This window comes from Cavia porcellus, unplaced genomic scaffold (assembly GCF_034190915.1).
Source record: "Cavia porcellus strain 051 isolate PalLab524CR breed Dunkin Hartley unplaced genomic scaffold, mCavPor4.1 scaffold_14, whole genome shotgun sequence".
Classification (NCBI taxonomy): Eukaryota; Metazoa; Chordata; class Mammalia; order Rodentia; family Caviidae; genus Cavia; species Cavia porcellus.
In genome coordinates, this window is record NW_026947497.1 from 6,235,578 (window position 1) to 6,523,935 (window position 288,358).

Genomic DNA, 288,358 nt, shown 5'->3' on the forward strand with positions numbered 1-288,358 from the left:
AGTTAACAATGAGAGAGAGTGCAGCCCTGTTTTTTGATGCTTGCATGATGTGGCTGATTGCAAGTTACCAAAGTGACAAGAGGGGCACATTCAACTTTCTCCCTAAAGCCTGTCCACAGTCAAGGACATAAATCACCTTTAAACAGTGCGCTTCTTCTTTTATGGTACTGTGAACTGAACTTAGTACCTTGCTATGCTGCTAAGCCATATCCCGGCACAAAATGTAGCATTTCTGTTTTAGGAAAGGGATGCCAACTAAGTCCTTTGATGGAAATTATCTTTCAGCTTACAATGATCACATTTTACAGCTGGGCAGAAAGAGATTTTCTTGACTCATTGAACTGAGGCTGAAACTTATTTATATAGCATGGGTGCCAGATAAATCCAGCAGCTGAGCAGTTACCACGGGCTGGTAGCTTTTTCCCCATTTGTACAGAGGTCAATACTACATGAAGTGAGGATCTCCAGGACTGGACTGAAGGCAGTGGGAGGCACACACCATGGGCCCTGGACTTGGAGGAGCTCGTATATGAAGGGCCCCACATGTGAGCAGAGGATTGTGCAGCGAGGTCCTGGTGTGTAAGCGAGGTCTGAACAGAGTGCCCTGACAGACACAGAGACTCCTAATGGAGCATGTGGAGTTGGAGAAGCCCGGGGAGACACCACTGCTGCACAGGACACGTGTGTGTATGTGTGTGCGCATGTGCGTGCTGGGGGAAGCAGAGAGACCACAGTGCTAACAGTGACAGCACAGGGGCGACAGCACAGGGGCGGCAGCACACTGCAGAGCACTCTCCAGGTCGTGGACTGCATGGGTTTACTCCAAAGGGCAGCAGCTATGGTCAAATCTGTTGAAATCATGTGTCATGAAACAAAAGCCCTATGTGAAAATGTGCCAGCAAGGGTGAGCTCTTTCTTGTATTATTGAGAATGTTTAATAGTTTGTATGTTTAAAACTCCCACTTTCTGAAAAAAGACAAAATATGTCAAAATTTTAAAAAGATTAAATGAAAAATCCTGGAGGTTGGTTCTATTCTGTATTCAATGTCTTACACACAGTAGATATTAAAAATCTAATTGGCACATGAACAAACATAACTTACTTGAATAAAAAAAAATACCATGGTCTCTGGGACTGTATAGCCTCATGAAAGAAGTTAGCTGGACCCCTGCCTCTCTCTATAAATTCAATCAGTGACCCAGCAGGGATCAATGGGAAATGACTACTGATGGTACAGTGTTGCACTTCTGTTGATGAAAGTGTTCTGGAATTAGATAGAAATGACAACGCACAATTTTATGAATATAATAAAACTCACAAAACCACACACTTTAGAAGATTGAATTTTATGGTGTGCCTGCAAAGTCTCTTTTGACAATAACAAAGCCGCGGCCCAGAAAGCTGAGCTGAGGCTGACTGAAGTCCTCAGAGGAGGCGCTCCTCACACTGCACACGAACATGCGTTACTGATGAAGGAACATTTGAATTCAAATCAAATTGGAGACAGTCACAAGACGGATTTCAGTAATTGTGAGATGCGTAATCGCCCCAGTTTCTTAAGGGATCACACCGTGTACTGCTGGTGCGTCAGTTTGTCCTGCTGCGTTTGTCCTTCCCTTGTGGTTTACAGTTACGGTGCCTTTGATTCAGCGAGTCACGGTGCTTCAGTCTGCACCCCACACAGCAGAGAGGCTGGCCGGCCCTCAGCACGTGCCCTCCCTCCACTTGGTGACAGGCTTCCCCCTCTGCCTGCAGCGGCCACCAGCCAGGGCCCATCACCTCGGGGCGCACAGGCGCCCCAGCTCTGTTGGCCAGCACGCGCAGAGGGGAGTGGGTCCCTCTGGCTTTGCGCCCTGCAGGAGGAAGCCTCCCTCCTTCCTCCCTATTTCTTCCTTTCCCCTCTTGTCTCCTCTCTGTCCTCCACTTCCTTCCTCCCGACTGCAGAGGTGATCGTGGTCACTTTCACCTGGGAGAGGCCGGGTGCTGAGGGTGGAACAGCAGGGGTCACCGGGGCTGAGAACTCGGGGTGGGGTGGGGGGGACACACACACTAAGCGCTGCTGGGCTGGGCGGGCCGTGGGGACTCTGACGTGATCAACCCGACATCTGCTTAAGTCGCTTGGATTTTTCCACACAGGAGGGAAACACATACCCTACCAAATACTGTTCCTGAGTTTCACTTTGCTGGGAGTGAACGATCACTGCCTTCTGCAATGGGCCAGACTCCAGTCCTTGTAAACACCTACGCACACACACACACACACACACACACTAGCAGGTGCATGCAAACACAACTCCCCTGGGCTGAGGCGCCCATGGCAGCACCTCCTGAAAGGGCACACCTTTGAACAGCATTTGTGTTTTCAGGGAAAGATGCTTTCGGCCCGTATCTGGCCCATCCTCCTACATAACCCTTGGTCAGGACTGGCCGTGCTGTGCAGTGAAGGACTGATTTTCAGCGCAAGTGGGATTTCTTGATGGTACTAAATCTGCCCTGTCAGCCGAATTCCTCTGGCTTTGCGTGGCAGCGTGGTGAGAATACATGACAGGATTTCACTGTAAAGGAAATTCTTTCAGCAGTACATGTGCAGTCAAGTTCCTTGCTTGGGTACTGAGTGTTTGGGCGATGAGACTTACAAAAATGCCTTGTGGCAGGATTTCATGGACGGGGGGCCATCGGATGCGCACGTGCAGTTCTGTCGCGGGGAGCTGCTGCTGGGCAGAGCGTGCTGCTGCTGGTGCCGTCACTGGGTCCCCTGCCAGCCCTCTCCCAGTCCTTCATATCTGTGGTGACGGGACGGTGAGCAGGCCTGTGGGCTTGATCTTGTTGATGCCCCCGTCTAGAATACAGACCCTTGGGTACTTCATCTTCACAAGATGAGCTGCGAACTAGGGAAAACGTAAGAGTTACAAAGGACACAGAGGTGACTTTTCCAGCCTGTTTTTTTCAGGCCATGAAAGACAACACTATTGAAACATTACCTCCACAATCACATCTGAATGTCATTACTGTGATCATAAATTAAACCAGTTTCACTGGGTGACAAACAACTTTATGCTATGGGATAAATGTGTGTCTCTTTAGTTCTCGTGCATGGCTTTTTCTTGGACAGACAATAGCTACAGATGGCAAACTGAAATTCAGTGTATCACTGTTCTGTGTCCAGCCCCAAGGTTGTCGCTGTTATTTATTTTTGGTAACCTGTGAGAATCAATCTCAGATCCAAATTGAAAAACTTTTGATATTAATAGTCAACTTACTAGTTACACAATTCCATGCACAGTGTCACAGAGAGGGCCCCTCAATGGTTGCAACGGGTTTTGGGACACCCATGATGAGATCATGAATGTGGACTGAATTTCCAGGCCCTATCCATGTCAGCTCCTGGATGCTGTGCACACTGGGCCTTCACGTGTGTGACGCAGGCTGTGTGCATCTCTGACCATCCTTCAGCTTCCCCTCCGGCTCCCCGTTATTCCCACCCCCCCCCCCCCGCTCCTCCTGCTGGATGATGCACCGTCTCTGGCCCACTTGTCCCCAGAGGGCACCCTGCGCATTGGGGTTCAGCCTCTTGGTGCAGGTCGCCCTCTGACGGGAAGCTCCTTAGCCCTCCAAGTTTCCTGTGTGAACACTCTTGTGTTTCTTTCTACTCCTATGGCCTGGTACACAGAGTTCAACATGTGTCGGCAAAACTGAACTAAGCTATTATATATGACTGTTAAAACTGGAGGAAAATTAAAAAAAGTTTTTCTTTGGCTCTCGTCCCTTCCCGGGCGGTGTCCTGTTTCTCTGCTTTGGGTATTTATGTTCTCAAGTTCTTTTTAATTACACTGCGGAAACCTGATCTCAGATCCTGCATGAGAAACAACTATTGCTCCTTGCTGTGCTATGTTGGTAAGGTCTCGAGACAGAAGTGTAAACTTTAGGTTTTACGTGAACTAGATGAGTGGTTTAGTCAGGAAAAATCCAAGGCGGCACTGTCTGAGATTGTGCTTTATTTAGACCCAGGATTTGTGTGTGTGGTACTGTGTCATGAACCTAGTGCTTTTATACCGAGCTATCTACCCAACCCTCTACAATTTTTTGGTTTTGGTTTTGGATTTGAATTTTGAGACAGGGTCTCACTAAGTCACTAAGCTGCCTTGGTTGGGCTTGAATTTGTGATTCTCCCGTGTCAGCCTCCAGGAGTGCTAGGAATACAAGTGTCTGCCCCCGGGTGTGTATATTTAAACACTCGAGGTGGCTGTAGACAGTCCATGGCCAATATTTAGAAAACTAGCCGTCGTATCCCTAGGTGGAGTACATGTAGATGAACACATGTGGATCTCTCCAGTCTCCCAAACAAGCAACCCGTGTGGATCTCTGCATGGGCCGTCCTGCGCGTCCTCCCCACCCCTCTGCAGCGCTCTGACAGACTCAGACGGTGCTCACATTCCAGCTCCTATGCTGGTTTCAGACTCCAGGATGGGGTCCTTCATCCTAGTGAATGCTGGAGCGAAGTCATGCGCCTGTCCCCGGAGAAGCGTCACACAAGCCCGGGTGAGCTGGCCTTGGTCTTCCTCTTTCCTTGCTTGCTTTCCTTTGGATCAGCGGCCCAGCTTCCCCGACCTGTCATGGACAGGCAGTCCCAGCCCCAGGGCCGCGTCAGTATGGAAAGGCTTGGCTGCATTTGCTCAAGTGCAGTGGTCCGATTCCCATTAGGCTTCTTAGCTAAACAGCGCAGTGCTCAAAGGGCCTGTGGATAAGCAGTCTCAGCTTTCAGTCCTTTCCAAACACCACCGAAGTCAGAAAATGAGTCAGGAAGGGCTCACCGCACATTTCACCAATCTCTCTGAACGATGCTGTAGAGCTGGAAAGCTTCCTACCGTTACTGTAGGGAGAGCCCCAACAACTAGGCTGCTGCTGGGCTGGCAGACGGTAAGGGCTCACAGGCAGAACAGGGAGTTTGGGGAGATCAGGTTGCTGCTTCGCGGCAGTCTGAGATTGAAACAGAGAATAAGATGGCAGATGTCTAAATGCCTTGACCAGAAGCAAAAGTTTGCTTAGAGGAAAAGGTTTTTGTTGAATTTTCCTTGGGTTTTGTTTGTGGTTCTGGTTCTGTGTGTTGGTTGTGGAACAGCTCTTCTCTTCCTGCCTCCTCTCAGGCACTGGGTCATCCATTCACCAAACGGTTCCCAGGACAGCTGCTCAGTAGCAGACTCTCTTCCGGCCTTCCTGTGCTCATAACCCAGTGGGTGATCAGAGTGGAGCACTATGGGGATTACCCAGGCAGAAGGCAGGAGCTTACCGGTTCAGAGTTTGAGTTTCGCCTTCCCTACTGATTCTTGAAGAGAATGAGAACTCACTGATGGTGGTAATAGTTACACTGACTGCATAGTTTGTTTCATTTGTTCCTAACTGGTGTATCAGGCTGAAGACAAGGACTGTGAGTGTGTTGAGTGACTTCTGGTGAGGAAGAAGACATAAGGAGACACAGTGAGAACCAGGGCCACAGAGCAAAGGCCCTGTGCCTGCCTCCTCCTCGTCTGCAGCCCCACTGAGAACATGCAGAAGGGGCTGGAGTTTGGGGAGCGGAGTCTAGAGAGGGCATGGACTTCACGTGGGACTCACACTGTGGAACTACCGAGCGATAGCCTTGGGGAAGTGCAGGCCTCACAGCACATCAGGGCTTCAGAGCCATCAGAATCACTTGGTGCCTGTAGCAAGCACAGCCGCAGGTCCGTGCCAGACTAGGAGCAGCAGGGGTTTCTTAGCAGGCAGCTCTGACCTCAGTTGTTTGGTGCAAGCCTCTTGTCCTTGGTGTCTCTAACGTGTGGCCAGTACTAGAAATCAATTGAGATGATGGGATTCACTTGCGGGTCAGGTGGGTCTGGGCCCCGAAGCTGCCGATCTTGCAGGTATAGGAACTGTGCCTGTAAACTGTGATGGTCAGCGTGGCTTGAGGAGGAACCAGCTGGTGGGTGAGGAAAGCTCTGAGAGCACTGAGGATGGCTGACAGGCAGGCTGCAAGCGAGGAATGAAAGGGGACGAAGAGGCCTGCGCTTTTTTCTTCAGAGCAAGCTCTGGTCTCTGCCGCTGCCTTAGACCGTTCACCGCCAGTGCCTCTGCCTCCCACCGCAGACCCTTTGGCTTTGCCCAGACTCACGGCAGACTACAGACATCTCCTCTGTACCCTCGCACTGCGGATCTAACAGCCACGGGCACTCTTCTGCTTCCGTCCTGAAAGCCTGCCTCGCAGAGCCTTCGTATAATCACACATGTATTCAATATTAAATCTGTTCCTCCAGGGAGCCCCAATTAATATGTAGGCCTATGGTGGGGCAGGGGAGTCAATTTGCACAGAGAAGACGGCTACATGTATAAGGCTGGGGCTTGTTAGGCCAAGTCCTGGGGTAGGAGAATAGAGATCTTTAAATTACACAACCAGCCATGACCTAGTGGTCAGGGCAGCATCCACGCGGAGCTGGCAGGATCTGGTAATTGCTGGGATAGAAAAGTGGGGACTCCCAGAGTGCACCTGTGTGGGCAGCATGTCAGGACACAGCTGCACACTGCTGCCATTGCTCTGGTGGGTGGGACCTGACCTGGTGCTCATCGCTAGGGATGTAGTCGGTACCTCACACCACCAGTGCTGCATGGCAGGCGCCTGCGGGCCGCTCCACCTTGTTGGCTCTTTTTACCTTGCGTTTCCAGCTTGGACTCAAAGCCTGGGATGCTTGTCTAGAGGGAGTCAAGCTCTGTGTAGCACGAGAGTGAGAGGAAGAAAGGGATTTTCGAGCAAGCAGAATGACTCACGTTACACAAGGTCAGGACCTAAGTGAGAGAACCTTAGGTAAGCTTCAAGAGAGCAGAGAAGAAGACTGTCTTGGTCTTTAACTGGGCCTCTAGGACGCAGGTTGGGAAGAACTCATGGATGTGATAGGAAGCTGAAAAACTGAACTGCAAGATTTAGGGCAGGAGCACCTGGTGGGCCAATGAAGTTTCTTGCTTTGGGCATTGCGAGTTTAAGTCCATACTGCAGACTGGACAGCTGGCATGGCTGGTCTCTGGCAGACTGAAATCTGGGAAACCTTAAACAGAGAAATCTTTCTCCTTTTCTATCTGTCCACTTCTTTCTCCCTAATAATGCTTCATTTAGGGTATGGAAATGCTTCTTTGATCGGGTGTGGTGCTGAGCTGGTACTTGTGATTACCCTATAATGAGGAGTTGCAGTAATTTGCTTTCCTAACCTAATCGAGGTAAGGCTGATTCCGTGCTCGTCTCAGGAGCCCTGCTGATTGTCTGGCATACTGAAAACTGCATGGTCGCGGCTAGGGCTGATGCATCATGCAATGTACCAGTTTCTAGGAGTTTGGCTAGATAAGTGTTTCTGAGATGAGAAACAGAATTTAGGGTAATTTATTCCTTCATCTAAAACACAGTGTGGCCTTTGGATAAATATAATGGCATGCTGTCTTGTCCTGATTCTAAGAGATTTCTGGGGTAGAACACAAGAGCTGTGCCCAAGGACTGCAGGAAAAAGGCAAGAAGGATTTCTAATGTTCCCAGGTTATAGAGGCAAGTGTAATTTTGAATGTCCACCTCTGCTTCATTTTTTACTGTTACACTCGCAGGTGAGAGAAATGTTTTATGTGTGCCAATCTTGCATATTTAACTCAGTGAAGTTTATCTTCTCAATAGGACATGAACTGTGAAACACTTGGTAATTTCACTCACCAAAATAAAATCAGCAGCAGGGCTAATCCAAGAGGGCAAGTTCAAGGCCAGTAACCATTTTACACCCTGCCATGGGGACTTGTGATGAGGAACAGATCGGGTCATTCAGGAATTAATTTAATTGTCTTACAGGCTGCCAAGTTTGCTGCTGCTACAAAAGAATACCACGGCCTGGGTAGTTTATAAGAAAATGAATGTGTTTCACAGTTCTGAGGTGGGGACATCCAGACCGAGGGACCACCTTCAGCAAGGGCCTCTGTGCTGTATCACACTGTGGCTAAAAGGCAAGGGGCACACAGGGGACACAGTCAGGGCCACGTCCATCCCTCAGGTCCCTGGTGGACCAGCTCTGGGCTCAGCCCTCGGTGCCTGGTAAGCTCATCACCTCCTAAAGATTTCACCTTTCAGAGTGACAGTGGTGATTTCAACATGCAATTTGGCAAGAGGGGACACTGAAATCATAGCTACTGGAGTATGTCACCTATGCCATTATTTGGATTCTGTTTTACAGGTAATCATTCCAACCGTGTCAGGGAGAATTCACAGTATGACATTCCTCGGTCTGTGCAGGAAGAGGGTGCAATAACCTTTTAACCACATTGTTTCTGTTTTTCTTGGAGCACATGTTCAGGATTAGGAATGTGAGAGTTTAAAGATTACCTTGGGTTGTGTAAGTCATATAACCAACTCCAGTAGGCTACCTGTGGTTTGGAATACTCTGTCCCTGTCCCCGTAGAGCTACTTCTATTTCATCCCTCCACTCTTTTTTTTTTCTTTTTAAAAAATTAACGAATACATAGAAATAGATAATAATGGTGTAAGGTACCCTGAGGTCTCAATGACCAGCTTCGCCGCTTCTAATTTAGAGCCCACTTACTTCACTCATCATTCCCACGCACTCCTCGTCCTTGTACTGTTCTGATGCAGACCCTAGATTTTGGAGCAGTGAATGCAAAAATATATGCTTTTGAAATAAATGATTTAAAAATATATAACTACAGTATTATCACACCTTAATATAATCAGACATCCAGTAAGTATCCACATTTCCAGTCAGCCCACAGCTCCTGTGTGTCCTCTGTCCACGCACCAGTCCCCCACCTGCCCAAAGTGAAATCTGCTGACCAAACAGGTCACACTGGGGACTGAGGGGTGTCTCTTTGGTCTCCCTGAACCTAAAGTTTGTTCTCCTTTTTACTTCTCAGCATGGAGTCTATTCTCTCTCAACTCCTCTCCAATCAGAGTCTTGTCACTATCCTCTCCCAAAACGCTGTTATCAAGGCCAGCAGTAATCTCCAATTCAATAATTCCAATTTTAATAATTATCCTCTCCACAAGTACAACTGTTAGTGCTGACTGTGAATCTGACTTGGCCCATCAGCATCATTTCATAATTTTCTCTTCCAGTGTGTCATGCAGTTTTGATTTTCAAAACATAATCACCCCCTGCAGCCCTGCCACGTTACTGCCCACAGACTCCTAACCGGCCTCTCTGGGTTCCTCCCTGCTCCTCTGGCTTCAGTCTCATACAGTGAGCCCACTCCTTTTAAAATACAAGTCAGGTGCAGACGCTACCACCTTTTCTTAGCAAAGCACTTTAACGGCCTCGTTTTATTCTGACATAAAGCCTTTAAATTTTCCAAGGCTGTCCCCACACTGTTTCAACCTCTCTGACCTCAGCCCCTCACCTACGGCACCACCTCTTCCCTGGATGAGTGCAGTGACATCTGACTGCTTCGTCCTCACCCCCGCAGCAACCACCCAGGCTGAGGGCTGTGCGTGATCACTGAGCTCTAACAGGCTTGCTGCACTGCCTGTAGGTTTTCTCCACGTGGCAACCCAAATGGTTCGTTTAAAATGAAATGTGATGATCTAAACCCTGTGTTGCACATCTTCTTGTGGCTTTTCCATCTCACCCAGAATAAGCCTTCACAATCCTGTATAGAGAAGAAGCCACAGCTCGCCCTTCGCTCAGTTTTCATTTCAGCATTTATAAACCCTGATATGCGTGTTTGGTGACTGTCCCTCCCGATGGAGAACGAGCAAGTCTTTAGGGTACTTGTCTTTCCGGTGATGCTCAGAATGCTTAGTATATAGCATTTGCTCTAATAACTCGTGGGCAAAAGTAGCTTCCAGTAACGGCTATGTGCAAAGGTTTTAAAAAGATAAGTATGATAAAAAGTTGTCTTGAAAACAATTCTTATTTCTAAAAAGGCACGCTGTGTTAGAGGACTGGCCTCTTCTGCTAACACCTCGTCCTCTATGACCATCAGGTGTCAGGCGCCCTAATAAGTCTTCCAGTACATTTCACTACGCTCGGTGGTACTGGGGACTGAAGTTTGATAATAATCATCTATCACCTTCTGTTTACACCAGACAGCCGAGAACAATAAATCTGCACTGTGCCAGCCCCCGGCCATGTTACACTAAGCGCCACACACCCTGAAAGGAATGTGTACAATAAAACGCCAGGGCTGTGATGGATGCTAGCCAAGTTCCAGCCCCTGCAGATTAAGCAGAAGGGCGCCCACGGTTAGCTTCTTACTCAGCCACGAACATTCCTGCGGCACGGGCTAATTAAGGAGGGTATGTGGAAAAACACACACGGAGACAAGATAACTTTCACCCTGGGTCAGGTCACGAGTGTGCCCACCACAGATCTGGAGGTGCTTCCTGAAAATGGGGACTGAGCTCCTTCTCTTTTTAAAACCTACATACATTGTAAGCCACACTTCTAGTAAACACACTGAAAAGCAGACTCTCAAAATCTAAAGTGGGTGTTTTAACACCCTCATCACCACAACTCCTACAATGTTTTTTCATGAAATTTAAGAAAAGATCGAATAGGAGCCCTACACAATAAGCTTTAGACCTCAGGGTCGTTTAACAAACCAGACGTGTGGAGATGGGTTTTCATTGTTACTTTCACCTTACTATTACTGTCTGGCACAAACTACATTAATACTTAAAATATTTCCTTATAATTTGATATAAAGCCGTAGACTAAAGCACTTGCTGACAAGCAAGGCAAAGACAAAGTCAGGAAGAAAGCCGAGTTTAGCCATCGCGTGTGCTTTCAGATGTACCAAATCAAGCATGCATTCCTTGCATACTTAGAACTGATAAGAGATGTGCTTCTCATTCTTTCCCGACATGCTTGAAGTACAACTGCACAGACACCTTTCAGGGCTTCTAACAGGTAAAAGACTTCATTCATATGGAGTGTGCTAACGGTGCCCCACTAGCCGGAGGCCTCCCTAGTCACTGCCTGGAGCTGTGAGTCTGGACAGGCGCAGAGCCTACGCTGGACTGGGCGAAAGTGCCCAGGAGGCAGGTGGGAATCTCCTCTGCACACATTCTTACAGTACGAGGAGCTCTTTGGGACCAAGAGTTAGAGCAAGTGCTGGGGACAGAGCTAAGGAGAAAAGTGCCTTATGGACTGAAAGACTGTATTCTCCACAAATTAATATAGTCAAATCCTAAAACCAGGGCTACAGTGCTTTTGGAGAAAATATATACACGTTTATTGTGGAACCGGGTCTCAAACCCATGACCTTATGCGTGCTAGGCAAATGTTCTATCACTGAGTTATATTCTTGTCCTAGTGCTTTTATAAGAGATTCAAAAGAATTTCCCAGCCCTTCTGCTATGGGAGAAACAGAGAAAAGACGGTCAACTATGAACCAGAAAGCAGGTTCTTACTAGATACGAAATTTGCAGTGTCTTGGATTTCTCTACCTCAGAAATGTTCAGCTTGACAAGCCAAATCAAAATGTGAAAAAAAATCTCTATTGTTTTAAACCCCTAGTCTATGGTACTTGGTTATAGCAAACAGAATTGCATAGGACAAAGGGACCACTTAAAGGTAAAGTGACTGGCAATTACTACAGTGGCCAAGTGACCCAGGAAGTAATCAGACGGGAGAAGAGAGTTAAATGACTACAGCACAAATTAACATTCAGCCTCACATTAAAAGACCAAATAACCTAGGTGTGCAAGGTCTTATAAATGAACACAATTGGGCTATCTTCATTTTAAAATACTGTTGAAATGGCATGCTTTGTTATGAGGAGTCTGAAAATTTTCACATGAAGCCAGATGTCAGAGTTAAAGTTTCCGTTTTCTGTGTTACATATAAAAGCATCAGTCACTCAGACCATTTAGTCACAGAATACCCAAAATATCATCTCTCCTCTAGGTTTTTTGATTTAGACATTGAGAAATGCATGCATGTGTATTTTTCTAGATTTTTGGGTTTGCTTTGTTTTGTTTTGTTTTAAATGAAAATAATAACAGCCCATATGACTATAACTAGATATCATGTTCAGATGAATATTTCTTATGACAAAGGTATTGATTCTATGCCGAGAATATAAAATTTTAAGGAAAGATGAGCGATCTTTAATGTTTCTTGAAGGGTTGACAAGACAAACTGAAAAGATTCTTTCAGTTTCATTCTTACATAACCTTTAGATGTGACATGCTGTCAGGATAAAAACTTAGTCTTATAACCACAAAATATGATCTACAGAGAGCTAATGATTTTTTTTAATCTTGTGAACTTCAGAGACTAACGGCGATACTAAGTTTATACTTTTTTCTTAAACAAAAAAAACACAAGTTGACATTTTGTTTTGTTCTGATCCATGGTAGGGAATTTTTCAGTCAGAGATTCATTGCTGTCTTTAGAACTGAATCCTAGTACATTATCTTTACACAGGGGAAAACAGCCCAATAGACAGCGATCATGCTACAGTACTAAGCTGGAATTCTCACCATTCTCTTCAGGGAAGATATGGACTCAGGGTAGTTTGTCAAGCCATGGTGTTTCAGATTCTGACCTCAAGTTAAGAGTAGGATGGGGTGGGTAATGGTTGCTATGCACAGTGAAAGAAACCAAACATTTCCCCTGGGTGACATTTGACCAACACTAAACATAAATGTTTTCTTTGAATCTGACTTCACTCGAGGATTTAAAATTTTTCTTTTTCATATCTGTTGATTTAAAACACAACATGTATGTTAGATTATCTGTATTTTAATACTGCTTTAATTTCCAGACTTATGCATATTCTCTAGGCATTTTAGTTTTGTTAAAGTTATCCTTTATGGGAATGTCTGTATATATCATATTGGCATATTTTCTAGGTCTAGTGAATCCAGTTCAGGTTCAGCAACCAAAGCTTTAACTTTTGTGAGTTTTGAAAGAAAAAATGATCTTTGCAGGCAAGACGAAAGCGAGGCCTTGCCATGACTTCTATTTTAAATGTGACACCATTAAGCCTCGAACCAATTTTAAGCCTGTTTAATAATTCTATTCCCACAGACTGGTTTGGTGTATCAGACTAAGCTCAGCACACAGTATCACGGATCAGCCCGGAACTGGGCCCGTGCCTGCAGCTGCACAACATTTCAGAGACTTTGGGGTCCACTTGCAAAAGGTTATCTGATGCTCCTCAAAGCTAACGTAACCTCTGTTCACAGCACATTGGATATGTTGGTCATACAAGATCTCATGTTATCTAACCTTTATAATAAGATAATTGGTAAGGTAAGTGACAGTGAATCCTAGCAGGACTTAATTTAGGCCCAGAGAAGCCTCTACAAGGGGCTCTAAGCTTTGTAAATAAGGAGGGACAGAGGGGCTGAAAGCCGGGGAGGGGAATGGGAAGAAAAAGAGGTACCAAGATAGATCCTGTACAGGTACAAATTCCCTATGATGAATGTGATCAACAGGTATACACACACTGTAACAATAACCTTAAAACAGACCTTGATAGTCCTATCTTGTCTTATTTTGGGAGAGGGCCACTGTTCTGATCTAGATTAAGAAATGGCAGATTCTAAAGATTTCCTGAGGTTTACTGTGTAAGCAAGCCCAAATACAAAAGGGAAGTGGAACTGTAAGACAAATAAACAAAAACTATCTCAAGGCAATAAGCTGCTAATCAGTTACAGTTACAAGAAATAGCTGGTGAGTACGTAATTAAAATGGTGTCATTTCTGATTACAATGAGGAACCTGAGTAAGTCATATTTCTCAGATCTGTTCTGTTTTCTTATGAGCTCAGACTACATACTCAATACATTTGGTCATTATATGGTAACTCCTTCCTATCTGTATTAAAGGCACTCTGATCCCAGTTTATATGTCTCACCATACACAGGAAAAGTGGTGTATTCATTCTTTCCTGGTATAGCTAAATGCTGTTTTGCTACTTGTTAAATTTAATAATGAAATTATTAAATTAAATTAAATTTAATGGATATACTACTTCACTTAGTATTTTCATTGGCTGGATTTTCAGACTAGGTGTCTTTACAGTGTAAAGGAAGATATAAAGCTAGAAAAATTATAATCAATGTCCACTGTATTGCAACAAAAATTTCTAAACTCCAGCCTGGATTTGACATGAAATGATAAATATCTGCAGAGATAATCTGATGGGAGCTGGCAGCCCTGTTTCCTCTCAGAACACTCAATGTTGGCTTCCTTAGTCTTTCAAAATAGGACTCTGCCCGCTGCAACACGCCAACTCCAGCTTTGGAGAAAAGCTGCTACTTGCTTGGAAATCACTTCCTGCTGTAAACATCCTTCGGGGGAAAGCCAACAGCATCGGTTTAATCTGAGCTTCTTTACTGCTGCCCGCCTGAGAGTTGAAGGGTGGAGAAAAACTGGCGGGACAGGCTCTACTGCCAAGCCCCAGCCGCCCTGGAATGTCACCATCTCTGCTTTAGATTCCAGTCTGAGTGCTATCATGCAGTATTCGTCTTTCTGTGCCTGGTTTATTTCACAGAACATGATCTCCAGTGTCATCCACATTGTTATAAACGACAGGATTCCAAGTTCACAGCTAACCAGTACTCCATTAGGCAAAGTACCCTATTTTCTTCCTCCATCGTCAGTGGTCACTTACACTGTTTCTGTTTCTTCACTGCAGCGAATGGTGCTGAACACAGACAGGCAGATGTGAATTAGACACACTGCTTTTATCTTCTTTGGCTACAACACCCAGGAGTGGGATCACGTGGTAGATACACATTTAGTTTTTGAAGAACCCTTTAGTGTTTTCCAGTACTATTTCACATTCACACCAACAGTGCAAGGACTCCCTTTTCTCCACATCCGCTCCGACACTTATCTTCAGTTTCTTGTTTGTTTGAATTTGCCTGATGGATAGTGATGCTGAACATTTTTCCATCATCATACTGGGCATTAGTGTGTCTTTTTAGAAATGTCTACTTAGGTCTATTGTAAAATTTTCAATCAAGTTATGACTCCATTACTAACATTTTGGCATTTTATATACTTTCAGAATATTTACCCCCATCAGGTCTATAGTTTGCACATATTTTTCACATTCCATAGGCTGTGTCTCCACTCTATTGCTTCGTTTGCTGTACAGAAGGTTTTAAATCTGATATAATCCCATGTCTGTTTTTGCTTTTGCTTCTTGTGTTTTGGTCTGATTCAAAAAATCTCTCTCTAGTCCATGCCCTCAAGTGTTTCTCTGCTTCCATCAGCCTGGTGTGGCCCTGCCACTACCCATACCCCGAACCACGCGAAGGCAGAGGACTAATTCAGTTCTCACACCCTCCATCCCCAGTCACATACCCGAATCCCCAGCCACGCTCCTGCATCCAGCCATCTCTGCAAAGCCCTGCCTAATGAGCACATGAGGCTTTGGGGCACATCTAAACACAAGCTACCACAATTATGGTCAGTGCCCTTTTTAATGTAGAGTGCTAGATTCAGTTCGCTAATACAAGCGAAAAAGACAAGGGAAAATACAGTAATGAGAAAACTACACTTTACTTACATTCCTACTTACATTTGTTTTTGATACCACATTCTATCTTTCAATGCTGCCATCCTCTTAACACAAAGTAGTTATTCTTTTTAATACTTCTGACTTTAGCTTTACTAAGCCCAACTGATGTGCCCTGTACATCCTAGAACGTCTTGAACGTCTCTGTGTAATTACCCTTAGCAGTGCCTTTTTATCCTCCTGTGTATCTTCTTACTCATTAATATAGCTTTCTTCTCAGTCTGAGTAACTTACATCAGCAATTTTAACTTTTCTCATTTTTTGTTTAGGAATGCCTTTATTTTTCCTTCATTTGCAAAGGACTGCTTGGCAAGATACAGTATTCTTGACTGATAGTTTATTCCCTTAGTACCGTGAAAACCTCACGCCAGTCTCTCCTGGCCATGGGGGGTCTGCTGTGAAGCTGGCTGTCGGCCAAAGTGGACACTCATGTGCTATTTGTTTCTTTTAATCTTCATCTGTCGCCTTTGGGAACCTGACTATAGGATGGCTTGGGTTACATCCGTGTTGAACCACATTTGACTGCTTACCTTTGGTTTTACTGTACTTGGGTATGTGTAGCCTCTGGGTTGGGGAAATGTACTGTTATTTCCTTGAGTAAGCTTTGGGATTCTCGATTGTTTGCCTAAACCCCAATAACCTGAATATTTGCTCTTTTAAAACTGTTGCAAAATTTCTGTAAGTTTTCTTCATTTCTTTCCTTTCCCCTCTACTGTTCAAATATTTTCAAATAGCCTATCTTTAAACTCACAAATTTTTTCCTCTATTTGATCTATCTTGCTGTTGATGCCTTCTAAATCAGGAATTTTATTTAAATTCTCTGAAAGTTTTCTCATACTGATTGGTACCGGGAACCTTATTTTAAGTAAGCTCTTAAAGCTCTTGATATTTGTTGGCATCTAACATCTTCTTGGTGTTGAAGGATTAGTTAGCTGTTTAGTCCAGTCTTCCAAATGTGGCTTAGTTTGTGCTTCGATTTCCAGAAATTCTAAGCAGGCTGCTTATGTTAGTGGGCCCGTCCTTACTGCCACTCTTTGAGCCCTGGATGGCTGTCAGGTCCAGATGTGCTGGGAGTCTGTGTGTGGTCACTGATTCAGTACTGTAGCGCAGTCCAAGGCCAGCTTGGTGTACTGCTCAGAATCCACCAGGAGAGAACCAAGAAAGTGGGGTCTGTTCCCACAAACTTCTCCCTGGCTTTGGAGTACATCCAGATGTCTCATCAGTAATTGCTGGCCTACGACCAGGCAGTATGCGATTCTGCTCAGCTCTAGGCATTGTCAAAATGAAGGGACCAGTCCCAGGCTCCCATCATGGCTGTGGCCACAGGCAGAGGGCTCTATAACTGTCCCAGCACCCAATAAAAACGTATGTCCCAGTGGGATGGACCCATGTCTCAGTCTGTATCACTGTGAACTGTGGTATGGGCTTCCATGGTTCCATGTCACAGCCTGCCAAGACTGTCTGCGAGCATTGACCTGCTGTTGTGCCTGGAGTTGGTGGTGGAGACAATACCTTGGACACTACACCAAGTCACATCTGAGTTTAAGAGCTGCAGGGGCCTGTACTGTCTTGGAGGAGGGTGTCTGAGGCCCTCTTCAAAGGTAGAAATCATGCAGGCTAAATCTCAAGTGTGTCCTGCTGGCACACACGTCTCTGCCTGATGCTGAGTCTGGGATCTGTGACCAATGACCTGTATGGGAGGCCCTCATTTCTGAGAGACCCATTTCTCATTGGGGTGGCCTGGCACTGAGCTCTAAGACAAAGCTCTGTGGCAGCTTGCATGCCTGCAGTGAGTGGAGTTTTGCTCCTGCTCTGCCACCAAGGCTGTGGAAGGAGCAATGGAGGTGGTCAGCCGCCTGGTCTCGTTCAGATCCAAGGGCTCAGCCTGCAGGTGTGGGCCTTGTGGCATAGGTCGTGCGCTTTGCCCAGCATTGGTTTTACTATGGTGAGCTTGTCCTAGGTTCAATACTGTCCTTCCAAGCAGGAAGTTTATTTCAGGTCCTGTTTTTAACATTATGGGCAAAACTACTGCATTCTGTGAAAGTCAGAATACCTTTAAAAAGAACCACAGAGAAGTGGCAGCATTCAGACTCAAAGGACTCAGGTGCTCACTGAATTCGGTGAACGGCCTGCAGAGTCACACAGACTCAAGTTTTGGCATTGGTTTGGACACAGGCAAATTTGATAAACTTTGGATCCAGGGTTTTTTTTTAAGGTTCAAATATAGAGCTGTAAAAAGTGTAGACTGATTCCTCCTTCATGGAATTATTATGAAGAATAAAATGAGATGATGTGTTACAGTATACCACAGTATAGTTGGGACCATGATAGCTAAGACTGTATATTACTAAGAACCTACAAATATGTAACTTTCAGTAGTATTTCTGTGGAAAGATGGTATTGATATTTGCTCTTTTTGCAAAGTGACACTTTTCATTCGAACAATATGGCAATATAGATCAGTATATCAGCAGGCGTATAATGGAAGTAGTAAAATAATAATAATTTAAAATGCATTGCAATAATAGACACCACAACTATAAAATGGTCTCACTGACTTGAAATTAGAGTTTTGATTACTATAGTGACTTTCTCTGAAACAGGTATATTTATACGGCTCTCTGTTAGATACTAGATACAATTATGTAGAAGAGGGTGAGTGTTTTATGATACAGCTAGTACTCCAATACTTCTTTAATAAGATCAGTCAAGCTCATCATCAAGACTGATCTTCATTTAAACTCCAAAGCAAGTGCTGCTATTGAAACAAGGAGTTTTGGACACTAAGCCTGTACCACAAAGTTTTAGCATTCTCGTCTGAGTACATCTTTAGTGATTATATATATGTTTGTTCAGCTCATACAGACACAAGGAAACACATGTGTTAGCGGGGAATACTCATTTCCTGATCTTGTTGGTGAGGAAGTTTCCCTGCACACATTTCTGACCTTGTAAGGTGCTCCTTTAGTCACTCTACCCCGGGAAGCAGACAGACTCACTGAGTTTGGAAAGGATTAGCCTTGTTCTCCTTCCTCTCGAGTAAAAGGTCTGTCCTGCTCAACACTGCTTCCCTCTAGATACGCTCTTTGTGTGCACTTAGGCTGTTTTGTTTTGGTCTGCTTGGCTTTCTTGTAGAGCTATTCAGTTTATCCACTATTAAAAAGTTACATTTTGGGACTCCTTTATTTTTTAACCTACGTGGAATACCGTGATGGAGAAGGAGGGCATTTTACTGTTTCATGTTCGTTTATATCTGAAAGGTGACATCCTGCCTGCTTTTTCCTACATCACAATGTGTTGAGCCTCTAGTAAGAAAGCAAAGCTTCCAAATCCTACAAAATCCATCTGAGCAGCTTTCACGGCCTATATTCTTCCCTTAGTATTTTGTTCTACTACAGTTAACAATTCCAGAGAGCACCCTGATCCCCCAGCCCTGCTATATTATCACCTCAATCTGCTCTTCATTAATGTGCTGCAGCCTAATTTTATAAGGAAAAGAGGCTTAATTAGCTTGCAGTTCTGGTGGACTGCAGGAATGTACGAGGAAGCAGAGGTCACATCTTGATCAGGAAGTCAGAAAGAGATTGGGACGACAATCCCTTCCAAGGCACACACTTGGAGATGAAATGACCTCCCACAGGGTTTACCTTTGACATGTCCCACCTTTCAAAATCACCTGAGACCAAGCTGCCAGGCATAAACCCTTGACAAAACAACAGCCAAATCATAGCAGGTATCATTTGGGTTTTTCAAAGTTTCGTACTGATGCTGGAAACTGAAACCTGAGGGGAGAAAGCTTGAATTATAGGTGACAAACTCCTATGGAAGCGGGACAGATCTCAAAGCCCATCTCATTTATGACCAACTCCCGAGGAAAGATGCCTTTCCACAACCCAGGAGCAGTTACCTCAGCCGTGTGCTTCGCCACGTTCCCCACAATGACGATGACCTTCCCCTTGAAGCTCTGGAGCGTCGTGGTGTAAGGGCTCTGGGCGAGCTCTCCTTCTGCAGTGAAGGCGGTGCTGAAGGGGATGTTGATGCTGTTCGCAATGTGACCCCTAATAAAACTGAGAAGATGGTTTAAGGAAAACCTTCATTCATATATATATATATATTTTTTTTCTTTCTTTCTTTTGGTACAGAGAAGAATGTCTGATAGAAACAGAGGTAACTGATGCCCAGAGGCTAAAACTAACCATCCATGCTCATAATAAAGTAAGGCTCTTGGGGTTGGGTGGGTGAAGGAGAAAGAAATGAGACTAACCAGAGATGCAAAGATGTCCATCCTCATTAAGTGAAGGATTATGAATAATCCTGAGGTAGCTGAGTGACAGTCATCACACAGGCTGCACAATATCCATGCTCTCCAGTTGCTTCTCCTGGACTTAAAGCACTGAAGGCAATACAGGGTAGAGGATAATCTCAGGTCTAATTTGATACTGCAAGGCCTGCTCATTTTGGTCAAGAGGCTGCTAAATGGACTCTACGCAGAAGTGTTGCAGATTATGAGCACTAGCTGGCAACACTTCGGTTGTTGGTTAGCTTCTCCAGTAAACATAGCTAATATTTCCATTACTTCTAATTTTATGGTCTCCAGAGGGGGTGAATGTTTCACTGTTTTTGCATTTCAGAAGGACTATGATAGTTCAACTGACTATTAGTTTTAATTCAGGAATCCATACATTCCCCAGTGGCTTGCACCATGAGTGGCATGCGCATGATGTCCCATTTGGTGGCATGGGACAGTCTCAGTGGGTGGTACAAACTGCCCAATGGAATAGTCATGCATGTATCACTGGTGGTTCCGAGCTGCCTGGCAGCAGGACATACGAATTATGGCCCCACTGTGAATGTGTCAAAGGCATCCATTTACTTGAAATATTTAGACATAAGATCTTAAAGAAACAGATATGGGAACTCACGGAACCCAAGAACTCCAGCCAGCGGCACACATGAGGCTTTGCTAGACCTGAGCCCCTCCTGCGACTCCCACCATCTCTGCAAATGACCTTGCGGGACCCGGGAACTCCAGCCAGCGGCACACACGGGGCTGGGCCAGAACTGAGCCCCTCCTGTCCACAGTCCTGGCCACCCACCTCAGGACCTAGGAAATCCAACCAGGGATGTGTGCCCCCACAGTCCCACCACTGCCATCAGGGACCCTCTACCTCCTAGACCTAGTATTGCTGTTGATCTGTGGTCCCCCCGCACCCCCAGAACCTTGGACTGCAGTGGATTAATCATGCAGTTTTGAGGGGAGACTCAGTAAGAAGAATTCAGCAGGTTTCCATCAGGAAGGTGAGTTTGCCCCTAAAATAGGAATGGAGTTTGCCACCTTTGGTGGGTAAACAGGAGCAAGAGAAAAGCCCTTTCCAGAAGTAGGCCACAGGCAAGCTTGGCAAGTGGATGGGTGAATCTTTCCTCCACACAGAGAACATCAGGTACATTGATGAGGGTGCCAACAAGGCCTTTATCAATCTGGAGGAAATTAAGGGGGCTGGTGGGGTACCCAGAGACACAGTAGGGTCCCAGCCAAGACAAACACTATAAACAGGAAGATCTGGTGACTCTGAACAACCTGAAGACATAATAACAGCAGGAACTAAGGGTTGATTTCCATCAGTACTCCTGGGCTTGTAAGCCTAGGAAGAACATAAAATTCATCCAACAGGCCCTGCAGGGGGAATTTAGGTGACTGGCCCTCCCTTCATTGTGGGACCCAGCAATTGCACAAACATCAACCTTAAAGTACACCAAGATACACACTACCATCAGTTACACTAGTAGTACTGAAGGAGCAAATATTAACCCAAAAGGGGAAAATGGCAAAACAAAAAAGCAAAATAAAATCTCAAACATCTTGTCCACCAGAAGTACAGGAGACACTGAAATAGAGAACTTCAAAAGTAACACACCGGAAATCTCTGAAAAGATAGCAAGTGAAATAAAAAAACAACTCCATCAGGCTATAGAGGAAGACAAATTAGAAGTAATTTCTCATGTAAAGAGAGAAATAACAACCTTAGTAAATAAGTTGCTCAACATAGGTAGGGAAGAAATAGATAAAAAAAATACAGGAGCATGGGAAACTGACTGAAATCTTGAATGAATATAGAAAACAAGCAGAATTCATGAAATAAAGTCAAAGAGATATTCAAGAAACAAAAAAATTCTATTGAAAGCTGGCAAAACCATTTAAATGAAGCTGAGGATAGAATTTCAGACCTTGAGGACAGGATCACAGATAGTGATCACGAAAGGGTAGAAATTATAAAAACAACAAAGCAGCATGAAATGACAATACAGCAGCTTCACGATGATGCCAAGAGAAAAAAATATAAGAATAATAAGCATCAGTGAAGATGCAGGAGTCAATGCAAATAACATAACTAAAATATTCACAGAAGTTAATAGCAGAAAATTTCTCAAACATGGGGAAAAATCTGATATGCAGACAAGTGAGGCATATAGAACACCAAACAATCACAATCAATGTAAATCTTCACCCAGACATATAATAATTAAGATCCCAGACATACAGCATAAATACAGAACACTAAAAGCTGTTAGAGAAAAGACACAACTCACCTATCAAGGAAAGCTTATTCGAATCACAGCAGATTTTTCAGCACAAACCCTCAAGTCAAGACGAGCTTGGAGTGAGATATTTTAAGTCCTGAAAGAAAACAACTTTCAACCCAGACTGGTGTACCCAGAAAAACTTTCATTCAAATTTGCATTTGAAAAATGGAGAAACAAGATACCTCCATGACAAAGAACTACTGAAGAAATTCATGTCCATCAAACCAATCCTAGAAAGAGTGTTGAAAGATATAGTAGACAGAGATAAAAATGACCATGATCTCCAGAACAACAACAGAAAGAAACCTCTAGGCAGGACAAGCAATTAAACAAAGGGGAAAAGCAGAAAGCAAACAACTGGAATATAGCATGGCAAGGTCGAGCCAGTGCATATCAGCTATATCTATAAATGTAAATGGCCTCAATTCACCTATCAAAATAAATAGGTTGACAGAATGGATCAAGAAACAGGATCCCATAATATACTGTATACAAGAAAAACATCTGACCCAAAATGAAACTCATAGATTAAAAGTCAAAGGATGGAAAACAGTATTCCATACAGTGGGAACCCAGATAAAAGCAGGGATAACTATTCTATTTGCACATAATGTGAACTAAATGATCAAAAGAGATAAAGAAGGTCACTACATACTTGTTAGTGGAAAAATTCAAGAAGAACTAACAATTATAAATATATATGCACCAAATACAGAAGCACCCAACTATATAAGACAGATACTAATGGACATGAAAAACCAAATACACAAGAACACAATTATACCTCATTGTCACAAAGAGATAGATCAACTAGACAAAAAGTCAGCAAAGAAATAATAGAACTCAATCATACCTGTGAGCAATTGGACTTAGTCAATGTTTACAGAGTATTTCACCCAACCACACCAGAATACACATTCTTCTCAGCTGCACATGGGACATTCTACAAAATAGACCATCTATTATCCCACAAAACATTGTTAAGTAACTGCAAAGGTATTTAAATTATCCATGCATAATATCTCATCATAGTGCACTGAAATTGCAAATTAATGGCAAAAGAAATTGCAAAACCTGTATAAATCATGAAAATTAAATAACAACCTTTTAAACAACCAGTGGGCTGCAGATTAAATTAAAGAAGAAATAAAGCAATACCTACAATTCAATGAAAATGCAGAAACAATGTACTGCCATCTGTGGGATGCAATGAAAGTGGTCTTAAGAGGGAAATATATAGCAATAAATTGTCATATCAAGAAAACAGAATGAGCACAAATGAACAACCTAATAATGCTGCATCTCAAGCTTCTAGATAAAGAAGAGCAAGTCAAACCCAAAGCTCACAGAAGAGAGGAAGTTGTAAATATTAGAGCTAAAATCAATGTAATTGAAACTAAAAAAACCCCACAAAGTATTAATGAATCAAAAAGCTGTTTTTTTTGAGAGAATAAACAAAATTGACAAACCTCTAGTTAACCTTATAAAGAAAGAAAAAACCCAAATTCATGCAACAAGGACTGAAAAGGGGAAATTACTACAGACCCCATGGAAATTCAAAAGAACATGAATACCTACTTTGAAAATATCTACTCACATTCAGTGGAAAATACAGAGGAAATTGACAGATTTCTAGAAACATATGAACTACCAAAACTCAACCAAGAAGATAAAGCAATTTTGAATAACCCAATATCAGCTATTGAAATTGAAAACATAATTAAAAACTTACCAACAAAGAAACACCCAGGTCCTGATGGATTTACGGCTGAATTCTATAAGAAATTTAGAGAAGATACGATGCCAATACTCCTTAAACTCTTCAATGAAATTGAAAAGGAAGCCATCCTCTATAAATCATTCCTGGAGGCAAGTATTACTCTGATAACAAATCCAGAGAAAGACCCAACCAAAAAGAACTATAGGTCAACCTCACTAATGAACACTGATGCAGAGATTTTCAATAAAATACTGGCAATAGAATGCAGCAAATCATCAAGAAAACTATTCATCATGACCAAGTAGGATTCATTCCAGGAATGCAGGATGGTTTACATATGCAAAGCAATAAATGTAATACACCACAGCAACAGAGCCAAAACCCAAAACCATATAATCATCTCAATAGATGAAGAAAAAGCTTTTGATAAAGTTCAACACATGTTCATGATAAAATCCCTTCAGAAACATAGACTACATGGTGTCTACCTCAATCTTATACAGGCCATCTATGACAAACCAACAGCCAACATTATACTAAATGGACAAAAACTGAAAGCTTTCACTTTAAATCAGGAACAAGACAAGGATGCCCACTATCACCACTCCTATTCAGCATAGTTCTGGAAATACTAGCCAGGGCAATCAGACAAGAGAGAGAAATAAAAGGAATAAAGATAGCTAAGGAAGAAGTTAACTATCACTATTTACAGATGACATGATATTCTATATACAAGACCCAAAAAATCCATTAAAAGACTACCAGAGGTAATAAACAAATTCAGCAGTGTCGCTGAATACAAATTCAATTCTCAAAAATCAATAGCATTCCTGTACACAAATAAAACACTCACCGAGAGAGAAATTATGGTAATATCACCTTTCATAATAGCATCTAAAAAAATGAAATACTTAGGAATCAACCTAACTAAGAATGTAAAAGACCTATATGCTGAAAATTATGCTATGCTAAAAAAGGAGAGGATATTAGAAGAGGATATGGAAGAGGATATTAGAAAATGGAAGGATATTCCTTGTTCTTGGCTAGGAAGAACCAACACTATGAAAATGGCCATACTCCCAAAACTCTTACACAGATTTAATGCAATTCCAATCAAAATACCATTAACATACCTCTCAGATCTAGAGAAAACACCCCTAAAATTCATTTAGAAACAGAAGAAACCTAGAATAGCAAAAGCAATTCTGGGCAATAAAGGCAAGGAAGGAGGCATCTCAATTTCTGACTTGAAACTATACTACAAAGCTACAGTGATAAAATCAGCATGGTACTGGCAAAGAAATAGACCTGCAGATCAATGGAACAGATTAGAAGATGCAAACACAGCTACAAAGACACCCAGCCACCTGATATTTGACAAAGGGGCTAAACATGTTCACTGGAAGAAACATGTTTGATAAATGGTGTTGGAAAAATTGGCTTTCCACTGCTGAAGACTGAAACTAGATCTAAGCATATCATCATGCACAAAAGTAAAAGCTAAATGGATCAAAGACCTAAATATTAAAATAGAAACACTAAATCTACTGGAAAACAAGGTAGGTAGAAGCCTTGGAGACATAGGGGTAGGCAGAGAATTCATGAACTAAATGTAAACCGCACAAGAAACACCTCAAAGAATCAACAACTGGGATCTCATATTATTGAAAAGTTTCAGCACTTCAAAAGAAATCACCAACAGAGTGAAAAGAAAATCCAAAGAATGGGAAAGAATTATAGCCAGTAATCCCTCAGACAAAGGACTTATATCCAGAACATATAAAGAATTGAAAAACATCAAGCTCCCCAAATTCAAAGACCCTCTCCAAAAATGGGCATCTGAGATGAACACACAGTTCTCAGATGAAGATATACAAATGGTAAATAAATACATGAAGAAATGTTCACCATCACTGGTCATTCGAGAAATGCAAATTAAAACAACACTGAGATTTCATCTCACTCTGGAGAGAATGGCTGCCATCAAGAAATCAACTAATAACAAATGTTGGCGAGGTTGCGGGGGGGGGGGGGGAGGAACACTACTCCACTGTTAGTGGGAGTGTAGACTGGTGTAGCCACTATGGAAGTCAATATGGAGATTTTTCAGAAGACTAGCACCAGAAGTTCCATTCAACCCAGGTATTCCCCTCCTGGGTATTTTCCCAGAAAAACTGAAAAGGTCATGTCACAGTGATATACGTACCCCCATGTTCATAGCAGCATAATTTCCAATAGTTAAATCTTGGAAACAACCAAAATGCCTATGAACTGTAGAGTGGATGAAGAGGATGTGGTATTTTTATACAGTGGAATATTACTCAGCTATAAAAAGGATGATCTTGAGGCCTTCATAGGTAAATGGAGGCAACTGGAGACTATTCTCATAAGTCAAATAAATAATCATATTTATAAATATCACATTGTGTCTCTAATGTAAAAAGTAATAAGAACTGTAGGAGTAATAAAACCCAAAATGTGTAATTGCTATTGTAAAAAAGAGGAAAAGAAAGTGATCTAAAGGCTATAACTGCATGTATGTTTAAGTGTGTAAGATAGATGACCATATTACTAAGTTTTTGTTGGGTCATTGAGCAGAACTGTTTGCAGTCTCACTGTTTGAATGTCCACTTTGTACGCTTTACTTTTGTAACTTGAACAACTACCTTTTTAAGATGACAGTATATAATTTATCAACTAGTGATTCTTAGTGTTTATTTATTTGAAGTTCTGTATTATTACTACCCTTTTTTCTGTTTTGCTTTTTTTCACTTTAAATAAAATTTTACAAAAGAAAAAGATACATTCTGATAAATAACTAAAAACCACAGCTGATCCAGGAGAGGTGGCACATGCCCAAAATTCTAGCTACCTGAGAGGTTGAGAAAAAGGATTACAAGTTCGAGGCTAGCATGGGCAACTTAGCAAGACCTTGTCTCAAAATAAAAAGGGCTGGGGATGTATCTCAGTGCAGCACACTGGTTAGCATGTGCAAGGCCTTGGGTTAATCTCTGGTACAGTTGGATGAATGAAAACAGAGGGTCTGGAAATTTAAAGATGTGCTGGGCACCTGGCTGTGCCAGGGTTAAGATGTGGACCATGGTTCTCTGAAGACGAGATGATGAAACCACAGCGGAGGCAGCCAGGACACTGGCTCTTAGTCCCTAGTTCAGAGGGAAAGGGAAAATGGGTCTCCCAATTAGCGAGAGCCAGAGTGACTGCTCAGAATGTCTGGATCCTTTGTCTCACAGGGCCTTGCTCGGTGTCCCTTCACTCTCCCTCACCCCACCACTGTTTGAAATCCAATAAACACGGGATGTCCAGAGAAGTCTCTGTCTTAGCTCCAGGAGCGTTCTGACTTCCTGGACTCACAAACCATATTACCTGTCTCTTCTATTTAAACCTTTGCCATACACTCATTTTAGGAGATGGGGGACCTGGCCAAACTCCCAATAAAAATGACTGTATAGGATCCACAGAAAGATCTTCTAAAATATTAGTCATTAATTAAATAACTTCAAGTAAATATAACATTTGTATATGAGGTTTTAAGGGTTATACCAGTATTGATTAGGGGAGGACAAGGAAAGTTTTCACTGATAGCCACAATAAATTTTTTTTTTGGGTACCAGGGACCCAACTCATGACCTTGCGCTTGCCAGGCGAGCGCTTATGCTGCTGAGCTAAATCCCCGACCCCAGCCGCAATAAATTTTAAAGAGTAAAAGGGGCAGAATGGAAGTGCCATGGAGTACTGGATGAATAGAGGTTTTAGGGAGAAATTTGGGACTTCCTGTAGAGAGGTACACAGCCAGTAAAGAGAAATGACGGCCGGCTACTCCGTCAGAGGAGCTGGAAATCAAGGCCCGGGCAGGACACGCAGGGCCTGCATGGTGAAGACACTGATCTTTACCCCAAGAGCAACGAAAGGAAGTGTCCCAAGCAGAAGGCAGCGCGTTAGCTTTGCATTCAGGCAGCGCTGCGAATGCAGGCTAGTCAGGGAGTGAGCCTACGGGCCAGTTACAGGACAGCAAGGCGACATTGCTTCTCTCTCTTAACAGTTCACTTGAAAGAGATGCTCACGTGTTCAACAGATAGACCCCTCAAACTGTCACTTACAGTTTATTTTAAAAAAATGTCAGACTCAATAGTTTTAAAAGATTATGACCAGCAACATTTCCCTCCAAAAGGGCAGAGAGTCCTCCTTACTGAAACGATAGTTTTTCATTTGCACCAGTTTGTACATCTGTCTTCTTTTATACTATCTTTTTACACCTCCCTCCCTCCCTGTGACTCATTAATAGAGAGGACGAATTTCAGACACCTGCTCTCAAGAGTGACAGTGGCAGCATGGACAGCAGGCGTGAGGCCCTAGGTTCTATTCCCAGCAACGTGAAAAACAAACAAAACAAAACAAAACAAAACAAAAGACTGATGGTGGACATTGACATATTTCTTACATTTAAAATATGCTATTCAGTTGCTGCTTCACTATTTTTTATTTAAAGAAATACAGTTGGTATTAGTAATGGGAGAACCGTAAATAATTCTGGAAAATGCAAAGAGAAATAGAAGCAACATTAGAATTTTTAAGGCATTGTTTTAGTCTTTTAGAATGGGTAGAGATTTATAATCACGGGCAGACTAACTTGTACTTCAGCATTAGTTTCTTAAATATAATTATTCAATAATTTCAAGAGCAGTTTTCATAAGCAATTATGATTTTATGCTAAGCATATAATTACCCTGAAGCATATAATTCTTATTTAATGAGTACTTTTATTTTCAGTGGAGGCAATAACTTAAAACAATAATTATAACACAAAGTAGGAATCTCACAACTCATTGATTCTCAGCAAATGTATGTTCATCTGTTCATCTGAATTAGCGGCCAGAGAGAGTCTGTTTATCAGAGCATTTATCAACTGTGAACACCTTTCCTTTGCAGCACTTTCATGGTAGCAGCAGCAATGCAAGCCCATCCTACCCACGGGGTAGCAGACATGTTTATGTGTCCCTGCCACCCCTTTGTTTGGAAGACCTCCAACCACTGCTGGTGGGGAGGGCGTGTCTGGCCTGTTGGCATCAGATAACCCTGCAATAGCCCTGGCTGACAGGCAGTGGGGAAGGGACAGGAAGTGAACGGGGGATGAGAGCTGAGCCAATCAGTTCTCTCTTTCAAACATCAAAGGGCAGGATGCAGAATGCAGAATGTGTTAAGCTTACCACCGTAAAATCAGGTCCCAGCGCCTCTGAAATAGGATTAGTCTGGCCACATTTTAGAAAATTAGAAGTACCTTATTTGAAGAAAAACTTTAAAAAAATCCATTTGTATGTAAACATCCAGGATACACTAGCTGTATCTAAAATGCACACATGAGCATCTGCATTATGTTGTGGATTCGGTATCATCTATATTTGTTATGTGCCTTTGAAGATAACTTTTTTTAAAACTTCCTCTAAGTCACCTGAAGAATGTCATGAAACTTCTAGCCTGAAAGATGCCACGTGAGCAGGGATGCTGGACGACAGGTCTCTGCGTGGCTGCACTGCTGGTGAATGGCAGACGGGCCTACGTACCTATCAGTATGTTTATGCTGCCCGGGCTTCCTGGCCTAAATAAGCTGGAGAATGAAGAAGACAATACTGGTCATTTATGGATCTTTTTTCCTGGGTAATATTTTTAACTTTCACTGGTTGCAAAATAAATCTTCATGTGACAGACACTGTAAGGCAACTTGCAAGCAGATTAAGGTATGGAATTGAATCAAATTTTTTATCTTTTGAGTCATAAGAAAATATTGTGCATATTAGGTATTTGAAAAAGAAGCAAAACAGATGTTTGTATATTTTAAGTTAGAAAAATAGTGAAATAGGAGACATTTCTGACATTTGGTGGCTTCACATGACCCAGACTGACTGTGCTCATTCCTGAATTAAATCTGGTAAACAAAACTCAGAAAATGTAGTGGGAGAAGGTCTTTCTCTATGTGCTAGAGCAGTAACAGTGAACCGAGTGGCCACACTGTCACCTCGAGCCCACTTATCTATTGCAGGGTGCCAACACTGCAATTATTCCAGAATCCTGAGGGTTAGGGTTAGAAAAACGACTCATATATTAACATCTTTTGCCTTAAAACAAAAACAGGCATCACTCATGCCACAGGTTCACCAACCACTGTTCTAAGGACTGGTTTTGCTTCATTTTCCTGCTGTGGAATAAAGTTACCTCTAGATTTTACACCAAGGACAGCACTGCAGATAAACATGCAGCAATTAACATTTAAGGGTTATAATTGTCACTTCATTGATTCCTTTATATTAAAGACAAAAATGGAAATTCACTGAGGTCACCTTTGCATCTAAAAAAGCCACTGCATGTCTGCATAAGCACAGATAGCTCCACAAAGCTCTACACTTACCACATTATATACTGAGAGACCTACCCAATGGCAGGCACTGTATAAAAGAAAGAACCTACAAACATATAGCTTCACAATACCCAGTTTAGAGACTACAAAGGAAATAAGCCAAAGTATTTATGTGATGAATGAGTCTTTCAGTGTAATTTCAACAATGCCCACTGTAATTTTGTTTGGTTTTGGCAAAAGTAGCAATGGTAACTACTAAAAACTAATTTCTAACTTTTCAGTGTTCAAAAGAAATTAGGATATTTGATGACATGCTCAGAATTGAAAAGAAAACAATGAAGTCAGCAGGAATTATAATTAAATCTCTAATATGGAATAAAAATACAGCTTGAGGACCCCTGCTTCAAAAATCTGAAATTCAACCAGACATAGTGGCATACACCTACAATCTCAGCACTTGGCAGGCTGAGGCAGGAGGATCATCAAGATTATGAGGCCAGCCTGGGCTACACAGTGAGTTGTAAGCCAGCCTGAATTACATAGTGAAACTCTGTCTCAAAAAGACCAAAAAATCTGAAATTCAACATGTTTTGTTTTGTGTGGGTTAGTTACTGGGCACTGAACCCAGGACCAGCCTTGAACCAGAGTTCTCCCACCTCAGCTCCTGAGCAGCTGGGACTCCAGGTGTGTATCACCACGAATACCTGCTTTTGGTGTATATCTTTTTTTTTTTTTTTTTTAAGGTAAGAGCTACAAATAAAGCTGCAAAAGCTCAGCCTAGACTTGAAGCAAATGAGATTAACATTCCTTCAAAGTATTTCTGTTTCTAGATAACACCAGTTGGACTCACATTTACATAATTCAAGTCACTCTTAATGTAAACTACAGGAAATTTAATATTTAAATATTTATAACTATTGAGCCAAATCCCTGGCCCCCGAATTTCCGTAACATTGTACTGGAGAACAAGTTTGACTAAATCTCTACCTAAGCCTTCTCTACTATTTCAGGATCCTTTCTCATCCCAATGTTTCAGGATTACGTTTTTATTATTATTATTTATTTATTTTTTGTCTTTTTCCTTTTTATCGGTACCAGGGATCGAACTCACGACTGCCTGCTTGCAAGGCAGGTGCTTATGCCGTTGAGCTAAACCTCCAGCCCCATGTTTTTATTATTAAATGGATGAAATATATCTTCAAATACTTCAGCTCTATTTCTATACTCTCAACGGCTCTGATCTCCATCAGGGTGGCGTAGTTCTCTAATCCGATGCCTCTTACCAACAATATACAACAGGTTAGAATTGATCTCTTGCAGGTTACTTGTATTTTAACCTGGATATTCATACCATACACCAAATTACAGAAACACCAAATGCTGAATGGCAGGCATCAGTCATGAGAAGGCTCTGGGGCTTGGCAAAGCTGTCCCTTAAATTCTTTGATATAAACCAGCTTATTTTGCCTAAGGTTAAGATTGCTCGACCTGTGCACTCTCACAAAAAGACCTCTCAGTTATTTTACAAAGGTGAAAAAAGATGAGCAAAAACTTAATTTTAGATATTTAGTCTCCTGAAAGCACAACGTAGAAAAACAAAATTTTCACTATGAAGATACATTTTTCACCTATAGGAAGAACTTTGTTGGATAAACCTTTGAATGACATAAAGTAGAAGATAAATGAATACAGGGAAAAATTAGCAATTTGGAAAATATTATAAACATTATTTTAAAAAGAGCTTACTTTCTTTGGAAAAGAAAAAAGTAGTATAGGTACTGCCATACTGTCTATGACTAGTTTTTGTGGCAAGGCAGGAACGAAATTATTTTTAAGATAACACTAATACTAAATATTTAGTGACAACTTAAACAGACTGGTAGTCACATAATTCCTAGATATAACTTTGGGTAGAATTAAGAGTTGCTCAACAAAGATACATTAAAATATTATAGGATTTCAATAGGCTTTAATAAGTTTTAAGATGTTGGCATTTAATAGTTTCAGGAAAAGCCTAATAAAATCCGTATGGATTACACCTCGTAAATTAAGCCACCATTGAAGGAAAGGACCCTTGTGAAACCCTCTTCACATGAGGGTAATAGCTGTGATTTAAAGGAATGTGCACAGCACCTGAATGAACACCCTGGGGAAGTAAGTGTGTGTCTCACTGAGTCATTAATTCGTATTGTCATTCATCTCAATCTTGTTCATGCTTAGCAGTGTGTACCGAGACTAAATGGACCTCCGGAAAGTAGCACAAAGCTGAGAACCATGTAGCTGGCTCCACCACTTGCCGCTTATATGGCCTTGGACAAGTTGCTTAACCTCTTAAGGCTTGGTTTCATCAGTAAATAGAGGACGAGATTTTCCCTGTGGCCAAAATAGAGATGTTAGCAGAATCCACATCACAGGACTACCACTGTGCCATGCTCTGATGGGGTAAGAGCTCAGCGATAGCTGCTATTACAAGTTAGTTCACATAATTTATGTAGTCTGCATGTCTCTTGTTTTAAACCAACAGGTACTGCAACCAACAGTGACGCTAAGTACATCTGTGTCTTCCATAAAGAGTCTTACTTAAGCCAACAGGGTAGACCCCTACTAGCAGATTTTCAGGAGTCAGGAAGTACTGATTGGTACTAGGGACAGAGGGCATGTTAATAATTCCAAAATCACACTGCAGCGATTTCGGATCATCCCTGAACTTCTTCAGTAACTTGACTCCATCTCCTACTTTGCTATCTCTTTACTAAAAATCCTAAGTATGTTCACATGAGGGTCTCCGACCTTGTTTTTCCTTCAATTTAAAGTGTTCCTCGGTCTATCATTTATAGCGATATCACTTCACATCACGTGGCTGCATGGAAATACTACCTATTCTCAAGGCTTTGCATATTCTATTAAAATTTTAACATTCTGTATTTTATTATTACTGAAAATAGCGCTTATTTCTACTTAAGACTCTTTTATAGATATTTTTATCACTCCAACTAAAATTCAATTTCCAGGGGTGCAATGATTTTGTCATTTTTGTTCACCAAAATTTCTCCCAAGTTCAGAACACTGACTGGGTAATAGTAAGACGATCAGTGAATCAACAGGCTTACGCTCTGCCAAGCACTTCCTGGTGGATCAGTGCTGAAGGGTACAGCAGGGAACTGGGGCCTCTGGTGTCTGCCACCCTGCTCTTGTTCTTCTGTAATTATTTTCTGAGTACTTCTCAATGTCAAGCCTAGGGCAGGGAGCACAAAAATAAGAATAACATGAGTATTTCCCTTTTCTGGGTTCTCCTACTCAGAGATTATGTCCTTGCTTATGAATATTTTTGTTTCTGTCATTCATTTGGCTCTTATGGCTGACTGTAGTCACTACTCATTTATTTCTATATAAAATAATTATTTATATTTCTTATACTAAAATAACTCAAAAAATAATTATATTTTGTATCTCCTTAAAAACTTACCCACAGCAACATAGAGAGTACTCTTTCATTGGTTGCTATTAATGAAGATCTCAAAAACCCCCATAACATCCTAACATACTGATTCTAAGCAGGACCTTTATAAATATCTTTATGAATGTGCACATACTTTTACTTGCCCATAATTTCTTGAAAATAGGCTGTACTATGAACAGAGAGAAGGAAACATTATCTTCTAATGTAATCAAATGGTATACATTGTAGAAGATTTCAAAAAGCTAAGCAATTTCCAGCCTTGGAAGGCCTTCATTACGTAGTTGAGACAATTAAAGAAGATGCTAGAATGCGTAAGTCTCCTGATATCGAAACCAGAAGGACCCAACTAAAAAAAGAGAACGACAGGACAATACCCCTAATGAACACAGGTGCAAAAAATCCTCAATAAGATGCTAGCAAATAAAATGCAGCAAGTCATGAAGAAGATTATATACCATGACTAAGTGGGATTCATCCCAGGAATGCAGGGTTGGTTCAACATATGCAAATCAATAAATGTAATACATTATATCAATACAGCCAAAGGCAAAAATCACATGATCATCTCAATAAATGCAGAAAAAGCTTTTGATAAGGTCTAGCACTCATTAATGATGAAAACCCTATAGAAAATCAGAAAGGAGGATCTTTACCTTAGCCTATATTACAGTGAATTTCATACTAAATGGACAAAAATTGAAAGCTTTCAAACTAAAATCAGGAACAAGACAAGGATGTCCATTATCACTGCTCCTACTCAATATAATTCAGGAAACATGAACCAGAATAAATAGACAAGAGACAAAAATAAAAGGAATAAAGATAGGAAAGGAAGAAGTTCAACTATCATTATTCACAGATGACAGGTTACTCAACACAGAAGACCCCAAAAACTCCACCAAAACACTCCTAGCCAAATAACCTAATTTGACTCCTAATAACCAAATTCAGTAGTATAGTTGGAAACAAAGTCAATACTCAAAAATTAAGAGCATTCCTGTACACAAACAAGAAACTCACTGAGAGAGAAATTAGGGAAACTATACCTTTCACAATAGCCTCCAATAAGATGAAATACTTGGAGTCAATCTAATAAAGGAAGTAAAGGATTTATATACTGAAAATTAAAGTACTTTGAAAAAGATCAAAGAGGATATCAGAAAATGGAAAGCTATCCTTTGCTCATGGATAGAAAGAAGCAACACAGAGAAAATAGCCATATTCCCCAAATTATTATACAGATTCAATGCAATCCCAATCAAAATACCCCACAAAATTGGAAAAAAATTTCCTAAAACTCATCTGGAAGCAACAGAGACCTAGAATAGCAAAGGCAATTCTGGACAACAAAGGCAAGGTAGAAGCATCACAATCCCTGACTCGAAATTATGAAGGTACTGTGATAAAAATCAGCATGGTAATGGCAAAGAAACAGACCTAAAGACCAGTGGAACAGGCTAGAAGATGCAGAAACAACTACAAAGACACTCAAGTCATTTTATCTTTGACACATGGACCAAACATGTTCACTGGAAGAAAGACAGCTTCTTCACTAAATGGTGCTGGAAAAACTGGCTCTCTGCTTGCTGAAGACTAAAGACTAAAACTAGACTCATGTCTATCACCATACACTAAAGTCAAAATGGATCAAAGAGCTAAATACTAAAACAGAAACACTAAGTCTACTGGAACAGAAAGTAGGTAAAAATCCCGAAGATATAGAGGTAGGCAGAGACTTCATGAACAAAACCCAAACAGCATGGGAAACACTTCCAATAGTGAAGTGGAATCTCATTTTATTAAAAAGCTTTTGCACATCAAAATACATCATTAGCAGAGTAAAAACACAATCCACAGAATGGGAAAAAATTTTAGCCAACTGTCCCTCAGACAAAGGACTTCTATCTAGAACCTAAAAGAAATGAAAAAAAAAATCAGACTCCCCAAATTCAAAGACTCAGTCCAAAATGGGAAGCTGAGATGAATATACACTTTTTTGATGAAGAAATACGAGTGGAAAATAAATATATGAAAAAATGTTCAACATCATTGGTCATCTGAGACATGCAAATTAAAACAACACTGAGATACCATCTCACCCCACTAAGAATGGCTATAATCAAGAAATCACCAATAACAAATGCTGGAGGAGATGTGGGGAAAAAGGAATGCTTTTCCACTGTTGGTGGGAGTGTAGACTGGTGCAACCACTGTAAAATTCAGTGTGAAGATTGCTCAAAAAACTGAGATTAGAGATCCCATTCAACTTAGCTATTACCCTTTAGGGTATTTTCCCAGATGAATGAAAAACATAGCACAGAGATATATGTGCACCATGTTTGTAGTAGCACAATTTGTAATAGCTAAATCTTGGAAACAATCTAAATGCTCATCAACTAAGGAATGGATAAAAAAGATGTGGTATGTTTATACAATGGAGTATTTCTCAGCTATAAAGAATGATAAACTTGAGACATTTATAGGTAAATGGATGGAACTTGAGACCATATTCATAAGTGAAATAAATCAGACTTGCATGTGTAAACATTGTATTGGTGTAAGAAACTGAAAAAGTAAACAGAATCCAAAATGTACAATAGATACTGTGAAGTGGAAGAAAGCTGTTCAAAAGGAAAGAGAAACTGGGATGGGGGAAAGGAGAAAAGGAGAAAGGAAAAGGAAAAATAAATAAACACACACTCACAACAGTTAAGATAGTTATATTACTAATTGAGATTAGTTCAATGAAAAGAAAGGTGTGTGCCTAAATTGTTTGATCAATTTTTCATGCCTATAGCTTATAATGGGAGCAACTATCTCAAAAATAATAATACACAATGTACTAACCATTGTTACTCTCCAACAATCTTAGTTTGAATTTTTGTTTCATTTTTTTATTAAAATAAAAAATAAAATCAATTAGTAATTTCTTGGACCCAAAGTTCATGTTTTATTTTTGTATCTCACTTGCATAATGATGTGCTCTACTAATCAATAAATATTCTATGAATTAAAAAAAGAATGCATAAGTCTCTATTTTTCACAGTATTCAAAATACTATGGTAATAGAAACTTGATGCCCTGCAACTCTGATAAAAGAGTTTAAGTTGTGGTGAGTGTTTTGAAGATTAAAGTACAGAGAAGTTTGCTGCTGAGTATGGCAAACGTTTCATCTAGGCTGTTAGGTATCCATGTGTACACTCACTGTTGGTCTTTGTTGCTGAATGATGGATTCACACGCCTTCCAGAACAGCAACATATATCACAGAAACACAAACCAAGAAAATGTTGTCATACTCTGGGGTTGTTTGAAGACAATTTTAGGACTCTGCATATAATATTACCTTAGGACCTTTCAGAGAAGACCTTCCTAGCATTCAGTTTGAGAGCTGTTTAGTTATTTGAATGAAGAGGAATCCCAGAAATGTTCACTGTTTTTGCTACAATCCCCTTGGACAGAAAGGAAGAAACCCGAGTACGGCACCACCACCCTGCAAAGCCACACATGCAAAGGATATTCTTCGCTATTCCGGATGTCAACCACCAGCAGCTTTGGTTTGCTGGACTTTGTTTTTTTGGTCGGAGTTTTGAAGTGGCCTGTCATGGTCAGCTCACATAAGTCAATCAGGTCCTCCGCGGAAATTCGAGGTGATACTTCTGACTTCAGGTCATTTAATGGGATGGATTCTCTTGACTGAAAGAAAAAGGCCAAAGAACAAAAATACTGAGAATGTTATAAAGACCAACCATAACTAATGCAAAAAATACCTTCCAGCTCTTGATATGAATGAATACAGCACATGGAAAAGAGGAATTGAGCTTCTCGGTGCTGAGGTTTCCTTCTAGTTACATTATGAGAAAGCATTGTTGTTAGTATTATTCTTGTTTGGATCAAGGGCATAGAAACAGATGAGGCAGCTTTTTCCCCAGGAGAAGTACTGTGTATCTTCAAAAAAGGTTCTTTAAGCACATTTCACTTTTCCTCAAGTATAACGATTTGTGAAATATGGTTATAACTCTGGTTGCATGAGAAATTGCATTGTCATCGATACAGATACTAATAAAAAAACTGGTTCATATATATCATAGGCTTTTGTAATATAATTTGTTTTCTATATAAACAGTAGAATGAAAATTAGATTTTCAGAAACAAAAGAGCAACCTAATATTTTCCTAGGTAGAAAACCAAATTGACATGGCATCTTAATTGTGAAGGAGGTAAGTGTGTTCTCTCACTTAATTAACTTTGAAATAGAAATAGACATTACTGTTTTATGAATTTATGGCTTTCAATAAAAAGCAGACTCCTGACTGTAAAACTAACACATTAGTGCGTGTGTGTGCTAAACCGCATAAGACTGATTTGGACAAAGGAACATTAACGCTTTTTCTCTGTTACTTATTTAACAAAGAGAAAAATTTCCTGACATACATTGGCAACACAATGCAATTCAATGTAAGTTTCTTCATTCTTGAAGACTTATAACTTGAGAATTTAAGAACTTTTAAAATGTACTTACTGAAAACATAGAGATTCAAAGGAAAACTTATTTTCATGCTCAACAAAGTTATCAAAATTGAGGCTAATCTTTATCTCAATTTTCTAAGTTTCATTTTGGGATTGCACATTTAAAAACTCCAATGTAGTATTTTTAGGCAGAAGAAAATCAATCATATCAAGCATTTATCAGACAAATTCAGTTTGAAAAAAATTATTTCCTATCAGAGTTTGTTGTTAATTCCTCCCCTGTGTTTCTCTAATTGTGCCCTTAATTCTTTTGTGGTAAAGTATTTGTTCTCGCACTTAATTAAGCTTGAAATAAAAATTACTAAGTTTTATGAATTTATGGCTTTCAGTAAAAAGTAGACATTAGGAATTTTACTTTTTTAATATTAGGAGTAAAAGCTACTTAAATATCCTGAAATTAAAAGTGCTATAGAAAGATTAAAGAGCTGTAGTCAGCAAACCATAAAATCAGTAATTCCCTCTGCATTTTCATTAGAACGCAATCTTTACAGGTATTCTAGGCTTTAAATGAAGCCCTATATTTATGACGCTAAGAAGTTTTGATTGGCCTAGTTTTGCTCTTAGTGTGAAACGCTGCGTGCATCACTACATGACTAAGTTTCATCTGAGTGAAAGAATGCGCTGGCTGATAGAGGATTTTACCAAAGTATCCACTAGAACTGATTAAAGAGAAACTGACCTTGGCGTTGATTCCAATCAAATGCATCAGACATAAGGAGGTTTTCAAAGGAAAGTGCATTGCCACATGAAATCATAAGAACAGAAGGACAGCTGACAAATTCACCACTGTCTTAACTTCTGTACTAGGTGTAGTCAAAGATTTTAACACGATGCATACCAGTTCCCCTACAAATTAATTTGTGGAAATTTTAGGAAAACCACATAACAAGAAAATTATAATATTAAAATACACAGTACTGATTTTATTAGCTTTATGAGTGGTCTTCCTTACCCTGTAACAGTCCCCTTGAAGGTACATAAAAAGTCTGCATAGAATGTATGTCTATTTAGTATAACAGACATCATTTTCCTTGTGTCACTAGTTTCAAATTCAAAGGACTTGTTTATGAACAATGTACCAAAATTTACAATAACTATAGAACAGCTCTAGAAATGTCTGAATGTGTCTGAGCTATATTTTTAAGAGGTCATATTCCATTGCCAACCCCGGGTCAGAGTTCATTTAGCAGTGCTACTGGTAACAGTCATCGTTCAGCAGTGTGAGCCCTCTGAGATGGCAGCCTGGACGTTCCAGTGATGATTTCAACCAAGTGAGCTGAATGCCCTGGCAACAAGGCAGGTATGCAGCTCTCACCAAGAACGAGTTCTGTCTGCAGCAATCCACCAGACACACTAGGAAAGGTGTTGAGAAACGGCTCTCATTTAAAACCTTTTCCACTGTTTTCTCCCCCTTAGCCTAGTACAAATGAAGCAAACATGTTAGTCAGGATTTATTTTCCTTTACGTTCAGTTCACGAATATCCACTTGGAGTTTCTCAAGGCTGCAGCCCTGCTCCATGAATCAGCGACATGGATTTCTTCTAACGTCCACGGTCTCTGTTAAAGCAGGGGCTGGTTTGTTCATTCCCCATTTCCTAGCAAAGGGCTTGGAACTTAGCTACTTAGTAAAACAGTTGAATTAATGAAAGGGATATATAAAAGAGCCAGCATAGGGACTCAGGTAAGGGAAAAATACATAGGAAAGGAGCAGTGATGAGTACTATGTGATGGTATTATACATGGCCAATTACATTTACATGGCCTTATACATTTCCTATTACATTAGGAAAAATGTAACAGTTACAGATGGCAGACAAGGGGAAGCTAAGTTCAGATTTAGATATGTGACACTGAGGTGACACAGGGTCTACGATGCTGAAGTGTCAAGCATTCAGTTAGAGACAGAAACTGGCATTTGCAAAGTTATAGCTAAGGGATCATATTTTTGAAATCATTAGCACTTAAACTACAGTTCAATTCATGAGATAAAAATTTAAAGCCTAGAAAAATTTGGCAAAGAAATCTTAATTTTGGCAGGCACATCTATACGTTGCTCAGAAAAATCTTTAATTATGTCAAACATTAAGGTCTGAAAAAAATGGAGTTTAGGACTTTTATTTTTATTTTTTTCATACATGCATAGCAAGTAGATCCTGCCGTCTTTGTGCTGGGTATTTCAAGCTCATCTATGAGGAAGTGTAGCTTATCAAATGGCAGGAAGAAACTTTAATTACTATTCTCAAATTGTAACAAAGAAAACTTTGTTTTTAAAACTCATTAACTTACAAACATATTTTATCCATACATTTAAGATAATACATTATCTCAGCAGTATTTGGGCTTCTTCTTTCTTCCTCTTATTTTTAAAGACCCAGAAGAGGTTACTATTTCCATGATTTGGAAATACAGCATTTGAAATAACTGTTATGCTCAGAGAGCTGCATAATCGGTTCTCATGCTTAAGAGAATACTTTCCCTTTAAATAGAAGTGATAGAACATATATGAATATAAAATACAAAGAAGAGTACATGGCTGGGGATTTAGCATGAGCACCTGCTTTGCAAGCACGTGGTCATGAGTTCGATCCCTGGTACCAAAAAAGGAAAAAAAAAAAAAAAAGATTAAAAAAAAAGAAGAGTAGAGAGGGAACTTTTTGCATTGATTGGGGATTTTATGCTAACATTTTCACAGATATGCTTGGAAAAAGTGTGTAAGCTAAATTTCTATAAAGAGAATAATTTTCCTTTTGATACACAGTATCAGTTTAGAGATATTTCATCCTTCTGGGTCTCCATTTTCTCATGTATAAAATAAAGGAGCAGGAGTAGGTGATACATATTTCTTTCTCTAACCCTAGAAGCCTATGACTTAATTTCTGATTAATCTTCAACTAACAATAAGTCCCAAAACTCTTGTTTTACTCTAGGACAAAAGTTAAAACTTACATAGAACATTTAATGACCCCACTGGAGTTTCAAGAGATTCCTCAGCAAGGATCAGTACAGTGTTGTTTGCGAGCATGGCATGCCTACGTGGACCAGTAAGATGCCTCAGTCTTGCAAAGACAAGTAGCTGGGTATATTTCATACACTGTAGTTTAGACTGGTTGAAGGCAGAAGGAAGGAATGGAGGTTATTGTAGGTGATGAAGCCCAGTGTTAGTGATCTGTGAGACAAAAACAGGGTCATTGTGGGGTTGGGGGGCGGTAAAATGGTGCTGCCTAGCCACTTGTGTAGAAATTTCTACAGCAACGTGAAAAAGTTAATGAAAGCAGTTCCACTCAGCTTGATGTCTTTCTTTGGATTGGGTCAGCACTGCTTCTCCGTAACAGTTATACCCAGGGTTTAAGCCACTCTGATCTGGATCATGACTAAGAGGCCATGGTAATTTAGTCAAAATGCTATTTTTATCTCAAACTCTAACTTTTCAAGATAAATTGGGCCGCTGACCTCATTGTCCTTTTCCCTCACCCTTGCCCCCTTTCTTGTACATTAGTGATTTGACTACAACTTTCGCTCAGATATAACTTATCACTCTTCTCCTGCCAAAAATTCCCTTACTGTACAACCAAAGAGTGTCAAATACAGGTGGTTGCTGTAACCACAGGCCCAAGTCACATGTAAGCTTGCTCTGCAGGAACCAGAGAAGGTCTCCTTGCAAGCCCTAAAACCTGGGACTATAGCTACTAGTGCAAAGTCCCAGTTTCACCTGTCCCTGTTCATGGAGAACTGAGAAAGGACCCTGTCAGATCTTGCGGCCTCACATATGGGCCCCCAACCACTGCCACCACCCACACTTGCATAGTGAGCTAGGGGAGCTCTCCTCACCCATGGCCTTGATACTGCAGCTGGTGGTGCAGAAAGGGTTGGTTTTGCCCAAGGTTGGCCTGGAAACCACAGGAAGGTCCCATTTGTGTCTTGCAGCTCCAGGACTGTGCCTCCAAATGCTTGTCCTAGAGGCTTATCTGCCTAATGTAGGAATATTCTCATCCATGTCCTGTTATGGCTCCAGGAACACCAACACCAAAGCCAGAAGCTCCTGCACAACCAATGCTCAACCTGTAGGATCTCGGAAGGGTCTTTTCCATGTCTGGCACCTCTATGAGCAGGGGTCCTAGCGCTGCAAACCCAACCATTACCTGCTTACGCCTCAGGAAATGCACACAGGCTACGCAGCTGGGACTTCAGGTGCTGGGGCCCAAAGCACTGCTACTACTTGTCCTTATTCCTTGGGGCTTGGATTAGGCATCACTGGAGACTCCAACTCCAGGAAAGCAACTAGCAGTGCTCCAAGCAGCAGTAGCAGGAACTGCTCCATGGTCCCAGGGAAGGTCACTTCCATGTTCCACAAACTCGAGTACATGGTTACAGGTGTTAGGACCTCAGCATCCACTGGGCACATCCCTGGGGACCCTGGGAAGGACCAGTTTCATCACATGACTCAAGAATTATAGCTGTTAATACCACAGGCTCAGGTTCATCCTGAGTGCTCTAGAGAATGTCTCCACATCCTGTGGCTGGGGACCATGGCTGCTGTTACCTCACCTCTTAGTGTCACCTGTGCTTGCCCCAATCTTCTCTACATCCTGGACCACTAAGTTTACATTAGCAGCTGCCACAATACCTAGTACCATCAAGGTTCAATCCTGGAGTCTGAGGACATGCCACTTTGGAAGGGTACTTCCACTGCAAAGTGGTACAACAATGCTCAAAGATGCACAGCAGGATGCTTTGAAATTCCCCAATAACTAAACTCAGAGCACCTACTAAACTGACATTCTATAATCCATATGCACAACTCAAATATATAAAGTGAATATTATGAGATCTAAAGGTTCTAATACAATGATATTTGGGACTTTAATAGCTCAATATCCTCAATGAACAGATCACCCAGTGAACCCAGTGATAAAAATCAATAAAGACACATTTGAGTTGAATCATATCTGGAAGCAAATGAACCCATCAGATATTTATAGAATGTTTCACTTAATAGCAACAGAATACACATTATTTTAGAATAGATTATAACAGTAGGGCACAAATCAAGTCTTATTCTTCTTAAGGACTAGTGGGTAATCAAGGAAATTAACAGTGTAACAAATTCTAGAAGCAAATAAAAATCACAGTGCAGTATGTCCAAATCTATGAGTATAGTAAAATCGGTATTCAGAGGCATGCTTACAGCATTAAATGAATATATCAAAAATACAAAGATCTCAAACAACCTAGCAATGTACTTCAAGGACTTAGAAAAACACAAACATACCAAACTGCAAATTAGTAGAAGGAAAAAACCAATTAAAATAAAAAAGATTATTCACTATGGTAAACGGCAATTCATCCCAGGGATGCAAAGATAGTTTAACATATGCAATCAATAAGAACAATATAGCACATTATGAGAATGAAGGACAAAAGTCATACGATTATCTCAATAGTTTCAGAAAAAAGCAGTCAATAAGATGGAGAATTCCTTAATGATGCATACCCTCTCCACAATGGCACAGAAAGGACATATCTCAAAACACAGTACTAACGGCTAGGTGTGAAAATTCACAGCCACTATCAGAATGGGAAAAACTTCCAAGTATTTCTTTTAATATATGGAATAAAACAAAAATGCCCATTTCCAGTATTGTTAATCCTATGTTGGAAGTCTTATCAAGAGCAATAAGACAAGAGAAAGAAATAACAGGCATCTAAATTGGAAAAGAAGTTATTCTTATTTGCCAATAACATGACTTTCTACATAGAAAAAAATCACATACTTCATCAAAAAGCTACTTAACTGATAAATTCAAGGTAAATCAATATCTAAAAGTAGAATGTCACATACTGATAATGAACTTGCTAAAAAAGAAAGCAAGAAATGAATCCTATTCACAAAATTTAGAAAGAAAATAAAATATTAAGCAATAAATCTACTGAAGCTGGGCAAAGATCTGTAAAGTAAAAATGACAAAACAATGATGAAAGAGATTTGAGGCTGCAAATGGATAATCCATGTTTATGATTTGGGAGAATTAATATTGCTTAAATGATCATATTACTCTTAGGTGTAATTCCCATCAAAATAGCAATAACTTCCTTCACAGCAATAGAAAAAAATTCTAAAATTCATAATGAAGCACAAAAGATCATCATCATCATCATCATAATCATCATCAAATCCTTAGCAATAATGAAAAAAAAGGACAAAATAAAGCTGGAAGCATCACAATATAATGTGACTTCAAAACATACTACTAAGCAATAGTAATTAAAGCAGCATGATGCTAGCAGAAAAATGGACACATGGATCAATGACACAGAAGAGAGAACTCAACACTTAATTTACGTTCATATAGCCAGGTACTTTTTGACAAAGCCCTAAGAACATACAGTGGAGAAACGACAGTCTCTTCAAATGGCGCTGATAAAGTTGGATATACATATAAACATGTAAGAATGAAACTAGATCCCTTCATCTTACCACATAAAAATCAACTTAAAATGGAGCAGACAATCTTATATCTTCAACTATCAAATTATTACAAGAAAATGGGAAATACTTCAACACATTGATGAAAGCAATGATTTTTTTAGGTAGGACTCCAAAGACACAGGCAACATGGTAAAATAAATGAATGGGATTTATGAAACTAAGAAGCATCTAACCAGCAAAGGAAATACGATTAAGTGACAACCTAGAGAACGGGAGAAAATATCCATAAACTCTCTGAAAAGGGATTAGTATTTAGAATATATGAAGAACTAAAAAAGCTAAACACCGATAAGATGAATAAAACAACAAAAATTAAAATGGGCTAAAGAGCTAAATGGAGACTTCTCAAAAGAAGCCAAATGATGAAATATATGAAAAAATGCATATCTCACTAATTATTAGAGAAATACAAGTCAAAACTGTAATGAGATATCTTCTCACCCTGGTTAGCATGGCTATCATTTCTAAAAGACAAAAAATAAGTTCTGGCAAGGATGTGGAGTAGCTATTACACACCGCAGGAGTGTACATTACTACATATTATGGAAAATGTATCAAAATGTATCAAAACTCCTCAAACAGAAGTATTGTCTGTGATGCAGCAATTTCACTACGGTGTACACATCCAAGAGAGATGCAATCATTACACCACGAAGATTTCTGTACTCACATACTTACTCATGATAGGTAAACAAGGAACACCCTAGACCTCCACCAGAGAATGAGTGGGAAAGAAGCAGTGCGTTTATACACAGTGCCATGTTATTCAGTCCCCGAGAATGAAAGCCTGTCATTTGCAGAAGCACAGGTGGAACCGGAAGACACTATGTTAATAAGTGAAACAAGCCAGGCACAGAAAAGACCAGTATCATGTGTTTTCATTTTCTGATACCACAATTAATCTTACAGAACAGAATGAATTATGATCCTGTAGGGACCAGGATGGATGAGGAGAGCAGTGACAGAAGACCTAAAAAAGGGGCACCAACACCGAAAGGGATTAGTTCTGGTTTTTCTAGCACAGTAAGGTAATAATTAGAGTCTATGACAGTGATGCTGACCTCCTAGAGCTTTCAGTGATACCAACAGTGCACTGCAGTATGTGTGACCTATTATATTTCAACGTGACTAGAAGAGTAAAAGATTCTAGCACACACAAATGATGCACAGCTACTGTGAAAGTGAAAGTAAAAGAGACTGCTCAAGAGGAATGAACAGCTGGGGTGGAGAAAGGAGAAAAGAAAGAAGGAAAAGATCATACATACAACATATACACACACATATTCAAGATAGGTACCTATACTACTAATCTGTTAGTTCATAAAAAAAAAGTTTGTGCTTTCACTGTTCAATTGTTTACTTTTTCATGCCTATATCTTATAATCTGAACAATTACTTTGAAGATAACAATATAAAAAATATTAATCAGTGCTAATTTCCTATTATTTTGTTTTGAAATTCTGCATCATTGTTTTCATTTTTTCTTTTTAAAATAAAATTTGAAGAGACAGAAATGCTTACTACCATGCTTTATGAAACATTATAAATATGTACTAAATTACTACAATGTACAAATATGTATAATTACTGTCTCAAAATGGGAAAAACTAGTAATTGCTTTATGTACAAAGGTCTGTCAAATATAACAGCTATAGTTGATTAAAATTATCAAGTACTATGCAATAGATGAATTACATTTATAAAACTTAAAAACTTAAATTAGAAAACTTTATATGCTTCTTTTGGCTTTATGCAGCTTAATATGCAATAAAAAGTAGTCAAAGACAAGGAAAAACATTTGATAAAAGTAGTGGGGGAAGTAGTTTTCTTAAGTCATTTAAATACTGGAACATCTATAAAATGTGAAGATATACCTGATCAAATGTATCCTATCTTTTTTTTTTTTTTTTTTTTTTTTTTTTTGCTTTTTGGGTGCTGGGGATCGAACTCACGACCTGTGCACTGACCAGCAGTGCCAGGCAGGCACTTATGCCACTGAACTAAATCTCTGGCCCCTAATCCTATTAATTTTTTAATCTTCGGCATTTTTTTTGCTTGTCAGAGATACTTTATTTATAGAATAAAATAGCTATTCTGTTATACAGCTGGATAATAAATTTATTGGTTAAAACACACAAGGCTATTTTACCTTAAATAGTAATAATGCTACAAATTATAAGGATAGTACAATTGAGAACTGAGCAACACATGCAAAGTGGCTCTATAATGCATGCACGATGGGGCTGTACACACGTGCCTGTCCCCTTGGCTGCCTGCGCTGCCCTGTGCCGCCCAATGGGACAGTCCCGTGGTGTTCTGGAGGGCAGGAAGGCGAGTGATAAAGGCCCGTGTTCACACCAGCCTCTCCAACAAAGCAATTTAAAATCATCATTACTCGAAACAGTGATTATCTTTCCAAATAATCAGGGCACTCTGAATATTATGACATTTCAAGTGTAACTGAAATTCTTTAACTTTGGCTGATAAAATTTTCAGAAAAATTCCATTATTTTTCAAGTCTCATAAATAATTTTTTACTTCCTCTCAAAATTACTATGAATTTCTGCAGTATTTTAACCCAAAGATAGGCAGTGAGATTTAAGCATAGCTTGGCAGTCTCTGATAGGACTGACTCTGTCTAGATATACAGAGATTAAGACATAGCCTAATTAGATTTAGAGCTGGGTCCAAAAGCTGAAACAATGAAACAGAAAATTTCAGTAATCAATAATCACGACTTATCTTTATTTACTGATTATTAGAATAGAATGTTGATAAGACACATGACAAGAAATAAGAATTCATGTTTTTTCACAATATAATTTATCTCTGGAATTCTAAACAGCAAAAACATTAGAAACACTATAATTAAATCTAAGATAAGAATATCTACCATTATTACTTAACATTGCTCTGAGAAAAGATGAAACTAAATAACAAAATATAAGATGTATAAAATTTAGAAAGTGAAAAAATTATTGTGCAAATGATATATAACTGGAGAATGTGAATCAACTGAAAAACTATTACAGTAAGATCAAGGCTGATAAGCAGTGTTGTAACAGTGGTGACACAGAGTATTTATAGTACCCCAGCAATCTTCCACACATATGATCTCAGTTTGTCTCTGAGTAATCCAGGGCAGGATGTGACTGCATCCCTGGTGTGTGGAAAAGGACACAGGCACAGGAGTCAAGAGACTTGCTCGAGTGTCCATAGCTGCTGTGGTACCTAGGATTCCAAGCTCTAAAGACTTTAGTGATCACCAGTAGACTGTGGAGGGCAGCAATCCCTAGCCAGCATGCTTCAGAGTAATCATAACCAGTACAGGAAGTGCCAGGGACCCCACTATCCATTTGTCTGGAAGAAACCAGAAACATGACAAGAGGAAGAAACAAAAGGCAGTTTCCAGCCTCCAACCAAACAGTGCTGGCCCAGGAGAGGTAAACACAAGAGACTGGGGATTGTACACCTGCAGTTTCTGAAGAAGCAGTATCTGACATAAAGAAGTAACTTTGTGACATTATAAAGGAACGCAAAGCAGAAATACTAATACAAGTAAAGGGAGATATAAGAAAAATAATAAAAGAAATGTTAAGCACCTCTCAAGAATGGAGAATGGAGGAGCACAGATGGAAGAATGGAGGAGCACAAAAAAGGAGGAAACCGTCGATAAAGACTATAAAAAAAATCTAGAATATATAAAACAGATTCAAGGAGATTACCAGGAAATTAAAAAATCCGTTGAAAGCTGGCAAAACTGCTTGAAAGAAACTAAAGATAGATTATCAAACCTTGAAGACATGTCTTAGTTATTTTTTACTCATTGCTGAGACAAAATATCTGATGCCAAAAGTGAAAGGAAAGGTTTATTTCTTACAGTTTTTGGAGGTTACAATCCATACTCAGTTGGCTCCAAGGTGGGGTAGCATGGTGGGGCCGCAGTTCATGGTGGCTGCAAACAGCAAGGCAGAAACCGGCAAGAAAGAGAGAGAGCACACCTTTTTCCTGCCATTATATCACATCCTGGCTCCACCCCTAAGTGGGTGTGGTAGTGACACCATCAATCCAAGCTCTAGACAATGAACCAATCACAAATGCATAATGCGAAGGCATGAGGCCTGGGGGCCACTGACATAAACCATGACAACAGGTATGCAACATGTGATCGCGAAAGGAAAGAGCTCTTAAAAATAACAAGGAACCAGGAAGCAACAATACAAAGGCTAGAAGATGACAAGAGAACCTATAACTTAAGAATAAAAAGTGTGAGTGAAGAAGAAAATGAAATACAAAGGCTATTTACAGAAATAATTAAAGAGAACTTTCCAAGCATAGGGAAAGGCAATGATATTCAGATACATGAGGCATATCAGCCAGCTATAACCAAAATAGATTGCTACCCAGACATATAATAATCAAGATCCCAGAAATTCAACACAAGAACAGAATAACACAACACAAACTATCAGAGAAAAGAAACAGATCACCTATAAAGGAAAACCCATCAGAACCACGACAGACTTGTTGACACAAACCATCAAATCAAGAAGGGCTTGGAGTGAAGTATTTCAAGCCCTGAAAGAAAATAACCTCCAACCTAGACTGATGTATCCTGAAAAACTATCTTTCAAAATTAATGGAGAAACAAGATGCTTCCATGACAAAGAGGAACTGGGGGAATTCATGACCACCAACCCAACCCTACAAAAAAATACTGAAGGACATTCTAGAGACAGGAAAAAGACCATGGTTTCAGGAACAGTGGCAGAGGGGGCTCATTCAATGGGGCAGACAGTGGAATGAAGGGGAAAAGTAGACAACCAATGGCAGAAAAATAGCATGGCAGAGATGAGGCAGAGAAGGTTGGCCATAACTGCTAACATGGATGGCCTCGGTTCACCAATAAAAAGAAACACAGGCAGAGTGGATCAGGAGATAGGGTCCATCAAAATGCTCTCTATAAGAAATACTGGAAAAGGGTTTATGGACTGAAAGTCAAAGATGAGAAAATAATGCTCTATGGGATAGGAAACTAGAAAAAAGTAGGGGTAGCTCACCCATCAGCTACAGATTGGTTGGAAACACCGAACAGTTTTATACAATGGAGAGCTACTCAGCTATAAGGATGGAAAACTTTGAGGGTCTTGTAGGTAAATGGATATGACTTGAGACCAAGTTCAGGAGTAAAAAGGTTCAGAACCACTTAGGTAAATAGCAGATTGTCTCCCTAATCTAAAAACTAAAGGAGTTAGTGGGATGCAAAATGTACACTGTACCCTGTGAAAGTGAAAGAGGAGGAAGTGTCTAAAAAGGGAAGGCAGAAGACACTGTTAATCTTGTATCATGATTTGAAACCCATATTGTTTTCATCACTCTGTTTAGCTGGTTATAGTCTGTTCCAGTTTGTCTACTTGTACTAGATTTGAGGGTATAGACAGCTATTCCAAAGATAGTGGGATATAGTATAGTAACCATTTTTAGTTTCCTATTAACTTAATCTGAAGCTCTGTATTGCTTTAACTATCTGGTTTTGACTGATTTTATTTGAATCTGTTTTGTTTGATTGCTGTCTTGTCTTGACTGATTTTATCCGAATTTGTCATGTTTGATAGTATCAAGTGCGAAAGTATAGATAGGTAATTACTCTGAAGACAGTAAGATTCACTATGATACCCATTCTAGTTTGACTATTACCGTCTTTTGAAGTCCTATATCTTCAATGTTTTGCTTTTATTCTGCACTGCTATGTTCAATTTTATTGTGCCTGATGATACAGGCAATGCTATTGAAGATAACAAGAGACATCATGGTACCCATTTTAAATCACATACTATGTCCATCCTCTTAATTTGAATGACCTCATTTTTTTTCTCATTTGGTTTTATTCTTTTCAAAATAAAAAAAAAATCTGTCAAGATGCTACCTGATCATACCCTTTGTTAAGTGCTTGTTTTGCTTAATTTCTAAGGACTTCAGAACAATAATCTGTAAATCAGATGTGTTTAGAATCTTATAAATTTTGGGAAACTTTTACTTATTTTGGATTGAGAGAACAAAGAAACAACCTTTTGCAGTAATTACTTACACAGGAATGATGCTGATAAAAAGAGCCTTTTCTTCTCATATTCTGGACATTTCACTATTAGCTTGTTAGTATCTGTGTGCATCAGGCTCACAAATTAAGTTTCAATTAAATTTTAAAAATTTTAATTTTTAAATCTAGTAGGCTTGTATGTAATTCTTGAATTTCATAGAATATTGCTTGTTTATTTTTGCATACTTTATAGGACATGCTGAGCAGGGCTGCAATTGGAGAATGACCAGAGCCAGTGAATTCTGAGCAGAGTTGCTGTGTCTGCTGCTGCTAGCCTTTCTGAAGAGCTGTGCCAGATGCCATTTCCCTCTAAATGCTAAGGAATGTCAGGGATACATGAAATGACAAGCCTGAACTTTAAGGCTGTGTGAGGAAGGTCTGGGAAACAGTCCGGATATTCATTAGCCAGCTGAGCTACACGCTCCGTGCCCATCACTCCTCACATAGACTTAGTGGGGGAAAGCACTGCTGCGGGAGCTGTGTCAAATCAATACCAAATCGGATCAGGCTACAAAAGAATAAAAACTGTCACCCGCATAACCTTCCTAGCAACTGCAATGCGGAAATGCTAATTCTGCGTCAAAGCAGAGCCTTGCTCTTGCAGGGAAGCGTGTCACTGTCTGGATTAGTTTGGGCCAGTCCTAAGGAGGGTTATGTACCCCACACCATGACAATTGTTATTTTCACCAAAATGGACAGTAATTCAGAATTTTTCTCCTGTGTCCCAATCAAGAACTCCATCCTCATTTTCACTCCATTAAACACCCCCCCCCCCATCTTCATTAATACAGTGCGCTCTGGAAATCGAGGGCAGCCGTCACTGGCCCAGGCATCCCTCCCGAGCCTCCTCACTTGCTGTGCCTACAGGGCACTGCTGCACGTGGAAGATGCATGTGCAGAGTGCGTCACAAGGCTGGTGTTTAACTCGATGATTTAGGATGAAAAGACTCAGATTCCTCTAATTCAGAGGAGAAAATATCTTTAAAAGGACAAGAGTAAATGTTTTAAAATATACTGAAAAATATCATGTAAAATTCCTGCAATGAAACAACAATTAGATTATTTCTGGGTCCTGGGAATTAAACCAGAGTCTTCACTCTGCCCTGCAACCTCGGTCCTTTTTATTTCTTATTTTGAGACAAGAGCTCACTAAGTCACTAAGTTGCCCAGGCTGGGCTCAGATTTGTAAACTTTCTTCTTCAGACTCTCAGAGTGCTGGGATTACAGGGTGCTCTACCATGCTTGGCTAACAATTATAATTTGAAAATGAGAAATATATAAAAGTTTACTGAGAAAAAGTGATGGTAAAAACATGCATCATTAAATTACAATTTTTTGAGCTGGAAATAAAAAAATCACTCAAGTTATTTTGTTACATTTGTTTATTTATATCGTCTCATTCCACAAAGGAATTGAGATGACTTTTGATTCAGATTACAATCTACTAAGTGTCTTTTTTAATATTGTAGACTTATTGGGGTATACCATCACACGTATAATGCTTTTTAAAAATCCTTTCGTGATAACATTATTTCCAATACAGTTTTCTGATACCAGTACAGTTTTTGGTGTGTTGAATTAAATTATAGCCCAAATTTGGAGCTGATGGGCTGTGGGAAGGAAGTTTATCTAAACTGACATAAATCTTGCTGACCGCAGACCTGAGGATACTTCTGTGATTAGTAACACTGTGGAGAATGCCAGTCGCACACTGCTGATGTTGTCCCTGCATCCAGACTGAGACGAGACCAGCTACACCTCCTGCACAGCTATGAGCAGGTGCTCAGCAAATGTTTGCTGATAAATAAAACAGTAAAAGTTCACTGGGGCAAAGGATAAGTGACTTTTTGGTCAAAAATCAGAGAGAAGGAATGGTAGTTGCCGGGGGGTATGGGAGGAAAAAACAGGTAGATAGTTAATGGTAGAGTTTCAGTTTTACCAAATGTAAAAAGTCATAGAGATGGACGGTGGTAATGGCTGTACAACATTTTGAATGTGTTTAATTCCGCTATAATGTCTACTTAAAATGGTTAAGATGGTCAATTTCATACCGAACTTCAAGGGATTGCATATAATGAGAGATACAACAGATTAGTCAAGTGGAATAAGCTAAAAACTCAAAGAACGGCCCAGGCAGCTTCGTGTGAGGAGTGAGGGTCAGAAGAGAAGGAAAGGTAGAGGAGGGAAAAGGTGGGAGTATCTAACCCAGTCTGAAGATTATAAGGTGCTGTGACCTGAGGAGGTTGCTTATATCAGTCATCTGCACTGGAGATGAACAAAAAAAAAGACTGTATTCCCCGTGATGATATTTCTGTACAATGCAACAGTTTGTGGCTTGTAAACCAGAATTAGGTTGATCTATACATGGGGACATTAAAAGACTTTCAAGCCTTATTATTAAGTAAAAAAAAAAGTCATGCCACATCACAGATGTTACCAGCCCAATTAATTTACATATAAAAATATATATGTGGAGGGAGGAAGGGGAGAGAGAAAGAGAGAATGCATAAATACATGAAAGATTCAGAGTAAATTCAGAGTCAGATGGCTAGAGGGTGACTTATCAAACTGGATCCTTTCAAGAAGCAAAATGGGCACAAGGCCAGGGTGTGAAGGCAACACTCCCAGATGATACTGTATATTCTACGTACTTTTCTCAGTAAGAATATAGTCCTTGTTAACCATTTGTGCAATTTTAAAAAAACAAAAGTGAACTTCTGAAAAGGAATTAAAATTATAGCCAAGATTCTGGTTTGAACAAGTTAGCAAATGATAATAATGAGGGTTACATTTCATAGTGGTACAGGAAAAGCAGCTTTTGAAAAAAAAGAAAATAAATTCAGTTTCAGACACACTGAAGGGAAGTTGCCTGCGGGACATCGAAGTCTGAGCTAGAGCTGGTCACTGGCAGCTGTGACGGCTTGTGATGCAAGTATGTAAGATTTTCTCCTACTTGCCTGGGGAAGAAGAGAAGAGGCCTACAGAGGACCCCGAGAAACTGCTACACACTTAATGGCATGGAAGGACAGGTGAAACTCAGCTACACTGAGTTGGAGCTATCAGACCGGAAAACAGACTGGTGTACCAGAAACCTAAGAAAAATGTGTGAGAAAGAACAAACAAGTGCTGGCTGTACTGTTACGTACAGATCGAGCAAGACTAGAACACAAAAGTCATTTGAGACTTCTGTCAGGTTATTTTTAAGAATGTAGAGAAAGCAGAATACAAAGTGCGTCATGTGTACGTGTGTGTGCAAAGGCACAACAGAATAACTCAGTCCTTTAGGTCTGAATTTAACTGAGACAATAGTATGGTGTCCTTGAAAGTACTTAAAGTTTAAATATCACACGGCTTCTTACATGAGAAACCCAAACTATAAAAAATAAAATAAACAATAGATAATAAGAAATAAGGACTCAGATATTTTTGTGAAAGGGAAGGGGACCAACAGACAGACAGAGGCAGGAGGGAGATGGGGGAAGAGGAGATGAGAAGAGCTGAGATGTTATGGTTGATACACTGTGTTAACAGGAGTAGTCTAGAGGCTGAAGCTCTCTCTGTAAACATCCTCATCTTGTGCAAGAGGAGGGCAAGGTGATGCTGAGGGTGGAGAGCCTGCCGACAGTGTAAGGGAGGAAGGAAACAAGCTTTTCCTCTTTTGCTCTTGTTGCCTTTGCTGTCATCGGCTGCGTTCCACTCTTGCCCCTATGTAATGCTACCCTGCCTGGGAACCTGCTGTTTATGATTGAGTCCTCCACAAACTGTGAGCTAAATAAACCTTTATTTCCTTGATTCTGAGTGTCAGGTATTTTGTCTCAACAATGAGAAGAAAGTAACCAAGAAAGATGCGTTATGTATGTGCACCAACTTCCCACATGAAATGTAATCGTTATGTACTGAAAACATGATTAAAAGTTGAAAAAAAAAAAAAAACCAAGGTGGAAAAATAATATAGGGACACTTTTCACTAAAAAATTCAGAATCTGTACAGGAATTTTTAATTCAGTTCTCAGTTATGAAGAGATAACCGAGTAACAACTGATACGGTAACCTCATAATCATGGTAAATGGATAAAAATTCATATGATGGATTATCATATACGGAGGTAAATTTTATGTAAATTACCAGCTAGCTATGTTATACTAAAGAATACAAAATAGTATGAGTGGCAGAAAATAGCCATCAACATTCTCCTCTTAATGTAAGCAGGGGTAGCTTTTCTGTGACATTTTCACACAGTGAGAGTGACCTGCAGATAGCCTCAGCTTCTTTAATGCCAGAAACAGTTCATGTGTGATACTGGGAAATGTTCTCTAAGTAACAGAAATAAAAGCCTGACTGATTTCAGCAACAGAAGAGGGAAATCCCTTTCTTGAGGGTAAGTGCTCCTTGGGTAGCACTGCTCACACCAAACTTCAGACTTCAGGAACCTTGCTGGCCGCAGTCACTGTCCTCTCAACCAACCAAAGCTCCCACTACCAATGTTCTTTTCAGTAAAAGCGTTCGTAGCTGATTAAAACACAGAACTCATTAAATCAACTTGAGTCCACAGAGTTTAAGGATAGGCTTCGGCTTTATCTAAATGTGAAGGTATATATTGGTATATATTTGTATGCCTCTTTTCCCATGGTGTGTATTTGCCATATCTTTTTGCAAATGCAGTACTCGTTATTTAAAATACAAAGTAAAGGTAACACAAGTAGAAAAGCTCTCTGGTAGGCTTGAAACATAGAATTCAAAGGAATATTCAAAATAAATATGATTAGACTTATGATTAGAATGGTCACACTAAGTTAATTTAAAATATAATAATTTCAGATCTATTTCAGAATTCCTTAAATTTCACTGTGAATAATTACAATTATGTAGCTTCTTTGAACTCATTAAGGACTTACTATTCACAAAGACACAACTATGTGTTGGAACAAATTCCTAGCCCCAGTATCTAACATGCTAGAATGTTAGGGGTGGAACTCCATTTTCTTTCATCAGGAAGTGAAAAGTATGTAGCACATATTGTTACTCCTAGTTAGAACTTACTGCTATTTACTTGTGATCCAAAATACCGTCTTTTTGAAGGATCCCAGATGATCTAACAGATGCCTGGCACTCAGCTCTTCCACTACAAAGACCCAAAGTAAGAATTGCACAGCTGCATCATGCAGTGAGTGAAAAACACTGGAATCCAGGAGCAAGACTGGGACCTTGGAAGATCCAGCGCCCCAGAGCAACATCAGAGAAAGAGAAGACACCGTAACATCTGGCACCCAAGCTCCAAAGCCAGGGAGGAGGCTCCCTTTTTGTAGGGGCAAAGGAAAAAGAGTCCCAATGACCTCTATCAGGGTGGATACTAGTAATCTTGGCTAGTGGAAAGTTTCTGAATGCCACAGGATTGCAGTTCAGTTAAATAAGTAATCCAAAGTCTGCACAATGGCTTTGTTTTGGAAGAAGATTTTAGATCATCTCCCAGCAAACACTCAGGCTGCTGAAGCTAGGGTCTTGAAAAACCAACATCTTGAAGCCATATTAAAGCCAACACCTTGAACAGGGAACCACTGTCTGAGTTTTGACCACTCTTGGCATCAGAAACTGCTGCATATTCATTCTCATCATGGGACTGCAGTAGCATTCTGCTGCCCTGTCATGGAGTAGGGATGCTCGCCCTATGAACTCACTGTGGACCAAGAGACTGACTGTAAGCCAAGCCTGCCAAGTGCCCTGCACTGCAGAGGATGGGTGCTGCAATATGAAACAGGGCAGGAGTTGGCACCCTTGAGATCAGGGCACTTGCTCTGTGACACTGAGAGTATGACCAGCTAGCTGCCTGTGGACTCCTGCCTATGTCAGCATTAACACAGCTTCCACATGGTTCCCACTTCCTTCCCCCATGCACTGCATTCAAGCACCTCTTATTGACAGATTTTGGATGGAAGACCATGGTTCCTGGTGCTATTTGACCAAGAAGAACATGTTGACATGGCCTTGAGCAACTTGGTGGCTCTGGCAGTTGCTTGGCTCCTAAACACACACTAGACCTGAAGGAGCTCTGGGAAGAAATGCTTCTGCTCCAGTCATCCTTCTACTACTGGGAACACATAGTCAAAGAGGCCCGAGAGGAATTTTGCTTGCCACCAGCTACAGATCCCCTCATGGGTGTTCACTGCATTGGTAGATAGGAGCCATGGTTCCTGCTGTTTCCAAGTTCCCCAGATCCCCACTGTCCTGTCTTCACTCCTTGTCTGACTATGCACTGCTATCAGCACTGGGTGCTCCTGCCACCACCTCTCTGTACAGCATCAAGATGTACTGTTGACTGACCGGAGAACAACTGCTTTGGGCTCCTCAACACTGCTAGGTTTGCCAGTATGGATGCCCTTTCTAGAAGCAAAGATAGCATCAGAAGTGCCAGAGAAAAATCCCATTATTCTGACTGGTACCACCACTCCAATGGTATCTCTATGCTTGATACACTGTGTCAACTTGAGAAGCGTATAAGTTTAACTAAGAGATTCAGCAGGGACCCAGGATCCTTACTTTCTAAACATCCTGAGGCTGTGCAAGAGGAGGAGACAGAGATTTTGTGAGTGCTACATCTGCCCTGGGGTTGGGGGTGGCCTGCATACTACAAGGGAGGAAGGCTTGCTCTCGCCATTTTGGTCTGGATGGTTTTATCAAGTGGCATGCTACTCTGCCTTGGAGCCAGCTGATTATGGACTGAAACCTCCACCGTGTGCTAAATAAACCTTTCCTTCCTTAGTTTTGAGTGCTGGGTGTTTTGTCTCAGCAATGAGAAAAAAGTAACTGAGACAGTAGCATTAGCCATATAGTGATCATGTCCATTCTAGTGGTTCCCCATAACCACTAGAATGGCTAGAATGTCCCATTTTTTCATGTCTCACAGAGACAATGGGTCTTTCTGACCCCATCATGGTATGCACTATGCCTATAGAAATTAATCACAGCCAAAGAAGCTACAGACAGATTATATTGTGCTGTCCAGCTAGAAATAAAGCCAAATTGTATAACGAACTACTGATATGCCAAGATACATCTTTATGAGAAAGCTGCTTATTAAGGAGGTCACTCCATAAAAGCATTTGAAATTTGATCGAGCAGTTGCAAAAATATGAATATATGAGCATGAGCAATATGAAAAAGTAAGGTTATATGAACATATTACTTCCTGATAGGATTATTTCCAGAGGATGAAAAATATTTCCAAAAGATGAGGAGTATAAAACAAAAGAGGCCTTTATTCTGGGAACACGGGGAAAGAGGACTGGCGCGCTGGCCGCTGGAATCTGGTGATCTCTCTCACGCGGACACGTGGCTTGGGGGAATATAAGTAGCCTAAGCTTAGGGCAGTGCCCTAAGGCCATTAGAGATGCACAGGTGTTTCATTGGCACATGTCTGGTGCCAGGGGCAGATTCCGAAGGGTTGGGGGATATGGGGTTACAGGTGAATCTCTAGGGGCGGGGGAGACAGGAGCTCCCTAATTCCCGCTGAGGCTTTTTCTGGCTACAGTGTCCGGTCTGGGTCAGCAACCCTTTCACTTCCAAAAGAACATAAAAACTCTCTAGCAAGAGGAAACAAAACCATAGGGATGAAATGCTTGATAAAGAAGGGATGATTATGAAGAAGTTCAATGAGAACCAAGAGGAAAAAGACCAATAGCTAAGTTAAATGATGAAGGCCATGTAAGACATTAACAAGGAATTCAGCCAAAGACCTTGAAAACAAACCAAATGTATTTTGCAAATGAAAAGTTAAGGCAAACAGAAAAATACAGTTGAAAGCCCTGACAAGAAATAAGGTCAAGTGACCTAAATTTGAAGCCAGCTCTTTTGAAATATCTGCATCAGACCAAAAGGGAGAGGGGCACAGGACGGAAGGAAGAAGACTTTAAACTTTTATAGCACCATAAACGAACAAATGTGTAACTTTTTAGAATACCTAAGGGTGAAAAGGACAGATAAAACTTACTCAATGAATAGTAGGAAACATCACACATCTTGGGAGGATACAGATATCCATGTATAAGCTTAAAGAACCCAAAATAGATATGATCAGAAGATCAAATCTAGATTTGAAAGATCTTGCCACTAGAAATAATTCTTTTGGCAATTCTTCAGCAGCTTGCAAATCAAAATAAAACTAAAACCAAGAAATAAAGGTCAAAGAAATTTTAAACTGAAACTAATGCTCTACTAACGTAGAACACCAGAAGTATTCCTTCTTGGAGAGCCAGCCTGCAGCCGTATTTCTTTTCCTGGTCTGGTGTCTTTAAATGTAAGGAACACTGATAGAGCTAACACAGCTACAGATATTAAAGGACCAGAACAACACTTTTTTCATATGAATCATTAGCTACAGAAGACTGTCCTAAAGTTCTGACGTAGTTTACAAAGCTGAGAAGTTTAAGATTTTATTCCATACAGTAATGACTGTTACTGCTTTTAAATGCTTGTGTGTCATTCTTAAAAGAATCCTGCTAGATGGGTATTATAATTATATTCTGTTTCTACAAATATAGAAAAGGAGGCATCATATGAATTATTCAAGATTATACAACAAACAGTAGAACTAAAATCTGAAAAGGAGTCTACCAACAAGTTCCTGTTCTTCTCTGGGGGTACATAACATAGCTGTGTATATAAACTAAAGTCAAACTGACCTTTCTTCTCTGGGTGTTTTCAATTTTTCATTGTATTAGTATCAACTGGAAAAATTTATGGTTCAGTTTTTACAAAAGCCATTTTTTTAGTTTGTTAAAGAATCTAAGAATGAAACTGAGGTGTGATTATCCTTATTTTACTTATATTTTTGGTGCCAAGTATCAAACTCACAATCTTGCACTTGCCTGGCAGGCGCTTGTGATACTGAGCCCTGGCCACACCCGCTCGACTATCCTAATTTTAAAGACTATTCTTTTTGTTTGTTTTTGAGGCAAAGTCTCATTATGTAATTTAGGCTGGCCTCAGACTTGAGGCGATCCTTTCTGCTCAGCTTTCTGACTGCTGGAATTATGGTGTGCACCCCCACACCTGGCTAAAGAATATACTTTCATAGGTCATCAGGTATCATTTTAATATCCACCCACTATTTGTTAGCATTTAAATTAGCATCCTTAAATAAGCATATTAGAATAGAAATGGAGTAAAATTTCACATAAAGTATTTTATAGAGAGGACTCAAATCAAAGTCACAATGGAGTATCACTTCACCGCAGTTAGAACGGCTATGAGCAAAAACAGACAAGTGGTAGTGAGGGTGTGTGGGAGCGGAACCCTCCCATGCTGTGTGTGGGATCCTAACTTAGTACTACAATCATTATGGGTAGCAATGTGCAGCACTTCAACCAGTTAAAATCAGAACTACTATATAAGGCTGAAATCCTATCATGAGTACATATCTAAAGGAAATAAAATAAGTATGCTGGAATTGCCATGTTTATTGCTGCATTATTTAGAATAACTGAGAAATAGAAACAAATGAAGTGCCCATCAGCAGTTGAATATATATACAATGAAATACTATTTTATTCCAGAAAAGAATGAAATCCTGCAATTTGTGATAACATGGAAAGAACTGGAGAGCTAGGCACAGAACGACAAAGACAGGATGATCTCACTCGTATTTGCAATCTAAAAAAAGTTAATCTCACAGAATTTGAGGCAATATGCTTTATGTTTTTAAAAAAGCTAAAAAATTGTGAATGTTGAATAACTGATAAATGTTCGGGCAGCTACATATACATATTCTGATTTGAAGATTTTATAATTTATACGTGTATTAATACATGACATGGTACCCCATAAATATATATAATTTTTATGTATCAGTTGAAAATAAAAACTATTTACCAACATCATCAAATTTAGTGATGAAATGTGAAGCACTTTCATTAAACTAAGGAATAGCAAGTCTATTCACTCTCAATACTTTTTTAGTTTTTTTAGTCATTATGTCAAGTCCTTTAACCCACAGAAATACACAAAATAAAATTCATTTTAGATAATGCAGTCAGTGAATACAGGTTGTCACTTACTACTTTCATTTTTACAGGATTTTATTTATCCTTGTTTTCAAGGTCCGTATTTTTTCCTATTATGATCACAGCCACAGAGACATTTGTTCTGCAGAGTAACCTGTTATTCTGGTTTTGAGAAAGGATCATACCCATATGTCACATCAACACTTATTTTATAGTTGTGGTCCTATCCAAAGCAATAAGACAAAAATAATCAGAAACATAATAGAAAGATTTTTTAAATAATTGATTTAATTAAGTGTGTAAATATTTCAGAGAATCTACAAAACAGTGGATTTTAAAAAGGAACAGGAAATTCTTGGAGATTAAATAATGTGAGCTAAAGGAAAAATCTTAAAAGATATTTTGAATTATGTGAAGTAAAAACTTTAGGGAATATAGCAAAAGCAGTACACAGAGGGAAATTTATATCATCAAATGCACATATTAAAGAAGAGAAAATATAAAATCAACCTTCTACCTCAAGAAACTAGAAAAAGAAAAATAAAACTCAAATAATAAGAAATAAAACGGTGCAAAAATCAGTGAAATTGAAAATAGGATAACAGAAAAATCAGTAAAATCAAAATCTTGTTATTTAGAAAGATTAATGAAACCAACAAGCAAATTAAAAGTAATAGTATCAGAAATGAAAGAGGAACCAATAGCACTGATCATGTAAACATTAAAAAGATAATACAGAACTTCTGGGAGAACATGGTGAACAGATAACAGCAGCTATGGAGGCTCTCTGAGTTAGCCAGCTTAGAACCCAGGAATGGTGCGGTGTGAGGAGTCCTAAGCAAGTGGAGATATACCCTGCCGACCCAGGAACGAACTAAGCTGAGAGAAACAACGGGAAATGCAATCCCAGTGCTATAACCAGAACAGATAAAATTTCAGCGCTGAAGCTGGAACCCGCGCCTCTGGAAGCTGCGAAATTTGCTGCTGCCTCTGCTGCATCTGAATTGGCACAGCAGGGACAGAGAGGTGAAACCTCTGAGAGTGGGAATTGGCAAATAGAGTTGAGAGCAGGACTGCCAGGGAGCTCTGCATCGACCTGCAGTGAGTGAGAGGAATGGGGACCCTTCCATAGATTAGGAGGCTCCAACAGAGGACATTCTGGGACCGTGCAGACTAGCCGGAACAGGATGCTGCAGTGACTTTAGTCGCACATTCCCCTCTCAAGTGGGATTGGTGGGGAGTGCTTGGCCTGGATGATGCCACAGACTAAGACCCAGTAAGCTAGCCCAAACTAGGTCCCAGCACCTGGCGGTGCACTTGAGCATTGAAGCCTTCACTACGTTGACTGACCTGGAGGGGTGGGCCCAGCACAGACTGCCCAGGTCTATGTCTCCCTAGTACACTGCAGTGGGTGGGAACACCTAGCTGGCACAATTCAAACAAACTGTAACTGACAAAGAAAGAAACTAGGCCTCCTATATACGCTTGTGTGGAAGGAACAAAAAGTATGGGAAGAGGGAGCAACAAGAAAGGGTCCTTGGACCCCAATTCTAAGAACACTGATCCAGGAAAGGTAAATGCAAAGGAGAATGAGGACAGAAAACATGCGATAGCAGACACGGCACCAACAGACATAAAGCGGTATCTCCGGAGCCTCATAGATGAGTTCAAAATTGAAATATTTAACCAAGTAAAGCAAGATATAAGTAGAATAGTTAGAGAAATGCTAAGCACTGCCCAAGAAAAAATAGATGATGGAATGGAAGAACAGAAAAAAGGGCAGAATTGTTTGATGAAGAAAATAGAGAAAACAGAATATGTGAAGTAGGTTCAAAGAGATTACCAGGAAATTAAAAACCCTACTGAAAGCTTGCATAACAGCTTGAAAGAAACTAAGGATAGATGATCTGAACTGGAGGACAGATTTGTAATGTGGGAGCATGAAATGAAAAACTTCTTAAAGATAACAAGAAAACAAACAATAATACAAAGGCTTGAAGATGATAAGAGGATCTATAACTTAAGAATTAAGAACGTAAAAGAAGAAGTAGCGACACAAACAAATGAACTACAAAGGCTATTCACAGAAATAATGCAGGAAAATTTCCCTAATTTAGCAAAAGGTAAAAATACTCAGATGTATGAGGCATACAGGACCCCAGCCACCTACAACCCAAACAGAACAAATCCAGGCATATAATAATCAAAAGTCCAGAAATCCAATATAAGAACAGAATATTAAAAGCCATCAGAGACAAGAAACAGATCACTTACAAGGGAACACCCATCAGAATTACAGCAGACTTCTCGGCACAAACCATCAAATCACGAAGAGCGTGGGGGGAAATAATTCAAGCTTTGAAAGATAATAACCTCCAGCCAAGATTGATATATCCTGCACACTGTCCCTAGAAATTGATGGAAAAACAAGGTGCTTCCAGGATAAAGAGGAACTAGGGGAATTTGCAACCACCAATTCAACTCTACAGAGAATACTGCAGGACATTCTAAAAAAGAAAAACACCAAGATTCCAGAAACAGTGTCAGAGAGGCCACAATGAATGGAGCAGAAAGCAAAATGAAGAAGACAAACTGACAACTAATGACAGAAAAAGAGCTCAACAGAAATGAGGCAGAGAAGGTTAGATGGTAGGAACAGCTATTTTGGTGAAAACAACACATCATAATAGCTAGTGCTGATTTAGTATCATCTTGCTTTGAAGTCCCATCAAGCTTTTGTTCTTCTGTGTCCATCAGTCTTAACATGTTGTATCTTATTGGATTTTATTATATGTGATAATATAAACAAAAACTTTTATAGACAAGGAGATTATACAGAAACCATTGTTCATTTTCTGTTAGTTGGTTCTAAATACCCTGTAATACTGTCATTCTCTTGAATGGTTTTACATTGTCTTGATATGTTTGATGCTACAGTATACGAAGTTATACTCAAAGATTTCAAGAAAAGAGATACTACGGTAACTACTTTTATGTCGGGATATCTGGTAGTGAAACACTATTTTGCTTAAATGATTATGTTTTGACCTGTGCTGTTTTGTTGTTATGTCCTCTTTTATCTCAATCTCCTTTTTTCATTATTTACTTTCTTATTTTTATCTTTTTAATTAAGGGAAAGATAAAAAAGCAGGACATATTATAGTAACCCACTTTGATTTCTTATTAAGTTGATTTGAAACCCTGTATTGCTCTCACCATCTTGTTTTGACTGATTTTCCTCTATTCTGTTTTGCTTGATAGTACCAAGTTTGAGAGTATAGGCAACAACTGTGAAGACAATAAGATTCATTATGACACCCATTCTGGGTTGACTATTATCTTCTTTTGAAGTCTTGTAATGTCTCCAATGTTTTGGTTTTATTGGTTTTGTTCTTTACTGTTTTGTTCAATTTTATCATAACTGATGATATAGGCAATTCTTTTTAAGACAGCAAGAGGCATTATGGTAATCAATGTTGATCACCTTGTATTTTGTTTTTACAGTATGTATTATATCCATACTTTTGATTTGACTGATTCTGTTTTGTTATGTCGCATTTGGTTTTATTCTCTTCAAAAAAAGTAATAAGAACTGTGGGAGTAATAAAACCCAAAATGTGTAACTATCATTGTACAAAAGAGAGGAAAAGAAAGTGCTCTAAAGGATATAACTGTATGTATCTTTAAGTGTATAAGATAGATAACCATATTACTGAGTTTTGTTGGATCATTGAACAGAACTGTTTGCAATCTCACTGTTAGAATGTCCACTTTATATGCTTTAATTTTGTAACTTGAATAACTATTTCTAAGATGACAATATGTGATCTATTAACTAGTGATTTCCTACTGTTTATTTTTTCTGAAATTCTGTATAACTTGTACCCTTTTTCTGTTTTTTTCTTTTTCTCCTTAAATAAAATAAAAAAAAGATAATAAAGAACTCTCCCAAACAGCCCTATGCCTACATACTGATCAACTTACATGAAATGAACTAATTTCTTGAAAGACACAGTAGCACGAAGTTCATACAAGGAGACACAGTCAATCTGGGAAGGCCTGGATCTACGATAGAAATTATAACCAATGTCCTTCTGTGGTGACATTCTGGACACGGAGAAGACTTTACATGTGTGAGTGCAGGTATAAGTGGGCAATCTACATACCTTTCCCTCAGTCCCCCTCTCCTCCCCAGTTCTCGGGATTGAATTCACATCTTTGCATATGACAGGCTAATGCTCTATCACTGAATTACAGTCACAGCCCTTTTAAAACATTGTATTTGAGATAGAATTTTGCAGGCTAGCTTTGAATATGTGATCCTCCTGCCTTGGCCTCCCAGGTGGCTGAAATAACGGGTATGCACCATCATGCTTGGCTCCTTCCTTTCAATTTTGCTGTGAATCTAAAACTTCCCTAAATATTAAAGTTAGGGAGGGATGAATACCTGAAATTAGCTGAAACTAATCCAAAATAAATAATGTTTCTATACATCAGTAATAATCGACTAGAAAAATAAAAGCATGTTATAGACAAAACTGACAAGGCATTTATTTTTCACGTGGACATCTCATAGAAACATCTAAATCTATGTGTTCAAAATTGTACACTTGCTTCCCATCTTCAAGTCTGGTTTTTCTGCAGTATTCCTATTTCAGTAGACAGAAACTCTGTCCTTCTAGCCTAACACAAAAATGTTGCGTTTATTCTTCATCCTGCTGTCTTTCATACCTCATGTTCAGTCGGCACACTCTCCTGGTTCTGGTTCTGAGATACATGCCTACGTCTCATCACTTCCGCTCTTCCCCTTTGGGTCTGGGCCGCCACGGCTCCCTTCCGGGTCTTCTTTTCCTCTTTCTCATTCTGTTCTTTTCACTACAGCAGCAGGGTAACCCCTTACATGAAACTCACATCACAATAGCACTCCTTCAGCCTCCTGCTTTTTACCAGTATGTCAAGCATGCAATCATCTTTGCATTTGCTATTCCTTTGCTTGGAACATTTATCCCTAAGAAATAAATATACATGATGTAATTTCTCACTTCCTTGAAGGGTTTTTTTCCCTCAAATGTAACCTTCTAGCTGCTCTTTGAGTTCCTCATATAAAATAGCAACCCTTTCTACTCTTTGATTACTCTCATTCTTTCACTCCCTCTGATTCTTTAAAACCTCTCTTACTGACATCTATCTCCAATAGCACATTAAATGTACTTCTTATTTTGTAACTACATCCGTCACTAAATGCACATGCTATGATGTCAGGTATTCTTTTTTTCGTGGCTACTTCCTGAGCAGCTGAACAGTATGTGATTTTTACATATGTTTCAGTATGTGCAAGATTATGTATTGGCTTTTATGTTATTATATTTTCCTTTATGATTGGAGTATTTCACTAAAAGTGATAAACTAAATCCTAAAGTAAACTAAGACTTGATTATGCTTCAGATAGCAATATTTCATGCAAATAAATCTCAGCAGTATTTTTTCACTCTTAATGATATTAAATTCATGAAGATATGTGAGTTAAAAGTACACAAAGTAACTGGGGATTTAGTTCAGCAGCATAATTGCCTGCCTTACAAATATACAGTCATGAGTTCAATTCCTGGTACAAAAAAAAATACACAAAATAATTTGTTTCATATCCCAAAGCTTTAGCAAAATAACTTATAACTCTGAGACTTACTATAAAGGGAATATATGGAGGGAATTATGGATCTAGTGACTTTGAAAGTACTAAATTTCAAATAAAATTCTTATTTCAGATCATGGTATAAGAGAAAAAGATTTAAAGTCACTGCAACTTAAAGCAGTAACTTTTCTTAATGAAATTTTATTTTACAGCAAAATAAAAGTCTGACATTACTTGAACAGTTATCGCATGTTTCTGACCTTTTAAAATCTACCACCTCTCAAACTTTTTTGCTTCATGTAAATGTCAAGATCAGCAGAAAAAGCAGATAGCAAGCGACAGTTAATGAGAATTGCAAAGCTGCCCCTCCAAAAAGCCAACGTGAATATTGGCAGGTGCACGGTTATATCTGGACGTCCCCCAAAGCCTCATATGCTAATAGGTGGGGCTTTTGCTGGGGACGGGATCACGGTGATACACTGGATTAGACCACTGATGAGTTTATAGCTAAGTGTGTCACTGGGAGATGCAGCTCGGTGGGAGGAGTGGGTCCCTGAGGGCGCGGTATGGAAGGGTCTGTCTCTCTCTCCTTCTCCCTTGATCTCTTTCTCTGCTCTAAGGGAAAATGAAGCTCCGGAAAAGCTGCTGACTGAGTGAGGACGTGCTCCTCCCACAGGTGCTCAGAGGTGCCCGGCACAGTCGAGGCTCCCAGGACCGACAGGTTAAGGAGATCCGTCTGCTGCCTGCGCATGAAGCCAACAAAGCAATGTCACACTTGACAAAGCATACAGGCCGTATGGAATTTAGAAACTTCACCAGAGGAAGGCCGTTATCAACAACAAAATCAGCACCGTACCAAACTGTAACACAAACGCTGGGCAGAGAGCAGGACCTCATTTCTAAAACTGCAGTATTATTTACAAGGTTCACTTCACAAGAAAATATTGAATGGTGGAGTTAGAAGGCAAGATTTTAAAATCAGCTATTGTAAAGAACTAAAGGAAACCATCTTTAAGGAATTTAAAAAAGAACTGTATGTTGCAAGGACAAAGATGTCTCAGTAAATACTGAACAACTTTCAAGAGATAGGAACTATTTTAAACAGAACCGAGTATATGTGGTAGTGCTGAAAAGTTCAGCAACTGAAGTGAAAAACCGACGCCAGATGCTTCTTTGTCAATCAAGAAGTCGGTATCGGTTCTACCAATAACCTTTCTTTATTTTAGAAAATTCCTTCATCTCTGTAGTCTCTTATATCACAAGATGACGTACACACAAAAACCACGATGGTATAGAAAACAAAACCAAACTTGTTATATGGGGAAATAGGTCAGAACAATGCCCTTAACTAACTGCAGTGTTAAACAGACGTGGGAGTTTTCTGAAATACCTGTACGACAAAGTGTGTCAGGAAACAGTGACGTTAAAAGGACACGGACGGCACCACTACGGGCAGTACGACCCTCGGGGCCCCCCTGTACCTACCAGGGCCGTCCTGGGCGGCTCGGTGCACTCCGCGGAGAAGCAGGCGGCGGGACTCCGCAGGGCGCCGCTGTCGGCAGGCAGTTTGGGAGGCTGCGCGTGCTGTCTGTAAGTAGCGCTTTTGGGAGTCCAGCAAAAGAGGTTGATGGATTCTCGTACACAGCGCTCAATGTCAATTTCTAGGCAGAAACATTTGTAAAAAGTATATAGAATTTAGATTGTTTTGTTAAATAAAAGAATAATCTTTCCTAAATGTATGTGGGCAAATATGGTTAACATAACAAATAGAAGATCATTAATAAAAAATATAGATTTTTATCAGCATGTTAATAACTGAATAGTGAATATTTTCTATTATTACATGCACACATATATAGATATATAGATTTATATTTTACGTATTTTGATATTACCTTCATAGACATTTTTATGGTAAACTAATATCAATACAACCTGAAATATAATGCATCTCCTTATTAAAAAATCTGACCCACTGACTCTGATAATATTTTCACTTTTGTAAAGTAAAACAGAGGAGCTTGGGGGAGCTGGGATTTGAAAATAGGTAGACAAAAAGATTCAGATACTTATTCATTGAAACTTCTAGTAAAGTGTACTAAAAGTTCCATTGCCATTTATTAAATAAGATATAAAATAATCAGGGCAAAATTTACCAAAATCTCAACATAGTCATTTTCCCTTTTATAATTAAAATTTATTAGTACATGTTTGAAGTACGTAACGGTCATATTCCTTGCAAGGAGCTGATGCGTGCACACACTGTAAGCTTCTTATCTCCCCCATCACTGCTCCTCTCTCCTTCTCTTGGTCTCCTTCACATTTGAAAATGATCTATCTCTTCATTTCCTGTTATCTATATTTTATTTTGCTCTTTCTTTATACTTATTTCTCATATAACAGAAATCATGTGACAGTCAAGCTTGTATGTCTGATTTATTGCACTTAGCATTATTGTATCAAGGTGCATTCATTTTCCTAACAATGTTTCATTTATCCTTCTTTACAGCTAGCCAGTACTCTACTGTGTATAAATGCACACTTTTAAAACACATTTCTCTGTTGGTGGACACATAGGCTGCTTCCCAGTTTAGCTACTGAGTGTTGTGCTGCCACACACAGGAGTATACATGCATCACTGTAATATGCCACGATGTCTTTCATGGTTTAAGTGAGACCTAACGTGCACAGAAATAAATATACCTGATAAAATGACGTCGTGAAATAGAACATTTTCATAGAAGATCTCCTTTTCCAGATTTGAAATTCAAACATCTTTGATGCAGAGGTAATATGCATCAAATGGGAAGGGGATTATAACTGTAAATTAATGTTTAGTTTTGATGGGACTGTAACTCGTTAGGAGGCCAACATTCCTGAGGAAGAAACAGCCATTCCTCTGTGAGGAAAGAGGAGAGACCAAGGAGTGGCAGTTCACTAAGTTGACTGAAAGGAGGAATTTAACATTATGTTTTTTTCTTTCTGTATTCCTAAAGCCAGAAAAATGGTAGATAGCATTTTTATTTACTCTGCAAAAGTCCAAGTATGTCAGCTCACATAAGTAATGGAGAATAATATATGTTAATGATTACCAAGGGTAAATTATATATTTCTCTTTTCTGAAATGAAAAGCTTATATATAAGAGGAAAGGAAAGAAGCACTAAATAGGGAGCACATATGACGCCTCCTCTAGGTCACTGTCTGGATTGAGAGACACCTAGCAAATTGGTAAAACATATTTCAGGTTGGGGCCTCGTTGAACAAAGCTGAGCCAGCGGGAGCGCACCAGCGAAGGGTATTTTGGGACCAAGGCCTTTCTTCTTACTTTTGTTTGCTTCCCAGCCACCGTGAGGTGAGTGGTCTCCTCCCCGACTCACTCCCCTATATGATGTGTTACCTTGCCACAGGCACAAAGCCAGCAGAGCAAAGTGACCATGAACTGAATTTCCTAAAATCGTGAGGCAAAATAAATCTTTCCTTCTTTCTATTGATTATCCGAGGTATTGTTATAGTAAAGGACAGCTCACTAACAAAGTCAAGAGTTAGCGTTTAGAGTTGTTTGCTATATAAGGGAAGGGAAAAATGGTACTTAAGCATCCACTATGAATTAGGTATTGCACACTTCCCATTTAGTCCACTTCATCCTCACAAGATTCTTAAAGTCCAGTGTTGTAGTTTCCCCTGCCCTGCCACTGCTGTTGAAGATAAAGGAACTAAAACACAAGAAGAGTGCTTATGCACTTGAGTGCTACCATGCGTAGAATTTCTGAAGTTACTAAAGGGTCATGAGATACCTTTTCAAATTTCCCACTCCATTAGTACTTGGAATACGACCAGCACGCCTGGAAAGATCAGTTATCAGTTAAGCATTCCTTTATCTGCTATTAGTGAATCTTCTGCCAGCTTCCCAGCTGCTTCCTTCCTGGGCTACACAAAAAGGTCAGATTTCGTCACTCCACATACCAGTCCCTCACACAATGCTACAAAAATGAGTCAAACACGCTTTGAGACATGAGCAGATTTAGTTGAGCAATGGTGAAATGTTTTCTAAAAAGCTCTAAGATTGAGATTCCTTAAGGAGAAGTACCAAAGAAAAAAAGTTTAATACAGTTTTCTGCACTCTTTTGCTTAAGAAGAGGGTTCAATTCATTTTAGAAAGCGTTCTACTTAAACAATTAAAAGTTTGTTAGTTAAATAGGGCAAACTTAGTTGTCTACATTTTGTCTGCTTTGATCCCCAAAGTTAAGCAACTGTGGTTCAGATTCCATACTTCTGTGTTCAAAGCAGCTTGCCCTGTCACCTGGCAAAGCTGCAATCAGGCCAATGATCTCTAGCAGAGCTTGCACTCAGTCCTGAAGTCAGTGACAACGCAAAATAATAATTTGTATCTGATTCCAAAAACCGTACCAACCCCCCAAAAGCTTTCTGGTAACCCTGATTATTTACTGAGGTCCGCCCCAATTCCCTGAGCGTTAGCACTTCCTTCCTGTCCCTTCATTCTCTCTTTAAAACACCTAGTTGCTTTTGGACAATTCAGATTGGACTTCCGGTCACAGTGGATTAATTTCTCCTACTGCAATAGTTTCTTACCATTTTAGTGTCTGGCTTTGTCTTTGATAGTAAAGTTATTGCTAATTCAAGGAATGATTTCCTGGAACTCTCTCACTATCTGCTATACAGGTGCAGAGCCTAAAATGCGACACAAATGTGTTCTGATACTAAAGAATAATGAGTGGTAAATCCAAGCTTGAAATGTACACAGCCAAAGACCAGACTATGAGAAATTCTTCCAAACATAAAGCATGTAAAATTGTAAACAAAAGATTTGGTTCTCAAAGATGCCTGGTCAACAAAAATACTTTGCTTTCAGAAATCCTCTTTTTAATGCCACATATACAGTTAAACACACTGATAGTCTTTTATTTTTTGATGGGAATCTAGTAAGATAGCATTTTGTGTTTACTGGACACAAATCTGTAGCATTATGACAGTGATTAGAGCTGTGTGAAAAGTCATGCTTTATGCATTTGCACTACCAATAAAAAGAAATAATTTCAGCCAAAGTTAGCAATGAAAAGACTGTTTTCTCTATCAAAACTATTTCAGAATATTACTGTTGCATGAAGAAGTGATCAATGAGAATGAAGCTAAAACATTAAGAAGAAATATTACAGTGATGTGTCAGATTTTTGCATTTGATATTTGTTGTGACCTCTTTGTTCATTCTTTTAGTAGCTCAAATTGATGTTATAAATTATATTCTCTCTCCAGAAAGGACCATCTCCATGTACTATATAAACCTCAGAGAACAGACCTGGATCAGTCTTTATCATCGGGGTTCCTCGGGATGGAAGAGCAGCTTGTTAGCTGACAGAGGGCAGCAGTGAAACTGTCTTTAGATACATTCAGCCGGTTGCTTTCTGGTTTCCTGCTCTATCACACATTCACCTTTACTTCCTAAGACCTTTTGTTGCTTTGCACTAAGAATTAGCTTGCTTTTTGCTGGTTCCTTTTTTTTTTTTTAAAGGAAAGTTTTGGGTTTCTTTGCTTTATTAAATTACTGTTGATACAATGTCTTTCTATCTTGCTAAAACATGTTGACATTTTTTTATGCCCTTCATGTCACTTTAGGGATATTTCTGAAGGGCAGTGGAATAAACAGATGTGCACAACCTGTCCCGAATTGGAAATGTCTTAAACTATGAAGTCCCTGGTTCAGAAAGAAATGCAGAAGGAAGGTGAGCGCAGCCACGCAGCCTGGCCCGAGTCTGCTAAGTGGCCAGCGGGCACCTGCTGAAAAGGCAGCAGGAGGAGCAGGCGTGCCGCAGGGAACTCACCGGGCAGGCCCAGCACCTGGGCTTCAGCTCAGCTCAGGTACAGCCAGCTGTGTAGCTTCCTCAGCTTATCCTTTGGTGTGGCTTTCCAGCGGTACAATGGAAACGCCGTTACTTAGTATCTGGGGATGTCAGGAGGCATAAGCTTAGTCCAGTGTGTAGGAGGAACTAAGAGCTTTATAGACAACATTTTAGGTATATAAAATGGAGAACTTTAGTACTTCAGCTCAATAGATTTTTAAATATATCTTAGGCCCCTGTTAGTCTGTATTCTCCTTTTAAAATCAGACAGGAAGAAGAGCAGTGACTGCTGAAGGTCTGAGTGTGGGGGGCTGAGAGAAGATGAATGAAGAGTGAAACGGGATTCTGGGGGCTGGATGGAACGGGGCTCTGTGTCATTACACATTTGTCAAAATCCAGGAACATGTGCAATACAAAAGGCAGGCCCCTGAATAGACTCTGGATTTGGGTTAATAATAATGTATCAATATTGGTTAACTGACTGTAACAAATGTAAAAAAAAGCAAGATGTTGACCATACAGAAGGGAGAACAAAGTAAACTGCTTTAAAAAGCAAAGTCTATTGATTAAAAACAACAACAACAATAACAAAAAAGCAAAAAACAAAACAAAACCAAACCAACATCCTCAAAGGAGCTGAGAGAAGACAGTGAACAAGGCAGGGCCCTCCAGGGCAACCCCACAAACCCAGGGGAGATCTTCTGGGTCAACTGTGGCAGAGCTGTGCAAAGAACTGTGGAGAGTAGCCACAGGGTTCCAGCAATGAAGTGACACTGACTCAAAGAGAAACAATCTGTAACCAGTCAGAAAATGCCACAGTGTTCTTAGTTGTCCTCGCCCTGTCTCCCTCTTTAACTCAGGAGTGGCCTTGCCGACAGCTGTGAGGGATGTGAGGGGGACACAGGACAGGCACAGATGCTGCGGTGGCTAAGACGTTCTCAGCTTGCTACAGCAATGGTGCATGGCGACTGCACCAAATGTCACTGAACTGTAACTTCAAAGTGATTAATTTTGTTAGGTGACTACCTTATAAGAACTAACCAAATAAAAAAGTTAAAGGCATATGACCCCCAAATGAACCCCAAATCAATAAACAGGCACAGCTCATTTACACCCCTTCCTGCCTCTTCCCCTCAACTACGTCAGCCCAGAACAGCTGGTGAGCTTGAGTGCAGGCTCTGGAAAGAAGGCACAGTGAAGTCTGTGTTTCTAAATCACCCCTGTGGCCCTTTCCCAGCCTGAGCTCCTTCTCAGGACTTGGGAATGGAATCTAATTCTTTGATGTGATGATGAGATGTTATATATGCAAAAGGGCTTAGCTATGGCATGCTGTAAGTATATGATAAATGTTAGTTTTGTCTATCACGGTCAATATTTTTACTAGTATTTTTGCTTAATTCCTACAGTAAAAATAAAGGAATTCTATTTTTATGAGCATCATTATCATAATGGTGATCATTTATTCCAGGGTGGTAAATGCTACACACATATTAACTGTAGCCTTTTAATAACTTTGTCCTTGTTAGAGCCAGGATGCTTTCAGTCCAAAAATCAGGGCCAGATTTTATATAAGCTTTGTGCTCAGTTTATACCATTTTGCCATAAGTGGCCACATGTGGTTTGAAAAAAAGCCAGGTCTACACAGTATTCCCTAAACAGAAGAAAAGCTCTTTTAAAAAAGCAGTGGTTATGGTTTTAATGAGGCTCATAATGCCTGTTGTGACACCATGCAGGTAGAAGACAAATAAATGTTGAATGACTAGGAAAATTAATAAGTATGTTTATATATAAGAAAAACAATATTGAAGGATAGACCAAAGTGGTTCAAGTTTTTAAAGAGATTTTTTTATGTTACATGCATGTAAGAAAATATCACAATAAAACCTAATACTTATAAATATGCACTAATAACATATATATGAATATGCATTAATAACATATATATGCATTTGAAAAACCATGTATATATGGAAAACACAGTTTTCAAATTCATGTGCCTTCGTGCTGCTGAAGAAAATAAAGGGAAATAATTCATAGAGTAAGAAGTTTAGAAGTGTTGTTAGTTCACAAATGGCTTTGTGACTATTAATTAATTTCAGATGAAACACTGCAGCACAAGACTAACATTTCTTTAGCTCCCACTGAGACTAGACATGCTTGGGGCGCTGCTGTGGGTAGCATGTGTGCCCCGGTTCACGTGCTGGAAACGGAGCCCTGCGAGCCCGGGCTGAGGCTGGGGAGGGCTCTGCCCGGAGGAGCATGCAGCCACGTCACAGGCACAGCAGCCTGCTCCCGAGCGTGAGCCCGCCAGCCCAACGCGCTCACCCCTCTTTTGCTTCTTTCCCTCTTGCCTCCCACCACAAGATGACCCAGCACGAAGATGCCAGCCTGAGACACTGGGCTTTCAACTGTGAGGAACAAATTTCTTAGTAAAAGTCATGCCATTCTTGTGATAGCTGATAAACCTCTTGGTGAGGGAAACAAATGTGATTTTTCATCTACATGCAAACAAACTCCATTGCCAAGACGTATTAAAATTAAAGCATTAATAATTTTCTTCTAATCTTGTACTCCCATAAAAAGATTCCTAACATTTTGGAATATCTTGGCTTATGGCGGACATTCAATAATCACATTTGGAAATACAACTGCAACATGTCCTACGCGCTATAAAATCCCCTCATCACAGTTAACCATCATATGATTACTGTTTAATACGACTCTTTCTTAATGCTGATAAGCTTGTGGTTTTCTCTTGTGACGCAGATAGGGAATAAGTGGCCTGGAGAGTTAAGGAAGGGAACTTTGAATTTCTAAGCCACAACCACAAAATATGGCATAAGTTTGAAGTTGTAGAGCAATATATTCACCAATTTACACTAAAGTGAGTAAAAACTTAAATGAAATTCATTATAAAAGGACCACCATATTCTGAAAAAAGAAATGGCCAGTATTTTACCTGAGGGCTTTATCTCAACTGTTACCATTTTTAGTACAGTTAAACATGAGCTTCCTAGGAAGCCAGAATTTAACTTCTGAAGCTATTTAGTTGAATGACTTGAAATTGTTGATATGGAACTGTTTGATCTATCAAATCCTACTTACGTAAACAGGCATCATGTTCTTCCTTGTAGTAAAACGTATGAGATTTAGACTGCAAATGCCCGTTTCAAGTTTATATAATTTCACATATCCTATGACCTTACTGTCCTTTCGTTATTTCAAGAGAAAAATGGAGACAGTAAGAAAATCTACTTCATGGAGTTGTGATTTCTATATAACCACTGCAGATCCTAAAATAATACAAAGTTGTTACAACTAAACATGATCTCCTTTACTCAAATTTTCCACCCACAGCTTCGCTTCTGAGGTGAGGCTCACAATGAGAACATTAATCATACACGAGTTTAGATCTAGGGAACCTTCTATTTCCAGCTGAATTGAACTAAAAGTAAGTACTTGTTTGACTCCGAAATTTTGGAGTTTGATACTTCACACTGAGCTTGGTTATTTAATTAAACATCTAAAAAGTCACACACTTAGACTAAGTTAAGAAAAAAAATGAAATGCATCTTAATAGTAAAACCCAATTAACAACAATAAAAAGGATCTACTAGTTATTTCAGTGATTATCAGAACAAAGACCAAAGGTCAAAACTTTTTAAATGAAGTTGACAAAAGTTAGATTATTTACAATATATATATAAATATCTGCTGTACAGTAAACAATTGGATATGAAAGCAGAAAATGTCTATCATAAGAAACAAATCTACAGAAATAGATGACATGATGATCTAAATATTGGAATTAGCAAACAAGGACTTTGATGTAAGTATAAATATGCTCAATGACATGGAAAATTTATTCAAAGTGAGTAGACAGAATGAAACAACAGAAACAAATTTAAGTACAATAACAGAGAAGTGCACTATTTGGAAAGAAATTTACTGCAAGGTCTTAAAAGCAAGAAAAATAGAGAACTGCAGCAATCAAAATATGAAGCGCCCAAAACTCAAATCTACAGCAAGGAAAGAACAGTGATAACCACCAGCCTAATCATAAGACTATTTGTTTCCATGATCCTTAAAAGGATCTGACTAGTGAAAGCAAAAATAAAAATAATACACCATGTTTACTGTAATTGTAGATGTAAAGTACACAGCAACAATACCACAACATATGGAAGCTAAATGGAATTACACTTTCAAATTTCTTACATTTGCTGTATTGTATCAACTCTGTGTAGTAAACTGAGGACACAGATTAGTCCCCAGAGCAATGACCAAAAAATAAATCAAAAGACAAAAGAAGGGAAAGGATTGCATATATGTGTGTGTGTATATACGCACATATGTATACAGATATAGGTGTGTATGCAAATATATCAAGATAGATAACTACACTACTAATCTCTGTTCATCATAAAGAACGGTTGTGTTTTCACTGTCTGATCATTTTTTCATGCCTCAATTTTCTAATCTGAAAAACTACTTTCAAGATAACATGAAATATATTAACTAGTGTTAATTTCCTATTTTTTTGAAATTCTGTATTGTTTTTATCCATTTTTTGTTTTTAAAAGAAAAAAGAGGTGAAATTAAATTAAAAGCCAAGAAAGATATTTAGAAGAAACATTAGAACCATCTGATCAATCCAAAGACGCCACCTCTGCTCTGGCCGCAGCCTTCCACGTGTTTGTCTCCCCACCCGGCTTCTTTGCTGAGGCTTTGGTCAGAGGCTTTCTTCTCTTGGTGTCTTCTGATACCATGAAAACATCCCAGTACTAATACAAAGAAACTCTGACTACTGGGCAGACTACAAAGTTACTTACCATACTAGCAAAGTGAATGAAATACAATGTGCATATCATGAAGTACTTTCTACAGGTAAATTCTGGGACAGCACTTCATGACACCCTTGAGAGGACAGCTCCTCCACTGCACCTTACTGTCCCAAGGGATAGCACAGTTGCAATGGGAACAGCACAGATCCTGGGTCATGCCAGGACAGACCTGATGACCTTGACGAACATACTGATCAAATTTAGCATTTGCCTGTAAGGACTGACCTGTAGTCTATGACCCACAAGTAAGGATAGAGTGTTATTAGATACAAAGCTCCAAAACTATTTAAATCTCTCAGGATTTTGTCACATACCTTATTTAGTAAAGAGATGAATTCAGTGCAAACTCTTGCTATACCCTTGGGCAGTTCTTTCTACTGCTTAGGACAAGCATTTTAGATGTGTCCAGTTCAACTTGTCCGCATTAGCCAAAATCAATTTTCTTATACATATAGAAATCCTGTAATTTTTCTGTTTACACCTTTCTGATTGCATGTAGAGTACTGCAAAGCCTAAACTCTCTAGCACGTCACGGAAGGTCCTGCATAATCAGCACTCTGCACACTGCCCAGTTTTTATCACATCGCGTCATCACTGCCCTCGGTCATTCAGCCCCGGTATCCTCTACCTGGCATCCTTACTTACATTACGGTGGTCACAAAGAGACCCATTCTATACAAGGCGGTACTGCATCTTATTCATCTCTATGGCTGCTGTGTCTGTCATAATAAAGCTTGTTGAACACATGTTGAATAAATAGAATCACATATCCTAAAGTCTCACAGAAAGTGCACATGTTGTTTTGACAAGCAGTCCCCACTGAGATGCTTGAGCACAGTAAAGTAACAGTAAAGTTAGAAAGTTTTCTCATTGTTAGGCATTAGTGGATGCTTCCCCAAATAAATGCAGTATTGTCTGGCCTTTTTGTTCTAAACATAGCATTTTTCACAAATACTCATTTATTAGAATTTTGCCTTAGCAATATCATTACTATGTATAGCATTTTTGCACTATTTGACCTTGTTACGTGTTCTTATTCACACAGCTCAAACTAGCCTCTAAGCATCATGAAGATTTCAAATCAATCAATCAATCTATCGATCAACTAACCAACCAACCAATCATTTATATTCCAAGCAGGTAAAAAGAGCTATTCGATACCTAAGACATTATCTTTTCTTAAAGAAGACATGGCTTTAAGGAAAGATACTTTACCTGAGCTTCCTTTATCTTCAAATTATACTTATTATTTTGTTAACAATCGCCAGTTGTTCTTCAGCTCCCAAATCTAGCAGCCTCATAAACACTATAAACACATTCTAGAACTGAATTCCTCCTCCCAGAATCATATCCCACCACCCGCCCTACCTTGCTCCCACCACCCAACTTAGCTAAGGTATTGGAATCCACCCACCACACTTAACATTCCATTGAGTTCTAAATCCTGCTGATTCTGAGAGTCATTCTGACCTTAACTGAAAGGATTAGAGAAGGAATGCGTTACACAGCCACATGACTTACTTTACCAGGCATAAGTAAGATAACTAAATTTAGGAGTGTCATTTGCAGTTAAAGGGTACTACTGGGCCACTTTTTAATATTCACGGAAGCTCTGGGCCAGCATACAGAAATGAAAACCTACAGTAAGACTATGCAGTTATACGCATTAAGACTAGGTGACATCAAAGTGTTTACAACAATTTTATCATAATAAAAGGCATTTGTCATTACTCTTCAAAATATTTCCTACCACTGTGAACACATATCTCATTGTTCTTGCCACCTTCTATAGCAGCTTATAGTTTATGTTTACAGTTGTTTCTGTCAAATAAAAATATGCCTGCAGGCTCCCAAATTCAAAGACCCCATCCAAAAATGGGAATCTGGCACTATGTGACTTTTGGCTCTCATAAAAGGTCAAAAGGACCTTGAAAGGTATAATATGTTGAATCCATTCAGGACATCAAGGCAACCATGATAGTCCAATTACAGATACTCAAGAAAGAGGACTTCCAGAAATTCTGCCAAAACTGGCAAGGATGGTGAGACACGTACCCTGCAGAAATATACACATGTTGCTGGGCTTCTTCTTTAATTCACTCAGCGTTTCAAATCCAGTACACATGCCTGCATTACTGGCACTTTTTTTTTTTTTTTTTTCTGTCTTTTTCCTTTTTTATCGGTACCGGGGATCGAACTCACGACTACCTGCTTTGCAAGGCAGGCATACGCTCATGCCGCTGAGCTAAATCCCCAGCCCCTTACTGGCACATTTTGCTATGTATCTGTCTTCCCTGCTGCTTAATGCCTACAATGAAATGAGACATAAACAGTACTGATATATGGATACGTAAACCTTTTCTGTTTGTAACATAGCTGTCTTTCTCCCTTGCAGTGGAGCAGGTAGACATGACGGTGTGCAGCAGCTGGCATCGATGACAGCACGCAGTGCCCCTCAGAGAAAAGCACAGTGCAGCAGGGTGGAAGATTTACCTCAGGCCAGGGGCTGTCCTGATTTTTCTCCTTTGTCTTACACACAACGGTATATCAGAAACAAGACAGGAGTCCCTAACGGTTGTGGCAAATAGAACCTCATGTTCAAATTTGATAATCAGTTTTCATACAGAAATTGCTAATTTTTGTAGAAGGATTGAAAAGGTTTTAATTTTCAAAGTAATCAAATGTTTCTTGTAACAAAAATGAAAAAATTCTAGTCATTTCATCTATTCTATATTATTTTGAAAAACAAGCCTCTGCATATATTGGCATATTATTCCTCTTCTGGTCTCCAATATAGTCATTTATACCTTATTTCATTATTTTATTTTGACTTAGACATTCACTACAGTCTTACAAGGGACATATGGTAAAGAAGCGATTTTCCAATTCGGTGAACGTTACCTTTTAAGACAGGTTGCACATCAAGCTAATTTTTATGCTAGATATGTAGGGCTAGGTAGAGGAGAGTCATCCTATTAAAGTACAAATTACATATGGAACAATACATAATAAAAGTAACTTCTAAATGCAATTTGGTCTTTAATTCTTACTTGCATCAGTTTATGGGGAAGAATTTTAAAAGCATTTTCCAATGTTTAAAGGTTTTTGTATTTAGCTTCAATATATCTCAAACGTGAACAGTGTTTTCTGTGTATGTTAAGTGATTTGCACATAACATGAAAACACGTAACAGCAAAACAAATCTTCTATCACTGAAGTTTTGAGAAAAAACAAATTTAATAAAATTAATTTAGTAAGAGTTTTTGGACTGTTCATATAAATTCACAGAGAAGAAGCCCTTATGAGGCACGAAACAAGCAGTTCTGCTGGAGGGCAGGGTTTTCTTATCAAAGTCTTAAAATTCTGGGGCTGGGTCTAAGATATATCAGTACTCCAATATACTCTCAATTTTCAAGGTAAGTAGAAATCCTTTCATTATAGTTACCAATATATAAGAGACACTTCTTTCAAATGTCTGAAGTATGCACACATTGCAAGATGAGTTCTGTGCCCGAGAGCACCGCTCAAGTCAGTGATGGGAGCCTTTTGGCTTCGTATAGCAGTGCTACACCTGAGCCCCTTCACTCATCATGACTGGCCTTCTGCTTTTCATGCTCACTGACTGCAGCTTAGAAATGAAGTAATATTTGTTTTAAATGTCTCCCTAAAATAATGCAGTAGATTTAACCCCCACAAGAATAGTATAACTTAATGAGATTTTGAAAATGATTCTGCATAGTTTTATTTCATCAGTTCTGAACTCAAAGAATTTAACATACCATCTAGATCCTAAAGTACTTATTTATATTTATTCATGGGTGGGGGCGAGGAGGACCACAACTGAAATATTTATATTTAATTTCCATTATGCTGTGATTTTGCAATTCCAAGATGAACTTAGAGACAAAATGTAAGCACAAACAGTAAGTGTGAATAATGAATGGATTCTCAACTTCAAATAAAATGGTATCAGTCCTACAGGCATTCCAGTACAAAACTTTCACTGAATAATTATGTGTTACAATATTTTGGCTATCTTCATTTGTATTGCCTCAAGCTGGACAAATTTTAAAAACTGAGTCACTGTTTACAATTAGGAGATGATACTTAAGTAATTTTGCAACATTATATTCCTAAAATAAAAACTTGTTAATAAAAACTATCTCTCAGCTTTTCATGTGGATAGTTAAAGAGACCCTGTACTACTTTTGAACCTTAGGCTATCAACCTGGCACAGCCACCTGTACTTGGCAAGGCCCTGTAGTACTTACGTTTACCTAACATTGTTTTACTGTATGAAGGTACGTACTCACTATGGAAAAGGTATAGCAGTACACTGTCCTCTCAATACAGCCATCCACAATATTGACAGCATGCTTTCTTTTCACTGGCTAAGCATTTAGGTTAATATATGAAAATATGCTTTAGCCAAAACTTCACAAATATATTAAGCCTCTGACAAAAAATGTTTTACTTCCAATAGAAGTAAACACAGCCTTATGTTTTCTGAGAACAAATGTTTCAACCTCTATATTACAAAGAGTATTAAAACTGAAAATAAATTTATTTATATTTATATTTATTTATTTATTTGGTACCAGGAATTGAACTGAGGACCTTGCACTTGCCAGGGAGGCCACTTACAAGCAAGCTGAAAATAAATTTAGAAGTCATCAGATTTGTTCTATTTACTCCAATATATTAAAAAATCAGTCTAAATACATAAATAACATTTTCATAATTTTAATATATAATTTTTTATCTATTTATTCCTATAAAATGAAAATAGTATTATTTATACATAAATAGTTAAAATGTTTATCAGTTAAAAGCCTCAAATTTTGGAAGATACTTAAGAAACTATAAAACTAACCTATCATCCAGTTTATCACTCCTTGACAGATACTTGAAGGAGTTAAAGTCAGCATACTTCAAAGATACCTGCATACCCAAACTTACTGCAGTATGGTTAGTTCACAATAATCAACATTTGATGGAGCCAGTGTAGATGTTGATCAATAGATGAACAGATAAACAAAATGTGGTGTATATGCATATATATGTATATGTATAGTGCACACAACAGAGTATTATTCAGGTATAAAGAAAAATGAAATTTTGTCATTTATAGGAAAGGGATGGAACTGGGCATCATTATGTTAATTGAAATAAACGATTCAGAAAGGCACATTTGGCATGTTTTTCTAATATGTAGAGCATGAAAAAGATGGCATGAGAGTAGAAAAGAGACTACTGCTAGAAGGAACCAAGGGGATAAGAGTGTAAGGTAGGTAATACAGGGCATGGGTACAATGAAAATATGTGCATGTATGAAAGCCCCACACCGAAACCTAACATTTTATAAAAGTAACAGGCATTAATAAAAACATTTTTTTTCTTTTTTTGGTACCAGGGATCAAACTCATGACCTTGCGCTTGCCAGGCGGGCACTTGTGTCCACTGAGCTACATTCCTGGCTCAATAAAAACATTTTGAAAAGCTTCAGATTTGTGTCTACTTTGAAATTTGGCTTTATTTGCAGTTTGTATAATTAGCAGTACATAGTTTAGGAGTGAGGTAGCAATCAGTATTGAGGGGAAGGAGAAAACATAAATAAACTAGGAAACCTTGAAAAATGTGTAAAGTGACTTGTGCTCATTTGTTTAAGTGTTTTACCAGCATCCACTGGGGCACTGAGCTGCTAGGGCCAGGGATGTGAACCTTCATTTAAGACTGAGCAGATGAAGTTTTACTAGGATAACTGTAATGATTGGTACACTGTGTCAACTTGAAAAGTTCACAAGTTTAACCAAGAGACTCAGCCCGGGGCAGGGTCCTCACTTTATAAACATCCTCAGCCTGAGCAAGAGCAGGGCACAGGGAGGGCAGGAGCGCTACCCTCCTCCTAGGGCGGACAGCCTGCATACATTATAAGGGAGGAGAAGGGCCACTCTCCACCCTCACCCCACCGCCGGTTCTGCACATGCTGCTCTTGCTGTCTTCTGCTGCCAAGAATGGCTGCCACTTAGCCATGAATCACTCCGCTTTGGAGCCAGCTGAGTACAGACTGAAACCTCCACAAACTATGAGCCAAAGGAACCTTTGCTTTCTTAATTTCGGGTATCAGGTGTTTTGTCTCAGCAGTGGCAGAAAGGTAACTAAAACAATAATCTATGAAGAAAAGCAAATTATTTACTGGGAAGATGAATTCTTAGAGAAATTAAGTAGAAGAACCAGATTGGAATGGTTGACCCTACAATTACATTCATTTCATTCTTATTTGAATAACCATGAACAAAATATGCGCTTAATAAAGCTTGACCAATATTATCACACAGTGCAAAGATAAAATTAATAGTGCTTCATTTATTAAGGCCTAAAATAAGCAGGGTAATATCTCTTGAATGCCTAACACTCATAATGTTGTGTCAGGCCTTTCATGGTTTGGCATTAATGGAAAACTTTAATCTTCTACTGCCTGTAAAGTAAATCCAAGGCAGGCCCGTTCAGTGCTGTGCTATGTAACACTGGGGTTTTTCCACTGGAATTTATTAAGATAGCCATGTGTCATTCAACTGTAAAAACCACTGCTAAAGACTATTTCATATTAATGTTTTTTGAAAGTAATATAAATGAACAGTTCACTTTGGAGTTTATTCTCACTAGGTAGTCACAATGAAAGAACAGTAACTCACAAAATTCGGAATGAAGAGTAATTAGTAATTGATTTGTGGCTCCTGTCAATCAGAAAGCTGCCACTCCCATCCTAACAGCGACAGACGGCAGACACCACGTGCATGTACCCAGAATATCTCACAGAGACACTCAAACATTTCAAATTTGCAGAATCTACAGACTAAAAAAGATTTAGTTGTGGTGTTTAGGGTCCCCATTATATCCATGTGGATAAAGGAAAATGTTTTACATTTTTTATGTCAATACAGAAAAGTTTAAAAAGCCATCTGCTACTATTTCAGCATTATTTGACATTTTGGAGCTAAGTCTCCTACTCCCAAAATATATGTTGTGCTTGAATTCCCTAATATTTTTCTGTATCTTTTTAAAAAATTATTTTTAACACATATAATGAGGGTTGCCAGCTTTAGTAAACACAATTGCAGGGCATTAGTAAAACTTGCATCTCAAATAAAAATGGATATTTGGGACACAGTCATATGAAATTTTTTGTCAACTGAATTTTAAATTTAATAAGGTATCATGATTTTGCCTGGTGTCCCAACTGATAACATGAATCACGCTATGATTCATAGGGTAACAATATATGCTGCGCAAAGTAACTCTTGGATCACATCAATGTAAAGAGTGCAGACACATGAGTGAGCTAAGGAGCAGCTCACTACTGCTCTCTGATGTAAACACAAGTAAGGAAAGTAGATCGTCTTTGATTTTGCGGAGGCGTATCAGGTCAGTGAGAAAGAACAACATGCACGGCTGCGCTTCTCTCCTTCCTCACCTAGGGATCACCAAAAGGTGATCACCATTAAACAGGGCTTGGCATGGCTCAGGGTGCAGAGCCTGCCCGGCAAGGGTGAGGCTTTGGCTGAAACCCTGGTACCAAATAAGAAAAAAAAAAGGAAAATAAAGATGCCCCTCCCAATAAACAGATAAAAGGAACCATAAATGTATGCAGCGTAACAAACTGAACTGAGATTAATTAAGATTTCAACTATGCTCTGACCCTCAGCAACTGTCCAATTCCATCTTGAGTATAAACAGAAAAATGAAAAAGCAGGGGAGTCAGTTTGTGTATTTTACCATTTCGCTCTCCTAAAACCATTCATTTTGTTTTAGTTCTAACATATCTGTATGTAATTTGAAAAAAATGGCCTCAATGTTTTTTATCATGGATCTTAGAAAATGTAGCACAGAACTATGTGTTGCTTTCCAAAAGAGGAAGGCAGGAGGCACTGCAATGTTCAATTTTGAATTATACTTTAGAGCCACACTAAAGAAAATAGCATCATTCTGGTACAAAAATAGACAGTGGAACAGAATAGATGACATGGAAATGAACCATACCGCTACAGCCATCTGAGCGTGGACAAAGGAGCTAGAAATACACACTGGAGAAAGTTAGTCTCTCCAAAAACCGTGCCAGCAAAACTGCTAAAGATTCAATTCAAAATGGATCAAGGACTTAGGAATAAGATGGGAAATTCTGAAACTGCTAAAAAACAATGGAGAAACACTTGAAGCTATAGACAGGCACAGGCAAACACTTGCAGAAGCGGACTCCAATAGCACAGGAAAGAATCAGCAAGTATCAACAAACGGGACATCGAACTGATAGGTTTCTGTACGGCAAAGGGAATCAACAGTGTTACCAGACAGCCCACTGAAACTGGAGAAAATCTCTACCAACTACTCTGCTAATGGAGGGCTAGTGTCTAGAATTAAACAATTCAAAAAGCTTAGCACCAAAACAATCAACTGGGCAAATGAAGTGGACAGATAATTCTCAAAAGAAGTACAAATGGCCAATAAAAATATATAAAAATATGTTCAGCACCTTCAGCAATTAGGGCAATGCAAATCACAACATTGAGAATCTACCTCATCCCAATCAGAATGGGTATCATTAAAACAACAACAAAACAATAAATGTCGGTGAGTATGGAGGAAAAAGAAGTCTTTCTACACTCCTGTTGGAAATGTAAGTTAGTGGTTGCTGTGGCACTCAGTAGGGAGGTTTCTCAAAAACTAAAACTCGAGCTGCTGTATGACCCATCTATACTACTGTACATCTATCTATACTACCAGTATATACCCAAAGGAATTAGTCTGTACAGTACAGACACCTGCATTCGCATGTTTACTGCAGCAAAACTCACAGGATGCAAGATCCAGAGCCAGCCTCAGTGCACATCAGATGAATGGATAAAGAAAATGCATTTTACACACACAATGAAGTATTATTCAGGAGCAAAGAGGAATTACATTTTGCTAATTGCAGGAAAATTGGATGGAACTGGATATCATCATGCTGAGCAACAGAGGTCAAACAGAGGCAAATACTGAGGGTTCTAACCTGGGGAATCTTGAGAACAAAAAACACAAGAAAGTAGAAGGGAGACTATTTTTAAGACAAGAGAAACAGAATAAGGGGAGTATAATATTGGTTAATAGAGGAGATGGATATGTTCAAAATACATCTGTTGAAACCTTGAAAAAAAGTGAAATTAGGCGGCAACAAGGGGCGATGGGGTGAAACTGATCAAAGTACGTTATATGCAGGTATTGATCTGATAAAATGAAACCTATTGATCTGTACAACCATAACGAGTGAAAAAAGTGTTGAAATATGCCATGCTCTGCTAAATGAGGACTGTATTACAAATTGTATTAAGTCAATATAAATAATTTTAGACACTATCATATCACAACACCTACAATACTTTGAACTAGTGAAAACAGTAATACACTACTAATATGCCCTCACATTTGTGTAGAAAATTAAATTCTATTGTAAAGTATGTTAGTAATAATGAAATAAAATGCTTTTTAAATTCACTGAAAGTTTTTTCCTTAAATTAAGTTTGGTATAATAAACCAAATATCATACTATTGATTTTCAGCTAAATGCTAATTTCTTTCTGCAAACAAGATTTGAAACTTTTCATATGCTTAAATTCTCCAGGATAATCAGTGCTCTTTCTAAAACAGTTTACACATACATATTTCTGTCTCTTAATTTTAAAATCACAGTTTTATTCTCAGAGTTCTTTCACAGAGATTTACCAATTTCTTTCTATAGGTTTTCTAAAGAAATTTTCTTTCCTGGCTGTAAATATTCCCGACTGAGGGAGTTCAAGAATGCAGATATGTATTCTAAGAATCTGTTTCAACTATATAAAATGATATTAATATTCTGAATCAATATTCAACTGTACAAAGGAAATGCCACAACAAAATGTAGTATTTAAAAATCTATGCTTTCAGAAAGCCATTCAAATTATCGTCTTTTGGGTCTTACTCATATGTCATACTCATCTTCAAAATTATGTGGATGTATCCTCAAAAGACATTTCTAAAAAATCAAGCAAATAGGTACTCCAGCAGAATGATACTGAAGAGGGAGGACAGAATGAATCCTGGCATCCTCCTCACATCATTGCGATTAAAAGGCTGTAACCCTGGAAATGTTCTCTGACACTCCTGGCCAAAATCCAAGCTATGAAAGTTCAGTATTCTTCCAAAATGTGCTGCCACTGTTTTTAGATTGCATGAGAAATGCCAAGCGCACTGATTTCGTATTGGTTTCTCTAGTACAAACATGGCACACATACCAATACATGTCAAGAACTTTCAGCAAAATTTTGTAGCACCACTTTACTTCCTTGGAATGCAAATCACACTCTATCATCTACAAGGCAACAGAATTTGAAAAAAAATTTGGCCAAAGAATTACAATTTGCAGCTGAATTCTCCCTACAAGAAGTAAAGATCACAAAGTGAAGGAAAGAGGGAAGAAATGAGAGGGAACTCACGCAGGCTCACAGGTCCCCCCAAAGTCTCACGGGTTTAGAAGGTGAGGGGATGGAGAGATTACATGCATCAGCTGATGAGCTCACAGTTCATGTGCTGTGAGAGGAGAGGTCTGGGCCGAAGGCAGGTCACTGGGGGTGAGACCTGGAAAGGTGTCTAATTCAGTAATTTCGAGGAAAAGACAACTGAAGAAATCATTGCATTTATATTACCAAGAGGCAAGCAAATTATGACAGGATGACAAAAATGAGGAAAGTAATAATAATAATAATATCTTATCTCGCCTTTGTTCTTCGCCAAGCAAGGCTTGAAGTTCCTTAGATATCCTGGTTGAACATGATAATTTGTGCAGTAGTTACTATGAACATTCCCCTATGACTGGAGATGAGGAAACAGACCAGGAGGGTGAGCCATTTTTCTAGGGTTAGCTAGCGCGAGGCGGTGGAGCCACACGTGGATCCTCTGTGATCTAACTATACTCACCACGCTCTTAGATTCTAGGCTAGCAGAACTAACAAGGCTGCCTATTTCGCTCACAAGGTCACCAACCATGTGGTGTCTATATTATTATATTACTACCAAGACTCTTCACATGTGCAAGAGATCTTCTGAATAGTGATTTAGCCAATCTGCTTTAGCAACGACTGCAGCTAAATTTGTTTTGCTTGTTATTTAAGCTTAGCTAGGTGGCATTTCAGTAAAGTACAACTTATTTAATAAGTCCATATCAATGGTTAATCCTATGTTTCTTTATAAACTAACCTTAACCCTAACCCTAACTGACTCAAAATTAGAAGCAAAATATAGAGTTGGCCTAGCCAGCCTTTTTTTTTTTTTTTTTTTTTTTTTTTGTCTTTTTCGTTTTTATCGGTACCAGGGATCGAACTCACGACTGCCTGCTTACAAGGCAGGCACTTATGCCGCTGAGCTAAATCCCCAGCCCCCTAGCCAGCCTTTTTGATTAAGATTTACTGATAGTTGTCCTGTAAAATATTAAATCAGATTCCTTTACCTGTGTTTAATGGGAACATACATTTACAGAGCCGGAAAACCATTACATTTACAGTATTTGATTTAAAAATGAACAATCAGCATTTCTAATACACACATATTTATAAATGATCAGAAATAAATCTTTTAATCCTCATCAGTCATCCCATTTTTAAAAATTTTTTTTTTTCTTTTTTGAGAGTTGGGAATGACAAGGAAACATCTGTAGGGTACAAACAGTATTCCTACTTTGGGAAACTAACGATTTATTCCTGTGCAAAACAAAAGAGGAAAAAAAAACCCTGACTTTCATAATCTTCCAGAAAAAATAAAGTAGTTGTTTATAAAAGAAATAATTCACTTTAATTAAAATTTGATAAGTTAGCTGCTAGTGATACTTTTAACTTGGGGAAGAAGAAAGGAAAAGTTTTTGATTATTCCATTGCGTTTTTGTTATTATTTCCCCTCAAGATGAAGATTTTAAAGAGAGATTGCAGAATATCAAGATTTTTAAGAGAGACTGCAGAATATACAGACCATCCACTAAAAGTGCAAAATAAGGAAGACAGCAAGTATCTTATTCTTCTTCTCTTTTCTTTGGCTTTCATGCATATTTACCTATTGGATAATTTTAAGTGTGTTTATCATCAGCAAAATTTGTTTTTTTAAAATTTTATTTAAAAGGAAAAAGAGAAAAAACAAAACAAAACAAAGCAGTGTAAGGGTACAATTAATACAGAACTACCAAAAAAAAAAAAAAAGTAAGAAATCACCAGTTAGTAGATTACATTTTATCATCTTAGAGATAGTTGCTCAAATCACAGTATCAAAGCATACAAAGTGGACATTCAAACAGTGAGACTGCAAACAGTTGTGCTCAATGATCCAACCAAAAACATTAATATGGTCAGCTATTTAACATCCCTAAACACACTTGCTGTTGTATCCTTTAGAGCTCTTTTTTCCCTCTCTTTTTTACAACAAAATTTACACATTTTGGGTTTTATTACTCCTTAGTTCTTATTACTTTTTTTGGGGGGAGAGAATAAAGTCAAATATGGCAAAATAAAGCTGTCAGTCAAAACCAAGGATAGACATAGCACATGATGTAGAACAGAGTACAAGGTTATCAACAATGGTTATCAACAATGTCTCTTGTTTCCTTAAAAAGAATTGTCTATCTCATTAGATATTATAAAGCTGAACAAAACAGTAGAGAACAAGACCAATAAAACTTAAGCATTGTAAACATTACAGGATTTCCAAAGGAGACAATAGTCAAACCAGAATGGGCGTCTTAGTGAATCTTATTGCCTTCAAAGTAGTTGCCTATACCCTCAAACTTGATACTATCATACAGAATGGAACAGGGTCTAATCAGTCAAAACAAGATAGTGGGAGTATTATAGGACTTCAAAACAAGTTAATAGGAAATAAAAAAAAGTTACTATTATATATCCTGCTAATATTTTTTAATTTTTCCCCTTAATTAAAAAAAACCATAAAAGATAACTAAATAATTTTTTTAATGAATAAGGGATTGAGATAAAACAGGACATAACAATATAACAATATAGGTCAAAGCATGACTGTTTCAGCAACCTAGTGCTTCACCACCAAATAACCCGACTTAGTAGTTACCATAGTGTCTATCTTTTTCCTTGAAATATTTGAATAAAACTTCATATACTATAGCTTCCAATATTTCCATATCAAGAAGCCCAGAATAAAGCCTTTCCAATTAATAAGTGAAAACTTTATAAGGCTTCAAAGCCACATAATGGGGAATCATGATTACCACATATTTTTATATATTTGAATCATTACTTACATTAGGGAAACTATTCAGCATTCATACATGCCAGATTGATTTATTTCACTTATGAGTATGGTCTCAAGCTGCGCCTATTTATTGATAAATATCTCAATGTGATCCTTCTTTATAGCTGAATAATACTCCATTGTATAGAAATACCACAACATCATCAGCAAAATTTGTGCTTGCCTAAAAATATGTGGGATAGCATCAGAATGGGCAGAAAGGACAGGGCCAATAAAATATTGTGAAAAAAAACTTTTTCTGCCTAAAACAATTTTAGTTGTTGCCAAAGCAAAGGGTTTTTCCCCTTTGACAGATTTAGTACATCCCAGACAGTCACAATAACTTCATCTTTTGTACCATAGGATCCAGTGTGGTTGCCCCCCCCCCACTTCTACTTTACACCTATAAGCCCTAGCTTTGCAGACTCTTCACATGTGCATGTCCTATCCAGCTTAACTTAGTACACTGTTGTGTGTGACACAGAAATTCCCTGAGTGGTTTAGAGCTCCTAAGAGGCCAGGGCTTCCACTTCTCAAACTGTCGCTGTTAGAAAGCTGCTGCGCTCGGAGGGAGCAAAGTTCCAGGTGGATCTCCTTTTTCCCATAAACATACGGTCTCCAACACCTTCCCAGCAGCTGCATTTACTCCCCACAAGCTCCAGATAGAGCTCTGTCCTAAGCTAAGCGAGAGGGTGAGCACCAGCACTTCCCCGACTTTTACCCTTCTCCTGGCATCACTATGTTTAAAGTAAACTGCAGTGTGCTGCTGTGCCCCAGCTGGGCCAGTGCAGGAGGCCACGTGCAAGGGGCAGAGTGCAGAGAGGGGTGACCAGGTCCCAGCGGGAGAGATGCCCAAGGCCTGCATGATTGCTTTTGCAGTTTTTAGTCAGATTACATCTAGCGATGCCATTTACTTAGACCTTTACCTGGTAAATCAGAGAAGAGAAGAATGCACTCGTTAAAGCCATTAGCCAAAAGACGGTCCCGCAACTGCTGGAGGATTGCTACTCCGATACAGAATGGGAAAGAGGAATTCCCAAGCAGTAAGGTGTCCCAGAGGTGGAATATTTTGTGCAATGGAAATACATCTGTAGAATAATTTTTAAAAATTAATTCACTAAAATTAAAAAGAAAACAAAAAACTAAATGTGCTTTACTCAAAACATGACTATTAATTTATGGCCTGTTTTTTAAAAGCTAACACTACCTACAGCACTGTGGCTTGTGCCTGCAATCCCACAGTCAGAAGCCTGAGGCAGGAGGACTGCAATTCTGAGGCCAGGTTGGGCAACACAGAACCTGTCCATTCATAAGCAAATAAATAGTTAATACTTTCAAACTTCAAAAATGCTTATTTGGCTTTATAAGTTGTAACTTTCAAAGGCTCTTAAAAGTTGGTAAAGATTACAGCTGCATGGAAAGATATTTTCTAACTTCTATGATCAATAGAAGTTTGTCCCATTCATAAAATATTTTTCCCAGAATTTTTGAGTTATATTATTTGCATAAATTTATTTATATAGGTAAACTTTTAACAGTAAGGTTACATTTTCATTTTGCATAACTGCTTTTTAATAAATTTAATAACTGCCACCAAAAATTCTATGAATAATTTTTCTTTTTTAATAATATTGTGTATATCATTTCAGGGAATGTCTACAAATCTATTTCATAATATTATTTCATTATAGTCCATTATATGTAAATAAGGATACATACTCTATTAATATTCTAACATATTCCACAGTTACATAATCTGCTTAATTTCTAGAGGAACACTAATTTTAAAAAATAGAATTATTTTTAGAGGATTTCCCTAGAAACTAAGGCTGATTTGGTTTCAAAACTGGTTTCATAGAGCTCATGTAAGGACTATAGTTTGTTAAATTCTCTTTCCAGAATTGGGAAAAGCTTGTATGAACATCAACATGTAAAACAGACTGTCATCCTATACAGTTCCGTTTGTAATATTCAAGGAACAGAACAACTCAAATTCTTTTCTACCCAAGTCTATCGTAACAGAATTACATAAGGATGCACATTAAATCTTAATATTATTGTAAAATAATATAAAATGCTAGGGAAGCGTGGAGCTGTGTTTTAGCTGATAAGATACTAAAAAAGGAAAGGGATAATGATACTTACGAGTAAACATGGTGAGAAACCAAGGGATGGCATACAGCTATGAGTAGAAAAAATACAGGGAAAAAATAGAGAAAATAAAAGATACAATTAGAATGATCACCATTATTGGCTTAAAAAACTCTATTCATTAAAATAAAAGCAATGTAATTACCTGTCACAAATATTTTATTATACAATGATATTTATCTATATTACAAATGCAGATGACCTTTTTGCCAGGAATTATGCACAGAGCATCTTCATTTCATTAAAGGGTATATTCAAGCCATTCTAATTCAAATGTAATGCTAGTATGCTAGTGTTAAGGGTGTACTTTCCAGTTGTACAAAAAATAGTGCGAGATTTTAAAAGGCCTTTTGGCAGTTCATCTTAGGTGTCAAACTGACTGGATTGCAGAGCACTCAGACATCTGATTAGCACTGGTCTTGGGTGTGTGTGAGGGTGTCTGCGGGCGAGCTCAGCATGTGCGGCAGTGGACTAAGCAGAGTGTCCTCCCCAGTAGAGAGGCAGCGTCCAGTCCATCTCGGTCTGGAAGAGAACGAAGCCAAGGAAGGGATCCTTTCCCACCCGCGGCTCGAGCCAGAGTCTCCTTTCGTCTTCCATTACCCTAGGACTGGGACTATCATTAGCAAGTTTAAAATAATCATTTCCTGAAAAAGTACTTATTTCATTTTGCTTTGTTAATCAATACAAGCCACTATTAAACAAAGACTTGTGTTACTACAGAGCTTACCTAAATGTGCTTTTTGGTTCCTCTTGATCATAAATTTATGAGCAGAGTTGCATACTTTCTTTACACTGCTCACTGCACACAGGAGTACCTATGCTCTCAAATGCCAGTCAAAACTATACGATTACCAGCTCACTTAAACACACGTGCTACTGGCAGAAAAAGCCCACTGACCAGTTAGATAGGTTGATATGCTGACAGTTCTAGAAACATTACCAATAGGAACATAGAAGAGTATCAAAATATGTGATTGCGGGGCTGGGGATTTAGCTCAGCGGCATAAGCGCCTGCCTTGCAAGCAGGCAGTCGTGAGTTCAATCCCTAGTACCGATAAAAACGAAAAAGACAAAAAAAAAAAAAATGTGATTGCACAGTAATGAGTAAGGGTTGTAAAAAACAATAAAACATAACAAAATGTGACTTCTGTACCCTAATTTAAGCATAAAAAATTAGAAGAGATTGGTTTCAACAGTATTAGTCCACCTTTGGATTATGATATCTTTTTGATGAAAGGCAATTGTTTGTCATTGAGAACCATTCCTGGGTTATTTTAGCAACTCCTCAACATTACATTTTACTCCACTTTATTCTCTGTAATTATTAACCTTAATACTTATGAAGATCTAAGAGGAATCTTGTTTCTAAGACAATAGGATAATAGAAACCAAGTCTACCCACCCACCCAGACATATACAAATCAGACAGATACATAGAATAACTTGCTCACTTAGGATGGGAGACAGAACACGGTGTACTGCCTGAGAGGAGGAATTGGTGATGCGAAATCTGTGACTGCCTAGCTTACTCCAAACCACTGACAAGAAGGAAGGACCTCCCGAGAGCCTGGTGGCCATCCTGTGCTGAGGCAGCAGAGCAGGGAGTCAGGGGAGGCCGGGGGGCCTGGACTTGTCATGGTGGACAGGAGACCTGTGGAGGAGAAGCTCCAGAGACCTGCAGAAGGTTCCCTCAAGTCACTGCTAAAAAAGGAAGAGGACGTGCCTGTGTAAGGAAACCACACCAAGTGGGGAAGGGGCCTTCTACAGTGGCAAGGGGCAAAAACTGTCAGGCTCATACGATAGGAAAGACAGCTCACCTTACACCAGCCAGACTAAGAAAAACAAAACTGCAAGCAACAAGGCCCTGGGGTGAGTGCTCAGAAAGTACTGTCGCGGTGACAGGAAGAAACTGCTCCTGAATTATGCTACTCTGATCCCATTTAATACATTTTAGTAGGAAGCCTTGAAAGGATCAAACCTTTCGGATGTCACTGTATTGCACCCAAGATACTAATCATGCTCACTCCAAGGCTGCCTCTCCTATTACCACCACTGTTCATCACTTAGGTTCAAGAGTTTCAATTTTAAAATATTTCCTGTCAAACCTCATAGATGTTACTCTATTTCTACAAGATCTCCTCAGTTTTTGTTTCCACTCATTCATATCAAACCAACTTTGCTTTTGCTTCTCACTCCTTAGTTGCTCTTGCTTTCAGTATTTATCTGCTCCAGTATTTCCTTCAGCCCAACTGATCTTACTAGAACTGTGATCATCATTTCCCTTCCCACTACAACCGTGCTTTCCTATGCCACGCCAAATCCAGAGTATGAACCACTTACTTATTCTAATACTTAATATTATGAATTAGCAAAGGGAATGAAGAACTTGTCGTCAGAAAACAAACAATGGAGTTTCAACTCTGACAATCATCAACTCCATGCAAGGCAAGTCCGTTAACATCTGTGAATCCCCAATTCTTTAGTTTTGAAATAGAACAATTATTTTAGCCATGTCACATTAGTGCTGTAAGTAGCTGAATAAAAGATATAGGAAAGTGCTTGGTAAACAACACTCTGCAGATTTCAAGTAGTATTATTACTACTGACATTAGAAATAAAGCACCAGGCTATACTTCTATCTCATTTACAGATTCTATCTCCCACCAATTGACTATGAGCTGAACCTATGATCTCATCAGTGTGCTTTGCTTTTTCTTTTGTAATGTTCTCTCATGTCATTTCCCTGAACCAAAGTCCTCTAAGTTTTGTTAAGGCTTGTCTCAAGTTCTACTCCTGAAAACTTTTATATGTTCTTATACCCACCTCACTACGCCTTGTGCAATGGGTTGTTTCTGGATGTCCCCCAAAGCCTCATGCAGCCATGGGTGGGGCCTTTCAGAGGTGGCTGGAACTCAGCTGTGTGATGCTGGCATTAAAGGGGTGTGACTTCTAAGTTAGTCCACCAGTTGATGCAGCACAGTCCTGTATGTGGATAACGGGAAGGTCCACCCTGGGTGTGGGTGGCACCATCCAAAAGGCAAGGACCTTGGAAGGGATACAGGGGACAGGTGGCTGCTACCGCTTCCCTGCTTTGCTGCTTTCTGCCTGCCCTGCCATGAACTTTGTCCCTGCAGTGCCCCTCTGCCGTGCACCTTCCTTGGAGCCAGCTGACTATGGACTGAAACTCCTACAAACTGAGCTAAAATAAACCTTTCCTCTTTTAACTTGTGCATGGTAGGTATTTTGTCCCAGCAATGAAAAAAGTACCATTTGCTCTATGAAAACTTCTACACATTTCTTATACCTACCTCACCGTGCCTTGTATCATGCCATATATGATAATTGTGTTTGTACAACTACAGTGAACTTGCCGTGTTATAATTATCTATTGTACCATGTTTTGTATTATATAATGAATTCTAGTTATGTTCACTCACTCACGCATGCTTCTACTCATTCACTTATCATTGACTCAACGTGACATTCTTCCTGCCATGTGCCATGTCTCTCTGCAGCAGATGAGTCACCCATGTGAACATACTGAAAATGCTTGACATTTGTTAAAGAGCTACAACACAGTGGTCCTGCACAGGGCCGTGGCTATCACAGGAGCTTTTGTCCTCTGTTCTGCTCTCTGCTGGAAGGTAAGATTTGTGTAGGTAAAGGTTATTCACTCCTATATTCTTTATACATCCTCGACACTTCCTGCCAGCACTATGGTAGATGACGGGCCATGGCTGTGAACGAAGCACTCAGAGCTGGTAAGAACAGCTCTGCTCCTTAAATATTCACTCCATCCACTCCAGCTGGGGCTTTGCCTCTGCCCACCAGTGACACTGCTCCTGCTCATCTGCAGTGTCCACACCGCTAATCTTTTCTTCACCAATCAGCAGAACTGAACAAAGCTGACCACTCCCAGTCCTGAAAATTCTTTTTCTCCACTTGGCTTCTAAAGCGCCACACTGCCCAGCTTTCTTCTCACCGTTCTGACTTCCCTTTAGCCATCTCCTTTGTACGCTCATCTTTATCCTCTGCCGCTTTAACACTGCAGTGTCCCGGGCTCTGCTTCTGGCTCTATTCACTTTTCTATTTTTCACCAAATAGTAACTGTAGTTTGAAAGCTCCTGTATTTACAGCTCATTCTCCACGTCTCTCCTGTGAATTGTGAAGCTGTATGTCCAAATACCTGTTTGGTGTTTCTATGTCTGCCAGACACAGACAGAAACACACACACACACACACACACACACACACAGAAACTGAGCTCCTGAGACCCCCTTCAATATCTGTTCTTCCTGAAGACAGACTTCCTTCAAAATCTGTGCCAAGCACATACGTAAATCTCAGTTAAGAGCAATGTTATCCTTTGACTTCTTCATATAAAAAAATTAACTCATTTTTGATGTCTAACTTCCGACACACTGTACATTTGTCACCAGCAGTCCTATCACCAAAGAAACTTCTCAGTACACTCACTGATAATATCTGAATTCCAGCCACCATCATTTCTTACAATCGCCCATGATGACCAGCCTCGTCTGTCCTTGGACTCCTCCCAGCTTAGCAGAATAATCTTATTAAATGTTAGATCAGCTGTCATTGGTCTACTCAAGAACCGATATCTAGTGGTTCTTTGCCAAACGAAAGCCAAAGTCCCAGCAATATGACCTCAGCACTAAGTGTAACCCAGCCCTCCACTGCCCACTCGTCCTCTTCTTGTCCACTGTGTCCTCGACCCAATGGCCTCCTGGTGTCCTTGCAGCATCTCTGCTGTGCTTCCACAAACCTCAGGCCTTTGCTATGACTTTGCTGCTGGAACCAGTCTTTTTCTTCTCTCTTCAAGGCATTTATTCAAGGAACCTTGCCTATGGGGCTTTCTTGAGAATCTTGTTTCAAACTCAGTTCTTTCTTCATCTAAGCACTTAACATCCACTGGCCTTCTTAGATGTTTTCCTCCTAGAACTTAACACTACCTAAAATATGACTTTGCATAGTTACTTATTTTCTTTATTCTCTATCCCCATTAGAATATGAGGAGAGATATTTTTCCCTCCTCTGATGCATTTAGGGCATAGAAAAATGCCTGGCACACAAATATTTATTGGAAGAGTGAATGAAATATACTGGGAAGGTAATTGAAAGGGCTATATTAAAAGGTCCAAATAGTCTTGAGATTATATATTTTTTTGAGTAATTTTTCAACAAATAGGAAATAATGAGAAACCGATTTAATCTTCCTGGGCTAACACACTGGGAAAAATTTCTTCACATTAAATATTAGGTAGTATTGAAAAAATTATTAATCCTAGGTTTTATTTTATATGTATGTAACATACATATTTAGATATACTTTAATAAGAATTAAAGTTATTAAAAATCAGTAAAATGAAGCTTATCTAATAATATTTGAAAAGTAGTAATTCAAGTTGAATTAACATCCTTAATACAATGTAGAACCACTCCTAGGTGGCCACCAGCAGTACTTACCTCTAACCAATTAAGATCAGATAAGTAAAATTGTGATCTGCTAGAATGCAATACCTTTTATTCTATCTATAGTTCCTTTAAAATCTTTATTGATATTTTCATCTTAGTTTCTCAAGATACTGACACTGCTTCATCATACCACTTAATATGGAAGGAAGACAGAAAAATAAGATAATTTTGAATACTAGGCAAGGTTTTTTTCAAAAAGGAACTAAATATTGAACATACTTGATTACAAATATAAAAACATATATAGTTTCATTAAGTTAGAGATATTATTATCTCTTCCCTAATTTAAAGTTGGAAACTAGAAACAGATGAAATCATATGTGCTCTAAGTATTTTCTCCAGAACATAAATTATGTATGTCTGATTTGACAGTGCTTGTCTGTAGAAACAACTAAGTAAACACTGCCCCCTAGCACTATTAAGCAGGAACGTTTACAGGTAGCATTTCACAGGGTCTTTCCTCAGAGTCTGGTGATGTTGAATTTAGAAATACCACCAACAGAAAAAGCAAAGGAGGGAACTGGTTATATTGATGTTGAAAGGCAGAAAATGATCACCCAATGACTTGAAATTTTGTGAAAGTATAAATTTTAAGAGGAACTATTTCTTATAAACTCTAGATGATTTCATCAAATTTTTAAACTTATACTAATAATGCACTTTCATTCTCTGTACAGTATCTTCATATGTATATACACATAACGTGCATTTTACTGTTACAAAGTGGGTCCCTTACTTGACTCTCTGATTCCTCCTACTGAAGAGCATACTATATTGTTTCTCTCAAGTGAGAAGAATGTTTGTGCTTATCATAAGCTTTCCCTCTAAAACACATACTGACCATTAGTTTGATGAGGTGCAATGATTTTCTATGTGTATAATGGGAAATGCACATGCAGACATTCACATGCTTGAAATCAGGAGGTTTTCCCAATCCATATTTTCTCGAAATGTTGAAACTCTATATAGACTTTGTGGGCCGCTATAATTACATATGTACGTGAACCTCTGGGACAGTTGTGAAGATAAGTCAACGGATCTATGTTCATATATTATAACATATGGCACATGTAAGCCTTAAGTAGAGGAGTTATAATTATTATCATTAGAAACAAATAAAACAGTATTTTAACAATCCAAAGTTGTGAGGTAAACTCATGAAATATTTTAGTGTTACAAGAGAGACAGGAATGGAAGATAAAGATACTCCTAGGTTCTGGGAACTGTAAATGCTCCCTTACAGACGGAGGTAGATTCCACCAGGCAAGGCACAGTCTAAGAAGGCTAAGTTTGCACTGAGAGTCCTACCAGCTCTTAGAATCGCTGTTACTTAAAGCCATCTCAATTAACCGGAGTTTGCAAAATTTTAAATATTTTTACACAAAATTCTACTTTCCATACTCTACCTTTGTGTTCTCTATATGTGACATACAACTGTTTTCTTAGCTACATAAAGAACACAAAAGAAAGTTACCAAAATGAATGTTCCAAAAGACCGGTATTGCTCTGCGGTATGACTCATTTTCAAAAGCATTATCTCTTCATCAGTGAAGAGTGTCGATGGCTTGCGCCAAATCAGGACGTATCCAGTGGGGCGGCGGTGGGGCAACACGGGCTAAGGCAAGGCCGCCTAGTTCTGCTGAACTAACACTGCTTCCCGCCCCTCATCTTTACAGTCCACGGAAACAGCATCAAGCAGAAAGCCTATTTTCATTTCCATGGCCACCAAAAAGGAAATAATAGTCAGGAGGTAAAAATTATTAATCCACAGGATAATAAAGAGTGAAAGCAATTCTCTAGAATTCTTAACATAAAAAAATTATGATCTGATTTTGGGGATGTCGTAATATTGAAGCAAAAGATGATTTATTGCTAAAATAATTTTACTGCATGCTTCTATGAAAACTATTATGCTAATGTTGTATCAGATACAGAGGAATACAGACACGATTCATACATAAGAAAAGATAAGTGAAGCAGAATGGAACACAGTGTCTGCTACATTACCGACCATTTTGACTTAAGGTTCTAGACTCTTGTTGAACTCACTGAACTAGAGTTTACAGGACGTACATTACTCTGCTTTCTGAAAATCAGAAAATTTCTGTCCCATCTAAGTCACCCTAAGGCAATTCTGTGTTCAATTTTAATTTTTTTTTTTTTTTGTACCAGAGATTGAACTCATAACCTCACATTTTCCAGGCAATCGCTTGTATTGCTGAGCTAAATCTCTGGCCAGCAATTTTGGTTTTTAAGCAGTTTTCACTAGCTGTGATGATTAAGACTGCATTACTTTTAAAGAGTAATAACTCACCAGGCAAGGCTGAACACACCTGAAATCCTATGACTCTGGAAAGCGATGGCAATAGGATCCCAAGTCTGAGCCCAGCATAGGCAACTTAGCTACTCATTGAGATCCTATCTCAAAATAAAAATATTAATACTTTTAAATTAATTAGCATGTAAATATTTTCAAATTGATGACAGACTTCATCTATTAGAACAAAAATTTCTTTGAGGTCTCTATTAGGTTTTAAAAATGTAAAAAGATCTTGAGACCAAAAGTTCTGAGAACTGTCACATTATGTTATTTTTTCCTTTCATTTGTCTCTCAACCAATATAAGGATATATCAGATCGCAAACAGACTATGCGGGTGGGGGATTCAACTAAAGAGTTACTTAAATGGAAAATCTGTTAGGAAAACTGTTGTGTGGTGTCTGAAGAATAAGCTTGCTTCAATATGAGAAAGAGCCTTTAAGAAGCCTGCTGTACTCCAGACCGCAGGCTTAGGACTTCTGTCAGGAAACCCACAGCAGTTCAGCCCAGAAAACACATTCTCCCCAGATTCTCCAGATACACTCCAACAGCCTCACAGGATTCTCCGGATGGAATATTCTAAATAAGGTATACTTTTCCTATAATCATATTTTGATTAAACATGCAAAGCTCATTGTTAGTAGTCTCCTCTTAGGATTAAAATCTGCAACTTTTTATTTCAAAATTATTTTTACTTATTTATTTTGTTCTTGAGTGTTAGAGATCAAAACTGGAGCTCCATAGATGCCAGATAAAGCACTCTACCAACTGAGACAGCCCTCTAGCCTACAAAACTATTTTCACAAACAGTGCAAAGGCCAGAATCAAGCACATAGTTCTAAATTGTCCTTTCACATTTTCAGTTAGTATAAGCCCAGTTGAATATAGATTTAAAACATTGTAAATTGGGGGCTGGAGATTTAGCTCAGTGGCATAAGCTCCTGCCTGGCAAGTGTGAGGTTGTGAGTTCAATTTCCAGTGCCAAAAAGAAAAAAAATTATAAATTTAACAAAGTTCTACAGAAGCAGAAAATTAGTAGCAATTTAAAAATCCTTTCAGATTATAGCTAAATGACAATGGTTTTGCCAGCCCGTCACTGAATCAACTAGTTGTGCCTCTAGCAAAAATAGTAGGCTCAGAAGCACATGCAGTACTGAAATATGGACAGCACTGTCATTTCTACTATGGTCCCTCACGACTTTACAGAATTTGTAGCTGAGTGCCATTCCTTGCACTTCAGGAAAAGTTTCCTTAAGAATAAGAAAATATTCTTTCTTGTTTTCACTTTAAGGGCCCCATATGCTTTCAGAAGCAGAAGCACATCAAGACAAAGATGATAGAAATTATTCTGGCCCCAATTTTGTCAAATGTACATAACTCACTCTATTTATATGTAAATCGCATAATTACCATGACATACATAATCTAAGCATCGCATCAGCATACAATATTCCCAGCCATTTCAGCTTCAGCAGTGCTTGATGTTCAGAATTCTATGACCCACAGCAAATGGAAAGGAGCCAGAAATCACAATCTCTCCCGCCACGGAAACCTGCATTCAGTGATGGGAGATCATTGAGGGCCGACTTTGATAGGATTAGTTCTTGGGCAGGTGTAGTTTAGGCTCTCATCAAAGTACACATTCTTCCTTTTGATGAATCTTAGCCTGTGTTCTTGCTATAGGCACAGTTTCCGCAACAATTATTTTAAAGGTGGAAAATTAAATGAATTAAAGGGAAAAAGATTGAAAGAGTGTTATATAAACAAACTAATGAAAAGTAACTCAGAAACATGCTAAAAAATCCTCCATTCCATCACACCCCTTTTGTACTGACTGTGCATAATCTCTAAGTTAAAAACACCAATCTATCTACAGAATCAGATATTAAAATAGCATTTCCAGTTTTTATATTAGTGACAGACTTGAGGGTACAACTCACTGAAACAAAAAAACTTTTAAGATTCCTAGTTATCAACATTTTTGTATTCAATGTTAAAAAATTAAAAGTATAAAATGTGAAACATAAAAGGTTCCCCTAAATCTAAATCAATTTCAGTCCTCTCCCCAAATGTGTAATCCCTATAATTATTTTTTTGCTTTTATTATTTTTAATAATTGCATATATGGTGCATGATTTGATGTTTTGATGTATGTTCATCCCACAGCCTTTCACGGGAGGTTTAACTCCATATCACAAAATGCAAATGAGTTAATAGCTAAGCTACACCCTGGCCAACCTGTCTGAGTCAACTCTGAATTTGAGGCTGACACAGAGAAGCCATAACATCTGCCAAAATCTGGCAAAGTGGCACGGTAATACAGCAAGCAAAAAAAACCCAGGCAGAGCCACCTAGGATTCCACCTAAGAATACATTACCGATTTTTTCAAAATCAGACCCGAATATCCTAAAGTCCAAGTGAAAGCCCTGGACACAGCAGCTTAATACAACACTCTTACTAGTGAATTTTCCCAACAATCCGATAGGATTGAGTCTGTTAAGAAAAATAAGATTCTTTCGCTTTACTTAAAGCAAGACTCAGGGAATGAACACAGACTACAGTCAGCAGGGCTGTGTGTTCAGGCCCAGGGTTCCATTCCCTCCTGCTCCCCCGGCGTGGCACTCACATCTGGAATGAAGCCAATCTCGTTGAGGTGGTTGCTCAGCTCGGGGTCATGGAAGGCGATCATCTGGGAGAACACGGTCAGGTACTCTGCACGACAGCAAAGACTCAGATGAGGCGCTCTGATACATTAGTTCCGAGACAATAAGTGCAAATACATTTTAATTTATGCTCCTGAATCAGATTTAATGTCTCCATGAAGAAAATAAGCCTGAACGTTTTTCTTTTTTAATTACTTTAATCACTTACTCTTGGTTATTAAACAAATATGCCAAGACACCATGCCATAACTTATTTTCTGATTTTAGAGCTATGTTGATTTTTTGAGTCAAAAACTATATAAATCATGATGAATGTTTTCTTATTAAATTCTGTAAATAGATTTTCTTTCATAATATTAAATCTATTTCACATTTATTCAATGTTCGGAAAGTATAATAGATCCTTAAATAAGAAACAACATTTATAAGCAGTCCCAAATACGCTTCAAATTTGTTTATATTACAGATTTAGGCATCCGTTCTAGTTTTAATTTATTTTCATCTATGGCTCTACATTTGATTTATTTAGCAATGAGAATTAACATCACATTAATCAGAAAGTAGGCACACAGCAGATAATCAAAAATATCTTGTGTTGATTCCAACCCAGTCCTAATTCAGAGGGCTTGACGGGAAGGTGAGCAATAAATTCTCATTTTCTCCAGTCTTTCATAGCTCTTTATGGTTTACCAATTTATTCTCCAGGTACTAATCTAACCAAGACAATGGTAACAATCTACCCTAGTGCAAGTAACCACTTAACTTTACCCATTAAAAAAACAAAAATACATATTTCAATGTTTCTTTTTGAAACTGAAAATGCAACTCAATAAAAGTTTTCATTTAATAATTCCAATTCTCCTTCAAAATTATCTATTTTTAAGTCAATTAATCGATGAAAATAACTTCTAAAATTAATTTTTGGGGGGGTACTGGGGAATTGAACTCATGACCTCACGCTTGCCAGGCAGGCACTTGTGCCCCTAAGCTAAATCCTCTTCCCCTAAAATAATTTTTGCCTTGTCTTATTAATTTATTATATTTATGTCTTTTTTTGAGATAAGGTTGCAGTACATAGTTTAAACTCATTATGTAGCTCAAATGATCTTGAACTGATGGGTATCCTGCCATCTCAGCCTCTAGGAATGTTAGAATTATAGCTCTGTACCACCACACCTGATGTAAGTTTATTATTGTTAAGTTTCAAGAAAAAGTACTAAATTTTTATAATGTATCACCATAGGTAGGCTTATCTTATTCTAGGATGAGGGTGTTAAAATTTTAAAAAATATTTTCATTTTACCATTATTAACACATTTGTGAAACATAATGAATATATTCATTATAGGAGTTGGTAAACATATATGTATACCCCATCATATTTCTCAACTAAAGCTTTACATGCATTTTACCGTTACTTGCCTATAAGCAACATCATATACTTCACAGAGAAGGACAGGAAAAAGTGGCCTGTCTTCCATCCAATGATAAAGGCAAGTCGCCTTCCTGACCTGTGTGAATCTTGCTTATGCTGCATAAAGAATGGGCACTCAGATAAGACCTCTTCCTGGCTTGCCGTTCATTCCACTGCATCAGAATTCACTCTCTGCCAGCTGTTTCACCTTTCCCTCTTAGACTCCATCAGGTCTAAGAGCCGCAAGTCAGAGTGAAGATCAACATATGCATGAAAGCTCTGGGGAACTTCCGGGCCTAAGGTTCTTCTCCCCTTCCAGTCCGCGATGGTGTGTTTATAGCCGGTTTACACAGAAGCCAAAGGTGTGTAACGTCAGCCACCACAAGCATCCAACTGTACACTGACAAGTACATCGGTGCTAACTTCTACCTTCTAAATTAGAAATCCATGCCTCAAGCAATTCTTCACAGCTATGCTCCCACTGATTAAGGATCATTCTTATTGAGCCTGATAAAATTAACTGCTATGTGGATTTACATGGTTAATGAATGAATTACTGAAGAGACTTTATTCATTATGAAAACATTTTCCGTATGTTCTGCCAAACACTGATAGCTGGCTTCATGTTACAACTGCATGTTCACACACATACAGAGACACATGCTACATGTTGCTGTGGATTATGTCACTTCATATGTGTAAATATGACTATAAAGCTGACATAAGCTATGGTTGCACAGCATAGGCTTCACATGAGCTACAGTATAGCCTGTTGGTAAGCTTTCTTAACAGTGGGATGACACAAGCTATGACATCAGCACGACGGTATTTCAAGAAACATCTCCCCACCCTGCAGAGTAAATTTCCAAAAAATTAAAACACTTACATCCTTTAATTTATACATAGACCTGAAAAAACTGAAGGGTAGCTACATAGAAACAGACCAGTGGTCAAAAACTAATTAACAAACAAACAACAACAACAAAGAAGCTAGTATTCTTTGAATGTAATATCACCACTGACTCTGAGACATCAAAATGTAAAAATGTTGTCAAATCATCGTAATTGTGATTTATATTATATGGTGAAAATATGAATCTAGAGACTTAACCTCAAAAATAGTATTCTTAAACCTACAGTTGATTTAAATAGGTAAATGCCTATCTTTTTAAAAAACATCAGAGATTTTATGAAATTTCTAAAACTTCAAATGAAATTTTTTATATTGTACAAAATTATATGTACTACAAATTTTTGCATTTTAATAACACTACATATTTTTAAAATTTTGCAGATATAAAATGAAGATAAACTGTTCTTACAAAATCTTTTGTCTTTTTGACAAATCTTTCCTAAATCATTAAATACACTCTAGTTTCTCTTCTACTTTCATAAATCACACAAGAACTGTCCTTATCGGTAACTAAGTCTGTTAAAAGCATCTTAGAAAAGGGTATAGTAAAAGAAGTGTGAGAATTTGTCTTATTTGTTGGAAATTCATTATCAGTATATAGCACAGGCATCTATCTGAGATGAAACCAACAGCAGAATGAAAATGTCAAGAGGCAAATAAATTCTGCATTTTCAGTAGGAATAAATGAGGTCAAAGTAGAGAGCAGAACCACAGATGATATCTATTATGACTCTGAGAATTGTTCATTAGCCATCTAATAAATAGTCTAGTTCATTTAGTAAGTCCTATTTTAATTGCTTATTTGAGTATTCCTAATTTTTCATCTTTCTAAAGTATAGGAATCCAGTTAGGCATTACGCTTTAATAGGTGCCCAACAAATATGAACAAGAAGGATGGCCAAATTTTTACAGTTGAAAGTTTCAGTAAACATTACTTTTCACAATGGCTTCAAAATAACATTATATTGCTTATATATTTAAGTGAGGATTAACAAATGCTAATCCAGCACAAACACCAATTTGATTATTTTCTACCTTTAATTTTTCAGTTTGTCTTTGGTCACCATTTAACAAGTTATTTATATTGCCTCGTCTTTGAAAGTCCTGGTATGATCCAAGGTGTTTTAGAGCCCTCACTTTGGTGTTACTGGAATCTTCAAGCAGACACTGATAAAGGCGATAAGGGAACTATGAACAAGTAGGGTGAAAACAGAATCAGCAGCTCCAGTGATAAGGCACAGGGCCACTCTACAGGGCACAGCTTAGTGAAGTCTCAGCAGTGCCTGCTGTGTGACTCCTGAAGTTGGGGAGACATATTAAATTGATCTGTAAGCAAAAACCAACTTCCTTTCTAATGTGGTTTTTTTTTTGGTATATTTTTGTATTTTTACAGGTACCAGGGATTGAACTCACTACCACACGCTTGCAAGGTAGTGCTTATGCCACTGAGCTAAATCCCCAGCCCCTCCAACTTCCTTCCTATACGTCACATTCTTCCTTAATTACAGAACACCAAAGCAGAACACTGACTCCGTCAGAGTTAAGGGTGTGTCTGATACGTGTTGTGAAAAAGGCAAATGGTAGACTATATGAGGGGCTCTGCATTGTGCTTCAAAAATATATAAACCTGCAGCAAAATTTGCTGTCCTTAAAACATTGTGAACCTTGCTGAAGAGATAAGAAAACAGCATGAAATGCTATGATACTAGGCAAAAACTAGTAATAATGGGAACAAGAACATTAAGAAACAAGGGTCATTACTGAACAATACTACTATGTACCCACAATTTAAATTATTTATAATAATCTTTAAAAATTTAATTTGTTATAATAATCTTTAAAAATTTTAGATATAAGGAAATGACAGCTACTGAACTTAAGTTTTTGTCCAATATTATACAATAAGTAGGAAAGCTTAAATCTGAAGCCTTTAATTCAAAACTGCATATTATTAACTTGTTACACTACTTCCAAAATGGAGCCCAGAATGCTGCACTGGAAACTTGAATGCAGTCGAAGTCAGCGTGAATGAATTCACAAATACGCTATGCTATTACCCAGACTCTGAAGGAGAAGGAATCGTGTAGGGAAGTAAAAGGAGGAGCTCACAGTGTTCAAGGAGATGAATGAGGAGTGTTTTTAATACACAGCAGTGTTAAAACTTTTTACTGACTCGCTGTGGCTTACCCCATGGGAAGGCTTTCTGTGGGCAATTTTAATTATGAGAGAGACAAAGAGCAGCCTCTTACTTTCTGAAATTTCCATGGTTGTATTTGATTTTACATTGCCAGAAATTAAACAGTCATTAGGAAAAGAACATATACTTCCTGGTGAACTTGGAAGAAGACTAGATTTTCTCAACTCTTGAAAGGACCATAAGCATTTTTCATTTGGTTAAAATTCTAATTTGACTGAGTACTGGTTATTTTTGACCTTTCCCTATAAAAGGATAAGAAAAATATGTGCTTACCTTGTATTACATGTGAGTTGTCTTTCAAGAAGAAGTTATACAGGTATTTGGGAATAAAAGCAGACATACACGCATAAGCCAGGGCTGAAGAATAAGACAAGTAAAAGACTGTTGAATAGGGGAAATGACTGGCTTTCATCGACTCATTCAGCAAACATTCACTGAGCCTATTATTAAAAGTAGAAGTAAGTGCTGGAAACAAAGTTATGGAAGAAAAAAAATCAAATCCTTTCTTTAAAGCAGAAAATATTTTGAATAACAAAAAGATAACCACCCTAGTGATTTCAATTTCAAATTACTGTGGCAATTATTACCCTACAATAAACCTTTGTTACTGAACTGTTTTTAAATTTAACATGATCATTATTAAGGAGCTATAAAATCTCATAATCTTAATCACTGCTGATGCAAATAAGACTCTGAATTTAGGAGTTTTGGTCATAACCTGTATTTTCAAATACAGATCTCATACTATTTTTTTTTTTTTTCAGATCTCATACAAGTGTTGGGTCAATCTAAATACTATTTGACTTTGTCTAATCAACACCAACAAAAGCCCAGTTTTTATAGTCATGAGTATTTCAATGAATAGGACACCTTTTAAAATGATTCGCACAATAAAGTTTCAGTTCTTTGGTATTACACTATCTCTACTTTATGTTATATAGAATAACATGTTTTATATGTGATATTATTAAAGATTTGGAATCTCAGTCAATTGAATTTAACAAACACATTAAATTTCACTATAAAAAATCTGTAACAGAGGGACAAAACCTGAAAATCTATCATTAACCAAAAAAAATGTCAAAAAAGGGTTGTAACATTAATATATATGTAAAGAGACTACAAAATAGACACCAGATAGATTTCCTGAAATACAAAGAGTTGTATACATTCAGAAAGGAGAATAAAAAGTCTTTATCAAAGAGATATGTTTGAAATGGTAACCTTTGGAGATGCAAGATTTGGGAGAAATGCAGTCAACATTGATTTCTTTGCCAATTATTTATAAAATACAGTACACTAAAACTGTAACAAAGTCAGAAAATTCCTTCAGATTTCATAAAAATGGCCAGGAAAGTAGGTAAAACAATTTAGAATAGATTTCTAGTTATACCCTTATCATAATGGGCATGTTAGGAACAAATTAAACCTTCATAGCCTCGAAAATGAATCTCACAGACTATTTCATAAAATTTTATAGCATTTGTAAGGTAAAGTACACAAACTTTAAACTCCAATATTTTAGAATAAAAGGTCCAATAATTCCTTAAACGACAAAGAGGCTTACCTTCATTATTGAAATTTAGGTACAGGAAGGGAGCGCAGAGTGAGTCCAAACCTGATAGAGAAAAGTTGGGACAAAGGAGTCAAATAAATGCAACCAGCAGAGTGGTGGGTATAAAGCTGCTCAGCTCTTTGCACTGCCTCCAAATACAGAGGCATTACAAGTGCTCTAGACATGTGTGTTTTCATGAATTACAATGAGGGATAAATAACAGTGTCTGAACATAGTTTATGTCCAAAACAAATCAGTTATTACCAATATTTATATATGATAGAGCAACACAGAGATTTAAAAGATGTAAAATGCCAGAAGACTTGGGTCACAGTCCCTTCTGACCCTAACTGGGCCATTACTTACCATCTTCAGGCATGCTTTCTTTCTAGGAGAGGAGCCTATTTATTCTTTCTCTTTAGGATGACAAAGAAAATTCTTTAAAAATTGTGGAGTAAAATGCAAAAATTCACCAAGTTATTTTAATAATAATGATGTTTATGTGCTGTAACAGCAAAAGGATGCACTTAGATCTACTGACAATGTGTGAGGAGGATCCAGAACACCTGAGAAATGTACCAAGGTAGGAAACGTAATATCGCCATTTTACTAAATGTGGCCAATAAGAAATAGAAAAGTTAAATTTAACACCAACTGCTTACAGCAGAACATTACAAAAAAAGGTTAAATGGAATAGGTTTCTCATATCTGAACTTACTGGTGGCCATAAAAATATGGATGACATTTGGGCTGAGGATGTAGCTCAGTGCTAGAGCACAGTCCTTGTGTGCATGATTTGAAGGTCAGCAATCCCTACAAAAGTTATACGACTAAAATTTTAAAGATCCAAAGAATTAATATAGTAGAAGGTAAAAAGAGACAATAAGATGTGTATGTACATGTACCAACTCCTCACCAGGAATGTAATCATTAGATACTGCAAACATGCTAATAAATATTTAAAAAGCCAATTAGCAAAATGAGCACTTTAGGGTGATCTCCTATGCTTTATTTCTAATAAACTAGGAGAAGCATAAGCGAGGAATCATTACATAGTAAAAATCTCAAATAGCACCAAGCTATTTATGACATAAACTTATTTTATTGTTTGCATAAACTTAACAATGTATCCATAAACTTTAAATAAGTACCCAAATCCTAATGTCCTAGTCATGTGATTACAAGTTGTTTAATTTTAACTATCACACATTTAAATGACATCCAACAGGGATTAAACAAAGTTTTGAAAAGCAGTTCTCATAAACCTTTCAAAAATGAATCAGGGAGTCTGGGAAGATGGTGGAACAGTAAGCAGCAGAGTAAAAAGCCTCTCTGAGAGAAACAATCCAGATGCTGGAATATAGCATTATGGAGAAGACAAGAAGGAAAGAAGTGGGCCCCCTCAACCGAGGAAGAAACTCAAGTGAGCATTAAAGCCCACTGAGAGAATAAAAAAAAAAAAAAAAAAAAAAAAAAAAAAAAAAAAAAGAAAAAGAAAAACTTAAACAGAAGGAGGCAGTAGTTGGCGGTGATTTCACTGGAGCTGAACTCAGCATGCCAGAAGTGCTGTTGGAACCCAGAGATGCATGGGCACAGTGAAGCTGGTGGCTAGCAAGCCTGAAGGCCTTGGCGGGTAGACCCGGTGACAGAGGGGGGCAGTAGACCAGAGAACTGCACTGGCTGGTGGTGAGTATGTGGGACTCAGTTCTCCTGCAGGAGTAGGTGGTTGGCATGGTGCCATTTTGGAGTTAGGCAGGATAAGCCTGGAGACAAAACTGCAGCCAGCTTCATCGAGCTACTCCTAACTTGGAGCAGACTGGTGGAAACTGCTTGGACTGATCCAATGCACGATGCTCTGCACGATCCAATAGCCACTGCCAAGGTTTCCCTAAAGCTATCTCTGTGGTAAACCAGATCAGAAGGGAGGGGCCAGACTGCCTGGCCCCTGCTTACATTCCAGTAGCCACCAGCAGACTGGGGAAAGCAGCAAACAGCAGAAATCCCTAGCCAACACACTTCAGAGTAATTATAACCAATACAGGAAGTGCCAGGGACCCTCCTACCCACTTGTCTGGAAGAAACCAGGAACATGACAAGAGGAAGAAGCAAAAGGCAGTCTCTGGCCTCCAACCCAAGCAGTACTGGTCCAGGAGATGTAAACACAGAAGGGATTGGGAGTTGCGCACCTGCAGTTTCTGAAGCAATAGCAACTGAAATAAAGAAACAACTCCATGAAGCTATAAAAGAACTTAGAACAGAAATATTATTTATAGGTAAAAGAAGATATGAGAAACATAATAAAAGAATTGCTAAACATCTGTAAAGAAAACACAGGTGAAAGAATAGAGGAGCATAGAAAAAGGAGGGACACCTTCAATGAAGAATATAAAAAAAACTTAGAACACATGAAACAGATTCAAAGAGATTACCAGGAAATTAAAAACTCCATTGAAAGCTGGCAAAACTGCTTGAAAGAAACTAAAGATAGACTATCAAATCTTGAAGACAGGTATGCACCATGTGATCATGAAAGGAAAGATCTCTTAAAAATTAACAAGAAACAGGAAGCAACAATACAAAGGCTAAAAGATGAGAAGAGGATCTATAACTTAAGAATAAAAAAAGTGAGTGAAGAAGCAGGGATAAACACAAATGAAATATAAAGGCTAATTACAGAAATAATTAAAGATAACTTTCCAAGCATAGGAAAAGATATTCAGATATATGAGGCATACAGAACTCCAGCCAGCTATAACATAGATCTATATCCGGACATATAATAATCAAGATCACAGAAATTCAACACAAGAATAGAACATTAAAAGCAGTCAGAGAAAAGGAACAGATTACCTATAAAGGAAAACTCATCAGAATCACAGCAGACTTCTTGACACAAACCATTAATCAAGAAGAGCTTGGAGTGAAGTATTTCAAGTCCTAAAAGAAAATAACCTCCAACCTAGATTGATTATCCTGAAAAACTATCTCTCAAAATTAATGAAGAAACAAGATGCTTCCATGACAAAGAGGAATTGAGGGAGTTCATGACCATCAAACCAACCCTACAAAAAATACTGAAGGACATTCTAGAGAGAGAAAGAGAAAAAAAAGACCGTGGCTTCAGGAACAGTGGCAGAGGGGGCTCATTGAACATGGAAGACAGTGGAATGAAGGGAAAAGAAGACAACCAATGACAGAAAAATAGCATGGCAGAGATGAGGCAGAGAAAGTTGGCTATAATCACTAATATGGATGGCCCTGATTCACCAATAAAAAGCAACACAGGCAAAGTGGATCAGAAGATAGGGTCTATCAATATGCCCTATGTAAGAAATACAATTAACCCAAAGGAGGGTTTATGGACTGAAAGTCAATGATGAGAAAACAGTACTCTGTGGGAACCAGATAAAAGTGGGGGTAGTGTGCCCATCAGCTTTAGATTGTCTAGAAAGCCATAACACTCAGCTATAAACTACTCAGCTATAAAGAAAGAAAACCTTGAGGCTCTTGTTGGTAGATGGATTCAACTTGAGATCATACTCAGGGTAAAAAGGTTCAGAATCACTTAGATGAATAGCGGGTTGCCTCCCTAATCTAAAAACGAAGAGAGTTAGTGGGATACGAAATGTACAGTGCACCCTGTGAAAGTGAAAGGCAGGAATTGTCTAACAAGGGAAGGCAGTGGCCATTGTTAATCTTTTACGATTTGAAACCCATATTGTTTTCATCACTCTGTTTAGTTTGGTTTTATTCTATTCCAGTTTGTGTACTTGTATTAGATTTGATGGCATGGACAGCTATTCCAAAGATAGCAGGATACATTATGGTAACCATTTTTGATTTCCTATTAACTTGATTTGAAGCCCTGTATTGCTTTCACTGATTTTATTCTATTCTGTTTTGTTTGATAGTATCAAGTCTAAGGGTATAGGCAACTACTTTGAAGACAGTAAGATTCACTATGATAACCATCTTCTTTTAAATTCTATAATGTCTCCAGTGTTTTGTTTTTATTGGTTTTGTTCTATACCGTTTTGTTCAATTTTACTATGCCTGTGATATGGGCAATTCTTTTGAAGACAGTAAGAGGCATTATGGTAACCATTGTTGATCACCTTGTATTTTGTTTTTAAGTCATATACTATGTCCATCCTTTGGTTTTGACTGACTGTTTTGTTTTGTCACATTTGGTTTCATTCTCTTCAAAATAAAAAAAAATTAAAAAAAAGAATCAGAGCTTTAGTATTTACTTTGCTTGAAACAAAGGACAGTTGATAACTTTAAATTTAGAAATCACCAGCTACATAGTAAGTCCCTAATATTACTTAAGAAAAGTCTTAACAAAAAAGTTACCTTGCCAGTATACAAGATCAGGATGAGATACCACCCAAGCCTTCAATACACGCCTAAATTTTGCATGGCCTTCAGGTGATGATAAAAGTTCATCATACTGATGACAACGAGGGATATCCACTTCGATCTGTGAATCACAAAGCAGTAACACATAACCTTGACAATAATCCCTTACGAACTGAAAATTGATGTTCCCTAAATAACAATAGCACAGATTATAAGGTAACCTTCAGAGCGTCCCTAGTATCTAAGTTTTATGTACATTTTATTTATCTTCTGGAATACCAATGAAGTTGTATGCACAGGCAAACAGACTTTTTTAAAAAAGATAATGTAACAAAATAATTTGTTAATATATAATTAATATAATGTATACATAGAGTATTAAAAATATGCTATAAATTGGTCTAAATAAAAGGTAAAAATTTTCAGGTGAAAAATATAATTTTTTTTTAAAAGGTTACTTGGTCTAAAGTTCTTTAAAGTGTTATTCTAATTCAATTATTTACGAACATTTTCTTTTCTTTTCCTTTTTTTTTTTATTGGTACCAGGGATCGAACTCACAACCATGCGCTTACAAAGCAGGCACTTATGCCACTAAGCTAAATCCCGAGCCCCAAAACAGATCTTAGGACCAGTGGAACAAATCAGAAGATGCTGACACAACGCCAAACACCCTTAGTCACCTCACCTTTTTTTTTTTTGGTACCAGGGATCAAACTCATGACCTCACACTTGCCAGGCAGGGCTTATGCCACTGAGCTAAATCCCTGGCCCATTTACCAACATTTTCAAACACCATAATATTTGGCAGAAGTTGGGGATTCTTAATGAAAGAAAGGAACATTCCTCCAGGTCTTCTAAAGTTTAAATATTTGGCAGAACTATGGCAGGTACTTAGGACAATCTTACCTGCCTATCTGTAGGAATTGGAGTATCTTTATCAATTGCATCATACTTAGCATGTATAGCTCCCTGCAAAAAATAAAACATGTCAATTCATCATATATTTAATAAAACTGACAACACCTGATGAGTACCTCCTGTCCTAAATATGTAAGAGCTGACATAGCTCATATTTTGGAGTTTTTCTGATTTTGGAATACAGTACTGTATCTGAAAAGGTACTGGTTGAGTATCTCTAATCAGAAATCCTAAAATCCAAAATATTCCAAAATCAAAACATTCAATGTGTAATGCTAGCATTCAGAAATTATCAGATTTTGGACCATTTCACATTTTTGGGTTAGCAATGCTCAATAGGAAAAATTAATTTCTTATCAGTCTCTAGTTGTTAAGATCTTCTTAATTACAGATAGACACATTCAAACTCAAGTTACACTTCAACTTCAAAGAAACTCTACGTTTTTGACAATGTGACAAAGGCCTATGATGAGTGATAATTTGCCATATTGGTGAAGCAGACCTCATATTATCCACACAGAAAAGTAAATATGCAGGGTGAGTCACTTATTGAGCAAATATAATACCACATAATTTTGTTCTCTATTCATTATTAACTCATAAAAAATAAATTTCATAAATAAAATTTTTTTTGTGTGAGGAAGGTAACCCTATAAAATTTTTCTATAAAAGTTCATAATAAAACAAAAAAATCATTCAAGTGTTAGTGGTTCATTATCAGGAAACAGAAGTTTAGGCTAGAGTGGATATCATCTAATTATAGAACAGTTTGAAACTAGGAGTGTCTGCTATATTTTTTGGTTATACTGTTACAGAAGAAATATTTGAATAAACTACTGTTTCACACTCTGGTCATGTTCTATAGGGCCAACCATACAAATATTCTTATTCTTCTAGCTCCATTAAGATGGAGAAAGAGCCAGGAATTTGGTGACAATATTTTTTATATCAACTTCTTTGAGATATCTAAGAAGTGAGAGATTTAGACAGCCTGACGGAAGTAAGCTTGGACGTAAGTACTTATCATTATTACATGGCATGAAATAGCCGACATTCTTGTAAAATAATCCGCTATTTCCAAAAATATTTCTAGACTTTCATCAAGAGAATCAGGAATGAAGGAAGGAAATTCTTCCAAAAGAGGAAAAGGATTAAAAACGGTTGTAGAAACTGAAAGGGTAGAAGATATCTAGAAAACAGTACAGGAAGATGGAATGAAGAGAAATCACTAGGAAATGACAGTCTGGCAAGGATCTGGTCCCTTATCATGATTTCTAGCAGCAGAGTTCTTGTTTGTAGGACAAGTTGCCCTAACAATTTTGTGACAGTTCTCCTTTCCTCATGACCATGGATAAAACGTTGACGAAGACAAAAGTAGCTATGTCTCTTAGCGTGATCCAGGTAAGGTAAATGTGCCAAAAGACATGAAATTATGTTAATGACTTTGTAACATAGATTGGATTGAAAGAGTTCTCAGGCCTTGCAACTGTTTATAAATAAAAAGCCACACTTAAAAAAGAGCAGCATCTATGAGTAACTGTAAGTTCCTATCTGTAACTGACGTACACAAATAACCTGACTTTCAATTTAATGATTAGGATACTTTCTGTGAACACCACTAAAATATGAAACAGCACAAATTAACAAATTTTTAATTACATGTTCTTTTCTATTCCTTCCATTTAAATTTATAAACTTATGCTCGCATTTTACTAATTTTCTAATAAAATATACAGAAATATTCAAAAAGTTCTATCTTTTTTATCTACCTTCAAAAAAAATCACAGAGTAAATGTTTAAATTAAAAAAAAATTGATTATGGTAAAAGCCTGAGTGTCATTAATCCCTGTCATGACACTCCGCTCTCCCTCACATCCACACACTTCTCCCGTCACTCCCGCCGCCTTCTGCAGCAGCCCCGGGGAGCCCTCTTTTGGGAGTGTTTTTGGTTGCACCGTCATGGCTGCTTTAGTGCCCTGAATCTATTCTAAACACTTATCGTCCATGATCAATTTGATTTTGAAGAGCCAGAAATAACATGGAGCCAAATGTGGTATATAAAGTGGATAAGGAAAAATTATAATATTTTGATATAATTACAGTGAATGTTTGATCACTGATTGGTGATCAAAAAATATGATGAACGATCAAATAAAAAAATAATACATTAAAAGACCCAACGCCAGTAATCTCACTTTCAATATATTTACTCTATGGTTCTTGGCAATTTGTCTTTTATTCTAATAAATTTTAAAAAGAAATTTAAACATTCTTGATCATCCATTATATTAATCAACTTATCATATCTTTTCTTTCTTACCTCAACTCCCAGAAGAGCAGCCCAGGTTAAACCTCTCATCAGAGGAGGAATGTCAACTCTTGCTTCTTTCCAAATTTGATTTTTTTTATATGGATAGGCCTATGATACGAAAAGAGAATAAGAATATTTCAAAGCGATTTAATTATAGCAAGTATTTTCACAACTATAAAGCAGTAAAATTATTCAGTAAGTACAAAACCTTCAAAAACAATATACATACATAGAAATTAAATAACATACTTTTAAACAACCAATTAATGAAGAAACTGAGGACATTTTAAAATTTTTGAAATGAATGACAATGGAAACAACATACTAAGACCTATGAATATAGTAAAAGCAATATTTAGAGAAATTTACTGCAATCTATGAGTACATCAAACAAACAAATATATCAGGTAATCCATTATCATACTTCAAGGAACTAGAAAAACAAGAACAAACTAAACCCAGAAGTTGAAGAAATAACAAAGATCAAAGCAAAAATGAAATAGAGACCAAAAAAAAAGTATGAAAGATTAATGGAATGAAAAGTTAGTTTTTAAATAAAACTGATAAGCCCTTCACTACACTTAAAAAAAAAAGAAGAGAGAAGGACTCAAAATCACAGTGGAAAATGGAGATATTACAGCTGACACTATAGAAATACAAAACACCAAGAGAAAGTATTATGGAACAAATACTCCAAAATATCTGATCACCTGCAAGAAATGAACACATTCCTGGACATAAATTCTACCCAGACTGGATCATAAAACAATAGAAATTCTTGACAGACCACTAACAAGTTAACACAGTTGAATCAATAATAAAAAAAGTCCCCTGTCAATGTTAAAAGTTTAAGATTGATGTCTGAATTCTACCCAAAATTTAAGGAATAACAACACTTTTCATTTTCTATGAGTGGATACTAACACTCAAATTATTCTAAAAAAGTGAAGATAAAAGAAATCTTACAAACAAATTTTATAAAGACATCATTACCCTGAGATCAGAAGCAGACAAGGATAAAACAAACAATTTACAAATCCATGTATTTGACATGAAATGCAAAGATGAAAAAATCATCAGCAAAATACAGGTAAACCAAGACCAATGAGAAATTAAAAAGTTTCTCCACGAACTAGTGGGATTCATCTTAGGGATACAAGGATGGCTCAAAATACAGAAATGGGATACAGCATACACAAAGAACAAAGTATAAAAATCACATGGTCATCTCAGTATATGCAGGAAACTTGAGAAAGTTCAATATTCCTTCATGATATGAGATCTACGTAAGCTAGTATAAAGGAATGTATCACAATATAATATTTCCTGTCTAGTTGTATTTATATCATGTACTTTATCCATTTCTCTTACTCAGTATTGGTACTTTTTACCTTTTAGTTTTTAAATTCATTTTAAAATAATCCTTTTTCTAATATATTCTCACATTGTTTTTACTTTGTAGCTTTACTTACTATGAACTTGTATCATTTTTTTAACAAAAGTAAGTTACACTGAAAGGACAGGTAACAAGAATTGGTCTTCTCCTATGATGTCAAGAGTCCCCAAGTTTTCGCCAGCACAGGGTACTGGTTAGCACTGGGCTGTGCGATGCCTACCTTGAGCAGCCTGTCAAAGAGAACGATTCTGTTGAGCTGATACTCGGTGTCCCTCTCTCGGATGATCAAAGGGAGCGTGGCGGCTGCTGACAGCTCGTTACTGCTGTTGGAGTGAGGTAAGTTAGACTGGCTGTAAAAGGGAACAGAAGCAACAGCACTGACCACGGGGCAGGATTCTAATAACCCAAAGCACTACTTACTCTCAACTGTTGTTTACAAAGCACTGTTTTTGGAAAATGTAAATTTTACAAATTTAATATAACCAAAATAAAAATAAATAGAAAATGAGTATATATACTCACTCATCTTCAAGTAATGGATAAAATGCTTCTCCACCAACATCTTTTAATCTCTGTGAATTTAAAAAGAAAATCTTTATGTATGGCCATCTTAGGCAGCAAGGCTTACCTGAATCTAAAAGGAAAAGTAATGTAAAAATTGTAAATTTTATAAAGAGAATCAAGAAAAGAATGAAACAGAACCTAAATACTAGCTTTTATCTTGTATTAGTTACAAATTTATGTAGCACACTCTATGGCGAACTCTAAGCAATTTTAAAATATTCTAAGAAAGCAGAGAAAATGGAGCCATATAGAATGATGAATTAAAACCAAAGAATGCAGAAGAAGAGCAACAGGTCAAGCGGCAGCAGCAACAGTGAAGGGCGATGGACAGGAAGCAGCTTAGAGACGGTTCCTATCAATCTGTACACTGGTCATCTCTTTAATATGCGTAGTCCAAACAGAGCAATTAAAAGACTATCAGTGTTGACACAAATAAAAGACCCAATGATATGTGTCTATAACAAACTCACTTTAAACCAAGAGACACAGAAAGATTAATATGCTAACAATAATCAAAAGAGAGCTGGAATGGTTGTATTAATTTTAAATAAGGCAGCACTCTGACAAGGACAATCATGACACATATCAATTTATAAAACCTCACACAAGGACAGGCAGACAATCTGAATAGGACTATTACAGAAATTGAACCAGTAATGAGTAATATTCCTAAAAGAAAGATTTCATGCCCAGATGAAGGTCGCTGGTGAATAATGCCAAACATTAACAGAAATCATAATGACCTCTTCCAGAAAACAGAAGCTGAGGGAATCGTCCCTAACGCAGGAAGCACAGTGTTACCTTAATCCTACTACAAAAGGTGACAGCAACACTATGAGAAAGGAAGCTGCAGGTCAGCATCTCTCATGTGCATGGAGGCACAAATTCTCCACAAAAAATTAGTGTCTGAGTCCATGTAGTGAACAAAGATAATTATACACCATATCACCAAATGAATTTTAGGTAAACAAGACTGGTACAGAATTTAAAATAAATTAACATAAACCATAGGATCCACAAGTTAAAGAGAAAAAAATCTGACAATCATATCAACACATGCAGAAAAGTTTTTGACAAAATTCAATACTCATCCTTGACAAAACTCTTAGAATACTAAACATAGAAAAGAACTTTCTTATTCTAATAAAGAACATCTACAAATACATGGAGTCAATATGATGATCCAAACTAGATGCTTTTCTTCATCTGTATTTAAAGGCCCTAAAAGACATAACATTAAAAAGCGATTGAAAATAAAACAGAAAACCTGAACTGACTGAAAACCATTAAATACATGGAAACAGTGACTAGAAATTCACAGAGGTTAGAAAGGAGACCGCAGTTAGGGTTTTACAAGTAAGTCCAAGGAAACCTTCAAGAAATAAATACACGTAATCCTGTACATAAAGGTTTTCAGAAACTAGAAAAACGCTGATACTCTTATATTCATGTTATTGACTAATATAGTTTTGTTACCAAATCAGTGAGAAATCACTCAGAAATATTGGCACAAAGGAAAACTAGTAATGAACAGAATAGGTAAGCAGTCAGCTCAAAAAGAGAAAACTGTACTAAAGTAATGATTAGTATGACAGCAGAATTCCGTTTTATAACAAGATTATGAAAATTATTTTTAAACTTGATAATGACAAGTATTATCACTGAAGTGGAGAAATAAGAACACTTATCCAGTGATGGCAAAAGATAATCATGTTTTGAACAGACAGACACCAAAACATCTGACGTACAGTTGTTATTTTCCTGCGAGTTCAATCTGATGCATGTACTTTTCAGAAGATCACACATTATTTGATGAAATCAGGGGGGAACATGAGGCTTCATGCATATCTGTAAGGTTTTAATTTTTAAAACTTTAAAGCTTGGAAGCAGTTTGGCAAACTACTGTTCTTACATTTCTCAGTTGGCATAACGACAGTGTCACAGTGGTGTCATCTAAAAGTGAGCTTCTATCTCGACTTTGTCCAAAGCTTTCACCATCTTCAAAAACAAAGCTGGAAAAAAATTTTTTTTGTTAAATAATTATTGAGCCCATTTTCCTAAGTCATGATCCCTCTAAAATGAGTAAATTTTAGAGGGGGTAGTTAATTTAAAGCAAAGTAACTTTTGGTTGAGATCTCTGCAAATTAGCCCCACTTTTAGATCTCTTGGGTTGGCATGAACACCGCGGACATGTACAAAGTAGTTCAGGGATGCAAGGATCACAACTCTTCGTTTATGTAAGCTCAGCGTGAAACTACTGACACTATTCAAGTATACTCCTGAGCAGGCTGCACCAGGTGAAAGGTGGTAAAGGGAAGAAGAAACACACACAGCAACCCCGCAGGGGGAAAGTACTGCACTGGTAACAAGGCATGCAACCTGACCAGCATGTCAAAGAATTACTCTTATTGCTTGTATTTATCCTTCAGACAGACTTTTCTTGTAATCTCCATCATCCTATTGCTGATTTTCTACTTAATCCATCAGATGACATACATTATAGTCAATATCTAGAGGCGAAAAAAGTGGAAAACTAATGGCCCATCCAAATCTAAAAATTTAATAAATGTAGACTATTGGGTTAATTATGAACTAGTTAAATTTTTTTGGTCTTTTTTTTGAGACAAGGTCTAGCTATGTAATTCAAGCTGGCCTTGAACTCACTTTGTAGCCCAGGCTGGCCTCGAAATTGCAGCAATCCTCTTGCCTCAGCCTCCTGAGTGCTGGGATTACAGGTGTGTGCCACCATGCCTGGCCTCTAGTAAAAGTTGATTTGTAAAATATTTTCAAATCTATGCATTGCTTTTAAAAATGTTCACTTACACAAATAAGAATACCAGGATCTTAAAGGAATCTCTTTAGTTTAAACTAAAAAGAAAATTAACAAGGAGAAAATGATGAGTGGATGGCCTCTGCAATTAACCACAACTATCAAATCTGTCCTAAAGTTTAACATTAAAACAGTAAAGCTTGGAAGAAGCTCCACACAATTGAAGAAGCTTCTACAATTATCTACAGTGACAACTTCTGTCCTAAATCTAAAATTAAAACTTTCACAGCTTAGAATAAGCTCCATAATTTCACATTTATTCCATGATAAAGGTAACTAACAATGTTATAATAAAGATTCCACTGGCTCTCAGGGATTCAGAGTTATTTAACTTCCACTCTAATTTATAACAGGTGTTTTATAGATTTTTCTCGACTATGAGTATGTAGATGATGACCTCCAGCACATGCAATGAGGCCACAGAGTTCATGTACAGCTATAAATATATTTGGAAAAAGAACAGCTCTTCATTATAGGCCACCTTTGGCCTGTTTACTACATTATCCCAAGTGTTACTGTCTTGATTTGTACATTTCTCACTAATACCAATTAGAGCATGATGTTCTGTAATACTAACTCTACTTCAAATAGGTCACAAAGCAAGGTTTTAAATGACAATATTCATTCAAAACTAATAAAAATCACTGACAGGAATAGTACAATCAGAAACTAAGGCTGATCAAACATGGTGTTTACTTTCAAGCGCTTCCATAATCACTTTCTCCATATATCTACGAAAAGAAAACAACATTAAACTTTTTTAGCATTACCACCAGTCATCCCCACTGCCCTTTTCCAAGAGAAGTCTTTTTTTTTCCTTACTTGGGGAGGGTGCAGATAGGGGGTTTGGATCGAATGATTTCCTTATTAACAAGCTCTTTCTCCAAGTCTCCGCCGGCCAAACACCAAAGGTAATAAACTTCCTCAATGGATCTTTCTGCCAGGTAATCTGTATCTGTATCTATTAATGGCAAATTAAAAAAAGAATTCATAATGAAAACTTCCGTTTTTATTAAAATTCAACAGGCAGTGATAGCTGACATTCTGAAAAAGTAACAACCTGAAGCGTAGAAGTCTGGTTACAATTGTGTGTGCATGTAAGAAGTCTGGAAGCTGTCACTGCACCTAGCAAGTAGAAAGCTAAACAGATCAACATCTCTTCTTCTTCTTTCATTTTATTTTTGGGGACCAGGGACTGAACTCATGACTTCGCACTTGACAGGCAGGCGCTTATGCCACTCAGCCAAGCCTCTGGCTTAACATCTCTTCTTAAGTCTGTGAGACAGGCAAGGACACAGGGAGAGCTACTGCCCCCAAGAGCATCGAGAAACACAGGTGCGTACAGGGAGCACAGCTTGCGAGGGCAGAAAACACCTCCGGAGCAGTCAGGCCCAGAAACTGAGCTGTAACACCAAACTGCCGGAGGCTCAGAGGGTCTAAGACCAAGAGCTAAAACTCCAGGGCCCGGTCCCGGAGGACCTCCACTCCTCTGTGAAGTCACCTCTGGGGCCTGGCCAGCTGCTTACGGTAAATGCTGCAGGAAAGTATCTTTGTGTTTCTGGCCGAAGGAGGAAGACAAGGAACCACTGGACGAGCAGCACTTTGTTCCTCACCAGGCTCCTCAGGGAAGCTGCTTGGCCACAGCCTGACTGGCCGGCGAAGGAAGTGCCCGCCTCCAGCAGCTCCAGCCTTCTGAGGTGACTCAGCCCAGGCAAGAAAGGCATCTTACGGTCATGTGATCAGGGTTCTTCACCACGGGGAGTCTGTCTCCTGCCCTCAGGTAGACAGGACGGTCAGACAGAACTGGGCTGGGCATCCTTTTCTCTGTCTAGAGGTGGGTGGGCCTCAACCAGCAGACTCCAATTCATTCTGTGTTATAATCTGAATGCTCCCAGCTGAAAAATGATGTCCTATAATAGGTGGCTTATGCAATAAAGTTCATTTAGGGGCCTAAGTGTGTCAAATTTCTAGACCCATTTCCTGCATTCAAAACAGAAGGTGAATTGCTCCTTTGTGAAGCACCTTTCATGGTAACAAAGAAAATACTTTCTAGAAGAAAGTCTCACACTGAGCAGACTTCCATTTAGGTCCTATCAGTCAACTTCAGCATAGAAACCTTCCTCCTACTACAGCGAGAGAAGCCAAGAAGAGGAAAACCCGGAACTTTTATTCTCTACACTGGGAAAGGATCAAGGACAGAAAAAGCACTGGAGTGGGCAAGCCACCAAGCTGTCCATCCATCCCACAGAGCCGAAGGCATCGGCTGCCTCTCTAAGCTGGGTTTCCGGTGTCGCAGGCAGAATCATAGAGCTTCAGCTGTTCCCAAGGTGCAGCGCTCCTGCGGACCTACTTCTAAGACAGAGATCATGCGCAATCTGCCTTCCCATGTCACATGGACGGTAATGGCACAGTGTGTGGTATCCCACAGGAACCCAGTCAGTACTTAACCGTACATGTACTTTACTTTCTGCTTCACTGTCACGGTAACTTTTCAGTATGATGGTAACTTACTGGTGTCACTCATGCACACCTGTGAGAGTTGGAATCATCATCTAAGAATGAAAACCTATTGTCTTCAACAGGTAGAATATGATGGTACGGATATCCTACCAATAATATGATATTTTGACATTATTCATAATAAACATTTATAGAATATTAGTAACTTAAATTTGAGGCAAGTTTGAGACTTACAATTTGAGGCAAGTTTTCTTTCAAGCACTTCTAGAATCATTTAATTCTTAAACAATTTCCCAAGAGAGCCCACTAATGTAAGAATATTGCTGACAAATTCAAAACAAAACTAAGAGAAGGCAGCTTCCTAGGGAAGCAGGGATGAGGTTACTGCCTATGTTCTACTTCTCATTACCTTTACACAGCTGACTGATATCCTCAGGCAGAGTTAAATCGGCACATCTCAGAGAAGACGAAAACAGAGCGGCAGGTTTGGAGAAGGGGGTGTACAAAGGTGACACTTCACTGAACACTATGTCCTTCATCAGTTCATCTGGGGTTGGCCTTGAGAAACAATGTAAGATACAGAGCATGTAAACAAGTTATAAAATATTTCCTAGAAAAATGACACACATTCAAGAGGATGCTAAAAATCTTAAATATCTCATTACCACAGAAAATAACAAAGCACTCCTCAACTTTGGTTTATAAACTACTTACTAACTAAAGCAAGAAAAGCTAAATAAATTAAAAGGCAAAATAAGAGACAGGTAATAGGGAACAGAATGATAGATACTTGGTCAATAGGAAGGGACCAAGAAATGTGGGGGGGGGGATAAATGAGAATTAAAATATGTTATGTACATGTACCAACTTTCCAGGCTGAATCTAATTATGTATATTACAAACCTGTACTAATAAAAATTGGAACAGAAAAGCAGGGAAATTCTGAAACTTTTTCCATCTACAAAAGGAAAGGATAAGGGCAGACTAAAATATTTGAGTGCATCTTTATATTACAACTGAATTACTGTGGACACAGAATTACTTTTTAATTTTGTTGTTCTTTCTGTACGTTATGAATAGAAGTCATTCTACAACACATTTTGCATTTTTACTTTCAACATGACTTGCACATACGTGTTTTTACTGAATGTCTTATGTGAGTATTTAATCTAACACTCTAAAATTTCCTTTTTATCCTTTTGATTGAATGTGTTATAGTTATCCAAAAGCATGTTTTAATACCATTTTTTTGTCCCTAAAATTTCTTGGTGAAGTTATCCCCTTAAAGACAATTACCTTATATTATTTCAAACATCATATATGTAAATAGTTTAGGAGTATTTATAAAACTTAGAGTGACAGAATGGAATGAAAATAAATAAAACTTTTAAGAAATCCTTTTATATTATCAGTCATTAGCTGTCTCAGCATTTAACCAAGCTTACTGCTATAATACATAATGCTGGGGCTGGGATACAGTTCAGGGGCACAGCACCTGCCTGGCATGTGCGAGGCTGCCAGTTCAGTCCCTAGCACCCCTGCAAAAAAGCCCACACAATGCCAAACGAAGTTTTGTTCTCATTTCTCTGATGTCATTGGGTCTAGAAATAGCAATATTCCACAGTTTAGCTGGTTTTCTAGTTGGAGGCTAGAAAATGAGTTACTAACATCTTTCTTTTGACATATGTCAGTTTTCTGATTATGGTTTAACTTTCATTACTTTATATTTTACTAATAAAAGCTAAAGTCTTAAATCACTGATTTAGGATACTGATCTGAATTAAGTACTAATACATATGTAAGCATACTTACATATGTAAGTATAATCCACTAGTATTAGAACAAGGGAAAAATCAACTGTACATAAAGCATGTCAGTGTTATCTCAAAGTTTTAATATCAACCTCTTAGATGGATGGAAGGTCAGGCACTTCTTCAAAAGATCTATCACATTTTCAGGAAGCTCCTGATAAATAGAGAAAAAAGTATTACTTACACAATCTAGTTTCTAAATATATACTACACAAATATCTGTTTCTCTAGAAGTTTTTTTTTTGGTACTGGAATCTAACTCGTGACCTCACGCTTGCCAGGCAAGCACTTATGTCACTGAGCTGAGTCCCCAGCCCTCTGTGGAAGATTAAAAAATAAAAAAATCTTACAGTATTTGGCTTTTATACAATATATTATTTGTCACCCTGTGAAAAAGCAAGTGTCTAAAGAAAATTAGGCATAGTTTAAATAGCTTGCTGTTGGACCCCAAGTGGGTCAATCATTAATATATTTATATGGTCTGACTATGACTCCTCCAAGTGCAGGTGCAGAGATGTAACAGGAAGGGGTGGTGGTGAGAGGTGGAGGCTTGTGCCTGCGGCTGGATGGAGCCCTTGGAAAAGTAGCCTTCTACACCCCGCGCCCCGCTCAAGCTCTCTTCGCCCACCTGTGAGCAGCCTTCCACCCCCCGAGGCAGGCAGCCACACCAGACAAAAGAACCAGAAGGCACCTGCAGCCCGAGCTTCCCAGCATGCAAAGCTGGGAGCAAATGCTGTAGTTTTTATTAGGAATCACCAGGTACATGTGTCCAGTGAGAGGAGCATAAACAAAGTCAGGCAGATTTATAACAAACCTTTATGATGTCCAGACAACCATGCTCTTCAGCCAGCACTGTTACGGTGTCATCGACACAGTCTACAAACAGGCAAACAGAATAATCACAGCCCTTAAAACTCTACCAGACTATTGCAACAGTTTCATCTAATTAAATATCAGGAGGGAAATGCTCGTCCAAATTTTTAGACAATAGTGCAGTTTGGGTATTAGGAACACTGAAAAACACCTGTGATTGTTTACTTTCCTTACACTCAAACACTAAACATTACTCAAACACTAAATATTACTTAATCGTATGTACTAAAAATAACATCTTGAAAGAATAATTCAGAGAGGTAAAGACATTCAAAGGCTTTATTTTTTCAAGATGATAAGACTAACATTCATTATTAGTAATTTGGAGATTATACACAATTTTTTCGGGGAATTGAAAGTTTAATATGAACCGTATTTAGCAATCTCCAAAACATCTTCATACTTATACACTTATAAGTAAATGTAATTAATCTGGTAAAGTTTTATGCAACTTTATTTATAATCCATTATAATTTTATATACTAAGACTTTTCTGTTGGTATTCATATTTGTAAATTATCTTATCTGCATACTAACCTACCACTTTTTATAGAAAGTGTTCTCCTTTTCCTTTATTACCACAAATATTTAACTTAGTTCACTCTAGATTACATAAACTTGTATTAAAATGAATTCCAAACACATGAAAAAAATATATGAACATGTTATGAGGAAAAAATCATTCTTTCCAAGTTGTTATTCACACTCAAATAGGACAAAAGTTAAGACATTGTCTGATGTTGAACTGCTACAGACATGTATAGTTTCATATTTTCATAGTTAAATTGTACGTTAGTTTACTTGACTAAATCATGAAACCAATTGTTATTTCCATCCAAGTGAAATTCCTTAATAAATCAAGAAAGTTCTATATAATATTTTGCATATTATCATAACAGTTCAGACACCATGTCAGTTGTCCTGTTAATGCTCACCACTGATGATTACAAACATGAAGGACCTGGGAGACTTCACTATTTCAGACAGACGCATGATGTATAATTACTAACAGTTACTAAAATTGAAAGAGAATCAATTATATAACATTTACCCAAAGTAAGCAAAAATTTCAGACGTTCAGAAATATCCAGGCTCTGAAATAATTTTCTTCCCTAAGGAGAAAATAAGTTCTTGTTAATATTTACACCTAGATTTCTGGGGGGAGTGCTTTATTTTCATGCTGAAACTGGTCTTATCAATTGATCTGATCTATCTCTAGGGGCTTTACTGTATTCTGAAGGTCAGCTTCATCGAGGAAAAATTATTGGAAAAATAATTTTCCAAGGAAAAAACTCTGTATTTTACAGAGTTTCATAATACTTAAGCATCAGCACGTCCAAGGAACCTGCGAGGTAGTCTGATCTCGGGCATTACTCCCTGGTGATGCTCACACATACTTAGATGTCTGCTGGTATTCCAGGCCACCAGAGGCCCTGTATCATCAAGCGAACAAAATGTCCCTAAGAAAGATTTGTATTAGCCTTTTTTCTACCCAAGTCTGCTTACTTAGTATCAAGATTCAAGTAGTCTACTGTCTCCACTGGGAGACAACCCATGACATCCTCATTCTACCCACCGTAAGGCCAGCTAACCATCTTTGGGTTATTAGAGCATTTGCTATGTTTTTAAAGATACACATATTTTGTTTACTTAACAGTTTGCCTCAGGGGGCTCCTTGGCATGGAGTCTAGAGTTAAATCCACATACTTTAAAAACTATGTATTGAACAATTGTGTACCAAGTTGGACTCCTGCATCACTAAATGACTATATAACTAAATGACTTTAAGCATCTTGAGCCTCAAATTACTCATCTGTAAACTAGAATATTCATCATACATATCTTATACAGTAGTGAGAATTATATAAAGTGGAAAATGTTTTACAAATGTTGGCTACTCCTATTATAAACTTACATCATATTTTAAACAGACTTAGGAGGAGAAGATTTAAGAAGATAATTCACTGCTTTTGTGGAGAAAAAGAGCCTTTTTGTTTTGTAATAGGGAAAAAATGTTCCTAAATCTTAAGACTGGCACTTTGGGCAGAGAGATGATTGAAATAAACTGGCATTCCTCTCTTCCTTAATCTCTCATAGTATTTTTCATTGTTTTAAAAAATGTAGGTTTGACTTCACCAGTTCCTTGTTAAAAACTTTTTAGTGGTCCACTCATATTTTATATAAACATTGCAATTTTGCATTCCAAATCTCCCACCACATGGCTCCCATACATTTTTTTAAGTCTAATTGTTTTCTGTCCTTCTACAGTATGACAACAGACACACGCACGCGCACACACGTACACAAAACGTAGCAGTTAGGTTACATGTGATATGAAAAACACTCTTGCCTATTTTGCCTAAAAGCTTAGATTGTTATTTTTTCTAACCATACTTTTTCATTGCATTTGTCAAAATTCTATACATTCTGTACTTCACTTTTGCTCTTGACTATTAATGAATTATAGAATTTCAAGTTCAAGATAATTTCTCCCAGAACTTTGCTGGCATTTTCTCACTGCTTTCTTGTATTCACACTGCTAAAAGGAAGTGCAGTGTCCTTCTTTATAACCAATATATTGTTTCTCTTTTTAGTAGGCTTAAGGTCTTCTCTGGAGCATCAATAAAAATGTGGCAGCTTAGAAGTTCAGTATCTTAGCTAACAGTGTAGCTTTGAAGGCAGATGAAAAGGTACACTTTGGTTCAACTACATACAGATGTGAGTTAGACTGTAGGCTTGCTGAAATCCAGTTGCCTAATCTGTAAGGCAAAGATAATCTTTTAAGCAAAGACAAGCTACGGAATGGAGAACATTTTGCTAGCTATGATTGACATATAGATTATATGAAGAACTCAAAATAACTAGATCCTCAAAATAAAAGACTCAACAAAAAACGGGCAATTGAAATGAACAGATACTTGCCAGACGAAGTACAAAAGGCCAACCAGCATATAAATAATGTTTAGCGTTTTTTACCTTAACAGCACTGAGATTTTCTCACTACACAAAGAATGGGCATCAGCAAGAACTCAAAAACAAATGCTGGCAAGGCTGTGGGCAAAGGGAACCCTTCTACCTTGTTGTGGGGGAGCGTCAACGAGAACCCCCACTGTGGAAATCAACATGAGATTCCTAGAAACACTAAAACTAGCAACTGCATTTGACTCAGCACTGCCTCTTCTGATCTCTTCCCAAGAGTGCAAGCATCACTGATGTTACTGTGATCCAGCCTCTCCATGCTTCCAGCGGCACAGCTCCCGATAGCTCCGTCTGTGAAGTAGCTTATGTCTCCGTCATCAGCTTGCACAGACAAAGAAAATGTGGTATTTACACACAATGGATCACCACTCTGCCATATGGAAGGATAAATTTGAGTCATTTTTACGAAAATGGAAGCACCTTGGAACCATAATGTTAAATGAAATAAATCAGACATGCAAGCCTACATATCACATGGTCTTTCTTATATGAGAAATCCAAAGAATAAATCAGTTCAACATCAAAATGAAAGCCAGATGATAGGAAACAGAGAGATAAACTCTTGGAGATGGGAAGGAGATTTGGAGATGTAGGATGGGGGTGGCGAGGAAGGGGAAAGGACAGACAGTGAGAATGTGTTCATACCAATTCCCCACAAGGAAGAGATTTCTTATGCACCCCAAACACGCACTAATAAAAAACAGGAGCATAAAAAATAAAATAAACTTTATAAGACCACTGTGATCACTGAGAAAATGGATGGAAAGGTATGAAAAAGCTTCCTGGCTTTTCATAAGTGCTCTCTAAATGGCAGTTTCAAGTTCTTGCGTGTGTGTGAGCTTTCCCCATCTTGGTACCGGGTACTGAGCCCAGGGCGCACCCTGAGTTTCTTCCCCACCCATTTCTTCATATGTTTAATTCTGGGACAGGGGCTTCCTACAGCACTGGCTTACGGCGGGGTGGGGGGGGGGCGCTGCTCAAAGTTGCAGTCCTCCTGCTTCAGCCCAGCAGAGTGCTAGGATTCAGCTCTTCTCTAGGTATTTTCTTTGTTGTTTTCATTTTTCCATTAAAACAAAGGCATTTCAAATAGAAGATTTTACTATTTCTGATACTCTTATAATGCAGATGTTACAACATCTGAATGTATCTTCCTTTTAAATTTTACACTGTCAGTCTCTTTGTGCCAAGTTTGGAAAAAATTACCCAATTTCACACTCAACTCAGTTTTCCCAGTTTCTTATAATCCAATTCACTATGTTCTTTATTTTAATAATATAAATTATAGTATAGCTTATCTAAAACATGTTACAGTATAACACTTTTCTCCTCAAACTCTAGTTTTCTAAACTTTGGTGATAAGGTAAGTGCTTCTTAGCAAAAATGATTTTAGCATGCTCCTTATTAGACTTTTTAGTGCATCAAAAGAAAGAGTCTGAAGACACAGAAGACAATTTGAAGTTACATTTAGGCTGCCATCCCTAACTTAGATGCCTAAACTTCGAGTACCATCTAAAATGCCATGAAGCAGCCCCAAAAGTAAGTTAGACTTCTCTTGCTTTAAACTCACACAGCTCTCTGCGTTTATCTTCAAAGTTTATAGATTTTGATCTAACTCTGAGCTCTGGATGTCTTAGTTAAACTTAACCCCTCATTACATTTGTCCTGATGCCACACACGGCAAATATTCATCCATATCTGTTGAACTCAACTGCTTATATAAGATACATCCAGATTCTAATAAAGAGTTTAGATTATTTGTGATGATTAGTAAAAAAAAGCTGTGCACTTCACGTTTACACTAAAGTATACTTCACATTATTTCATTTTACTTGTGATTTTAATAACAATGATATTTATCATCAAGTTTGGTGGTCTAAAGCATAGTGAAAAATAAGAAAATATGTTATTTTTCTTTACAAAATTCAATACACATATGTAAGTCATTACATCGTAAATATTTCAATTAAGTAATTATGGATAATATACTTTGTAATACTTGTACTACTAAGTACTCTATATAAGCATCATACTATTTAATTTTTCCAACAACTTTGTAGTAAAAGATACTGATATTAGTCACAGAAGCAGAGTGAGGTCTGGAAACTTAGGTTACTCCTTGCTGCTCTTTGGATTTGGAATGTTGCCACGAGCCATGTGTTAGGGGAATGGATCCCAACCTTTTGGGTTCCAGGGACTGGTTTCCTGTCTTTCCTTGGATGTATGTAGATGGTCTCACAGTGATGCACATGAGTGCTCCTGTGGGCAGCCGGTACCACCGCTGATGTGACAAGAGGCGGGCTCAGTGGCAGGGCACCACGGGGAGAGACACACTGAAGCTTTGCTCCCAGCCTGCTGCTCACTTCCTGCTGTACAGCCCAGTTCCCAGTGGTCCCGGACCACGGTCTGGGCTGTGGCTCACCTGTGCTAAAGACCTTGCCCCCCTTGGCACTGCTGAGAAATGACCTGCCACCCTGGGGGGCCTTCTGCTCAGAGTGTGCCCTTGAAGGAGACAGACTCGCCCTTCCTCTTTCAGCTCTGCACTTCAGCCGTGATGGGCAAGCTTGCTCTTCCATACATTACCAGCATGGTACACTGCTTTGCCACAGGCCCAACCATGAGCCAAAACAAACCTTTTTTCTTTATAAATTCATTATCTCAGGTGTTTGTTACAGTAACAGAAAGTTGGCTAGGGTACTACTGAATGTCACAAAGCTATACTTGCAATAACAGGCTTCAAACCCAGTTCTCTCTTCCTCCAGAAGCTTGTCTGTGATCACTCTGTAATGTGTTTCCTGTTGAATCAGTTCTTGCCTTAGTCACTGTCTTGTCTCTCGTACCACCTAAGGAGGAGAGGTTTATTTTGGCCTGTGCACTCAGTCCATGGTCAGCTGGGTCCAAGGCAGGAAGGGTATGGGGAGGGGTCTGGCATGGAAAGCTGCTTGTGTTTCACAGAGCTCAGGAAGTAGAATTGAAAAAAAATAGGAGACAGGAAGGGAGAGTGCCCCCTCCAGGTTACACACTTGTGACCCACATCGTCCTGCACGCCCCACCCCTGAACACTGCGCTGAGCTCTGAGTGTCTCAGTGGATGAATCCACTCATGAGCACAGCTCCCCATGATCCAGTCACATTCCAAGGCCCCACCTCTCAAAACATGAGGCTTCTGAGGGACATTCGAGAGCTAAACTATAATGATTCTTACACACACACACACACACACACACACACACACACAACACCTAATTTTTGGAAATGGCAAAGATCAATGAGTTAGCTAAAATTAGCAAACTATTTAGAAAATTACTTGGCTGATAAAAATAATATAAGGAAAATAAAAAATCCTGCCTCTGAAGACCATGTAGTGTAGGTGGAGTAGACGAATGTGACCAATGCCACTGAGAAGGGGAGGAGAGAAGGATTGGAGGCAGTGGATTGGAGGCAGGTTCCACAGGCTCCGAGTTACCCTCCAACCCCACCTCTTGCTTTCCATAGTCAAATGATATCCTCCTGAAGATCCACTTCCTGACCTCCCTTGTGATTAAAGCAGCCTCAGGAGTAAACCTGCACTAGGGGGAAGAATTCCTATCTGCAGCACTTCCCGTGTCTTCCCAAAGCCCGTGGTCCTGACCTCGCGCTTCCCCTCGCCCCCAGCCTGAGAAGAGAAGGACAGCACCTTTGGCAGCCAGACTTTGCACACAGCAAGGCCACCACCCCGAAGGCCCAGGGTTCTAGCCAGTGCCACGGAGCAGAGCCTGTGCTACCTGCTCTGGGCTGGCACATGAGGGAGACAAGCATCTGTGTTTTAAAGTACTGTGTTTTAAACAGTAGCTTGAGGGTTTAATAACACATAGGATATCTGGGAAAAGCTTTATAAAAATGAGTTTATAGGAAATACAAGGGAAAGAAGGAAATAATACCAAAGGGGAGGAAGATCAGGCACATATAACATATGCCAAAAAAAGTGTAACAGTTCTAGCGTATTATTTCTAACACAATTTATATGTGATAAAAGTGTAATGGTTTTACACTAGTAAAAATGTGGATTTTTAAAAGTTAGACTTTTATTATTTGCACAACAAAATGTTTTATTAGTAAATAACTTTCCTCTCCCAAATTATCTCAGTAAACATCTTTTACTAGTTTCATATTTCTGTATACATACCATACAAAGTTCAAATAAAATGATCCCGAGAGACCACACATCTGATTTGGGGCCGGAAGGCAATGGTTTCTCATTTGGCACATGATCAGTGGTTTTGAAAATTCCTTGTGCAATCACCTCAGGTGCCAAGTACGATGGATACCTACGATGACACAGTAGGGTAACAGGTCATTACTCCCGCTACGGTGGGTAACGAGGCCGCAGTGCAGCTTCACTGTCAGTGTCACACACCTGCGCGAAAGTCTTATGACCCACATTACAGCTGCTACTGGGCAGACCTATAAACCAACCGTCCAGACGCAGGCCTTACACCAGGCACTGAGAACACACCGGAGCGTCAAGCAGCTCAACAGCGCTAACAGCGGCACAGCGTTAGCTGCGCCTGCTTTTCTTGCAGTTTTCAGTACCTCACTTTGCTTGCAGTCCTCTAGGCTTCCAGTTGTTTTTCCTTTCTCCTTACAAACTATATTCTCTTAATACTGAATTATTTTATCATTTTACTTTTCCAAACAGTATTATTGGGTAGCAAAAATGTCAAAGCCAATATATACATATCTGTGTGTGTGAATAGTATATATATATATGTACATAAACTGTATATGGGTGTGTGTCTCTATGTGTATACACACATACATTACTCCACGTCTGTACCCACATCACTCTAATAAACTTGTTTACATACCCCTGTATGCCACATACAACACTGTACACACTGCTCCAAACCATAGTTTTTCCCTTAAAGTATATTTTAGAGATCCTTCTTTCAAAGTGTAGAATTTGCATTATTCTTTTTGAAATACTGCCAATAATAATTTAATTGTATTAATGCACTTTGCTAAAGCACACTTAGAAAGTTCTTTTCTTTTGCTATTACAAACAATGCTGAAAGAAATATATTACAAATATCCTGTCTCTCACATGTATGTATAGATGGCAGAATGAATTCATAGAAGTGATAATACATGGTATAAGGAATGCACTTTTTAAATTGTGGAATTCCTACTATGTTGCCCCTTGAGAGGTGGCCTCAATCTATATTTCACTAGCAATACATAGCCTGATTATTTCTTCACACCACCACCATTATGTGTTTTTTTAAGACTGTTAACACTGAATCAATACAAAAATGTGCATAAGGTATAAAGAATGCAAATATATACCAAGAATGAGTTTTAAGTGAAAATTATCATTAACAGTTTACATGTGAAATCGCTAGAAATACATCTTACAGAAAAACACGAGATGTGATACTTACAGTATGTTTTAATTTCATGAGACCTTATTTTCTTCATCTGTAATACAGGAATAATAATGCTAACCACACAAAACTACTATAAATATTAGCAGCTATATTATTATATTTGTGTCATAACACAAGTATAATATTGTCCTTTTATCAGTTTCACAGTACTATAGCCAGAAGGTAAACTATTATTTCTCATTGCTGGCACATCTAACGTAAAGTGACAGCACAGGTCAGGAAGAGCCAAGCAACGCTACAGTAAGTTGCTGTATCAAACCTCCTAACACACCTTGCTGCTTTCCTTTTCATCGCTTTTCATTTTTCCTTTTCACTGAAAGTAGCAGTTAATAAGAACAATCGCTAGACGCATCCTTCAGGGTCGCTCATCTGTGTTCAGCACCGCTCCCTTCCCCAGCACAGCGTCCTGCGCTGCGAGGCAGTTAGCAGGACTCGGGGGAGTGGGAGAGCCGAGGTCAACAGTGACTGTCGTCCTCTGCTTGCTGTTTAAAAAAGTATTAAACTAGTGCCCAGTTTCTAATGCTTTATAGCATTTTAAAACAGATGGTAACACTTTACTTATTGTTATATAATATTCATTTTTTGAATCAACTGCAAGCTTCTTCGGTGTAAATATTTTCTTTCATGCCTGAGCTGTTTGATCACTCCTCTTCCTGGCTAACGTTTCACATTTTGCTTCTTGATAAATTCTGTACACTCCTCTGACTCCAAGGCTTCTCAGCAACTCAGACAAAATTGGACCAATGCTATCGAAGCATTTGAAATTCAAATGCAGTTCTTCAAAAATGCTGAAATTCTAAAGCATCTTAAAGTAATTATTGTTTGTGTTATATTTTTGGAGTTTGTTCTTTTTTGCTGATGTTTTTTTGAGATGGAATCTTGCTATGTAGTTCAGGTCGGCATTGAACTCATTAGATAGCCCAAGTTGGCTTTGAACTCACAGGGATCCTCCTGTGTCAGCCTTCTGAATGCTGGTATTATAGGCATATGCCACCACGGCCAGCTACAGTTCACTCTTATACAAATTGATTTAAATAAAATGTGGACGCAGTAGCAACCACATTTACTATAACTCTTTGAGAGTCAGGTCAAAAAGCAAGTATGAATTCTATAGTGATTCAACTCAAAATGTAATATACAGTCATACGATGGGAATGAGGAGTTAAGCATAAAACATGGAGCTGAAAATAATGCAAGGACGGCACGTTTCCATCTCTTGGTGCACGTGCTGTTATTAGGAATCCGGTTAGTCTCTCCACCTTAACCCTATCTTAATTCTGAGTGAATCATTATTAGGAAGTGGCATCAGTTATCTGTTATCCTTTTTGCCATTCAGTGAAAAAGCAACAGAGATCTTTGGAACATTGGGAAACACTCTTGCCTACATTTTAATAAATGTATGAAAAAATAAGCTGTATTAATAAGGAAAATCTCCTTTCATGTCAAAACAACTATCAAAATAATAACAAAACAAGTATATTATCAAAGGTCATGTAATTTAAAATAAAACTCAAAATAAAGGAAAACATATCTTACCCTATTGGGAAATCAACATCATCACCATAAGCTGTCATGTGATAAAGCCCAAATTTAGCCAATTTAATATGCCCCTACAATAATAAAGGGGAAAAATCATGAGATATTTTAATATAACTAGCAAGGAAAATTATATTTTAAAAAAACACCCATTATATAAGACTATTTTATCAAAGTATTATATGAAAGATTTTTAAAATATCATAGTTTTATTCAAAAATATCTGTCAATGTTTAGTTCTATTTCAAACTCATACTACCATATGCATGGGTTTACAAGTATATATATAGATGTATATATGCTCATATATATATATGTATATAGATGTACATATATGTTAAATCACATGAAATTTTTTCTGTTTGTGTTATCCAGGTATTTTGACAAAGGAAAAGGGACAAAATGCTATCATTTGTATTGAAATCTTGGTTAAAATGTTTCCTAGTAACTTTTAAAAGGACTGTTTTTCAGGGAGATGAAAGTCCATTTATGTTATAATTTAACTGTGACACAGGAATTCTTAACCTGAAAAGCTCAGGTCAAAAATCATCAAAATTTTGGTAAACATGCCAGATTTCTAATAACTGCTATACAGTTGGAGAATAACAATAATTATAAGTGTGAGGTCCTAAACAAAAGGATATATTTTCTGAATCTCATGGTTTTCTATTTTTAGATATTTTAATGTTTTCTTTAAACTTGATTTAAAAATTCATTTGCCTTTTAACAAGAATTTTAAAATTTCCAGTATATAAAACATTTATATTCTAAAACAATTTAGGTTGATTGTGACAAAGATACTTTACTGTCATAAATCTGAAATTAATAAACATCATTTTCTTTATGATTTTAACATCCTATGATTGTTAAACTTTAAAGTTTCAGACAATGATTAAATTGAAGATAATTCCCCTGGAAAAACAAGTCCTCAAAGCTGTTTTTAATATGCTTATAAAAAATAAAATCATGATTATCCACAGCGTACCTCATCATATGCATATTTCTCTTAGGGGGGCTTACTAATTTAGGAATCTTCTACAAGATATGAGCTACAGAAACAGCAGGTCAACCGAAGGGAGACGATTATGATCAGCTGCTATAACGATACATGAAAGAGCAAAGAAGGAAGAGGGAAACAGGAAACTCGATGCAGCTGCATTTATAAACCCGCTCCTCTGCAGAGGGTGAGAAAAGCTTCCTTAGAAGAGTACGTTGAAAAAATACATGTATTATTTAGAAAAAATGAAAAGAAAAAGAAAATATGAAGTTAGAAAATAAATTCTGAAACAAAAAAGAATGATCCATGTGAAAATTTAAGTAATTTAAAGACTTTTGCAGTATCACACATATATCACTTTCAGAGTCTCTTCACTACCAATATTCTCAAAAATGTTCTTATTCGATGATCTTTCTGACTGAATGAGCCCAACTTCAGCAGCTTACAGTTTCAAGCAGCATACAAACATCTATGATATTACACATTTGGCAATTACCTTTCGATCCAACAGGATATTATGAGGAGACAGTGCCCGGTGTACCACGCCATGTTTATTCATATACTGCAAACCCTGAAGTACTTCAAATGCTATGCATAAGACCTTTGAATAGCTACAAAAAAACAGAAAAGTCAAAGATCAACTACAAAGCAGATACAGAAGTAAAATGAAACCTAGTGAAACACTGAGAAGCTTTTCTAAGAAAATAAAATCTAGAGAAAATTTTTATTGTACCTCCTCTATTCAGAGCAAACTGAAATTATACATTTTGTAAAAAACCTACTTGTACAAATCTTACTATAGTTAATTCTGAGTAGAAAAGAATTGATATCTAACCGGCACACACACACACACACACACACACACACACACACACACACACAGCTCAAAGGGAAACAGGGACAGAACTGATATGATCATCACAACTGCCTAAAGGTCACTTTAATAGTACTATTTACTGTTCCCAGGAATTGACGTATGGTGGGACCAAGTCAAAAAAACCCATTTATTCGGCTCAAAATAAAACACTTACCACCTGAAAACAGGTCTAGTATATTTTATGGTCATGGACATTAGCTTCTTTTCCACACCAGTTCATAAAACAACCTGCAGACATCTGCGGCTTACCAAACATGCCTCTCTAATTTTTGACCTGCTTTCCTGACTCACCCTCCACACACACCACCAGTTTACTTTTTCTCTTGCCAACTTTCTTATGGTTCCTCCCACAGCATTTTAACAACAGCAACAACAAATCATTCTTGTAAGGTTAGGAATAAGACACAGAAAGGAGGAGTGAGGTGCAGAAAAGTATGGAGACTCCTTTGAATCCAGTCTCCCAAAGTAGCAATATCAACATTTTAGTACAGATGTTTTTCTAGCCATTATTTGACTTTTAAAAATTAAGAATCTGCAGGTAACCATTGAACATTTTTTAAAGGACTGTAGTGAGCCAGTAGTAAAAATAAGATGTTATAAAAATATCTAAAACCCAATGTAGGCAGAATAAAGGGAAAATAACAATACAAAACTAAGATTTTAGTTCAATGCACTGATAATAATTACACTGGGAATTACTAAATTCATCCGGTAAAAAACAATGTCAGATTTGATATGAATTAAAACAACTATACTACAAGACACAAGTTAAAAGGATGAAATAACAGATCAGTGGCTACTATCGGCTCAGAGGGGTGGTGAACTATAAGGATGAAGGAATTCTGTGTAGTGATAGAATTGTTTATTGTATTCTTAAATTTTGATGATGCCTTAACCAAACACTAAAAAGGGAAAATTTTAAGGTATATAAATTAGACCTCAATGAACTTTACTTTAAAAAAAAGGAGTTAGACAAATGCAAAAAAATTTGTAACTTGACTGTTCCCAAAATTAAAACCATAAAAAATAAGAAAATTCATAAAAGTTAAAAACAATTTAAATCTGTATTTCTTCTCTCATCCTACTCATCCTTCAGTTTCTGTTTTCAATTCTTCTGGTGGTTATACTTTTATTCTATATGATTAAGTCTTGAGTAAGCAAAATGATAGTCAACATATTTTTATACTTTTTCATTTTTTCTTCGCCAACTTCTAATTATATTAAAAACTATCAAATTTTATATAAGGTATAAAAGACAAACATTCCTTTCATGAAGGCTAAATACATGGAATACAGATAGACAGACAGATATTCATTAAGTACGAAGGAAACAATAAAGTAGGAAAGTCCCAGTGCATGCAGGAAGGGGCTCCCCTGGGAAGCCACGCTTCTGTAGACATCTACACGAAGTGAGAAAGCTCTCTGGGCCATGATGGATGGGGGATGACCAGCCAGCACACACATCCCAAACTGCCAGAATGTTCAGCAGGTTCAATAAAACGCAACGGAGCCACTGTCTGGGCAGTAGAATGGAACTCGGGGGCAAGGGGGAGGGGACGAGCTTGCAAAGGCAGCTGACTGTGAAGGACCTTGCAGGCTATGATAAGGCCTTCGGATTTTACTTTGAGAAAGATGGGAAGTGACTGGGACATTACCATACCATGATTAATAAACATTATAGAACTAAGCAGAGAAGGAAATATAATCCTAGATCACTTAACCTTTAGCTTTTAAAAACCGTTTCGGAAAAGGTCTCAGTCATCATGATTTAGTGCTTATTATCCTTTCATAACTATCCTCTATTCATGAACAATATCAGCTACCACAAGTTTTACACTGGATATTTTTCTTTAGTTATAATACACCCTAAAAAATCTTTATAAAACTTGAAGAGCATGGCAAGTCTGAAAATTTGTTATTTTTAATCCTTAAACTTGCAAAGAACCAGTCTATTGTCTTACAGCATTGTTAACCCCTAGTAGGAAGTCGAACACCAGTTTTGAAGCTTGCATACAGTTTTGCTGCAGACATATTATTATTCCTCCGTAGAATCTTTGAGGATTTTTTTTTACTTTATCCTTGGAGTTACAAAACTTCAGCCCAATATGCTCCAATGCAGTGGCAACAAGCCTCCTGCATGCATGCACAGTGGGCTGTTTCTATCAGAATGGTCCACTGTCGCAGATCTAGGGGGTGGGCACATTTGTGTTGGTCAGCAGTAGGCACAATCTTTTAATCTGAAGGTTCACTTGTTCATAAACACTGCGATCCTAACAAGGAAAAGTTGATAACTAAGTTGAAACTCTTAGCGGGCACATGAAATGGAGAGCTACCTTCTAAATCCACTTTTTGTTTTTCCTTCCTATCAGCATGGTCTTGGGCCCTGTCTATTCCATCACTTAGGAACTGGGGACAGGGCACTGAAGAGAGAGAGAGAAACAGAGGTCTTTTGAGTCCGGAAATAGAGAGTTATTATCAGTTCCCCCTGCCTCAAATTCAATTCTTTCCTTAAATGGGTAATAATCCAATCCTTGGTCGTGAATCATATTTCCAAGAAAAGAAATAAGTTGTTTTTCCTATATATATTTAAAAAAGAAGTGACAGTTACTAATTATGAAGAACTGTATTTAAATTGAGTTGTAAGCTGTCAACATGAAAATTTTCATATCAACCAGTTTGGAACAAACAGGAATATATGAAATGAGCACAATTTGGGGTAAACAGAATTTTCATAAACAGCATCAAAAAAGAAAACAACTACCCAGGATTCCAAACTTCAAAACAAATTTCACTTATTACCCATCTGTAATTGTAGACAGAAGAACTTCATGGGTAGATGAACAAGAGGACATGAAATAAGGCAAACATCTTCCCCTTATGAATAAACTTTCTTTAGGATTAACAAATAAAGAAGTCAGTTTAGATTTATGAGCTCATATGGTTCTACATGTCAACTTTAAAATGGCCCCCTGTATTGTTCTTGTGCTTTCACTGTATAATTGCATTCTTCATATTGTCTTAAAACTGAGGATAGCATAATGTTAAGTGAAATAAATCAGGCACACAAATTTGTTTCACATAGTTTCTCTTATATGAGAAATCCAAAATGTAAATAAAGGCCAACAACAACAACAACAAAAGTCATAATGGAAGTAAGAAGCAGGACCTTTCTCAGGTGGGGCAGTGACCAAGAAATGAAGGCAAAGAGAGTGAGGACTGGGAAAGGGGATGAAAACAGATGCATTAGGTCCACGCACCGACCGCACACAAGACATGTAAACATTATGTGCTACAAACACGTGCCAACGAAATATAAAATTTTAAAAAATTGTTTTAAAAACCAGGCTATATTCAGCTGTGACACTAGAGGGCGTCAGCTGCATACTACTTTAATACAGACATCATAAAATTAAAACCAAATCTTTAAAATGATTTTTCCCATTAAACCAGTTTTTAAATTGCTGAATACAGAAGATGCATGCTCAGTTTTCTATATTGAGTTTTGACTAAACAGTTTCAAAATATTACACATTAGAAATGCATTTCAAAAAGCACATTTGTGTTAAAAATGAGTCAAAAATAATCTTTAAAAACTCATAGATAAAAATGCTGAAGCTCAGGGCCAGGGGTTTAGCTTAGCAGCATAAGCACCTACCCTGGCAAGGGTGAGGTTGTGAGATCAATCCCTGGTACAAAAAAAAAAGCTGAAGCTGATAATATTCTCTTAGCTATTATATGAGACTATAGTTAGTGAACTTAGCACGCTTAAGTATAAATCAGACAATAAATAAGATTTGCCTTTCTTTCCTTTTATATCCACATAATTTAATTTTAAAACTTATTTTAAAATATAAAGTAAAAAAGAAAAAGTAATATGCTTTTCTATATTAGAGAAATACGCCAGTATTTGTAGAGTTTGATATACCTAACTTGTTCTAAAGCTTTACTACTTAATATGTCAATAATTTTAATCATTAAATCTCTTTTTAAGTAACTAATGCATTTACAAAGCAACAGCTAAGTAAAAAATATCACATCCAAGTAATAGGTAATGTTTTAAAGTTTAACTGAACATGAATACCAGAAAGATTTACAGTTAAGAGGATTCATAACCATTTTTTAAAAATACTGTATTGAGAGTAAGGTTTTCTCCAAGAAAGTTCCCCAAACTTGTTAATAAAGAAACTCATCACTAACAGAGAATGTGTACACATGATAGTTCAAGCCAGAGATCACTCTTTTCCTTTTGAAATTTTTAGTTACTATTTTTACTACAGAGACTGGAGGAGAGGATTTATATTGTCACCATTTTATCTGACAAATGAACATGAGAATCTCTGGAGATTTTAAATATAAAAATATGACCAAAAGTACCTTTCAAAATAACATCACTTATAATTTGTAACACATGAGATGACATTTAAAAATACTTCCATTAACATTCAAGTACATGCATCAGGTTATTAGCTGCACAGTACTGCATTTTTAAAGGACCCATGAATCCTAAGAGGAAGAATTAATCTACACAGTATAATTGCAAAGACAAATTCATAAAGTGTTAACTTCAACACAAGGAATTAAGGTAGAAGTTCAGAATTATTCCACGCTTTCGTTTGCAGAAAACAAAACATGAAAATTTATTACATTGGTGAGACCAAAATAGACAATTTAAAATCATAACTCTTGGGAAAGAGTTGACACTGAGTGTGTGTGCGTGTATGTGTGTGTGTGTGAGAGAGAGAGAGAGACAGAGAGACAGAGACAAAGAGAGCGAGAGAGAGAGAGAGAGAGAGAGAGAGAGAGAGAAGACAGAATGAACCATCAATGTAACTATATGTGAGTCAACTTGCTTATATTTGCATTTTGCACATGGTTTAATGACTTTGCAAATCTATTAGGTTAGTACAATCTAACTCTTTCCAGATGCACTTCAAAGGAAATGTATTTTGTGTTTCAGATTCAATCATCTCAAAATGATCTGTAGCTGTCTGTTAGAAATCTGGCTAAGATCATGGGCTTAATACCTTATGGATTGGTCACCTTCACACGTCTATATCCACAGATTTTTCCTCTAACCTTGCTAGTTTTACAAACGACTGGCAGATTGTCCCAGTGAAACACTGCTCAGCCTGTGCCTGAAACAGCCAGCTTTTCCAGTCTCCTTCACTGCTCTCCTCGTCGCTCCTCGGAACCTGCTCTTTGATCTCATCAAGGCTGTGATGCCTCTGTTCTCTTAAGATGCCTCCATCTCCTCAGTTAGTCTTGTTTTGATGTTGCTCTTTATTCTAGAATACTGTCATCCTGATATTTATTTTTTACAAGATTTGAATGGTTCTCTCTGTGTTTATAGAATTTTATTCCCTTCTCTCTGGACAGTCCACAGTCGCAAGGCTCACTAATTTTACTGTAATTATTTTTACACAGATTTGTCCTTCTACTGGACCTTGAAGAAACAGTTTATTCAACCAAGACTGCCTACGGCTCTCACAGAGCCTGCAAGGTAGGTATTAGATAGCCATGTGCCAAAAAGTAAAATACGTTTGTTAAATGTAATTAAATAATGTATAAAATATCACATAATGGTACAAGAAGGTGCAGAAAACTAGGTTACATTCTCCACCACTAATGAAATAACAACTCCAAAGTATCAAAATAACATTTTATCAGCAATGTGAACTCTATTCATTTGAGAGAATATATAACATTTCATCAATAAAACAAACCACTCAACTTCACAGTCAACCCACAAAAACTTACTCATTTGCTAAAAATACGTTTCCTGGTCTCTTATTCACTGAAGGAAGCAGACTAAATTTTGGTATAATGGGCAGCAGGATAATTTTGTTAAAACCTTGCTAAAACTGTTGTGTGAAGGATTCCCACTCATCTCAAATCATCTGTTTCTTTAGGTGTTTCGGTTTTTGCAACATTTCCAAGAGGAGATGTTATTCAGATTCCAAAGTACAGAGGACAGGAAAGAAGAGAGGAGGGCAGGGCTGCTGAGACAGACGTGGACATCATTCACGTAAAGGTGGTAACTAAAACCATACATGCTGTTCTCTCGGATCCAGACTGTTTCTAAGGGCTGGTCCACAAGCCAAGACACCAGACAGTCAGCAAAACAAGGAGGAAACACACTTCTGGCTTCTATGAATTCAAGATGTTCTTTCACCTTATAAAACCTGATCACTCCCACAGAAATTTTCCTTCTGGTTTCAAACATTCCTTTTATGGTATCAGCCTGAGGTAAAATATTGAGAGGAAACACAGATAAAATACAGTTAGCTACTGTGTAATTTAAGAAATGGAGAGGAGCAATAAAATACTAATGATTAATTGTCAGATAATATATGTGCTTAAATCTGTACTATCTTTATTATCAATTATTACATTCCATTGTTTTGTTAATCATACCAGTGTTTAACATAGCCATTTTTTTTCCAAGTAAAGAAAACAGTTTTTAGAATTCAAAAAGAAAATAAGCTACTTCACTGCTAGGTACACATTTTAGCCTGAAAGGTCATGCATTTATGCTAAATTTAAACACTTACCTCAGATTCAGATGCTATTAATGGTGGTTTCATTGATTAACTACTTTCCTTTTTTTTAAAAATCAGTACCAGGGATCGAACCCATGACTGCATGCTTGCAAGGCAGGTGCTTATGCCACTGAGCTAAGTCCCCAGACCTGATTAACTACTAAGATTACTTTGCAATAAGCACATAAATGGTCCATTTATCTCTATCTTGTGAGACTGAATGCATTTTATAACTCAGCTTTTATTCTAAAATAATTGAAGTTGAGTAATTAAGTTTGGAATGTATCTAATTCTCAAAAGGATACAATAAATTGAAAAATTAACTTTCCAACTTGAATAGTAAATATGTTTTTCTCTTAGCAGAAAGTTAATTTGATAAGATCAAAACACATATGGAAAGCATAGTCTAGTGGTCCGAGGATCAGACACAAAGCCAGGAGGCTGTCACTGATTTGCTATGCTTGGAAAATGCTCCAACTTCACCCAGCCTCAGTTTGCAAATTTATAAAGTGAGAAGTATAACACCAAAGAGGAGCTAAATGAAGACCAATAAGCCATGGGCCTTACACTGAATCCTAATCATTCCAAAAGTAAAGCAAAATGAGATATTTAAGTTTTTCTCAAAAACAAAAGTCTTTATTAAACCTTGTAATATTTTTATATGTACATATTTTATAAATTAATAAAGATTAAAAATTAGGCTTTTCAATTATTCTGACATAATACAATCTACCAAATGGAAATTAGGCTTTTCAATTATTCTGACATAATACAATCTACCAAAGGGTTTTCTATTTTCCATAACTTGAAACCAAAATCATCATTTGATAAGCAGATTTGCAGGAGTCCAGGGTCAGTTGGATATTTCTGCTCTATCAATGTTTTACTCTCCTTAGGAATTTTATTATACAGCAAAGACACTCCAAAAAATTTTGTCTTTCATCATCATCATGGGTACTGGCAGTGCAAACACACTGGGTAAAAATGAGTTCAACGTCCCATAACTTATATCATTCGGAATGTTGTAAGACTGCCTATTCTCCAAGAGTAAACCAATGAGGGTATATATCTAGTTAAAACTATTTTGTTGTTAATCGAAATTACAGTTATGTGTTGTATACTGATAGTGATATATGTCATTGGTTGAGATCACCGTTATGTGAACATCACAGTCTATTTACACAAACTAAGATGGTTATGAGATCATTAGCGTTATCATAACGTTATCCAATGGGACCACTTTCCTACAAGCAGCACACCACTGCCTGAAACATCATGGTTCCTATCTCCTAAGTGTATTTACATGTTGCATGTGATAAAAAGAGGAGTTATTATTACTTTCTAGAATTGTGATTTGAGAGCAATACAATTTTTTTAAGTGGGCCAATATTAGATACTTTCAGTATTCTGTCACACTATCCGCCTTGAAAATCAGAAAGGGCCTGAAGTGTCTGCATTGCTTACTACAGGTCTGCAAGTCAGCATAGTGCAGATGAAAGCTGTCAAGCTAAAACATTCAGTTAAACAGGTGCTGGTCTGTCTGAAGGGAATCATGACAAGCCAATTGGTAAAAATATCCTATTACAATCACAACTGTATTTGTTAGTATTGGGGATTATGCCAAGATCATATTTTGATCAAAGAAAAAACAACCAAGTTTTGTTCTTGGCTACTCAATCCAGGAAGCTTCCTATGATATATGCATGGGAAGAAAGAATAACACAAAAATAACACTTCAATAACTAAATTTTGTTACTTAACTCTGTAAGTTCTGCTTACCTGTATAAGTAGTTTTTTCTAAGCCAGACCACTTTGTATGAGTTCTCTTGTGAATCAGGCTCTCAAATCTCAAAAATATAATGCAACAAAGCACATATATTCCAGCAAGCTTCCGAAGAGGAAGAAGAAATAAGCTTCTACCTAAGTAACCCCACAGCCATCCAAATCCTGTTAAACAACTGAAGGCCAGTTATCTTTTACCCATCACAGAAAACTTTAACTAATAAAATGGACTCTCAATTTTTGGCTCCCCTGTGTGTGTTTTAATTGTGCAGCTCCTGCTATCATTTGTTTGTCCCACAATGCATAAAGATGGTATCTCCTTTAGCTCAAATATTTAAGACTGCTCTTAAGTAGTATAAATCAGTAGAATCTCTCATATTACTCTACAGAGAGCACACTGCCTTCTAGGTTCCCTATCACCTGACGAATTACAAGAACTTTTACCCAAAAGCAAAGGTAAAGTTTCCCCATGAAGATTACACACTGTTAACATGCATGTTTCTGGGCACTACTTCCTGCACTGCTTGATATAGCAGGTCTGAAGAATTCATATTTCTAAAAGGTTCTCTGTTGTGGGAGTTGACAACCAACCTACACCACCCTCCAGACAGGAGATATGCCCTGTTGATTTCAAAGCCTTTTCTTCACCCAGAATTTCCCTGTTCTCGCAACCTGCCCACATCCGTCTTGGGCAGGGATCTCCTCCAAAGCTCAGTTTCTATTTCTCTTTCACTTTCTCCCCCCGCATGGTTCTCATCCTTCAGACTCAGCCAGTAGCACTGCCAGTCCCATCCCCCTCTGCCTTCCTCCTTGCTGATCCTACAGTCTGGGACACTTCCAGTCATACCTGTGCTACCCACAGCACCTCTGTACTAACTTGCCGTAAAGATCCTTCAACCTTTCCCTGCATTCTCCAGTACCCAGCGGTCCCCAAACATGAACAAGCACTCAAACGCCTTTAACAAACGGCTTTGCATCCTAATCCAGCACCTATTAACCAGTGGCTTTCTCAGAACTGCCCATTCACCCTCCAACACCCCTGTCTTCCTGTGCTCAAACTCACTGGTTCTTACTGCCTGCTTTAGGACTGCATTTGACAGTGCAGTGACACCAATTCACCCAGTGGTACCAAACTCTTACACTATGCTCTCCCATATTTCCCCATTGCCTCTCACTTCACTGTTTTAGATTTAGATCTTAAAGATACAATTCTCACCATACTCTTACATCCAAAATGTAAAGACCTGTTCACTTTCATGTGGACAGACCCAGACATGCGCCGGTCTTTATAGCGTACACGGACAGTCCTATCTCAGGGGTTCAGAGATAGCCAAGCCCTTGCTAGCGATCTTGCGACTTTCGACCTCAAACCCAGCACTCCTTTTCAGTATGGGGATGATCTCTTCTCTGTTCCCCATCCTATGTGCTAGCCTTACAACATGTAACTACCCTTCTCAACTTTCTCTCAGGTTGTGGATATAGAGTGCCCTCTACCAAAGCTGAAACAGCTTCACCACAAGTCAAACCTCTGGGGCTCAGCCTCACTCCAACCACTTGTTTGATTACTGCTGACTGCAGAGCTCTCCTCTGTGACTTTCAGGTGCCGACTACAAAACAACAAATCCTATCCTTTCTTGGTCTAGCTAACTTCTTTCACCTTTGGATTTCTAACTTTGCAACTGTAGCCCAGCCCCTTTATAAGCATTCAAGGGTTCTCTGTCAGAGACTCTTGACCCCACACTTCTGTACACTCTTTAGTCTATAAATAAAAGAGGCTCTTGCAAGAGCCCTAGCCCTCTCTCCCCAAAACCCAACTCTTTATTCTACATACCACTTCTCAGATCGTAATGCTGTGGTAGTCCTAGGACACCTACCTTTTAAGTACTAACATATGTCTGCAAACAATCAGCCTCCTTGCCTTCGGGTTTTTGCCTCAGCAGCCATGTTAACACAAGAGGCAAAAAAGTTCACTTCAGGACAGTCAATCACAGTACACTCACCCTGTCGCCTTAAAGAGCTCATTTCACACAAAACATTCCCTGCCCTAATGATTGCTTTGCGCCTACAAGTTCACTTTATAGTCATACGAGACCCCCCAGTCACTAGCCGGCTAGCAGTCCCTCAACCCCGCCACCTGATGAGGTCTCTCGCTGCAGTTGTATTGAGGTCTTAGAGATGACCTCAACCCCTCCCCACGCTAACAGCCCCCTCGGCCTGCAGCCTCTAACGTGCAGTTCATAGGTGGCAGCTCAACCAACACACTCTCAAAACTATGCTATGGTATAGTGAGAGGCTCAAGGGTAATACAGGCAAGCCCAGTGCCACCTGGGACATCTTCACAAAAGGTAGGACTGTCACTCTTCCATGAGCTTTCACAATGGCCAAAGACAAAATCACAAATATCTATACTAACTGAAAATACGCATTCAGTATCCTTCATTCCCATGCCACCATCCGGCAAGAAAGGCGTGTGATCAGTGCTCACAGAACCCCCACTCTAAGCATCTCATCATCCAACTACTAGAGGCTGCACAGCTCCTAAAAGAAGTAGCAGTCGTCCACTGCACTAAACATCATCAGATGCTGTTTCTCAGGGTGATGCCTGCACTGGTACACACAGGCCAAATTAGCTACACAACAACCATAATCCTCTCCTCTTCTCCCTGGTATCCCAAACACTCTGCCTCCACTTCAATACCCACCCAAACAACCACAACGATCCCCACAAACCTACCTATAACCAAAACACTCAAGGATGGACTTTCCAGGAATCAAAACCTTTCCACTCAGACCAACAGGCTTTAAACATCATCACTACCTTACACAACTGCTTTCATGTAGGTACCCAGGCTCTACATAAACTCCTAATTCTAGTCACCACCATCTCTCCCTAAAAACCATTATTAGCCAGGCCACTCACAACTGTCATCTCTGTGTCAAGACCTCGTCACAGGGACACACTTACTTCCCCTTTGTTTCCCAACCCACCAACTTCACTGACATACTCTGGGTGAAGACTAGCAGATAGATTTTACACACATGCCTCACCATAAGACTTACAAATATCTTCTTACTTTTATCCACACTTTCTTGGGATGGATAGAAGCCTTTCCCACTGCCCGAAACTGCAGACATATTTTCTAAAATCCTTATACAAGACATTATCCCCCAATTTGGCTTACCTCAAAGTATTCAATCAAACAATGGATCAGCTGTTATCTCTCAGATTACTCAATAGGTCTCCTGGAGCCTAAGCATCACTTGGCATTTACACATACCACACTACCCACTTTTCCTCAGAGAAGCAGGAAAAGCAAATGGTCTTCAAAAGACACAGCTCACAAAACTCCCCCTAGAGCTAAAGCACCCTGGCCTTAACTCCCTTCCTCAGCCCTAACCTGACTCAGGGTAATTCCCTGAGCTCCCACTTTCCTAAGTCCCTTTGAGCACATGTATGATGGGCCCTTCCTGCATCACAAAACCTTCCCCCATCACTGACTATATTCTAATCCCCTCCTTTCTTAGACATCTTTTACAACAACATGAAGATCTATGTCTCTCACAACCAATAGATAATCCAAAAGTAGGCCTTCCTAAAACTCCTGGAGACTTAATATATCTCAAGTCCTCTAAGCTCACAGGACTTCAACCAAGGCAGATGGGACTCTATCTGGTCAACCTCACCACATCAACAGTGGTCAAGGTTGCTAGTCTTTCAACTTGGTTTCACATTGCTCAGGTTAAATGTTGCCCTGACCCTCCTAACTCCAAACTTCCATCCCCAGACTGGTCATCACACCTCCTGTCTCCCACCTTTGACTCACGCACGTCTAAATCTCAAAGTTCTGTTACTCGATACCTCTCTTTTGCTGTTTTTCTACCACTGGTCTTCATATTTGCTGTTGTACTCTGGGCAGTTTACCCTAGCAACACCAAGACGACCATAATGCTTCTGTTCCTTGACACAGTTCTGGGCTCTTGACTGTCTAAAATTGTCATGATGACAAGAATATTGGCCCTCATATTCCCCTCCCTCTTAATTTCTATATAAATTCCACAAACCTTTTCACAGTCCCTTCCAAATCTCCAGCAACAATTTTCTAATTCACGAGATATCTTGGAACTATACACATCCCAATGAAATCAAAATCACTCTCCATTTATGCAAAATTTGGCCTCACTCTTATTGTGGAAGTGTTTGAGGAGAAAAACATCTGTACCTACACACAGCTGCAGTCTACTCTGTCTTCACAAACAAGAAAGCTCCTGTTCTGACCTCAAACACTTTTACTGCTCCAGATGGGGCTGCGAGACTATTGGGGTCTGGGGTCCAGGTCCTCCAAATGTTTGCAAACAACAGGACCTCTGACTCAAGGTTTCTTAACTCTCTTCCACGTTCTTCAACACACGAGGCTCCTGTAACTCTGTCACCTTAATGATCATTCAATCCTCTGATTGCTCTTGTCTGGCAGGCCACTCTTGGGGGGATCAGACTCTCTATTACAGGAACAGACCCGGGAGATAACATAAATATAAAAAAGGTCTCAAAACCAAAAATATACTCCTCATTAACATTCTCACCTTTAGCTTCTCCCGCCCTTTCCCTCTTCACATTACACCGCCACTATCCCTCAGTTACTACATCACACATATGCCCTTATACAGTCTTCCAGTCACGCCGACTGGACCCAGAGCTGGCTGTCTCCCAGTCAACCAAAACCTACATATGGCCCAACCGACCACACGCTGCCCACCCCTTAACCTCAACAGACAATTCTAAGCCTCTAAGCCCACTGTCACTCTCCCCATTCTCCACTTCCAATCCCTTTTCTTGCCTCGGTCATAAGAGTTCTGGCCCTCAGGTAGGCAACTGGACTAGTTGCTCAAAGTATACTTTTCCTCCCAACCCCAACAGATCTGCCTGTCCCCTGTCAGGTTTTTCTTTATTTGTCCCAAGGGTGCATACACATGCCTTCCAAGTTCCTAGTTTCTTAGCCACTCAGGGAAAAATACAACAAATCCAAAAGGACAAAACTAACACCTTTAATAAACAACTTCACCATACAACTAAGACAGCAATTCATATTCTGCTATTTCTTGGTGTGAGAGGCTTCTTTATTGTAAGGTCCACACTTGGGGTCTTACAACCTCTTATTACTATTATTATTATTTTTGGTACTGGGAACTGAACTCAGGACCTTGTGCTTGCCAGGCAGGCGCTATGCCACTGAGCTATATCCCTAGCTCCTTATTATCAAAAACTCTCAAATGAGCTTACCCAACAACTTGATAAGGTGGCAACATACTCCAAAGCCAAATTAATAGCCTGGCTGCAGTAAATCTTCAAAACCACTGAGTCCTTGATGTCCTCATAGCAGAAAAAGGTGGTATCTGTGCCATGTTGGGAGAAGATTTTTTTTTTTTTTTTTTTGTCAATCAGGCAGGAATTGTTATGGACAAGGTAAGATGTATCAGAGAATATACAGGGAAAAAACCAACAAGAACAACAATTTTTTCTCTTGGCTAGCATGGAGGTGTTAGACATCTTGTATTCTTCCTGTATTAGGACCACTAATAACGTTTATTACCCTCCTGCTTGTGGCAACCTGTCTTGTTAAATATCTTACCAGGTTTCTTCAATCTAGAATATGGGCCCTCATTGCCAGAGAATTCCTTATCCTGGTGAGACTCCTGGCACCAGCTTCTACATGGCCCTAACCCGTCATCCTGACAATTGCAACAGCCCCATCACGATGCCCCTTGTCAGCAGGAAGCAATTTAAGAGAGTCATCACCCCATAACAAAAAGACAATAATTATGGGTTCTGCTGGTATAAGACTCTAGCAAGCTCAGTATGGAACCTGCCCAACATGGTGCTCCCCTCTAAAACAACAGCATGTCTCTCCTACACTAACTTCCATGTTCATCTTCTGGCCCCCAAACTTTCTGCCTCCCTTTCTTGTATGCAAAATCCCCTCCTGACGCTGTCCACTTATGTAGTCTCCACCCCATCTCAATCCCATAAAAGTGATTGCCTGGGTTTGTCTCTTTTGAAGTTCCTCATAATCTCCTGCAGCCCTCCTGTGCTGACAATAACAGCATTTTAAAAACTCTGCCTGGGTCTCTCAACTGCGCCTAACAGGGCCTTTGGCCACCATTTTCCTAAACTGGTCTGATTGAAAATCTCAGGACTCATATAAGCATCCAGTAAAAATGGCCTCCTCTTGTACGGCAGACTGGGAGGGTATGGAGTTAGGGCCATCGTAACTATTCTATCACAAGGGGAGAGCTAGGAAAAAACTTATGAATTTTTAGTTCTATGACCATGGAAAAAATGATTTGAATTCTTAGATTTCTCCAAGGAGCCAAAGTCCCTCATGCATTAAACGGACCTATTGGCAGTAACCTATACTGCAGAGCTGTTACAAGAAATAAGACAAATATACAAGATATGTAGGACAATGTCCAGGAGAAAGTTATCACACATTTTGGAAAGTATGTTATTTTCATCATTATTATTTTTGCTTAGCTTTTCTCCTTTGAAGTCATGAACAGTTATGGATAAAGAGTTCTCACATAAACTTGGAATTTTTATAAATAACCAGAATAGAGAACTAAGAGGCAAAAAAGAAAAAAGATTAAGAACTCATGAATCCTCTATTTCTCTTTTATACTATATGCAATTTCATGTCTCCATTCCAATTATCTCACAGGCAAACCTGCTGTGCTAAATTATAACAATAAATTTGATGATAATGAAGCCCAGCAAAAAGACTGCATTCTTTGGTTTCAAGTTTGATAAAGACGAGGGCAACAAAGAAGTCTCCACAGGACCAGGTAATCTGATGAATAATACAAGGGTTCACTGAATTTAGAAATTTAATGCAGTTTATTTTCTCAATAAACTTCATACTTTTTCTTTTTTCTTGTAGATCTGGGGATCTAACACAGGACCTCACGCATGCCATGCATGCCATGCACTCTCCATCCTCACACTGTAAGCTCTGTACTTTTTGAACAGCACTTACCCCAAAAGCAATTTTAGAACAAGGTTGTGGCCAAAAAAGGTCACAGTGAAAAGAGTGTGTTACAGACAAAGTTCTTTACGTCATGTGGTCCAGGCTCTTGATAGTGGAAAACATCTAATATTCTCTCTAAACCTTAGGTCACTCATTAGGATTTATAACCTTAAAGTACTGTAAGAAGTACTGTAGCAAAGTAATAAAACACAAGTGTTTTTTATATCTTAAAGACATAAAGTAGATTAGCGGTTTCCAGAAGCAGAGGAACTGCTAATTCTTTCTGGAAGAAGGAAAATGCTCTGAAATTAGACAGTGGTATTGTCTACATAACCTTGTGAGGACTTAGCTTAGTGGTGCAGTGTCTGCCTGGAAGCCCAAGGTCCTAAATTCAGTGCCCGGTACCTAGCTTGCCCCAAAAGACCTTGTGAGGATATTACAAAGACATGGAAGTGCTTGCTTCAGCAGCACATATATTAAAGAAGCCATGAAACTATACGCCTAAGAAGAGTGAATTCATGACATATATATTTCAATTTCATGAATCCAAAATCAATACAATTTTCATATTCAATAACAGAAAAAGTCCTAGCATATACTCAATAGAAACTCCAAAAATCATTTTAAAAATTCAATAGTCATAGTTTAGAAATTACTCTGTAAACCAGAAATGTAAAAGTCCTTATTCAGCTTGATAAAGGGCATTAAAAAAAGAAAAACTTTATAGCTAACACTGTACATAATGGTGACGTACTAGACATTCTCCCCACTAAAGTCAGAAACCAAGGAGGATGACCATCAGAAGAAATTTCTGTCTCATGAAAGAGGCCAAGAAAAAGGACAAGGCAGAAAGATAATGAGGAGTTGTAAACACTTTTATTCAATGATTTATTATTTACAAAGAAAATTCTAATGAATCTACAAAATAACTACTGAATAAGTGAATTTCATTAAACAAGGTCACAAGAAACAAAGCCCATGTAAAAAATTCACTTATATTTTTACATTCCAGCAACAAATAGTTGGTAAATAAAATAGAAATCTATCTATAATCATCTCTAAATATAATATACTTAGGAATAAATTTATTAAAAGAAAAGGAATAACTCTACATTGTAACTTATAAAATATTTCTGAAAGTGAATACTTAAAAACTTGGAGAGAAACAACAATGGATCCCAAATGGATCTAGCAGGGGAATGCAGTCCCAATTAGAATAGCAATCCATGTCTTTAGGCTACAGAGCTTATGAAAACATTTATATGAAAATGGAATAAACTTTAAAGAACAAAAGCTACAGTTATCTTTAAACAGGACTAAACTGGGAACAAACTACTGACTTCAAATTCATGATAAAGCTATTGCAATCAAGATGGTATAGAGCCGGTGCATGGATACAAAAACAGATGAATGAAACAAAATAGAAATCCCTACAAAACGGAAACAGACCCACACATACAGGGCCAATAAATTTTCAATAAAAGCACAAAAGCAAGCCAATGGAAAAAGAGAAAGTGTTTTAAATAAATATAGCTAAAACAGATAACTTTATGGCAAAACTAACCCGAACACCATCTACAAATATAAAATTGAGGTAGATCGCAGACCCAATATAAAATCTAAAACTGTAATGCTTCTAGAGAAACAGAGATGAGAATATCTCCATGACTCTAGGGTAGTAGACAGAGGTTTTCCACATAATGGAAAAAGCAATTACATAGAAAAAATGTGATAGACTCTACTGTAAATAACTCCATCTAATAAAGATACACTGGGCAAGCAAACCAGACTTTGCTGGCAGGAAATATTTGCAAAAAATATTTAATAAAGAATAGATCTGGAGAATATAAAACATGCTTACAAATAAAAAGTCCATTTAAAAAGGGAAAACAAATTGAAAGGATACATAGTTAGCCAAATAAGCACACCGAATAAGGGCATCTAAAATTGCTCAACGTCTTTGGAACAGCATGGAGACCTAAGCTAAATCTACAATGACTTACCACTTTATACTAACTATACAGAGCTAAAAGTAAAAAACTGAAAACACCAATTTATGACAAAGACCTAAGGAACTGAAACTCATGCAGTGTTGGTGAGGATATAAAAGATCTATGTTAGAAAGGATTTGTTAGTTTTTTAAATAATATTAATTGTACACTTACCCTATAATCCATCAATTGTTTTCTTAGCTATTCCCAACATATGTGGCCACAGAAAAAAAAATTACAACCAGCTTTATTCATATTAGCCAAAAACCTGAAAACAAGTTCAACAGAAAACTGTTATACTACATGTAGTAGATTCACTAAATGGGATATATCTCAGCAATTAAAACTGAGCTGTAATACATGAGATGTATGGATGATTCCTCTAAATATACCGAGTGCAAGAAGTCTTCTGCAAAAGAGTATGTACTGTATTACACCAATTATATAAATTTGAACCCAAAATGAGAAAGTTCAGTGCAGCTGCTGGGAATGGGAGCTGAAGGTGGGGAGGGAGGAGAATGACTGGCATGGGCATGCATAGAACTTGCTAGATGAGCATGGTGATTTAATCTTAACACGCATTTGAGTTATACAGGAATATACATTTGTTAGCGTTCATCACGTGGTATAGTTAAAAAGGTTTCTTACTTCACTAAATACAAATTTATCTAAAAAAGAAAAAAAGAATTCATTGAATTCAGGTTAATGACATACATCCTGAAATATTTTGTGACTGATTCTGTTTATATGTTCAACTTATTTGAAATGCATCGGAATAGTAAGATAGCTTAATGAGCAAATAGATGGATGAATATGCTTATGCTCGAGCATAAGTTAGAAAACGGTAATCATGGCATCTAAGTACACTTTATACACTTTTTTCAACATTACTACGTTTGAACTTTTTATAATAACATGCTAAAAAATAAAGGTGATATAAAGACACTTTTAGATAACAAAAATCTTTGAATTTGTCAGCATATGACTTGCACTAAAGAAAAAAATTAGAAAAATTTTTTAGGCTGAAGAAAAATGATTCCAGATGGAAACTTGGATCAAAATAAAGGAACAAAAAGCTCAGGAAATGGTAAACACACAGTTAAATACAAAAGAATTTTTCTTCCTTTCTCAAGGTCTTTAAAAAAACTAAAGCAAAATCAGTAATGTATGGTGACATTCAAACATTACATATTTAAAAGTCAACATAAAACATAAAATGCATACCACCACCAAAAGATGGATGGAAAGTAAACAGAAATACACTGTTACAAGCTTCCTACATAAGAATCAGCATAATATTAACACATGGGAGACTGATAAATTAAGAATGCATGTTGTTATATCTACTGCAATAAACTAAAAACATAATAGCTGAAAGGTGAAAAAAAGGAGACTCAGACTCTTGCCTCTTGTTAGTCTGATTTTAAGTATTTACTTAATTGCATTTTTTTTACATTGACACCTTATTATTTAAAACTTATTTTTCTTTTCAATGATTTCCCAAAATGACTATCATACTAACTAATGTCATTACTAATATCCCATTCTCTTTGGTCTTTTGTATAGACAATGTCACAAAATAAATTCCAAAGTGTCTCTTTGAGAACACAGCAACTCCTAAAGTACAGATCTTCCTTGGTTAGTTTACTGAGGTATCTCATTTACCCAAGGAAGTAACTTAATAAAAGGAAAAACAAGGAGTATATGAAAACTTTGGTTGACCATTGAGTTTACACATAGATTTTCTGAACAGACAGCTCTCATAGGTGAAAATAATTTCTAATATAAATACCATTTGTCATACTCAGGTCATTATATCAAGATTAGTCTTTCAAAGTTGGGGCTGGGGATTTAGCTCAGCGGCATAAGCACCTGCCTTGTAAGCAGGCGGTCCTGAGTTTGATCCCTGGTACTGATTAAAAAAAAAGAGGTTTCAAAGTTATATAATTTGTCAATTCAATAGTAAAATTAGAAAATGCAGGTATTTTACATTCTCTTACCAGTGTGCTAACATACACAAATAATTTTTCATAAGCACCTAGTACTTTTCATCTTTTTCAAAATGACTCCATATAATTAAATCAAATTACAGAAGTATTATTTTCCTTCATCAGTAACTTCTTAACTGCAAACTGGCTGCCCATTGGCCAAATGCAGCCATTACTGTTCTTGCACTGTTCAGATCAGGTGTTTTATTTGTTTATTTATTTTTATTTAAAGGAAAAAAAACCAAAACAGTATAAGGGTACAAGTAATACAGAATTTCAAAAAAAAAAAAAAAAAGGTAAGAAATCACTAGGTAATAGATTACATATTGTCATCTTAGAAATAGTTGTTCAAGTTATAGGATTAAAGTATACAAAGTGGACATTCAAACACTGAGACTGCAAAAAGTTGTATTCAATGATCCAACAAAAACTTAGTAATATGGTCATCTATCTTAACACACCTAAACACACTTGCAGTTGTATCCTTTAGAGCATTTTTTTTCCTCTCTTTTTTACAATAAAATTTACACATTTTGGGTTTCATTACTCCCACAGTTCGTATTACTTTTTGTTTTGGAAGAGAATAAAACCAGAAATGACAAAACAAAGCAGTCAGTCAAAACAAAGGATAGACATAGCACATGATGTAAAAACATAATACAAGTTTATCATCAAGGGTTACCATAATGCCTCTTGCTTCCTTAAAAAGAATTGCCTATATCATTAGGTATAACAAAATTGAACAAAACAGTAAAGAACAAGACCAATAAAACCTAATCATTGAAAACATAACAGGACTTCAAAAGAAGATAATAGTCAAATCAGAATGGGCATCATAGTGAATCTTATTGCCTTCAAAGTAGTTGCCTATACCCTCAAACTTGATACTATCAAACAGAATGGAACAGAGTATAATCAGTCAAAACAAGATAGTGCGAGTAATACAGGGCTTCAAATCAAGTTAATAGGAAATCAAATAAGTTACTATAATATATCCTGTGAATTTTTTGGATTTTTTTCCCTTAATTAAAAAAATAATAAAAATAAATTTTTTTATGAAAAAGGGGGAGATTGAGATAAAAGAGGACATAACAACATAACAATACAGGTCAAAGCACAACAATTTCAGCAACCTAGTGCTTCACCACAAGATAACCCGACTTAATAATAGTTACCATAGTGTCTCTTTTCTTGAAATATTTGAATATAACTTCATATACTATAGCATCAAACATATCAAGACAGTATGAAACCATTCAAGAGGAGGAAATATTACAGGGTATTTAGAACCAGCTAAGGGAAAATGAACAATGGTTTCTATAAACCATTGTTTCTCTTTGCCTATATAAATTTTTGTTTATACTATCACATATAATAAAATCCAGTAAGATACAACATGATAAAACCAATGGAGACAGAAGAGCAACAGTTTGGTGGGACTTCAAAACAAGATGATATTAAATCAGCACTAGCTATTATACCTTGCTTTCTTCAAAATAGCTGTTCATTTCATCACAGGCAAAAAAATCAAACAGCCCAAAATAAAGCCATTCCAATTAATGAGTGAAAACTTTATAAACAGGGCTGGTGATTTAGCTCAGTGACATAAGCGCCAGTTGTGAGTTTGATCCCCAGTACCGATAAAAAGGAAAAAGACAAAAAACAAAAAACAAAAAAAGGAAAACTTTATAAGGCTTCAAAGCCACATAATGGGGAATCATGATTATCACATACTTTTATATATTTGAATCATTTCTTACAATAGGGAAACTATTCGGTATTCATACAGGTGAGTTTGATTTATTTCACTTATGAGTATGGTCTCAATTTATTTATAAATATCTCGTGACCCTTCTTTATACCTGAGTAGTACTCCATTGTATAAAAATACCACAACGTTTTTATCCATTCCTCAGTTGATGGACATTTGGGTTGTTTCCAAGATCTGGCAATTACAAATTGTGCTGCTATAAACATGGGTGCACATATATCACTGTGGTATGATGCTTTCAGTTCTTCTGGGAATATGCCTAGAAGTGGAATAGCTGGAACAAATGGTTGGCTAAGGGGCTTAAAATAAAATCAATTTTATTTATTCTTTCAAAGAACCAACTCTTTGATTCACTGATTCTTTGGATTGTTTTCTTAGTCTCTATTGCATTGATTTCTGCTCTGATTTTTATAATTTCCTCTTTTCTTTTGGCTTTGGGCTTGACTTGCTCTTCTTTTTCTAGCTGTTTGAGGTGTAGGATCAGGTTATTTATTTGTACTCGTTCTGTTTTCCTGATGTGGGAACTCAGTGCAATCAATTTTCCTCTGAAGACAGCTTTCATTGCATCCCAGATTCCAGTAAGTTGTATCTGCATTTTCATTTTCATGTAGGTATTGTTTAATTTCTTCTGTGACCCACTGATTACTCAAGAGTGTGTTATTCAGTTTCCATGTGTTTGTGGGATTTTTGCAGTATCTTTTATCATTAATTTCTAATTTCAAAGCGCTATGATCCGATAACATGCAAGGGATGATTTCAACTCTTTTGCATTTGTTTAAATATGTTCTGTGAGCTAATATATGGTCTATTTTAGAGAATGACCCATGTACTGCTAAGAATGTGCATTCTGATGTTGTTGGGTGGAACATTCTGTATATGTCTATCAAGTCCATTTGTTCACAGGTGTGATTCAGTTCTGTTATTTCTTTGCTCATTTTCTGTCTGGTTGATCTGTCCCTTGGTGTCAATGGCGTGTTAAGCTCTCCTGTTACAATTGTGTTACTGATAATTTGATTTTTCATTTCTGTTAATACTTTTTTAATATAACTCGGTGCTCTGGAATCTGGTGTACATATATTTAAGATAGTTATCTCTTCCTCTTTTTTTTTTTTCTTTCTTTTTTTTTTTTTTTTTTTTTTATTTAAGAGGAAAAAGAGAAAAACACAAAACAAGACAAAGCAGTGTAAGGTTACACATAATACAGAACTACAAAAAAAAAAAATAAACATAACAGTAAGAAATCACCTGTTAATAGATTACATAATATCATCTTGGAAATAGTTGCTCAAATCACAGTATCAAAGAATACAAAGTAGACATTCAAACGGAGAGACTGCAAACAGCTGTGTTCAATGATCCAAAAACATTAATATAGTCAGCTATTTAACATCCCTAAACACACTTGTTGTTATATCCGTTAGAGCTCTTTTTTTTTTTCCCTCCCTCTCTTTTTTATAACAAAATTTACACATTTTGGATTTTATTACTCCTCAGTTCTCATTACTCTCTTGGGGGGGAGATAATAAAGTCAAATATGGCAAAACAAAGCTGTAAGTCCAAACCAAGGATAGACATAGCACATGATGTAGAACAGAGTACAAGGTCATCAACAATGGTTATCAACATTGTCTCTTGTTTCCTTAAAAGGAATTGTCTATCTCATTAGATATTATAAAGTTGGACAAAACAGTGGAGAACAAGACCAATAAAACTTAGGCATTGTGAACATTGCAGGACTTCCAAAGGAGACAATAGTCAAACCAGAATGGGCATCTTTGTGAATCTTATTGCCTTCAAATTAGTTGCCTATACCTTCAAACTTGCTACTGTCGCATAGAATGGAACAGAGTCTAATCAGTCAAAACAAGATCTTGGGAGTATTACAGGACTTCAAAACAAGTTAATAGGAGATCAAAAAGAGTTACTACTATATATCCTAATTTTTTAAGTTTTTCCCTTAATTAAAATAAACATAAGAAATAGCTAAATAATTTTTTTTAAAGAATAGTAGTTACCATAGTGTCTGTCTTTTTCCTTAAAATATTTGGATAAAACTTCATATACTATAGCTTCAAATATTTCCATATCAAAAAGCCCAGAGTAAAGCCTTTCTAATTAATAAGTGAAAATTTTATAAGGCTTCAAGGCCACATAATGGGGAATCATGATTATCACATATTTTTATATATTTGAATCATTACTTACATTAGGGAAACTATTCGGTATTCATACATGCGAGATTGATTTATTTCACTTATGAGTATGGTCTCAAGCTGCGCCCATTTATTGATAAATATCTCAATGCAATCCTTCTTTATAGCTGAATAATACTCCATTGTATAGAAATACCACAACTTTTTTATCCATTCCTCAGTTGATGGACACTTGGGTTGTTTCCAAGATCTGGCGATTACAAATTGTGCTGCTATAAACATAGGTGCACATATATCCCTGTGGTATGATGCTTTCAGTTCTTCTGGGAATATGCCTAGAAGTGGAATAGCTGGAATAAATGGGATTTCCAATCCCAACTTTTTGAGAAACCTCCAGACAGATCTCCACAAAGGCTGTACCAGTCTACACTCCCACCAACAGTGCAGGAGAGTTCCTTTTTCCCCACAGCCTCTCCAGCATTTGTTGTTGTTGGTTTTCTTGATCCTGGCCATTCTTTCAGGAGTGAGATGGTATCTCAGTGTGGTTTTAATTTGCATTTCTCTAATGGCCAATGATGATGAGCATTTTTTCATGTATTTATTTGCCATTTGCATTTCTTCATCTGAGAATTGCGTATTCATCTCAGATGCCCATTTTTGGATTGGATCTTTGAATTTTGAAGGTCTGAGTTTTTTTAATTCTTTATATGTTTTAGACAAGAGGCCCTTGTCTGAGAGAGAGTTCACTAAAATCTTTTCCCAGTTTGTGGGTTTTCTTTTCACTATGCTGGAGATTTCTTTTGACATGCAAAAACTTTTTAATAAGAAGAGGTCCCAGTTATTGATTCTGGGAAGTATTTCCCGTGCAGTTTGAGTCCTATTCATGAATTCTCTACCTACTCCTATGCCTCCAAGGTTTCTACCCAATTTGTCTTCCAATAGATTTAGCGTTTCTGTTTTAATATTCAGATCTTTGACCCATTTAGATTTTAATTTAGTACATGGTGATAGACATGGGTCTAGCTTTAGTTTTCGGCAAATGGAGAGCCAGTTTTTCCAGCACCATTTATTAAAGAGACTGTCGTTCTTCCAGTGAACCTGCTTGGCTCCTTTATCGAAGATAAGGTGGTTGAGTGTGTTTGTAGTTGTGGTTGTATCTTCTAATCTATTCCATTGATCTTCAGCTCTGTTTTGATTCCAATACCATGTTGATTTTACTACTGTTGCTTTGTAGTATAATTTCAAGTCAGGGATTGTGATGCCTCCTGCTTTGTCTTTGCTGCTTAGAATTGCTTTTGCGATTCTAGGTCTCTTCTGGTTCCAGATGAAATTTAGGAGTGATTTCTCTAGATCTATAAGGTATGTTGATGGTATTTCTATTGGGATTGCATTGAATCTGTATAAGAGTTTTGGGAGAATGGCCATCTTCACAATGTTTGTTCTTCCTATCCATGAGCAAGGGATGTCTTTCCATTTTCTGAGATCATCTTCAATTTCCTTTTTCAGTGTAATATAGTTTTCACTGTATAAGTCTTTCACTTCTTTTGTAAGAGTAATTCCTAAATATTTCATTTTTTTGCTTGCTAATGTGAATAGACCAGTTTCCCTTATTTCCCTCTCTGTGGTTTTGTTGTTTGTGTATAGGAATGCTATTGATTTCTGAGTATTGATTTTGTATCCAGCCACATTACTGAATTTATTTATTGTATCTAAGAGTCTTTCAATGGAGCTTAGGGGGTCTTCTATGTAGAGTATCATGTCATCTGCAAACAATGACAACTTAACTTCTTCTTTTCCTATCTTTACCCCTTTTATTTCTCTTTCTTGCCTAATTGCTCTGGCTAGTACTTCCAGTACTATATTAAATAGGAGTGGTGATAAAGGACATCCTTGTCTTGTGCCTGATTTTAAAGTAAAGGCTTTCAATTTTTGGCCATTTAGTATGATGCTGGCTGTTGGTTTGTCATAAATGGCCTTTATTATATTGAGGTAAAGACCATCTATTCCAATTTTCTGTAGAGTTTTTATCATGAATAAATGTTGGACCTTATCGAAGGCTTTTTCTGCATCTATAGAAATGATCATGTGATTCTTATTTTTGGCTTTATTGATATGGTGAATTACATTTATTGATTTGCGTATGTTGAACCATCCTTGCATTCCTGGGATGAATCCCACTTGGTCATGGTGTATAATCTTCTTGATGATTTGCTGGATCCTATTTGCCAATATTTTATTGAGGATTTTTGCATCTGTGTTCATTAGGGAGATCGGTCTATAGTTCTCTTTTTTAGTTGGGTCTTTCTCAGGTTTTGGTACTAGAGTGATATTTGCTTCCAGGAATGACTTAGGCAGGATTGCTTCCCTTTCAATTTCATTGAATAGTTTGAGGAGTGTCGGCATTAGGTCTTCTTTGTATTTCTTGTAGAATTCTGCAGTGAATCCATCTGGGCCTGGGCTCTTCTTGGTGGGTAAGGACTTAATTACATTTTCAATTTCAGTAACCGAGATTGGGTTATTCAACAGTTTTACATCCTCTTGATCTAGCTTTGGCACTTCATATGCTTCTAAGAAACTGTCTATTTCTTCTGTGTTATCAAACTTTTGAGAGTAGAGGTTTTCAAAATAGGTGTTGATGATCTTCTGTATTTCTATTGGGTCTGTAGTGACTTCTCCTTTTTCATTTCTTATTGCATGAATTTGAGCTTTTTCTTCCCTTTTTTTAATAAGGTTGGCTAGGGGCTTATCGATTTTATTTATTCTTTCAAAGAACCAACTCTTTGATTTGTTGATCCTTTGGATTGTTTTCTTAGTCTCTATTGCATTGATTTCTGCTCTGATTTTTATAATTTCCTCTCTTCTTTTGGCTTTGGGCTTGACTTGCTCTTCCTTTTCTAGCTGTTTGAGGTGTAGCATCAAGTTATTTATTTGTATTCGTTCTGTTTTCCTGATGTGGGAACTCAGTGCAATAAATTTTCCTCTCAGAACGGCTTTCATTGTATCCCACAGATTCCGGTAAGTTGTATCTGCATTTTCATTTTCTTTTAGGTATTGTTTGATTTCTTCTTTAATTTCTTCTGTGACCCACTGATTACTCAAGAGTGTGTTATTCAGTTTCCATGTGTTTGTGGGATTTTTGCGGTATCTTTTATCATTAATTTCTAATTTCAGAGCGCTGTGATCCGATAACATGCAAGGGATGATTTCAGCTCTTTTGCACTTGTTTAAATATGTTTTATGAGCTAATATATGGTCTATTTTAGAAAATGATCCATGTACTGCTGAGAAGAATGTGTATTCTGATGTTGTTGGGTGGAACATTCTGTATATGTCTATCAAACCCATTTGTTCACAGGTATGATTCAGTTCTGTTATTTCTTTACTCATTTTCTGTCTGGTCGATCTGTCCCTTGGTGTCAATGGCGTATTAAGGTCTCCCGTTACAATTGTGTTACTGATAATTTGAGTTTTCATTTCTGTTAATAATTGTTTTATATAACTGGGCGCTCTGGAGTTTGGTGCGTATATATTTAAGATAGTTATCTCTTCCTCTTGGAGTTTTCCCCTTACGAGTATGTAGTGACCTTCTTTGTCCTTTATGGTCATTGTTGGTTTAAAGTTCACGTTGTCTGCAAACAGAATGGCTACTCCTGCCTTTTTTTGGATTCCTGCTGCATGAAGAATTGTTTTCCATCCTTTGACTTTCAGTCTGTGAGTATCCTTCTGGGTTAGATGGGTTTCCTGTAAACAGCATATGGTTGGATTTTGTTTCTTGATCCATTCTGCTAGTCTGTTTCTTTTGATTGGTGCATTGAGACCATTTACATTAATGGTTATTACTGTTAAATGTTGTTTAATTGTAGGATTCTTATCTCTCTGCTGTTGCATCTTTATCTTTCTGTTCTGTTTAATTATTTGCTTTGCTTAGTGGTTTTTTCCTTTGTGTATCTAAACTGTCTTTCAATATTTTTTGCAGGGTTGGTTTGGTGTTCATGAAGTTCTTCAGCTGTTCTTTGTCATGGAAGTTTCGTATTTCACCATCTATTTTAAATGATAGTGTTGCAGGATATATCAGTCTAGGTTGGAAATCATTTTGCTTTAGGATCTGGAATACTTCACTCCATGCTCTTCTTGACTTTATTGTTTGTGCTGAGAAGTCTGCTGTGATTCTGATAGGTTTTCCTTTATAAGTGATCTGTCTTTTCTCTCTGACAGCTTTTAATAATCTATTCTTGTGTTGGATTTCTGGGATGGTGATTATTATATGTCTGGGTGTAGTTTTATTTTGATTATGACTATTTGGAGTTCTATATGCTTCACTGATCCTAATGTTGGTTTTTGATCTCATGTTTGGGAAATTTTCAGCTATTACATCTCTAAATATCCTCTTGACATTATCACCTTCTTTTTCATTAATCCCTATCAATCTTGTTGGGTTTTTTTGTGTCATGTTGTAGTTGTTGAATTGTTATTTCCTGATTCTTTGTTATTTTTAAAAGATCTTTCCTTTCCTGTTCACTAGCTGCATTCTTGTCTTCAACGTCTGAAATTCTATGTTCACTTTCATTGAGGTGGCTTTTACAGCTTTCAGTGGAATTTTTTATTTCCTGTATATCTCTGTGCATCTGCTTTATGTATTCTGTTTGTTTCTTATATTGCTCACCTAGGTATTCTATCTTTTTGTTTAGTTCCTCCAATTTTTTAACTGTTTTCTTTAGATATATTCAGAATCTCTTTCATTTCTTTAACATTTCTTCTTTTACCTGGGAGATTATTTCTAGTTTGAATTCCTTTAAAGCTTCCCAGAGTTGCTTGTTTATTTCAGTTGCTATTATGTCTGATATCTGAGGTATATGGCATATATTTTCTTCATTATACATCACTCCTAAGGTTTCTTGGAATGGGCTGGAGGTTTGAGACTGTAATTTGGTCTTTTTTTTTTGTCATTTTCCTATATTTCTGTGTTTCAAGTGTTATTCAAAAGCTTCCTCAGGGTCTGTTGGAAATCCACTTCTATGCCCTCAGCTCCTGGGAATGAGGGTTCCCCCAGGCCGCTGGGCCTCTGGAACTGGTGGCACTTGCCTGCTTTCCTAGAACTCCACAGTCCTCCAAGCACAGCCGGGAACCAGGAGGCAGATGCAGGCACCCCAGACCAGCCTAGCTGTTCCAGGGCACCCAGAAGGCACGAGGGTCCCAAACAAGCTGGGCTTGGGGAAAAGTGCATGGGGCACTTACCCCAGGACGCCGGGCCTCTGGAACCGGTGGCACTTGCCTGCTTCCTTAGAACTCCCAAGCACATGGGGAGACGGATTCAGGCGCCCCAGACCCGCCTAGCTGTTCCAGTGCACCCAGGTGTGAGGTTCCCAAACAAGCTGGGCTCCAGGGAAAGTGGACACCTGCCTGCTTGCTTATAACTCCACAGTTCTCCAAGCACAGCCGGGACGGGAAGGGGGATCCAGATCAGGTGTTTTAAAACTTTTCAATTATTCCACAGCATTCAAACATTTAGAGGTTTTACACAGGACCCAGGCTCTGAGTTTTTTAGACAAAGTAAAGTACATGGCAACACCGGGCCACACGTTCCCGTGATAGTAGGAGCTGAGGTCTGGCCGCAGCTTTTCAAGGGGAAGACACGGGTCCAGGTTAACCCGGCTGCAGCTTGGCTCACGTACTCCCCCAGTGACCTGCCTGGACTCACGAGTCTTCAGCTGTCACAGATATTCCCTGTGCAGACCCCGGCTCCTCCTGCTCTAGTCCTTACTGCCCTCTTGAGTCCCGTACAGGGCCTCTAACACTGAGCACATCTCTCAGTAAAGAAGACATTTGACTGAAATGTACCCCTAGCCAAACGTGTCAGCATTTTATACCAATACTCTCACGTTCTCTGACTATTCTTTTTGTCTAGGAGCACAGAAGTGGCTTCTGCTCAATAAAAATTTCACATAAGAATTACAGAATTTACTCCTAATTCTTACTCTGGAAAACAGCAAACACACCTTGCATTTAATTTAGTTTGATTTTTTTCCTAAACTATCTGTTTGAGTGACTCGAGTTTCTCTCCTCAATAAGTACAGATGTTAAACATGCTTTTAATTGTTGAGAACTACAATTGCTCTGATGTCACTTTTCTGAAAACGAAATGAACTGCAAAGACTTTAGTACTTACCTTTAGTACTAAGAACATGGTGGCTGGGCTGGGGATGGAATTCCCTGGCAGAGCATTTCACCAACATGTGGGAGCCTCTGGGTTTGTCTGTTCCCCACCACAGGATGAGAAAGGAATACAGCATGCGGACAGAACTGAAAGGTGCCCTCTGATTCCTGCTACCTGGTTATGCCGTGAACCAGGTCCTGCTGTGGGGCTTTAGCAGATCAAACTAAAGCTGCTAACTGCCTAACTTTGAGACACTGAGAGTACTGATCATTCGGTGGGCCTAATGTAATCACTTGAAATCAGTAGAAAAGCAAATAGGAGGCAGAGAATGTGGCAGAAGACACCGGACAGGTGAGAGCAGTGACGGCAAACCTTAATTAGAGCTTTCAATGACACAAACAGCCTGCTTCAGCACGTGTGCCATCGGTTTGTCACCACTGGGTGAGAGGGTCGAAGCATGGAAAGGGTTTGAATTGCTTCTCCTAACTTTGAAAATGAAGAAATGGGGCCTTAACCCCAGAAACGCAGGTACCTCTAGAAACAAATCCTGAACGTTACCGGCAAGAAAATGGGTGCATCAACCCTACCATTACCTGATTCATGCAACCATCTGAGCAAGGCTGGAAGTGAGTTTCCCCCAAGCCTCAGAGGGAACATGCCCTCCACGCCTGGTGTGCAGCCTTGTTACACCTGAAGCACAGAAACCATCATCTTCGGCTCCGGAGAATGACTGAAGTAAGCACTCTATGTTTTCATGCTGTTAAATGTTGCAGTGTCACAGCAGTACTCGATGACTGAATTTTAATCAAAAAAGTCTTCAGCAAACCCCAACTGAACCAGGCTGGCAGCCGCTTGTTAAAGTCTTGACATGCACACTGAAAGCCGTTATATAAATCTCTTTTAATACTGGCTCCATAAGGACTGAGCCCTCAAATACTTCACAGGCCCAAAAAGTTCTCCTGACTAGCGTTTGGTGAGTTTGGGAACTGGGTCCTTGGAATGTTCCATCTGCTGAGTGCTTTGCAATACGAGGCCTTGAAGCATCCCGAGTGTAGACAGTTTGTGTACTGTAATTTATACTGAAACCTAATTTCTTTTAGGAGCCTGGGGCTTTAGTAACTGAAATCAGTCAAAAAGGTACTTTGTGCCTATGTGACCAAGCCATAGTAAAACTCTGTCACCTAGGCTCAGCTGAGCCTAAGTGACAGACAACACTTCACACCTATTGGCACCCGGAAGAACTAAAGTCTTGGAAAGGACTCTAGGAAGCATGGTTTGCTCCACACTCTGCTCCATATGCTTTTCTCTCAGCAGGTTTTGATGTGTACAGTGACGGTGAACCTTTTATAGCTTTCAATGATACACACAGCTCGCTGTAGCACATGTTCCATAGGGTCACCCTCACTGCATAGTCTTGTTGTAATACACCATAACCGTGAGGGCAATGACTTCTGAGTCCACCAGTACTTCTGGTAGACAGGTCACACTGCTAAGGCTGGGAATGGCACTGGGAACCTCTAATAGAGGACAATCTTCACTACCTTAGCTATGCTACGATGAGTTACCAACACAAGAGAATATAAATTATCACCTTTTCTTGTAGATCAGAAAGGTTTTCCCAAATCTTCCCTAACCAAATTCTGCAATATGCTAAAATGGTCCCCAAGATCTCTGTTCCATGATGTACAAACCCTGCATAATCCTAAGAATGAGACAAGGACGGAGTCTACTCCAATGGAGTGATGTTGTACAGTCAGCCTAATGAGTAAGGGTTATGTTAGTCTGACCCTCTCATAGGAGCCCTCGACAACTGGATCTGGAAGTCAAAGACAAAGAAAATGAGATACTCAGTGAATAAGTGATACATGTGACACACGGTTCTCCATTGCTGGTTTTGAAGGTAGAGACATAGATGACAAAGAATATGGATGGCCTGAGAGAGAACAGGCAAGGAACAGGGACTGCACTCATATAAATTCAAGGCATTGAATCCTGCCGGTGCCTGAATGACCTTAGCAGCAGACCTTTGAAAAGTTGTTTCCTCTATGAATGTCACTTTATTAATAAAATGCAAATTAACAAGATCATATTTGATCACGTTTTCACTCAAACTCCTTTTTTGGGGGAAATAACATTATAGTGCATAATAAAAAGGAAGATAACAGAGAAACACTCAAGTTATGTGACTAAACTAAAAACATAATTTACTTAAAAGTTTGTCAGCATATTTATTACATGCAAACTTTCATGGTAACCCATGTGACAGAAAAATGAATAAATTACAGTATGTGGATCAGAGGTTATTAGAGAAGATAAATCATTTCTTCAAATTTGTAATTACAAACTAAAGGTATCTTGCTGGTAGAGAAATAAAATATAACCGAAATCTGGAGCAAAACATGATTTTTGCTTTGGTTGAGAGGAAGGATACAAAGGCAGGCAGGAAAGCATTTACCTAGAAGAATACTGTTAGACAAAAAAGACTCAGCTTTGTTTTCATGCTGTTTTTTACTTTAATTCTCTGGCACTTAAATGTATTTTGGCAAAAGAAAATCCACTTGTACAATTTAGACCCTATTTGGAAATAATTTAGACTGGAGTCAGATCCTAAGCTTGTAAATGTTTTTGAGCAGAGAATGGACTGATCTATAAGAATATACAACAGAGGAAGGAGGGGTGACTGGAGTATGAAAAGACAAATTAAGAATGCCCGTTTCAAGGCTGCTGCTGCCACACAACAGGCACGCTGCTGGGTAGTCAGATGTGAAAAACATCACCACGGTCATATTAACAACACTTGACAATTAGTAACTCCAGGTTCAAGACAGCAGGAAAGTCAAAGACTGCACAACCATCTAAGCCTGTGTGAAGAACACCTATTGGTATTATTTTCCTTCTTACACAAAATAGGTAAAATAAGAAAAATATGTATCAATTATATAAATGTCTAATTTACATGACTATACTGTAATAATGTCAAATGTGTTTAGCTTCTGAAGAAAAAATACGTATGAGTCTAAATTTTCGCCATCAGCTTTTATTTTGAAATAAGGATATCCACTACCTATTTCTGATAGGTATCAGAAATTACCTGTGGCTAGCCGGGATGCAGGAGGATCCCTTGTAGTCCCAGCACTCTGAAAGGCTGAGGCAAGAGGACTGTAAGTTTGAGCTCAGTTTAGGCAACTTAGCAACTTGGTGGGATCTCATCTTTAAAAATAATAATTATTACAAAATAAAAGGACATGGGTAGAAGGCTCATGCAAAGACCTTTCCCAGAACTGGGGGAAAAATACCTGTGGTTCATTATCCTACTCTGGATGACATTCCAGAGTGTGTCTAAATTCTTTGGAGTATCTCATTCAGTGAGTAGTAAGTGTTTTAATAGGAGCAAATAAAACTTCCTCATCCGAGCAAGTCAAATCATGTTTTCCATCAGGCTAGTAAACACTGCAGACACTGCTTCCCATCACAGCCTCCATATATAACCTCTGGAACGCTGTTGAAATTCTGGAAAGCCTTCATCCTAAAAATGTGACAAACCACATTTCATGCCCACCCTTTCTTCCGTTGCAAATTTAAGGACAATGTAGAAAGTCTACTTCAAGTGCAAAACTGCTGAATATCTGTCTGTTAGCAAAACTATATACTCTGAATATGTAATAAACAAAAGGGGAAAATATTTTTTCACAATGTACCTAGAATTAAAAGGCAAACCATTTCCTTATGCTTTAACAGAAGCAATGACAGTATGATTCATTTAACATTCTCTGGAAAACACTCCAGAAAAGAGTTGAGATCTAAATTTCTCCATTTTCTTGGGATGGGGGATGCATGCCTGTAATCCCAGCATTTGGGAAGCCGAGGCAGGAGGAGTACTGTGAGTTTAAGACCAGCCTGTGTTACATACTGAGTTCAAAGACAGCATGAACTACAGAGAGAGACCATGTTTCAAATAAAACATCAAAATAAATTTCCACACTTTTCAGCCTTTTGAATTTAGTTTTAGAGTAGCAAGTAAGCAGATTCACAGGGAGCAGATAGGAGATGACTTCAAAGAAACCTTTCAAATGCTGTGATTTTTCTTGCAATTTACTGGCCATCAGAGTCTAATTCCATGCCTCTCGGTTTCTAACTACTAATTTTGATCATTTAACTGAAACTGGGGAAAAAATGTTAGCAAGATCAGACTCTGGCAGAGGTAATATAAAAAGCCACAGGAAAGGAAGCTTTCTCTCCAAACTAATTCCCTATATTAAACCTGAAGAGATTCTAAGGGAATGTTGAATACTTTTCTCCTATAAACCTGGTTTGCAAAATATGCACAACATTGTGGTGTAAAAGACTAACAACACAATAACACTTTCAGATCATAGCAAAAACTTATTTTCTGCTTGGATAACAAAAATTTTCAAAAAGACTTTATGGCCATTAAAACAAGACAGAATGCTTGATCTTCTAGTTATATTTAAAACGTCAAGAAAATCTAAGTTATAATCATCTACTAGTAAAATTAATACTATGATGTTCTAGAAAAAATGCTTAAATACAAAATCTGTCAGATAAAAAAGTCCATGAATTGACCCAAGACACATTTCTAAGTTTTTAGTTCTCATTCTCTACTCTCTACTCCACCAATTTTACCAGCATTTAAAGTTTCTTTGAATTACAAATGAGGTAAGCTATATTTGTCCTGGATGCTGTGGCTGTTTGAAAAGCAAAATGTCAAGTATCAGACAACTTGCAGCCTTTTTTGGAAAAAGAGACAAATGAAAAAGTAAAAATCGTGAGTCTCAAATTATAGCCCCATCTAAACAGATTTCCTGTTACATCTGCTTTCTTGTAGGTGCAGGGTGCTTATTTGAGGCAGTAGAGGGAAGAACTAACTCATAAGCTTTAAGAGCAGCTTATGGAATGAATTAAAATTGCAGTACATCGACTCTCCGCATGAAACTTGTTCTGCTATTGGAGACGAAGGCAGTTCAAATATGTGGAAAAGTCAAACAGTTTTCAACCAAACTAATTTAGATGAATGGATCAGATAACATCTTGGAACTGAACTTGACAGGATCATTTCTACTCCAAGGCAGTAAGTACTAAACATTATATTCCAAAATTTACATGGAAATTCTGAGTTTTAGTCTATTACCGGAACAATTAAAAACAGTATCTTACACAAATATTTAAATTCATTTTGCTTCCAGAAATTAAAAAGACCTATAAAGGCCAATATGTTCTGCTTAGTCAAGGAAAAATGGCTGTCATAAAATGTACATGGCAAGAGACTGTGAATTCTGCCTTCAATCTTATTTCTATTCATATGCATATTCAGAGTGTGCTTCCTTTCCTAGCAGGTTCTTCTTCTGAAGCCAGACACTAAGGTACTAAGGAAGGTAATTTCTCATTCTGTGGAAACCACTGATGTACACTGCCCTGAGAGTCGTCATCCTGCAAACAAGGATAAAAAGATGACCAGCACAAAGAGAGAAAACTTCATTAGCTAATAGGTATAAGTTTCATTGGCAAAGCTATGTCAGCTCTATCCTTATTCGGTAAACCTGAAAGATTCAAAAAGGCAATCGGAGAAAAAAGAGCGGAAGAAATAGGAGCTGAAATGAAATGATGCAATGGGAATTTGTTGAGTACCAACTTGCCTCTTTTGCCTCAGCTCTTTTAGTAAGTAAAAGAAGGACACATGTAGGTGGAAAGAGATGTGGGAATTAGAGAAACGCTCTAGCAACATGGACTTCCTTCCTACCAGAGAGCTTCTCAGTGACTCACGGAGTCCTCTGAAGCAACAGCCAGTCAGCATCTCAGGAGGCAGCAGAATTCTGGCCACGGCACAGTGCTGCCCATGAGGCCGCAGCCCACCTTGGTACTTATGAATAGTCCCTTCACACTTTACACCTCTGTAGAGCAAAGTCCAGCCCTTCTCCTGATGTAAATACTCTAAATAAATACCGAATAAGTTCAAGACCTTCAGTTATTTGTCAGTTAGTGTTAACACTGTTTCAGCATTTCTCTCTTATTTTAATAGTCCTTACGCAATCGCTACGATTTATGAGTTAGCCAGCCTCAAGGTGGTCGCCGACGAACCCTGACTGCCCAAATTCATATGCTCCAGTGGTTCCCCCCACAGTGAACACAGCTAACTCCAGACCTGCGCAAGCACAGGTGTTGTGGAAACGACAGTGTGGACTGTGAGGCGAGGCCACAAAAGCCCCTGCAGACTCTACCCTTGCTGTCTTTACCTTGAGAGAACAGCCAGGCAATGTGTGATTCACCAGAGGGAAGAACCAAAGCTTCTCCCCAAATGTTGCACCTTCTTCGGAATAACCGTCTTAGGGATAGATCACCATTCCCGCCAGACTTTTAGAAGGCCACAGTCCCAACCCGTATCCTGATTGGAATCCCATAGTTTACACCCTAAGCTAGAAACATTTCTGAATTCTGAACCCAGACAAATTGTATGAGGTAACATGAAACCACGAGGTATGGAGATAGTTGAGTAAGCAATAATGAATTCATACTGCATCTCCTCAAAGCCAGAAATACAAGGAAGTGAGCTACTGGACTGAGAACCTCTACTGACCACATAACATAATGTATCTTTATGAGGTGTTCAAAACCCACGCCAAGCAACTAAGCATTTTTTAAATGAGATATAATTTACTTAGGTCAAATACATACATTTCACTAAGTTTTGACAAAAGCATACATCATGTTAATAATACCCTGATCAAAATGTGAAAAATTTCTGTAATTTCAAAAAATACCCTGCAAAAGAATTTTTTTTTTGAGACAGTCTCATTTTGTAATTCAGGCTGACCTTGATCTCACCGTGACGAGCAGCACGTGCCAAGCGTCCTGCCTTGGCCCCCCCGGGCTGGGATTATAGGCGCTATTGTGCCGGCCTTGCAAGACCTTACATTCTCCCTTCCTACCAACCAGAAATGAACTGTTTTTCTGTCATCATAGATGAATATGGATTGTTCTGGAATGTCACACAAATGGAAGAATGTAATCCTTTGGTTTCTTTTGTTCAGCACAATAGTTTCAAAAGTTCATCTATGGTGTTGAATGAACCAATAATTCACTCTTTTATGTCGTTGACATCTCATTAATAGACATCTGCATTCATATCAGTTTGGAGCTACAATAAATAATGTTTCTGGGGACCATTTCTCCTGCAAACTTTTTGGTAGACATAGTTTTTGTTGTTGTTGCTCTCTTAAACGCCTACGCAGGACTGGCACTCAGTGAGGCGGGTAAGATACTACAGTACATAATTCAGAGAGCCTGTTTGCAGAAGTGGAGTCACCAGTATGTAAAGGAGGTATTTAGCCTTTTACATTATGCTACTCTAAGTCCTTGAGTTACATACAAGCTCTATTCATAAGTCAGAGAATGTTCATAAGTCAGATTCATTTGTAATCTGACGAAGTGAGTCTTACACAGTACATTTGTCAAAGTCCACAACTTAATGTTTGTAAATCGGGGACTTCCTGAAGTTTTGCACTTATATTTGCCAAAGATTTTTCAGTCAAGGAACCTACTCTTTAAATAAAAATAGTAGGTTAATATAGTAGTATAAGAAACATACAAAGTACAAGAACAATCGATCAATATAATATTATCTGGTATAATGAATATTAACTAAGATTAAGTTGAAAATAATTTGCCCTAAAATGATTCACGTATTAAGTGAAATTCCTTGCTTTACAGATATGTAAAATGATCAAGAAGCTCATCCATGGCTCCCTAGTTAGCAGCTTTTATAACATAAAATAATACTGTATGTTCTCTAAAAAAGTCAAGGATTGGTGACATTAAAAACACTCTAACTATGAAAACACAGTCACTAAGTTAAGCTACATTTCTAACATATGCAAAAGTCACTTTAGCGCCTGGAGTAGCTTCCAAAAGACAGTATGTCATCGTTTGGCCACAGTTAGTACTCCATGCTGCACTGAGTGAAGACAAACTGACGCTGGCCACATATAAAACCTGTAATGTGATGTATGCAGGTAGCAAATCTTCTGCATTTTGTTAGACTTTTTATAACACAGGTGCATCCAGCCTGGGGCCACAGACTAGACACATCATTGCACATGTTATTTGCTGTTTTCTTTGCAGAGACCACTCAAAAAAAGTTATTTAAAGCACCAAGCAAAGTTTCTTTGTTCTTTTCTTTTTCCTTTTTTTTTTTTTTTTTTTTTTTTGGTGGTGCTATGAATGAATCTAGGCCCTTCTCATTAGACTACACCCCCCACTTTCTTTAACTACTTTATTTTTGAGAGAGGGTCTCGCCAGGGCATTGTCCCAGTCACTTTTCTCATTTCTGGGACAGCCTGCTCACATCTCCTAAATGGTCCAGTCTGCAGTGAGCCTGCTCCAAGGCAGGAAAGTCATGCCAGAAGGGTGTGGAGGAGGGCTGTGGCCGGGAAGCAAAGTCAAGGGAGCAGGAATGGAGTCACAACCCCAGCAAACCACGGCTTTGCGCCAGGTCCCATCTACTCACTGCACATTCAGCTGTAAGTCCCGTAATCCCACCTCCTTTCAAACACCCTACCTATGAGCACATGAGGCCTCGGGAGGTCATCTAGATATAAACTGTAACAGTCACTAAATTGCCCAGGCTGGGCTTGAACTTGCAATCCTCCTGTCTGAGCCTTCCAGAGTGCTGAGATTACCAGCATGCACCACTATATTCAGCTACCAAGAAATGTTCTTTAATTCAGTTTACTTGTTTTGCTTCTAGAAAATTATTACAATTTAGCAAAATATACGTTTTTCTTCCCTTGGAAAAGTTATTTTTTTAAATTTAATATAATTTAATCTTGGTTCTTTGAGACAGGGTCTCACTAGTTCAGGCTAGCCTAACTCACTATGTACCTGGGCTGCCCTCAAACTTGGGGTGCTCTTCCTGCCTCAGACCCATGAAAGGTGGGATTACAGGTGTATGCATCATCCCAAGCACTCTTTTGGGAAAAGTTTATTTATATCCAGAATAGTGTGGTGATTACAAAGTGTTAATCAATGAGGGTAGTATTATTTTTAAAAACTAGAACCATTTCCCAAATTCCCCATCTACCTCCCCTCACCAATTTATTTCTGTGTCCTAAACAAAAACCAGAGTGGTCTGACCGCTCAGTGACTCAGCCAGCTGCAGGGCTTTCCCAGCGGGCATCTGCCCAAGTCAAGCCTCTGAACACTCCCTGGCACTGATAAGGATATTTAGGGTGTGGCCCAAAGCCCTGAAAGAAAGTGGCCTCAGCCCTAAATCCAGATTCTTTCAACACTCATATAAACGCCAGGCCCTGACCCACACAACCGGGGAGAACACCACCATTTCCTGCGTAAGTCTGCAGAATAAGCTATGGCATTCTGGGAGTTCTAATAACTGCTTTGGACTTAGCGCCCTGGTTTTCAACACATCTTTCTTTGGAATCCAAACTGGCCCATCCTAGGGACAGTCCAGGGAACTCTGCTTTGGACCCTCCCCTTCTACCACATTGGGGTACCTCCAGCCACAGGTTTGGAAAGACAACAAGATAATTACGGTGCCATGAAGACTCATGGAAAGATAATTTCTGAAAGTCTATGAAGTAGCTAACTTAATAATGTGCTTGCAGTAGAAGGTTAGACGACACAGTCTTCTTGCCAAGAGACAGAAAATAAATTCAGTAAGTCACTGAAACAACTGAACCGAGTCAGATGTACAACTCCGCAGCACAGTGCCTGCCTGGCAAATGGGAGGTCTTGAGTTCAATTCCCAGTACAAAAAGGCCCCAAAATTTCAAACTGTATCATTAAATTGTACCCATATCACATCTATTATCTTTTCTTCCTCCTCAACATGCCCTGCTTAATTGTATCCTTTGGTAAACCAGCATCCTGTCACAATCGACCATGTATGAAATGCGTAACACTAGAAAATTTCAAACCTTCATGAACCTATGTTCTTTTGAGGAGTTTTTTCAAGCACTTTGGACAACAGCTATTTTACAAAACCTGAATATTGTATAATGTTAACTTTGAATATTGTATAATGTTAACTTTGAATAAGTTTCCTAGAGTGAAAATTTGTACCTGCTTTGTATTATTAAACAAAAACAGAGGGCACAAAGCCCTGGCGTTTCTAGTTAAAATTCTTATGCTTGCAAATTTCCACCTTCATTTCCTTGTGATTTCCACAGTACCTCACAGGCTTCCTCTCGCGAAGCAAATCTTCCAGGCTCCTTTCACAGTGTTCAGCCACCACCACGAGTCTTTCTGAGTAAAACAAAGCAAATCCATTTTATATTTGATTAGCATGATACTTTAGTAACAAGAGTACTCTACTGAAAATATTAATACAATTAGTGCCAAGAGTATTTTAGAAGTTTTTCAAACACCATATTGAATATATGAAAAACAAGAATATATAATCATTAATTCAATAAAATCACATAAATACAACAATTCCCTTTCATTAGAGTTTCTCTTAGAATGTTTCAGACAAAACAAAATTTAACTTTGGGAAAAAGAAGTGATCATTATTCTGCTATAGACTGGAAGAAGTAAAATATTAGAAAACCATACAAAGAAATTTGGAAAGTGAGGGGAAATTGAGGAGCTAGGTACAAATGTCTTTGACAGTCTGGTTTAAACATATGATCTTTGAACTTAAGTTCAGAAATTTGAGAAAAGTAGAAATGTTATAAATTATGACGCTGGAGAAAAACAGAAAATTAACTTGGATTTAGTTTGTAACAACATGGGTAGGGCTGACGCTAAATAATATAAAATGGTAGTAGGCACATACAAATTATGATTTATTTTTTACTTTCCAACAAATCATCAAAGAATAAGCTAGCACAGTTCTGACGCATACCTTTTTCCTTAGCCATTCTCTCTAGTATCTGACATCGGTATGACAGGGTTTGTATGTGGATGGGTATTTGGCAAGGTTATTTCAGAAGTATGGATTAAACGAAACTGGGGTATTATAAGGTTTTATGCAAAATGGGTCCTAAGGAAGCAGGTTAACATAAAACACAAAGACATTATGGGAATGGTATGGAGGTTCCTCAAAAAACTAAAAATAGATCTACCACATGATCGAGCTGTTTCTTGTGGGGATATACCCAAAAGAAAGAAATCAATGTATTACAGAGATACCTGTACAATCATGTTTATTACAGCACTATTCCCAAGAGCTAAAATACGAAGCCTAGGTACCCATCAGCAGGTGACTGATAAAGAGAGTGGAGTATTACTCAGACACAAAAAAGAATGAAATTCTGCCATTTGTAGCAAAATGTATAGAACTAGAGAGAGCATTATGTTAAGTGCATGAACCTAAACACAGAATTATCACACGTTCTCTTTCCTATGTGGAAGGTATAAAAAAGTACATGGTTAGGATGGCTGCATGGACATATCACACTGACCTTCACTGATATGCACAATACATGTTAACAGAAAATAAAATTAAGCAATTAACAAAAACAATAATAAACTAAGCCAAGGTGAAGAGGTAACATTGCAAAGAGGTTAATAAATGTAAAAAAGAGGGTTTGGTAAAAATGCAAAACCAAAGGTAGAAAAGAGAGACTACAGAAAATGGGAAAGGGGAAGTCTGGAGTACGGATTAACAGGATTGCTTAGTTAACCCATGGTCTCACACGTGGGAGCAGAGAGGAGGGGAGGGTACAGGCAGTCATGTGAGCCTCACTGCAGGACACGGTCTCTGGTCACTTCCTGGAAATTGAAAGATGCTAGCATTACAAAGAATGATCTGACACACAAAAGCTTAAAATGTTACAAATGAAAGCTATCTCTTCCATATGAAAGATTCTAATTAAAAGGAATAAGATAATGACACAACATAAAACTAGGGAAGGACTTTGCAGTAATATTTAATAGAAACTAAAAGAAAACTAAATTTGAAAGTATACTTTAGGAGGAAAAAATAGAAGTAAAAACAAAAAGAAAAAAAAACTATTTGATGTAAGTTCAAGTTTTCACTCAATAAACTTGAATCCCAAGCAGTTTAGTGCATCTGTGAAGTTCTAAAAGAAAAAAGGAGACAATTGTACTCAAAATCAAAACAGAGGTTGCACTCCTTTGCTCCTCGCATTACAGCATTTGGTCAGTTTTCCTGCCCCTAGATGGCTCCTGCCCTTAGTCTCCTCTGTGGACCATCACCTTCTCTACCCACACAAAAGTGCAGCCTGTTCCTCCACTTGTGAGTCTAGGTCTTCTTACTACATTTTCTCCTCATCTCTCCCGAAGATAAAAAACTACTGCACTAAATGTTATCTCAAGCTTAGAATTTTCTTCCGAGCTGCAGGCTTTCATAGCCAAGTTCTTGCATTAATATTAAAGTCATCTTATACTCAGGTACTAAACTAAGTACTAAGCAAAATTTGTCTTCAAGTCTGTCCCTTGTAGCACCACTACCCAGCCAGCTGCTCTAGGTAGAAACCTGAGTCACTTGCCTTTCTCAAAACTACAGAGACCCACTGTATCTATTTCCAGAGTCTGTGTAATTTGCTCCATCTCTCCCAGTCTGGGTCCAAGCCAGTATTATCTCACTAGGTGTGCCACACATATAGCAGTATGCAACAATCTTTTCATCATATAAACTCTTCCTCCCTCCCAATGTATTTAATATTGTAGGCTACGGGACAAAATAGTAATACATCTGAATAAACTAACTGCTTCTCTTTTTTTTTAATACCTGTTATTTGGTCATTAGTTAGCTACTTCCAGGCGTTCAGCTGCTTCCCCTCCTGCCTCGGGGTACTCACACACAGATCTCCACTGCCTGAGACGGTCCTCCCTGCTCATTCCGTCCAATTTCCATGCTGTAATGTACTTTCCTGGCTCAGATCTCACCTTCAATGTCCCTTAGCTATGTGACCTGGGGCAAGTTTGCTAACTGCTTTGCTGGTTTCCTCTTCTGCAAGAGGAAGAAAACAGGAGTGTCTACCCCACAGGGTTGTTGTAAGGTGGAAATGAGTTAATATATAAAGAACACAGAACAGTGCTTAGCAAGAGTGAGCGCTATTAGCTTTTATTAGCATTCATGCTTCAGGCCTCAGTTACAAGTGACTTCCTCAAGGCCTTCTCTCAACCCCAAACCAACTTGCTCTTCCTGTGACACACTTTTCTACACTGTGCTTTCTTTTGCACCATTCTTTCCACACACACTTAAGGTCTTTCTTCCCCGGTTAGATAGCATGTTTTATGATGGCAGGGATGTGCTGGTTTTGTCTATTATTTTCATTATGAGTGTCTTGAATGTCACCTAAAACATTTAAGGATGTACTATAAATGTTTATTTAGAGAAAAGCCATGATGTAGCCATGAGAAATGATGATTGCTATTATCTAAACAAATCTGTCCTATACAGAAAATTACAAGCTCATGCTGTAAACTAGATATAGTAATATCAATAGCACTGATATTAAAATAAAAAAACAGCTTATTAGAATGTACATGTTTCATTCATTAATCATGTTAACTTGTATATTCATAAGTATATCTATAAAGCATTTCCATAGTATTTGCACATTACATTAAAATCTGTTAGGATTCATCTAGAAATGAAAATCATAAGCCAAAGTTTTCCAAAGTCTTGAATCTACACGCCTCTTAAGAACTTGTTTTAATGCTACAGAGCCACCTTCACTGGCAGAACAGCGCTGCTTCTCCCAGAGGTCACGGGGTGTGCACCAAAACGATGCTTCCCATACAAACTTGCTTCTCACAGGTCATCAGTCTCCACTGCAAAAACTCTGGACCCGTGCTTCACAACAACTTCTGTTTGTTATAAAAACAATTGTTTCACAGAATCAACTATTTGGGAATCATAACATGCCAAATATAAATCAGCAATGCAGTGGCAATCTTTATAAAAAGCAAATGTGACTGTATGGTGAGCATATAATAACTATGAAATGATCTTTTTCTAACAGAGATTTGATGAATGCCAAGCACCATGCAGTGCGCTAGTCTGAACCATATATTTTAAGTTAATTCTACCAAACTGAAGGTTTCTCATGAAATATAATAAAGAAGCTGAGTGGGGAGGCATAAATGAATGATTTTTTAAATTATCTTTTTTAATTCAGAAAAAAGATGAATTGTGTCTTAATGTGAAGGGTCATTACAATAGTTACTGTATCATTTCTTTGTTTTTCACAATGAAAAAGACTAGCTCATCACCTTTAAAGCATAAAATCTAACTAAGTATTTAAAATATAGAGTCAACAAAGAAAAATATTATGACTAAAAAAAAAAAAAAAAAAAACTACTGGTACTAGAACACTCTCCTGGTCAGTTTACGAATCAACTTGGGTAGGCAAATGTGCAGATTTCTCAAAAACAGCGATCTAGATGTTGCTGTGAAGATATTTTGTAAAAGATAAAAAAATTTAAAATCAGTTTACTTTATATAACAAAGACTGTCCCAGGTCATTTGGGCGATTCTGATATAACCAGCTGAAGAACCTTAAAGCAGAACTGAGCATTAATAAATTCTGTGCCAAGAATGTAGCTTCAGGTCTTGCCTGAGGAATCAGCTTGCCCTTCTTGAACGTCTGTCATGTGATTCTGAAATGAACTAGTCAACCTCCATAACTGCACATGCCAAAACCTAGCAATTAATCTTGAATATCTCCTATCGGTCCTATTTCTTGGAGACAAGCCTGGTGCAAACATGTAAGTTGAAACATATATGCTAAAAATATAGCATTAACATGAGCCCATGGCTTGAGCCACCAGAGGTACATGCACGATGGTTCCCTTGTGCGACTTGTCCCACTGGTGGTACAAACAGATCTAATCACCTTTATCTGTCTTTTTACTAATAGAATTAATAAAAAGCAGCCCAAAGGGACAGTCATTCAGGCACCACCAGAGGGGTCAAGCCTCCTGGCAATCAGATATGAATTACGTCTCCATTGTGAATGTGTTAAGCATCGTTTAGGTATTTAATAATTTTATTTATTCTCTGCTTGAATTTCAAAGCTATCCAAGTTCCTGATTTTACTAGCAATTACTGAAAGGTCTCTGAATAATCAAGACCAAACTAAAAGGGATTCTTTGCCACTCATGATCTTTACTCTGCTTCTGCTGAGATTTCAAGTTCCAAAGAGAAACATTAAACTTGTTAATCTAAGCATTTTCATACTTTACGTTTTTCTTTTAAAGCTGTTTTCCTTGATTTTAAAATAAATCCAGTTTTCAAATTCTAATAAAATGCCTATTATTTTTGAGATTAACTGCTGCATTCTGCTGAGTTAGCAAACAGATACCATCTTGAATCAATTTTGAATGATCTATGGCAAACAGTAAGAGCCTTCTGAGCTAACCTAACATGTGAAAACATAATGTTACTAAAACAGACCACATGTCACATGTAACGCCAGCTACAAAGAAGGAAGTGGCCAGGGAGGGAGGCACCAAGAATGACAAGATAAATGCATACATGGCAAGAACAGAATAAAAGGGAAAATGGGAACCAAAATCAAAATTCTGTGAGGGGACAAGAAAGTGGACCCAAACCAAAGTCAGGTGGTATTACATCACTCAGAAAAACACGCTTTTCACTGAGGAGGTTGTTGAGTACACACTTAAAAATTTCAAATGAGACACAATCAAAATGTTTTGGAACACACAGAACTTTACAATCACTTCCTCCAGGTCAGTTATTTACTCTTCAGGCACACACATTTTTAGGGCAATGAACACAGCCAACATAAACAAGAAATAGAACTCCCTAGGCTTCTAACAGTCACTTTTATTTTCATTCCTCAAAGCCAGACTTTAAAATGTATGAACTTCTTTTCCGTACCCATGACCTACGCTGTCCCAGCAGAGAGCGCTGCAGAGGGCTGGGGCAGGGCTAGCGGAGGAAGCAGGGTGGGGGGCCGGGGTGGTGTGTGTGTGTGTGTCTGTGTGTGTAAGGACAGGTCTGAGGAGACCAACCAGACAGCTGAGCTGGCTCCAAAGGCTGAGGATTAACAGAAGGGAACACGATGGATAAGGGGATCAGTTCTGTTTGCCACTCAGTGAGCAGCCACCCTTTCAGGCAAACTCCTACATTAACGTACTTTTAAAGCAGACTTCCGTTTTTCTTTCAGTCAAAACATTTTTAATTTAAAAAAAAAAAAGCAGCCAAGGTCAAGGTCACTGAGATGTTCTGACTCTTTAGTTACCTAGAGAAAGCTTATCTTCTTATTCTACTGAACTTCATGCCAAAAAGCCTCCCTGTCTGCCATTTTTGCTCTTCCGACGTGTGCTCTAATAGCCTTGACCTGAACTTGCCCAGAAATGTGTCCACATCAGCCCTTTTGAACTATGACCTCTAACTGAGTGAGTGTGCCACAGACTGAGCATGCTGAGACGTGTCCAGCCACTGCCTGCTCCCCCACGGGAATTCTACCGGCCCCGAATGCAACACCTGTGCTGCTCCTCCTGGGGACGCCTTCACGGCTCCAACTCCACTGGTCCCCTGCTTCATGTGGGTCACTCCCTGCACTGTTTCATCTCCTGCTTATGCCTTTTAGCTTTGCACTCACCAAGACGTGAACATACTGAACGCTTCTATCTGACACATAATTAACCAGACGGTTCATAAGTGAACTTACAGAGAGTGATCTTGAGAGGGGGTTCTGTTGTAAGGCAGTTCCTAATTTTAGTATTTACAGGGGCTTATTTAGCTAGAGGAAGGAATAGGAGGAGCTCAAGAAATAGGATTACTGAAGCAATTATCCTGAGAAGGAGGTGAAGGAAAAACCTGGTCAGAGACAATAAGCCAATTACAGCAAGTGAAACCCTAAAAGCTTACAGATACCAGACGGGGAGAAATAAAGCCCAGTTAGGAATGAAGTCCTAAGACCTAGCAGTGCTGCAAGAGCTTGAGAAGACAGATTCACACAAGGAAATAGGCAAAACGAAATGTGGTCACCAGTCATGGATAATCATGATAATCCACTCTACTGCCAATCTCTGAACAGTTTTGGAACTGGGCCAATCCTGCAACTGGAAATTCTTTATTATTTATAACTAGATTGGAGTAACAGCTGGGAGGACTATTGAGCACACAGGAACTGACAATATCTCTAATTATCTAGTAATTGCTACATAATATACAGATACCCATACCACACCCATAAACATTCCTGGTAATTTAAAAATATCTATGCCATTAAAATCTTGGGACAAATACATAACTTTAGCAAATTTTTTTTTAAAAAAAAACCTTCAGCACTGAGGATTGAACCCAAGACCCTTTGTGCACACTAGGCCAGCACTCCACCACTGAGCCACACCTGCACCCTTCTTACTTTTCAATCGGGAGACAGGGGCTTGCTAAATTGTCCGGGCTGATCTTAAATTTGCAATCTTTCCACTTCAGCCTCCGGCCAGCTGGCATTACAGGCATGTACCACCACATCTGGCCAAAAAGTTATTTTACAACAAAAAACTTGTCAAAAGTTCTTTCCTGAGCCTTTGACAAATGGCTGGAGCTATCTGCAGCCTACCGTAAGGACAGTTTCCACTAGTCTTTAGAGTTATATTTAAGTAAATTAGAGACATTACACTTTCTTCAGGATGACAGAGAACTGAATTTGAACCCCAACTGCTCCACAAGAAAGAAGCTTCTCTGCAGTGTGTAAGAGGCAAACGACTACAGAGGGGTTCAGACTGCAGCCTCTTCATAACTAGGTATGTGTTATGCTACCACACTAGGTACAGGCCAAGTCAACTTTGGGAAGTCAGAATCCTGTATCAAAATGTCTCAAGTTCGCCTTTAGCTAAAGAAGATAATCTTTCCATATCTTTGATATGTTATATCAGTGCTTTTAAAGTTTTCCTTTAAATCAGAAATTCTTTGTAATAATCTAATGATCTAATTATAAATTTATCATCAAGAAAATGCATGTGCACACATCTACACACACTATTTGCAATTTCAAGGGAGTCAAAGACCTTTTAAGACCTCTTCATAGGTCCCTGTAGCACTTGAGTTAAGAGCTTTTATCCCAGTGTCAAGTTTCCTTAATGTTTACCCACAGAAAATTTGAGACAGTAAGCAAAAGAACTCCCAGCTCAGAGATCAACAAGGAAAAGAACAATACAGCAAACTTAGCCATATGTGTTGAGAACATGGCTCGTAGAAACACACACAGGAGATCCCAGATCCTCAGGCCAAGAAGTCTCTATACCAATGTTCCCATACTTCACGTGGACAATAGAGTATGGACATTATAAAACCTACAGTGGATCACTTTTCCACATTCAGATTAATAACCAGCAATTACTTTCTCAGTATGTTGCCTGATTATAAAAGTAATTGAAGCATCAGGATTTTCTTCTTTGTCCTGACCTATAGAAGTTTACACAGGAAGTTATAGTCTGCCTGGAAAAAAACATACATTCAAAATATTATTAAACTTTTATCTTACACTTTCTTTCCTCCCTAAAGGAGAAAAGAATATGCCACCCCAAAATACACCACTTGGTTTAAGGACTGCCTTGTGCTTAAGGTAATTTTCTGTCTCCTCCTTTTCGTATAAAATTTATGTATACATAAATTTCCCTAGGTAAAGGTGACCAAAATCTCCATTTGTGAAGGAGTTCTCCCTCCAAATCATAAAACACTGACTCTTACCTACTCAGCAAACTTAACCAAATAATTCTTATTATCATACATTTCATAGCCATCTTAAAATAACTTACCCCTTCCCAGAAGTCCAAACCCTTTTCCTTTATCTGCACTTCATGGCTCTTTGTTAACATGGCATTTAGCCCCCAATTCTGACACACTGAGTTACATTTTTTGTGAACTCCCTTGCATTCATAAATTATTAAATTTGAGTTCGCTCTAATTTGTCTTTTATCATTTGATTCATGGCCTCCAGCTACCACACAAAACACAGGAGAGAAAGAATTTTTATTCTCCTACATTTGTATTGCACATTTTTATGTATATTTATAAGGTGATTATTCCTTACCCAAAGTCCCTGAGATGACAGTATTTTGAATCTGTTTTTTGATTTCAGATTATGTATATAGACTTTATAAATCGATCATCTTTAGTTCAAAAATCTGAAATCCACAGTGCTCCCAAGTTCCAAGGCTTTTGTGTGCCAATGCAGTTCAGGTTTTGGACTTTCGAATAAAGGCTCCTCAACTGGTATTAAATATTACACTGATGTCTGCAACTTTTCTCAAATTCTTTTTGGCAAAAGGATTATAGTTAATAAAGAAATGAAAACTTCTCTTAATACAAAAAATAATAAGAAGACTAAGATTTTGTTTCTTATTAATATTTCAAAAATAAAAGCCCAAAATGTCTTTCAAAAATCCATTAATCTTTTAGGTCAGTAGCACTATTTGAAATAAAGTTTCACAAACAGAACCCCCCCCCATTCTAAGACCCTTAATTCAACCAAAACTTTTAGATAGAAATTTAATATCAGTATTTTTCAGTGCAGAATTTATCAGTCTTTCCTTTATACTCTTAAAACATAAGACATTATATATCATTTATCATACAACTATTACTGTACTATAATCCTGGTTCTATTCATCTCTGTTATTTCTGGGGTTTATGTGGAAATTAGGATCCTGACTTGCTCATTTTCAAATATTGGTATCTTGCACAAGGAGAGCTATAGAATCAAGCAAGAATGTATTAGGTATCATAACTTTAGTGGATAGCGGCTCTGTGTGCCAAAATAGGATATGAGAAATGCCACAATGCATAAGAGCAGTTCCTAAAAAATCTTCATCTCACCAGCATCTCTGTAAATGTTTCAAACTTTGTTTTCTATCAGTTCTGTCCTTTGAATTTGTTTCCTATGGAGAGAGCTCCTTGAGGCCTCAATATGGAATCACTCATGTGATAGGTCAGGCCAACTATAGTAAGTATTTACTGTATTTGCTGACTCAATCAATTAAATTTAATTTTGCAAAGAAAACGGACCACAGTGCAATCATAAATATTTTAATATGTATATATATATATATATATATATATTCACATGTTATATTCCCATAAGCATATATTCATGTATATAGGAAATATAAGTAGACATGCATAATATATTTATGTATATCAAAGAACATGAAAATCAAATATTTACATCATCTGCTAGACAATGATCTCTTTTTATCAGTTTCTATCCTGTGTCTCTCACTGTTTCCTGATACTACCTAAACATTCAGGGAATTAGGTATATGGTTGAGCTCTAAAATATTTAAGGCAACAAATAATGCAATTAGTGTTGCTAGTTGTATTATTATAGACATATAGCAGCTTTTATAATCTTTTAACAAATAATAAAATATAAGATGTTTCAGATTACTATAGTGTTCCATCTTTATCTGTAAAATGAAAACATAACAGTTTCTATCTTGTAGTAATGAGGATTTTTAGTTAAGATATGTATAACGTATTAAAATACTACCTGATAGAAAATAAATGCCCACACGAGGCATTAATTGTATCATTACAAAAATTTTTCTATAAAACACAAATACTCTCAGAACAAACACTTTTGAGAGAAATAATCCAATTTCAAGGTATGGTTTAGCTTACTTTTCTGAAAACAATACGGTTTGTATTTATGGGAATCTTTAATACTAGGTTAAACACAGAAAATTGATATTTTATGGAAAAGAATAGTTGAATATCATCAAGTATATAGTTTGCTTTCACATATGATTTTTATGCCTCTAAATTATTTTATTTGAAATACATACATTTTACTGAAATTCATTTAATATAACTTTAAGATACGGAATCTTGGTCTGCAATTAAACTGTCAAAAATGGTCCTAAAATAATTAAAAGTATTGTCACCATAAGCAACTTTAATGGGTGTGGAAAAATTACACAAGTAAAAACACAATAAACATTTGTGCAATGCAACACTGCCTTTTAAGCAATAAAGTTCAACTTTTCTATTTTAGCCTTGTAAATTTAATCCTACATGAAAAGAATACTATTTTAAAAAATTAGCGACTTTCTATTTGAACAATTAGCCAAAATTATTTTCAAACATAAAAAAACCATGTATATACTGACTCTGTTGTATTTTTAGTGTATATCTATAATCTTGATGACAAAGTAGAGAAGACAAACTAAGAAAACAAAGACAACAACAATCACCACCACCAAAAATCCAAATAACTCACCATGCTTTCCCCTGGAAATATCCACATATTGGCACAGTCTGGGATGAGTTATTGTCTTAAGGATTTGAAAGCGCCCTAAAATTTTGATGGAATTTGGGGTGAGAGGAAGTCCATTGCTTCCACAAACATCATGTGGCAAAGCTGAGGCAAAGAAGGTAAAGGCCCCCATTTCAGCATCTTTCAAGGGAAACATTTTTGGAGTCTTGAATTCTTTAAGACAATCTGGAAACAAGAGAGAATTTTATGATACATTAATCAAACACTCGGGCGGTATTTTCTCCTCTTAGATTTAATATGAAACTTGGAAGGCTGCCATTCTGAACACTTTACAGTAAAAAAAAAAAAAAAAAGAAAGTTTAAAAATTTCCATACAGTATCAGAGGATAAAACAGTCAAATGTAAATGTGTATTGTAGCTCTAAGTCAAATTCAAAGGTTTTCAACAGATAAAAGTTAAAACACTTCATGTTCAATGACACCTCAAAGATTGTAGAACAGATCAAGTGTGTCACTGCACTTTCATACCAAAAAACACTTGGATAACCTACTATTAAGGTGAGGAAAGATTTTAAGAAAACACTATAAAGAGGAATGCTTAAGGGAGAGTACTGTTAGAAGAAGTAGGAAAAAAGAAGCACTACAAGAGGCGCTGGCTGGGCCTCTTTGGATTGGAAGAAGGTCGGAACCACGGTGACCAGCACTCAGGAGGGGGAGCTGAAACGCTGAAAAGTACAGAATCAGCTTTGCCCCCAGCTACTCAACAGGCAATAATTTACCCTCCGAGAAAAACAAGCAAATAAACGGGCACAAGCAAAAAAACACCAAATGTTTTTTGTTTAAAATTATACTACTAGCTGGTTCAGGCACTAGTTGAGGAGGGCAAAACCTCCTCTTGCGTCTTGACTTTGCAGTATCACAGTTAAGTCTGGGCTATGTGCAGAGCCACAAGAGTGCCAGTTAACACGGATTTCCACACAGAAAGCTCTCAGAAAGCTTTCCTTGACTAGTAAATAATAAACTGTAGGAGGATCACCAGATGGTTTAGGAGAGACTACACTACAAAGTTTAAAGAATGAAATAAGTCCTCCAAATTCTGGCTTTGGAGCAAATTGAAATAATTTTTGGAAAAAATCCAACATACATTTAGACAGATTTGAGAAAATATGGTACCCACTCCATAAAACAGGTTACAGAAAAAATTTCACAGAAGAATTAAAAGGAATGATGAATACATGAGAAGACAAATAACCTCAATAAGCAAAAGAATTGCTCACTAAAACCACATGAAAATTGACATGCACTAGCTTGTAAAAATTAACATAAGAAATTTCAAAAGTTAAGAAACTGGATCATACACTCACTGTAACTAGGCGTATAAATTAGTATAATCGCTTTAACAATTTAATAGTCTTGCTATTATATTCCTGTAGAAACTCCTACTATTCATAAGATCATTCACATAAGAAAGATCAGAAAAGGGCAAATTAAAGTCACAGAAAGATGTTTTTTGCTTTCACCAGAGGAGCTAAAGTTAAAATGACCGGTAATAACACATGTTGAAGAGAATGTGGATCTGGAGTTCTGATATAATGCTGGTGGAAACATTAAAGGAAACAGAACCCTGGAAAACTTTTCTAAAGTAAAAAATATCCCAACTTCTATATGGCATTTAACCAAAAAAAAAAAAAAAAAAAAAAGAAACCTTTATTCATAAAAATGTGATTGGACATTTAAGTCATCTCTGGCTTGGAGATATTAGGAACAAAGCTGCCCTAGGCTTTCTGATATGAATCCCCTTGCATGCAAGGTTAGGAGTTTCCGCCATTCTCTACAAAATTGAGGCAGTGATACAGATGATACACAATTGAGTAACAGAACGGATAAACAAGTTTTGGCATTCCAATACTCTGCAATGTTACCCAACCACAAACAAGGAACAAACATGCCAAAATAGAAATACATCTCAAAAACATTACATTTATGAAAGAAGCTAACATAAGAGAGTAAATATTATATGGCTCCCTTAAACATACCCCAGAACTATAGTTCTAAAAGCAGTGAAATCAGAAGGTAGTCCTTAGGGTGGAGAAGGAGGAATTGAGCAGCCAGGGAGAGAGAAACTTTTATTTATAGTAGTATATATTTATTAGTGTATGTTTATTAGGGTGCTGCTAAAGTGTAAACACACACATCAAAACTCACTGAATTGTCACTTGTAGTTAGTGCATTTAAAATTTGTGTAAGTTTCGTCTCATAAAAATTTAGAGACTGCCAGCGAAACAAAGATAAAAAACTGGAAATTACATGACTGCCATAATAAACAGAAGCACTGGAAAACAAAGATCACACAATGGCTCAGAACATGTAGCAAAAAGGCAAATAGATGAATATCTCAGAACAAAATAACAGATCTACGGATCAAGCCACAAATTACTTTACAAGAGTTTTCAAAAATAGAAAAAAAAAGGAGACAAAATTATGAAAGACAGAATGAAAATTCCCCATAATTTTAGGGAAACACGTAATTTCAAGTTAAAAAGGCTTGTAACTTCAAGAAGCATAAATAAACATGCTAAACACTGGGATATGTATCTTATCTCCGTTGGATGAATTAGTTACCAAGAGAATAAACTTGTATCTTAAACAGGTCACCATAAATTTCCAAAAGTATCTAGTATAACTAGATAAAAACTTTTTTTAACCATTTCAGAGAGAAATGGTTGTCTTCTCACCAGCAACAGTGGGAGTTAGAAAAAAGCAAAGCCTTAAAATAGTCCGAGGCACACGGTTTTGATTCTGTATGTGACCAAGCAATCAATCATAACAGCAGATAGCAATACATCAGCAAAGAAACATTCAAAAACAAAATTACCATCTGCATAACTTTTGAAAGCAAATTTCTTTAGGATGTATTTTAGCAAAACAAAAGGGTAAGCAATCAAAAGATGTAGTCTTAAGAAAAAATGTAATTTACCCAACGTCCAATAAATATAAGCCCAGAATAGAAGCTATCCAAAAATCAGAAAGCAATTTTGTTTAAATTACACAAAGAGCCACTCAGCTCCAAAAGGAATGCCTACACCACAGGAAGGTAACCGAAGCTTCTCTGTGTGTCACACAAAGAACGGGAAGACTGTGTGCAGAAAGCAAAAAAAATAAAGTGAGGTTGGTTAAAGAAGAAAGTGAGAAAGGTTTAAAAAAAAAACCCTATATAATCTACAAAATAATGTACACTTTAACTGTGGCATGATTTTCTATCATTAGCAGGGAAGAAAGAATCAACTTGACTTTAATACTACAAAAATACTTCTTAAATAAGCACAGGAAAAACAATAAAAGCATTAAGAAAATGTATTGTTGGGGCTGGGGATTTAGCTCAGCGGCATAAGCGCCTGCCTTGCAAGCAGGCAGTCGTGAGCTCAATCCCTGGTACCGATAAAAACGAAAAACGCAAAAAAAAAAAAAATGTATTGTAGCATACTACTAGGTTTTGCACTAAAGAGTCATTATAAAGCCTAATACTATAAGCACTTGATTGGCTTTTATATAAAAAAGAAAAAACTATTGTTAAGAATGAACTATAAATATTAAGCTTAGCAAGATACAAGTAAAAGTCCGGCTGAGGGAAAGCACAGGTGTCACCAGACTAAACCTCATAATTACTGACAGCCAGTTGTCATATCAGCTGTAATGGTTAACAGATGTTGTTGGACTGCATGTTGGATACACATACTCAAAACTGCCGACTATTAAGGGTTTCTCTGTATTTGCTGCATCTGTTTTTGTTGTTGTTTTTTGTAGCAGGAACTGAACTCGGGACCTCATGCATGCCAGGCGGGTGCTGTGCCACTGAGCTATATATCTGGCCCTCCATCTGGTTCCGACACCATGTTGTCACTCCAGAAGGGTTTGGACCCATATAACCTTATTAGAATAATAATAAAAAAATACACACCTACTCACACATGTCAGGCTTGAACATTCCCAAATTAGGAAAGAAAGAGTGGTTACCTTCCTTCCTGGAAATCTTTCTTCTCTGTGAAAAGCTCTGAGAACAGCATGCTTGCCTTTCCATCTTATGACCCACAGTTATAAAAATGCAGACTCCAGAGCTGCTGGAGAATGTGCTTATAGGGAGAGCTCACCTCGTCTGTTCATTTGCCACTGAATAAAATCTCTTCTACACTCTCAGAACTGCCTGGTCATTTACAAACACCACAGTGTAGGAACAGGAACCAAAAACTCAGTCACACAGGTGAATATGGGTTCTGCCTTGATAAAGAAGAGTCACTACTTTTCTTATTTTAAAAAAGGAGCCAAAATAGGTTTTCAAAAGTTTGTGTGAGCCAGGTGTGGCAGCCTATGCCTATAATCCCAGCACTCTGGAGGCTGCGGCAGGAGAATCACCTTGAGTTTGAGGCCAGCCTAAACTGTATAGTGAGACCCTGTCTCAAAAAAAAAAAAAAAGATTTATGTGAAAAAGTATATATACTATAAAGTATATAAATACATATACAGCCAGGGATTCAGTTCACCAGTGTAAGCATCTGTCTGGCAAGCAAGCACAAAGTTGTCAGTTCGATCCCCGGTATCACATAAAACAAAAACCAAAAACCAAAAAACAACACACACACACACACACACATATATATATATATATACGTATATATATATATATGTATATATATATATATATATATATAACAAAATAACAAATACTAAAAGTAAAAATTATAATTATTCCAAAATTTGGAGAAAAATTATGGTTGTAACTGTTATACAACTTGTGAATGCTACCCACTATCTTAAGACATTAATGAAAAAGGATTAGCATTTTAACTTATTCAAATAGACCTAGAATTAGAAAAGATTAAATGCATTTATCTCTGAAGAACAGGCCAAGAGTAGCAAGGCTGAGACACAGAAAGATATTATCCTATCTACAAAGTACCGTTAGATTTTCAGTTGAAAAAAACCCACTAAGGTAACAGGTTACAAGAAGAGAACAATAGTGTAGGTGGTTGGGTCTGAAAATTCATTCAACAAACATTTTTAAACACCTCTTAACAAGAATTTTTTTTCCAGCTACTAGGCCAAGTACAGTGAACTATAGTCTGTCAAGGGACAACAGTCTTTGCCCTAAAAGAACTAGGATTTGAACGACTCAAATGAAAGAGTGGATGTCAACATTACAAAAAAAAGATGTTGATTTTATCATGAATAAAATACTATTTGCATGCCTCCAGTGGGCAAATGGGGTTACATACTTCATTTTATATACCTTCATTCAAAATTATCTGCCTCAAATAAATATCGTATTTTCGTGTATATCGTGTCTTAAAAGACACGAGCACTTGAAAAACGGTCACTGTCAATTCTCAATTCACCCTTTTCCACTGATTCACTTTCTTCTACTGATCAAAGGAGTAAACTGAGAATCAGAAACGTGACAGAGCAAAAGTCCGTAATTTTTGGTAAATAATGGAAGATTTCATATCCCCCTCCTCTGCTCTTTAAATCTTCCTTTAAAGCAGTTTTGCAATGATTACTTTCGAAAGTTGCCCAGTTTTCTAAAGACTTGTGACCGAGGAAGACGAACGGCTGTAGCGACGGACAGAGATAGGGCCCAGGAAGCTCTACAGCTCGCTCCATCTCTCGCAGCAGACCCTCTTGTATCGCTCACCCGCCCCTGAAAGACGACACACAACGCGAGAATACCCAAGTACCTGCCTCTGGGTCTGAGGATGCAGGCGGGCACAAAGACAAGAGGGGACCCAATACTGTAGCTCGTGTTGATGCCCCGGCTTAATGCATTTCAGCACCGGGAACTCAGAGACTAGCTTTTACAGGCGAGCTAAGAACGCCGGTGTCCGCTACTCAGAACTGGTTAGGAAGGCGAGCCCAGAAATGCCCGCTGACAGCTGCCAGTCTACTCCGCCTCCGCGCTCCAAGAGGCTTGGCGCCCACTTCTGACTTCACAGCCGCGCGACGCAATGTTGAGAAAGGACCCCAACTTCTGGCCTCCGAATGCCTGCCCAAAACTATGAGCAAATGTAGTAAAAGAGGAAGAATGTGACGGGGGTTAGTGATATTGGAGGAGAATGTGGGAGACCCAGAGTGAATAGCACTACCTGCACAATTGGAACGACAGAACGTGGGTTCGAATATGTGTAACATTCAGGCGTTAAGCAGGGACACCTAATAGGGGGTTCTTTCTTCGTGTCAGCGTGTGCGCGTCGCTGTCGCTTCCTGTCCTGGAACTGCTGTCTGCCCTTTCATGTGAGTGATTTCTCCGAGGGTCTGGGCGAGGCAGGTTGCCACTGCTAGAGTCCTTCTCTTCCCATGTTCCCCTCCATGAGAAAGGACCTGGCTTGCGGGTGTTGATGTTCCCACTGATCGCACTAGCACCCGCATTGGCATGAGAAAGTAGGAAAAAACTTGGTACCTTTTCAAGGAACTAAGTTTAAGCGATGGGAAATAGAGCCAAGGAAAAGACAGTGATGAAAAAATCGATTCGTAAGCATGTTTACTTTTATATAAGTGTGTCCAAGGCCCTGGATATTTGTGGGAGAGAGGATGGAGACAATACTTCGATTTGGCAAGTAGTTATTATGAATCGCCCACATTACAAGCACCATTTTAGGCGCTAGATCAAAAACAATGAACAGATTAGAGCAACGAATGAATAAGTAGACAAAACTTCCTGCCCAAATCCCCTAGCTCATCTCTTATTGAGGAAAAGACAAATTGAGCAAAGTAAATAAAAATACCAGTTTTTATGTCATGGTAAGTGCTAAAGAGAAAAATTACCAACCGTGGAAGGAGGATATAGTTTGAATATTTAGCGTGGCCGGAGAAACTCACAGAAAAGATGACTTTCTCGTAGGTGACAGATGAAATGTCAAATCAAGGGTACCCATCTTTGCAAAGATCATGAAACAGAAGCCTAACAACAGCACGGAAGTCTGCATCAGGCTCGAATGAAAGGGATAAAGCTAATAGTAAAAGTCAAGGCGAATAGGAATAGGTTATAAAGAATCTTGAGTGAATCTACCCTGTGTCCTAAAGGAAACTGGGAGGCGTTGGAAGGTTTTGATCAGTAGAGTGATATGATCTGATTTCCTTTTAAAACGATCACTCATAGAGTGGAACAGTGAAGTGCAAGAAAGGACCACTTGGGGGTTTTCGCTTTAATTCATAGGGAGAATAACAGTCGGTCCACTACAGATGGTAAAAAAATAACCAGTCTTATTCCTGCTGCTCTTAATGTGCAAGACTATTTTGAATGAAAGTTTAATTATCTTAGACCCTAGGAATTATGATACGATTTCAGGGAGACAGACTAGCTAAAAATCATGGCTTTGTCATTTAATATTTGAGTGGATTTAGGCAGATCATACAATTTCTCTGAGTATGTCTCAAATGAAATAATATCTTACAAAGTTGTAAAGATTACATGGCAAAGTATGTAATGGTCCTAGTCCATTAAAGTAATAGTTAACTATTATTAGCTGCGAAAAAATGGTGGGGAGTGAATGGTTGATTCCTGTTAAAGATAATCTGAGTCAGGTAAAAGCTCCGTTAGGTAAGAGGATTGTAGCAGACTTAGATTTACCTCTTTTTAGACTGAATGTATACATTTCAATAGGGAAGAAACTTTTTGTAGTAATGGTCATAGTTACATGGATTGTCCTTTACAGCCATTTACTCTATGGCCATCCCCTTACTCATAGCTATCCTTTGTGTTTAAACTCCCAGGATCCTGTGACTGCATCCATAAAAGGAAAGAAGGCTTTGCGGTAAGGGTGGGGGGGAAAATCAAGAGTAAATATGAACTTTCACAAAAAGTGATTTTTGATCTTCTGTAGATTTTGGCAAAGGTTGATAAAAGACTAGAATTAACAGTGGTGGTTGCTAGTATATGCTGTATGCTGTGTGTCTCTGAGATATATTGTTCGCACTATCTATATTTTAAATATACCTTTCTTTAAATTGTAACTTTTGACACATATGTCTTAAATCCTAGCATAACTTTAACCTTGCTAAAAGGTGCCATACTGCTAAACCCTATAATAAATTGTTTGTTTTAATGTGGGAGTTAATTTGGCAGTTTACCTAAAATAGTAGGGCATCTTATAAATGCAATCATTTTACAATTGATAACATCTTGGCTTTGATAGCATTTACATTGTCTAAAGAGTTATATAAATTTTTGTATAATTGCAATTTTGAAACTGAAATTTAGATATTTTGAAAAGTAGAGGGACACTTCTAGATTTTTATATAGCTCTTATGCTTCAAAGTACATGTAAGGATCTTCACTTAAAACTTGCATATCAAGGCATTAGATTCTTGTTTGTATTCGATTCCTAATTTTGGGACAAGAGATTTGCTATTTAAAAGATATTAGAGAAGACTAATATGAAGTGGGGGGGGACCACTGAGGGGCAAGCTAACGTGATAAAAGTTACAGGAAAGAATTTTCAGCAACACTATTAGTGTGTTAGTGATTAAGATGTACTCTAATTCCATATATTTGGTATCAGACATTAGAGGCATCATACAGTTGCTAGCAGTTTAAGATAATATCATAGGACAGATTCATTTAGCTTTTCAAAAGCTTTCATATAAAATATTTATTACAGTTATTTTAATCTTGTAAAAATGAAAAGTAAAAAGTCTTGATTCTGCATTCAAACCCAATGTACATATTTGATCCTCATTTTTGGTGTCTTTTCTGTCAGTAAATGTTTTATATTTACAATTACTGTATATGCAACTAATTGTTATATTTTAATTTCATGACTTTTAAAAAAAATTTAGCACAAACCTAAATTAGTATTTCCAGAACTATGTTGAGAATACTATTTTCAATAAAGACTGACTGGTGCTCCTTAGTTAGAATTCTGTCATTAAATAATTTGGAAAATGTTTTTTAATTAAATCCTTTAGAAATTATAATTTGAACTTTAAAAGAGCTAGTTGCAGAATCAGCCAATTTACTAAATAATTGTACTACCTGAGGCAAATTAATTTTACCCCATTTTCTTCCCCATATAATGAAGGTGATTATACCGTATTCTTAGGTGAGCCAGGAAAGCATTTAGCCAGCACATGGTAAATGCTCTACAGTGTTACATGTCACTATTATCTGTGAGGAACCTTGTGTGAGTTAGCGTATTACAAACTCCGTTGACTCTGACTAAGATTTTGAAATTTGACTAGTACTTCATATAAAGTTGAAAAAGTCACGGAGTGATAAAGTACAATATTGAGAAGAGCAGTAGGATGGAAGGTAAAAAATTTGAGCTTTAAGCCCAGTTGTTAAATTACTACTGTCTTCCTCAGTATAATCTCAATTTTAAAGTTTCTTTAGCTTACAGTATTTTCTTCATCTGTCTGCAAGTTCAGTAAATGCAAAGAACCTTTATTTTTGTTATCTACTATAAACTCAGCCTGGGGACAAAATCTGGGACTACAAGGAAAGTTGAATTTACGAGTTTAAGTTACTTTAGGGTAAGGAACAAGGCAGGCAAAAGGAAGGGTGCAGTCTGCCCCCCCTAAGGGACCTGGGCAGTGTGTTAACATTTTAGCCCTGGAATGCAAAGGCATCCGAGACTGCATGGTGACAATTTATAATCTCCAGGAGAGACTAGGGATTACTGTCAGGCCCTAAAATACAGTATTAGGGAATCAAGTCAGGGAAAAAGAACTAAAGAACTCTAATAGGAGATGGCAAGAAACTAGAGGTGAAGTCAGGAGAAAATAAGGATTGTAAATTAGGAAAATGCAAAATACAGACCTTAACTTTACCCAGGCCATGTGACCTGTTTAGTATGTTTTTAAATTAAGGGCTGTTGGCTGTATACACGTGAAAAAAACCTATATTCTTCATCTGTGCTAGTGATTAATATTAGTAGAAATCATCAAGATAATTGTGAACATCAAAACAATTGAAATGACAACTAAAAACTACTAGAAAAACCGGTTTCTAGAATGTCTCATTCTGTAAACAGCCCTTAACATTTAACAGTGTATTAATGCACAGACCTGACTAAAAGCTACTCCACCTGTTTTTAGATCTCACAAGACATTTTGTTATTGACATCACATATATTGTTTCCAAATAACAATTCTCTATGAATAGAGGGAGCGTAGACACTGGTTAATAGTTTGTACATTTTATAGTCACTCCTGAGTTTTATTTTGCTAGGAACTTTTTAATTATTGGGGAAAACTGAGTTTTAGCAAAAAAAATTTATTCTTTTAATTAAGGCTTCCTGTATAATGGAATTATTGAGGTATTGTCGCAAAATTGTTTAAAGTGACTTAGTATATTACGATGATCATGGATTATGAGTTATGGAAACTGTTGGAAACTAGTAATTATTGCCTCACTGAGTAATTAGGATGCAAAGCATTTTCTCATATTGCAAGCTCACGTACTTTTACATGCATACACTCTTGGGATTTGGTGAATTTTTTGCTACTTTCTTAAGTAACAGATGATAATAGTGCATGTTATGGGCTTAAATGTTATGTTTTGATACCTGTGTACTGTGCATGATGATCAAAGCAGTGTAATTTGTCTATCACCTCAAACATTTGTCATTTCTTTGTGATGAGAACATTTAGAACCCTCTCATCTATTTCAGAATACACAATAAATTATTTTTAATTACAGTTACTTTACACTTCTATAGAATGCTAGACTTTATACCTTTTATCTGTAGCTTTGTGTCCTTTCATCAATCAGCCCCTAATCCTCCTTCCCCGGTGCTTTCCAGCCTTGAGTTTTTGTTTTAAGGACTTTATTTTATAGAGAAGTTTTAGGTTAGCAGCAGAGTTGAACAAAAAGCATTCAGTAAATGTTTGTTCTTTTTTCTTCATTTTTTTTCCTTTCCTGAAACCAGGAAATTTTACATCATTCTCAAAAACCAGTTTTTCTTTTGATACTGTTGACTAGTTTGGCAGAGTTCTGTTTATTACTTGTGAATTGTTTTACCTCCTGAGCTAGAGCTGATAGTTTTTGTAGGTCTTCTTAGAAGACTTCAGAGGGAATTCAAGTTGAAATATGCTTCATTCCATTTAGTTGTGTTGATTATTCCTTCCTTGCATATAATTTAAGACTCCCAAGACTGTTACCATCGTAGCTTCCACAGTTCTGATAGCAGTAACTATTTGGGGGAAAAAGTGCACAGAGATTTTTCAGTTGGCTGTTGTCTCATAGTCTTGCCAAGGATAGGATTCCTTAGATATATTTTGCTCTCTGTTATAAACATAAAATTCAGAATTAATGTAACTATATTAATACCTCTTTCATGGGGTTTATACCACTGACAAATTAACCTGTAACATAATCAAATTCAGTACATTTGTAATACACATCTTTGTAAGTCGTATTTTTGTTATTTGTTAGGTCTTTAACCCTTCAGAAAGTACAAAATCATAACTGGGAACTGAGAAACTGATGACCGCAAGCAGCCCAGAGCATAGTGAGCTTCTGGGAGTGACGTTACATAGGTGCCCTATCTCTTTTTGTCTTCCCCAAATTCAGCCCAGTGGCTGGCCTTGGTTAACTGTCTCCTGTGTGTATGCTGTGTACCAGAATCTTAAGTAGTATGTGTGGATATCATTCTGTCCCCCATCTACCCCGTGAGATGTGTAAAGGTACCCTCATCTGGTAAATGAGAAAGCTAAGTCTCAGAGAGGTTAACTAGCTTGTGCGTAGTCACCATGTTAAGTGGGTGAGGGGCAAGGGATAGAATTTGTTGCCAGGTCTGTGTGATTACTTTACTATTCCACGTCATTTTTATCATTCTAGTAAATTGCCAGTCTGCATAAGTAGAATTGATGGTACAGGGTACTTCATGGTGTTGAAATAATCAGACAAGTTCCTCTGTGTTTAGAAAAGGACATAACTGATACTGAAAACAAAATAGGTATTATCTAATATGTATCAGAAAACTTAAGGTAGCATCTACTATTTTCTGCAATTATCTTCTTTCTGACTGGCCTAGTGGTGTCATTATCTCTCTGTATTTTAATACTTCATAGCCTACATATGTGTTTTCCAGTAATACTTCTTTTTGTTACTGACATGCTTTTTCCTTTAATTCTCTTATTTTATCCGATTATTTGGTTTAGTCTGTTTTTGCTATGTGGCTGGTCATATTTGTAGGAGACTTGTCAGAGCTATTGGCTCACTTGTAAAAATCATGCTGTGCATAAATAATTTCTTTTGTAACACTTGAAATACTAGTTTATTTTGAAACTTGAATAACATTTTATAAGCCATACCTTTGCAAACTGTGTTTTTCTAAAGTGTATCTCTAACTTCACGTTCTTGTTTTTTTTTTTTTTTTTTGCTACCGAGGCTTGAACTCAACCTCGCATTTGCCAGGCAGGCACTTATGCCACAGAGCTAAATCCCCGGCCTCTGCCTTCGCATTCTTAAATACTCATTACTGCTTGTTTGTACTAGGTGCATTTCATGTATTGAATATGTTTGTTCATTACTTATATTAGACATTAAACTTGATATAATTCAGCATACTAAAATTCAGAAAAGTATAGTATTTTTACTTTAACTTTCTTCATATAGCCATTTTTATTTTTCCTCTAAAGTTCAGACTTTGCAATAATTTGAGGAACATGATAGTTCTGATCACTTTATGGAAAATGACAGAATTGTAAGGTGGTAGTTCCATTCCAAATTTTTGTTCATATTTTTAAGAGCTCTTAAAATAGTAGTCCATGTAGGACTCATGCACCTTTGCTAGGGTTTTACCAGGTTAACCTCCCTGTTTATATTTTCTTCATTTACTAACAACTTTGTTTTTGTAGAATTTTATTTTGCTTTGATATTGTGTCTATCACATATTGTCAACTCTAGGGTAAATATTTCAGTGTTATTTTTCTAAAAAAGCATAAATTATAGAACACTTTTTATATAGGATAGGAAGTGTATGACAGTTTGCAATTCTAAAACAACTTTGTGTTATTTGTCCATTGGCCAATGTTTTTTAAATCAAAACCTTCAGGATTTATCCAGAGCAGTTTTATATACTAAAAACAAGGTTTATGTCACTTTTACACTTTGAAGTATAAGTTGGTATTAAGTCAGGTAAAAGTCCAGTTTATAAGGTTGCTAATTATTAACCCTCTTGTCAATGTGGTTTTCATGTTAGTATGCAGCAGTTTAAACTATAACATGATGAGTTAATCTCAGAATGTTTGTTTATATGCATTTTTCTTTATGTTGATAAGATTTAAAATATTTTCAATTTACTATAAGGCCAAACTTCTAAAAGTTTTAATAAATGCCACATCATACATACTGATATTACTTCCATATAGGCATATGACTATGATGTGAAAATATATAAGGATGTTTTCTAATTGCTAACTTTTTGTATTAGTATGTGTGTCTTCTTCATACATTCCTCCTGAAATTATACATATTTCAATAAATAGTAGAAATGTCCTACATACAAAAGGATTAATGTGAAGGCTAGAGCCGTAAGTCAGTCACACAGCACTTGTCCAGCTTCCCTGAGGTCCTGGGTCCAGTCCCCAGGATTGTGGAGAAGGAAACCATCCTTGGTGAGGAAGGAATTCAGGACTCTCTGCTGTAAAACAGAAGTGTGATGCTCCCTAACTTAGTTAAGTTTATTATTATGATTCTTTCATTTTAAGGTACAAATATTATGTTGTAATGCTGTTTAATATTATAAAGCTTTAAATTTTTGAAATTGAAATGTGATCAAATAGCATTTTTCCTGTATTTAGAAACAAAGTAGATTTTTTCTTATAAATATATGTGGGGATTGGTATAAATAACCTTTCTGCCTTGTTTAGTTTGTTGCTTTTCATAGGAAAAGATATGGCAGAAAACATGTCTTATAGAGTAAATTTATTCCTTGTACAGTGGCACTTTTATTTCTGTATTTAGGATTTTCTGCCGTTTCTTGGCAAAAATGTCAACCAGTGATGCCGTTCTGAAGAGACTGGAGCAGAAGGGGGCAGAGGCGGATCAAATTATTGAGTATCTTAAACAGCAAGTTGCTCTTCTAAAGGAGAAAGCAAGTAAGAAAATTTAAAGTTTTCTGAAGAAATTGAATTCATATATTGACCAAGGGAAGTTACGTTCACCATATAAATTTTTACTTAGTCGTTTTCATAACTTCTTGATTCCATTGATATTCCAATATAATAATATGCTAGGTTTACAGTAATTAGAATTGGTAACAGTATATAATATGTAGAGAAACAACGTATTATTTTAATCCTGCTAGATGAAGATTACCCATTTAAAGTAATTTGGGAAAGCATTAGAGGTAGTAAAAAAATTGAGTGAGATAAAATGTGATATAAAATATTTCCTGTAATTTTATAGGGGAAGATACATTTCATATCACTCCCTACTAAGGCATTCTTTAAGTTTTACCTAAAAATTGCAAAATTATGTGCATAAAATATCTAACCTGAATTTCTGTCCTTTAGGGTTGAATCTAGTTTTGTGGAATTTACAGTGCTGGCAATCAAATTTAGTGTGCTTTACCACTGAGCACTGAGCTATTTTTCCAGCCTTTTTAATTTTTTTTTTTTTAATTTTGAGACTAAAGGTCTCACTAAGCTGTCAGGCTGGCCTTGAACTTGCAATCCTCCTGTCTCAGCCTCCTGAGTCATGTTGTTTTAATGAACATTAAACTAGCATAAAAGAGGTTCTTGTTGTTGTCCTAACCTATATAGACAGATCACACTCTTTCCAAATAGTACTTAAAAAGAAACCTTTAAAAAACACCTATTTTAGTTATATATTCTTGACCCTAGTTTTGCAGGCAACATTGAGAGAAGAGAAGAAGCTTCGAGTTGAAAATGCTAAACTGAAGAAAGAAATTGAAAATCTGAAACAGGAGCTGATTCAGGCTGAAATTCAGAATGGAGGTGATTGACAATAGTAGTGATACGTTATTGATTTCTAATAATGATATCATTTACTACATCTCTGTCAGGGTCTCTTCTGTGCATTCCTCTGCTTTAACAAAGAAGCAAAAAAATTTGGAAAAGGCAAATGATTTTGCCAGCGTCACTGAAAGGCGGCCCAGTGTGGGGTTCAGAAAGTTAAGCGTTTAATTTTGTTCTATACACAGCTTCATGGTCAAGCTGTCTATTGAGCACTTGCTAATGAGTAGCTGTGGTTCTGATTATTTAACATTTATTAAAATTTGTGCAGAATGCTATGTTCCAAGTGCATTATATGCATTATTTTATCCTTAAAACATTTTATACAAATATAGTTGTTTTCTTTATGAAAAAAATGAAAACAATAATTGTTTACCTAAAACCACCTAATTTTTAAGTTATTCAAGCCAGCAGATAACTATAATTTCAAATACTGTCATAAATTTTAAATTTTATTATTTTCAGCATTTCTAGGTAAATTTACATCATTATATCATCTAAAGTCTACGCTTAATTAACTAAGTAAGAATAAGGGCAAAATCAATGACAGATGATTAGAGCAGTCAGCTAGAGAGAATGTTTTTTGTCAGTAGAAAGTTTGAAACTAGTAAATGTTTTCTAAGACTAGTAGATTAGAATAGAAGTACTGAATGAAGTAAATGGTGAAAATATTCCAATGTAAAAATACTTTTCATTTCTTTCAGTGGTTAAAAAAAATTGATCTCATGAGCCTTAAAACTTTTAAACTATTTTATTAATGAAATACTAACCCTACATTAAAATCTCTCGCAAGATTATATTGTCCCATCTTCGGGGGAGGTATGTGAATTTCTTTTTAGCATCTTAAAACATTGCTGAAGAACTTTATTTAAAAAGTTGCTTTTCATTCATGAAATTATACCCAAGTAACTGTCAGCCTTCAGGCTAATGCAGAGATGACTAATGCCAAAACACCTTCCCAGTTGCTGAGGACAGTTTGATCTAGGCGTGCGTCCCGCGCCGCCCAAGGCCCATGCCCGCAGACCTGTGCCTCCCGTCTCCTCATGTCAGCAGGCTGGTGCCTTCTCTGCTGAGTGGCTTATCTTTATCCTTGCTAAAATAATCAGCACGTGAGAATTCAATGAGTCAGCTCATATGAAGCAGTTTGAAAAGCACTTGGGACATGATAAATCCGTAATAAATACCAGCTATTATTATCTGTAATTTTTCAGTTTAGTAATTAGCGATTAAATAGAAATCATGTCATTTTCTGTTACTTTAGTAATGGTTAAAGTTTGCTTCATTTCTTGGCAGCTTTTCTATAACTTCACATAGTACTAGATACTTGACAATAATAATACACAGTTAATTTTTGTTTTGAAAAGGAATTTTGATTTACAAGTCACAGTATGTTTTTTAATCTTTTTATTCGTCTAATACGCACTTAACATCTGTTTCAGTGAAGCAAATACCATGCCCATCTTTTACTCCACTGCAAGCCAATTCTGTGACTGCTGAAAATGCGAAACACTCTGTACCAGTAACTGCATCGCCTGGTGCCAAAGAGCAGATAAAAACAGAAGGAGGAGGAGAAAAGGGGAAAGAAAAAAATGAAAAGAAAGGTAATTTTGACCGTTAAGCTCATTTGACTCTTGACTGTTAACATTTTGGTGCTGATGATAATGGTGTCAAACAAAAAGTTGAAACTTGTGAACAAAACTTGTGAATACAATTAGCAGCAGTGTGCTGCTGGTACGTGGGGACTTCTGCAGGTGAGAGTGTTGAGTAGCGCAGCAGGCTGGCGCTGGCCTCCTGGGAGGGGCCAGCATGGCAGAGACAGACAGGTAGACGTGCAGTAGAGAACCCCTGCATACTTCGGGATGCCTAAGTATGTCTGGGGCATAGTTTCAAAGAAGTCACAAATAGGGACCTGTCATGAAGATAGACAAGGGATAACGGTCAAAGCGTGTTGTCTGGACTGAGGCATGCCGTGTAAGGTTTCAGGAACCCACAGAGCTTACGCTGTAGGTGGGATCACTGTCTACTTGGACAGTGACACTTGAAATCAAGTAGCTATCCAAACCTGTCCTTCTCCCTCGGCCTTCATGCCTAAGTGAGCAACAAGTCTTACATTTCCTATCACCAAGTAAAACTAGGATCCAGTTCTGAACTTCTGTTAGGTATTACTGTTAGTTCAAGTTCTTTGATCGTCTATCTGAATCTGTATTGAAATCTCATCTTTTCCATTACTTTGCTACTGTAAGTATTTTTCTAATTACAAATCTAAGTCCCCTTTTAACTAAACTCCTTTACTTTTTACTAGAATTCACTTTTACCAGCTGTGTCTAAAAAGTACTTCTAGAATTTAGCCTAATTCCTTGCTCATAACTGCCATTTTCAAGGAATGGGGTGTTTGTTATTTGGAAAAACAGAAATGGCTGAGAGATTTGTGGACTAACCTAAGTTAATTTAGCATGGTGTGTGTCAGTTCCTTTTGGTAACTGTAAGGAGCTTCTTTGAATTAAAAATAGGTAGATGCTGTACATCCTCTTTCATAACTTCACCACTAGGTGGCATGATTGCAATGAAAGCAAAATCTAATTCTTCATAAAATTTATTAAGAAGCAGGGGGGCTGGGGATTTAGCTCAGCGGCATAAGCACCTGCCTTGCAAGCAGGCGGTCGTGAGTTCGATCCCTGGTACTGATAAAAATGAAAAAGACAAAAAAAAAAAAAAAAAAAGAAGCAGACACAAGTAGTCGTCCAACGCATTCTTACTGAGTGTGTGAAGTCCATCTTGAGTTCTCTGAGGAGAAGCAGAGTTTTGATTGTGGGGCTGGTCAATCTGTAGCCCTATGAGACAGCATCCTTTAGAAAAAGAGAGCACAGGAGCGCTGGGAGCCTCGGCTGAGTGCTTGTGCCAGGGGGCTTCCAGAGGTGGTGGAAGTGCATCCCGTCTGCCTGCTCCAACATGGGAGCCGAAGTCTGCCGTGGCTGTTGAGCTTTTAAAGTTCAGTATTGAGCATGGCTAAATAACTCAGTTTCTAATTTGGTTTTGAGCATTTTGAATTTACATGCGGTAGCCGTATGTAGCTGGCAAGTAATGTACTGGGCAATGGTGGTCACAAAGGACTGTAGTGTAGATGCTGGGTGTAGGATTGCTGTGTTCCAGTGCCATGCTGCCGTGTGGGCTAAGGTGCCCACGTGGTATTTCTGTACTTCACTCATTGTCAGTGGAATACTTCTAAAACCCCTGTCCATAACAAAACTTGTGTAGATTTTCTGAAATGTAGATTCCTAACAAAGATATTTCAGATACCTGTGAAGTAAAAGTTTAAAAATATATATGACTAGATTATATTATAAATAAATAAATATAGTTTTATCACACAAAGATTAGATTTGGTAGTTGGGCATGGTGCTGCATGCCTATAATCTCAGCACTCCTGGGAGGCTGAGGCAGGAGAATCACAAGATTGAGCCCAGTCTAGACAGTTAAGAGATTTAGTAGGACTCTGTCTTGAAATATAAACTGAAAAGAGCTGGGAATGCAGCCAAGTACAAAGCCTGTACATTCAATCTTTATGACCAAAAAACCAATTTTTTTAATATTCTAAAACTTATTGCTAATTTGTTATATGGAAAATGATACATTTTTAAAATATTCCTAATGAGATTACAAATTGTCAGTATTTTAAAGTAGTTCTGCTACCTCTTAAGTATCTGTGTACAGTTTGTGAATGTCCTTCCAGGATCCTGCTTTCCTCCTCTAGCACTCATCTCTGTTTCTTTATGTAATGTTTATTACATACGCATTCAGTAGTCCCTTCTTAACCATAGAGTTACATTCCAAAACCCCCAAAAGATTCATAAGTCTGAATGATACTGTAACCCCTCTGGATATTGTTTTTTCTAACACATACATGCCTGTGATAAAGTTTAGGCACAGCAAGAGATTAACAGAAATAAGATGAAATAATTCTAAGAATGCACTGTAATAAAATTGTCAGCATTACTACCATTGTCATCATTAACATAAGGGTTCCTTTGACACAAGCTCTTTGAGAACTCAGTAGTCAGTTGGATTAGGGGAAACAGCCACTAAGATACCAACAGGCATGTAGCATACACACCATGGATACTCTGGTTAAAGGAATGATTCACCTCCCGGGCAGGCTGGAGTGGGATGGCTGGAGATTTCATGATGCTACTCAGAACAATGGACCATTTTAAACATACAAATTATTTCTTTCTGGAATTTTCCATTTATTTTCAGACTGCAATTCACTGCAGCAAGATAAAACATAGAAAGTGAAACTGCAGATAAGAAAACTACTGTAGATATAGATGTCTTCCTCGTTCTCCTAAAAAGGAGTTTCGTATGCCACAGCAGTGTGAGCCACTCATCTGTTTTCAGAGCCTGAGGACTGTTTCAGTAGTGAATGCTGAAAGAGTAAACAGAGGTAGAGTTGAAAAGGAATGCTTCCAAACTACAATAATTATTTTCTGTATACAGATTGGAAGAGAATTAAGTTTCCATTTTGTCCTTATTTCCTCTTTGACAAAAAAGTAAAAGCTAGTTGTAGACTTACATGCTGCATTTTGACTCTGTGGTTAAAGTGATCATATGTTAAATTGAATTATCAGCTTATAAATAAGAACAAGATTGTGAAAGTGTGGTTAGAATAAACTAATCTCTTCTGCTCGGATAGTTAGCTGTGGGTAAACTGAAAAGTCCTCCAGTCTGAAGAGAAGTGCAGAAATCCACTGCATACTTTTGCATATAACTGATGAGAGAAACATTTTATCAGTGAACTCCAAGTTCACTGTTAGTCCTGTAGTCAGTCTGTGTCTGACTATTGATTAGCATGTGTTTTCTAAATAAAGCAATTTCATGTTTGAAAGAGTCCTGGAAAAAATTTTAAAGGATTTTTCTAAAGCTCTGTGCAAGAGAAAGGCAAACCTTTTAAAATAAAAGGGTATGTTAGATTTTGGGGCCAAAAAGTCTTTATCACAGTCATTCAGCTGTGCTGTGATGCTGGGTGTCCAGACAAAACAAACATGAGTGAACATGCATTGTGTTCTAGTAAGGCTTTACTTGTACAAATAGATGGCTGGCTAAGTTGAGCCTATGAGCCATAGTTTGCCAAGCTCTGTAACTAGAAATGTAGATGGTTTTCAGAGAAATAGTTAAAATAGTATTTGAGATTTGGTGACTTAAATAGTTCTTTTCTTGTTGTTCAGTGAAGATGGGAGATAAACTTTTTTTCTTTTAAGCTCATCAGTGTTGCCACCATGGGTTTCTCATAATACAGCTTTCTTTTAGTCTGATGTTCACCCCTTGATGAATACTTTTTAGGAGAAAAGAAGGAGAAAAAACAGCCATCTGCAGCAGATGTCTCTAAGCCAGTAGATGCTTCGCGTCTGGATCTTCGCATTGGCCGCATCATCAATGCCGAAAAACACCCTGATGCAGATTCTTTGTATGTAGAAGAAATAGATGTGGGGGAAGCAGCTCCAAGAACCGTTGTCAGCGGCCTGGTCAATCATGTTCCTCTTGAACAGGTAAAGTGTGTTCCTAAAGTCACAGTTACTTACCTGTGTCATCTTCCTGCCCTCTTCTTGTCTCAAGGTGACCATGTGATGTAAGCTAGTAATGATTAGTTCAAGTGATTAGTTTGAGTGTGAATTCCATAGAAAAGCTGAACTAATCGTGTGGTATACAGCTTCATTCCCAACACTGACAAAGGCTGAGACAGGAGAATCTCAAGTTCAGGATCAGCTTGGGCTACATAATGCGTTCAATGCCAGTCTGAGCTACACAGTGACACCCTGTCTGTCTCAGGGAAAAATAAACTGGATAAAACCCTGAAAAAGACTTGTAAACTAAGATAGAATTCCTGAGGATAGAAAGAGTAAAAGATGTCTTATTTTTAAAATGTTTCAATTTTGTGTAAAAAAAAAAAAAAAAAAAAATATATATATATATATATATATATTTAAAATAAATTACAACAAAATGCAAACATGTAGCTTTTAATGAATAAAGGAGCCCATCAAAAATGTCAGATTAGTCTCCCTGATCCCCTCACCTCTTTGTTCCGCAAGTATGAAAAGAAAGTAAAACTTTGATTCTCCCAGCTTCAGATTCCTGAGTTCATATAACAGTGGTTTTTAAATCAAGACATGATAACACTTCCTGATAGAACAATAGTAAAAATGCTGATGACGATGAGGGCAGCTGCCCCTGAAGTGTTTCGTGCCCGTGATGTACACGTGCTGTCCTATACAGTGCTATCTGCAGTTCAGCGTGAGCAGCCTTCCCGTTCAGGAAATGAACAGGCTTGTTCTCATGGCTTATGTTGGTTTGACTGCAAGGCCACGTACCTGCAGCCATCATCTTCCTGTTACCATTCCAGGTGGAATGACAATCTTAAGGTTTCTCTTTTTTTTTAAACAAACAGGAGAGTCAACTTTATACATTCCCATTGCTAGACAATGGTAGCCAGAATGTAAAACCGCATCTGTTTCACTCCTTTATTCATTCAATAAGTATTTAGCCAAAAGGTCTCCGTTCTTTAGCTCTAGTAAGCTGTTTAGAGGATTTTTGTTGCATGAATGTACAGTTTCCTAACGAGAGGTGATTTTGGAGCCGCAGAAACAAAGATGCATCCGTAGAAGTGTAATGTTTGCTGTTTAGTATAACGTGTCTCTTAATATATTCTCCAGGTGATTATTCCAATCATCTGTACAGCTTTAGCCGTCAATTTTATGTTTCGTACAGATGCAAAATCGAATGGTCGTTTTGCTTTGCAACCTGAAGCCTGCAAAGATGAGGGGGGTCCTGTCCCAGGCAATGGTGATGTGTGCTAGTTCACCGGACAAGGTTGAAATTCTGGCTCCTCCTGATGGGTCTGTTCCTGGAGACAGAGTCACTTTTGATGCTTTCCCTGGTAAGTATAAAGTAATTATTTTAATAGTTCAGAAGTGAGGCTTCAAAGTGATGATTTTAATGCTTAGCTGGTAAAATCAGCCCTGTGTGTGGAGCACAAGGCCTTACATTAATTAACTGTTAAATGGTAACAGCACATTGAGCGAGTGTAGCACAAAACCTGAAAATGCAGAAGAAATCAGTGTCCTGCAAAATTATTTAAACTGTGGAATTGTCTCCAGTTGCAGCACAAAATACAGAGATGGGGAAAGATGCCTAATTCTCAAAATGCAGAGAAAACCCCTGTGTTAAATCCAGATACTTAATCATCTAGAAGAAAGCTTCATTTTATATATTTATTTTCTCCAATAGAAATGCTCCTGAGACAGAGGACATCACAATGTGTGAAAAAAACTTCTTAAAATGGGTCCTTAAAGCAGAAGAGAAAGAAGGTTTGATAGATGTAGAATAAATGTTTACCTCCTAAAATGAAGGTACCTCATAAAAAGAAAAACAGTGAAACATTAAGACATTTACCTAAAAGTCATTCACTCAGCTAGTAAAAGCAAAATAAATTATGGTGGCCAGTAGAATTAGGTTAAAAAGACAGAATTAATTTGAAGACATTTGTAGACAGGTGAGATTTAATGTGATGTGAGACTGATAGGGTTAGATAGCATGCTTGCTTGCTTTGTTAAATGCCTTCACTAGCACACGAAGAGTGTAACACAGGCATAGTAAGATACAGGTACGAGTGGAAGCATGGGTTAGTTTTTTTGAAATGCAGTTCCAGTCTCATAATTAGAGGTAAACTAATATAAAAAATCACAGGATTTTTTACATGCACCTGTGATTTTGGGTATATCCATATATCTTGAATCTTCCTAGATGGCAAACCTTAACAGTTGATGAGACCATCATTATTTGTGCTGTGAAAATCTTTTGTAGAGAAAAATCCCAGTCTGAACAGTTTGTCAGGGAAACCTGGTGGCTTTAGACGCTAGGAATGTATGGTCACCATTCTGTCCCCACAGTAGCAAAACCCTCTGCCCAGTCTCCCCCTCGGTAAGCTGCATGTGCATCCTAGACTAACCTGCATTCAGTTTGGAAGCCTGAGTCACTACACTTGGATGGGTTCCAATATGATAAATTATTCTTTTAAGAGTAAGAATACATTGGAAAGACCAGTAAAGATGAAAGAATCCTGGTGTGGCTCTGTGGTAGATGGTCATGTATTGTGCATTAGGCCGTGGGTTTAATTCCCGCGCCAGGAGGAAAATGCACATTTACATGTGGCCTACTTCTTATGTAACTTCTTAAGAATTGATATTTTTTTAAAGTTTACTTTTTGAGGAACGTTACAGTCAAACCTTTAAAACCAGAAGAAATCTGCTTTAGCTCCCTTTTTACAAGCTGGGTAACTGAAGCCTAGAGAAACTTGCTTAAGTTTTGTAACTGTAGGAAGGACAAGAGCATTGAAGTGACTAGCTCTCTGATGACACTTAAGTTTCTTCCTTAATGCTTGTTTATTAATTAAGGCTTATAATTCTTTCCTTGCTATGACACCTCGTGTTCTTATACCTTAGCATCAACAGATGATTATTGCACCATTGGAATCCATTTTTATGAACTGAGTGTCACTGTAGAACAAATTGAAAAGAAGTTTTTTGTTGAGTTACTCACTGAGTTAGCATTAGAGGTGCTAATGAGCCAATGTGGATTTCTTACCTGTACCGTGTTTGTGAATCTGTAGATCATTTTGGATATTTGTACACATACACTTAAATTGTTGCAAAGTCTCCTGTTCTTTACACATTCTCCCTTGTGCCTTTCCATCATGGAGAAGTTAGTTTTTATAAAATTTGTAATATTTGTAAGTCTACCTTTAAAATAATCTGTGGGATTGTTTGAATTATTTTCTACACTTAGCACCTAACCAAGCTGAACAGCATTGAGTATCTGATAAAATTGGGGCATGCGTTCTGTTGCTACTTGTCTTCTGCATCCTCCATACGGCTACTAGTTCTGTAGCTGTAAATCTGGAAAGGTAACAGTGCGAGACTGACCATGAGTCTTATAGATTTTTTGTCATAGAGAATATGATGATTTGGGGCTGGGGATGTAGCTCAGCGGCATAAGCACCTGCCTTGCAAACAGGCAGTCGTGAGTTCGATCCCTGGTACCGATAAAAAGGAAAAAGACAAAAAAAAAAAAAAAGAGAGAGAGAGAGAATATGGTGATTTAACAGCGCTTTACTTTTAAGCATGTGTTTTAGATACCTGCTGGTACACTTTGATATTCATGTGATGTGTTCAGTTTCTAGAGATCAACATTTTAGTTTGTGTTAACTAGGTTTGGTTAGAAATTCCAATTGGAGCTCAAACCTTTAAATTACTGTTTGGCCTTTAAACAAAAATTTTCACCCCTATTTTTCTCAATTACACAGCTAGCAACTCCCTGAAGACACTGACTAATGTGTTAATGACCACACCTACAGCCTTGCCCACCCTCCCAGCTCTTAAAATCTTACATGTGGGAAGCTATACATTTTAGTACTTCCCTGAGATAAGTGGTCCCCATAGCACCAGGCAGAACAACTTGAATCAGTATTACATCTACGAGGCAAAAGCAATGATAGCCCTTTAAGAATGGTGTGTTATTCATAGGCTAATAAAAAACAGCGATTTGTACTTGGACTCTAAACTTGTAACGCCATGCTCGTTTCCATTGATACTGAATCTTGTTCTAAACTAATAGTTAATCACAGAGTATAGCTTTAGCTTTTGGCTTCCTTTATTTTAAAGTCCAAAGTTGTTTGGACATGATTCCCTGCTCTCTGAGACCCACCCACCCCGCTAAGGTTTCCTCTCCCACTCCCCAGAGCTGCGGCAGGTGAGTCCCGTCGTCCCTCAGCTCAGCAGCGGTTTCTCAGGCCTCTCGGAGTTCCCCTGGCTTCGGGCACCACGTGGCACGATGCTCTGGCTGCCTGCTGCCCTGCTCGTCTCCTCTGCTTATTACCTGGTATCCCTCTCTTGCCTCCTCCACTGGCGGGCCTCAGGCCTGGGTCCTTGACTTCCTTTTCCTTTCTGTGCTGGTCCCTTAGTGACTTTATCCAGGTGTTTGTTCAGCGGCCTTGTGAAGGTCTTCACTGCCTTACACCAGACAGTGAACGGCGTCTGATCATTTCCCTTTCCACAATGGCTTTCATCTCATCTTCTTCAGAAAGTGCAAGTGACTGTCTTTCGGACCTATCTAAACCCTGCTTATTATTCCCAGCACTAGCATCCTGGTGCCTGTGCAGTGTCCGTTACTGGTAACAGTGAAGGTCTGCTAACTGATCTCCCTGCTTTTGCCCTCGCCTCCTTCCATCTCATTAATTATTCCAGGAAAATGATGTAAAGCAGGTTATGCAGCTGTGTGTTTTCCCGCTCACCAAGTGTAGGCACAGCCTGGCACACTCTCCTGTTACTGCGTCGTGCTCGTGGCTTCGGCTCCCCCTTGCTTACTCCAGTGAGCCCCGCTCTTCCCCGAATACGGATACTGCCCTCCGATTTGCCCCAGACTGCTCTCATCCTATTCAGACCTTTCAGGTGCTGCCGAAACCCTTATTACCTCCTAGTATTGTATACATTATTTACTGTCCTCTCATGGGAGTATAAGCATTTTGAAGTCACACTTCTCTTTTGCACTTCCAACTGTATCCTTAGCATGTGGAGTAGTGTCTAGCATAAGCTAGACACTCATTAAATTAGTCAGAATAAATTTTTAAAAACCTGTTTGTAAGATATTTTAAAACGACATTGTTGGAGAATCCAGCTGAGTATCTTCCTTAATCATTGTGAAGATCATTCCTATAAAACTACCAAATCTTTTCTGTGCATAGGTTAGCTTTGTAAAATTAATTGACTCCTTTTTTTACAAAGCTGTATCTACCATTGATGATTGTAACCATGATTATAATTCAGAAACTCAGTTTTGAAATTTCATGTTTTAATCAAACATGATTAAACTCACACTAAAGTTATTGTGGCCATTCCAGGTGTCTAAAGGAAGCTGATGATCATTGAGCATTCTATGCAAAGGAATGGCCTTATTAAAGTGAAATTTCTGGTTCTTACTCCAAATCTCAAAATGCCCAGAACTCTGGGTGAATCATAGTCTTTCCTGCCGGAGGGTCTCACCTCGGTGTTGTGAATGCTACCTGACTGGGATGGTGGTTGCAAAGGCTGAGGTGGCTGTGGTTCTTTCTTAAAATAAGAGCAGTGACATTTCCCACACTGACTGAATCCTTCAGTCATGAAGGGTTTCTCCGTAGCATGTGGTACTGTTCCGTGGCGTTTATGACCGACCTCCCCGCGGAACTGACCTGAGTCCTCTGAGGTGCTGACTGCTGCTTGCCACTGCTTTCTTACCTAAGTCTGTAATAAATTCTTTGGTGCTGGTTCTGTCATTCGTTGCATCTCAGAAACCCTTCTTTGCTCCTGCCTAAGAAGAAGCCCCTCACCCATTAAAACTGTATCTTGAGATTGCAGAAATGCAGACACAGCTGCAGGCTCAGCCTTTGGCAGTTCTGGTTCTCTTGTTGTTATTTCTACCATAGTGCGATTCCTTCCCACGGGAGCCTCAAGCTCCTCTAAGTTATCTGTGGGCTTTGCAATCTGCGTTTTCTAAAGCCCTGTTGATGTTGGTGTTTTGTTTCCTCCTGCGAATCATGAGTGGACCTAATGACTTGTAGAACAGTGAACCATTGGCAGAACATTTTCAGTGTACTTTGCCTGGATCTATTAGAGGAATCACTATCCATAGTAGCAGAAGGCTTACTAAGTGTATTTTTTAAATGATAAAATTTGAAAGTCCAAATTCCTCCTTGACCTCTGGACTGCCATTGTCCAGAGGTTAGCAAACCTGAAGGCAATAGGCATTTTGTTTCATTTCTTCATCAGAGCTCTTGGCTGACCAGAAAGAATATTTTGAACCGAACTGGTTTTAGTGAGCAGTAGTCTCCACAGTGGGCTTAATATGTGCTGTAGATCATGCTATAGGTAGATGTGCCATTCCACTGATAGGACACAGGCAGAATGCATTTAGTGTAATTCTTAAAGCTCTAGGATTTGGGGAATGGTAAATGAGCACTGGATTCACCTAAAGTCACAGCCTGTCTGGGCCCCTAACAAGAAGACAGCCAGCCTGTCCTCGAAGCCATCTGTTCACTTCTCTCTGGGCCATGACCTGCCAAGTGCTCACTGGCATCTTCTCCCAGTGTACAGCTGTTGCGTCTACACTGCAGATCGCTTGCCTCCTTCCTCACTTAGCTGGACCTTCTGGGTAACTCAAGGTACTGTAACTTCTTTCCTTCAGTCCATGAATCAGTCTCTACTGCTTCCAACTTTTCTTCTGCAGCCTCCTCACCTCGCTCAGGCTTTATAGATTTACAGAATTAGGGCCTTGCTTGGGATTAGACTGTGCTGTAAGGGAACATTTGATCTTCTGTTCAGACCCCTCTACCTTTCTCCACATCAGCAGTGAAGACATTTCACTTTCTTCTCATTTATGTGTTCACTGGAATAACACTTAATTTTCCTCAATACCCCTCTTATTTGTACTCGACAAGGCACAAGAATCCTATTTTAGATGCGCTTGGCCCTATTTCAGATGCCAGCATGTCTTCCTCAGTAATCTTAGTTGCTTTCAGCTTTGGTTTAAAGTAGGCATCAGGTGAGTGTTCCTGTCCCATGGACACTCAGAGGCCAAAGGATTATTAATGGCCTGATTTCAGCCCAGGTGCCCTGCAGGTGAAGGGTAGAGACGGGAGGAGGGCGGGAGGTACAGGTCAGGGAACGTCACATGTGCATGACGTGTATCAGTTCAAGTTTGCTGCAGTATTTGGACACGGTTTGTAGGACCCTAAAACAGTTGGAATGGTAACACAAAAGATCACTGATTCCCCATCACCATAACAAATATAAAGTTTGAAATTTTGAGAGAGAGAGCAAAATATGACACAGACTCAACTGTGTATGTGCTTTCTGGGATGCTGCTGCTCGACTTGGCTAAGGATTGCCAAAAGCTTTTAATTGTAATAATCAAAATCTTCAAAGTTCAACATGTGCCTGTAATAACAGTTACTCATTTTTAAGATAATATGCATCTTTAAAATGTAATTTTTTCCTCATATAGTCAAAACAAGTGAGATTGAAAATTGTAGAATGTGGAACATATGCTGTTTAAATTAAATTTAAAAAGTGAAAGTGTTGACTTTCTGGTACTACTAATAATAGATGTTTGTCTAACACTTCTTTATTAAGCCCTTTCATAATCTTTTGTTTCATTTAATGATATGTTAAAGTTTCACAATTGCATACATAGTGTTCAAAAATTGAATCTCATTTCGTAACAGTAACATTCAAGCTTTGCAGGTTCCCTTTATTAGCTTCTAGTTAAGTTTCGTACCTTTGCTCTTTGAAAATGGTTGCAGTCGCGGGTCAAGTCCAACACTTCCAGGTCCAAGCTCTGCAAGGACTTGGTGGCCCCGGAGCCTTCCTGAGCCTCAGTGTTTATATCTGTTTATATCTGTGAGGTGTTTTCAGTGGTCCATACCTCATGAGTTTTCTGAGCTTCAACTTTTGAAACTGCCTGCTGCCTGGTGTTTTTTAGTTCTTAGCTGTAACCTTTGTGCCTCTGTTTTACTCCCTGTAAGATGAAGACAGTGTTAACATATTTAAATACGCACTGAGAAGATTGAATGAGGAAATAAGTATGTGTGAAACACTAGTGACATACCAGCACTTAGCACACACTATGCATTTATCTCGTATATAATGTGAATAGTATTTTGTGTGCATTGCATACATGTGACAGTGTGACAGTGTCATGTACACAGAATAAGGAAGCCAAGATTTGTGCTGTACCCAGCTTTTCATTCTTAGGAATTTTGTCTTCCACTCTGCGAGAATTTCCTCACACAGTTCAGAAAGGAGCTTACATGTGAACCCAAGAGCTTCTGGAGGAAGTGTGCAGATCCGAATTTGTGCTGTGTCCACTCTGCTATCTCCGCATCGAGCTCTCCAGCATTGTGGAGTTCACAGATCTCCACCTGACCTGTTCACCAGATGAAGCTTTTTGACTCAAGAATAATTTAGAAACTAGTAAAAAAAATCTTACAAATCTGAGGAGAAGTATACTTGTATATTGTTATTTTGTTCCATTCTGTTATTAGAGTTTTTCTCTTCTTATCCAGTTAAATGGTCCTAACGGGGAAAGAGAAATCATCTTCTACATTTATCTTTCACTTTATCTCATTGCATGTCTTATATTTTCATTGCATTATCTTCCACTGTAGACATCATGCGGTTCACTGCACTAACTGAACATTTCTGGTTAGCTGCTGAATACACCCTGTAAGTGTATGTCCTGGCCAGTTTCATAATCCTTCATAGCTCCAAAGAGTTAATAAAGGATAGAGAATACTATTTTAGCTAATAAGAAGTAATCCAAATGTGATATTTAGGTAGTTCTGGTGATTTAAAGATAAAATAATACAAGAGGTTTCTATTTACCAGTCACTGGGAGCAAGATCCAGAAGCTCTTACCTCCATAAAAGTTCTTGTTTGCTTAATGAATGCCTAATTCAGAGATGGATCAGTTTCCTCATTGTTCCCTGAACTGCTTCTTCATTCCAAGTATTATTGACTGAAGATGTATTAAATTTTTCCCTCAATTTTCTAATCATAAAGTAGAATTGTTTTGTCTTTAAGCCCAGACCAGTTACAGTCTTTTTACTTGTCTTCTATTGGTTGTAAAGTTTATATGTGAGTTACTATAAACAGTTAGATTAGAGGGATCATCCATCCCCACAAAGGCTTTTTTTTATCAACAGCATAGTTATCAGGAGGCAGGGTGGGTCTGTAGCACAACATGACCTTCGGGTCACGTCCTGGCCCACTTGATCAGGTACCCTCGGCTGTCGTGTAAATGTCAGTTAACAACCTGTGGTGCTAGTGTTTAGAGAATGCTAGTCCTGTGTCCTCATCACTCCCTGCGTCTCTTTCCTTCTTACAGAGGATAGCAAGGAAACCCGAAGCTGTTTTCTCGTCCAGCTGGTAATCCGAACACTTAAGCCATTGTTATGTGTTGAAACAGAATAAAGCATAAGCTGCTTCTCCCAGATATAAAAATATAACACGTCAAAATTTGCCCTCATCTTCACAGTTTTTCTCTAAACGTAACAAGCAGTATCTTACATTTTTAATACTTAAATTCACAGAGCTACATTACTTGCAAAGATACTATAACAATAAAAACTAACATCCATAAGGAAATGATTAACTGTTTTCCAATTTAAACTGCTGATATCATAAAAATAAACAATAAAATTTTGATGAGTTCTAAAGATTGGAAAGTGCTGTCAAGCTAGTTCACTAGGAACCTTCAGGGCAGATTGCTTTTATATTTCTTTATGTTTGTTGTTTGGTCTGTCGTTCGCTTGGTTTTCCTTGATTGCTTGATTGATTTTTCTCCCCCCAACAGGAGAGCCTGACAAGGAGCTGAATCCGAAGAAGAAGATTTGGGAGCAGATCCAGCCCGACCTGTACACCCGTGACGACTGTGTGGCCACGTACAAAGGCGCCCCCTTCGAGGTGAAGGGGAAGGGAGTGTGCAGGGCTCAGACCATGGCCAACAGTGGGATCAAGTAAGCTCAGTGCTGGCACCCCTGCGGCACGCTGGAGGAAACACTGGTAATAAAGGAGCGTGTTGGTCACATCTGCCTCAGATTCGGCTGTTTTTGTGTCATTTTTGTGTTACTTCTCTTTAGCGTTACGAATCTTTTACCTAGTGGGTTTTGATTTCAGCTGATTAGGGAAATACTGTAGTTTTAATTATAGTTTTTGATCATTTATAATGGACGGAAGAAGTTGCTCATGTTTTGTGATAATTTATTTCTTAATGGGTACAGTGGTTACCAAGTTGTTTTTTCTTTTCACATTTAGATAGCAAACTAGATTAATATTAAATTCATTATTTAAGAGCACATGATGAACAAAACTGCAGGCTGCTGGAATTTCAACATGTTTTATACTTGTAAATGTCCTCTCTTATAAATGACAAATGGGAATTTTAATCAGACTTACTGATAACACTGAAAATGACCAAATATTCCTAAAAGTCAAATATAGTAATATCTAGGCAAAATGGTATTTGAACATTTGTGATTAGCTGCTGAAGTAACCCTGACTTAAAACATGTAATGCGACTTGTTAAAAAAGCTGAAATTTCCAACTAGATATTAAACTTTTTCTTTCCACATGTAAAATAATTTGTAATAATTTTGACCAGAATACTTAAGATTATTATTATTGTACTTACTTTTTATTTACCATGATACTATATGTAAATTACAGCTGCAAATTAAACATAAAATTATATATTACGTTTCCAAACACTATGTTCACTTACTCTACAAATACTGTAGGAGCAATAAGTATTTATGAGCCTTAAGGTCACAAACCGTGAAACCCACTGATGATTTGGGTTACCAAAAGAGAAAGAGATCCCTGGAGGCAAGAGTGTACACACAGCTTGAAAACATACACACTTACAAATCCTAGCACCGTAGATGTCTACATCTTCTGGGAAGAGAGACGAGAATAAAACAACTCACAACTCTTACTGTTGTAAAAGGTACAGTTTCTTATTTAAACCCATGAAGTTCCGGAGCCCAAAATACAGTGCTGGTCTAAATGTTGGATCTTCATTCTGGAACACTGCGTCTGAACAGCCTGGTTACCTTGCGTGCATCAGTCAGTGCTCACTAGAGAAGCACACTTGACGTAAGATATGTGACCACCAAGATCGCCCATGGAGTCAGGTGTGCAGAGGAGCCGGCCCCAGTGGGAGGTCAGAGGCCAGGAGCTCTGGGCACTGTGTTAGTCCCTGTCAGGAGGCCAGAGAGTCAGCGCTGGTAACTGAGAATCCAAAGTCCAAGGCGAAGATATGCTCCCGTAAAGAAACAGAAGCCAGACTTGCCTGTTTGTTCCCCTTTTTATTCCATTCAGGCCACCAGTCAGGTGGTTGGTGCGACTCCCAACAGGGTGGGGCTTCTGCTCTTGGTGAGACCCTCCAGCCACACCCAGCACTCTGCAGGGTGTCTCTAAGGCAGGACACCTGACACAGCAGTGAACCATCACAGTCTGATTCCCAAACACAAAATATATTTGTGTTCAAAAGATATTTCATACTCAAGATTTTTGGGGGAGAAATGATAAAGTTCTTAACGAGTCTAGTTTTTGTCTATTGTAAAATTTCTTTAACTCTAGTACAGTTTGAAGAATATTTCTACCACTTAGTTGAAATAATCCTTTAGTCATTTTTTCAGCTAAATATTGCAACACTATAGCCCCTGTCAAATTATAGTTTTGAGAGTGAAGCCCGAATTAATGACTATCACTTATGTAAAACTTGGAAATTGTAACAGTTGGTTACTAAAGTCCTGATGTAGCATGGTCAGTGGCTGATTTCTGAAACAGATGAAGTCCCACTATAGAGGAGTACACTGCACAGATTTCAAACATCTCTTTGTCTTTCTCTAAGCACTGTGTTTAGACCTTACTAATTTTACCAGATGGCCACATTTCTTTCTGTACTCCCTTCAGATCTTTGGCACATAAAAATCATGCCAAAGAGAAGGAATTTGGGAATCAATGAACAATTTTCCCATTTACCTAAAAGCATTGTTACCAGTTCAGCCCTCCATAGGAAAATATTCCAATTAGTGATAGAACTATCATTATTGTGACATTAACGAGTTCTAAAGAAATAAAAATAAATTGAAACAAATAGCAATGATATTAAACCAGGGAAAGAGCATCAATCTGAAATTTATAAATAACACTAATATTTTCTCTACATAACATTTTTCCACATTTTAAAATACCATTTTAATTATCTTTTATAAAGTTTGATCTCATCCACTTGTCCAATTCTTAGAATATTAAAGAGCCCTAAAAGTTATTTCAAAGATCTTAAGTTAGGGACTGTGTAAGAAAAGCTAGTGCACTTAACATTCACTGTCAGGCAGGGAGCCACCCAGGAGCTTGCTGGGAGATGGGTAGTTTTGTTTCTTCCTTTCTGAGTTTTCAATACAAAAATAGCAAGAAAAATGATCTTAAAATCAGGTATTCCCTCTTAACTTTCCATGAGCGACAATGTATACTTGCTTCTTTCTCTCTATGAAAGCCTTACGATTTACCTAGAAACTCCAAAATCCTTAAGTGTTTCTTTCCTAGTAACACAGAGACTGAAAGACAGTCACGGCTTCTGTGAGATACGGAGAATGAGTTGTGTTTCTGTGAGTGGCTGTATCCTAGCACCTGGACTGCACTTCAGCCTTGTTAGTTACAGCATTCTGCTTCCTCTCATCTTTCTTTTTTTTTTTTTTAAATTTTATTTAAGAGGAAAAAGAGAAAAACACAAAACAAAACAAAGCAGTGTAAGGGTACACATAATACAGAACTACAAAAAAAAAAAACATAACAGTAAGAAATCACCTGTAAATAGATTACATATTATCGTCTTGGAAACAGTTGCTCAAATCACAGTATCAAAGAATACAAAGTGGACATTCAAACAGAGAGACTGCAAACAGCTGTGTTCAATGATCCAAAAACATTAATATAGTCAGCTATTTAACACCGCTAAACACACTTGCTGTTATATCCGTTAGAGCTCTTTTTTTTTCCCCCCTCTCTTTTTTACAACAAAATTTACACATTTTGGATTTTATTACTCCTTAGTTCTTATTACTTTTTTGGGGGGGGGAGAGAATAAAGTCAAATATGGCAAAACAAAGCTGTCAGTCAAAACCAAGGATAGACATAGCACATGATGTAGAACAGAGTACAAGGTTATTAACAATGGTTATCAACGTTGTCTCTTGTTTCCTTAAAAAGAATTGTCTATCTCATAAGATATTATAAAGTTGGACAAAACAGTAGAAAACAAGACCAATAAAACTTAGGCATTGTAAACATTACAGGACTTCCAAAGGAGACGATAGTCAAACCAGAATGGGCATCTTAGTGAATCTTATTGCCTTCAAAGTAGTTGCCTATAGCCTCAAACTTGATACTATCGCACAGAATGGAACAGAGTCTAATCAGTCAAAACAAGATCGTGGGAGTATTACAGGACTTCAAAACAAGTTAATAGGAAATCAAAAAGAGTTACTATTATATATCCTAATTTTTTTTTATTTTTCCCCTTAATTAAAACAAACACCTTTCTTGTTCTTCGGCAGCTTGTGTGGTGGTCCTCAGTCCTTGGTCCTATTTTACAATAAATACTTTGCTTGACTGTACTAAGCTGAAACCTAGATCTCCTGACTTAACTAATTTTGGGCTTTTCTTCATTACAAAATACTTCTTGCCATATTAGTTAAATGACTATATGATTTCTTATGTGAAATGTTTTAGAAAAGTTTCTTTTGATTAAAATGAAAGGAAAGAGAGATGAACAAAAAACTGCTAAAGCTGAGTAGTTCATCCAGGAGGTAAGGGTAGCTCCTGTAGTAGAGGATATAGAAGATTATAAGGGAGATAGATTTTTTTAACAGTAATACCTATGAATCACAATATATTTCATTATCTTTATAATAGTTGTTCTTTCAATCACATATATCAAAATGAGATGAAATACAGAACATTATAGAACTTATCAAAACAGAATATTGAATAGAGCAGTACCATTAATCAGAATAGCGCAAAACAGTAATAAAAATATTTGCCTTCAAAGAGATGGTAGAAGGAAATCCCCCTTATTTGCTATGGTCAACCTCCCAGGAGATGCTCAGATTTCTGGTTCCCATTTGCTAACGGGGAGGGACAGGAGAAGGGGGGTAGGGGAAGTGGGATGTTTGACTCTAGGCTGTGCACCAGTAGGTTCACTATTGCTTAGCAGGGAGGCAGGCTGGTTGTTTGGTTTCCCAGCTTCGTAAGTTCCAACATGGCGCAGATCTCAGGACCTGCTGGTGGTTCTCCCCCTGGAAGGGCCGCAGTCTGCCACACTGCCACCGCTTACCAGGGAGGGGAGGTGCTTGCTTGGCTTCCCAGTGTCCCAAGTTCCTGGGAGATAGATTTTTAAACATTCTTGCAGAGTGATTACAAGGAGAACTCAACCAATTCCTTTTGCTGCATAAGAAGAGCTCCCTTGGCAGAAGCAGGCTGCTGTAGCAGCAGCTGCTTTTGAAAATAGCCATGTGACTTGATTGTTTGAGTAGTACACAGTTGTCAGGCTCTGGACCTGTAATGACAATGCATTCCAAAAGCCAATGTGGGAGAAGTCACTAAATTCCAGACAGAGATGGGGTAGGTGAGTAGGTGGGTGGGTGGGTGGATGGATAAGCTGACAAAACACATGGGACTCCTGATGATAACCCTAGGGTTTCAGTAATAATGAAAAGTAATAATGCAGTCAGAAATAACTGAGCTGACCAAGTCACTCGTGTCTACCCCTTTAATTTTAAACCACACCTGGCATTTCTGCTTCCCTTGGGCTGAGAGGTAGAGTCACATAGGAGAGACCCAGCTTCTTGGAGCCAGCACATGCGTGTTGGAGCCCATGGCTGACTTCCAGTCCTCTCCACCCTAATCCATGCAATTAAAGCCAGAATGAATTCTGGCCCCTGCAATGAGTCAGCAGCCTGTCAGTCATTCCTGTCCCTCAGACCTAGAGATTGAGGAGCGCACGGGGGCTTTCCTTTAAATTCTGAAACCTGATTCCTCTGGGGTCTGTCACTGTGTCCCAAGCGCTGGGCTGTATGTGTGTGCTTTTGCGTTCCTGTCACCCAGCACTGCTGTTCTGTTTGTGTCATATCTTCCGTTGGCATGGACTTGCCCCGAGCAGAACTTCCTACAACCCTCACTAAACGTGGCTGCTTTCCACTTGCCATTGAGTGCATGATTGCAGTTTAGTGCTCTTCGTGCACGAGGGCCTGGATCATACCTGCCGAGTTTATCGTGTGGTAGGTAACAGGAGCATGGTCGCTGATGGACAATGCACCAGTGTACAGAACTGAGTCCTCCTTAGTTACCAATTTACTGGACCGGGAAAGAGTCAATTACAGGTACTTGTTTATGCACATTTTGTAGTTATACTTTTCCATTTGAATAAGTCTTGGCAGAGATAATTCATAGGAGTATAACATAAAAAATGTCAGTTTAACAGTGAGCCAACTGGCGTTTGAGAGTGTGAATTAATTATTGTATGCACTGTATCTCTTCACCCTTATATACTCCCTTGTTTCTTAGTTCCTGACTTCCACTCCCTTCCTATACTACATTCTATTCCCAACTCTCTAGTTTTTAAGTAAAAAATGTGTGTAAGCGTTACTTTATGTCTTCATCAATTTGGTTTCCTAGGCAGGCTACTGGCCTTAGCAACAGGGATAGAAATGAGCTTGGGGCTGGGGAACTGCAGAACTGTAAACAGAGAATAGTTCGTTTTAGTGGAAGGCTAAGGATTATCCTTCCCACTGCGGTGGAGTCCCTGTAGAATTCCCCAGCTAGCTGTCCTGAGTGTCTGTGCACTTCCTCACAGCATTTGCATAGTAAGCTTCTATGTCAAGGCCATCCTGACCAAGTTTTGCATTTCTTATCCCACAGAGAAAGGCTTCGAAATATACATCTATGTATGTTTTCAGCCCTGAGATTACATATTTGGCTGATACTTGTTCATTTAATACCCATTCACATTTTCACACCTGGGGAATTTGGAAAGAACAGTGCATATGCGTCCAAAAACAACACCACAACTGAATTTCTCTTTGAAAAACTTTAATGAAAAATGCAAACTAGAAGTCACTTTCAGTAAATTTAGCAAAAGAGAATGATTTTGGTTGAAAAAACTTCTTTGTATAGCTTTCAATGTTCATATGAAAAGATAACACTTAAAGAAGCTTTGAAAAACATGATTCTTGAGAAATGAACTTATTTTTGAAATAAAATTTGAGTGAGAATCTAGTAAATAACAGTACCACTTGAAGATAGCCTTTACATGAAAAGGAAAAAAAAAAAAACACCCCAAAACCAAAACTGCTAAGTCTGAAAATCAGCAAGGGGAAAAAACAAAGCAAATTCTTTAAGAAAAAAGGCAGAGTGTATGTATACACCTCATTAAGAAGGAAAAATTAAAATTGCTAATTGAGGTGTAGTGTCTAGAAGAATAAATCCAGGAAGACCCAGCACTAGTAGGTTTTGGGGGTAATCACTATGTCCTGGGATGCTATGCCCTTAGACTGGCCACAACGACAAAAATATGAAGTATACTTTCTTAACAGTCCTCTAAAATGTTCCAAGTACTTTCAAATACAAAGTTTAGTGAAAAGTTTTGTTTCCAGATGAAAATCGCACACAAATTTGGATCTGGAAAGGCTTGAAGGAAGAGTGCAAATAATAGATTGCTAGGAAGCTGGGCAGGACACCAAAGACGAGCGAGCTGGGCATCCTTTACCTTGTTTACAGCTGATCCTACCCACGTGGTTCTTTTGTTGAAATCATCTCCAGAAATGGCTAGTTTATTTGATTGGTACATAACGCGCTGTTACCCAGAAATAACTGAGGCTTAGGTGGAGCACAGCTACAAGACGTCCACTTCATGCCGCATCCCTAGAATTCAGCCACCGAATGTCCCTGCATCTGTGATGAAGACCGTCACACAGAGCTGGGGTTACTGCTGCATAATGGTAAGAGGAGGATGTGTGAAATTCAGGGCCTCATGGGGTTTGCGCTAGAACTCAGGGTGTGCTGGGCAAACCCAATAGCCAGAGAGAAGGGAGAGGAGGAAAAGGAGGGAAGATAATGCCGAGGAATATTTATGTATTAAAATGTGTTGGGAAGGGGCAGGGAGGAAGAGAATGTAATACGTACCAGCTGCCCAAAATAAACTCATCGTGTACCACAAACATGTACTAATAAAAATAGTACAACCAGAGAGAATCCAATGTTAAAAAGATACAATTGAACTACTAGAAGATAGGGAAGAAAGGAATGTATTGTAAAGGTCTAATTTCATCAGCCGAGGTGAAGATAGAGGGACAGTTTTTGACTGGGAAAGGAATAGTTACTTTGTTGTCAAACGTTAGTATAAAACTCAGTACTGATTCTGGTAATCAAAAGGCTACACTTTAGAGGAGAACTTGCAGATTATCAAGGAGAAAGATGGATCAACAGCAACTGTATCAAATCAGCAAAACAAAGGAAAAGGAAAAACTGCAGCTACAGTAATGTATAAAAATAGACACAAAGATGTAGCAATAGCTCAAATTCCCATAAGAAGGTTTAATGTCCCAGAATGTCATTTGTCATTAAAACACAAAATATAATCAAAGTATGGGATGAATGTTTAAAAATAACAGAAAGTAAAATACAAATTTTCATTAATGTGCATAAAGATATGGCCCTCACTGCAGGTACTTTCATCTCATAGTCCTTCCTGTGAGGTCCAGACTGGACTTGAACTCACTTTGCAGTCCAGGCTGGCCTCAAATTCATAGCAACCCTCCTACCTCACCTGTCAAGTGCTGGGATTACAGGCGTGTGTCATCACGGCCGGCTCTCGCCACTTCTGAAGCAGTTTCAGAAGTCTTTTTTATGGAATGGCCTTAAGAGGTGTGATTTTGATAAATCTGATCAGTTGTTGTGTGTCATCCAGCAGAAAGGCAAATTGGTTAAAGCGTCACAGGGCACGTCCTCCTCCATCTTACTCTGGATCTGAGACTTTGAGACATCTCGCTGTTCCTGCAAATCAAGATGACCACAAAATGTAAATCTTTGCTTCAGTTTAGGACATTGAGGCCACCATGGCAAAGCAACTGAGACGTTCACAAGTGGGGATTTCCAGAAGTGCCTCAGAAGGCGGTAAGAGCCGTGAGAAAACGGTGTTGAAAGCAACGGAGAGTATTATTGATGAGGAGGATTATTATCGGTGTCTTTTAATGTAACAAAATTTTAAACATTCATTGTATTTTTCAATCACCATGTATAGATACTTTGCTTCTTTTTGAAAATTGGAAAGAATTGACCGGAGAATGTATTTCGGTCAATGAATTCAATGAATTCTTAAGAATGGCCAGAAATGTTTTGTAAAAAGAACGTAAGGAATAGTAGGCATCAGCTGATACAAAAAAAGCAGAGGAATTACTTTCTCTTTAGCACAGTAGGGTAATTATTGGTTAAAACAATCCATGATGTATTTCACAATGACTACAGAAGTACGAAATTCCCAATGGAAGGAAAGGGGTCTATAGACAGGAAAACATTAAATAAGGGCCTCATTGGGCTTTCTGGTTAATCTTGACCAGAAAGAAAACTATCCTGAGGGAGCCATGAACAAGACCATATAAGCAGAGGAGAGGAAGAGGGGCCGTGGGGAAGTTAGCCTGCCCGCCCCCCACACCCTCGATAAAACGTGAAGGAGCTAAGGGGGCGATGCCATCCCCACACCCGGGTCACTCCGTTGCTGGACTGGTTAATACGTACCCTGTTATTCACTAATTCTAAGTTGCCTCTTCTGTAAGCCTTCTCCCAAACAGCCTATAAATCCCAGAGATGAAGCTCCAGGTGCGAGGACAAACGGGGCCACCTAGGAGTGTGTGTGTAGGGTGCCTAGGAGATGATGCCAGGTTGCGGGCTTGGGACCCTGGGCAGACAATCGGGTTGTGACAAGCTCCTGGCAGGGGAAGTCCCCAAAACAATAAAGGAAGCTGAGGACAAAGGCCTGCGGTGTCTGCATGTTTTGATGCCCCCTGCCCAGGTACTGTTCACTAGGACAGCTCTCTATGCTCTCCTGTCTCTCTTTTCAAATAAAGTGTTTCCTTGATAAACTGTGTTCTGTTGATTCGTTGCTATTGTGGAGTGAATCTTCCCAGCTGGAAGGTTGGAGTGCACCAACCCTGGGTGCCACACCAATGGGTAAAAATCATTCATCCTGGAAGACATGGAATGCTTTATTGCACATTATACCACAAAAATGCACAAACGCTATGCTTCAGCCTTACAGAAACATAATTAAGTCATCTTGGATTAACAACAATATAAATAAAACAAGTAATGGCAAAGTAGACTATAAAATAGATTCAGAAATAGGCCCAAGAGGTATATGCTTATCTTCATCCTATATCTGACTCTCTCCCTGCCACATATGTAAGAAAGTGATGCATTATTTAATAAGTACCATCCTTGCTAAAGTTAATTAGTAGTAAACATTAAAGGACTTTAAGGACTTGTCTAAGACTGGCTGTGATCTCATTTCTAGTGGAAAATATACCACAAACAATAAAAACTTGAATTTGTGAAAAGAAGCCATAAACTGGTGGCTATTTTTGTAAAAGCAATATATATATATATATATATATATATATATATATATATATATATATATTGATTTTTGACTCATTAGTGGAAGGGCCTGGCTTTTATAATCAACTAAAGCTACTTTCCTTCAGTTGTCACTATTGTCCTCGAGAACACCTTGAAGATCTCTGCTGTGCCCAAGTGAGCAGCCTTCCAAGGCAGAGAAAGCTACTACTCACGGTTTTTGGAGTCAGTTACCCTAGTTCTTGTTCTGTTCTTACTGAAAGGCTTATTCTGAGTTTTTGCTTAGTATTCCCAAACCTAAATAGGAACAACAGGTTTTAAGAAAGTGCAAAAGAAAGTTAACACTTCCTAAGCATCTACCACATACAAGGTCATTTTGTCATTATAACTATGAAGTAGGTATTCCAAAGGAGGAAACAGGATAGGATCGGCAATTTTCCTTCTTTCTAACATCAAGTAAGCAATGGGGGTAGTTCTCAAAACACTGATCACTATTCACATTTAATGATTATTCAAGGATATCATACCCACAGTAGCTCATAAGTCTCCAGCATTAAGAACACACCGTGCCTGTGCAGCTTCTGTATCATGAACTCGAGCATTACCAAAATCTCAGATGCCAGCCCAAGCCCCTTCCATGCACTGACCCCTCCCCAAGAGTAACCACTTGCCTGAGTCCCAGCACTTCTATCATCAGAGTAGGGTCTAGTTTATATTAATTTTGGCTATTTTTGAACAATACAGATGGAATCATAGACTGTACTCCTTCACATCTGGCTGGTTTCTCTAACGTTAAGTTTGGACCATTTTAATATTACATATAGTTGACTTTGCTTATCCACATTCCCATGTAATGTACCCTTGTGTCAAATGATACATATTTACATATCCACTCTACTGTTAATGAACCTTTGGATAGTTTCAGATTTTTGGCTCTTATGAACAGCACTACTGTAAACATTCTCGAACATGCATGTCTTTCACTGCACAAAATTTTCTGTGGGATATATACTTAAGGGAATCATTTTTGTATCATGGGATTTGCATTAGAAATCTGACTCCTTGATGTTCTTTGCAACTTACAGTTTTCCAAGGTGGGTCTAAAGACCTGCGCACTCAATGGCCCTGTAGGGAATTCTTGTGGCCCACGGGCAGTTTCCTAAATCAAATTTCTGACTCCCACAACCCAGTGCTTCTTTCACTTAAATTTTATTTAAAGGCAAGACCTTGATAATGATTTTCTTTTATAAATTCCACAATTCTTTCTAAGATTTTCATTTTTCGTTCATTAAAGGAGTCTGCTTTTTTGTACTAGAGGACATATCCCTGCTGTCCAGAATTTAGGAGGGTCAGCAGGGTATCAGAGGCCTTGCGTAAGTATTCATTTTCACTGGATCCAGCTTCTTCTGTTTTTTTCTGCATGAGTGAAAAGAACAGCAGTATAAGTCTTCCAAGCATGTCCCAGAAGTTCCTGAAAGACAGAAGTGAAATAGCTGTTTGCCTTGGATTGTACACCCCAAATCAGCAAAGGAATTATTAAGTCCAATGCTGTTAGACAACAGATCTGTGTGTCATAATATTTCTGAAAGCTGATATATGTAATGGGAAGAGGATAGAAGGTCAAGTACAATAAAAAAAATAGGGGTGATGGATGATCTTTCTGAAAAAATAACGCTTTAGTCCTCTATTTTATTCTTAGATTTTATTTTATTCAACACTGCATTCTATCTGACTACATTGAATGTGCTGTAATTACATTTAGTAACCCTTTTAACAATCTGACTGTGTTAGAATCACTAAATTCTTTCCAATCAAAAGACCTTGACTAAGGGAATTATTTTGATTTTTATTTACAGAGATGCTATGCTATCACTAAAAACATCCATTAAAGGCTTAAAATTACATAATCTGATTAATTAGATGACATACCACGGAAAAGCTAAGATCAAAATACATTTGGTGACTTGGAACAACTTCAGAATATTCCTCTAATCCCATCCTTCTCATCCCACATGCCTAGAATCAAACACAGTATCTCAAGTGAATTCTTCTCATGTGGTTGGGAAATGGGGAAGACTGGGGTTCCTTTGTTTAGTTATAAGTGGAAGTTGGTTATGTAATAAATTCCTGTATGATTAGTGAAAATAAACTGATAAAGAGCAGAATATTTTGTGACAAATTATTCACCCAATCTGAAAGGCATGCAGAAATAACCATTTAACCTTCAAATACTTCTAAAATTATATGAAATAATAACAATGTGGCAGAAAATAAGACTCCTTTCCAAACACTCTCCTTACTACAATATTTCTAGATACTGGCAATTTATAATAGCAAGGAAAATACAAAATGCATAGGAAAAAGCATTGTAAGAAATATCCAGGACTTCTAGGACTTGGAAGAAAGGAAAGAAAACAACCAATATTCAGTGCCAGGTATTATTCTAAACATTTAATATGCATTGTCTCTTTTGAAGTACCACATGATGTTTTGTGGCAGACAGTGTTACAATCTCCATTATAATACATGTACAGAGATTGAGTTACGTATATTAGTAGACACTCTAGTTTAAAAACCTGTGAGAAAAATGAAAGTCAGGGAAACTTTCAGTGTAAAAGGTGTTACTAAAAAGTATGATGTGGGCCAGGGATTTAGTTCAGTGGCATCCATGCCTGCCTGGAAAGCACAAGGTTGTGAGTTTGATTCTCAGCACCAAAAATAAATAAATAAGATGTGTTTAAGTAAAAAATTATTACAGTAAAGACACCTTACCACGAATTCCGCTCAAAATAGTCACGTTCATTCTGAACACTTGGATTCTCTAGTTCCTGCGATTTTCTGCAGCACCTCTGGAGTCCTCTTTACTGAGTGTCCTCAGTTGCCCTGTTATCTGAACTCATGCCCTGAATCAATTCAAATAATTTACCTTTCATGGTTATTTTGACTTTGCAACAGAGTCAGAAATTATACCATGCCAGCAGATTTGGTGAATAAAACAGCTGGGTGTGCACTGTGATGTTTGTAACAGCTCACCTTCCTATTGGATGGCACCCAGCAGCAGCATTCACTGTACTTTTGATCACTGTAAAGACATGAAAGAACTACTTCAAAAGATAGGATGCTTGAAGTAAGGAGTGGTATTTTGAGATGGATATATAGCAATGTGCTGTTCCCTGTAATAATTTTTAAAATTTAAGCATGTGCTTTTTTGATCACCCTTTGTATATTACAAATACAAGATTGTTATTTATGATACTAAATCACTGAAAAGAAAAGAAAAGAAAAGAAAAGAAAAGAAAAGAAAAGAAAAGAAAAGAAAAGAAAGGATCAAAGAAAGGACACGTGAGAGGACTTAGAACGGGTAGGTCTATGAAAATTGTCACGAAAACGATGGACCTAAATAGTTAAAATTAGAAACATTTCAGGAGCATGGTCAGGAATTATAAGCCCTGACACAGTGTGGCTTTCTGATTTTGATCAGAGCCACCTGTGTCTCTCTCGATCTCTAAATCTTGACAATGAGCTCTCAGAAGGTGAGGTCCAAACTTACTTCTTTAATCAAAGATTTTTAGCATGTTGCAAACTCTCAATAAATATCTATTAAATAAATTTGAAATATAAATCCTTATCACTATTGCAAGTAGAAGGCTTAGAATTTTATTTATTTGTTTGGGTGTGTCACTTTGAAGTTTAATTTATCTTTGGGACACAATGTTTTACTTTCCTATATAACATCTTTCTTGTCCTGTGATTTGTGATGAGTCTGACTGTGGTTTGCATTTCTGTTTTGTAGTCACAGTGTTTCTCCCAAGGAATAAATTCATCCTTCCTACATCCATTTACAACTTGTCAATCTACACTATAGAGCAATTGTATATTTTTATTTTTCCTAAAAATACAGGTTCAGGAAAATTGAAGTTAAATTTTAAAGATCAACACATCAAAGAATATTATTTTATAAAAAATCTAAACTGCACAATAATTTTTCAAGAAAGCACTTTAATTGGCATAGTCTTGTGTCTTGAACACATAAATGTATTTGAAAACTTTAATCAATCCAATCTAAAAATATCACGACACTCTGTAAATCTAAGTATCTATGTGATACCAGCATGCCGCTTTAGCTAACAGTGACATAATAAAGTCAGTAAGATTGTTAAGAACTTCTCATGTGCTTGGAGTACAGTTCCCAGAGAACTATAACAGATCTCCGGTGGAGCAGAGCCACAGAGCTACAAAGTAAGTGAATGGTGGTGTTATAGTCTGAATTGTGTCCTGCTCTAAATGTGTGTGCTGAAGTCCTAACGCCTAGTTCCTCAGAAGATGACTTATTTGGAAATAAGGTCATTACAGATATAACTAATTAGGGTAAGGTCAGATGGGTGAGTTCTTAATCCAGTATTGCTAGATGCCCTTACAAGACAGGGAATATAGACAAAGACATGAATACAGGGGGAAATGTGGGGTGATCCTGCAAAGGGCCAAGGAGAGAGCCTCGGCAGATCTTTCTCTCACAGCCCTCAGAACATGCCCACTCTGCCAGCTCTCCAGCCTTCAGAACTCAGAGACATTAAAAGCTATGCACGTATGTACTTTGTCACAGCAATCCAAGAAAATTAATAAAGCATATTAAAAGCTTAATGAGGTGCCACACATATCAGAGACAGGCTCAGGCAATAAAAATATTCTGGAACTATTTGCTTCAGAATCACTGGAGTAGTTGCTAAAATCATCAGATCCTTCAGGGCTGCAGCCCGGGCATTTGACAGCTAGAAAGCCTGTTGGGTGATTTATTCCTTACACATATACTTACAAATGGGCTACTTTTTCCAGGTATGTTCTGTAGGATACAAGAATTGTGGAACAAGGCAGGTACATGCTCTTATTATATCTTGTAGACATTTTTGTGTACTACATGAGAGCACAAAAGGGGGACAGTCAGGAAGGACACACTTTTAACTTGTTATATTTCTAAACTTTGTGATTGAAATTAAGTTGATTTCATAAAAACAAACATTTAGCCCAGTTCTGAGTAGGTGTAGAAAGTGAGGGAAAAGGCAGAGATCAGGAAGCTTCCTCTGTGGGATGATGCCTTGAATGGTTTTTGAAGAATCCATAGGAATTAATGAAGATATTTTATTTCCACACAACTCTTGACTCCTGCTCACTTCTTTCTCTGAAAGTTTCTCAAACTTAGAGCCAGATCTGATACCCTTATGTGGCTGTGCTGTCATAATAATAAAATGTTTATACATATATTGATAAAAAGCTACTGCCCTGCATCCCTGGGCACCATCCAAACCTACCTTGTGGATATTTATTGAGAATACCCTTGTCATTAAATATTTTTGAAATACTGCTGTTATGGCTTAGATCTAGATGTTTCCCCAAAGCCTCATGTGCTTGCATGTGGCTGAATTTAAAGGGTGCGATGCTGGGAATAAGGAAAGCCCACCGTGGGTGCAGGTGAACCCCCAAAAGACAAGGAGGCTGAAAGCGATCAAAGGGACCGGCAGGCTGCTTCTGCTACTGGTCTTGCTTCCTTTGCAGCCTTCTGCCTGCCATGAACTGTTTCTCCTCTGAGATGCCCCTCTGCCCTCCCATGCATCCTTAAAGCCAGCTGACGGCAAACTGAAGCCTCTTAAAATTGTGATCTGATATAAATCTTGCCTCCTTTACCTTTGGGTGTTGGTTATTTTGCCTCAGCAATGAGAAAGATAACTAAAGATCACCAAATATTTAACTGTCTGCAGGACAGTTCTTTCCTGAGACATGTATATCATGACATAGAGTTCTTGTCTTGCTGGGTTGGCACTTACTGAGTTAAAAGGTGTAATATTCATGGTGTTCTCCTAGTTCCTGGGTTTCTTTAACAATGAATGTCCTCTTTGCTTCTGCTAGACATTTCCTATACTTTAAATCATCGTCTCATTCATGGAAAAGAGTGAAAGCACCCAAGCATAACATTCTTAAGCTTGCATTACAGGCCCATGTGTTCAGTCACTGGAAAATTTATACACGTTGATAATTATTTATGAAAGAACACTCATATTGTAAGCTGCTGAGAAACTGCATTTTTGAATTAGTGCCCAAAACAGAAGAGAGTGGTTGATTTAGCATGATATCTTTAGATAGATTTTTGGCCAGAAAGTAGATGAGTATTTGAAAGTCATGTCACTTGGTGTAGAGACACCATGTCAGGGGCCAAACATGGTCTCTGTGGTCCCAGAGAAAGAATAAGCATGGTTGACTGATACCTCACAACAAATTGCAAGGACAACATAAGTTAATGTAAGTTTTCTAGTGTTAATAACTTAAATATAGTACTATAACAGAAATTTTACAATTGTGAATTGTCTAGTTTTAGACTGCTAATGGGTATGATTCTGTTGAGTCCTTGTGGGACAACTAGTTAGGTTATAAACTATGTTTTCCAGGAATTGTGTTCATTTTTCTCAGGACCTCACCAACCCTGCCCCATTTGTTTGTTGACCGGAGCCGCGGAAGACAGGAGGTCAAACTCGAGCAGGATCAGCTCTCAAACTTTATTGCGTACAGCGAACCGGACCTAACAAGGTCCGCCACCCTCAACGTTGGTTCCTCTTCCGCCCGTTGGGGGCAGGAACAACCTCTTATAAGGGGAAGCAGTATCCAATCACAGAGAAGCGCGCCTAACAAGCTGATAGGCTAGCGTCACGGGTAACTGGGCAGATATGACAATTTGGCGGGCTTGTTCAGGCCGGGAAGAACCCGGAAGCAGGAAATGGGCGCCATTCATAGGCGGCTTCCCACAGTTTGTGGTTGATGAAATCATAGCATCTGGACCTTTTAAAGGAAATTTTTTTTTAAAAGCCAACTATTACATCAACTGAGAAAAAGATTATCATGGAACAGGAGGACAATAAGGATCATTTTTTAATATTTTATGCAATTTCCTTTCTCTCTCGCTACTTAAAGTACTCCGCAGAGAGCCAAAGCAGAATGATAACAACTTATTAGATCAGTTTGAGAGAATATTCAACCTTAGAGCGCAACTGTCCAAATTGCTTCTTTGTACAGGTGAGAGTATTGAAGCTCGGGTGTGAGATGGCTTGGCCAACACTAGCTGGTGAGCCTGGGCCCCAAACAGAAGCTCCCTGTTAGGCCCATGTTCTTTCATCTAACCTTACTAAGCCAGGAAGTTTTTTCCCAGATGTTTTTCTAAATTAATAAGGAAGTTGCTTTTTATATTCACAAATCAGACCCATGTAAATAGGATTTCATTCTTATTTCCTTCTGAAGGTAAATTTAAAGACATTTAATTTTGCAAATAAAACATATGAATTTTAGGATAAATACTAACAATAAAAATGACCAGAGCTAACATTTACTGTGTATCCATCAGTGTCTGAGTTAAGCAAGGTAATCCCCAATGTAATTCAGGGAAGTAGATACGATGATCATTTCTACCTTACCAGTGGTTTAGAGAAATCACTTGTTCCAGGTTGATGAGCAAATAAGAGACAAGGTAGCAGCTTGAAATCCAGCTCCTAACCTCCATAACATGCCTTCTATATCTGTGATCCGTTTGAATGGGTACTGAACAGTCTGGGCCTGCACGCTGGCCTTTTCCTTGAAATGACCTTATTATATCCTCGCTGAGCCATTATTCATAGATTTTGTTTTTAACATTCAAATAAGGTTCCAGATAACATTCAAATGAATCATCATCCCTTTGATTTTCCAATTTGGGGGAAATGACTCGTTGACATCTTCACCATTGTGGTGTAATTAATAAAGACAAAAAGATCACTTGGGAAAATGTTCCATTGTCACAGCTGGCAGCCTCTGCAAAATAATACAACCCAAACTGGGAGAGATAAAGCGGCTGGGGAAGAGGCCAATTATGTAGCACTGTCCTTAAAAACTCCTTCCTTGCTGAGAATCAGGACTTCCTGAAAAAGATAAAGCAAAAGGGAGAACCAGGTGCTCTATTCTCATTTTTTATTGGACAAAAAGAAAAACACATCCAGGATATTCCTGGAAGCTGAGGGCCTTAGACTCCTGTGTCCTTCCTAACAGCTGCTGGTCCTGTGGCGGATTCAGAAGTCTGCAGCTGCTCCGATCAATCTGGGAGCCCAGACAGATGCTGCCTGACCTGTGCAGCCCCTTCAGGAAGCAAGCTGTCCAGGGCCAGTCTGTGCATGGAGGACCAGCAACCAGCCACCAAGGTGGGACCCAGATGGCTCCACAGAAGTCACGGGCCACTCTGAGAATCACCAAGTCTTGCCTGCTGAATTTTCATAGGTGGGAGAAGTTATTTATTGCAGGAAAAAAACTCTTCTAGACCTAAGCTTTGCCCTCATCCATCTTCTCTTCGTCTTCAACTCCTGAGTTGGAAGCTTCCTTAGGAGGAAAGCAGTTATCAGAGGACAGGGTTGTGTGGCAAATCCTATTCTAAAAGACAGACGAATATCATTCAGTTTTTATAAAGAATTAGATTGTTACATTGTTTCATCTTCTAAAACTTGAAAAATCTATTGTCAAAATATATGTCACTGAAACTACGCTTCTGGGCTCAGCATACGTTCATCATCAGGAAAAGTAATGAGATGTGTGAAGACAGAATATTTTGAAACGTAGTTGTGCATTTACTGAAGTTACTGAATTGCACCCACTTACAGTTTAAACTCGATGTTTATTTAGTAGCAGCTGTAAAGAAATATTAAAGACTGTTTAAAATTAGACTGATGTAATGAATACAGATTCCCACCATTCATGTCCACCAGAAACTGTTTGCAAAGGAGGTTTTAAGAGTGTGGGGAAGGTTGGAAGCTTTCCTAGATTCCACAGAAAGTCTTAACTGCAATCACCTTTTCTTCTCTACATGTGTACAGCTTGCCCTTGATTCTTCAGGAGTTGGACGATGAGATTGCTTTTATGCTCTTGTCATCCTAATTTTTTCTGCTAGTTCCTTGTGATTACACATATGGCCTTTTTTTTTCATTTTTAGAAACACGCACAATTAATGAAAAGCAAAATGAGTGTCATTTAGAATAATCTTTTTGTTTTTAATACTTAAAGGAAAAGAATCTTTAAAGCAAACTATGCTGACTTTGTGCATGTAACAGGGCCTACATCCATGTGGCCTGAGATGGAACCGAAAGGAGAGGGGCACTTACTTATGCCAACGTGTCTGGCATGGAATATATCTGCTCCCTATTCTCCATGTGGTTTGCCAGGGAGTTTCCAGTAGACAAGGTTTCTCTGAGATCAGTGGCCCAGGGAAGCTCCTGAGTAATTCTGGTTGTTTGAGCTTAAATCTCAAAGTCCCCTGAAGTCTCCTGGGACATAGATGAAGTTTTGGAAGGTTCCTGGATTATGAGGGAGTATGGCTAAATTCTCTGCTGTGCTGTCTTTACCCTGAACCAGCTGTGGATGGAAACCTCTACAAGCTGTGAGCCAGAATAAATCTCTCTTGCTTTGAGTTGCATGTGTTGATCGTAGGTCCCAGCAATGAGGAAAGTGACTAAGATACTAATGAAGCCCAAGAGTTCAAACTGCCTGGTCCCAGACTACAAAATGGAGAGACTGAATAAAACAGACCAGCTCAGTGAACAGTACCCAGAAATCATCAGCAAATGTCCTCACGGCCTGCCACTTACACACTGAATTCAGAAAGAATAAGTACAATGTTCCAGCTCCTAGCTCCTTTCCCCTTCCCCAGCTCCTATTCTACACAATCAGATTTTAATTCCACTTCAATAATACCTGATAAATGAAGAAATATGCAAATAAGGATGCACCACTAGCAAAGGTGGCGGGTGTCATTATGTTTTAGTTGCAGTCCCTGTGGGGACTGCACCCTGTGGGTTCCGCATAGCTGAAATGGAGTAGTTTCCTGTGCTGCAGAAACAGCAGTAGGCAAAGCGTCTGATGGTCCTGGTTTCCTTCCTATGAGTAATGCATAGTTACCCCTTGAATATTTACCATGATGTTCACCTTAGGAAGCCCCCTCTCACACAGTACTCTTATTTAGCACTGTGCATTGTCTTGTCCTGAGTGGGTTATTGGTTTCCTCTAGGCTGTACAGTTATAAAGGCAGGGCTCAGATCTGTACAAGCATTAGGCCCAGTGCAAGGTTCAGTCACCAAGTCAGTGAACAAACAGCACATTGTTGTCCCTTTGATGAAGAATGCGTGGAAGTCTGTATTTTAGTTCTTACTGTGTTGAAGGAATAAATAGAAAGTTATAAAAATATATAGCTATACACTCCCCACTCTTGAGATACTGTTAACGTGGTTCTTGGGTGAATCTGCATTTTTAACATGAAGCCCAGGTGATTCTAATACATACCAGGAACCACACAGTATGAACTTATTCAGGATTGCAGTCATTAGGGGGTGACTGATGCTCATAGGTATGTGTGAAGTTTAGTATCTCAATTATTTTTCTATGATGAGATTGCAAAATGACTGACTGAATTCCTCTCAAGGAAACTGCAAAAGTGACTTTTGATGGGAAAAGCAATGATTTTTTACTGATTACTCATCTGTGACTAACAATTTGAGGCTTGAACTACTGTTATAACCAGCGTTTCATCTTCCCTATGAAGACAGTGATCTACAGTGGGAATCATGGAGGCAGTGTATTTACTCCATTTGTTATCTGGATGAGCTGGGCTGGGTAGGAAGCTTCCTGTCTACAGAAAGGCACATCTACTCTTTGGACCAGCAGTGCCAGGTGGAGACCCTTTCTCCCAAAGTGATGTTCCAGGGCCTTCTCGAGCCCTTGCTTCACCTGCTCCGTGCTCAGCTTGCATGTGGGTAACCAGGAGTGTCGAGCACCTGCACCTGCAGGGTGATCTCTTTGTCTGCTTAGCGCATGAAGCTGTGGAGGTAACAGCTGCGGCCCAGGGTACAGTCTTTGGTGACAGCACAGGGAGAAAAGCTGCTATGGAACTCAGTACTTCCCAGAAGAATATTCCCAGCAGAGCTCTTTCCACTTTGAGTTCTGCCAAAGAGAGCCAAGTTGATGAGCACCTCGTTGGTGTCCATCATGGCTGCTGTTAAACTAAAATATATAGCATTAAGGGTCTACATTCACCCAAGGAAAGGCTTAGCTGAGGAGAATTCTATTTACAGCAGTCCTTTAGTCTCTGTGGAAGAATTTGTCCCAGGGCTCCCGCAGACACCAAAGCCAGCAGGTGCCCCAGTTTCTTGTATAAAATGGCATAATGTTTACATACACCCTACACATGTCTTCCCAGTGCTACTTTAAATGAGTTCTAGACCACTTCTAATGCTTAATACTATGCAAATGGTCTGTGAATAGTCATTACATTGTATTGTTTAGGAAATAATGATAAGCAAAATCATCTCTATCTCATCAACAGAGACAGTGTTTTTCCTCCAAAATATTTTAATCCATTCTTGGTTGAAGCCATAGATTGTGGACATGCTGCAGAGATAAAAGAGAAAGAAAACTGAAATAAAATGAGTTTATGGTGGAAGGACAGAGAAAAGTTAAATACGGATAAGGGAGCTGAGAAGATAAAGTAATTGCAAGAAAATGAGAGAAAAACATTACATGCAGATATAATAAAGCATATTAATGTTTATAACATAACATGTTAATATGTCATGTTAATATATCGGTATGGTAGGGGCGTTGGTTTAGCAAAGTGCTAACCATTGAAGTTCCTGAGCTCAGGTACGAAATCAGCAAGAGCATTTGAAAATTATTCACGGTTAAAGAAGTAGGAACAACATGGTGAAAGAAAGAGCATTTCAACAATGTTCTGTTATGAAATAATTAATAGATCATCTTCACAGTCCATCATTGCTAAGTGCTGAGTTTTTAATAAACTAAGTAAAGCCCAACACATTGCACAGTGAAGAGGGTGAAGAACCTGGATAAGGGTGGGCAGTGCAGTTAGGCTTTTCTGCAGAGCCTAAGTCCCTGCAGCATCTTAAGTCATCAGTCATTTTCACTGATTGATAAGTTGTTACAGTCTGAATGGTATATGTGTGCATTCTGTTGACTCAGAAATAGACAAATATAGTTAAGTAATAGATTTATTTTTGCTTATAACCTGTGACTCTGTTATGTAAAGTACCCTGGGCTTTTCTTGTCCTCTAATGCCCCTCATTCTAGTATTTCCAGATTCTAACAAGAACACCTTGAAGGAGTCTCATGCTCCTATAAAAGTCACTGGTTTGGGGGCTCCCTCAAGCTGACACCAGCTTGTACACCTCATTCCATTGTGCTGACAGCGCTGAAGCAGTTGATTTCTCTTTATTCCTGATGCAGATGCATGATATTTTAATAGAGCAGACTCAGTAATCCAATCCAGTCACTGTGTATCACTTACCTTTTCAGGCTTGGAAATGCTTTCTTCACAAAGACTTTGCAGGAGCAGTACAGTTACTCTTCCACGTGAACTTTAACTCCTGACAGTGTTACTATACCAGTAGGGGGCTGACACTGCATTCTTCTTCTTAGTTAATCTATTACAAGACATCCTACTGATAAGTGACTAGCTGGCTAACTCTTATCAGCACTGACTTATGTCACCTTGCAGATTTGTAATTTTAATAGATACTTCCTGAAACTTCTATTTTCAGGATTAAATTCTTTGATTTAGTGTATCCACAGTAAACATAGCATAAAGAAACATTAAATTTAATAAATGTTAAATATTCTATAATAATGGTTACAATTTTTTCCATTTTAATTGATAAATGATATCAGTACTTTATCAAAAGTTTCAACAAACATAGATAATCATTGGTTATTGACTTCTTAACAGTATTCAGTTCATAAATTCAAAATGTTTAAAGAAACTCTTTAAACAAGAAGCTCAGACATCCTGTGACTTGGGGCCATGTTCACGCTGATTGTGGGAAAGCCAGAGGCCAGCCTTCTCCTGTGAGTCGGCACCATTCACAGACTGAGGTGGAGGAGAGGATGAAGTCCACAAGAAGCTCAGACATCCTGTGACTTGGTGCCATGTTCAGGCTGACTGCGGGAAAGCCAGAGGCCAGCCTTCTCCTGTGAGTCGGCACCATTCACAGACTGAGGTGGAGGAGAGGATGAAGTCCACAAGAAGCTCAGACATCCTGTGACTTGGTGCCATGTTCAGGCTGACTGCGGGAAAGCCAGAGGCCAGCCTTCTCCTGTGAGTCGGCACCACTCACAGACTGAGGTGGAGGAGAGGATGAAGTCCACAAGAAGCTCAGACATCCTGTGACTTGGTGCCATGTGCCGGCTGACTAGGGGGGAGCCAGATGCCAGCCCTTCTGATGCATGGGCAGGGAGACAAGAAGGGTCAACGTGCCTGCTCCCACTCCTCCTCCCCATAAACAACCAGCTGATCTGGAGAAACATAGGCTGTGATGATAGCTAATGATGCAACTTGATGCTTGTAGTGTTTAGTGTTTCTCTCACTTTGCAGGCCGAAATCCAGTAGTCTGATCATCTATTCAGAGGATAATGATATGTAGTGTAGCATCTACTGGGGATCTCCTTCTGAGGATGGTAGCCATTGTTAATTCCCTATTATATTGTTTTGAAATCCTATATCATTCTTATTGTTTTGCTTCATTGGCTTTTATTCTGTTTTATCTTGTTTGACTTTGTTGTATCTGATGGGATGGGCAGTTTTTTCAAAGATAGCAGGGTATATTATGGCACCCATTTTGAATTACTATTATCTTGATTTGAAGTCTTGAATTACATTCACTGTTTTATCTTTATTGGTTCTATTATGTTTCTGTTTTGTTTGATTTTACTGTGTCTGAAGGCATAGGCAGCTGTTTTGAAGACAAAAAGAGGCACTGTGGTAACCATTCTTGATTTCCTATTACCTTGTTTTGAAATCCTGTGTCACTTACACTATCTTGTTTTGATTAGCTTTATTCTGTTTTATTTTGTTTGCTTTTATTCTTTCTAAAATAAAATTTTTTAAAAAGAAGCTCTTTGGGTTATTTCCATATAATTGAAATTTCTTATCTTTTCCTAAGTGATGACATCATTAGCTGACTTTCTCACAATTAATTTAATATTAATTAATGATGATGAATTTATGAAATGACATACAGTTAACTGTAACTTATCAAATATATTTTTGTTAAAAATTCAGATTCTGTTTTCTATTCTTTTTTTTTTTTTTTTTGCAGTACTGGATTGAGCCCAAGGGTGCTCTACCACTGAGCTCCATCCCCGTTGTTTTTTATTTTGAGACAGGACAGTTTCACCAAGTTGCCCAGGCTGATCTCAAACTTGCAAACTTCCTACCTCTTTTTCCCAAGTAATTAGGGTTAGAGGTGGGCATCACCATATTTACGTGATTTTGTTACTGACAGCTCACATTTGACTTTCCTTCTTCTTAGTCTATAACCCGTACTCCTCCAAATCCTTTCTTGTAATGTGTAAGATGCAGAAACCCTAATATGGTCATGTTCTGGTCTATCCTCTCTTGTATGGCTCAGAAAGTCTGTGCAGTGTGTATCTCCACATGAAGAGAACCTTATGACCTGTTGTAAAGAGAGCTCAGAAGTCCTCTACAGTATGGAAGTGACAAGGAAAACTTGAACTGCATTTACTCATCTGACAAGCATACAGATTCTCTTGACTGAAGCCGAACCTTCCCTGGGGGCAGGAGCAGCCTGATTCCTAAGAAGTGGTTTTAAATCACAACTTGTTCTCATTTTCTTCTTAAATGTATAATTGGACAGACATATCTAGGGGAAGAGAAGTCTTTGGTCTTGACATGGTTTCACTGATTATAGACTCTGTCATTGACATCCCCATGCATGAGAACTTACAATTTCTTTGTTAGGTGAAGATGGTATTTCTTTACTTTGTGCATTTTTTTTCTGAATTATTCATATGTATAGTTTTTCAGATTATAAATCTCACACGTGTTCTCAAAGCATTTAAAAACACAGACAACAGTATAGAAGAGAATAGAGTATCTTTCACATCTATTTTTTGGCAACCAGGGAACACTGATTCCTTTTGGGAACTGACACAGAAGAGATATTTTTTTGTCAGGTTACTTATGACTTCTACTATTTATTCTATTTCATTGAGTATAAATACCACACGTTCTTTATCCATTCATCTGTTGATGGACATACAGGGAACTCCCAAGATTTAGTTATTATGCATTGTGCTGCTATAATATGGATCTGTTTATATCACTATAGTATGATGTCTTTTCTTTCAGGAAGATATGTAGAAGGGAAAGAGTTGAGTTGAATGAAATTTCTCATTTCAGTTTTTTGAAAATTTCCACACCAATCTCCATAATAGTTGTACAAGTTTCGGTTCAGACTTGAAGCATTCATAGGTGAATAGCTGCACCTTGAGACTATAATATTAAGTAAAATAAATTAGATGCACAAGCTTAAATATTGCATTGTTTCTCTTGTATGAGAAATCTACAATATAAATAAAGAGAAAATAAAAGACAGGTGATAGGAAACAGGGAGATCTTTTTCAAATGGAAAATCAATGGAGGGGGCAAGGGAAAGGACATAAAAATAATTGAAAGAAATAATGGAAATAGAGCTTTTGCATATAGGAAGGGTCCAAGGGATGAAAAGGGCAGGAAAGTATGGGAAGAGTAAGGGATACAAAAGGAATTAAGACATGATATGTATTGTACCAACCCCCTCTAATAAATGTAATAATTATGTACTGAAAACATGTACTAATAAAAAATAAGAATCAGGACTGCAATAAAGGGCTTTACTAATTTGAATGTGTTCAGCCTGTAAACTGTACGGAGGCAAAGCTACTGGTGCAATCATGCTGGATACACTGTTTTTTTGGCACATATTATGGTAGTCATCTTTCCTGTTGCTAAAACAAAGTGCCCAACACCTACTTCTTAGAGGTTTAAAAGGAGATGTTTGATATGGCTCACAGTTTTAGAGGGTTCAGTCCATGGTCTACAGGTTCCAAGGCAGGAACATCAGGGTGCAAGGGTGCAGTGGAGCAAAGCAGCTCACTTTATAGTGGTTGGGGAGCAGATCAGGGAAATAGCACTTGAGAGGAAAGGGCTGGGAGCCAGCAATAGACCCCAAAGCCCTATCAATCTCCATGTCCTCCTAATTGCATCTAAAAGTGTGTTTTTCTAGTTCCCTAGGTGGCTTCCAAATCAGTGAAGATGTCACGTTTAACAGTCACAACTATTGTATTTAATTTCCTAAGATTTATTTGTAATTTTAGTAACTTTCTTAATTGAGAGGTTTCTTTGTAGCATTCTTTTTTTAAAAATTCTTTTAATTGTCAGGTTTTCATATCATTAACATACTATCTTCTCAAAATGGGTTAGGAAAAGTTCACTCTTGTATAGACCTCTGTAATAATTTAGGTACCTGAGCAATTGTATGAACCTGGAAGGTTTGAAAATGTTCATGAAGATAGTCAGGCTGAATAATTTTCTGGAAGTGATTGTTGAACAACTTAAAAAATGTCTGCCCCAGAAATTTGACTCTTTTATGTGGATTTTTGTTAAAAATATCTATTTTTCTGTATCTTTATTTTTTTAAAAAATGCAGAATCATTTTAATTTCTCATGTGAGATCTGTTTTCTTGTTCTTTATTTGGCTAGTATATTGGAGTTGGCTTTATATACTTGAATATTTCTTGTGCATGTGTGCACATGCATACAAAATTAACTTTTTTACTTTGAAGTGGATTTCCATAAATATAATTGAATTACACAATCTGATACCACTAGTGTATATGGATTTTAGACAATAACTAAACTTTTGGCTTCCAACTGTGAGACAATTAGGTTGAAAACTGAGACTCATAGGTATATTCATAGTATATTCATTTACAATTATAGTGAGTCATTACAAATCTACAGTTATTGAAAAAATAACTACAACCATAAAAACATGAGAAAAATCAGACCTTTAATATAATACTTAGGAAGAGATGCGATTAAGTATTCAGAAAACAATCAACAACTGTGCTTAATTCATTGTCTCAAAATTTGTCAGATAATCTCCACAATTACAAACCTTATTCATAAAACAATTTTTTTCTGTTCTATTACCCCAATCTTTATTCTTTTCATACATGGCTTTTATTATTCACTCCAGAGTAATGATAGCATAGAATAACATAGTGTCATAAAATAAATTCATAGAAAATAATTTTGCATGTCAGAGATTTTATATGTTTTAGTTTTCTGAGCTAGGAAATCACATGAATTCAACACATATAGATAAATAAATATGTTTGAGTGTTCATTATTTGATCTTTCTATCTTGGCATAATGATAATAATGGACATGACCTTGTTCTTAGGAGCATCAATGACTCTAAAGTAAAAAAAAATTAGTCAAATTCATGGAGGCACAGAATTTCATAATCCTTAATAAATCTAGGAAACCCTGAGTACATACCCAGGGCATTATGCAAGCTTCAGTTTCCTATAGATTGGTCAGCCCGTGTATGTAATTCAGTTCTAAAGATTTATGTGTAATTTCCTGGAAATAACAAACATTTTTTGTATCACAATACAAAGTACTGGCAATGCCTTGGACATGGTAGTTAGAAATAAAGATATGGCCACGGGGGATGATATCACACTTGATAGTTCTTAAATGTGATGCCACTAAGTCTTCCTTTCTATGTGTTACACTTTTTTGCAAATAATTTAATGATATTAAGTCAAGAAGAATAGACTTTGCACAGAACATTTGTAACCTGCCTAATAAATCTATAAACTTCCTCAGTGCTCAGTCCTTTTTGAGATAGGATCTTGCTGCATAGCCCAGGCTGGCCTTGAACTTATGATCTTTCTCTCTCTACTTCCCAAATGCTGAAATTAAAAGTGTGTGCCATTATAACCAGCTGCTTCATCCTTTCATAGTAAAAGCTGTAGTATGTGGCTAACTCCCCAAATACTTATACTGCAATTGCTGATATTAACATGCCTGAGAATTGGGAGCAGTGAAAAAGAGTCATTCACTGTACAGTTCACATATGCAGTCAGAAAATGTAATGCCCTTAAAATCTCCTGTCTCAGAACCAGAAGAAGGCCTGCCTCTGCCTGACGGGTGCCGCTGCCAGAAGGCTCTTTGCGAGCCCAGCACAGGCAGAGAGAACCAGGAGAAGACCTGCCTACAGATCCACCCTGCCAACTGTGCACCACCACCAAAAGGCCACATCCTACAGGTGGCCAGTGTGGGCAGAGAGAACCAGACGATCCACCTTCACCTTCAGGGAGCTTCCACTGGAAGGCTCCTTCCTGCAGGCAATCAGCAAGAGCAGGGACACACAGCCAGGTAAGCCCTGGGCATCCATAAGCCCTTGGTTCCCTCAGACAGCCATCATCCACTAGAAGAATCAGACAAACACACTCCTGTGTTTCTGCCACCATCGTGGTGGTCCCAGTGTAGACACACAGCCTGAGAGAAACAGCCCAACCTACAAGCGCCCCTGTCAGGGAAGCCCCAGTGTAGCTGCATAACTCTGGAGAAGCCCGCTCCACACTCTATGACCTCTCTGTAAATCTAGAATTAGAGGAACCCAGGTGTCTGTCCCATCCCCCTACATTACTTAGGGGCAGCCAACACGTGAAGTGCCTGGGACCCCACAACTAGCTTATTGGGGGGAACTCAGGAGAATGTCAAGAAGAAGGAGCAAAAGGCAAACTCAGACCTCTAGCCCACACACAATAAGTCTGGGAGATACAGTCATGGAAGAAAACGGAAGTCACACACCTAAAATCTCTGAGAGGATAGCAACTGAATTAAGGAAACAACTTCATGAGATTGTAAAAGCAGTCAAATCGGAAATAATGCCTCAGGTAAAAGACAGAATCACAAGCATACTGAAAGAATTGTTCAGCAGGTCTAAAGAAGACAGAGACAATAAAGAGGAGCATAGGAAAATGATGGAAAACTTGAATGAATGTAGAAAGAATTACAATGCATGAAACAGATTCAAAGAGAGACACAGAAAAGTAAAAATTCAATCAAAAGCTGGCAAAACTGCTTGAAAGAGACTGAAGATAGACTTTCAAACTTTGAAGACAGAACTGCAGCTATTGATCGTGAAAGGAAGATCTCTTAAAAATAACATGGACTCAGGAAATAATAACCCAACAGCTTCAAGATGATGCAAAGAAGCATAACTTAAGAGTGATAGGTGTAGGTGAAGAATCAGGGGTCAACACAAATGAAATTAAAAGGGTATTCACAGAAGTAATAGAAGAAAACTTCCCAAACATGGGAAATGGGTCTGGCATGCAGATAATTGAGGCATATAGTACTCCAACTAGCCATAACCAAAGTAAATCTACAACCAGACATATAATAATCAAGATCCCAGAAATTCAGTACAAGAACAGAATATTAAAAGATGTTAGAGAAAAGAGTCAGATCACCTATAAAGGAAAACCAATCAGAATCACAGCAGACTTACCAACACAAATCATCAAGTCAAGAAAAGTTTGGAGTTAAAGTGTTTCAAACCCTGAAAGAAAACAACTTTCAACCCAGATTGATCTACCCAGAAAAACTATCTTTCAAAATTGATGGAAAAATAAGATACTTCCATGATAAAGAACAACTGAAGGAATTCATGACTACCAAACCAACCCTACAGAGAGTGCTGAAGAATATTCTAGAGAGAGATAAAGCTGACTATGGTTCCAGGAACAGCAGCAGAGGAGGATCACCAAACAAGACAGGCCACTGAATGAAGGAGGAAAGTGGAGAGCCAACAACAGGAGGACAGCAGGGCAGAGACAAACCAGTGTATGCTGGTTGTAAACATTAACGTAGATGGCCTCAGGTCAGCAATAAAAAAAAAAACACAGGAGAGTGGATCAAGAAACAAGATCCATCGATATACACTGTATGTAAGAAGCACATCTAACTGGAAAGAAAATTCAGAGACTGAAAATCAAAGGAGAGAAACAATGGTTCCATGTGACAGAAGGCCAAAAAAAAAAAAAAAAAAAAAAAAAAAAAAAAAAAAAAGCAAAAGTAACTTTCCCATCAGCTGCAGAACGGATAAGAAAGATGGTATTTTTATGCAGTGGAAAGCTACCCAGCTATAAAGTAGAATAATCTCAAGGGTCCTGCAGGTAAATAGACACAGCTGGAGATCATGTTCATAGCCGAAACAGTTTGAACTCATACACAGGAACCCTAGCATAAGAAAAAAAATGAGTTAATGGGATACAAAAGCAAAATATTTGATGTAAGAGAAAAAGGGAGAAAACGCCTGAGAGGGAAAAATGGAAACTACTGTCAGTCAATTTTTCATTGTCTTATCTTGAACTCTTGCATTGTTTCCACAATATTGTTAAGGTTTGGCTTTGTTCTGCATTATTTTGTTAGATTTTATGCTGTCAGATGGTAGAAGTAACTATTTTGAATATAATGGATATTTCATGGTAATCATGGTTTCCTATTATATTGCTTTGAAGTCTTATAATGCTTTTACTCATTGGTTATTCTGTTTTGTTTGATTTTTATTGTGTGTGATGGTATGAACAGCTATTTTGAAGAAAACAAGACATTATGGCAGCCATTGATGATTTACTATCATCTTGTTTTGAAGTCCTGCTATGCTTTTGTTGTTATGTTTTGATTGATTCTATCCTGTTGTTTTATTTGATTTTATTATGTGAGATGGTATAAACAACTTTTTTAGGAAAATGAGATATTATAGTAGCTATTGTTCATTTCCTGTTATTTGGTTTTGAAGTCTTGTAATGATTTCATTCTTTTGAATGGTTTTATAGTATTTTGTTATGTTTGATATTATTGTGTGTGAAGGTATACTCAACTCTGTCAAAGAAAAGACGCATTATGGTAGCTACTGTTGTGAAGTGCTGTGTTGCTTGCATTGTTCTGTTCTTTTTTGTTTTATTCTCTTTAAAATAAAAAAAAATTAAAAACTCTCCTATCTTATTTTTTGAGTTTAGGTAGGGAGTTTTTGAGTTTAGGTAGGGATGTGTGATGGTTGATTGTGTCAATTTGAGTAAGCAATGCCCAGCTAGGGTGGGAAGAAACCCATCTTAGGGGACAGTTGTCACCCAAATGGTATAAAAGGGAGACATAGAACGAGGGCTCACTTCTGCTTCCTTTGGAGGCTCTTTGGTTTTTGACTTCACCTTGGACGTCATTTCCTGGCTTAGAGCACAGACCTTTCAGCCTTCCATCGCAGACCCTTTGGCTTCCTAATATGGACCCTCGTGGTACACTACAGTGAGTTCCAGGCCTTTGACTCAATTCTTCGAATCCCAGTGCCCAGACAGACCTTTTGCACTCTTCTACACCTGACTCTGTGAGTGGCCATTGTAAGCCAATCCTGTAAATTCTTCTATATTTGTATATCTTGTATTAAATCCAGTAAGCACTGACTGATACAGGATGTGTGTTTGTGCAAATTGCTCTCACAGTGATGAACTGTAACCACAAACGAACCCATGGGAAAGGCATCTGTCACGGCAACACTTCAGTACTGTCAGGCGCTTACCAAAGAGCGTCTGTGAGAGCTGGTGCAGTCCCTGGTATAAAGTTAAGTCCTTGACTCTTCCAAGGTGATTAAAGTATTAGCTCGCAAAGCTGTGGTGTGTAGCAGCCCTTCGTTTGCCTTGAAATACAAAATGGTAACAGCAAAGCACAAAATATACCGAAGAATTTTAAGGTTTTCAAATTTCTAGAAGCACTGATTAAATGACTGAGCTTCTAAGAGAAGGAGAATCAAATGAGTGACATTTGACATAGATTGGTACATTGCAGGGGACCTAAGGACGTGCCACAAAATGAAACATAGTCAGCACGCACTGAGAGGATGTGTGCTTGTATTTTCTGTATATGTCTCGTGTTTGTGTGTACACGTGCATGTGTTGCTATGTTCGCAGTCAGCATACCATAATAAAAACAATGATTTTGGGCCAGCATTGACTGAGGTGGTTTAATTTTTTCACGCCCTCAGCTCCCTGGGGTGGGTGCAATTATTAACCGCATTTTCTGGCTCCTCAGGAAGGAAGGTTAAGTAACGTGCCCTTGGGTGTACGATTTGGAGGTGGCAGAGCTGGGATTACATTTTTTCCCCTGAGTGTAGATGTTGACACACATCTGTTCCCCTGTCACCTGAAGCACTTGGTGAAAGAGTAGGGCTGTGTGGCCCAGTGGGAGAGGCCAAGAAGACAGTTGGAAAATGGCAGAGAGCACAGTGTACCAGTACGTGTACAAGGATTTTTATGCCTCTTTTTTCAAAAGTGTTTTTGGAAAATCTTTAAGATATAAAATCAATAAATGATATATGTGTATAATGGAAGAATTAAACTTTTCTAAAGACATTTAAGGTTTGGCCATTACATGCCTTGCCTCTGTTTGGGACCCAATCTTGATGCTCTGGGCTATCATAATCAGACAATGAACCCCAAACCTGAAATAATACCAGCCAGAAACCACTGTACTTTATGAGCAATTACTGTTCAGCAGCCATGTGCTAAGTAATTTTTCATGTAATGCTTAAAATAAGTCTGTGTTGCAGGCACGACCATTATTTTCCATATGAAGAAACTGAGTTAGGAAAACAACTCTGTCCAGGTCATGTATTTTAGACGACGCCGTGTAGATCCCGAACCCCGACTTACCTGGATCCAGAGATCACCTGCTTATCCATTATGCTGTCATACGGAGATATGCTCAAGGGCAAAATACTTGAAAAAAATCTTTTGCTTATGTTCTACTTCATTCAGGTTATACTGCAAAACTATTGTAAATAACCCTGCCATTAAAATCCCACAGTGACCTCACACCGTCCCTATGCGATCCATGGCCCAGTACAGCACATCACATCCTGCTTGTGAGCCAAGTCGGCTCCGCAGAAATTAACAAGGCTGATTTAAAAGTCAGAGGCAGAGCAGGCGAGAGAGTGGGTGGTAAGTTTTAAGAATGGTTTTCAGGTGCTCACCACATGAGCTAAGCGCAAGAAAGACAAACGCTAAGGCCGATATGCTGTGTGGTCTGTGAGAGATGAGGTCAGTAATGTAACTCTGTAGTGGTAAATTTCGAAAAGAGACATATGATATTTACATAATTCCTAAAAGGTGAAATTAAATAGGTCTGGATAAGAGCCACTATCTGTGCCAAGCCTGATTATATGAAACTGAAGTCATGCTTTACAATAGTGCTATAAAATTGCTGGGCTACGAATCAAACTGCAGGCTCACTTATTTGGAGACAATCATCTGAAACATATTGTCGTGAGCTCAGACATAGGGGAAGAGTTGAATTTGGTCTTCTGGCCAATTTGGGAAGGTATACAGGATATTACAAAATGGAATAAAGATCATGTTTACATAGCCCAATAGTAAGCTTAACTTGGCAAAATAAATAGTGAGAAATAGATTGCATATATAAGGGGCGAAGCAGCTTTATGGTCCAAGGTGGTCCTTTCCATGATGTTCATTTTATTTTCAGTCCTTGGCTACAATACTTTGTTTTTTTAAATTAAAAAATTTTATTCATACCTGTTTTCAGTACATGTGATTGCATTCATCATGGGGAGTTGGTCTCTATACATAACACATCTTAATTCTTTTCGTATCTGGCCATATCTTTAAAGGATGAGGCTATTGTTTCATGCTATTTTTTAACTTCTGTGTTGTGCATAAATTTACACTATTATCATAATAAGTGATAACATTTAGAGATGTTGTGCTAAGTAAATGCATAGATGGCTTTGCAACCTGATATGAGGATTAGTACCATGCATGGAATTTACAACTCACATTATAAAAATGTGTATTTTTTTCACTGTTTCTTATGTGCATTAAAGATAAATATGGTAAGATGTCACTATTACTCAATATGAATATGATTATATTTTGAAGTAATTTATTTGAAAAAGTAAAACATTATGGAAATATATTTATGAACATTTATGCCAGCAACGAAGATACCAAAGAGGATCTGAAATTTATTCAAATTATGCACAAAGATAGTTAATTAATTAGAAAATTGAAAACCCATTATGAAATACCTCCTGGGCTTGGGGTGCCCCATTTGCTTTCTAGAAATAAGAAGTTTGGTAAAATAATGGTATTAGTTTAAATTATATAGATGGGATTTATTGTTATATTTCTTATATCTCATATGTGTTTCACAATGCAGAATGTACCAAAAAATAAAAAATAAACCCTTTCAGAGTTCGTATATGCTTAGGCTCAAGGTCACTGTTATAAAGTCCAGTTTCAGTTGCTGGGTTCCTTTCCTTTTTTATTATCTATAAGTAGAGTTATAGTCACTCAACTAAATAACTATTGAATGGATATCTCTATATGAAGACATACTATTCAGAAACCAAATCAAGTAGAAAGAAATATATTTTAAAATTCAAGGTAGTCCAAGATACATAAGTCAAAAGTAAAAAACAAATAGCTCTTCTATGTACCAATAATGAACTAGTTGAAAAGGAAACCAATAAAATAATTTCATTTACAATAGCTTAAAAAGATAAAGAAACGTAATTAACCAAGGAGGTCAAGGAATTCTACACTGAAAAATTACAGGACACTGAAGAAAGAAACTCAAGAAGACATTGGAAGATAGAAATATGTCCCATGTTCATCAATTGACAGAATAAAAAATTTGTGGGTTTTTTTTTTTTTTTTGGTACCAAAGATCGAACTCATGATCATACATTTGCCAGGCAACATAAACCAGACTGAGACAAGAAAGCATCATATCTTATTTCTTTTTGCTTTTTTGTTTTGTTTTTTGTTTTTGGCACTGTGTTTTGAACTCATGACCTCGCGCTTGCCAGGCATGCACTTATGCCACTGAGCTGAATCCCCAGCCCTCATATCTTATTCCTATCATATTGTGGTAGATTGATAACTGGCCTGCAACGTGAATACCAGCTGAACTGAACGAATTAGTGTGGTGCTTAGCAGGGATGACCCACCTGAGGATTGTTGCCAAGGTACAAAGGAGACCTGGAGAGGAAGAGTTTAGTGTTGTTGGTTCTGCATGATGTTGTTGTTGTTTGGTGCTGTTGGTTCTCCTGTTGCCATGGGCTCTCCTGGAGGAGCTGGCTGAGCTTCTTTCCGGATATGAACCTGGCTGTTCTCATCATCAAATGAGCTGGGAATGGCTGTGGTTCCCTTTGGGGGAGCTCTGGCCCTTACTTGGAGCATCACTTCCTGGCTCTGGAGGGGAAGATGGTGTGTTATTCAATCTCCAGGAGAAGCTTGTCAGGCTGGCTTCCTGGTATGAACTCTGCTGTTCTCATCATTTGAGGAGCTTGGAACCTTGTTGTTGCTAAGGATGGCTGTGGTACTTTTCAGGGGAACCTTGGACCTTATTTTGAGCATTGCTTCCTGGCTTCGGTGCAGATCCCTCAGCCTACTGACATAGATCCTTCACCCATCTAGCACAGACTTTCTAGCTTCCACTGCTGACCTCTGGGCCTTCCCAGCATAGATCCGTGAAACAGACTTGTGTGAGTCATTGTCATGGGCTCTGGACCTTCAGCTGGACTCATTCAGGACATTTCTGTGGGATCCAGGCCCCCCAGATGGATTCCTTGGGTCTTAGTGTGTGGACAGCTTTCCTGCACATTTTGTATTTGACTCTTGGGGTGACTATCATAAATAAAACTCTAAATTATGTGTCTTGTATGTAATTTTTTCCTCTGCAATCCCTGACCACAACACACGTGGAATCTAAAAAAGTGGAAGGAAGGAAATTAGTAGAGAGGAAGTATGTAAGTGGAAGAGTGTGTACAGAAGCATATTAGGGACTTTACACAAAAATAAAGAATTATTACAACTCAGCAACACAAGGAAAACTCAGTTGCATAAAAACAAAGGATTTGGATAACTGTGTCTCCAAAGGAGATATAGAAAGAGAGGCTAAACATCACTACGCCTTAGGTGAATACAAATCAAATCCAAAATAAGATGCCACTTTACAGCTACCAAGATGACTACAATTAAAAAGACAGATAATAACAAGTGCCATCAGAGATGCAAAGAAATTAAAACCCTCACACATTGCTCGTGCAACAAGCATTTTGACAATTTGATATTTTGAGAAACAATTTGATATTTTGAGAAACAATTTGATATTTTGTCAAAATCCCAAGCAGAGAGTTACCATCTGACCTAGCAATTTTCCTCCCAGATACATACTCAAGAAGAATGAAAACATGCATCCACCCAAAAAGCCGCACATGAATGTTTACAACAACAGATTTTATCATAGCCAAAAAGTGGAAGAAATTTAAATGTCCTCGACTAATTAATGTATGAATACTGTGATGTAATAACATAACTGCCTATGTTTTTGGCAACAAAGACAGGAAATTTTGACACATGCTACAACCTAGATGAGGTTTAAAACTATTATGCTATGGGGAAGGAGCTTGTCACAAAAGATCACATATTGCCTGACTTCACTTAGGTAAAATGTCCAGAATAAGTAAATCCACACAGAGGAAGTAGATTAGTAATTTCCAGGAGGATGTGTGCAGGTGCATGTTCGTGTGTGTGTGTGTGTGTGTGTGTGTGTGTGTGTGTGTGTGTGTGACGGGAAGTGATGAAAGCAGTTTAAAATTAGATAGTGATGATATTTGCAGAACATTGTAGATATAATGAAGGACCGTGGGACTGTACACTTACAAAGTATCATTTACATGATGTGGGAACTAGGTCTCTGTAAATCTGTTATTAATAAGAAGATGAACTTTAGGGGGAAATCATTACTATTTTCTATTTACTTCAATATTCAACTAGAGTCACCACTTCTTTGGCAGTGTTCTTACAGCTCTCTGAGCTCTCTCGTTGATGTCTCAATGACAAGCGCTCTCCTGTGACCTCCCTCCCCCCAGCACGCTTATCACGTCCTCTGCAATGCAGGGACAGGTGGCAGCTGTTTATCCTTAGCATTTCTCTGTTTGACGTTGACTTTTTTGAAGGCAGGAATGGTGCATTATGGATTTTTGTATTCCTCTAAAATATTTCCTTTTGGTTAGTCTGTATTAAGCCTATACAGTGAGGGTCAGTGTCCTGCTTTAACACAGGCATATGGCATTAAGCAGCGTACAGAATGCTAAGAGGGGAACTTAATACATGGTAAGCAAGTGGGAATATTAAAAATTAATCCCTATGTTTTCTTTTCCTTTACACTTTACTCAATCCTTTTCCATTGTGCCCTTAAATATACTCAGATATTCTTTGTGAGCCTTGATTATCTTAATTTTTATTTCAAAGAGTGAACACAAAAACAATGATACAAAGTTTCAGAACAAGATAATAGAAGAGTAACAATGGTTAATACATCTCATACTATTATCTTCAAAGTAGTTGCTCAGATGACAAGATTAGACTCCATTTATTTATTCTTCATGATTCTTGTGCAGTCTGGGTTTTGTTCTTGAAATGCTTGCCTGTATCTATGTCTTCAAGATTTCAGCCTATTTTTCTCTTCCAGCAGATGTAGTGTTTCTGTTTTAATATTTAGATATTTGATCCATTTCAACTTTAGTTTAGTGGATGGTGATAGACATGATCTAATTTTGGTCTTTGGCAGTGAAAAGCCAAGTTTTTTCAGGAAAATTTATTATTAAAGAAATTACCTTTCTTCCATTGTACTTGTTTGGCCCCTTTGTCAAAGATAAGATGGCAGAGTATGTTTTGGGGTTGTGTCTGAATCTTCTGTTCTGTTCCACTGGTCCTCAGGTCTGTTTTTTTCCTAATACATGTTGATTTTATCACAGGAGTTTTGTAATATAATTTCAAGTCAGAAATCATGATGCCGCCTGACTTGTCTTTGTTGTCCAGAATTGTTTTTGCTATCCTAAGTCTCTTCTGGTTCCAAATGAATTGCTGCTGCCTGAAGTTTTTTCTAATTCTGTGAGGTATGCTAATTGTATTTTGATGAGACCTGGATTAAATCTGTCTAACAGTTTCAGTGGTATGACCGTTTTCACTATGTTGGTTCTTCTTATCCAGAAATAAGGGGTAACTTTCCATTTTCTGATATCCTTTTCAATCTCTTTTTTCAAGTTACTGTACTTGTTAATGTGTAGATGTTTTCTTTCTTTGTTAGATTGATTCCTATGTATTTCATTTTTTTAGATGCTGTTGTAAAGAGTGTGGTGTCCCTAATTTGTCCCTCTGTCAGTTTGTTATTTGTGTATAGAAACATTTGATTTTCTAGTGTTGACGTTGTATCTAGCTATTCTATTGAATTTGGTTATTAAATCTAGAAGTCTTTTGGTGGAGTTTTGGGGTCTTCTATGTAGAGTATCCAGTCATCTGCAAATATTGATGATTTAACCTCTTCCTTTCCTATCCTTATTCCTTTTATTTCTCTCTCTTGTATAACTGCTTTGGCTAAAGTTTCTGGAACCATACTGAAGAGAAGTGGCGGCAGTGAACGTCTTTGTCTTATTCCTGATTTTGGAGTGAAGGCTTTTGCTTTCAGTTTTTGTTCATTTAGTGTGATTTTGGCTGTTGGTTTGCCACAAATGCCTTTTATCACATTGAGATAAAGGCCATCCATCCCAGTTTCCTGTAAGGGACTTTGTCATGAATGGGTGTTGCAGTGTTTTTTTAACCTTAAATAATTTTTAAAAACCCTTTTTCCTACCTGCAGTGAATATTTGCCTTTAGGGTAAATTACTAGACTTGATGTGTATATGAGAAAATATAAATAATTTTTAAGGAAGTTTTAATGTTGATTAGAATTCCTGTATTTGAGAGATATCTTTCCTCTTTCAAACTCAAGACTATCAGTAATATATGTAATATTATCAGACCTCGATTTTCTGTATAAAATGGAAGTAGTAATACCTTACTGTGCTATAATATGGCAGTTGAATTATTTTACTATTTAATTTAGCTTGGATGTTCATAATTGTTATAAAATGTTCTACTGGCTATATTAGACTTACATGTAACCTTATATGATATGTCTGAACACATATGAACATATGTACCAACAAACACATACATGGTAGCCATTTAGATTAATTTTTCAATTATGGACTTAAGAAATACAGTTCTGCAATTCTATATGATATGTCAAAGATTTAACGTCTTTTCACGATACTAGCTGATTAATGAGCTGCATAAATCATATGATCCATAGAGATATCACTTCAGTTTTATTTCCTTTTTAGAATTTACTTGGGAAAATTGTGGCTTTTGATGGCACCATGTACTGCCTCTGTGTATTATAAACAATAACGTAGAGGTTCAGGGAACGCTCTATCGCAGTGCATCAGGCTCCAGGCAAACTTTCTACCAGAGAGTTTTAATTTAAACAAAATTGGTGCTGCCTGAAGTTTTCCAGCAAATCCATACGACCAGCGAGCTGATCAGTCCCTAAATGACAACACCAGACTCTAGAAATGACGCACAGAGAGTTTGCTCTGCAGTGTAATGGCTCTTAATGACACATCTTTCTCTGTGTCCCCTGTGTCACTCTTCCTGGGGTCTAGAGATGACAACAGTCCTTTAGCCTGGTTTCTGTGAGAAAAAACTCAGGCTCCTGCTTTTGTCCTTTGTTTGTTTGTGCATTGTTTGTTTTTTTGAGTGGCACCCGAGATGGCAGAGGGAAGCCAGCAGCTAAATGGCCAGCTAATAGCTTGGCCGCTTCTAAAACATGATCAAGGCCTCTGCTGTGGGGGGATTCGGAGATGACTGTAAGTATGCGGACTCTCTTTCTGTCACTTTAAGAACTCACAAACTAGTTTGGGGCCTGGATATTCCTGGAATATTAGAAACAAAGATCTTAGAAGAAGGAGGGAGGCCACGGTGACATCTTAGAAGACCTTTCTGAGAAGGAGTCTGAGGACAGCTCAGTGAGAAGTGATGTGGGAACCAGCCACTGGTGTTTGCCCTGACCTTAGTGAAGACAGAGCAGAGGTTCACGAGCTATTTCTGTACTTGTGACAGTAGGGCTAAGTCTTGGATTTATACAAAATTGGTGACTTTCAGATCAACTGATTCTCATGCAGTAAATCAGAGAAAGAGCTGGAGCAGAAATAGTGGGAAATGGAGTTGGATTTATTAAACACCTCTTCTGTGCCAGGCACTGCCAGGGTGTTTCATTTTTAATCTCTACAATACCTTCTGGATAACATCTAATTATTAGTGCCCGCTTATTAACATGCAGAGGTCTTAAGGCTCAGTTTACCTAGAGAGTAGTTTTTACCCATTTTATGTGAAAGATCTCATGATCTTTTGGTCTCTTTGGGATCACTTATTACATAAATTGAAGGCAGAGCTAAGTAAAACCTGTCAGTGACGGTGCCATACCGGCTTAGCTAGAGTGAGTCGTAAAGGAGGGTGCGGTAGGACTTGGAGGGTCAGGACAGCTGTGGTTTCAGTAGAGGACTGAGATAACTCCTGCGGCAGTGACTCCCAGGAGGGGACGGGAAGGAGTGAGCGTCTGCTCTTCACTCTCCCAGCGCTCTTGCTTCTGTCACCTTCCATGGGCTGCAACAAACAGGCCTGGGGATGGAGGAGTCACTGAGCAGAGGCAGAGAGCTCAGGTTTGGGACAAACAGAGGAGGCAGAGGGAGGAGGAGCAGATGGTCTGAACTGCGCTGAGCACCTTGTTACTCCTAGGATAAGCAGTGTCGGTCTTTGGAGTTTCATGTGAGCACTTCTATGGGTAAATCAATGACCCACAAAGCCTTTTGGGTCCATTATGAAAAGAATCAAATAGATAACATGGAATTCCACCAACAGTGGTTTACGCCCTGGAAAGATTTCCCTGTGCTACATGGAAAGAAGTCTGAGCATCCGCAGCCGGGGCAGGTGAGGCTCAGAGGTTGTGGAGGGTATCCCTGCTCTTCCCATCTCGCCTCCCTAAGGGTCTCCCTATGGGGTCTCCCTAAGCTGGCTTACAGAGTGCTCATGACAGCTCCAGCTCACACAAGTGTATTTACAGGATACACTGAGTACAAACATCAAAGCTTCTCTTTATGAAGCTTTGTGTTGCATGTGAAGCAAAATCCTGCCCAGACTGTCACAAGAGTTACTGCTCAGATTTGGGCCATATGCATGTCCCTCTGCAAGGAGCTCTGAAAAGGCACAGCAGGACTGGAGCTCAGTGACCAACTATCCCTAAGGTGGCATCTGGTGGAAAGATGCCCTTCCTCCCAGCCAGAGTCAACTTTTCCCTGCCTCTACAGTGCTTCCCAGTCATCTCTACCATGGAGGCAAACTACAGAGTGGGAAACTTTGTTTTTGTCCATCAATTAGAAAGCACCTTTCTGGAAGGTAAAATTCAAGTCCTTTTAAGGTGAGTTCGCTCCCTTGGTGTTTTGATATATTAATATTCCTGTTTTTTTAAACTATCACTGTAACATTCTCTACCATACATCATTTCCAGGACCCTGCTCCAGCTGCCTAAACTCTCCACTTTTGGCTCAGTCCTTACAAGCTAGGAAAGTCTACACCAGCCAAATACCATAACACATAATCCAATACATATTTCAAGTCAAGATCAATGGAGTTTCCTAGCTCACCACCCCAGAAATATGAGAAATAAGTTATCATTATTATATGCTATGAGGTTTTGTGGTTGTTAGGCAGCATTATTTGGCAATAGATAACTAATATACTTCCTCTGTAACTATAACAACATTTAATACATACATATACACATGCCACAAAAAAGATATAGTTTTCTTATGGCAGTACTTCTGAAATCTCTTCAGGTGGTGCAGTGCTAAACATCAACAAAGTTTTGTGTCACATTTTTAATTTAACATGAGATATCTACAAAGAAATGTATTGATTAAGTGGTTAGAGACATGAACAGTGTACACTGGGGAAAATAAGATTCAGAGATATGATTTGGAAGTGATATTGATAAATGTAAAGTCAAAAATCATTACATTTATTGAATACATATTCCATGTCTGGCACAATTCAGACAGATTGAATGCAGCATTAAACAACACATGTCTGATCCCTTCCCTCACGGAAAGAGATGTAAAAGAGCTAAAAACAAAAATGAAACAGCTACAAATTGCAATTAGAGCTAAGGAAGAAACGAGTGTCTAAGTCAGAGAACAAACGGAGGGCAGAGGAGATAGTCTAGATGTGATTGTCAAAGAAGGCATTCTCAAGAGGTAAAATTTAATCTGAGAAATTCATTCTGAAATAGCGTTATCTTACATGAAAGGAACAGGCCATGCAAAGTCCCCAGGATAAAGAAGAGCTTGAGGTGTTGGAAAGAAGCACACAAAGTCACACTCTGTGAGGAAGTCAGGCCATGTGATGAGGTTGGAGAAATAGGCAGCCAGGGAACCACAGGCTAAAGGAGGAAGTGTGCAGTGGGATCCCACCCCAGCAGAGAGCTCTACTTGAGAGTCACAGCGGAAGTCTGACAAGATACAGTCTACATTTGAGGCCTGAGTTTTGAGAGCTCTGAATGGTTTTTCAGCTGTGTGGCACTGAATCGTCTATTGTGTATGTTCACTAGTATGGTTGTGTGAGTTCTGTAACATCTTGATAGGGAGGCTAGGCTGGTAGTTGGTACCCTGCCCTACTCCTGTGTTACTTGTAAAGTTGTTTTGGGAGGTGTCTGACCTGGATTCCTGGAAGCTTACTGGTAAAGTCCTATGTTGGCAGTCTTCTTTAAATTACGCCAATGGAGTCTCATCCTTGGGCCCAAGAGACTTACAGATATTAGAAATAAAATCCTACTCACAATGCTGTTACATCTGTTTCATAAGTAAAACTGAGGCTCAGAAATGGGAAGCAACTTCCCATGAATGACCAGAATAGTAATTGAAAAATCTGGGGTTTCAGTTCTATACTGTGGGACTCCGGAGCCTATATTCTGACCACAGGATTGTATGGGTGCAGTCATCCCAGGGTCTTTCAATGAGAGTGTTAAAAAATATCAAAAACTGACAGAAGACTCATGTTCCATGCATGAGCAATGTACCTACCTTACTGTATCAGATAGTCCCACTGGCTAAATCACTCACGTAGATCATCTTGCCCTCAAGACTCTGCGGACTATGAAAACTGACAGATGGAAAATATCTCATAAACTTTTCCTAGATTTGTTTTTAAAACTGTTCAACCATTTACTCTCAAGAAAAATCTGAAAATAGGACATGAGAAATTTCCATTTTCAACAGGAGAAATTGAGATATCGAGTGACACCAAGTTTGGAAATACAGAATGGAAGTCACAGGGCCTCTAAAGGAATTGAACTTAGAAATAATCTTGAACGCTGGGTTGCCCAGAGTTCCATGTTAAACTTTACATACATCTGTAAATATCATGTATATTTATAGTTTACTTTTCTCTAAAAACAGTGAAACTTCTAGTATTGGAAATAATGTTGTTTTCTCTATTAAAATGTACAGTACTACTTTCTCTTGAGGAAAAGCATCATTGTATCTGTTTTTGGACCCACCCACATCTGTCTTTCTGGAAACCATGTTGTGTATGCACTAATTTGACTAATTCATTAAAAAGAAAAGAAAAAAGAAATTGTAAGGGTAACTGATTACAGTCAGCATTCCCGTAATTTGTAAGGCCTTAATATTTAATCTCACTGTAGAAGAAAAGAGTACTTTCTGCTTCAAATTTGGATAATTGAATAGTAACTTATGTGCAAATTTACAGCAATTGTCAAATTTCCATCCTATTGGTGATTAAAGTAACCAGAGCTGGTTTCTTTTAATTTAATCTCTCCTTTGTATGTTTTGCTAGTGACACCAATTTTTAAAATTTCCCCAATATAGGTGGGAAAACTTTGATTCTTCTCCCAGCCCCCCACTATATATTTTGAGTCAAGTAAGTTTGCATTGTGGCAATAGTTTTAAGACAATTTTTCAAAAAGCTTTATAAAACCATGTGACTCGCAATGAAAGTTTGGGCATGCTTACCATTTTTGCTATTTTAGTTAAATCACTGCTTAGTAGGTCTTATTAAAACAGTATAATGGCTAAGGACTGTTAAATATCCAAGAACTAGCATTCTAAGCTTTGTTCTTAAATTATTTACTGCAAATCAAACCGCTCCTTTCTTAGTTTTCATGTGGTAACAGATGCCAGAAGTCCGAGATGCTGGTCATGGAGTTGCTACTAACATGTTCCCTGCACTAGAGGGAAGCACCTGACTTTCCTGGATTTAACTTCCCCCACAGGGAAATTAAAAGCCAAGGACCAGATATTTCTAAGGTTATTTTAAGGTTTACAATTAAAATTCCAATATTATAGGAAGAGCGATTCATCCAAGTTCAGACTCAGACGTTACCAGAGTTTGGCTGGTTTCAGCTATAATAAATCGCAGCATCGAAGATTAATGAGCATGCATATAAAATAGGTGCATGAACGAAATCGTGATTCCCACAAGGATGCGCCTGGTCCTTCACTGAGTCTCAGTTGATGCTGATGCCTATTAAATTGAAGGGGGAGGGGAGACGTCGCTCTCTCTATTGGAAAATGATGGAAAGGAGGGAACCTATGCGCTGTTTCCTGGGTTTTGCCCCCCTTCCCCTGCCCCTCTCCCGTCTCCATCCCATCAGCACCTCCCTGATGCAGGAGAACTGTCAGCTGTGGGGAGTTAGTGGCAAGGCAGGGGTTTTGCGAATGACCTCACCTTGTTTTGAATTTCTGTTTTTCATCTGACTTTGGCAAACATTGGTGCATTTTAATAAGTCAATCGACTTTTCATATAATTGATGAACATTCTATTCTCTTTCCTGTGCAATACTGAGATTGTTTTATACTGAGGAACAAGGACGGCTGGCTTCCTGCCCCATAAGGTCCCACTGGTCCCTGCTGCCATTCATAACAAGGACTGTGTAATTTACTTTTGCCTTTATCCCTGCTTGGGAGCTTTTCCTGGAGCCTCTTTCTCTAGGGTACAAAGCCTCCCCACCCCCCACCTTTACTGTAGGATGGAAGATTTACGTGGGCCATGCAGCCCACGCTTGCTCTCTGGAGGACAGACTGTACAAGAAGCTGGCATTGGCCAAGGCAATCGGCGGCTTCCCGCTCGAAGATTTCCCCACTCTTGTGCTTCCCTTTGGACTTAGGGACAGGCAGAGTCAGGGAGAGGAGAGAGCAGGAGAGGAGCGTGTAGGGGGGCCCTCGTTTTAGCAGGTCTTACAGATTCTCCCCTATTATCCTGTGGCCTTTTGCTCCCTATCACTTTGTCCTCTTTTACCTTCAAAGACCAAGCTCTTCAAGCTGGAGGACACACGGAGTTACAGACCAGCTTGCGGTGTGTGTCCCCAGAGTACTGTTTGGGAGATGCATCTAGGCTTCCCAGGGAAGGGTGCTGCACCCCTCAAAGTCATGGTGAAGGCTGGCTGGCACCTGTTTCCTGGGTTTTGCCCAGGAAACCCACATTGTTCTTAGTCCTAACTTGACAGCCAGATGGAACTGGTCCCAGATCCTTGCAGCCCCACTGTTTATCCTAGAATTCTGCGTGCTGCATCCAATGGTGCTTGCTTTGAAAGAGTCCACTGCACTCCTGTGTCCATGCCTTGCTCCAGCTAAACTGGAAGAGTTGACCAGGATGAACATGTATTTTTCCTATTTTTATTGTCCTTATATTCAGCCAGTAAATGCTAACAGCTACATGTATGTGGACAATGAGACCGATTCTTTTTTCTCTGTGTCTAATCGTCCTCTCCCTTATCTGTTAGCTCTCTCAGTAGCTCTCAAATTTGCCCACACTTCTGTGACAACTCAAAGGCCTTCCCATCGTTCTTCTAGCTGCTGAAATCCCACTTGCCCTTCAGTAGCTCTGGCTGGGAATGGTTTCCTTGGACCTTTGGACCTCACTCTAAGATGGGTGTGCTCCTGACTGTCCCTAGAGTAGGGGCCTCTCGAATCACTCATGACTTTGCCCACCACTTCTGGTCCCCTCCAGCTTTCTCTCTACCCTGAATGTGAAGGCAGGCCACGATAGATGGTTTGGAACAAGTGAACTAAGTGATTGTGTCTATATATGTTAAAAAGGTGGAACTCAGTGCCCAGTGCATTCCAAAATGTATCCAAAACTAAATTTCAGTTACGTGCTAAATGTGTGGTGGCTCATTAGATGTACAACTTAGATAATGAAATGTTTCTCTAGAAATGCACTGGCATGGATTGGGTTACTTTACATTTGATTTTTGCTACCACTCTTGTCTTAGTTGGGAAAGGCCATCGCCTTCTCTTCTCCAGAGAGCCCCACTGAAGACTTTATGCATTCTGATAAATTGACAGTTTGCAGAAATACCATGCTAGTTAGAAATTCAAATCTTGAATTCCATAAACCTATGACATTACTTGGAGCGAATACGTGAGATTTCTGTGTAGTTGTTAATTTCTCTATGTAGAAGAGGAAGACTGCATGGTGAGCATTTTCTGTAGAGTCTGTTGTATGGAATTGGAACGGGAAGAGGCAGGAGACACTAGAGAAGTGTTCTTTTCTTTGTTTATTTATTTTTTTTGTCTTTTTCCTTTTTTATCGGTACCGGGGGTCGAACTCACGACTGCCTGCTTGCAAGGCAGGCACTTATGCCGCTGAGCTAAACCCCCAGCCCCCTTTTCTTTATTTTAATTATCTTTTCCACAAAAGTTTAATTTTATGCATAATCTCATTTTGATTCTATGTTAGAAATTACTCAGTTGAGGGATACTCAAAAGCACAACATGTGCCGAAGATTTATAAAAACATTTTTCTCTGTTTCTTCACTTTTAGTTTCTTTCTTTTGTAAAGTAACCCTGTGAAACTAGATGAAAGGAGAGAAAAAATAGAGGCATAGTTTTAGTTTTTGCTACGATTCGTAGGGTGCTCTTATTTTCTTTTTTCTTTGATTGGGCTCATATGTAAAACCAACTGCGCTTCCTCAAACAACATACACATGCACGAATCCTTGCACGGGCCTGTCTCTTTCCCTTATGCTTTGTCTGAAGGGAATAAAAATAATGCCAGTGCCAATTTGTGTTGCGCTTAGTATAAATGTGACTTTTAACCTCAAATGTAATCCAGTGTTGTTATTTTAGATCACTATTTAGATTCCTTGTTACCATAGCCTCAAATGAAAACTAACATACTATCCACTTTATTGTGGTTTGGGTTTTATTTATGCTTAAATGCAGACAGTAATTAATCATAGGAAACCTCATAGAAGGATTGCAGAAGCTCAAAAGCCTTGAGATTTTTTTGCGGTAAAATTTGCTTTTATGTTTATTCAAAACATAATAAATAAGTCATTATAAAAATTTTTATGTCAGTATAAAAATTTACCATCTTACTGATTTAGGTGTAAAATTCAGTGATACGTGTATTCTCATTGCACACTGATGTACCTATCTCAGAAACTTCTTGAAAGACTGAAGCTTTGTACTAATTAGTACTGCTGCATTCCTCTCCTCGTCCATGCCCTGGCTGTTCCATTTTACTTTCTACCTCTGTGGTTTTGAGTATTGTAGCTTTACTATATAGGTAGAACCATGCTGTTATTTGTCTTTTTGTGACTGGCTTGTTTCACTTGGCATAATGTCCTCAAAGATAATTCATGTTTTAGTAGATGTCAACTTTGCTTCCTTTTTGAAAGCTGCACAATGCTTTGTCATATCTACAGACCAGACTTTGCATACCCATTCATCCATTTTAAGGTAATGTGTTGCTTCTTGGTTTTAGCTGTGGTCAATAATACCCCGGTTACCATGGCATCTTGGTCACTTTTCTTGATGCTGAGATGCTCAGAATGTATAGGAGGAGAGGTTTATTTCGGCTCACATTTTAGAAGTTTCAGTCCACATTTGTCAAGACTGAACATAAAACAGCATGGCAGAAAGCGCCTGGTGAGGGGAAACTGCTCACACCAAGGCAGCCAGAAGCCAGAGGAGAAGGCAGCAAGCCTGTCTTTACTGTATCTTTTGTATTTAGTTAATGTTTTGTATTGAAATGCTTAATTTCATTTCCTTTTCTTTATATGCTATAATTAACTTCTTTGTGGTAACCTTGGGTGTTGCCTTTCATGTCCTGATGTGATAACACTCTACCTTGAGTTTCTACCAGCGTAACTCCAGCAACACACACGCACTCTGCTGATTTGCAACCTTGTTTTGGTGTACCAACATTATATCCTAGTGCATCACATGTACAACAATGCAAGCTAACACATTTTTATGCTTTAGTTTCTTACATTATGTAGAAAAAAAACTTGGAGTTATCAACCAAGGTTATAACCAAAGTTATACTAACAAATTAAAAATGTATTAATTTCTTAAATCTTGTAGAAAACCAAAATATAGTTACAGACATTTATTACACAAAGGTAGATTTTGTAGTTTCCATGTATTTACCTGTACCGGAGTCCTCACTTCTCCACAGTTTCTAGTTATTATCTAATGGCCTTTCAAATCATCTTTAGGACTTTAGGATTTCTTTTTATTATTATTATTATTTAAAGAGAAAAAAAGAAAGGAAATAAAAATAAAAAAACAAAGCAGTAAAAGGGTACAAATAATACAGAATTTCAAGGAAAAAATACAGTAAGATATCACTAGTTAATAGGTTACATATTGTCATCTTTGAAATAGTTGTCCAAATTATAAAATTAAAGCATGTAAAGTGAACATTCATACAATGAGATTGCAGACAGTGCCGATCAATGATCCAACAAAAGTTCAGTAATATGGATTTCCATCCTACACACTCAAACATACATGCAGTTATATCCCTTAGACCATCTTCCTGTCCTCTCTTTTTAATAACAATTACACTTTTTGGGTTTTTTTACTCCCACAATTCTTATTATTTTTTGGAGACAATAAAACCTAATGTGGCTAAACACAACAGAGTCGGTTAGAACAAAAGGATGGGCATAGTACATGATGTCAAAATAGAATATCAGGTGCCTCTTGCTATTTTTTTAAAAAGTTGCCTATATCGTCAGGTATAATAGAATTGATCAAAACAGCACAGAACAAGACCAGTAAAACCTACACTGGAGACCTTGCAGGACTTCAAAAAAAGATAATAGTCAAACCATAATGGGTGTCATAGTATATCTTATTGCCTTCAAAGTGGAGGACTTTAGGATTTCTTGAAAGGCAGATTTAGAGATCCCAAGTTCCCCCAGCTTTTGTTTATTTGGAAATGACTCAATTTCTATCTCACTTTTGAAGGACCATTTTGCTTGACTTAAAATTATCGGGTGAAATTTTTCTTCTTTTCACACTTGAATATGTCAGCCTGGCACCTTTGATGTCCAGAATTTCCGATTTTGTTAGTACAGTATTAGTGAAGATCTCTAGTGATTGGTCACTTCTCTTTTGTTGTTGTCTTTTCCCTCTTGTGAGTTGATTATAAAGCGTCTCACTAGGGGTCTCTTTTAGTTCATCCTGCCCGGACTTCACTGCTCTTCTTTGGTGGCTACATCTTGCATCGAAGTTTGGGAGTCTGGGGCCATTACCTCATCAGGTAATGTCTGTGCACCTCTCTTCATGGCCTTTCATGTTGGAACTCTCATGAGAAGTCTGTGGGCACACGGAGTCTATTAGATACTTTTACTTTTATTAAATCTTTTTTATTTCAATTTCTTAGACTTAATAATTTCTATAGTCAAGTTTGTTGATTTTTTTTCTTCTGCCTACTCAAATCTGGCCTTGGATAACTTTAACAAAATTTTCACTTTGATTGTTGTATTTTTTCAGTTATATAATTTTTGGGGGAAGGATTGCTCTTTTTGGCATTTGTATCTTTTATAGATACTTCTATTTTGCTCATACATCATTTACATTATTTTCTTTATGTCTTCCTTGAGTTCACTGAGCACTTTTTAGATAACTGTTTTAAAGTTTACTCTCTCTGGACTGTCATTTATTCTTTTTCAAGGATCATCCATTGGCTTGGTTTTATTTTTCCCCATTGGAAAAGACCATACTTCTCTTTGTATATTTTGCATCATCTTTTGAAAACTAGATATTCATATCTTACAATGTGGTATTGCTGGAGATCAGATTTTCTTCTTCCCCAGGGACTGGTATTGTTTTGTTTTGTTTTGTTTTTATTATTGCAAGTTCTCTTATCAAGGATTAGCGTGGTGAATAAAATTTAAGGGCATCCCATAGCCTTTTTATTTCTTTTTTTTCTCTTTCTTTATTTTTATTTTTTTCTTTTTTGGTCTTTTTAAAGACAGATTATCACTATGCAGTTCAGGCCTTGTGCTCATCCTGTGACCCAGGATGGTCTCGAACTCACAGTGATTCTCCTGCCTCAACCCCGGAGTACTGGGACTACAGGCATGAGCCACCATGCCTGGATCAAAGCCTCTTTCTTTCTTTGCTTTGCTTTATAGGGATTTTATATTTATTTATTTGTTTCTTATTCAGTATGTTTGCAATACATAATAATTTTATCTATCTCAGGGAACTGATGTATTTATCTCAACAAATAACAGTCCTGCTTCCCTCTTCACCCTTATCCCTCCCTACCTCCACATCCCCGTCTGTCTCCTCCTCACAAAGTCTACCTCCTCGTTTCCTAGCAAACTTTACCTTGCTATTTAAATTATTTATATTTTGGGTTTCTGTCTTGTTTAATTTATCATCGCTAACACCGACAAGTTACAGAAGGAAAGACTCTTTCAGCTCACAGTGTGTAAAGGTCTCAGTCTGCAGTCAGCTGGCTCCAGCCAGGATGGCAGGTAGGAGGGCTTCCCAGAGGAGAGCCAGTCCATGGCAGAGCAAGCAGGAGCCAGCAGGAGTGAAGCAGCAGCGTGGCCCTTCCTTTCCTTTTGTCACATCCAGGTTACAAGCCTTTTGGGTGGTGCCCCCCAAACCTACGGTAGGCCTTCCCATTACGCACACACAACTATACTAAACCAGTTTGGTTATAACACACCCTTAATTCCAGTATCATACATCCTGGATCCAGCCATCTCTGTTAAGCCCACTGTTGTAGTCAGGGGTTGTACACAGAGAACAATTAGGATCAAGACATGGAGTTTATAATATTTTTATAATGGTCACTGGGAGTCAACACAGGAAAATGCAAGAAATCTATCCACAACACCAAAGACATAGATTATTTAGTCAAGAACCTAAATCCCACAGTAATGTCCCACATGAGTCTAGATAAAAACCCAGAACTCAGGACAATGCCTCCCACGAGTCCAACTGGAGGTCCAGAGCCCACAAGAAGGACTCACGCCAGTCTTTTATGGATCCATGCCAGAAAGACCCAAGGATCAGCGGTAGAAGCCAGAAAGTCTATGCCAGCGGGATGAAGGAGCTGTGTTAGTGGGATGAGGGTTCTATGCTGGAGCTGAGAAGTCACACTCACAACAAAGACAAGGGCTGTCCTGAAAGGCACCACAGCCATCCTCAGTGGCATGGAGGCCCCAAGCTCCTCCAATGACAAGCACAGTCAGGTATGTGCCAGGAAGCAGCGTGACTAGTTCATCCTGGAGACCAAGCAGCACATGTCTTCCCCTCCAGAGCTAGGAAGCAATGCTCGATGTGAGGACCAGAGCTTCTCCAGGAGAACCAACAGCTCAAACAGCAACTTGTAGGAGAACTCACAATGCCTCAATGCAGTAACGCTTTAATGCCTCAACCCTCAACACCTCCCTTCTTCTCCACTTATTTATGCTGGCAACTTTCCTCAGGTGGAGCATCTTCACTCAATGCCATGCTGATGTAATCCAGCTGGCGTTAAATTGACCACCAGTTCTTAATCCATAACAATCTACCAATGAGCACATGAGTCTTTAGGGGGACATGCAGATGCAAGCCTCAACAGTTTCTCTTAAGAGGGTATGCAATATTTAGCCTTCTTTGTTTGACTTATTTTATTTAGCATTTTGGTCTCAGGTGCCTCTATTGCTTAAAACTTCCTCAAATGTAGATATATATCACTTTTTCTTTATTAATTTATCTATTCATGGCCACTTGGGATATTTCTGATATTTAGCTATTTAGGTGTTGAGCCACTATAAACATGATTATGCAGGAATCTACTGTAACCTGATGTCTTTAACTCTTTTGAGAAGATATCTAGAAGAAGTATTTCGGTTCCAAATGAAGTTTCCATTTTTAGAATTCTGAGCACTCTCTATTCTGATTTCCATAGTGGTTGTACTAGTCTACGTTCCCACCAGCAATGTAGTAAGATTTTCTTTTTTCCCACAACTTGGCAAGTATTTGTTGTTTTTTGAGTTCTTGATAATAGACACTCTTTCTAGAGTAAAATGGAATCTCAGTGTTGTTTTAATCTGCTTTTCTTTAAAGGGCAGAGATGTTGAGCATTCTTTTTCCCATATATGACTTGGCCACCTGTACTTCTTTTGAGAATTACCTATTCATGTCAAATGCCCAGTTTTTAGACTGGGTCATATATTACATTGGGCCAAGCCTTTCCTTAATTTTTCCCTGGGTGTGAGTAATAATTTTCTAGCTCTATCTATCTATCTATCTATCTATCTATCTATCTATCTCCTTTGGAACATCCTAGTCATCAATGTTGGGTTTCCTGAAAAGGAAAAAGAAAAAATGAAGCGAGGGGGAAGGGGGCAGGTTCTTTGAGTCCTGGGAGTCTCCACTATGGGGAGTGGGTGTAGGGAGGGTGATGTATCCTACAACTTGGAGAGAAAGCTGGTGCTGCAGGCTGGCTGTCTCTGTCTCTGCATCTCTGTGTGCAGGAGCAGCCATCTGAATAAAGCCTAATATTTGGCTATCAGGACCTTTTTTCCCATCTCGCTAACCACGAATTGCATGGAGGCTTTGCAGTAACACGTGTAAAGTTCCTTGCCACGGGTTGGAGGTGGGGGATGTAGCTGCTACTGAGCTAAAAGCTAAAATTGACTATAATTAATCATAATTTACTGTTTGACCTTCTTTTGAATGTTACAAGCCTTCAAAAGATCTCATAATTCAAAAATAATGACATCAGCTAGATTCCGCCAGCACAATTGTTGGCTAGGTGGGGAAGCAGATTCTAGATCTCTCTACTCTTATTACCTTCCACAGATTTCCCTAGAAATACCTTTATAAAGGAAAGGATCATAGGCTGTTGCCCAATTAGTCCAGGTTATACAGCTATCAATACATTAACCTCAATGGTCAGTTACCTCTCATAGGGTTCGCAGTTACTGGCACACACAAAGATGCTTCTTTTAAAGTCTCCTTAAGAACATAACTTTGTCAGTGATATTTGCTGAATATTGATGGTGAAAGGAAAAGTGTCCAAACAGCATTGCTACTGAGATTTCATTAACTTAGAACAAAAATTAGACTTTAAAGAAATGGGACCTTTTGCATATAAACAAAGGCGAGATTAAGAAGAGAATCTCACTTCTTCCAGTCCTCTAAATGGGTAAATAAAAAAGAGCGAGGAGCAGTTACTGTTGCTGTGGCTGTGTGGGGCACACTCCCAGGCCTAGAACATCTTTCATTTCTTAGGGTTTAACATGTAGTTATTATTTTACACGTTACTGATTTTTTACCCTCTCCCATACAAATTATATTTACTTTTAAGAAGGAATCCTAAACAGTGAGTCTAGAAATAAAACTACTGCATGTTTCTTTAAGGGAATCATAAGTAGAGAAGAAGGATACATGGTGCATTACTTGAGAGGTACATGACATAATTTATGTAAGAGATTAAAGAAATATTAGCAATGAGCTGCGAGGTTGCAGAGGGGAGAGGAAGTGGTTCTGTCTGTGAGGAGGACGGGTAGGTGAGAGAGCCACAGCTTTGGGACCTAAGCTAAAACTCACCATCTAGTCAGAGGGAAACTGGAAAGGCTTTCCAGGTGGAGGCAAAGCTTCAGTGCGGAGCCGGGCGTGGCGGAGATCAGGATTAGGGAAACACGGGGAGAGAGAGATTTAGGCTGCGAGTGGCTCGGGAAGTTGGGTTAGAAGAAGCATTGAAACTTCAAGATGCCTGCTGGACTCAGAGATGCTTGTGGCCTGGAGACCATGGGAAAGCGTTTAGTGTTGTCTTGGACTCTGGAAAGTGTTCAGCGGTTAAACTTAAATATTTTTGTCTTGGAAAGGTAACCAGAATAAAATAAAAGATGAAATGATTCTAGTTATTATTCCTGGTAGGTTATTGAGTCATTTGACACCAGCTTTGATCACAAATACTTAAAAATACTTGAAGCCAAATATATAGATATTATTTCTGGACATACTCATCGCAAATTTCTCATATTATTTTGTGGTATTCCTTTACAGGAAAGAGGCCTTGGGAGAAGTGGGAAACTGAGTGAGTTTGAATATGATTAAGTAAATACAGCATTCTCAACATTCAATATTAAGATCACATGCTCTATCAATCACTGTGATAGAATATGTAAAGAAATGCATCTGATTCTTAGTACAAGAGTAAATATCTTGCCCTATGCGCAAGACATATGTAAAATCAGGCAGGCATGCATCTAAACTGCTATGAAGTGGACCGATCTGAAATCTCCTATTTAATTCAATATAATCCTAAATCCCTAATCAGTATTTTCAAGATGCCATGTTAAACTGTTTATAAGAGCTAATTATCCCAGACAATGTGTAAGCATTCCAAATTTGTTAAAAATATTTAAGAAATTCTTTTATAAGAAACTTATTTTCTTTTCATGTTAGAGCAAAAAACATCTAAACATAACTAAAAGGTATTTTTAGTAGAGACTCCTCATTTTTACCTTACAGGCATTAATAAGTGACTTAACTTTGTGCATGGTTTGCCGAAACAAGAGGAACCAGTGCAAATGCTTGAAATGATCCAATACTTTGAAATAAACAGATCACTTCAACAATAACCATGGTATTAGAATAATGATGTGTATATTGTCTTAGAACTCCCTTTATAGTGGAATATTTGTGAAATAATTATGTAAGCAAATGTGTAAGTCTCTTCTTTTCCTAGTTATGAATAAAGAAGCTGAATATATAAATTGAAATGTAGTACATAATTATAACTTTAACCTAGTATGAAATTCCAGTTAGCCCGAACTTTTATGAGTTAAGAATAAAAAAAGATATATATCTGAAGAAGTTCTAAATAATGTTTGGATCTAGTGTTTTTTTTTTTTTTATAAAACTATATAACATTCTGAGCAGAAAAGTCCTTTTGGTTGAGGCAATAAATTTAAATAAAATTGATAATTCCTGCCCTATGGGATGACAGTTGTGAGCCACATGTATCAGAATTTCTGAGTTTTAAGATTGAAATCCAAAATTTTGAAAATGCTTCGAGGCATGACAAGTTGCTGTTTTGTCACTGTTGGGAATACTGAGAGGCAATTTGATGTCATATCAACACTTTTTCCTAGGCCTAGGATTCTTTTGTTTGACCAGTGTCTCTAAAATCAAAGAAACACTTCAGTTACCGGTTGTGAAAAATTACATTTTATAGTGTATTTTGGAGAATTACAGTCAGAGTAAACAAAATGATGAGCAAATTCTCTGAGACTTAGAGCCATGCTGGCTTATGCAGGAGACACAATAAACACGTTAAAATTGTTTTTTGCACATTCCTAAAGCACCACAGCCGGGTCCCTTCTCTGGCCTTTCCCACGGTACTCCTCAAACTGACCCCAAAACTGCCGCCACGTAATTTCCACTGATCTGAAAGGAACTGGAAAGGATGTGGATTGTTTTCCTTCTTCTAGCAATGTGAAACTCATCTTTCTTTTTTCCCTCATCCAAAAGAACAACAATAACTCTCAAATGTGGTTCTATCATGAAATTTTGGTGCCTGCCCAGGGGAAACCTACTGACCCAGAAAAACACTGGCTTGAGATTTGGAGTTGTGCTCGGAGAACAATTCAATGAAATGCCGAGACGTCCTCCAGCCTGCAGAGGTGGTGCAGGACAAGAGGCCGGGGTGTAGTGTTTCTTTCTCCGCGGTCCCAAATCCTCCCATCTTCTCAGGCTCTGCAGCTTACAGGCCACTTGGAGTGTGTGTGGACAAGCAAGAGTTTTCATTTTTACTCTCGGCTTTGGAAAGGCCTTTTGTATTGTTGTCTTGCGTTCCCTCTACTGTCACTTAAAAAGATATTTTAATCCCATTTCTTCTCGTTGGGTTCTCGAAAGAGAATAGCTCATTAACAGTCTCTGTGCAATAATTCATTAAATTTCCTTTTCCATCGGACAATAGAGCCTGACTTGGTTTTCATTTATGTGTTGACTAACAGAAATTTCCTGCCTGTTTCTTAAGGACATTGAAAGGAGTCACTAATTAAGGTATGCACGATTCTTTTTAACTCCTTAAAAGTTTTTAAACATAGACACAATATTACACTAGGAGTAGAGATTAGAACTTGGATTGCTCTTTGTGGTTATTATTATTTACTGTGCTCATACTGTCTGTTCTAGATGTCAAAGTTGTGGGATTTATCTTTATTTCTCGGAACAGGCTCTCTTGGAAACTGAAATGGCAGATAAGGCAAAATGAGATGAAGCCCATGGTTCTGTGTGCCCCCAAAGGGTAATGTTCATTTTTATTCCAGTGATATTCTAAGTGACACGTGGATTTTTTCCTCTCAGACACAATTCGGTCTCATTTTTTGGATATTATCTCAGATACACAAAATCAGAAACATGTGCTTTCAGGATAATAGTATTGCAGTTTTGAAAGGTCAGCTATGAACTCTACATAAAGCTTGGCTAATTTAAAATGAAGTAGAAACAGCTGTCATAAGGAATGCAGTATATAGGCTCTTAAGGTTATATTGTATTTCTCTTATTAATTTTAATTGTGTGTTTTGAGAGGAAGAACGTATTAAAGAAATAAAACTCGATTTTGCAAATGTTCTGTATCCAGACTAAAGCTGCACAAAATCATAAAACTCAATTTTGGTCTTTTCTCCTTCTTTTACAAAGAGAACACAGATTATGTTTTTTGTGGATGGATGGATGCATACAGGAACAGCTGCCTCTTCTCTCTGTCCTCTACATCCACACAGTCCCTTAGCACTCCTGATACCAGCTACATTCCCCATGTGTGAAACAGTCCTGACACATTCTCCAGGGCACACAACTGTATTCTCAGATTCAGTCCAGCTTTGACAGCTCCCACGGGCCGAAAGCCCAGTGTCACAGCTCCCTCCTCTGATGCCAGTCGCAAGCATAGGTTGACCTCTACTTCTGACTGACCAGCTATTGCTTGACATTCCATGACTCCATCCAACGTGGGTTCTATGTATTTGCTAACAGAGCTCATATCTCTCAGAGAAGCACTCTATTTCTCTTTACCACATTATTACTAAGGAACCTGCTGGAGGACAGAGGTGGGCAATCAGGTGATGAGATACACAGGGTGGAGCCTGGAGGGTCCAGAGTTTTGCCCCTGTAGAATCGAGGTATATGATGTGTCCTCCTCCCCAACCTGAGTGAAGACCTCATGACTGCCTTGGCAGACCGAAGGAAGCTCCATGGGTTATGTTTAACACACTCTCACCATACAAGTGTCAGCTGAAGTACAAATGCAGTAAAAGGTATGGGTTAGTGGCATGTAACTGGTAACCTATTGACTAGATCCTGGAAGTGGACTGGCGTTAACATTGGCTTTTCCTTGGTTTGAAGTTAAGATCTGCTGCAGGTCTTTTTTTCCTTTTTGGCTCTCTCAGTCCCCCTCTTCTCCCTCCTTTTCCTCCCCTTGTCTGCCCTTTCCCTTCTTCATTTCTCCTTCCTCTCCTCTTCCTCCTTCTTCCTTTCTTAAAAGAATTTTCTCTGAGTGTGCTGCTGAGGTGCGATAGTGTAGTTAGCTCTAGAGTTACCCTAGATAGCCATCTCAGAGATTTTTGATTTTCCCACAATAAATTTGTATTTCTTTTATTACTGGAAAAGTATACAGAATGTAACCACTATATGGATAAGAAAATCTATCCAAGATATACAGCTACTGATGTGAATCACTTACTATTTTAGGGAGCCTCTAGAATTCAATTAACTACACATGCTAATTTTTGTAAACACTGGCACACACAAACTGTTCGTTTTGTTCCTCTAAGGAATTCTATGTGGCCTCCAAGGTACTAAGTTCCGCGGTCAGTTCTTAGCCTCTACTTTCTGAATGTTTCAGAAATTTTTGACTCAACTGAGCAATCATTCTCTTTGGTGTTCTTCCTTTACTTCAAATTCAAAGTGTTTCTGTTGGAGTTCACTGTGGATCACGTATCTCTGCTGTTTGAGCTCCTTGGTTGGCTATTTTCTTCTGATTTCCTGATGCTGGAGTCACTTGGGCTAGGCTTGTATCCTGTTTCCTTCCCTAGCTCTCTACTGGTGGTCTGTTCCAGCTTCATAATGATAAAGGCATCTAAAAGCCAGTGACTCTCAAGTGTAATTTTCCAATCCAGACTTCTCTTTGAAAATGCAGACTCACACATAAAATCCAGTCCTTGACATTTAGCTAACCAAAAGGCATTCTGAAGGGTAACAGGCTAATTATTGAACTCTGTTGTTCCCCCACTAACTGGTTCCAGCTCAAGTCCCAGTCATTTTGCACACAACCCTCAGGCACCCTGTTGTTTCTGCCTTCAACTTGTATCTAGAATCTAATGATTTCTTGTCACCCCATCACTACAACCTTGATCTGAATCACCAAAATCTATCTAGTAGATTAGCTGATAAACTGTCAATTTCTCTGTTTCCATTCTTGCTCCCTGTCATGTCTTTTCTAAGCATAATGATCCTTTTCAGATATAAGTCAGATCTTGTTACTTTTCCACTTAAGATTGTTCAGTGATTCTACATGTTATCCAGAGAGAAAAATCAGTATCCGCACAGTGGCTTAGATGTAACGTAAGGCCACTTTCCCATATGAATGATAGGGTGCAGCCTCTTGTAGGATCTGTGGAGTCTGCCCTTCCCTCTCGATTAGTTCTGTGTCTGTCTCTGCATATATACAGAGAGAGAGAGAGAGAGAGAGAGAGAGAGAGAGAAAGATGGTATTTAAGAGCAACTATATGTATGTATACCATAATCAATACAACCTATCTTTAGCATTTCAGTTTGATGCATATATTACTGGAGAGTTATTATACCCAATAAGCTGAAAGGTACCCAAGATGGGCTTATTAAACACACTCAAATCAGTAGAGAGCAGGAGTAGGAACGTTGCTCCCTAAATTAGGAAGAGGCCAACAAGGAGAGACCACAACTGGGCCTGCTTTCCTAAACACGCCCTAGTTTATTGCATGTGAATGTCGGTCTCATAAATAGCAAAGTGGGAAGTAACCTAACTATTCGTAGCTTCAATAATTGTATATAAAAAACTCATCCTTTCCCTTTTAAAGCATTTCTTGAGTAACCCTATCTGTCTACATGCCTTTTACTCAGGGGATTATAACAACTTATTCTACACACACTGTGAAAGATTTTAACTCATTGACTTCTACACTGAAGCACAGTATATCACATAGGCTCTGAGTGATTAGAGAAGGCTCAGACCACCTTTAACAATGAAGTTCGTTTCTATACCAAATACATTAAATAGAAAAATAAAGAATTCATTCTGTTTGTTGATTCATTTGAGACTTTACAATCTTCATAATACTATCTTAGAGAGTAATTAGTTGCCAACACAAGTTAAGAATATCATAGATACCCAATGATACAACAGATACAAAAATATAATGGTCTTGTGAGTTATATGACCAACCAAATCTTCAAAAATGCTGTTGAAAGCATGTAGTTAAATGTATATAATTGATTCTTGACAGCCCTCAATATAGTAAATGGTTAACACAAAAAACTCTGCTTATAAATTACATTTCTTCATCTAAGTAGTACTTATACTAATGTTTACCTTTTCCACTAAAAATAAATACATAGTCATTGTGGAAAACCTAAAAGGTTTTAAGATGATCCAAGATTCATGTGCTACACCAGAGTCACATATCAACAGTTGTCAAAAGAAGTTGTTTAGAAAAGAAAGGCAAAGAAATGGGAGAGATGGAAGAAAACAAGGACCCGAGACAGAGGAGACCAGACCCTAGTTTAAATCAAGAAAATTATGGTACCCTGTAATCCCAGCTGCTTGGGTAGCCGGAGGCAGGAATATCAGCAGTTCAAAGCAGCTTGGGTAAGTTGGGGGGACTCTTGTCTTAAAGTTAAAACAAAGCAAAACGGCTGGGGATGTGGTTCTTGGTTAGAGCACTTGTTTGCCTCGCTTATGTGAAGCCCTATATTCAATCCCTCATCAGAGGAAAAAAAGCTGGTACCAAACTTCATTCAAGAGCTCATCAATGAGCTACCCAAATGAGGCGCAATGCAAGCAGTGTGTGTCAGGTGCCAACTAGGAGAGGGATCTCACCTGGTACTCTTTTCTTCTATCAGGTACTAGAAATTTTACAGGCTACTGTGCTTTCTTGTATCCTGACTAGCAAGGAGTTGAGAACCAAATTTAGTGCTTAATGAAATGATTCATTCATATACTTACTTACATATTCATACATCAGTGATAACCAGCTCTTTTGTGGCCGATAAGCACGAAACACTGCAGTAGAAATATTCTTGGGTCTTCAGACTGCGAAAAAGAAATCCTGGTTTTTGTTTGTTTTCAGAAGATAGATATAACCTGGAAAAGTTATTTTAAAAAGTTATTGAAACTATATTATCAATGAATATTAAAGAATAAATTAAAATTTGAGAAGATGCCATATAACACTGCAATGCCAACAAGCTCACATCAACACCAACATTTAAAGTCGAACTGTTTCCCAGAAATAACTCACTGATGAAGTGCACTTTTCATATGAATTGATGGATTATAAATTGGATTTTCTTTTCAGTTATATTTGTGTGCTACATACACCTAATCTAGGCTTTCTTGAAGTATCAATAATCTAGGCATGGTGAATTACTTTAACTAAATGGCTGAGATTTGTAGTGAGCTTGTCTAGACAAAAACCATCTTGCTTCCATAATCTAATAAATTATATAATGAAACAAATTAAATAAATTGTAGCAATAGCTGAAATGTTTGAAGTATTCTATTTTTACCTCATGCATACCTCCAGCTTAGCAAATTTAGGAATTTTAATGGTAGTCTATAAATACTCTTTTTATCTATGATATGGAAAAATAATCAGTGTTGTATGAGTAAATTAGACAACTCAACCAAGTATTATTAGATTAAGAAAGAAAACAGATGAAGTCATATTCACTTTGAGATCTTTTAGAAATCTGGGAGTCATTGTGGAAAGTCCAGTGCTTGGAGTTTAAAAAGCCTAATGAGATCAGGAAGCCAGCCATTCAATGGGCAGGGCACCCTCAGGGACTCAAAATTAGCAGGCAATGATTATCCACAGCGAAGGAAAGATACAATGAAAATTTTCTATTTGTTGATTTGATAGTTCTAATAAAACCTTATTGGGAAATAAATTTGCTGTGTGTCACCATTGAAAATATCTAATTATCTGTTTAACTTGCTTAGATTCATTTCTCTAGGATCATTTGGGATTGTGTCACATATTTATTTTCAGCCTCCAAATGGCTTTGAACTCAAGTTTGCAAAATGGGCTTTGCTGGTTCTCCAACCTAATCAGCCTGCTCTGCAGACCTTAGACTTGCCACCCCCATAACTGTCTGTGCCAATTTCTTAAAATCTTTGTCTTCCTTTCTATTCTCTTCCTTATCCTTCACTATCTTATACATATATAGAACAATAGTGAGTATCTTATATAATTTAGTATCATTTATATATACTTAGAATACAGAGTATTCTAAAGAAATCTGAATCTCTCTGGTATCTCATAGAACATTACCTTAATTTATCACATAGGTGATATCATGATGATTTCATAGAATGCATTAGTAAGAGGTAGACTGTATGTCACAGGCCTTGGGAAATGTCTTGGTTTGTTTTGTGCTGCTATCACAAAATTCCAGGGACTGAAAACTTTATAAAGAAGTTTATTTGACTCATGATCTGGTGGCTGGCAGTTCCAGACACAACAGAACTGACTTCCTGGTGAGTGCTCCCTGGCTGTGACACATGATCATGATACAAAAAGATCATCCCTCTGCATGCAGAAGGGACCAGGCCATGGGGTAGGTACCCTCACTTTGTAACAACTCTATTTGTTGGGCTTACAGAAGGGTAGGAATCTGTAGTGACTCAGGCTAGGACCCAGGTAGCACTCTTTCTTGGGACAGATGACTAGATGGATTGTATGGTGTTGGGAGTCAAATGAGGCTGCGTGCAGTTATCGCAAGCCTCATCTGAGAACAGTCATTCACAAACCTGGGACTCTACAGCAAAACCAAGGCGTCTGTAAAGGAGAATTGCACGTCTTTTGAGAAACAGCTCCTGGCATATTACTTGTCCCTAGTAGAGGTAGAAAGCTTGATGATGAGCTACCAAGTGACCTTGTGTCCAAAACTGTCTGTTAAGAGCTAGATGGTATCAGACATGAAATCATGAAGTTCAATAAGGTCAGATGAAAATGGTAACTTGGGGTAAAGCCTAAACTGGACTAGCGGTCACAAGCATGCTACATGGATAGGTAGCCCAGACCTCAATGGGAACCATTATGCTAGCTTTAGGGTCCTTCCCCCAGTCATATCGTGGTCCTCTATGATTATCTGAAGGAAGAGGAAAAGCTAAGCTTAGTTAGTGGAGAGGTCAACTGAAAATAAATAACAGTTGCATTCTAGTCACATTCTGTGAAAAGTCTTGAAGAATAGTGGAGATAGAAAAAATCTTCTTCATATGTGTGACTCTGAATGGTCAACCAGGTGGTCCACTTCCTGTGGATGGGAAGTGACCTAAGTAAGTGCCCTATCTCTGAGCAAGACAAGCGCTGTCTCTAAGGGAGACGTCTAGAAGGACTCAACTAACGGCCAGCTGGCCCAGGACCTGAGCAGAAAGTGATTGACAGATTGCAGTTACGGAGAGGCATGCAGATGTTTATAATGGGTACAATATGTGGAGATGTCTTTCTGTCATAAACTGTTGCCTAAGCAGAGAGCATTTTCACAGAGAAATGCTAAGCTACCAGTGGATAAAGGGCTTAACCTGTTTATTAAAGTCAGTCTTTGTCATCGCCCACGGAGGGACTTGCATGATGGACATGTGAAGGGAGCTGCCATCGAGGCAGAGGCTGAAGCTCTGTGTGGCTCCCCGCCGCTAGGGCTCCATGACGATGGACCTAGTCATGGCTGTCTCTTCAGGTCGAACTTGCCAGCAACAGAGGCCGACTCGGTGTCCTGTACAGCACTGTCCCTGGAGAGGAGCACAAACCCACCTGCAAGCGTTATGGCTGCATCATTTGGTAGATCTATTTTTATATTTTTTGAGGAGCCCTCATTTTGTTCTCTAGAGTCACTGTATTAATTTAAATTTCCACTGTAATGTGTGTAAGAGGTCCTTTATATATTTAATATCCTGGCCAGCGCTTATATAATTTCCTGGCCAGTGTTTGTTATTGAAAATAGTTCCTCTAACTGGGGTGATATGGTATCTCGTGGAATTTTGATTTGCACTTTTTTTTTTTGGCACCAGAGATCGAACTCACACCCTCGTGTTTACCAGGCAAGTGCTTGAACTGCTGAGCTAAACCTCTGGCCCTTCCATTTCTTCTTCTATAAATTTTTAAATAGTTGTCTAGTGTAGTCAGAGGGACATGTACTGAATTGGGAGAATAATGGAAAGGTCAGGTTTAGAAACAATTTTGGAAGTCATTTGCTTGTAAACTGTATTTGGAGTTCAGAGACAGAGTGAAATCATCTAAGAAGGGTGTAAGAAAAGACGAAAAGAAGGTGTACAGTTGAGTCATGGACCACAGCATATGTGGTTGTCAATCCAATGGTGGAGGACAGTTCAGAAAAAGAGCCTGCACTGGGGTAGAGGAACTGGTGGGGTGTGAAATCACAGAAGCCAGGGACTGGGTATGTTAAAGAGTATTTGGCCAACTGTTTTGAATTCTGCTGGAATAAATGTACACAAACACAAATGGCCAACTGGAAACATACCAGTTATGGCAGAAATGACTTGATTTCCTTTATTCCTCTCCAGCACACAAGTATACATAACTTCCTTCCGGTGTCTCTTGCAGCTAGATATGTCCTTGTCATTCAGTTTGTCTAATAGAGCTCTCTCACATTTAATTCTCCATTCTGTTTTCCCATCTTCAGGATGGGAAGGTGGGGGCTGGGGATTTAGCTCAGCGGCATAAGCACCTGCCTTGCAAGCAGGCGGTCGTGAGTTCGATCCCTGGTATTGATAAAAAAGATATAAAAAAAAAGTTAAAAAATAAAAATTAAATTAAAAAAAAAAAACATCATTTTCTCCAGGATGGGAAGGTGTTGAGGGCCCGAGGCTGGAAAGGTCTCGGGTTGGTGAGTTTCTGGGGGAAGATCCAGGAGAGATACTGGCCAGGCACTGCTGCCCTAGACTGCTCCATAAGCAAGAAATAGACTTTGGTTTTGTTAGCGCCTTCGTAATATTGTTTGTGAAGGCAGAACATACCTTAAGTCAGATAATCTTGACAACAGCATCTTGGTATTAGTGGTATCTTCTAAGGATCTTCTAAATGGAGATGGAAAGCGGCCTTTGTGGAGTCAGTTCTTACAGCTGCAGGGTACTCATGGCAGTTTATGTTTATTTTTTAATTTTATTTTGAAGAGCATAAAACCAAATGAGACAAAACAAAATAATCAATCAAAACAAAAGGATCAACATAGTACATGACTTAAAATCAAAATACAAGGCGATCAACAATGGCTACCATACTGCCTCTTGTTATCTTCAAAAGAATTGCCCATATCATCAGGCATAAAAAATTGAACAAAACAGTACAGAACACAACTAATAAAAACAAAACATGGGAGACATTGTAGGACTTCAAAAGAAGATAATAGTCCAACCAGAATAGGTATCGTAGTGTATCTTATTATCTTGAAAGTGGTTGCCTTTATTCTCACACTTGATACTATCAAACAAAACAGAATAAAATCAGGCAAAACAAAACAGTGAAAGCAATACAGGGCTTCAAATCAAGCTAATGGGAAATCAAAAATGGTTACCTTAATACATCCTGCTATCTTTGGAACAGCTGTCCATGGCATCAAATCTAATACAAGTAGATCAACTGAAACAGAATAAAACCAAACTAAACAGAACAATGAAAACAATGTGGGTTTCAAATCACAATAATAGATTAATAATGGTCACTGCCTTCCCTTTTTGTTTATCTTTGATCATTTTGAATGTCTTATTTTTATCAGTGTTTGTGATAATTCTTTTGTGTGAGTGGTCAAATAAAATGTCAGCTGGACAAAATATATACCTGGCTGCTTTAATACTATCTTTTCCTTTTGATTATGTTTATGTGGTGAATCTTAGCCATTAAGATGTCAATAATTGGGCAGCTAAAGCAAGATGAAGCAATATACTAACTAAGCAGCTCTCAAGAAAATAGTCTCTCAAAATGACCTGATTATCTACCAGGAGCAACAGCCCCTCAACACCAGCCTGTAAGTAAAATCAAACTGAATTCAGGGTTCTGCCAAGATGTGTTTCCTCTATTTTGAAGAACACTAATTAATTTTCTTTTTTTGTTTTTTTTTTAAGGTTCAAAATATTCCAGACCTCATAAGAAGCAATGGAAAATGAGTTAAAAAAGTTTCTCAACACAGTTTTATGTAACACAACTCAAAAGAAAATTATCTTCTACATTTGCTCATTTTAAAATGACTATCTTAGCAATAATAAAATTGAAAAGTTTCTCATTAAATGTAGTTAGAAAACAGTACATCATAATTCATTTGGTACTGATGTTTCTTTTTCATTTGTGTTTAAAATAATGGTCTTAATAATTATTGATAGTTATTTTCTTTCCTTTATTAAATTTTACTTAAAATAATGGGTTGTCTTTGATGAAATATAGTCATCAATGCATAATTTATAGACCAAAAATCTATTACTTAAATTTACATAATGAACAAAATTTGCTGTGCCACTTTGTTGTCATACTGATGTCTGACCCACATGTTTCAGTGATGTGTGCTGTTTCAACACCGAATGACTTGTACATTCTTGCGTTCCACTGTCTCTCCTGGAGTAATACAGCCACTCCAGGAATATACTATTTTAGCATCATTAATGTTGAGGGTAGCATTTTTGGTTTTCAAGTTTGTCATAGTTATTTTTAAAAGTCTCATTAAAGACCTTACTCAGACCATTTATTCTTTTCTCCAAAAAGAAATAGACTTCTCACTGTTATTCCCTGGATAACTCGTTTTGGCATTTGACAAGGTGATGATGTGACAAGAAATGAAAAGTAGTCTGTCAAAGAGCAGAGACATTTGAAGTTAATCAGATAGCTTTACTAATGACATTTCAAACTTTATGGCAAGGTGAAGTAAGATAGTTTCATTTTGTACAATCTAATCCCATGCCATTATTAGTCCTGACTCCCTGTGTTTTGATCCATGAAAGGGAGGTGAGACATTTTATTCTAAGTCAACCCTGTCATTGTGTGCCTTAGGCTTAACATCCGAGATAAGGATGAACCATGCCAAACCTCGCAGAAGGTTTGTGCATGGTCCTTTTGTAATAAACGGCGGACTAAATAACTTTTTTGGCCCTTGTATCACTTTTGTTCTGAACGTGTGAAGATAGTTCATTCCACAGAGAAAAATCAGGTTTTTCTAAAGTTATACTGATGACGAAGCAACGTTTTTATTTTGTGCCAGCTCACCCACCACATTTTCAAACCAGGGTCTTCTTCCATCTAAGGCAGTGCTCCTGTGATCACTGACTGTGACCAGCTTCAGGGTTTTTTTTTGTACTGGTAATCGAACTCAGAACCTAGTGCTTGCCTGGCATATGCAGTGCTGCTGAGCTGTATCCTTGCCAGCTTTGCTATTTTAGGGAAGTCAAAGAAAAATGGTTATAAAGAGGCAAAAAAGGAAATTTAAATTTATCAAGAAATCTTTGGTGAAATAATATTTTGCACAGCAGGTGTTTCTGACTTGGAAGAAAAGAATAACGGCACGACAGGGTAGTTTACGACACCAAGCAGAAAAAATATCTTGAGTTCCCAAATATCTGAGTTCAGTTGAAGTAAATTTGTTTGGATGCAATACCAGCCTATGGTGCAGCTGGAGGGAAGGACAGTCAATGTCATGTTTTTCGTTAGCTATGGTTTCTTAAAATGTTTTAGAGTTTTGGCAGATTAGTCTTTTAAAAGTAGACAAGTTTGAAATGTTAGCAGAACTAGTAATGGAGAGGGGTACAGAGAACAGAGACAGGAAAAACAGGAGACAGAATACAAGACCTAAAACACATGTCTGAACTTAATAGAATCAATCGGTTATCACAAACAGACAAGGGCACCAAGGAAGAAACTGCTGGGCCAAAAGTTTGGGAATTTAGTTCTGGATTAAAGAATATAAATGTATATTGACATGAAAATGGAACTTTGCTTGAAAAGGATATGTATCGTTGTCTAAAAGGGCAACGTAATTTTACTTTTTCTGAAATACTCAGAGTGATTCTTAAAGAATTTCATGACTTTGAAACAGAACAAAATGGAACACAAATTTTCATGATGCTTAGTGATTTATTTCTCATCATTGCTCAGCCAAACCCATCTCTCTCTCTTTCAACAGACAAGATGAAGGTGAACATATTTAGGGCACAGGATGGAGCATGGTTTTCTGACCTTAACATTGAGAGTATTTGAGTTGAACAATTCATTGTGCTTGGCTATGTTTTTTGGCATTTCTACCAGGAGATCACAGTATCAGCTTTTAATGTTATTTTTACTTTTTTGATACCACTGAAGGACTTTTTCATTGAAAAATCCCAAGAAGTCCATTTAGTCATGATATTGTCCGTCAAGCAACACACATTTCCCTAAAGCAGAGACCATATGGAATCTTTGCATAGGCCTTAGGACAGTGATATCACAAAATCACTGCTGGTGCAAGGCACTGGAAGTGATGTTGCTGTTTATTTATTCATTTTTGTATTTTAAAGAAACAAAACAATAAAAATAATGGTGCACAATTTCAAAATAAGATTGTAGGAGAGTAAGGATGGTTAGAACATTGTGTATTGTTATCTTCAAAGTAGTTGCTCATGTTACAAGATACAGGCGTGAGAAATTGATCAAATAATTTAGGCACAAACTTTTCAATGAACTATAGCAATTAATAGTGTAACATCTTAAGTATTTTATATATATATATATATATACATATACATATATATATATATATATATATATATATATATATATACTTGTTTTTTTTTCCATTCCTTTTCTCCTTTCCCCCATCCCAGTTTCTCTTCCCTTTTGAACAGTTTCTTTCCACTTCACAATACTAATTATGCACTGTGGTTCTTATTTACTTTTTTAGCCTCTTACATTAGGGAGACAATAGATGTTTACATATTTGAGTCTGACTTATTTCCCATATGAGTATGGTCTCGAGTTGTTTCCATATCATTATAAATGTCTTGTTTATCCTTCTTTATAGCTAAGTGGTCCTCCCTTGTATAAAAATACCTCATCTTTTTTTAATCCATTCCTCAGTCAATAGGCAAAAGTTGTTTTCAAGATTTAGCTATTACGAATTGTGCTGCTATAAACATGGGTGCACATATATCGCTGTGATATGCTATTTTTAATTCTTTTAGGATAATGCCCAGAAGGGGAATAGCTGGACTGAACAGAAACTCTAGTGTTAACTTTTTGAAGAATGTCTACACTGATTTCCATAGTGGTTGCAGCAGCTTACACTTCCACCAACAGTGGAAAAAATTCCTTTTTCCCCACAGCCCCTGTAGCATTTGTTATTGGATGATTTCTTGATGATAGCCATTATTTCTAGGATGAGATGGAATCCTCAGTGTTGTTTTAATTTGCATCTCTGGACTGACCAATGATGTTGAACATTTTTTCATTTATTTGTTTACTATTTATATTTCTTCATCTGAGAAGTGTGTGTTCATCTCGATTGCCCATTTTTGAATTTGAGTGGCTGGAGTTTTTCTTTATATGTTCTAGATATAAGTTCTTTGTCTGAGGGAAAGACAGTTAAATATCTTTCCCCACTCA

At 38.2% G+C, this 288,358-nt stretch overlaps 3 protein-coding genes and 1 long non-coding RNA gene across 8 annotated transcripts; 1 reads left to right on the forward strand and 3 right to left on the reverse strand.

Moving 5' to 3' along the window:
* Positions 1-1,331: 1,331 nt before the first annotated feature.
* Tbck (TBC1 domain containing kinase) lies at positions 1,332-195,044 on the reverse strand. Of its 4 annotated transcripts, none has more exons than XM_013150594.3 (26): positions 194,804-195,044; positions 189,075-189,296; positions 178,077-178,149; positions 138,097-138,211; positions 136,604-136,677; positions 133,807-133,948; positions 127,718-127,778; positions 126,608-126,669; positions 125,886-125,947; positions 124,392-124,540; positions 122,345-122,483; positions 120,605-120,704; positions 118,651-118,700; positions 118,349-118,451; positions 116,742-116,840; positions 114,410-114,472; positions 113,497-113,623; positions 109,156-109,206; positions 107,862-107,945; positions 103,028-103,113; positions 92,581-92,617; positions 91,362-91,523; positions 67,904-68,079; positions 37,197-37,372; positions 19,454-19,613; positions 1,332-2,889 (listed from the first exon to the last, which is right to left on the reverse strand). In XM_013150594.3, exons 2-26 carry the CDS (start codon positions 189,265-189,267, stop codon positions 2,779-2,781), a joined length of 2,655 nt encoding a protein of 884 aa, XP_013006048.1. In that variant the 5' UTR covers positions 189,268-189,296; positions 194,804-195,044; the 3' UTR covers positions 1,332-2,778. The 4 variants fall into 4 exon arrangements, with proteins under 4 accessions (XP_013006048.1, XP_013006046.1, XP_013006047.1 ...); XM_013150592.3 differs by having other exon boundaries at positions 118,349-118,478; XM_013150593.3 differs by having other exon boundaries at positions 118,349-118,478; positions 194,800-195,044.
* On the reverse strand, positions 19,620-37,190 carry LOC134478659 (uncharacterized). Its single transcript, XR_010051405.1, has 3 exons — positions 33,290-37,190; positions 29,428-29,471; positions 19,620-28,396 (listed from the first exon to the last, which is right to left on the reverse strand). It is a non-coding gene; the product is annotated as an uncharacterized LOC134478659 (long non-coding RNA).
* A 119-nt stretch (positions 195,045-195,163) lies between the features above and the next one.
* On the forward strand, positions 195,164-219,718 carry Aimp1 (aminoacyl tRNA synthetase complex interacting multifunctional protein 1). 2 transcript variants are annotated; one of them, XM_013150595.3, is made up of 8 exons: positions 195,250-195,352; positions 196,832-196,872; positions 203,028-203,161; positions 203,909-204,022; positions 205,480-205,641; positions 209,378-209,583; positions 210,803-210,971; positions 219,476-219,718. In XM_013150595.3, exons 3-8 carry the CDS (start codon positions 203,053-203,055, stop codon positions 219,640-219,642), a joined length of 927 nt encoding a protein of 308 aa, XP_013006049.1. In that variant the 5' UTR covers positions 195,250-195,352; positions 196,832-196,872; positions 203,028-203,052; the 3' UTR covers positions 219,643-219,718. The 2 variants fall into 2 exon arrangements, with proteins under 2 accessions (XP_003468091.2, XP_013006049.1); XM_003468043.5 differs by lacking the exon at positions 196,832-196,872 and having other exon boundaries at positions 195,164-195,352.
* Positions 219,719-230,523: 10,805 nt separating this feature from the next.
* Gimd1 (GIMAP family P-loop NTPase domain containing 1) lies at positions 230,524-240,353 on the reverse strand. Its single transcript, XM_005002893.1, is given in 4 exon segments — positions 230,524-230,727; positions 230,729-230,785; positions 239,950-240,113; positions 240,116-240,353. Coding segments are annotated over 4 exon segments (663 nt in total).
* Positions 240,354-288,358: the final 48,005 nt, after the last annotated feature.

Excerpts from the sequence above, each read along its gene's own strand:
- Aimp1 (XM_003468043.5), top strand. Across the intron at positions 204,023-205,479 it reads GGCTGAAATTCAGAATGGAG|TGAAGCAAATACCATGCCCA; the intron begins GTGATTGACAAT and ends CATCTGTTTCAG. Across the intron at positions 209,584-210,802 it reads ATCATGTTCCTCTTGAACAG|ATGCAAAATCGAATGGTCGT; the intron begins GTAAAGTGTGTT and ends TGTTTCGTACAG.
- Tbck (XM_013150592.3), bottom strand. The coding sequence starts at position 189,267 with ATGTTTCCCTTGAAAGATGCTGAAATGGGGGCCTTTACCTTCTTTGCC. Across the intron at positions 103,114-107,861 it reads CAACTCACATGTAATACAAG|AGTACCTGACCGTGTTCTCC; the intron begins GTAAGCACATAT and ends GCTGTCGTGCAG. Across the intron at positions 19,614-37,196 it reads GACATCCGGAATAGCGAAGA|TTTTATTAGGGGTCACATTG; the intron begins ATATCCTTTGCA and ends CCATCTTCTCAG.